Source organism: Callospermophilus lateralis, chromosome 14, assembly GCF_048772815.1.
Source record: "Callospermophilus lateralis isolate mCalLat2 chromosome 14, mCalLat2.hap1, whole genome shotgun sequence".
Taxonomy (NCBI): Eukaryota; Metazoa; Chordata; class Mammalia; order Rodentia; family Sciuridae; genus Callospermophilus; species Callospermophilus lateralis.
In genome coordinates this window covers 95,926,546-96,207,583 of record NC_135318.1, presented here as the reverse complement: position 1 = coordinate 96,207,583, position 281,038 = coordinate 95,926,546, and the positions used below count along the sequence as shown (strand labels likewise).

The following is a 281,038-nucleotide window of genomic DNA, read 5'->3' as shown; positions in this document are numbered from 1 at the left end:
TCAAGACTGTCCTGGACATACTAACAATGCAATTAAACATGATACAGAAATCAGAAGCATAAAAATTTGTAAAGAAGTAAAATTATTTCTACGTTCAGATGACATGATAGAATATCTAGAATTGACTATCAATCCCCAAATAGTATCCTAAGTCAACAGCTCCAAATGTCAGGGTCCGATATTTGGTCCCTATAGAACAGTCACGGGTGGAATATGTAAAAATCCGCACAGTTCTGGGCTTCACTTTCAGAGACTCTTGCTGGGTTCCAGGAATGAGGATTTTGAATAGCTCTTCCCATCCCCCACTCTCCACCCCTGTGGCTGGGTCACAGTGGGATATAAGAACCACCACACTGGTTCATACACCTGGTCCCAGGAAAGACCCCATATTTGCCAGCTCAGACGATGACACACTTGGCTTTTCTTTTCTCTTGTTGCCCTCAGATTTTTCAAAGGAGGAAATGCTTTGTGGGGCTCTAGCTGTTCATCTTGTCCTTGGAGCCCATCTGACTGTGCTATGATTAGAATAAAGTGAGCCTTGGGGCACTGGCTGGCAGGAGCATTTTCCCACATTCCTCAAGGACATGGTGGCACCTCAGGAATGTGCTCAGCCCCTCCCAAGACCCACCACACAGGAGAACAAAGGGGCCTTGCTGGAACATCTGGGAGGAGGAACCCAGTGCTGGGGGCAGCTCCTTCCCCCTCCTCCTGGGCACCCAATCTGCCAGAGACCAGACATTGGGGTCTGCTCTTCTCCACTGCACATTCAACACAGGGAGATTCTCACAGGGTGTTTTATTAATTAGGCTCTTTGTTGCCGTGTCCACAATACCTGACAAGAACAACTTAGAGGAGGAAAAGTTTATTTGGGCTCACAGTTTTAAAGGTGTAGCTATGGTCAGCGGATTTCATGAAGTGAGACAGATCATCATGGCAGAAAAACTGCTGTGATTCACAATGGCCTGGAAGCAGCGGGGGGGGGGGGGGGGGGGGGGGGGGGTCTCAGAGAATGCCCTCCAGCCACACCCCCTGCCTATAGTCCTCGCAAATTACTAATCCATCAATATGGACTAATCCACTGATTAGGTTACAGCTCTCATAATCTAAACATTTCACCTTTGAACACTCCTGAATTAACACAGAAGTTTGGGGAGGATACACCTCATATCCAAACCATAACAGGTACCCACTGTACCCTCAACCTGACCAGGGACGGCACACTCTTCCCACAGCCTCCAGACAAGTTCTCTCTATAGGAGAGTTTGACTCCAACTCTTCAAGCATGACCTAGCTAGATATTTGGTTCCAAGCTTTGGCAAGAGGAAAAAGGACTATGTCTCATTGCCCCCACTCCAATGTTATCCGTTTTTATTTACCGTTATCTGAGATTCGATTCACAGTGCCAGAAAAGTATTCTGGTTTGGGAGAATTCCAGATATCACGGGCTCCTTTGATGACACATTTGGAAAAAAGAGAGAAAAAACGATTTTCTTTAGTGCACATGTATGAGCATGTTGGGCCTGCGTTTTCCTTCACATTTTTTTAGGTTAAGATGCTAACATAGAATCCAACTTGAAGGCAGAATCATGTGTTGGAGAGGTACTATGGCAATGTGAAGACACATCACTTGTCTCCTGGTTGTGAAAAACCAGGCAGGGCATATGGAAAATTACTGTCAGGAAATAGAATGTCCACCTGTGTGCACAATAGCAAGAGGGCTAATTCCCATGCAAGCTGGAGTACTTTTATGGCAGTGGGCAGATTTCAGGTACACAATTCCATCCTGATTACCTATGCATATCTTTGTTTTAATGTTTATTTTTTTTTAGTTTTTAAGTGGACACAATTTTTATGGGGTGCTGAGGATCGAACCCAGTGCCTCACGCCTGCCAGGCAAGCTCGATACAACTTGAGCTACATCCCGAGCCCCACCTGTGCATATCTTAATTCTCAAACTAATACTTTTTATTTTCCAATAATATGAAGCTACTTTGGGTTAGAGTATGTTCTTTATTTTTGTGTCTTCTAGGGAAATGCCAAGGGTAAGTCGTTTCTGGACTTATCCTTCATTGAAGGAAATATTAATGAACAAACTGGCTCAAACCACTCCATGCACATTCAAGTATAAAGTGTGTCAAGTGGGAAATCATTTTACAACTCAGGGTTCATGTGACAGGAAATAGGAGACCACCTGCAAATCGGGTTCCTGTCTTCTGAGCAGTGTCGCAAGTGACAGAACTGGCTTGGCATTGCACATCAAGGATCACCCCAAATTTAGGGAAAATCTGCTGATGGAGAGCTGTGAGAGGATTCCAGACAGCTCTTCCCTCCACATCTCAATTGCTTTTCCCCACCAGCAGCTGCTTTCCACAATGCTAAATGACACCGCGATCCCCTAGGACACCGCACAGGCCTATGGAACAGGACACTCACAGGGCCCATGACATATACTTGCTTTCATTCAAGTGGCTCCTGGTGATTGCGGTCCCTCCTTCAACAAAACTGGCGTAGTGTGGGTCTTTGGAAAGCACCTGCAGTAGAATCTCATCTCAAGGGAAAGAGCAAAGGCAAGTTAGCTCATCCTTGCAGACCACGAGGCTCGGCCAGAGCATGTGCCTGACTAAAGCCTCCACAGGGAGGAGAAGACACCACACAGACTCTATGGACACGGGACACTGTGCGCTCACACGTCTTCCTTGGGGAAGGAAACTTCAGCCACCTCAGTCATTTCTGGAGAAATGCGACTGTCTAGATATGGGCAGTTGACATTGCCCCCTAGGGACAGATGGCCTAGAACTCGGCCCCAATCTCAGAGACTGTGTCCTCTTACTTTCTCCTGTTGTCATCTGACCCACCAAAAGACGTTCCCCAGGACGACCCATGATGACGGGGTGAAGGATGTAAGGGTAGAAATAAAGTAGAACATGTTTCAGAGGCTAGAAAGGAGCCAGGTGCAGGACAGAGGCCTACACCACCAGCGGCTGGGGAGGCTGAGGCATGAGGATCGCGATCCCTGGACTGATACGAAAAAAAAAGAAACACTAGAAAGGTCTTTGTTTGATAAAAGTGTCACAAATTTTTCAAGGTGACACTTTGGAGGAAGTACCAGGGAATGAACTCAGGGGCACTTGACCACTGAGCCACATCCACAGGCCTTTTTTGTATTTTATTTAGAGTCGGGTCTCACTGAGGTGCTGGGCGCCCCACTGTTTCTGAGTCTGGATTTGAACTTGTGATCCTCCTGCCTCAGCCTCCAGAGCCACTGGGATTTCGGATATGCACCACGGCCTTCAGGGTTACATTTTTTGAAATGTATGAAGGTCTCCCTCCCTTTGAAGCTTCTGCTTTCACCTGGGAAAATGCTGCTCTACCTCAGCCTCTAGGCCTTCCTTCTAATCACAGAGAGCATCCTCAGAGACCCATCCCTTGGTTTATGCTTTCTCAAGCCACTTCCAGGGGCTGCTGGCACTTGGTGGCAGAGGCCCACTGACTTGGTGGAGAGGAGCTTACAATAGACTCCCCAGGAAAATGGGGAGTCCTCCCCCCACCCTCTCTTAGCTCAGTATGTGACCTACAAGTCCCTGAAAAGACTGTTCAAAGGGAAGGTAGCAAGTCACGTGCGGCACAGCGCTGGCCAGGTCAGCAGGTCCTTGGCAGGTGATAGCATCCTCCTAAGCTGTTAGAGAACTTCCCCAGATTTTTGAAGTTTCTAGTAACTTCTCTTTTTTTTTTTTTTTTTTTTTTCTTTGCACTGCTGGGGAATCCAACAAGGACCTGGGCATGCCAGGCCAATGGCTTTACCACTGAGCTACAACCCCAACCCCAGCCTGATTTGCCTCACTTTTCTTGATGACTTTCAAAACTGGCAAAATGTAGGTAACAGAAAATATCCCTATAACTATGTTCAGATGTGCAATTCCATGGGGTGAGAACGTTCACAGTGTGTGCATGAGCAGTAGCAGTATCCATGTCAGAGCTCCATCGTCACCCCAACAGACACTCTCTATCCATTGCCATGGCTGAAATGTGTCCCCACAGTTTATGAGATAGCATCTCTTTTTAAAATCATTTATTTTGTTTATTTATTTTTATGTGGTGCTGAGGGTCGAACCCAGGACCTTGCACATGCTAGGCGAGCGCTCTACCGCTGAGCCACAACTCCAGCCCTGAGATGGCATCTTGATCCCCAATGTGGTATTGGGGGACGAAGCCCAATGGCAGGGTATGGTGACAGGACCTCATCCTCATGAATGGATCCACACTGTCACCTCAGGGGGAGCCTCTTTATGAAAAGACAAGAGTGCTTCCAGGATGGTGTCACCTGCCAATGACTTGCTCCCCTCCTCTCTCCCTCTGTCCCTTCCTCTCCTGCCCTTCAGCTGCTGCTACAGGACACTCAGCAAGAAGCCCCTCCAGGTGCCACACCCTCAACCTTGGACTTGCAGTGAGCCAAGCAACTCTGTTCACCATAAGTCACCAGTGTGTAGTCACCTGTTGTAGCAGCAGGAGGCTGACTGAGACACCCCTCACACACCAGTGCCACTCTCCCCTCCCCCAGCCCCATCCCTCTATTCTACTTCAGGCTCCTAGGAACCTGCCTGCTCTAGATATAAGTAGCACCTCATGACACTTGGGCCCCTCTGACTTGCTTATATCCTTAGCACGATGCCGTCAAGGTCCATCTATGCTGTAGCGTGCATCAGCGCATCACCCTTTTTGTGAGAAAATAACATTCCACATTTTGCTTCTGCCTTCATGTGTTGATGGGCACCTGGGTTGCTGCCACTCCTGCCTACTGTGAACAACGCTGCCCTGAGTGCTGGCGTAACGTGTCTGGGCTCCTGTTGTCAATTCCTGTGGTACTTCCTACAAGTGGGGCTGCTGGTCACCTGATGGTCCTCGGTTTAGTCTTCCAAGCAGCTGTCAAAATGTCCTCTCAGCCAGGGCTGCACTGTCCCTTCCCACCAGCCATGCTCAGCTTCCAACTGCCTTCATCCTCACCTACACTTGGGAAGCAGTGGCATTTTATATTTCCCTACGACCAGTGGCATTCAGCATTCTCTCTCTGAATCAGTTCGTGCATTGTCTTTGGATAGTGGCTGTTCATGTTCTTTGGGGAGTTGTTGTTTGTTCTGTTGTCCTGGTTGTTGTTGAGTTATAGGAGTCCACTAGATATTCTGACATTAGTCCCGTATCAGATAAGGGATTTGTAAATGTTTATTCTCATTCTGTGGGAGAAATGCCTTTCATGCAAAGAAGTTTTAAATTTTGATGACATCCAATGTATCTGTGTTCTCTTGTTGCCTGTGCTTTGGGTGTCAAATTTAAGACATCACTGTCTATCCAAGGTCATGATTTCCATCATTACCTCTGGAATATAATGGTTTTGACTCATAAACTTAGATGTCAGAAACACTTGGCCTTTTAATTTTGGCATGTAAGTTAAGAGTCCCTGGCCTGGGGTTGTAGCCCAGTGGTAGATTGCTTTCCTAGCATGAATGAGGCACTGGGTTTGATGCTCAACACTGCATATAAATATATATATATTAAGACTTTCATTCTTTTTGGGGGGTGAGGGGGTACTAGGGATTGAACTCAGGGCACTCAACTACTGAACCACATCCTCAGACCTATTTTGTATTTTATTTAGAGTCAGGGTCTCACTGAGTTGATTAGGACTTTGCCTTTACTGAACCTGTCTTTGAGCTCACGATCCTCCTGCCTCAGTCTCCCAAGCTGCCAGGATTATAGGCATGTGCCACTGCACTGGACAAAAATCCTTTATTCATTTTTTAAAAATATATTCCTGGTTGTAAATGTACACAATACCTTTCTTTTATCGGTATATTTTTATGTGGTGCTAAGGATTGAACCCAGTGCTTCACAAGTGAGGAAAGCTCCCCACCACTGAGCTACAACCCCAGACCAGTCCTTTATTATTAGAGGTCCTTTTTCATAGACATAAGTTCTGGCGTGACATTGGATTAAATGTGTCACCTCATTATGGTCAGGCTTCCATGCTTTTTACATTGAAATGAACTATAAATTTTATTCAGGATCCTCTATATGTGATATGTCAATTCCGCCTCCCCCACCACACACACTATTATTCCAGATCATCTCTGTGTATTGGGACAACTACACTACAATGTGTTTCAACATGGATCTCTTTCCATTGGCCTGCTTGGAGTGGGTTGAGTTTCTTGGATGTGTCTAGTTGAGCCTTTCATCATATAAGGAAGGCTGGGCCATTATTTCTTCAAACTCATTCTCCCTTCTTTCTCTGAGATTCCATACTGTGTACCCTGCTGTGCTTCATGGGGTCCCATGAGTCCCTCCTCTGCTGTTCCTTTTCGTCTCATTGTTTTCTTTCTGCTACTCAGAGTAGATAATTTCTGCGTCTTCTGAGTTTGCTGAGCCTTTCCTCTGCCTGCTTGTGACTTGTTTGTTTCAGAGACTGTTCTTTTCAGCACCAGAATTTCCCTATGGCTCCTTATCATAATTTCTATCTAATTTTGTTCACACATTGTTTTTCTAATTCCCTTAATGTCACTGACCATGGGTCCTTTAGATCAATAAACACAGTGAAGACAGGTGAAGTAACATCTTGGACTACTAGTTCCAATGTCCAGGCTTCCTCAGGGGTGGGTATTGTCAAGTCCCTTTGTCCTGTAAATGGGCCATGCTTCCTGTCTCTTTGTATGTATTGTGTTTTATGTTGAAGTTAAATATTCTGAGTACTGTTTTTGATGGCTTATGAAACATAATCCTCACATTTCTATAGGACTGCTGACTTCTGCTTGTTAAGGAATGGAAGCATCCATTTATGATAGTTTCAAACTGTTGTTACAGTGTTTAGATGGTTTATTGTGTGCGGTGCTGTTCCTGTTTTCTTATCTCTGAGGTCAACCAATGACCTGATAAAAGTTTACTTAAGCATCTAAACCACAAAAGCGGAAAAGCAAAACAGTGTTGTTCCTCTAAATCCCCTGCAGAGAGTGGTTTGGGGGCCTCTTCAGCCTGTGGAGTTTAACCAATGGCCAGGCTAGGTGCTGGCTCTTCTGTGACCTAAAGCAACCATCAGCAACCAAAACACACACCCTGAGCTTTGGAGGACAGTGTCCCTGTTGCCACGGGGCTCCAGGACTGTGTACTGCTGTCCTCACATCAGCCTGCCACAGGGCTGGGGATGGAGAATGGGAGCTGCTACATGAAATGCTGAGATTCACAAAACCTATCAGTCCCTTCCCCAAGGTCACCGGGTGCATGGCAAGTGTTTCACAAGTGTCCACTGAAGATAGTTCTTCCTAAGAGAGTTGTTGTTTTGGTGAAGGGACAAAATCCTGGAGTGTGCCACCCCACCATCTTCTACCTGAAACATAGGTAGTTGTTTTGTACTTTTCTTTCTTTCTTTCTTTTTTTCATAAAGTAACTAAGAGTCTTGGATCAAGGAGGCAGAGTGGAGCATCCCTGGAGGACTTTAAAAACTACTGATGCAAAGCTTTCCCCACCCAACACAGAATCTGACTGCTGAGGGCAGGGCAGAATCTCTCTATTTAAAAAGCCCCAGAGCATTTCCCTGCACCCATGTGGTGCTCCTGCTGCTGCCGCCTGGATCACTCTGTGAGGAATGGGGTTCTTTCCAAGAGTTTATCTTCCATATTTTGTTTAATTTCTCGAGACCTTGACACTTAGAGGAATTAATTATAGCCACAAGACACAGAGTTCGCCTTCCCCTCGAAGCACTAGGAACAGGTCACCTGGGAAACAACCAAGGACTTAAGCAGCCTAAAGGTTTCCCATGAGGAAGTCACTTACCAAATAATTTGGCCAAATGCTCCTCTTTCTTATTTAAACTTGATGTAAATTCAGGAGTTTTCAAGCTGCTTTTCTGGAGATCATCTATGGGAAAAGGAACCTTAGTTATGATTAAACCTCTCACTGAGTCTGCACGTCGTCTTTAAAGTCATACTCTTCTGCAAGGTACCCTGAGAGGAGCACCATGCGGTTGGCCATGATGCCTATCCTGAGCCTCTCAGAGCATGTGTGAAGCAGCTACAAAAATGTCATGTTCCACCATCAAACCAGTGACAAAGCCCCTGTTCACATGATGGATGGCAACTGTGCGACTTAGGCACTGACAGCATGAATTCAACAGGAAAACTAACCCAAAGGCCAGGATGGTACATACCAAGTGACATCGGGCGGGACTACTCTGACCCAGTCAATGACAAATGCACAGGACTCTGTCAAGGAGACACTGCATCATCAGGATTAGATACCCTTAATCCTCCCAGCACTTGATAACACTATGGGCATCATTTCCTTCAGCCCAGGGAGCATGATAAAACATGGTGCAGAGCAACACTCTCAGGAGAGTGGAGTGAAATATTCACTCTTTCTTCGTAAAGGGACTTATGAAGGGCAGCAACAAGATCATTAATTACAAAATTGCCTTACAGATGGCCTTATAATTGCAATATGGCACTTGGGTAGACATCTCCTCACAAGTAATTGCCCATTGCATTAATAGCATTAATTGCATTGAGCAGGAAATTCAATTTCCTGCTTAATGCAAAGGTTTTCTATATTATTTGTGGGATGTGGGGCTAATGTGCATGGGGTTGGCATAGGTGGCCAGCTGACTACTCTTAGCTTTGGCATTAGAGGATTAGTGCTATAGAAATCAACTCTGATGCTCTGGGCCAATATTTTACAAGACATGAGACAGGAGGGTGGGTGATGGTGAGGGATATGGGAAGGCTCTGCTTACCCAGGCCAGGAACTGGAGCCCTCATGGTCAGTACCATAAAGCGTGAATGTCAAGAAAGTTATTACACTACACACGGATTGTGTGACCAGGAACAGTGAACGCTACGTGCAAATGGGCTCCTGTCCTCTGAGCTCCATCCCAAGTAGAAGAACCTGCCTGACACCGCATAGGTGTCACCCTAAAATATAGGAACAGTCACGCTTTAGAACATTGGAGGCTCCCACAGCTGATGGAAAGCTGTGAAAGGATTCCAGACAGCTCTTCCCTCCACATTTCACCACTAGCAGTTGCTTTCCACAATGCTAAATGACACCGAGATCCCCTACGACACAGCACAGGTGTCATGCACCCTATGGAACAGGGCACTCACAGGGCCCATGACATATACTTGCTTTCATTCAAGTGGCTCCTGGTGATTGCGGTCCCTCCTTCAACAAAACTGGCGTAGTGTGGGTCTTTGGAAAGCACCTGCAGTAGAATCTCATCTCAAGGGAAAGAGCAAAGGCAAGTTAGCTCATCCTTGCAGACCACGAGGCTCGGCCAGAGCATGTGCCTGACTATGGCCTCCACAGAGGGGAGAAGACACCACACAGACTCTATGGACACAGGGCACTGTGCGCTCACACGTCTTCATTGGGGAAGGAAACTCCAGCCACCTCAGTCATTTCTGGAGAACTGTGACTGTCCAGATATGGGCAGTTGACATTGCCCCCTAGGTACAGATGGCCTAGAACTCTGCCCCAATCTCAGAGATTGTTTCCTCTTACTTTCTCCTATTGTCACCTGACCCAACAAAAGACTTTCCCCAGGACGACCCACAATGAGGGGTGAAGGACATGAGGGTAGAAATAAAACAGAACATATTTTAAAAGCCTAGGAAGGTCTTTGTTTTTAAAAAGCTTTCCTAATTTTTCAGGGTGACGTTTTTTGAAATGTATGAAGGTCTCCCTCCTTTTAAAGCGCCTGGCTTCTGCTTTCACCGGGAAAATGCTGCTCTACCTAGGCCTTCTCTAGGCCTTCCTTCTAACCACAGAGAGCATCCTCAAAACCCCATCCCTTGGTTTATGCTTTCTCAGGCCACTTCCAGGGGCTGCTGGCACTTGGTGGCAGAGGCCCACTGACTTGGTGGAGAGGAGCTTACAATAGACTCCCCAGGAAAATGAGGAGTCCTCCCACTACCCTCTCTTAGCTCAATGTGTGACCTACAAGTCCCTGAAAAAAATTCTCAGAGTGAAGGTAGCAAGTCATGTGCGGCACAGCGCTGGCCAGGTCAGCAGGTCCTTGGCGGGTGACAGCATCCTCCCAATCCCTGAGGCCAGTCTCCCCTGCAGAGGCACATGCTCCCTCCTGCACAGGAGGGACTGGATGCAGGACCCCAGGTACCCACAGAGAGAGGACAGTCTTCTGGTTCCTAGACAGCAACCCTGGAGCATGGTGAACAGGTGTGCAAGAGCCAGCTGTGAGTCCCCATGCCTTCAGTCCTGCTCCCCTGCAGCCAGGGAAGGACTCAGTGAGGTTCCTGGGGCCTCTGTACAGCACCCGGGAGGAAGAGCAAAGGAGTGGGACCCGGGGCTCGTGTCCTGGGGAAGCCTCGGCGCTCAGGCTCTGGGGAGCTCTGGTTCCCACAGCGGGCACCTGGGTCTCCACTCCTGACCCACACCACAGGCACAGAGAGGTGACTGCACTGCAGTTTGGACCCCTCCTTCTTGGGACAGCTGTGCTGCAGGTCTCTGTTAGAGAACTTCACCAGCTTTTTGAAGTTTCTAGTAACTTCTCTCTCTTTTTTTTTTTTTTTTTTTTTTTGCACTGCTGGGGAATCCAACAAGGACCTGGGCATGCCAGGCCAATGGCTTTACCACTGAGCTACAACCCCAACCCCAGCCTGATTTGCTTCACTTTTCTTGATGACTTTCAAAACTGGCAAAATGTAGGTAACAGAAAATATCCCTATAACTATGTTCACATGTGCAATTCCATGGGGTGAGAACGTTCACAGTGTGTGCATGAGCAGCAGCAGTATCTATGTCAGAGCTCCATCGTCACCCCAACAGACACTCTCTATCCATTGCTATGGCTGAAATGTGTCCCCACAGTTTATGAGAGAGCGTCTTTTTAAAAAATCATTTATTTTGTTTATTTATTTTTATGTGGTGCTGAGGGTCGAACCCAGGACCTTGCACATGCTAGGCGAGCGCTCTACCGCTGAGCCACAACTCCAGCCCTGAGATGGCATCTTGATCCCCAATGTGGTATTGGGGGACGAAGCCCAATGGCAGGGTATGGTGACAGGACCTCATCCTCATGAATGGATCCACACTGTCACCTCAGGGGGAGCCTCTTTATGAAAAGACAAGAGTGCTTCCAGGATGGTGTCACCTGCCAATGACTTGCTCCCCTCCTCTCTCCCTCTGTCCCTTCCTCTCCTGCCCTTCAGCTGCTGCTACAGGACACTCAGCAAGAAGCCCCTCCAGGTGCCACACCCTCAACCTTGGACTTGCAGTGAGCCAAGCAACTCTGTTCACCATAAGTCACCAGTGTGTAGTCACCTGTTGTAGCAGCAGGAGGCTGACTGAGACACCCCTCACACACCAGTGCCACTCTCCCCTCCCCCAGCCCCATCCCTCTATTCTACTTCAGGCTCCTAGGAACCTGCCTGCTCTAGATATAAGTAGCACCTCATGACACTTGGGCCCCTCTGACTTGCTTATATCCTTAGCACGATGCCGTCAAGGTCTATCTATGCTGTAGCGTGCATCAGCGCATCACCCTTTTTGTGAGAAAATAACATTCCACATTTTGCTTCTGCCTTCATGTGTTGATGGGCACCTGGGTTGCTGCCACTCCTGCCTACTGTGAACAACGCTGCCCTGAGTGCTGGCGTAACGTGTCTGGGCTCCTGTTGTCAATTCCTGTGGTACTTCCTACAAGTGGGGCTGCTGGTCACCTGATGGTCCTCGGTTTAGTCTTCCAAGCAGCTGTCAAAATGTCCTCTCAGCCAGGGCTGCACTGTCCCTTCCCACCAGCCATGCTCAGCTTCCAACTGCCTTCATCCTCACCTACACTTGGGAAGCAGTGGCATTTTATATTTCCCTACGACCAGTGGCATTCAGCATTCTCTCTCTGAATCAGTTCGTGCATTGTCTTTGGATAGTGGCTGTTCATGTTCTTTGGGGAGTTGTTGTTTGTTCTGTTGTCCTGGTTGTTGTTGAGTTATAGGAGTCCACTAGATATTCTGACATTAGTCCCGTATCAGATAAGGGATTTGTAAATGTTTATTCTCATTCTGTGGGAGAAATGCCTTTCATGCAAAGAAGTTTTAAATTTTGATGACATCCAATGTATCTGTGTTCTCTTGTTGCCTGTGCTTTGGGTGTCAAATTTAAGACATCACTGTCTATCCAAGGTCATGATTTCCATCATTACCCCTGGAATATAATGGTTTTGACTCATAAACTTAGATGTCAGAAACACTTGGCCTTTTAATTTTGGCATGTAAGTTAAGAGTCCCTGGCCTGGGGTTGTAGCTTAGTGGTAGACTGCTTTCCTAGTATGAATGAGGCACTGGGTTCAATGCTCAGCACTGCATATAAATAAAAAAAAAATTTTAAAGTCCTTTATGCTTTTGGAGGGTGGGTACTAGGGATTGAACTCAGGGCACTCAACCAATGAGCCACATCCTCAGACCTCTTTTGTATTTTATTTAGAGTCAGGGTCTCACTGAGTTGATTAGCACTTTGCCCTTACTGAAGCTGGCTTTGAACTCATGATCATCCTGCCTCAGTCTCCCAAGATGCTGGGATTATAGGTATGCACCACCATGCTGGGAAAAAGTCCTGTATTCATTTTTTAAAATATATTTTTTTAGTTGTAGATGTACACAATACCTTTCTTTTATCGGTATATTTTTATGTGGTACTAAGGATTGAACCCAGTGCTTCACATGTGAGGAAAGCTCCCCACCACTGAGCTACAACCCCAGACCAGTCCTTGATTCTTAAAGGTCCATTTTCATAGACATAAGTTCTGGCGTGACATTGGATTAAATGTGTCATCCTATTATGGTCAGGCTTCCATGCTTTTTGCATGGAAATGAGCTATGTATTTTATTCAGGATCCTCTAGATGTGATGTGTCAATTCCCCCCTCCCCCCCACACACACTATTTTCCAACTACACTACAATGTGTTTCAACATGGATCTCTTTCCCTTGGCCTGCTTGGAGTGGGTTGAACTTCTTGGATGTGTCTAGTTGAGCCTTTCATCATATTTGGGGAGCTTGGGGCCATTATTGCTTCAACGTGTTCTCCCTTCTTTCTCTGAGATTCCATACTGGGTACCCTGCTGTGCTTCGTGGGTCCCATAAGTCCCTCTTCTGATAGATAATTTCAGCATCTTCTCTCTGAGTTTGCTGAGCCTTTCTTCTGCCTGCTCACACCTGCTGCTGAACCCTGTCAAAATGTCCTCTCAGCAACGGCTGCACTGTATAATCCCACCAGCCAGGCTCAGCTTCCTACTGCCTTCATCCTCACCTACAGGTGACATGTTTGTTTGTTTTCAGCACCAGAATTTCCCTGTGGCTCCTGATTATAATTTCTATCTCAATGTTGATCTTTCATTTTGTTCACATATTATCTTTCTGATTCCCTTAATGTCACTGAGCATGGGTCCTTTAGTTCAATGAACACATGAAGATAGGTGAACTAACATCTTGGACTAATAGTTCCAATGTCCAGGCTTCCTCAGGGATGGGTTCTGTCAAGTCCCTTTGTCCTGTGAATGGGCCATGCTTCCTGTTCCTTTAATGTTCTGTATTTTATGTTTAAGCTGAACATTCTGAGTACTATATGTTTTGCTGAATTCTAAAATACAATCCTCACATTTCTATAGGACTGCTGACTTCTTCTTGTTAAGGAATGGAAGAATCCATTTGTGATAATTTCAAACTGTTGTTACAGTGTTTGGATTGTATATTGTGTGGGGTACTATTCCTGTTTTCTTATCTGTGAGGTCAACCAATGGTCTGAAAAAGGTTTACTTAAGCATCTATCCCCCAAAAGGGGAAAAAGGAAAACAGTATTGTTTCTCTAAATCCCCTGCACAGAGTGGTTTGGGGGCCTCTTCAGCCTGTGGATATTTAACCAATGGCCAGGCTAGGGCTGGCTCTTCTGTGACCTAAAGCAACCATCAGCGACCAAAACATACACCCTGAGCTTTGGAGGACACTGTCCCTGTTGCCCATGGGGCTCCAGGACTGTGTACTGCTGTCCTCACATCTGCCTGCCACAGGGCTGGGGATGGAGAATGGGAGCTGCTACATGAAATGCTGACATTCACAAAACCTATCAGTCCCTTCCCCAAGGTCACCGGGTGCATGGCAAGTGTTTCACAAGTGTCCACTGAAGATAGTTCTTCCTAAGAGAGTTGTTGTTTTGGTGAAGGAACGAAGTCCTGGAGTGTGCCACCCCACCATCTTCCACCTGAACCATAGGTGGTTGTTTTTGTATTTTTCTTTCTTTCTTTCTTTCTTTTCAAATAATAATTAAGAGTCTTGGATCAAGGAGGCAGAGTGGAGCATCCCTGGAGGACTTTAAAAACTACTGATGCAAAGCTCTCCCCACCCAACACAGAATCTGACTGCTGAGGGCAGGGCAGAATCTCTATTTAAAAACCCCCAGAGCATTTCCCTGCACCCACGTGGTGCTCCTGCTGCTGCCGCCTGGATCACTCTGTGAGGAATGGGGTTCTTTCCAAGAGTTTATCTTCCATATTTTGTTTAATTTCTCGAGACCTTGACGCTTAGAGGAATTAATTATAGCCACAAGACACAGAGTTTGCCTTCCCCTCAAAGCACTAGGAACAGGTCACCTGGGAAACAACCAAGGACTTAAGCAGCCTAAAGGTTTCCCATGAGGAGGTCACTTACCAAATAATTTGGCCAAATGCTCCTCTTTCTTATTTAAACTTGACGAAAACTCAGGAGTTTTCAAGCTGCTTTTCTGGAGATCATCTATGGGAAAAGAAACCTTAGCTATGATTAAACCTCTCACTGAGTCTGCACGTTGTCTTTAAAGTCATACTCTTCTGCAAGGTAACCTGAGAGGAGCACCATGCGGTTGGCCATGATGCCTATTCTGAGCCTCTCAGAGCATGCGTGAAGCAGCTACAAAAATGTCATGTTCCACCATCAAACCAGTGACAAAGCCCATGTTCACATGATGGATGGCAACTGTGCGACTTAGGCACTGACAGCATGAATTCAACAGGAAAACTAACCCAAAGGCCAGGATGGTACATACCAAGTGACATCAGGCGGGACTACTCTGACCCAGTCAATGACAAATGCACAGGACTCTGTCAAGGAGACACTGGATCATCAGGATTAGATACCCTTAATCCTCCCAGCACTTGATAACACTATGGGCATCATTTCCTTCAGCCCAGGGAGCATGATAAGACATGGTGCAGAGCAATACTCTCAGGACAGTGGAGTGAAATATTCACACTTTCTTCATCAAGGGACTTAGGAAGGGCAGCAACGAGATCATTAGTTTCAAAATTGGTTTTAGGGGTAGTCTTATAAATTCAATATGGCACATGGGTAAGGTGTCTCCTCAAAAGAATTGTCCATTTTCAATTTCCAGCTTAATGCAAAGGTTTCTCTGTCATCGAGGGATGTGGGGCTAATGTGCATGGGGTTGGCATAGGTGGCCAGCTGACTGCTCTTAGCTTTGGCATTAGAGGATTAGTGCTACAGAAGAAATCAGCTCTGCTGCTCTGGGCCAATATTTTACAAGAGCTGAGACAGGAGGGCGGGTGATGGTGAGGACATGGGAAGGCTCTGGTCACCCAGGCCAGGAACCTCATGGTCAGTACCATAAAGCGTGAATGTCAAGAAAATTATTACCCTACACACAGCTTGTGTGACCAGGAACAGTGAACCCCACCTGAAAATGAGGCTCCTGTCCTCTGAGCACCGTTCCAAGTAGCAGAACCTGCCTGACACTGCACATCAGGGACCATTCCAAAATATAGGGAGAGTCATACTTTAGAACATTGGTGACTCCCACAGCTGATGGAAAGCTGTGAGGGGATTCCAGACAGCTCCTCCGTCCACATCTCAATTGCTTTTCCCCTCCAGCAGCTGCTTTCCACAATGCTAAATGACACCGCGATCCCCTAGGACACCGCACAGGCCTATGGAACAGGACACTCACAGGGCCCATGACATATACTTGCTTTCATTCAAGGGGCTCCTGGTGATTGCGGTCCCTCCTTCAACAAAACTGGCGTAGTGTGGGTCTTTGGAAAGCACCTGCAGTAGAATCTCATCTCAAAGGAAAGAGCAAAGGCAAGTTAGCTCATCCTTGCAGACCATGAGGCTCGGCCAGAGCAAAATGTGCCTGACTAAAGCCGCCACAGAGGGGAGAAGACACCACACAGACTCTTTGGACACGGGACACTGTGCGCTCACACTACTTGTTTGAGGAAGGAAACTCCAACTCCATTTCTGGAGAATTGGTGACTTTCTAGATATGGGCAGTTGACATTGCCCCTAGGGACAGATGGCCTAGAACTCTGCCCCAATCTCAAAGATTGTGTCTTCTCTTTCTCCTGTTGTCACCTGATCCAACAAAAGACTTTCCCCAGGACGACCCACAATGAGGGGTGAAGGACATGAGGGAAGAAATAAAGCAGAACGTATTTTAAAAGCCTAGAAAGGTGTTTGTTTTTAAAAAGCTTTCCTAATTTTTCAGGGTTACGTTTTTTTGAAATGTATGAAGGTCTCCCTCCCTTGAAAGTTCCCGGCTTCTGCTTTCACCTGGAAAACGCTGCTTTACCTCAACCTCTAGGCCTTCCTTCCAACCACAGAGAGCATCCTCAGAGACCCCATCCCTTGGTATAGGCATTCTCAGGCCACTTCCAGGGGCTGCTGGCACTTGGTGGCAGAGGCCCACTGACTTGGTGGAGAGGAGCTTACAATAGACTCCCCAGGAAAATGGGGAGTCCTCCCACCACCCTCTCTTAGCTCAATGTGTGACCTACAAGTCCCTGAAAAGACTGCTCAGAGCGAAGCTGGCAAGTCAGGTGTGCCCTACACTGCCAAGGCCAACACTTGGCACAGCGCTGGCCAGGTCAGCAGGTCCTTGGCGGGTGGCAGCATCCTCCCAAGCCCTGAGGCCAGTCTCCCCTGCAGAGGCACATGCTCCCTCCTGCACAGGAGGGACTGGATGCAGGACCCCAGGTACCCACAGGGAGAGGACAGTCTTCTGGTTCCTAGACAGCAACCCTGGAGCATGGTGAACAGGTGTGCAAGAGCCAGCTGTGAGTCCCCATGCCTTCAGTCCTGCTCCCCTGCAGCCAGGGAAGGACTCAGTGAGGTTCCTGGGGCCTCTGTACAGCACACGGGAGGAAGAGCAAAGGAGTGGGACCCGGGGCTCGTGTCCTGGGGAAGCCTCGGCGCTCAGGCTCTGGGGAGCTCTGGTTCCCACAGCGGGCACCTGGGTATCCACTCCTGACCCACACCACAGGCACAGAGAGGTGACTGCACTCACTGCCGTTTGGACCCCTCCTTCTTGGGACAGCTGTGCTGCAGGTCTCTGCTAGAGAACTTCCCTAGTTTTTTGAGGTCCTAGTAACTTCTCTATTTTTTTTTTTCATTGCTGGGGAATACAGTGAGGACTCGGCATGCCAGGCCAGTGGCTTTATCACTGAGCCACAACCCCAGCCTCTTGGCCTCACTTTTCTTGTTGCTTTTCAATTTTCTTTAAGTTTTTTTCTTTTTCCTGGCAAAATGTAGGTAACAGAAAATGTCCATGTAACTATGTTCGGATGTACAGTTCCATGGGGTGAGGACGTTTACAGTGTGTGCATGAGCAGCAGCAGTATCCATCAGAGCTCCATCGTCACCCCAACAGACACTCTGTATCCATTGCTATGGCTGAAATGTGTCCCAGAGTTTATGAGATAGCATGTTGATCCCCCATGTGGTGTTGGGGATGGGGCACAAGGGGTGAGGTCCTCTATCCTCATGAATGGATCCACACTGTCACCTCAGAGGGAGCCTCTTTATGAAAAGACAAGGGTGCTTCCATCTGTACCCCTGCTCCCCTCCTCTCTCTGTCTCTTCCTCTCCTGCCCTTCAGCTGCTGCTGCAGGATCACTCAGCTGGAAGCCCCTCCAGGTGCCACACCCTCAACCTTTGACTTGCAGTGAGCCAATCAACTGTGTTCACCATAAGTCACCAGTGTGTAGTCACCTGTTGTAGCAGCAGGAGGCCAACTGAGACACCTGTCACACACCAGTGCCACTCTCCCCTCCCCCAGCCCCATACCCTCTCTTCTACTTCAGGCTCCTATGAACCTGCCTGCTTCACACATAAGTAGCACCTCATGACACTTGGGCTCCTCTGTCTTGTTTATATCCTTAGCACAATGCCGTCAAGGTCCATCTATACTGTAGCATGCATCAGCCCGTCACCTTTTTTAATTAGAAAATAACATTCCACATTTTGCTTTTGCCTTCGTGTGTTGATGGACATCTGGGTTGCTGCCACTCTTGCCTACTGCGAATAACACTGCCATGAGCACTGGTGTAAAGTGTTTGGGCTCCAGTTGTTAATTCCTGTGGTTCCTTCCTACAAATGGGGGCTGCTGGTCACCTGATGGTCTTATGATTAATCACCAAGCAGATGTCAAAATATTTTCTGCATCAACTGTTTCATATTACATTCCCACTTTAATGCTCGAGGGTTACAATTTCCTTCGTCCTCACCTACATTTGTGAAGCAGTGGTACTTTATAATTTCCTGTGACTATGACATTGAACATTTTCTTTGTGGTGCTTGTACATTGTCTTTAGATAGTGACTATTTGGCGGTGGGGGCGCTGGGTACTGGGGATTGAACTCAGGGTCACTCAATCACTGAACCACATGCTCAGTACTATTATTTATTTTATTTAGAGACAGGGTGTCACTGAGTTGCTTAGCTTCTCACTTTTTGCCAAGGCTGACTCTGAATTTGCAATCCTCTGGCTTCAGCCTCCCAAGCCACTGAGATTTCTGGTGTGTGCCACCACACCCTGCTGGATAGTGACTATTTAAGTTCTTTTTGGAGTTACTGTTTGTTCTATTGTCATGGTTGTTGAGTTATAGGAGTTCACTAGATATTTTGGACTTTAATCCCATATCAGATTATTATTTGCAAATCTTTTTTTTTCTCATTCTGTGGGAGAAATACCTTTGATGCAAAGAAGTTTTAAATTTTGATGACATCTAATATATCTGTGTTCTCTTATTGCCTGTGCTTTTGGTGCCAGATTTAAGACATCACTGTCTAATCCAAGGTCATGAAGATTTCTATGGTACCACAACAATTTAAGAGTTTCGACTCAAGTGGTAGGGTGCATGCCGAGCACGTGTGAGGCACTGGGTTCCATCCTCAGCACCACTTAAAATAAAACAAAGTTATTGTATCCACCTAACTAAAAAATAAATATTAAAAAAGGTTTAACTCATTAATTTATATCTCAAAAACATTTTGAGTTTTAATTTTATATATAAGCTAAGAGAACTTTATTCTTTTTTTTTTTTTAGAGTGAGAGAGAGTGAGAGATTGGGAGAGAGAGAGAGAATTTTAATATTTATTTTTTAGTATTTGGCGGACACAACATCTTTGTGTGTATGTGGTGCTGAGGATCCAACCTGGGCCTCACGCATGCCAGGCGAGCGCGCTACCACTTGAGCCACATCCCCAGCCCCAGAGAACTTTATTCTTAAAGGGCCACTTTCTGAGACATACAATTGTGTCTTGATAGTGTTGTTCTTTAGGATTTTAAATGTGACATCCCATTGTGGTCAGGCTTCCATGGTTTTTGAGGAGAAATGAGCTGTGAATTTTATTGAAGATCCCTTGTTTGTGATGAATCAAATCGCTCTCCCTCAAGCTCTCTCTCATTCTGCATTTTAATAGAATCTCTCTGTATCTTTGAGTTTTGACTATGTGGCAACAATGTGTTCCAACATGGATCTCTTTCTGTTGGCCTGCTTGGAGTTATATTAACCTTCTTGGATACGTCTAGTTGAGCCTTTCATCATATTTGGGGAGCTTGGGACTATTATTTCTTCAAACTCATTCTCCCTTCTTTCTCTGAGATTCCATACTGTGTACCCTGCTGTGCTTCATGGGGTCCCATAAGTACCTCCTGTGCTGTTCCTTTTCTTCTCAGAGCAGATAATTTCAGCATCTTCTGAGTTTGCTGATCCTTTATTCTGCCTGCTCACACCTGCTGCTGAACCCCTCAGGTGACTTGTTTATTTCAGAGACTGTTCTTTTCAGTACCAGAATTCGTCTATGGCTCCTTATTATATTTCTGCCTCAATGTTGATATTTCATTTTGTTCACATATTATCTTTCTGATTCCCTTAATGTCACTGACCATGGGTCCTTTAGTTCAATGAACACAGTGAAGACAGGTGAACTAACATCTTGGACTAATGGTTCCAGTGTCCAGGCTTCCTTAGGGATGGGTTCTGTCAAGTCCCTCTGTCCTGTGAATGGGCCATGCTTCCTGTCTCTTTGTATGTTTTTCATTTTATGTTTAAGCTGAACATTCTGAGTACTATGTTTTGCTGCTTCTGAAACATAATACTCACATTTCTATAGGATTGCTGATGTCGGCTTGTTAAGGAATGGAATCCATTTGTGATCATTTCAAACTATTGTTATAGTGTTTAGATGGTTTATTGTGTGCGGTGCTGTTCCTGTTTTCTTATCTCTGAGGTCAACCAATGACCTGATAAAGGTTTACTTAAGCATCTAAACCCCAAAAGCGGAAAAGCAAAACAGTGTTGTTCCTCTAAATCCCCTGCAGAGAGTGGTTTGGGGGCCTCTTCAGCCTGTGGAGTTTAACCAATGTCCAGGGCTAGGTGCTGGCTCCACTGTGACCTAAAGCAACCATCAGCGACCAAAACACACACCCTGAGCTTTGGAGGACAGTGTCCCTGTTGCCACGGGGCTCCAGGACTGTGTACTGCTGTCCTCACATCAGCCTGCCACAGGGCTGGGGATGGAGAATGGGAGCTGCTACATGAAATGCTGAGATTCACAAAACCTATCAGTCCCTTCCCCAAGGTCACTGGTGCATGGCAAGTGTTTCACAAGTGTCCACTGAAGATAGTTCTTCCTAAGAGAGTTGTTGTTTTGGTGAAGGAACAAAGTCCTGGAGTGTGCCACCCCACCATCTTCCACCTGAACCATAGGTGGTTCTCTTTATTCTTTTTTTTTTTTTTTTCATATAGTAATTGAGAGTCTTGGGGCAGATCAAGGAGGCATAATTACGCATCACTGGAGAACTTTAAATATTACTGATGCATAGTGCTGCGGTTCTGGCTCACTGGTAGAACCATTCCTCCCATGTGCGGGGCCCTGGGTTCAATCCTAAGCACCACATAAAAATAAATTAAAAAAATAAAGGTATTTGTCCAACTACAACTAAAAAATATATATTAAAAAAATTACTGATGCGGGCTGGGGATGTGGCTCAAGCGGTAGCGCGCTCGCCTGGCATGTGTGCGGCCCGGATTCGATCCTCAGCACCACATACAAACAAAAGATGTTGTGTCTGCCAAGAACTAAAAAAACAATAAATATTTTTAAAATTCTCTCTCTCTCTCGCTTTAAAAAAATAAATTACTGATGCAAAGCTCTCCCCACCCAACACAGAATCTGACTGCTGAGGGCAGGGCAGAATCTCTATTTAAAAACCCCCAGAGCATTTCCCTGCACCCACGTGGTGCTCCTGCTGCTCCCACCTGGATCACTCTGTGAGGAATGGGGTTCTTTCCAAGGGTTTATCTTCCATATTTTGTTTAATTTCTCGAGACCTTGACACTTAGAGGAATTAATTATAGCCACAAGACACAGAGTTCGCCTTCCCCTCAAAGCACTAGGAACAGGTCACCTGGGAAACAACCAAGGACTTAAGCAGCCTAAAGGTTTCCCATGAGGAGGTCACTTACCAAATAATTTAGCCAAATGCTCATCTTTCTTGTTTGAACTTGACGTAAATTCAGGAGTTTTCAAGCTGCTTTTCTGGAGATCATCTATGGGAAAAGAAACCTTAGCTATGATTAAACCTCTCACTGAGTCTGCACGTCGACTATAAAGTCATACTCTCCTGCAAGGTACCCTGAGAGGAGCACCATGATGCCTATCCTGAGCCTCTCAGAGCATGTGTGAAGCAGCTACAGAAATCTCATGTTCCACCACCAAACCAGTGACAAAGCCCTGTTCACATGATTTCCTGACACTCGATGTGGATGACAACTATGCAACTCAGGCATGGGCAGCCTGCATCAACAGGAAGACTAACAGAAAGGCCAGGATGGTACAAGCCAAGTGACATCAGGTGTGACTACTACTCTGACCCAGTCAATGACAAATGCACAGGACTCTGTCAAGGAGTAAATCACCTGGATTAGATACACTTAATCCTTCCAGCACTTGATAACACTATGGGCATCATTTCCTATCAGCCCAGGGAGCAGGATAAAACATGGTGCAGAGCAACACTCTCAGGACAGTGGAGTGAAATATTCACACTTTGTTCATCAAGGGACTTAGGAAGGGCAGCAACAAGTTCGCTAGTTTCAAAATTGCTTTTACAGATAATATTATAAATTCAATATGGCACACTGACAGAGCTTCTCCTCATGAGTAGTTGCGGATTTTTAATTTCCAGCTTAATGCTGTTATTTGTGGGATGTGGGGCTAATGTGCATGGGGTTGGCATAGGTGGCCAGCTGACTGCTCTTAGCTTTGGCATTAGAGGATTAGTGCTACAGAAGAAATCAGCTCTGCTGCTCTGGGCCAATATTTTACAAGAGCTGAGACAGGAGGGCGGGTGATGGTGAGGACATGGGAAGGCTCCAGTCACTCAGGCAAGGGACTGAAACCCTGTAATCAGTACCATAAAGCATGAATGTCAAGAAAATTATTACACTACACGAAGTTTGTGTGACCTGGAACAGTGAACCCCACCTGAAAATGGGCTCCTGTCCTCTGAGCACCGTTCCAAGTAGCGGAACCTGCCTGACACTGCACATCAGGGATCATTCCAAAACATAGGGAGAGTCATACTTTAGAACATTGGTGACTCCCACAGCTGATGGAAAGCTGTGAGGGGATTCCAGACAGCTCCTCCCTCCACATCTCAATTGCTTTTCCCCACCAGCAGCTGCTTTCCACAATGCTAAATGACACCGCGATCCCCTAGGACACCGCACAGGCCTATGGAACAGGACACTCACAGGGCCCATGACATATACTTGCTTTCATTCAAGTGGCTCCTGGTGATTGCGGTCCCTCCTTCAACAAAACTGGCGTAGTGTGGGTCTTTGGAAAGCACCTGCAGTAGAATCTCATCTCAAGGGAAAGAGCAAAGGCAAGTTAGCTCATCCTTGCAGACCAGGAGGCTCGGCCAGAGCAAAATGTGCCTGACTAAAGCCTCCACAGAGGCATGAAGACACCACACAGACTCTTTGGACACGGGAGTGCACTCACACATGCACTCACACGTCTGTGCGCTCACACGTCTTCCTTGGGGAAGGAAACTCCAACCACCTCAGTCATTTCTGGAGAACTATGACTGTCTAGATATGGGCAGTTGACATTGCCCCCTAGGGACAGATGGCCTAGAAACTGGATCCTCTTATTTTCTCCTGTTGTCACCTGACCCAACAAAAGACTTTCCCCAGGACGACCCACAATGAGGGGTGAAGGACATGAGGGTAAAAATAAAACAGAACATATTTTAAAAGCCTAGGAAGGTCTTTGTTTTTAAAAAGCTTTCCTAATTTTTCAGGGTTACATCTTTTGAAATGTATGAAGGTCTCCCTCCCTTGAAAGCTCCCGGCTTCTGCTTTCACCTGGAAAACGCTGCTTTACCTCAACCTCTAGGCCTTCCTTCCAACCACAGAGAGCATCCTCAGAGACCCCATCCCTTGGTATAGGCATTCTCAGGCCACTTCCAGGGGCTGCTGGCACTTGGTGGCAGAGGCCCACTGACTTGGTGGAGAGGAGCTTACAATAGACTCCCCAGGAAAATAGGGAGTCCTCCCACCACCCTCACTTGTAGGTCAATGTGTGACCTACAAGTCCCTGAAAAGACTGCTCAGAGCGAAGCTGGCAAGTCAGGTGTGCCCTACACTGCCAAGGCCAACACTGGCACAGCGCTGGCCAGGTCAGCAGGTCCTTGGCGGGTGACAGCATCCTCCCAAGCCCTGAGGCCAGTCTCCCCTGCAGAGGCACATGCTCCCTCCTGCACAGGAGGGACTGGATGCAGGACCCCAGGTACCCACAGGGAGAGGACAGTCTTCTGGTTCCTAGACAGCAAGCCTGGAGCATGGTGAACAGGTGTGCAAGAGCCAGCTGTGAGTCCCCATGCCTTCAGTCCTGCTCCCCTGCAGCCAGGGAAGGACTCAGTGAGATTCCTGGGGCCCCTCTACAGCACCCGGGAGGAAGAGCAAAGGAGTGGGACCCGGGGCTCCTTGACCTGGGGAAGCCTCAGTGCTCAGGTTCTGGGGAGATCTGGTTCTCACGGAGAGCATCTGGGTCTCTACTCCTGACCCACACCACAGGCATAGACACGTGACTGCACTGCCATTTGGACACTTCCTTCTGGGGACAGCTGTGTTGCAGTTGGGGGAATTGGGCCCAATGGGCTGGGTGTAGTGACAGAAGCTCATTCTCATGAATGGATCCATGCTGTCACCTCATGGGGAGCCTCTTTATGAAAAGACAAGGCTGCTTCCAGGATGGTGTCACCTGTCAATGACCTGCTCCCTTCCTCTCTCTCTGTCCCTTCCTCTCCTGCCCTTCAGCTGCTGCTACAGGACACTCAGCAAGAAGCCCCTCCAGGTGCCACACCTTCAACCTTGGACTTGCAGTGAGCCAAGCAACTCTGTTCACCATAAGTCACCAGTGTGTAGTCACCTGTTGTAGCAGCAGGAGGCTGACTGAGACACCCCTCACACACTAGTGCCACTCTAGATATAAGTAGCACCTCATGACACTTGGGCTCCTCTGACTTGCTTATATCCTTAGCACGACGCCTTCAAGGTCCATCTATGCTGTAGTGTGCATCAGCCCGTTACCTTTTTTGTGAGAAAATAATATTCCACATTTTGCTTCTGCCTTCATGTGTTGATGGGCACCTGGGTTGCTGCCACTCCTGCCTACTGTGAACAACGCTGCCCTGAGTGCTGGTGTAACGTGTCTGGGCTCCTGTTGTCAATTCCTGTGGTTCCTTCCTACAAGTGGGGCTGCTGGTCACCTGATGGTCCTCTGTTTAGTCTTCCAAGCAGCTGTCAAAATGTCCTCTCAGCCAGGGCTGCACTGTCCCTTCCCACCAGCCATGCTCAGCTTCCAACTGCCTTCATCCTCACCTACACTTGGGAAGCAGTGGCATTTTATATTTCCCTACAACCAGTGGCATTGAGCATTCTCTCTCTGAATCAGTTCGTGCATTGTCTTTGGATAGTGGCTGTTCATGTTCTTTTGGGAGTTGTTGTTTGTTCTGTTGTCCTGGTTGTTGTTGAGTTATAGGAGTCCACTAGATATTCTGGACATTAGTCCCGTATCAGATAAGGGATTTGCAAATGTTTTTTTCTCATTCTGTCGGACAAATGCCTTTGACGTGAAGAAGTTTTAAATTTTGATGACATCCAATGTATCTGTGTTCTCTAGCTGCCTGTGCTTTGGGTGTCAAATTTAAGACATCACTGTCTATCCAAGGTCATGAAGATTTCTAGTGTACTACAACAGTCTAAGAGTTTTAACTCATTAATTTGGATCTCGAAAACATTTTGAGTTTTAATTTTGTATATAAACTAAGAGAATTTCAAACTTACAGGGCCACTTTCTGAGACATACGACTGTGTCTTGATGGTGCTGCTCTTCAGGATTCTAAATGTGACATCCCATTGTGGTCAGGCTTCCATGGTTTTTAAGGAGAAATGAGCTGTGAATTTTATTGAGGATCCCTTGTATGTGATGAGTCAAACCGCTCTCTCTCTCTCAAGCTCTCTCTCATTCTGCATTTTAACAAAGTCTCTTTGTATCTGAGTTTTGACAATGTGACTGCAATGTGTTTCAACATGGATCTCTTTCCCTTGGCCTGCTTCGAGTGTGTTGGGCTTCTTGGATGTGTCTAGTTCAGCCTTTCATCATATTTGGGGAGCTTGGGGCTATTATTTCTTCAAATTCATTCTCCCTTCTTTCTCTGAGTTTCCATACTGTGTACCTTGCTGTGCTTCGTGGGTCCCATAAGTCCCTCCTCTGCTGTTCCTTTTCTTCTCAGAGCAGATAATTTCAGTGTCTTCTCTCTGAGTTTGCTGATCCTTTCTTCTGCCTGCTCACACCTGCTGCTGAACCCTCAGGTGACTTGTTTGTTTCAGAGACTGTTCTTTTCAGTACCAGAATTCGTCTATGGCTCCTTATCATATTTCTACCTCAATGTTGATATTTCATTTTGTTCACATATTATCTTTCTGATTCCCTTAATGTCACTGACCATGGGTCCTTTAGTTCAATGAACACATGAAGACAGGTGAACTAACATCTTGGACTAATAGTTCCAATGTCCAGGCTTCCTCAGGGATGGGTTCTGTCAAGTCCCTTTGTCCTGTGAATGGGCCATGCTTCCTGTTCCTTTACATGTTCTGTATTTTATGTTTAATCTGAACATTCTGAGTACTATGTTTTGGTGACTTATGAAGCATAATCCTGACATGTCTATAGGATTGCTGACTTCTGCTTGTTAAGGAATGGAAGCATCCATTTGTGATAGCTTTAAACTATTGTTACAGTGTTTGTATTGCTTATAGTGTGGGGTGCTATTCCTGTTTTTATCTCTGAGTCAATCAATGACCTGATAAAGGTTTGCTTAAGCATCTATCTCCCCAAAAGGGGAAGAGCAAAACAGTATTGTTTCTCTAAATCCCTTGCACAGAGTGGTTTGGGGGCCTCTTCAGCCTGTGGAGATTTAACCAATGGCCAGGCTAGGGCTGGCTCCTCTGTGACCTAAAGCAACCATCAGCAACCAAAACACACACCCTGAGCTTTGGAGGACAGTGTCCCTGTTGCCCATGGGGCTCCAGGACTGTGTACTGCTGTCCTCACATCTGCCTGCCACAGGGCTGGGGATGGAGAATGGGAGCTGCTACATGAAATGCTGAGATTCACAAAACCTATCAGTCCCTTCCCCAAGGTCACTGGTGCATGGCAAGTGTTTCACAATTATCCACTGCAGATAGTTTTTCCTAAGAGAGTTGTTGTTTTGGTGAAGGGACAAAGTCCTAGAGTGTGCCACCCCACCAGAACCAGTTGTTGGGTTTCTTTCTTTTTTTTTTTTTTTCATATAGTAATTAAGAGTCTTGAATCAAGGAGGCAGAGTGGAGCATCCCTGGAGGACTTTAAAAACTACTGATGCAAAGCTCTCCCCACCCAACACAGAATCTGACTGCTGAGGGCAGGGCAGAATCTCTATTTAAAAACCCCCAGAGCATTTCCCTGCACCCACGTGGTGCTCCTGCTGCTGCCGCCTGGATCACTCTGTGAGGAATGGGGTTCTTTCCAAGAGTTTATCTTCCATATTTTGTTTAATTTCTCGAGACCTTGACGCTTAGAGGAATTAATTATAGCCACAAGACACAGAGTTTGCCTTCCCCTCAAAGCACTAGGAACAGGTCACCTGGGAAACAACCAAGGACTTAAGCAGCCTAAAGGTTTCCCATGAGGAGGTCACTTACCAAATAATTTGGCCAAATGCTCCTCTTTCTTATTTAAACTTGACGAAAATTCAGGAGTTTTCAAGCTGCTTTCCTGGAGATCATCTATGGGAAAAGAAACCTTAGCTATGATTAAACCTCTCACTGAGTCTGCACGTCGTCTTTAAAGTCATACTCTTCTGCAAGGTACCCTGAGAGGAGCACCATGCGGTTGGCCATGATGCCTGTTCTGAGCCTCTCAGAGCATGTGTGAAGCAGCTACAAAAATGTCATGTTCCACCACCAAACCAGTGACAAAGCCCCTGTTCACATGATGGATGGCAACTGTGGGACTTAGGCACTGACAGCATGAATTCAACAGGAAAACTAACCCAAAGGCCAGGATGGTACATACCAAGTGACATCGGGCGGGACTACTCTGACCCAGTCAATGACAAATGCACAGGACTCTGTCAAGGAGACACTGCATCATCAGGATTAGATACCCTTAATCCTCCCAGCACTTGATAACACTATGGGCATCATTTCCTTCAGCCCAGGGAGCATGATAAAACATGGTGCAGAGCAACACTCTCAGGACAGTGGAGTGAAATATTCACACGTTCTTCATCAAGGGACTTAGGAAGGGCAGCAACAAGATCATTAGTTTCAAAATTGCTTTTTCAGATAGTCTTATAAATTCAATATGGCACACGGCAGAGCGTGTGGGACTATGTGGGGCTAATGTGCATGGGGTTGGCATAGGTGGCCAGCTGACTGCTCTTAGCTTTGGCATTAGAGGATTAGTGCTACAGAAGAAATCAGCTCTGCTGCTCTGGGCCAATATTTTACAAGAGCTGAGACAGGAGGGCGGGTGATGGTGAGGACATGGGAAGGCTCTGGTCACCCAGGCCAGGGACTGGAGCCCTCATGATCAATACCATAGAGCGTGACTGTCAAGAAAGTTATACAGGGGCTGGGGTTTGGCTCAGTGGTAGAGTACTTTCTTGGCATGTGTTAGGCACTGAGTTTGACTCTCAGCACTGCATATAAATAAACAGATAGATAGATACATAGATATCAACAGCTAATAAAATATTTTTAAAAAGAAAGTTATTACACTACATACAGCTTGTGTGACCAGGAACAGTGAACCCCACCTGAAAATGGGGCTCCTGTGCTCTGAGCATCATCCCAAGTAGCAGAACCTGCCTGACACTGCACATCAGGGATCATTCCAAAATATAGGGAGAGTTACACTTTCGAACATTGGAGACTCCCACAGCTGATGGAAAGCTGTGAGAGGATTCCAGACAGCTCCTCCCGCCACATCTCAATTGCTTTTCCCCACTAGCAGTTGCTTTCCACAATGCTAAATGACACCGTGATTCCCTACGACACAGCACAGGTGTCATGCACCCTATGGAACAGGGCACTCACAGGGCCCATGACATATACTTGCTTTCATTCAAGTGGCTCCTGGTGATTGCGGTCCCTCCTTCAACAAAACTGGCGTAGTGTGGGTCTTTGGAAAGCACCTGCAGTAGAATCTCATCTCAAGGGAAAGAGCAAAGGCAAGTTAGCTCATCCTTGCAGACCACGAGGCTCGGCCAGAGCAAAATGTGCCTGACTAAAGCCTCCACAGAGGCACGAAGACACAACACAGACTCTATGGACACGGGACACTGTGCGCTCACACATCTTGTTTGGGGAAGGAAACTCCAGCCACCTCAGTCATTTCTGGAGAATTGTGACTGTCTAGATATGGGCAGTTGACATTGCCCACTTAAGGACACATGATTGAAACTCTGCCCCAAATCTTTTATATATATATACACACACTAGGGTTTTAACTCAGGAGAGCTTGATGCTTGGCTACACCCCCAGCCCTTTTTATATTTTATGTTGACACAGGGTCTCACTGAGTTGCTTAAAGTCCTCGCTAAGTGGCTGAGGCTGGCTTGGACCCTCTGTCCTCCTGCCTCAGTCTCCTGAGCTATGGGGTTGCAGGAGTGCGCCACCGTGTCAGTCCCTATCTCTTGATACTTGGTGCCATCCCTTCTGTCTTGCTCCTTCCCGGCAACCATCCCCAATCTGTCATCATGCATAAGAAAACCTTTTTTTTTCTTCAAGAGTCACAATATTTCCTCCTCTAAGACCCGATTGGCTCTCCTGCGAAGATTTTCACAATCAGAATCCTGACTTTGGGACAGGCACACTTAGGCCCAAATCCCTACTGGGCTACCTGCTCAGACATGATCTCAAGAAATAACTTCCGCTTTTGGATCTTTGGTTTCCTGCCGCATAGGATGGGGATACCACCACTGAACTCTTAAGACTTTGGAAACATTGACTACGACAATGTCCCTAAAGCATTTAGCACAGGGCCAGAGAGAGGACTCGAGGAAGGCAGAACAGCTCATCAGCATCTTTTATGACAATTAACCCCAGATCAGAGAGTGAACGTTGCTAATTTTCTGCTTACTGGAAACTTGCATAAGTGGAATATGTAGATAAGGGAGGTGAGAAAAAGATGTACAATTCAAAGGAAGCAAAGATGTCACTAACATCTCACAGAAACAGGAGGAATCTACTGTAGGCTCTCTCTGTGCATTTCCACCCCGAGGCTACTCTCGCCTTCTTCCACACCTAACTGTTGTTGGAGCTTGGAGAGCCAGGCCCTCAGAGGTAGCCTCTTCCTTTTCCACCTTCTCTGGCAGCCAGGCCAGGATCCCAGGACACTCAAAGTCCTCAGAAGACTCCTGGGACCCAGGAGGATAGAAGAGAAGGAAGTCCTGGGGCTGCATGTCCCCCAACCCTTTTCCCTCTTGCCTTAAAAGCAGCCGTTATGTCTGGGGCTGCAGAAATTGTCCTGTGACCAAGAGACACAAGCACCAGGAAAGGCCATGATGATCTCAGAAAAACTGCGCCTAATCTGCGCTATTGCGCGAAAGTCACAGTTGCCTTCCTCGTCTTGTTTGTGACAGAAGACAGATCACTCTTTGTTTAAGCCACTCTACGTCAGATTTTCCAGAAACTGCAATCAAAACACATTCTCACGTGGCATGGCACTACGGCAACTTGTGGACAATCCTGAGACAATCCTGGCCACTTCACAGAGGGACCCAAGCTCAGGTGCCTAAAGATCATAATGCCCAAGGAGATTGGGAGAGGATAGAAGACTGTGCACTGTTGATAGAACACGCTTTTACAAAGCCCCAGCTCAGCACAGAAGCTGTATGAGGTGCTGGGAGTTCGGAAGCAGAGGGGAACTGGCACCTGGTCTCAGTCATCCAGACTATGAGAGAGGGTAGACACTCGCCTGACCAGACACACCCACACGGCCACATACAGCAGTGGAACTAGCTGGAGACAAAGAGGAGAGGAAGAAAACCAGCCAGGCCCACAGTGTCCCAGAGACAAGCCCTCAGCTGAGCAGAGCAGAGCAGGAGGAAACGAAGTTGCCAGGGAGGGCTGGTTTTGTAGCCAGCTTTCTCTGCTGTGACCAAAAGACCTCATGAGAACAACTTGGAGGAGGAAACGTTTATTTCGGCTCTCAGTTCCAGAGGTTCTGTCCATGGTCGGCTGACTCCATAGCTCTGGGCCTGAGTCGTGGCAGAATATCATAGCAGAAAACATGGCAGAAGAAGGCAGCTCAGGCCATGGCCATGGAATGCAGAGAGAGCTCTCTCTGCTCACCAGACAAAATAAACCCCAAGAGTACACCCCAGTCACCATCCAGTTTAATCCACATCAGTGGATTAATCCACTGATTAGGTTACACCTCTCATAATCAAATCATGGCACCTCTGAACATTCTTGCATTGTCTCACACAAGTTTTGGGGGGACCCCTCATATCTAAACCATGACATCTGAGATCTGGATCTTCTTGGCCATTAAACCTACTGAGGCCTCAAGGTCCTTCTTGTCCACAGATGTTAGACCCCCTGTCAACTCCCTTCACCAGAAATCTGACACTCATGGTCCCACAGCTGCCCTGATGGGCTGGAGTATGACACAAAGGACACCTGGAAATAGCCTTCTAAGAACAGGAATTCATCAAGCTACAACTACGGCCTTGGAGAAGTCATTGAGGGCTGCGGATGACACCCAGCTCACACCCACAGAGAAGGACTTGGAACAAGAGGGACCTGACCCTAACACATCATTAGGCAATTTCTTCATTGGACCCAAACATCACAGAGGGTCCTTCACAAACCAAGATGGCATATCTTTTACACATGTAGGCTACCACCTTTGAATACACAGGCCGTCACTGACCATAATATCTTTATGCCGCCATGACTATATAGTAAGGCCCCCTGTTAAAGCTTTGACCTAGGAAATGATGATTTACTTACCCTTCTGGACTTTCTTTGCTATCACTCAGAAAGCAACCATCACAGATCCCGTTCACCTTGGTTTTTGGTTTTGGGGGGTACTAGGAATTATACTCAGGGGCACTTTACCACTGAGTTACATCTCCAATCCTTTTTATTTCTTGAAACAGGTTCTTTCTAAGTTGCTGAGGCTAGCCTTGAACTTGCAATCCTCCTGCCTCCATCTCCCAAAGTGCTGGGATTACAGGCTTGCACCACCGTGCCAGGCAGAAATTCCATTCACTATGTATACATTTTTGAGTCCATTTCCAGGGACTGCTTGCACTTCAATGGTGGTCCACTTGCTTGGTAGAATAGGCACTCACAAGGGACCCACCAGAAAATGAACCCCAGACTCACCAGGAAAATGGGGAGTCCTCCCACCACCCTCTCTTAGCTCAATGCGCTGACCTACAAGTCCCTGAAAAGCTTGCTGAGAAAGAAGCTGGCAAGGCAGTAATGCCCTGCATTGCCAAGGCCAATACTGGCATAGTGCTGGCCAGGTCAGCAGGTCCTTGGCAGGCGACAGCAACCTCCCAAGCCCTGAGGCCAACTCTCTCCTGCAGAGGCACATGCTCCCTCCTGCACAGGAGGGACTGGATGCAGGACCCCAGGTACCCACAGGGAGAGGACAGTCTTCTGGTTCCTAGACAGCAAGCCTGGAGCAGGAAAAAGAAATTAGTGCTACTGTTGCTATTTTACTGCAAACTACAAGGTGTGCAAGAGCCAGCTGTGAGTCCCATGCCTTCAGTCTTGCTCCCCTGCAGCCAGGGATGGATTCAATGCAGGTTCCTGGGGCCTCTCTACAGCACACGGTGAGGAAGAGCAAACCCAGAGTTCCTGTCCCGTGTTGAGAGATGTCTCCGCTGTCTGGCCCTCTTATAAGGAGCTGAGTCCTTTCCAAATGTTTATCTCCCTGATTTGCTTAATTTCTCAGGACTCTGACATTTGGAGGAACTGATTCTAGCCACAAGACAAAGCACCTGTCTCCCCCCCAAAACAGCAGGAGCAAGTGACCCAAGAGACACCACAGACAAGATGCAGCTCTGAACCAGCCCAAAGGTGATACATGAGGTGGTCACTTACCAAATATGCTAGCAAAATCTTTTTCTAGATTTTTTGAACTTGAAGAAAATGTATTATTCAAATCTGTAGGGAAAATAAAATTAGCTGTGATTAAATCTTTTATTGGGTTGGGGGATGGGAACATGGCTCATTGACAGAGCAGGTGTTTACCATGTATGAGGCTGGTTCTGTGGTGATTGAACCTAGGGGTGCTTTACCACAGTGAGCTATATCCCTAGTCCTTTTTTTTTTTTTTTTTTGAGATAGAATCTCACCAAGTTACTGGGGAGCTGGCCTCAAACTTGAGATCCTCCTGCCACAGCCTTCCTACTCACTGGATTAGGGGTGTGTGCAACCATACCTGGAAGCCCTAGATTTAATGCCCAGTACTTCCCTCCAAAAAAAATATTTTATTGACCTAGATATACAGTCATCCCCCCTTACCTGTGAGGAATATGTTCCAAGACCCCTGGTAGATTCCTAAATCCATGGATCCATACTGAATGCTATGTGTGTTTTTTCCCCCTCTCCAACATAAATAATGCTCTTTCCATCTTAACTAGTACTTACCGTACATTGTTGTCAGAACTTGTAGTTTGCAGTAAAATAGCAACAGTAGCACTAATTTCTTTTTCCTTATTTATAATTTCACAGGTAGAAGATTCATTCTGGAGCTGGGGGTGTAGCTCAGTGGTGGAGGGTCTGCTTAGCGTGCACAAGACCCTGGGCTCAATCCCCAGCACCAAAGAAAAAGAAGAATCATTTTTAATGTAGTCTGAACAATCTCCACATATGATTCTGCTCATTCCTTATTAAGAACTTAACCTTTTCACTTAAAGGCAGTACTCCTGTCTTCTCTTTGGCATATCTGAGTTCCCAGTATCAATCTTCTTGTGCTTTGGGGTCATTACAAAGTAGAATAAGGGTCCTTGGGCCACAGCACACTGATACCATGGCAGTGGACCTAATTACCAAATGGCAGCCATGTGACTGTGTTAAGTCAGTTTTCTGTGGCTGCAACTTAAAGGAGAAAAGGTTTGTTTGGGCTCAGTTTCCCCTGGTGACCTTTCCATTAGGTGCCAAGGAGCTCCTGATGTTATCACGGATGAATAAAAAGCCAAAGGTGCCTGTGGAAGTGGGCTGACCAACAATCTCCCCAAGACTTCACAGACTGATCTCAACACTCCCTGATACGCTCGCGGCCACCTCATGGACGCCAATGACTGATGCTAACAGACTGTGCCGACCTGTAGAGATTTTTGAGCTGTAATTTCATTCTTGTGTATGTGTGTGGGGGTGCCAGGGATGGAGCCCAGGACCTCACACACACAAAGCACAGGCTCTACCACTGAGCCATGCCCCCAGTCCTCAGGCTTTTCTGGATCAAGGTTGAGATGGCTCAGCTCTGGGACACGTTTTCTTGATTCAAGGTCTAGGCCAACTTTTTTTTTTTTTTCCTGCAACTGTACAAACCCCAGGAAAGAGAAACCTATCCCCCTTCAAAGGGGCTAGCCGGATCACAGTGCCCACCTATTCCAAGTGTCACAGAGCTTTCACGAAGTAGCTCCAAGAATCTGCAATTCCTAACCCAGTAACAAAGCTCATTTGTCACAGGGTTTCCTTTGAAAAGCTGAGTCTAAGGACTACGCAGCTGAGTAATTTGTGCACACAAAAGCTTTCAACTCTGTAGGAAAATTGGTTGTTAGGCTTTTTTTTTTTTTTTTTTTGATACTAGGGATTAAACCCAGGGGCGCTTAACTAGTGAGCCACATCCCCAGGGTCTCCCTGAGTAGCTGAGGCTGGCTTTAAACTGGCAATACTCCAGGCTCCCGAGCCACAGGGATTCCAGACGTGCGCACCCTGCACCAGGCTGATCCTGAACCGGTGATTCAAGGTACCCTCCTGCCCCTCAGCCACCTGAGCAGCTGGACTACAGCGACATGCCACCATGCCCGACTGACCACCAGGTCTTTTATGGTACATGGATATTGCTTCCAGGTGTGATAAGTTTTCTTTTGTTCAGATATTTGTGAATCACTAAGAATCAATAATAAAGGAAGTGCAAGCTACACCGTAAACACATGAAGTAATGTCACAGAAACCCTGTGGGTCTCTCAGTGTCCTGACAAGAATAGTTATTTTCTACCCTTTTCCTGCTGCCACCCTGACTGCGTCATTTATGGAAATAGAATTCACATACTATAAAATTCACCGTGTGTGTGAGTGTGTGTGTGTGTGTGTGTGTGTGTGTGTGTGTTACTGGGGATTGACCTCAGGGCTTCGTTCCCACCCCTTTTTATTTTTTATTTAGTTGTAGGACCTTCTACTGTCCTGCATGGCAGGATAAACCAAATAGAACCATGCAATGGAATGTAATTTGGCCACAAGAAGGAATGAGGGGGTGGGTGACGTGCTACAGTGTGGATGAAACTGGAAAACACGCTGAGTGAAAAAAGCCAGTCGTCCAAGTGTCATATGGTTCCATTTACACAAAAGATCTAGAGCAATCTACAGAACCATGAAAATGCTCCAAAATTAGATAGGGGCTGGGATGGAACTCAGTGGTAGAGGGCTGGGTTCCATCCCAGCACTAGAGGAAAGAGAAATCACTTATCTAATTCACAAATCTGTGAATTTACTAAACTCTGCAAAATTAAACAATCTTTATTTATTTATTTGAGTTCTGAGGATTTAACCCAAGTTCTTATTTTTTTTTTTTTTTTAATTTTGAGATGGAGTCTCACTAAGTTGCTGAGGTTGACCTGGAACTTGCAGGCCTCCTGCCTCAGCCTCCCAAGTCGCTGGGATTACACAAGTGCCCCACCATACCCAGCAATTATATGGTTTCAAAAGGGTGATTTTTTTTTTCTTTTTCTTTTTCTTTTTTTTTGAGACAGAGTCTCACCATGTTGCCCAGGCTGGTCTAGAACTCATGGGATCAAGGGAATTTTTTAGCTGGAACAGTGGTGCCCACCTGTCATCCCAGTGACTGGGGAGGCTAGGGTAGGAGGATTGCAAGTTTGAGGCCAATCTCAGTAAACTAGCAAGACCCTGTCTCAAAAAATAAAAAGGGTTGGGGTGTAGCTCAGTGGCAGTGTATCCTGGGCTCACTCCCCCTCAAAAAAGGTGAATTTTATAGTGTGTGAACTCTATCCCCTTAAAGCCGTTATTTTAAAAACCATTTCTCGGGGGAACAGATAAGATCAGGACGATTGGCATGTGGCAGTGCTGAATACCCATTTTCCCACTTTCATGGATGCTTGAAAAGTTTTAGAAAGAACAGCTGGAATGCACGGGTGTGCTGTCCTCCCACGGAGCTGGACACTTGATAAAGACTCAAAGCCAGGGAAACTTGACGGTTGCCCCTTCTCCCCGGCTCTGCATCCTGAGTGGTGAATCTGGGAAGGGAAGGCAGGCAGGAGAAGGCCTGTGCACCTCGGCGCCTGCAAAGGGGCCAGCCCCTACCTGATTCAGGCTCAAGGTGAGTCTCAGGCTCACACTCCTCCAGCAGCCACAGCCACAGGCTTACCACAGTACCTTCCATCAGGGGGAAAGGGTGGGGCTCTCCACCCAGGCCACCACCCAGGAGGAGAACAGAAAAGAGGATCACAACTGCACTCATTTTTGCCATCTGCACACCATCAGGGAGAAGACAGTCTCCTGAGGATCCTTCAGACTCTAGGACCTTAAACTCCAGGATACTGCGGAACCCACGGCCTGTGAGGTAACACTCCAGAGGTGATGGGGGAGGGGGCCCAAGTGTGTGGAGAGGGGGGCGTTGGGCGCCTCAAGTAGCCTCTCTGCTCACTCCTTGGTTATCTGATGTCCTCCAGTCCTGCACGTGCTGCAGCCTGAAGGCAGCTGGATAGTAACAAAACTCTGAAGATGCAAGTGACAAATTGGAAGCAGCTTAAGTGGCCAGAAAAATCATGTGACTGATCAAGACATCACACTAAAGGGCTGGGGATGTAGCTCAATGGTTGAGAACTTGCCTGCCAAGCATGCATGAGGTCCTGGGTTCCATCTCCGGCATTGTAAAAAAATAAAAATAAGAAGTCATCACTAATAAAGTGTTGTTACTTATGGTTGCTGTAGTTTGGACCTGCAATGTCCCTCAAAGACCCGTGTGTTAAAGGATTGGTCACCAGCCTGGGGCACTATTGGGAGGTAGTGAAACCTTGGGGAGATAGGGCTAAAAGGAAGGAAGTCACTGGGGCCATGCAATATTGGGACAACAGTCACTTCCTTCCTTCCTATTTGCTTTCCAGCCTCCACGAGGTAAGCAGCCTCCTCTGCCACATGCTCCTGCCGTGATGTACAATGCCACCACAGTACCAAAAGCAACAGGGCCAAGTGATCAAGAACTGAAACATTTGAAACAATGAGCTGGAAAAAAAACCCTTTCCTCTTATTAACATGATTATCTCAGATATTTTAGCACAGTGAGGGAAAGCTGACTGTTACAATGTTATAAAATTATAACACTGAAACCTGCATTGACTCACTAATATATTTCTCATAAATACTATTTCCCCTATTATGTTTTATAAGTATTAGACTACTTTCAAAGGAAAAAACTCTGTGTTGTGGAATCTTTACTACAGTTTTTCCCCCTATTTTTTCCTGCATTTTGTGGTGGGTCCCATAAATTACGTAGCCATGGCTGGGATGGAAGAAATCTTACAGAGGCAAAAAGTTACATAAAAGTTATAGAGTAGAATCCTAGAGAGTTCAGTTGTATTAGTTTTCTACCGCTGCCATAACAAAGTACCCCAAAATGGGTAACTTAAACAAAAGAATTTATCATCTCACAGTCCTGGAGGCTGACATCTGAGATCACTGTGTTGGCAGGGTTGGTTCCTTCTGAGTGCTGTGAAGGCAGGGTCCCTTCCAGGACTTGGCCTGCAGACGGCTGTCCCCTCCCTGTGTTTTCACATCTCCTTCCCTCTACATATACCTGTGTTTTAATTTACTCCTATGAGGACACCAGGCATATTAAATTAGGGCCCACCCTAATGACCTTGGTATAACAAAATTACCTCTATAGTGACCCTATCTCCAAATATGCTCAAATTGGAGGTTCTACTAGGACTTCAACATCTAAATTTGGGAGAACATAACTTAATCTATAACATGGCGGTAGTATAAGTCTTATTTCTCTAAAATATCTTTGAAAAACAAAATATAGAACAAAAAAAAAGTATAAAAAAACACATAAGCCAGGCACAACTGTAATCCCAGTGGCCCAGGAGGCTGAGGCAGGAGGATCACAAGTTCAAAACCAGCCTCAGCAAAAGTAGGCCCTTAGCAACTCAGTGAGATCCTATCTCTAAATAAAATACAAAATAGGGCTGGGGACATAGCTCAGTGGTTGAGTGCCCCTGAGTTCAACCCCCCCCCAAAAAAAAAACCCACATAAAACAACACACAACCCACACTCTTAAAACAACACACAACCCACACTCTTAAAATAACCAGAAGCAGAAGATGTCCAATCTCAAATAGAAAAATAACTGCTGGGCTGGGGATGTGGCTCAAGTGGTAGGGCGCTCGCCTGGCATGCGTGCGGCCCAGGTTCGATCCTCAACACCACATACAAAGATGTTGTGTCAACCGTAAACTAAAAAAAAATATTAAAAAAAAATTCTCTCAAAAAAACAAAAACCCTGTTACCCCTGATGGGAAGAATCACACCTGGGACAGGAGTCCCCTGGGTTTCTCCTTTGCTAGCAAAGCAATAAAGGTTCTTTAAAAAAAAAAAAAAGAAAGAAAGAAAGAAAAAGAAAAATAACTGCTAACCTGGGTTGCAACTCTTTCACTTTTGATTGCTGGTCTCTGCAAAAAGAAAACACAGCAGCCCGAGATGGCCTAAAAATCAGTTGGGCACTGTGCACAGCCTGTAGTACCAGAGACTTGGGAGGCTGAGACATGAGGACTGCGAGTTTGAGGCCAACCTGGGTGACTTGGCCAGACCCTGTCTCAAAGTAAAAAACTTTATAAAGTTCAAGCTCATGTCTAATGGAAAAGGTATATGTTGAGACAAATAATTACAGATCAGTCTGGTAAATGAGTTTAGGACGCATATTATCTTGCAAGGTTGCAGCAGTTGACCCCAGCACAGCTCCGTAACTTTGGACCAATTATACCAGTACTATGACACTCCTCGGTTACCTCACCTGCAAAATGAAACCAACAACACAACTACGTGGTAGAACTGCTATGAGGATCTAATATAAAATCTATACATTCTTAGAAGCGCTCTGCAGACACATACCAAGCGCTCGATAAACGCCAATGTCAAAAGTACCACGAGAGTACTTTACAAGGAATGGGATCCCTCTCCGTGTTTAATAAGGAAATTCTTTGGATGAAACACCCAGAGCTGGCCTCCTTGGGGAAGGTGCGCGCACCAAGAGCGTGGCCGAGGTGCTGGGGCACCGGGATAGCGTCTTCTTGGACCGGCGAACTCGCCGCCGGCCTCGGGGACCCGCAGACCTGCCCGGGGACCCTTTAAGAACGGAGCCATGACGTCACCCCCGACGCAGCGCAGCCTACCTTGGCCACGCCCCGCAGTTCTTCCGGACGGCCTCGATTGGCCGACCGGTCTCCGGAGGCCACGCCCTCCTCCCCCGCTGCGGGCCCCGGCGCCCGACGTCAATCGGGCCGGGTGGGGGTTCTGATTGGCCTCGGGCCGCCCTCCTGAAAGCCCCGCGGGGCTCGCGTAGGCTGCGCGTTTAGGGGGAGGGTCGCGGCTTCGCGTCAGGAGTCGCAGCTGTCCCAGTCCGCCCGCCCGCCCGCTGGTCCCTCCTGCAGCCCTCCTGCTGGGCAGGGCCAGCCCTGCCCGGCCATGGAGTCCTACGACATCATCGCCAACCAGCCCGTGGTCATCGACAACGTGAGGCCCGGCAGCCGGGGGGAGGGTGGGTGTCCCGCCCCCGGGGGTGCACGCGGCGGCGCCGGGAGGGACCCCAGCCAGTCTCGGCCCGTTCCCAGGTTCGCTGCCCTGCAGGGCCGCTCGGTTCCAAGGCCTGGGTGAAAAGGCCACCTGGTCCTTTTGCCCTGGCCTTGGACCAGCATCCCGGTCGCGCAGCAGAGCCCCCTTGGGGAACCCAGGAAGTCCGAGACAGCTGGAGCGACAGCCAGGCGTCCATCGGGTGCACCTGTGCATCAGGCCCGTGGACGCATCCCGGACCCTGCTCGGTTGAGAGTAGAATCATTGGTCAAGTTTGGGCCCCGGCCCCTTTTGCTCATCCTTTCGCTCTGGCTCTGGCCACCTGAGAAGGTGGGCTGGCATTTGCCCTTTTGCACACTTCTGGCCTCATCTTTTGGAGGGGTTTGACCTGGTGATGTTTAAAACACTTACCAAGAGAACTGCACCCCGAAGCAAAAAATGCAAGTTACTCTCCACCAGCCACATATCCACCATCACCTGGATGGTCTCTTGGCGCCTTTGACCCTCTCTCCTTAAGTACTCCTGTGTAGGGCAGAAATTCCATAGCCTGTGGAACAGTAGAGAGTGCAAGGCCACTCTTCTCAGCACTGAGATGCAGGTTGGGGTCATTGTTTGGAAGCCTCAGGAGAAAGATGATGTTTGGCTTCCTGCGGCCTTGTCCTTCAGCACTGGGGCTCACTCAGGCTTGCTTTTCAGGAAGATTTCTGGCCTGAGAGCCTGACATGGGGAGAAGAAAAGGGCTGGGGTCTGTGCAAGTGCCTCTAGCTGATGCTTCTGGTGTGCAGGCCTTGTAGTTTATAATAATGACTCTCCTCTGCTCTTTCTGGGTTCCGTCTCTGTTCCACATGACCCAGGTGGGGTCCCTGAATGGCCGCCTTTTTTGGAGTACCCATGTGGGCTTGCCTGAGTCATAGCAGGCAGCGAACACTGAGACTAGAATTGGAATTGGGGACGTGCTTCAGACCAGCTATTTCCCTTCTTGGTGGGCAAATAATTCACATAATTTATCAACAAACTTATGAGTTCCAAGAGCAATCACTTGGCCCCTCTGGTTGTCCAGCCCCTCCTCTATAACTGGGGGATGTCTATTTCTACACTGCCAAACCAGAGGGCTGTGGTGGAGATGGGTGGGAAGAGGTGTTGAAAAGATTCTGGCATGGTTACTAGATGCTAGGTTCATTTTGAGATCCTAAGTCCAACTTCCAGGCTGGAGCAGTGCCTGGACCAAGTTCTCCTGGGAATCTCATGGGAAGCCACTTGAGGGAAAGCACCAGTCCTTTTGTGCACCCAGTCATCTTCCCTGGCAGGCCCTGTCTGCCCCTTTTCTGCTGGGGAAGGGAAAAGGGGGCTGTTGGGAGAAACTGCCCTAAGAGTTTGCTTCTAGATGTCTTTTGGGAGGAACCAGCCGGAGAGCTTACAGAGAAGGACACATTGCCTAATTTCCCGTGCTTTGCTCAATTGACCTTCTGGTCTGGATCATTGTCATTCATGACTGTGGCTTGTGCACTGTAGGATGTTTAGCAGTATCCCTGGCTTTCCCACAGTGTGCCACCGAACCCCTCCCTTGTATACCTCCTTCAGAAACCATACATTGCCAGATGTTCCAACATGGGGATACAAAATCACCCCCAGTTTTGAACCACTGGTGTATTGTAAATGTTCCTGTTTTCTCGGCAGGAACGGTGGTCTTCTCCCTGGCCTCTGTTGGTGGGACAGCCAGCTCTCCACACCTGAAGGTGAATGTCAGAAGCTAAACATTGTTTTCCTTGCAGGGTTCAGGAGTGATCAAGGCTGGCTTCGCTGGAGATCAGATTCCCAAATACTGTTTCCCAAACTAGTAAGTGTTGCTGGGGCAGTAGCTCTTCCTCTTCTGGGTGCTTCCTGGGAGACCGCCAGCCCTGGGTCATGGCTCTCTTCTTTGAGGACAACTCTTGCCGGTTTGCAAGGGAAAACACCAGGTTTGGGAGGTTAACAACATCAAGAGAGCTCTGAAGAGACAGGGCCTTGAGTTCCCCTTCCTCTCTGGGGGCTGTCATCTTTGTCTCCCTGAGCCATTGTGGAAGAGAGGCAGCCAGCATTGCCCTGGGGACAGGGTGTGGCTGCGGCAGCAGGATTAAAAGGGAGCTCTCTCCTAGGGGACAGCCAAACTAAAGCAGTAGAAAGAATCAGCAGGCCCTTCCTCCCTGAAGTATTTTGCGGTTTTTATATCTTTTAGTTGAACCCAGGGCCTCAAGAATGCTTAGCTCCTTCCAGGATCCTTACCTGTGTTCCCCTGGCAATGTGTTCTTCAGGACTTGTTTATCTTCAGATCCTAGGAAATGTTTATTTTTGCTTTTGATTTTGTTTTTGAGCCAGGATCTTGCTGAGTTGCTTAGGGCCTTGCTAAATTGCTGAGGCTGACCTTAAACTTGTGATCCTCCTGTCTCAGCCTCCCAAGTCACTGGGATTAAACTATGGCACCTGGCCTAGGAAATGTTTTGTTTCAGTCAAGAGAGGCCTTTCCCAGTACAGTGCTGGGGACATCCATAGGACACAGGGGTCTTTCCCTGGGTGGTGCTAGACCATCTTTGGAGGGATGCCATCCCAGAGGGCACCTAGAGTGTGTAGCCCATCAGGGACATTTTCCTCCACAGAATCCTGGCGGCTTCGGAACTAGTGACCTAAAGGCCAGGACAGAGCAGGATCCTAAAGCCCCCAAAGTCACAGGCTATACCAAGAACCCCAGGCCCTCGCCAGGAACCTTGCGGGCTTTAGCTTTCCTGCTGGCACTTGTGGGCATGATGAAAGGTTGCTGTTGGTTCCAGGAAACTTGGGTCACATTTTAGAGCGGTAGCTCATCCAGCAGTAGCTCTTAGTTTCCAAGAGCTGAACCTCAGTTGCAGAAGCTCAGGCAGTAGGAAGGGGCCATCAAATGAGTGAGAGGTGCCCAAGGGAGCCACCACCCAGCTTTCTGGGACCATCTTCACTCAGTCTGTAGAAAGTGATGACAGCCCTGCCCCCTGAAGTCAACAGCGTGGGCTGAGTGACGTCCCTGCTGAAGGCTGACTCTCTGCTATGGCTGGGCCATAAAGGGATCCTGGCGTTCAGGCACTCAGCTGCCTCCAGGAGGGAGACCCTCCCCAGTCCCACAGCCCAAGGCCCCAGTTTCCAGTCTTGTGTCCTGTGGCCACATCCGGGTACTCTGGAGCTTTGGCGCTGGACTTTAGTTTTCCTGGACACAGCAGTTGGCCCTGCCCACTCACTCATTCCATGTGTACTTGCAGTGTTGGGCGGCCAAAGCACATGCGGGTGATGGCTGGAGCCCTGGAGGGAGACCTCTTCATCGGACCAAAAGCAGAGGTGACCTGTGGGGCCTGCCTTTCCCTGTGTTTAGGGTCCTCTCTCACAGGAGTGCTGGAACCCTTTGCTCGTGCCCATTTGGGCTCTAGCTGTGAAGTGCTGTGTGTGTACCTCCCTTCTGTGAGATGTGGGGTGGTGGCGTCTCTTCTGGGGGATATGTTTAGACCTCCTCATATCCTGACTTTTAGAAGCTATTTGGAAACTACAGAGGAAATACTGATTATTAAAAAGTGACTTCAGAATTAGCATTTCCCTGACCAGGGCCACGGGAGCCACCTTTTACACTCTAGCCTGGGAAAACCACCTAGGGACTGCACAGCCACCACATCACAGCCCAGACAGATCTCAGGAGGAGCCAGCCAGGGGTGTGGAAAGAAGAGCAAGCCCATCTTGGGCAGGTGCCATGTAGGCAGCTGGGGACACCGTGTGAGGCTCTGGGGAGTGCGGCTCCTGTAAGGTGCCAGGATCCTGGAGGAGCAGTAGGCACCAGCGACCACAAGGGGGCACTGTGCTGATGGGAGTGGGGCAGGTGGCAGCAGACAGGGCAGAGCTGATGGGGAATGTGTGGGCAGTGAGTGGGGGGGAAGGGACTGCATGGGTTGTGGTGGGTGGGGGGGAGCAGGTGGTCATTTTCTCTGGTCCTCAGCCAGTTGAAGCTCACTGAATTCTGAGCCAAGATGCTGTTGGACAAATGAGCATATTCCTCGTCCAGAACCTGCCACAAAGCAGGGGACAGCCAGTGGGCAGGGTGGTTCCATGGAAGGCAAAGGAAGGAGGCAGCTTCCAGAGAGGCCGGAAGCAGCTGCTGGGGAAGAGCCTGGTGCCACCTCCAGATTTCCGCCCACTTCCCCCAGGAGCACCGGGGGCTGCTGGCCATCCGCTACCCCATGGAGCATGGCGTGGTGCGGGACTGGAATGACATGGAGCGCATCTGGCAGTATGTCTACTCCAAGGACCAGCTGCAGACCTTCTCTGAGGAGGTGTGGTGGCTGGCCCTTGCCCCAGGCTCCCAGTGTTCCCTGCTTCCTGGGCCCTGTCCCTCTGCTTCCTTTCTGGTCAGGCCTTCCCCCTTCCTGCCTGTGTGTTGGTAGCGTCACTATGTCTGTGTGTGCCTGCTCGGCCAGGGGCAACCAGGCAGAATTTTCCAGAGAGCGCCAGATCTTGGGAGAGTAACTGCCCGCAGATAACAGGATGGAGCCCTCAAAAAGAATAGGAGGCTGCAGCTTGAAGCAGGGATCTAACCATCTGGACGGGACCCCTGGGGCCTGGCCTGTGGTCCTCTGCATGCCACCACTCTCCCATCTCTCTCGCAGCACCCTGTTCTTCTAACGGAGGCCCCACTCAACCCCAGTAAGAACCGGGAGAAGGCGGCGGAGGTGTTCTTTGAGACCTTCAATGTGCCGGCCCTGTTTATCTCCATGCAGGCCGTGCTCAGCCTGTGAGTGCCCCTGGGTCCCCTCCTCCCGTGGCCACCCTCCTGCTTGCAGTGGCCAGGGGTCTGACTTCCTCGAAGGAACAACCCCTTGCCGCCTCTGATGACTGTTCCTTTAGCGAGTCCTTTGTGCCACTCTTTCAGACTAGACAATACAGATGTCCCAAGGTCTCTCCCAGGGGTGAGGAGGTCCCCATGCCTCAGTGGCTGAGGTGAGGGGATGCTGACCTGGTAACAGGTACGCAACAGGACGCACGACAGGAGTGGTTTTGGACTCTGGGGACGGGGTCACCCATGCTGTCCCCATCTATGAGGGCTTTGCCATGCCTCACTCCATCATGCGGGTGGACATTGCTGGCCGTGACGTTTCCCGCTATCTCCGGCTGCTTCTGCGCAAGGAAGGAGCCGACTTTCATACCTCAGCTGAGTTTGAGGTTGTCCGGACTATCAAAGAGGTGATGAGGGGTAGGGGGACAGCCTAGGGAGGGGACATGGGACCTAAGTACAAGGTCAAGCCCTGGGCTGCAGGTGTCCCGGTACAGCCTTCTGAGGCTTGTGTCCCTGCCCCTGCAGCGTGCCTGCTACCTGTCTATCAACCCCCAGAAGGATGAGGCTCTGGAGACAGAGAAGGTGCAGTACACCTTGCCAGATGGCAGCACGCTGGATGTAAGTGGCCAAGGGTAGTACTGGGTGGCCGCCAAGGCCGGCCTGGAAGAAGGGAAGACTGGCTTCTCTGGGGGCCTGTCTGCCCAACCCTTTCTGCTCCAAAGGTAGGGCCCGCACGCTTCCGGGCCCCCGAGCTGCTGTTCCAGCCGGACCTGGTGGGGGATGAGAGTGAGGGGCTCCACGAGGTGCTGGCCTTCGCCATCCACAAGTCGGACATGGACCTTCGCCGGACACTGTTCGCCAACATTGTGCTCTCGGGAGGCTCAACACTCTTCAAAGGTACTGTGGTAGGTGGCACAGTACTGATGGGAGCAAGACCAGAGCCCAGGGGTGGCTGGACCCTCTTACCCCATAGCCCCAAGGCACTGCTGTGGCCATTTTTGGCATTAGATTAAATTAAATCTATTTACCTGGTGACTAGATGACATATTTATGAGGTCAAAAATGTACCTGTGGAAAGGACTACAGAAAGGGGCGGTGGCAGCTGGGGGGCCCGAAGCCTGGACAGGGAGCCAGTGGCAAGGAGGGTGGACCTGGGCCCCAGGCTCAGCAGTCCTGTGTTCACAGGCTTCGGTGACCGATTACTGAGTGAAGTGAAGAAGCTTGCCCCGAAGGACGTAAAAATCAAGGTGAGGCTGTGGAGACGTCCTTGGGCACAGGCTTGGGACTGCCTTGACCTGGGGAGGAAGAGTGCAGGCCGCCTCCCCACTCGCTCATGTCCGGCCTGCCTGACTTCCCCCCTCCCCTGTCCCCCACCTCACACCCTTGTCGACTGGCCTGGGCTGTGGGAGGAAGGATGGCTGCCGGGTGGGGCCTGGCATTTACGTAGCTTCTTGCTCCCCTAGATCTCGGCCCCTCAGGAACGGCTGTACTCCACATGGATTGGGTGAGGCAGGGCCCCACGGGAAGCTCTGGGAAGGATCTGCTCTGCCCTGGCCCAGGCCAGGTGGAGGTGGGGGGATTGGAGCTCTGAGTGCCCAGAGAGTGACTGGCCCAGCCCACAGATCCATAAGAACATCGTCCCTGCGTCCTCACAGGGGCTCCATCCTGGCCTCACTGGACACTTTTAAGAAGATGTGGGTGTCCAAAAAGGAGTATGAAGAGGACGGCTCCCGTGCTATCCATCGCAAAACCTTCTGATGCCCCAGGAGGGCGGGCCGGGTGGAAGAATTGGAGGAGAACGGGAGGGGAGCCAGAGCCCTGGACTCTTTTGGTCTGGGCTCACGTTCTAGGCTTAGGGTCCCCTGCATGCCCTGAACCCCGAGGCAGGGGGGGTAGCGTTGCCTCCTGCAGCCTTCCCTACACACACAATAACATTTAGCTGCATGGTGGGAGTCTCGGGCTGGAACAGAGCAGCTGAAAAGCCAGCACTGGGTGGTTCTGGGTGTCCCCCTTGCTGGGGCCATTTAGGCCCAGGGTTTCTTGCTCTGACTCTTGCCGCTGCTCCCCCTAATGCCAGTGCCAGACACCCAGATGCCCCATTTCCTCTGACAGGCTCCCATGCAGGGCCAGAGTGCTAGGATGTCTGGGAAGCAGGCTGAAGGGGGGACAGCCAGTAGCCCTTAGGTGCAGTGAGGCACAGCAGTATGTCTCCTGCCACCTCCTCTCCCCGACCCAATGAAGCAGTCCAAACCCTCGCATGCTCTGCCCTCGTCCTCCTGGGCACTGCCTGGTGCAGGGCTGAGAAGCAGGCAGTCTTCCATCCCCAGCAGGCAGCTGTGGCCCAGGGTCAGAGCCGTCAGAGCCACGGGCAGCCACGGCTCATGTTTGCCACACTGTCCCCTTGTAAGCACCTCACTGATTGCTGCTCCCTCTCCTTGGCCCCAGTGCCCTGGACAGGAAAGAGTTAATGGCCTCACTTGTCAAGGGAAAGACTTAATCAGGAGTCAGACCCAAAGGGGGTGGGGGACGTTTCCTTCTCTAATCCCCCTCAAGAAAGGTCTTCATGGTGGCCAGGGCCCCACCTCCCTCTCCCCAGATCTGTACAATAATTTAACACAGTTGCCTGGAAAAAAAACTTTTATAAATCATTATAGTAATAATTATGGCTAAGGCCCAGCGTGTGGCTTTGTTCTTGTGGCTGAGTGCTGCAGTTTGCTCACCATCCCTGGGGACTTGCAGAGACCAGAGGGACCACACAGGCACTGCTGTGGCCCAGAAGCCCCATGGTTGGCAGGGCAATGGTGCAGGGAGGCCCCAGGAGGCTGGGCCCTCATCTCCAGCAGGATTCCCAGGCTTATTGCCTCCTTACCCACCATGACCCAGCAGAGGAGGCAGAGAACAGGGCTCCAGGCCCTTGATAGGTCCTGTGCCTTGCATCCTCTCCTGCTCTGAGCACCTGTGTGTGCCCTTCGGAGGGACCGGACCTCAGCTCAGGCAGTTGAGGACTGGCAGGAGTGCTGAGCTGGGCTGCACAGGAGGAGACTGGGAGGCAACCTGGAGGCGCATAGGCAGGCAGTGGGGCCAACAGATGGAGGTCTGCTCTCTCGAGCACCTCCGGCACGTCTGAGGGTACCAAGTGTTTGAGGCCAACAGTAAACAAGATTTATCCTCCCAATGGGACAGCCCAACAGGTGGGTCAGACTGATTTGCGAGGGCCCAGGGGTGAGCCAGGCAATGGGAATGTTCCAGGCAGAGTCAAGAGCTGAGATGCCTGGGGCCTTGGGGCTGGAGGCAACTCAGCAGGAAGGGGAAAGGAGTCTGCTGTGGCTCTAGCACGACATGAACTGGAGAGGAGGTTGGACTGGCATGTGAAGGGCCTGGAGGGTCGTTGGCCGTGTCCTGGGTGCTAGCCATGGAGGATGTTGACCAGAGCATTTGAGGTTGGTGGCTAAGAGGGCCACCGAACTGAGATCAGGTAGGAGGGGAGGACTGGGTGTCTGTGTAGCACATTTTGTGGGACCTTCAAGTCACATCAGTGCCAGAGTTTACACCAGGAGTTCTTCATTAGGGGGTCCTGCAGGCCAGCCCTGGACTGATAGCTCTGGTCCCTGCAGGACCTGGGGGTGGAACACATCTGCATATGTAATACACATTAAGGTAAATGCACACATGTGAGCACACCACAGTTAGAATATGTGCATGCCCTTCTTAACTGTTTGCTGGGAGGGCCTAGAAGCAGCGACACCCCAATAGCAATGAGCACATCAAGTATCAGGGCTTGGTCTCTAAATGCCATTACACAATCCCCTGGGACAGGGGAAAAAAATAGCTGAAATAAATATGCCCATGAGGAAGAAGAGACAGCTCTCCCTTCCAATAAATGTAGAAGGAATAATGGAGAAATAAAATCACTATTGGGCAAATATTAGAGTATAGAGTAGTAATATTGCAGGCAAGAAAAGACAGAAAAATTAGTGGGCAGAAATAAAGTGTTTGCATTGTATTGGTGTCTACTCATGAGATACAGAAAGAAAGAGTGGCATTTATGGTGGAGAAACCTAGTAGACACTACCTTCACCAAATGATCAAACTTTACAGCTCCAGTAACAAGTCGCCATCTCTTGATGAGGCACTAAAAGAGGCCCAGTTTCACCTGTGGTGTTTCTGTAAAATGTCAGTTGAACCAGGAGCCAGCAGCAGGCAACCCCAAAGTGAAACCAAGAAACCAGTCCCCTTGTTCAAAAGGAATAGGTCATGAAGACAACAAAGGACCAAGTGCAATGTGAGACCCTGGGTTGGAAAAAGGATTCCAAAAAGCCAGCAAAATCCCAATAAGAACTGGGCACACTGGCACACGCCTGTACTCCCAGTGTCTTCGGAGGCTGAGGCAGGAGGATCACAAGCTCAAAGCCAGCCTCAGCAAGGGCCTAAGTAATTGAAACCCTGTCTCTAAACAAAATACAAAAAAGGGCTGGGGATGTGGCTCATGGTTAAGCATCCCTGGGTTTAATCCCTGGTACCAAGAAAAAGGTCTTTTTGATGAGTTAACAGTATTCTATCGATATTAGTTTCCTAGCTTCAGTGACTATACTGAAATTTGGTTTTTCAAACTGTCCCGTATTCTATCTACTGTCTGATGCTAATACTAATAGGGAAAACTTGGTGAAGGATAAATAGGAACTCTTTGAAACTAACAGCAGTTACTTTTGCTATTTTTCTGTAAGTCTGAAATTATTTCAAAATAAAAACTTGGGGGGACAAAAGGAGTTGGGGTCTGGAGCTAAATGGCCTGGGTTCACAATCTTGTCTCCCACATTGCTAGCTGTATAATCCTGAGCTTTCCCAGGCTTGCCATCTCTAATCTGGGAGTGATAATAATGGCACCTACCTCATGGGTTTAATAACAGCCTAGAAGATGAATCTAGTACATTTTGTTCCAGAAATAAAATAAGCCCTGGAAGAATAAGAGGGACAGGGCTGGGGATGTGGCTCAAGCGGTTGCGCGCTCGCCTGGCATGCGTGCGGCCCGGGTTTGATCCTCAGCACCACATACAAAGATGTTGTGTCTGCCGATAACTAAAAAAATAAACATTAAAATTTAAAAAAAAAAAAAAGAATAAGAGGGACATATCAAAAGACCCTAGGAGCCAGTTTGAAGAGGTTCCCACCAATCAAATTTGGAACAAGTGAACAATCAAAAAATAAATGAATCACAGATGATAATCCACTAAGTAAAATAAAACATGAAGCCATACTGATATAAATAAATTCAAAGTGTGATAGGAATGAAGTGGTGACATCTCCAAGTACTGGCCTATGAGGTTTTTATTAAAGAGCAACTTCACAGTGGAGAAGCCTGGCAGACATTAGAGCTTAGCTAGGTGACCAAAACAAACTCTTCAGCAATGGATTAATTCAGCACTGAGTGCCTCTGGAGAGGGCACCAACCTCAGTGGCACTTCCACCCAAGATGCCAACCATGAGGAAACACAAACCCAAGTTGTCATTCTTAGCAGTGCCACAAGGTCAGCAGAATCAAGTAAAGACAACTGTCCTAGACCTGACAACCAAAGGCAAAATGTGACACTGAACTGAGTCTTTTTGCTTAAAAAGAGACTGGAACTTTTAGCCAAACTTGAATAGGAGCCGGGCGCGGTGGCGCATGCCTGTAATCCTAGCGGCTCAGGAGGCTGAAGCAGGAGGAGAGAGGCCAAAGCAAGAGGATCATCATGTTCAACGCCAGCCTCAGCAATGGTGAGGCATTAAGCAAGTCAGTGAAACCCTGCCTTTAAGGAAAAAAAAAATACAAAATAGGGCTGGGGATATGGCTCAGTGGTCAAGTGCCGCTGAATTCAATCCCTGGTACCAAAAAAAAAAAAGTTTAATAAATGCCTAAATACCAATTATCCAGAGTTCAAATTATTCCAGATCTTTTCCTTTACAATGTTGAGACAGAGCCTTGCTGTTGCCAGGCTGGCCTAACTCCTGGGCACAAGTGGTCCCCCAATCTGAGTTGCCCAAGTAGCTGGACTATAGTACCAGTATGTCCAGCTTGAATTTTTTTCTTTTTTAAAGATGGTACTGTGGGGCTGGTGTTGTGGCTCAGTGGTAGAGTGCTCGTCTAGCATGCTTGAGGCACTGGGTTCGATCCTCAGCACCACATAAATACAACATCCACCTAAAACTAAAAAATAAATTAAAAAAAAAAAAAGATGGTACTGTGGGCTTTATTCAAAGAAAACATTGGAGATAGATAGGTACAGGGACCAATACAGTGGGTCTTGCAGAGGGGGAATAGATTGGACCCAACCCCCACAATTGTTTTTTTCAAAATCAAGACCCAAGCAAGGTCCACACACTGTTGTGATGGGTTTCGCTCTATAGGTTCTCCCAAATTTCCCCCTCCCTCTACTCCTCACAACTTATTAGAAGAAACAGTCTTGTCTTGTTTTGGTACTAGGGATTGAACCCAGGAGTGCTTAACCACTGAGCCACATCCCCAGCCCTTTTTAAAATTTTATTTAGAGACAGGGTCTCATCTGAGTTGCTAAGTACCTTGCTAATCTGCTGAGACTGGCTTTGAACTCTCAATCCTCCTGCCTCAGCCTCCCGAGTTGCTGAGATTACAGGTATACATCATCACGCCCAACTAAATTGAAATTGGGTTTTTGAAACTGTCCCATATTCTGAATTTTGCTGTCATTCCCATAAACTTGCTTTGAAACAGATCCCTCAAGAATTCAAACTCACCAAAGTTTTTCTCAAAAGGTCACTCCACCAGTACTACCTGTCAGGCTCTTTACACATTTTATTTCTAACGCCTCATAAGGTACCTTTTTGCAAATATAACCATCCTGAGAACATGTTCATGGTAACACAGCCCAATGACAGAGCTGAGGTCATCAGCCTGAGGTCAACCTGACTCCAAAGGCCATCCTTTTCCCCTGCATGAGGTGATTCCAATCACAATATGGAGATTGAACTATGAAATGCTAAGCATACACTCTACCTCTGAGCTACATGCCCAGCTCCAATCTATTTTTATTATTTACTGAGTACTGATGGTACACTTTAAGTGGATGACAAACTAGTACAACAAACAGCTATTCCCAAAATAAAAGCTACCATGCCTACCCAAAAATACAGAAGGAAATAAGACTGGCCACCTACGGGAGGAGCCACTGCAATGGCTAGAATTTATTGGAAAGAAGAAACTTTACAGCATATTCTGAGTGAGTGAGTACAGAGGCTCAGTGGGCAAACTGGTGAGGAACCAGCTTGTAGTGGGTTCCACAATTTGGGCATCGCTGAGTCTCGCCTTTGTGCAGCCAGAACCAGATGACAGCACTGTTGTCCTCTTCACCTGAAAGGGAAAAGGGTAGTTGAAGGTCACCTAGCCTAAAAAAAGAGACTTCTAACATCCATCAACCACATTTGAGACAGAAATAAAACGATGGCTGACATCTTAAGAAATCAGTTCAAGCTTTTTTCCTATCTTTTAGATGAAGAAATGGAAGCCCCAAGTTTACCTGTGAGTAAATTGACACCAAGTTCTAATAATTTCTTTGCCTACATAGAATCCCAAAGCAGAGTCTATACTGGTATATATCCCTAGTGCCTAAAACAGTGCCTTGCCCAGAAATCATATAATGATAAGTATCGTCTGGGTGAATACTATTCCAAGACACACTTCCAGTGAGCAAGTCTAGTTGCTGTTCTGTACCTTTCCAGTAAGTACAATATATTCGTGCACGAGGCTTGAGAGAGCCAGAGCTCCAAAACAACTTATTTGCAAATCTGTCTTCTTTACACACATACAGTCACACAAAAAGATCTGAAGCAGCTAACAGACATCCTGTATAGTGGAATGCATTTTTTAAATGGACAAGAAAATAGAGATGAGGTACTTACAAATGCAACCCACAATTCGCTTGTTGGTGATGGATGGGACTAAGTTAGGGTCTTCCTTGGTGCCTGAAGCTGCCTTTGGGGCAAGTATATTGTATGGGTCCTGACAAAAAAAATAAAAGCAGACCCATTATGTCAAGTGTTTCCTACAAGTCACCCTTCTAGAACCAAATAATCTCAGAAGAGGAGTCTGATCCCATTCAAGACCATAAGACCAAAAGAGGACAGAGGGGGGAAAAAAGGGGTTTCTCACCAGTCCTTTCTTTGCAGCCATCAACACCTCCCTCTCCAGCCCAGTGGCCTGCTCATCATCAGTAGGAATACCACCTAAAGGAAGACACGTGATTTATGATGTTCACTGACATAATCAAGATTTTAATAAATACACACTGAATGATGAGAGGAAAAGGCCACACATAAACTTATGCATAAGTTTTTGTGGGTTCACAAGCTCTTAAAGGCTACCCATATCCATGGTTCCCAAAAGACCACAGTGTCACCCTCCCCCTAGCGGAAGCATTTCTTCTCCAACCAGAGGCCAATATTTCGACATTTATCTAATAGGATATCAATCAGTCCATTCGGCTAGGGGAGGCAAAGGTTTGAAGGGCGGCCCAGGCCCTGTCCCCACAACAAGGTCACCCGACACTCTCTAGTTAGGACGCTTATGCAGCAGGACTGTTTGGTGAGCAGTGGCGGCGATCGCCCGAAATTACTGGGAGATGCCCGCGGAGCTTGGGGCGCTGTGGGCCCTGAAGCGGTCAGTGGCGTCGCGAGGAGCAACGCCGCCAGCCCCGCTTTGCTGTCCCAGCACCAACCATCGTGGGAGAATAACGACTGGGGTCCCAGGCGCGCCCTCCGAAGAGTACCTCGAGAAGACATGGAGCGCACGGCAGCCACCCCATTGGGACCGCAGGCCCTCAGGCCCTGCGCGGCCAGAGCTCCGGCTCCACGAAGTAACCTTGAAGCCATCACACTCGCGTCAAGCAGCTGCACTTCCGGGAACAGATGCGAGATGGGCGGAACTTCCGGGGCGGGACTTCCCTTCTATCAGCCTTCCGCTTCCTCTGCCTGACCGTAAGTCACGTGGGAGATGCGGGGCTGCGCGTGCGTGCTCCTTCCTCGCCTCCGCGGCCTCGGAGGTGTGGAGGATTCCACTGTCTCTTGGAATCTGGGTCGTTGTGTGTGTGCGCCCACCACATTGGAATTCCTGTTTGACCTAGTAACCGTGCTCCTGTAACTTGGACCCGCAGCAGGCCTTAGGTCCGCGCCTGTCAAGACTCGCTGGACTGCCCATGATATAAATTTGGGAGTGGCACCTTGAAGCCCACCGTGTTCTTTGTTATGCTCGTTAGTCGCTGTGTCGGCTCGCCTGACTGCTCGGGAGCCATCGCGAACTTGTTGCACTGGCCCCCGCTACCAGAACTTGGACGGGACCCACCCGTTACTGTGGGAGGTACCAAGCGGAACTGGGCAGAAGTGGGACTCCTCCCGGACTAAAGGCCTTGATGACGTGCAGAGAGGGTGGCCACTCGGATGGTAGCCAAGGGAGGGGTTAGGAGGAGGAGCAGGAAGGGAAGAGGAAGTGGAGTCAGAACGTGGTGTGGCCAGTTATTTATTTAAAGTGGATAACATCTTCCATGGTTCCCCATTGCCCACAGGTAATGCACAAGTCTCTTAGCAGGATGGACACTTGAGAACCTTCGCAAAGGCTGTCCCCTCTATCCTATTGTCCAGACATCTCTGAAACAGTCTGGCTGCATGCTTTGTCTCCTGACCAGATTGAAAATCTTCAATTATGCCCTAAGGTTGAAGTCTCATTGCCTTGCAGAGACATGGCATATAAAATAATCTGTTAATTCTTAGTATATTTACTACTTAAACAATATACAGAATCAATTTATAGGGCTTCTCCTGGCCCAATGAGGTCAATTTGAGGCAAATTGGAGAGTACTGAAGTCCCAGGTGTTCCCATCTGTTCCATGCAGGTTACTTTTGTGTGTGTGTGTGGTAGCGCTGAGGATTGAACCCAGAGCCTATGTGCATGTGAGGAAAGCACTCTATCAACTGAGGTATATCCTCAGCCCCCATGCAGGTTACATTTCATAGCAGGAATACATGTAATTTTCCAGGGTGCTCACTGTATCAAGAAAAAAAGAAAAAATGGTTTCTATTCTGAGGTCCAAAATTGCTTGATACTTTTTGAAAGTGTTTTACTATGCGTGGTTCCACTGTTAACTTCCTTACCTCATACTGCAGGCTCTCCAAATTAAATCCTCCCCTGCAAAAAAAAAAAAATCCTTAGCTCCAAGGAATGTTCCCCAAGAATCTATAGATCTATAATTGGCCTATACCTATGGTTAGGTGTTTGGTGAAGGAAGAAAGTATTGATGTAGAAAACACCTAGCTCCACCAGATAGCTCAACCAGTAGTCATTTTTACCTTCTTTGGGCAACCATTTCTCATCAGTAAAAACTAAGATTAGGACTGGGGATGTGGCTCAAGCGGTAGCGCGCTCGCCTGGCATGCGTGCGGCCCCGGGTTCGATCCTCAGCACCACATACAAACAAGGATGTTGTATCCGCCGATAACTAAAAAATAAATATTAAAAAAAATCCTCCCTCTCCCTCCCTCCCTCTCTCTCTCTCTCTCTCTCTCTCTCTCTCCCCTCTCTCACTCTCTCTTAAAAAAAAAAAAAAAAAAAAAACCTAAGATTAGACTAAGTATTTCCCAAAGTGGGTTCCATGGAATGCAAGTCTAAAGATACACTTGATCAAGATAGGAAAGTCCTGCACCTGATGACCACCCTCTTGGATAGGTATGCTAGCACATTAAAGGCTCTGATTAGGGGCCAGGGTTGTGGCTTAGCAGTAGAGCGCTGGCCTGGCACATGGGAGATGCTGGGTTTGATCCTCAGCAGCACATAAAAATAAATAAAGGTGTTGTGTTCAACTACAAATATATATATATATATATATATATATATATATATATATATATATTTTTTTTTTTTTTTTTTTTTTTTAAGGGTCTGATTAGGCCTGTGGCAAAGAATCATGTTTACTTTAGCTGTGGTTTAAGCCAGAGTTTTTCTCTTCTGCCCTTCAGCAGACTAGTAAGCTTGGTAGCCCTGATAGGTTAGGATTCCCTGCTGCCTCACTAGAAGACTAGGCTATAAAATGAAAATCAAGTTTAGGCTTGTTTCTTGCCTTCATAGTAGGTTTCCATAATAACAGGAAATTTTTGCAGGCCCTTGTCCAGCTCAGGAAAACCTTGGCCTCAGTTTGAGATTATTCAGATTGTATGAGTGAACAGGAATATCAGGACCAGGCTGCAGGACCCCTTCTGCCTCTAGCTCCCACCACCCTCCTCTCACACCCCTCCCCCTAAGGTCTTCTTGAGAAATGGTTTAGCTTGGGGAACAATCTGCCACTCCTGTTCAGTCATTGTCTTTGCCAAAACAATAAACTTTTATTGAGTATTATTATTTTTTTAACTTTATAGTAATTCTTAGTTGTCAAAATAAATGCACATTGCATTAAGTCAACACAGATGTGTAAGGAAAAAACAGTTTGATGTTTGTTCTTTTTTTCCTTTCTTCATGCCAAGGTTTCTCAACCTCAGCACAATTAACATTTGGGGGCTGGAAACTCTTTGCAGGGGTAAGGGGGAGGGGCTGTCCTGTGTAGGATTTAGCAGCTGTGCCATTAGCACTCCCCAGTTGTAACAACTAGAAATGTCTTCAGTCATAGTCATGTGTCCCCTGAATGACAAAATCACTCCTGATTAAGGATCCCTGCTCTTAAGAAATTCACATATGGGGGCTAGGGCTCAGGGTGGAGTGCTCACCTGACATGCGTGAGGCACTGGATTCGATCCTCAGCACCATATAAAAATAAAAGTATTGTGTCCACTTACAACTAAAAAAAAATATACATTTTAAAAAAAGAAATACACATATAGGAGGTTTCTTTAAAATATACAACTATGTCAAAGTTGGGCATGGTGGCATGTTACTGTAATCCCAGTGACTCTAGAGGCTGAGGCAGGAGAAGTGCAAGTTCAAGCTAGCCACAGTAATTTAACAAGACTCTGAGAAACTTAGTGAAACCCTGTCTCAAAATTTAAAAATACAGGTGAGGGATATAGCTCAACACCTTGGGTTCAATTCTCAGCACCAATACAAAAACAAATATATGAATATGCATATATATAAAATCACACGTGTATATATGTGTATGTGTATGTACATATGTATGTGCACACATATATATACGTATATAAATAGATGTCAAAACGTATTTGTGTGTAAATAAAAATGCAACCTATTATTAGTAAATTGTTTTTTTCATTTAACTGAACCTTTTGTGAACATCCCTCCAGATCAAAACGTAGAGCTAACATTTTATATAATCGATGCGTGGTATTCCCTATTATGAATATACTGTAATGTATTCAACTTGTCCCCCTTGATGAACATTCAGATTTCTAGTGTTTTGTCTTGCAAACAATGCTGCAGTGCATGTCAATCTAGGCGCATCAGCCTTATATTCTGGAGCTTTTTGTTTCTGAGGAACTGGGTCAAAGGATGTATGTGTTAAACATTTTAATACATGGCCAGATTGTTTTCCCTAAAGTTTGGAGCAATTCATGCTCCCTCCAGTAGGGTGCGTATCTGTTCCCACCTCTAAGGACAGAGTTACCGGGGCCTTCCGCCAAGTTTGCAAGAACTGGATAAATTAAAAAATGAGATGCTGTTTGACTGTGGGTGCTCAATTCCCTGACTCCTAAGGCAGCTGAACACCTTTCAAATATTTATTGATTATTTGCCTTTCCTCGGGGCTATGAACTGTTGGGTTCAGCCACTCAGGTAAACTATCTAACTTCTTTTTGCCTTAATTTCATTTTCTTTTTGTTATTATTCTTATTGACATGTAATAATTGTACATATTAATGGAGTTTGGTGTGATATTTCCACACATGCATCCAGCATGCGCTGATCAAATCCAACTTCCTTTTATTCCCTCCCCCGCAACATACACACCCTTCCCAAACTCCAGTACTCACTATTCAACATGCAGGTCAACTTTGTTTAGCATTCGCACAGAAGAGGGAACATGTGGTTCTTGTTTTCTTGTCTGGCTTATTTCACTTAAAATAATGTCCTTCAGTTCCACCCAAGTGCCTATCAGTTGTAAGTGCTCAGTAAATGTTACCTTAAAAATCATCCACTTAGGGGCTGGGGTTGTAGCTCAGTAGTAGAGTGCTTGCCTTGCATGTGTGAGGCACTGGGTTTGATCCTCAGCACCACATAAAAATAAAGATATCGTGTACATCTGTAACTAAAAAAAATTTTTTTTAAATCATCCACTCAGCCAGGCATGGTGATGCATGCCTGTAATCCCAGTGGCTGGGGGCTGAATCAGGAAGATCACAAGTTCAAAGTCAGCCTTGGAAGCCAATCCTCAAAAACTAAAGGCCGGCTGTTTTCTCTGATATGCTAATTCACAACAAGGTGGGGGGCACTAGAGAAGAATAGAGTTACTTTAGATTAGGTAGAGGGAAGTGAAGGGGAGGAAAGAGGAGGGGAGGGGAGGGGATGTGGGGGTAGGAAAGACAGTAGAATGAAACAGACATTATTACTGTATGTATACATGTGACTACATGACCAATATGATTTTACAACACGTACTCTAAGAAAAATGAGAACTTATATCCCATGTATGTATGATATATCAAAGTGCATAAATGCATTCTACTGTCATGTATAAATAATTAAAACAAACTAAAAAAATTAATTAAAAAAATAGAAGAAAAAAAAGCCAGCCTTGGCAAAGCCCTAAGCAACTTAGCAAGATCCTGTCTCAAAATAATATATATATATATATATATATATATATAGATATATAGAGAGAGATATATATCTATCTATATATATATATATATATATATATATATTTTTTTTTTTTTTTTTTTTTTTAAGGGCTGAGGATGTGGTTCCGTGGTTCAAGCCCTGGTATCTAAATAAATAAATAGATTTATTGTATTTGTAGTTGCTTGTATTTACCTAAAGGAAATCTGGAAGGACTCACAGGAAACTAAATCAAGCTGCTATCTCTCTACGTGCATGAAGGAGTGGAGGTAGGGGAAACTAGGTAGAAAGGAGACTTTTCACTCCTTTTCACCTCTTACATTATTATTATTATTATTATTATGATGATGATGATGATGATGATGATGATGTACCAGGGATTGAACCCAGGGGCACTTAACCACTGAGCCATCCCCAGCTGATTTTGTTTTTTATTTAGAAACAAGGTCTCGCTGAGTTGTTCAGGACTTTTCTAAGTTGCTGAGGCTGGCTTTGAACTTGCGATCCTCCTGCCTTGGCTTCCTGAGCCTCTGGGATTACAGGCATGTGCCACCTCACCCAGTGCACTCTCACGTCATTTGAGAAATATCACAAACATTTTCAAAATTGGCTATTGATACTCTTCTTTAGAGGAATTGTTTATCTTATTGATTCTTCTTGGACATTAGAGAAAGTATATTGAGTCCTTTTCATGGGCCAACGCTGGTCACTTTTCAAGAGTAAGCAAAACCCAGTTTCTGCCTTGAATCAACAGCAAAAAAGGTGGGGAACAGGGGAGTCCTTGGTTTGGGCAAATTCCACAAAGCTTGAAGTATTGGGGTCAAAAAAGAGTCTTTGTCTTCATTTCTGTTACTTGAGAAGCAGCTCTGAGCCCTGGTGGGCCACAGAGGCCCTGAGTTCTGGAGAATGTGAACTCAGCCAGTTTTTCATTATGGCGGGCAGTGGGGAGGTGCTGCCCCCAGCCCTGCTGGGCTCCGCCATCAACCCAGGACAGCTTGGCAGTTAGGGGCCCCCTCTGGAGGCCCGAGGAAGATAGGACAAAGTGACCCGGCCGAGCTGCAGGTCAAGAGTGAAGAATGGAGCATTTTATATGCAGACAACACAAATCCAAAATGGGTCGCCTGGAATCGCTCTCAGCCTGGGGCCCAGCTATAGCAGGTCTCAGAGGGCTCAGAGGAGGCTTTTTATTTAAAACACTTTTTTAAAAAAATTTTATTTTAAGAAACAAAAGGAGGGGCTGCAGTTGTGGCTCAGTGGTAGAGCATTTGCCCGGCATGTGTGAAGCCCTGGGTTCTATCCTCAGCACCACATATAAATACATAAATAAATAAAATAAAACATCCATTTACTACTAAAAAAAAAAAGAAGAAACAAAAGGAGCCTAGTGAAACAGGAGAGCGTCCCAGGGCACCTTCCAAGGCCCAGGACTCTTCTCTTCCCACCCCCATGTCCTGTTCCTTGAGTGGCACTGACTTCCCTAAGTGTCCCATCTGTGAAACCCAACATCCCTCTTTCCCCTGCATCTGCCTCTTCCTTCCCTTTTTCTCCTTCCCCCCTTAAGACCCCTCCTTCTGAAGGTGCTGCAGGGGAAGGGCCTTGGTGAGGCTGACCACCCTGGGCATGGCGGCGTCGGCCTCCGGTGAGGCTGGCCAAGGCAGCACAGGGAGTGTGCAGATGCTGGACAATGCCCACACCCCTCCCAGACCATCTGCGAGCTCCAGCCGGCCCAGCTGACAAGCAGAGGGCGAGGGACCTGTGTCACAGCTGCGGAGGAGAGCCCCCAGGCACAGAGGCAGGGAGAAGGGCAGAGGATGGCTGTGAAGGGACAAGCTGGGGACAATCAGTGCTATGCTCTCTCTGGGACAGACCTGGTCATAAGGTTCAGCCACACTGTCACTGGCGTGCTCAGTGCCTTGCCCCTTGCCCCACTGGCACCCAACACTAAATGTGCCCAACACTAAATGTTCTCTTGGTTTTTGCTTCCAAAGGACTTGGTAGTGCTGGGTACCACCACAGGCTATGGTCCTCACCCCTGTGGTGGGATGATGGGAGGTTGGGAGCCTGGAGCTTCTCCCCCCGACCCCCCCGCCCCGCTGTGCTTAATCCCTACCTTGCATTTTGCTCCACCAGCCTCCATTCCTCCTCTTCCCTTTCCTTCATCTCTCCCCTTTGGTCTTCTAAAAAAACCTCTCCAGGCTTCTCCTCCCCAGGACTGCCCTTTACCTGCCAGCTATATACCTCCTCCCTGTATCAGGCGCCTTCCCCCAGCCTTCAAGGATGATGTGACAATTTTCTGAACAATTTACATTTGTCCATTTCTGTTGCTACAGCAAAATACCTGAGACCCAGTAACTTGTAAAGAAAAGAGGTTTATTTGGCTCACAGTTCTGGAGATCCAAGGGTACGGCACCAGCTTCTGCTCAGCTTTGGTGAGGGCCTCATAGTGAATGGCTGAAGAATCATGGAAGCAGGTGCAGAGAAGGTCCTGGTGAGACAGGAAGCCAGAAAGTGGGCCTGTCTTGCTCTTTTATAAGAACACACTGTCATGCAAGCAACTCACTCTGTGAGGCCAGCAATAAGCCCTCCTGAGGGTGATGTCCCCAATGATCCAACCTCTTTTCACCTTGTAAAAATGCTACCACCTCTTAATATTTCCACACTGAGGACCAGGCTGCCAACCCACGAACTCTTAGGGGACAGACGACCTTCTAACCACAGCACTGAGACCCAGGTCTCTCCTTGCCACAGACGTCTCTCAGTCATCCATCTCCTTCCGTGTACTTCCAGATGCTTAGGAGAGTTGTGACCTTAACCAGCTGCTTTCTGATCCTTTGGTGCCTTGAAATTCTGATGCTAAGGTCACTCTTGGGTTCCTAGCTGCCAAACTCTGGACCCTGTCTACAACTGCTTCTCTTCCTCACCTTCTTGCTTTGACCCACCTCCTCATCCTCCTCAGAACTACGCTTATTCTACCTCAGCCTCTCTGCCTTTCTTCTTGAGCCTCCTTCCTCTGTGGGTTTGGTTTCCTGCTGCCATTATTTCATTCAGCTTCTAGGAACATATCCAAAAGAAATGAAAACATGAGTCCACAAAAAAACTTGTACACAAATACACCCAACAGCATTAGACATAATAACCAAAGAGTGGAACAACCCAAATGCACACCCATGGGTAAACTGATAAATAGAATGTAAAATATTCACCAAATGGAATATTACTCAGCTGGTAAAAAGAAATGAAGTCCAGGTGTGTGCTACAACGTGGGTGATCCTTGAATACATATGCCAAATGGAAGAAGCCAGACATGAAAGACCACATTTATTTTTTATTTTTTTGGTACCAGGAATTGAACCCAGAGGTGCTTAATCACTGAGCCACATTCCCAGCCCTCTTTATCCTTTTTTATTTTGAGACAGGATCTTGCTAAGTTGCTGAGGGCCACCTTGAAATTGCCATTCACCTGCCTCAGCCTCCCGAGTCGCTGAGATTACAGGTCTGTGCCACTGTACCCAGCTTTGTGGTTCCATTTAAACAAAATATCCAGAATAAGCCACAGAAGTAGTGCATGCCTATGATCCCAGTGATTCAGGAGGCTGAGGCAGGAGAATCTCAAGTTTGAGAGCAGTCAGGGTGCAAAGGCCTTGTCACTAGGTAATATTAAAAGGACCAGGGATGTAACAAAGTGGGATAGTGCTTGCCTAGAATTCCGAAGGCCATAGATTCACTCCCCAGTACCAAAAAAAAACAAAAATAAACTTTGAAATAGGTGAATTCATAGAGACAGAAAGTAGATTGGTGGTTTCCTGTGAGAAAGGAGAAATGGGCAGTATTTGCTGATGGGTAGCTTGGTTTCTCTTTTGAGAATGTTCTGAAATTAGATACTGCTAATGATTGCAAAACCTTGTGCACTTCTAAAAAACACTGAACTGTATCCTTTAAAACCGTGAATTTTCTTCAGGTGTGGTGGCACACACCTGTAATCCCAGCAATTTGGGAGGCTGAGGTAGTGGGATCAAAAATTTGAGACCAGCCTCAACAACTTAGCAAGACCAGTCTCAAAATAAAAAACAAAAAGGGTGGGGGATGTATCTCAGTGGTAAAGTGCTCCTGGGTTCAATCCCCAGGACCCAAAAATGGGGAGGGACATGGGGGCAGTGGCACATGACTGTAATCCCAGCGGCTCGGGAGGCCGAGACAAGAGGATCGCAAGTTCAAAGCCAGCCTTGACAACTGTGAGGCACTAAGCAACTCAGTGAGAACCTGTCTCTAAATAAAATACAAAATAGGGCGGGGGATGTGGCTCAGTGGTCGAGTGTCCCTGAGTTGAATCCCCAGTACCAAAAAAATAAATAAAATAAAATAATGAAGAGGGTGAAATTTATGGTATTTAAATTACATCTCAATTTTTAATTTTTTTTATTTTTTTATATATTTATTTTTTAGTTGTAGCTGGACACAATACCTTTGTTTTATTCATCTATCTTTGTAGGCCCAGGATCGAACCCAGCGCCTTGCATGTGCAAGGTGAGTGCTCTACTGCTGAGCCACAACCCCAGCCCCTACATCTCAATTTTTAAAAATCAAACCATCTTAGTCTATTTTTCTGTTACCGTAACGTAACACCTAAGACTGGTTAATTTATGAAGGAAAGAGGTTCATTTTTCAACTCTTGCTTCTGAACATGGTCAGAGCCTTACTGCAGAAGGGCAGAAGACAGAAGGAGATAAATGGGGCCAGATGTAGCAAGGCAGTGGGTGAGAGATGGCTCAGCCGTCTCTGGTGCTGCTAGGGCTGTGTCTACTTTTCCCTCCTGTTAAGGGATGAGCTCACCAAGGCAGAGCCTCCTGGGACACATGCATACACCTTGCATACGGTTAGGCACACAATAAGTATTCACTAAATTCCAGTCGACTGCCCAAAAAACGCTGGTTTGGTGAGGCCGTGAGAAGAAACTGCAGTAAGCATGGCCCACATGTCTATATTCAAGGAATAAACTAAGGAACCTGCGGGCTGTGGGGACAGCTCATCTGAACTGAGCACTCACCTCAAACAACAATCCAGCTCAGACAGGGCAGGATGTTCAGGGAAGGAAGCTTCTAGAAGGTTCTCCCAAAATGACATCAGGAGACAGAGCTCAAATTTTCCTCTGCCTATGTGGATTTGGGAGGAGAAAATCCTGCACTGACCCAGGGTCCCCTCCTGTCTCTCTTTTCAGTGTATGGCTTCTTCCTCAGCAATCATCCCCAGAGTGCCATCCACTCCCCTGTGAATTCTTGCAACTGGCTCCTTTGGGGATCCTTGTTTCAAACCTTTCTCAAGTAGGAGTGGCCTCTGTTCCTTGACACTGAGCCTAAACCCGGTTCTGCCACTCCCTGAGAGGTCCTCTGGGAGTCCCGAGCTTCCCTGTTGGTAAGTGACATCCCTGTCCTTAAAGCACTCCATCTGCGTCTGTGTTTTTGCACACTCTGTTCCCTTTTTCTTTTCCTACTTACACAGATAACTTGCAAATCCCAACTCCAATGCCAAGACTTGACATAATATCCTACATGAGGAATTACTTTTGGAATGCAATTAAGGGAAAAATTTCTGTTTCTTTCTCCCAAAACCCCTCTGTGTTCCCACTCCTTTTCTTCTTTTTTTCTTTTTTCCCTGAGACCTCATTAACGTTCAGTGCCAGACTTGCTGTCCATTCACAACAATCACATTAGACTTCCTGAACAAAGTCGGCTCTTCATTCTCTTTGCAGTTTCTATTTTCTATCTTTCTCTAATGACTGTTTTGAAATCAGTCAGTAGAATATGGAGGACAAGGCCTGGCCTCCAGAATAAAAGACACGCAACTTCAAATGGCCCTGGACCTAGCGGCTGTATAACTTACTTAACCCCCGTGAATCTCTAATTTCCCTTTTTTAGTGTTAAAAGACAAAATTACGACAAATCTAGTTCAAAGATCTTAATTGGCTCTTATTTGTGATCCCAGAATGAGGGCAACATCTCAGTCCATAAAAAGAATGAGTGTTCCAATAAGCTCAGCAGAGAAGTTTGGTTTTATAGACAGAAAAGGGCTGAGGAGAGCAGAAACCGAACAAGAAGTAGATTGGTTGTTTCAATCACTTTTCCTTATTCGTTTAAAACTGAGGGGACATCCTTAGCATGCCAGCCCAGGTAAAGTGGCCCCTTTATAATTAGTTGCTATGCAGCTCCTAGTGTTGATGTCTGAACGACTGGTTTCAGAGTTCAGAGTTCAGTCTGATTACTGGCACCTAGCATGAGTATGCCATTCTGATTTAGTCTGCTCTGCTGGAGCCTACCCCAGGAACCTGTTGAAAACAACGGCCTCTTATGGGTAGGAGTGTCATAAAGGTTAAATCACAATGTATGTGGTACATGTAAGCACATACTAAGTGACCAATAAATGGTACTCACATGAAGAGGAAGATTGTAAGTAAGTGTAATAACTGAAAGTATCACTCCACCAGGCCAATTTTGGAAGAATAAGCAGTCACTGGCATAGGAGGATTTGGAAGGAGAAGGCCACCTTGCCTGCAGTGATTTTTTTTCTTTGAGATGGGGTCTTAAAGTGAGGGCAAGCCAGGTGTATTGGTGCACACCTGTAATCCCAGTGGCTTGGGAGGCTGAGGCAAGAGGATCTCAAGTTCAAAGTCAGCCTCAGCAACTTAGTGAGGCCCTCAGCAACTTGATGAGGCTCTGTCTCTAAATAAAAAATGAAAAGATCTGTAAATGTGGCTCAATGGTTAAGCATCCCTGGATTCAATCCCCACTACTAAAAAAAAAAAAAAAAAAAAAGTGAGGCCAAAACCCTGAGAGACTCGGGGAACCACTGGCCAACATCAACAAGACCCCTGGGCTTGAGTCCCAGCTCTCATAACCCATTGTATGGCTCCAGGCAGGGCAGGTGGTCTCAAGCCTTAGTTTCTTCATCTGAAAAATATTCCCAGTAATAGCACCCTCCAGCCTGCCATGAGGATCAAATGAGGTGATGTTTCTGGAAGCAATTTGTACAATAAAAAAGGATTATTCTTGTATAGGTTATTATTCTCAATTTTGCCTGGGGTTTGCTGTCTCTTTATATTAAACTGTCAAATGGTGCTCATTAAATGGATCCACCTAAACATTTAAAATGGCAGGGGTTCTGCAAAGAGCAGGAATGAGTTCAGAGCGACTGCTGTCAACCTCTTCAGAATTCCTTGTGACAACTGGAAGTCAGATGAATTAATGGGTCCAAGCTCCTGAAGGAATCCATCAAAAGTAGCAAAAGGTCAAGTAGTAATTGGGAAGACATGCAAACACACCAGGGCCGCTGCCTTCTGGCGCATCCTGTCCTGGCTTCCGAAGCGGGGCTCCCTCTGGGCACAAACCTTGCCAGATTTCTAGCAACAGTGTGGAAAAGCTCTGCTCAACTCAGCCCTAAGGTTCTGGAGGATCACTCATTACTCATGCACGATGCTTACTTAAAAATCAGTTTCCCCACGCTCCACCCAAAAAAATCATTTTCCCAGATATAGGGTGGGAATTTTCACTGATAACAGGAGTGGTTGAGACTAAGGGGGGAAAAAATGTGTGTGTGTGTGTGTGTGTGCGCGCGCGCACGCAGATGGCCTAGCTCGATGCCAGATGCAGTGCCAGGGCTCAACCAGTATTTGCAGAGTGCGACTCTAAGGGCCCACATACCCTGAAACTCACACACACACTCATGCACACGCAGATACACTCCCAGGAAAGCAAACTGTGGCACTTGTGAGCCCTGGAAGGTGTTAGGAGCCAAGTACACTGCACACTGTGGTGTCTCAACTTTGGAAAGATCTGGAAGGTCTAGTGGCCTATGGTCTGTTCTAAATTCAAGTCTTGATGCCGCCTCTAGTGCCCTCACCAGTAAAATACACATCAGGGTCTCCAGGCTGAGTGACTTAACAAGCTTAAGGGCAGCGCAGATTGCTAGCTGGGATGACGTCAGCGCGTCAGTGCATGGCCGGCAGGGGCAAGAAGCCTATAGGTCTGCGCAGGTGGGTCTGCGCACGCATCTGCGCACGTGGCTGTGCACGCGGCTGCGCTCGCGCTGTGAGGAGGCTTCGCAGCTGCGCATGCGGGAACGCGGCGCCTGTTGCCTGGCCAGGTGCAACGTTGCCCCGCACGGCCCGGCCGCCCAGGCCTTGGCGGCCTGTTCCTACTGTCTGCCCGCGCTCGCTGGCGGCCTCCCTGGCCTCCTGCCCATGCGCTTCGCTCGCGGCCTCCATCTCAACTCACTGGTTTCACTTGACAGGTGAGGAAAACAAAGCTGAGGAACCAGGCGCTGGTGGCCGGTGGCAGGCACGTGACCAGTCCAGAGCCCAGTCAGGACTCGTGTGGGTCCTCTTGTGTGTTTCCCGCTGGCTCTGTGCTGGGTGCCGGGGAGGCCCACACCAAGATGGCCAGGCCTGGTCCCCTCCCTGTGCCCAAGAGGGATAGGCTTCCTCCCCTGTGCCAAGGCCTGGCTTGTTGAGATGGACCTTTTTCAAACTCGCTTGAAAAAAAAAAAAATGGCTTATGATTTGGTTGACTCAGGGAGTTGTATTTTCTTTGTTTCAAATTTTTAAACTTAATTATTATTTTTGGTACTGGACCCAAGGGCACTCTACCAATGACTTGTATCCTCCTGTCTGTCTGTCTCTCCCCCCCCCCCTCTCTTTTAGCAAGACAGGGTCTTGTTAAGTTGCCCAGGTCAGTGACCTCAAACTGTGATCCTCCTGCCTCAGCCTCCTCAGTTGCTGGGATTACAGGCATCTATCACTAGCCCAGTGTGTTTTCTTTCTTAATAATCTCCAGGGCACAGAGGATAGTTACTGTTGCTTTTTCCATAAAGATATCCCGTTCCCAGTCCCTGCCCAGTTTGATGGATGTGGAGTTTATGGCCCTGGAGACTGTTTTACTTTTCTCTGTGGCTAAAACTCATCTCCTTTCATCTTTCAAATTGTGAGCTGAGTACCTGCTGACCAGAGCCTCTCCCCTTGCTACTAAATATTTGTTTAAAAGGACAGATATAAAACATGGTGTTATAATAAGGCACCTTGAGAAAGCAATATCACAGAAATAGGGCAACTGTAATATTCTGAATTAATCTTGGCTCCTTTGACATCAAAGCTCACAGCATTTTGGATTTTATAATTATTTGGCCTCATGGCTATACTTTGAGATAGATTATTTCATTTTACTTATAGCTGGGAAAGTAAAAGAACAAAGAACTGAGGCGATATGTTGAAATCACACTGTGAGACTATGATGGAGACTGGGGGAGGTTGGGAAGGGACGTTGATCGTCACAGGCTCTGGGTTGGGGTTTGCAGGATTTGGAGAGGGAGCCACAGTCCCTGGGCTGTATTGGAGAGTGACTTACAAGGCTGAGCCAGCCAAGGGCACTGAGATTGAAGAGAGTTGCTGGGGGTGTAGCTCCATGGTAGAACGTTTGCCCAGAATGCATGAAGCTCTGGGTTCCATCCCCACATGCATACACACATGCATTCCTTCACACACATCGTACTGCACATATTTACATATATGCACACACATATATGCACATACATGTACACAAATCACACATACACATGTATACATATATGCTGATGAATGTACTTATGTACACACATTGCACATACACATACACAGATGTATACATATATGCACATGCATATATATGTGCACACATTTGCATATATACACAAACACATATGTACACACATCACACATGCACACATTTGCATGTACACATGTGCTTATAAATATTTATATATGTATGTAAGTGTGTGATGTGTGTGGATACACACACACACACACATGCAAATAATTGCAGTTCTTTGAAAAGAATTCAAGTGAGATTGAAGAGGAACTGGTCCTGGGTGTCTGGTTGGGTATTAGGAGCTTGAGGAGAAGTAGTAAAGATAAATGTTAATGCTGTCTCCCCATTGACTGTAGCAGCACCTCTGTCCTCTCCTGGCTTCCAGTCACGTCACCTAGCATACAGGCCTGAGCATGTGGGACTAACCAGATGGATCGCTTTGCACTGATTCAGGATCACTGTGTTCACATTGTGAAAACTCTGAAGTTGGATCGGGTCCCCTAATTGTTGGTATCCTTTCTTGTGTTGTCTCTCACTGGGCAACGGTTTGTCTGTCTCAGTGGCACAGAAAGTCACAGAGCCATTAAAATCAGTGGCATTTATCTCTGATAAAGGGGGATGGTCAGCTATAATGTAGTTGGTTGCAGATGTCAGAGTTAGAGACTCAAGCCAAAAAGATAACCTGTTATCCAACTCTACTACTATTTCTTCCTCTTTGAAAATGTTTATGTTTTCAAGGAAGGTGAAGGAACAGATTAATAAAAGCTCATATATATATATATATATATATATATATGAGGCTACTTTGTGAGTTGGAAAGGGAAGAAAGAGCTAGGGTGTGTCTTCTTTCCAGGTGAAGTGGGAACGTCATGTAACTGCTGGCAGATCAGAACCTTTGAGTGACATGTGCTTGAAGGCAGCCAGACTTAGCTGCCCACTGATCAGGTAGCCCTGGTTCACAAACCTTAGGACTGGCCAGTCTGAACATACTGCTGAGCCCATGAGCAGTGGCCCTGGGTCTGTCTGTGGCTTTGCTGCTGGTTCCTCCAGGACAGAGACCTTGTCGTCCTCCTCCTTGGTTTCCCAAGGCCTGACACATGGCAGATGCTGAATTGGGGCTTGCGTCCTGGAACTGTATTGAACCGGCTGGCATGAGCTGCCTTCCTGGTACCCAAGTAGAAGCCATTCATCTTGGGGGCCTCATTCTGTGAGCGAGGACTGTGGGGGGCCCTGGAGCTCCCTGGTCTTGTGAGCTTATGGGAGACTGCATTCCTCCCCAGCCATGCTCATTTCCAACACTTGGCTTCTCAAATGAAATTTGGGATTTAGTCCACTCATAAATCAGAGCCCACCTGCATGTCACCTCATTTGGTGACTTTGCCCCCAGAGAGATTCACTAATTAAGCTTCAGAGTATTTAAGTCCCAGGTTTCACAGCAGGTTACCTGTGCCAGGTATGGTATTTAACAGGTGAGCAGGTCTCCAGCTGGGGGGGTGGAAATTAGACAGCTGAGTGAGAATCTGCTGGAGACATGAGGCCAGGGCTCACTCTCTGCCCTCTGTCCAGAGACCTGGGGCTGAACTTGACCCCTGCGCCTCACTACCACTCCCTGGCTGACTTGTAGTCCTTCTAGAAATAGACACTTGGAGCATGCAAGACTTGTCCCGGCCTGCTGCTGAGCTCGTTGTTTGTATGGAAAAGGAGACTTTGAGCAGTTACCACTCTCTCCTTTTGGACATAAGCACTGAGCTTGAGGATGCTGCCACAGCCACCTCCAGTCTGCTAGTTTTTTTTTTTTGTTGTTGTTGTTAATCTTTGAGGATGACTTTGGGGATGTTTTCATAATAAATGTCCCATGGTTTTCCAGATTACAGTTGGATTTGTGGGAAGTACTGTTGATCACCATAGGTTTTTTTGGGGGAAAAACAAAAAATCTTCAGTGGATAGGAAAACTAGGAACTGAAAGTATGATGAGAAACAATGTTTAGTCTGAAAGCATCTTAAAATATCCTTGTTAATTATCAAGGGGAAGACCATGGTACTACAGCAGAGAGACCTGGCAGATTCCACTTTAGCCAAGGGATGGAAATTAGCAATACCAGCAAACAGATGGATAGACATCAAGTGCCTTCTGATAGGACTACTGAGAAGGATACAGCTTCACATCCATGTATTCTTGCAATCACAAGGAAGCAGCACAAAAGCCCAAACTGATGGACTACAAAATAACTGGCCAGTACTCAACAGCATCAAAATCACGTATTAACACCATAAAGGCACACACACTGGAGAAAAATAATGATAAAACATTATCCATACCAGGCCCCAGGCTGGATGCTGGGTGTTCTTACAAATTAGCCTGCCTCAGGTGTTTCATTGTAGTTACGAACAACTGACTAATACAGAAGAGAAGTTCATTCTATCTCTTTGAAACTATCTGGCTTTATCTATATAAATAAAAATATCTATTTCCTGAGAGTCATCAGTTTGACAGCCAGGTACATTCCCAAAAAGAGGGAGAGAGGGGAGGGAGCTGTGTAACAGTGTTCTTTATTCATAATAGTAAAAAAATGAAGCTGAGTGTGGTGGCACATGCCTGTAATCTCAGCAGCTTTCAAGGTGGAGGCAGGAGGATGGCAAGTTCAAAGCCAGACTCAGCAAGTTAGCGAGGTGCTAAGCAACTCAGTGAGACCCTATCTCTAATAAAATACAAAATAGGACTGGGAATGTGGCTCAGTGGTCAAGTGCCCCTGAGTTCAATCCCTGGTACTGAAAAAAAAAATGAGAAAGAGTGACATCCATCATTAGCAGAACAACTAAATAGATATTTGTATGATGGAGTACTATACAGTGATGACATTGACAGTGAACATTGACACAAGTAGCATTGCACAAAAGAAGCCAGAAACAAAGAATCTATACTATCTGGTTTCGTATTTTAAAATAGGCAAAATGAGCCTGTGGTGTTAGGGTCTCACCTTTGGGGCAGCAGCTGGGAGTGCTGGTTGGGAGGGAGATGAGGGGGGCTCTGGATGGAGCTAATGTGCCATTATTTTTCCTTGGGTAATGTCGTCTAGGTGGGTTTACTTTGTGCAGGTTCACTCAGCCGCATGCTTAGTTTGGTAGGCTTTTCTGATGTATCTTGGGCCCAGCCTAAGTGTTTGGTATGTTGCGTCTTCATGCACAGTGACCCCAGCCACTTTATTGGCTGAGAATCCATTCCAAACCAGGCCCCAGGCTGGACTCTGGGTGCAGAGACAAGGCTTCCCTTCTACACTGAAGGACCGAAGAAGAGAACCAGCTGGCTGGTGTGGCAAAGACAAACAGAGCTTCCTCATAAGGATGAAGCAGACCTGATAAATTCTATCATTCCTGCGGTCAGCGGTGACACGTTTGCTTCTCTGATCCGCTTTAAAGAGCTCCCCCAAGAGGACTCCCCTGCCCCTCATGAACTGCTCAACTTGCAAACACAGACATGCCGGCTCGGGGACCTTGAGGGATGGCCAAAACGGGAACAGCACAGCCGTCCACTCCAGAGTGGAACAAAGGCTGGCATTATGTTACGGGGACTTGGGGCTCGGCATTGTTGGGATGACAGAGAGCACTTGTGCTCAGAAAAGAAGCTGCTCTAAAAAGGAGAAAGAAAGCATCTTCCTCCTCGCCCCCCTCGCCCCCCTCGCCCCCCTCGCCCCCCTCGCCCCCCTCGCCCCCCTCGCCCCCCTCACCCATGTGGCTTTGGCTGCGGGAGCTGGTTGCATGGGCGCATCAGCAGTTTCTTTTTATATTTGGTTTTAGCATCTCCAGGGACTTGGGAGCACTGACACGTTTGCTTGGTTTGCTGGTAGAAGTTTTCTTGTCTTTGGCAGATGTTGCAGATTCGTTTGGTGCTTTTAAGATCCTCAGATGAAAGCGTTTTTGAAGAGCAGTTGCTAATTCTTTCCTCGCCTGTAGATCCTCAGAATGCATTATCACTCACATGGAATTTTTCTAGAAGGCTCGAGCATTACTTTTTTCTCTTTGCTTTGTTTTTCTTTCTTGCCTCTTGATCAGCAGGTACAGTGGGGGCATCTTTTCCTGGTTTCGTGTGGCTGGCTTCCTTTGTCCTTTTGGAAGCTCCTGCTTCAGAAGCAGCAGTGATCTTTGATTTTACTTTTCATGTATTTACCTTTTTTGGGGGGTGGGGTGGGGAGATGGGGTCTTGCTATGTTGCCCATGCTGGCCTCAAACTCTTGGGCTCAAGCCATCTTCCTGCCTCAGCCTCCCAAGAAACTGGGACTACAATGCATGCCATTTCACCTGGCTGTGTTGTTTACTTTTTTGAAGCAGTTTTATTGAGACATAATTCATATATCATACAATTCACTCATTTAAAGCATGCAGTTCATAGTATGGTGCTACTTTTACCACAGTTTTAAGACATTTCCATCACCCCCCTATAGGGACACTCACATCCCTCAGCTGTCATATCCAACTTCTGTCCTCTCTCCCAAGCCTAGACAACTGCTGGTTTACTTCTGTCTCATTGGCATTGCCCTCTCTGATACCCAGTGGGTGGAAGCACGCAGTCTGTAGTTGGTCATGGTTTGGTTCTTTCCCAAGTTCATCAGAGCCGAAGCGCATGTGGTACTTCATTCTTTTCTGTGACTGAACAGCATTTCATTCTGTGGATAATGCCACATTTGGTTTATCCATTCAACATTTGGGTTGTTACCACTTTAGGTCTATTATGGATATTTGCCTACAAGATCTTATGTGGACATTTCAAGTCTCTGAGATATAAACCCAGGAGCTTCTACTGCAGTCTGAAGAAATTTTCTATAATTTCAGTCTTTTTAGACTTATTCAGACTCCTTTGTAACCTAAAGTGATCTCTTCTGAAACAATTCAATGTGTACTTGAGAAGAATGTGAGTTCTGCTGTCATCGGATAAAGTCTGTATGTTAGGAATGGTTGTTTTATATTGTTGTTCAAGTCCTCTTTTTTATATAATTTTATTTTATTTATATTTTTATTTATTTTATATTTTATGTGGTAGAGTGCTGGGCAAGCAATCTACCTCTGAGCCACTCCAGCCCCCTCTGTTTTTTTTTTTTTTTTAATCTTCTGTCTAGTTGTTTGTTTCTTTTTAGTTGTTTTTATCTTTCTTTCTTTTCTTTTTTTTTTTTTTTTTTGAGGTGCTGATATTGAATACATACTAGGCAAGCACTCGACTATGAGGCACACCCCTAGCCCTAGTTGTTTCATTATTAAACTGTGCATAGTGGTGCACACCTGTAATCCCAGTGGCTCTGGAGGCTGAGGCAGGAGGATCACAAGTGGGAAGCCAGCCTCAGCAACAGTGAGGCCTTAAGCAACTTAGTGAGACCTTGTCTCTAACTAAAAAATGTGACTCAATGGTTAAGTGCACCTGGATTCAATCCCCAGTACCAAAAAAAAAGTAGGCTGTTAGAGCCTTCAACAGTTATTTTTTAACAGCCTATTTCTCCCTTTAGTTCTGTTAACTAGCTTCATATATTTAGGGGTTGTTTTTAGGTGTGTACATATTTATAATAATTATAGCTCCTTTAAATTAATTAATTAATTTTGGACTAGGGATATAGCTCATTGGTAGAGTGCTTGGCACGCATGTTCAGGTCCTGGATCTAATCCCCAGTACTGCAAAAATAATAATAACAATAGTAATTTATTGATTTTGATTGAAAAATAAAAATTGTATGTATCAATATGAAACATGTCTACCTTATAGAATGGCTAAATCAAGCTAATTAACATAGACATTATTTCTTGTACTTTTAATTTTGCCCTGTTGAGAATATTTAAAATCTACTCAGCAATTTTCAAGAATACTATACTTCATCATTAATTGTACTCACTGTGTTGTACAACATCTCTCTAGAATTTATTCCTACTTTCTAATTGGAATTTGTAAATCCCTCCCTCCACTACCACTGGTATTGGGTATTGAGTCAGGGCCTTACCTGAGCTAGGCAAGCACACTTTACCACTTAGCTTGATTCATCTCCATCGCTTTTTATTTTAGTTTATTTTGAGACAGTTTCACTAAGTTGCTGATGCTGGCCTTGAACTTGTGATTTTCCTGCCTCAGCCTCCCAAATTGCTGGAATTACTCAGGTGACATCTGGCTGAAATTTTTTATCCTTTGACCAACATCTCTGTTACGGGGTTTTTTTTGTTTTTGTTTTTGGTTTTGGTTTTTTTTTTTTTTTTTGGTACTGGGGATTGAGCCCAGGGATGCTTTATACTTTACCACTGAGTTAAATTTTCAGTTTTTATTTTATTTTTAAATCTTGAGACAGGATCTCGCTAAATTGTGATCCTTCTGCCTCAGCCTCCTGAGGTGCTGGGATTGTAAGCATGCGCCTGCTTCCAGCCTGTTCTACCTTCTTGATGGGTGGCCCTTAGTTACATTAGTATATAATGTCTTTCTTTGTCTCTGATAGTAATTTCTGACATCAATGTGAGTAGAACTACTCCAGCTTTCTCTTGGCTACTATCTGCTTTCAATATCTTTTTCCATTCTCATGTCTTTAGCCTATTTTTCTTTCGAATACAAAGTTATCAGAGAGTTGGATTGTATTTTTTAATCCATTCTGCCAATCTCTCTTTTTTTATATGATTAATTCTATAAGTTAATAATTGTTTAGTGATTAAGTGTGGTATCAAATCTTGGTCTTTGTAAGCTTGAAACTATTATATCCCTTTGGTTTCCTTTTGTTTTGAACTCACTTTAAAATGATATAAATAATAAATACATAAGAAAAGAGTTAAGAGTTAGAAAGTATTATCTGAGAGAATAATAAATAGCAGGATTGTCCACAACTGAAAAAATATTAGAATCTCATATTAAAAAATTGAATGCCAAATAAAGAAAAATAAACCCACAACTTGACAAATTATTTTCACATCAATAGTTGTGACGGGAAAACCAAAGACACAATTTGCTAGAGACTGAAAAAGGAATAGTACTTATACTGATACTAGGCATTTCTTCAACCTTTCTGCCAATCTCTACCTCTTTTTATTGAAGCATTTATTCATTTTACTTTTAAGCTAATTACTGGTAATGAGAAGCCTCTTCCATTTTGCTCTTTATTTTCTGTGTGTCTTGGGTCTTTCTGTTTTTCCATGCCTTCTCTTGTGTTTATTGATTTGGGGGAGGGGTGAGTGAGTACCAGGAATTGAACTCAGAGGCACTCAACCACATCCCCAGCCCTATTTTGTATTTTATTTAGAGACAGGGTCTCACTGAGTTGCTTAATGCCTTATGGTTGCTGAAGCTGGCTTTGAACCTGCAATCCTCCTGCCTCAGCCTCCCGAGCTCCTGGGATTACAGGTGTGCACCACCGTGCCCAGCTGTGTTAATTGATTTTTTGTAGTGTGTTATTTTGATTGTTTCTTCATTTCCTTTGCTGTGAATTCTTAAGTTATTGTCATATTCATTACCCAGAGATTATAATTTAGACCTCAAGTTTATAACGAGTTAATTTGAATTAATAGCAGTTTAACTTTATTAACATTTAGAACCCTGATTCCTTTACAACTGTACACCTTCTTATTTTTGTTGTCATAGATTATATCTTTATTCTGTTAACAGAGTTGCATAAATAATAATATAAATAAATAAATAATGTGTTTGTCTTTAATTTAATTTATTTATTTGCATTATGGGCATTGAATCCAGAGTTACTCCAGCACTGACTATATTCCCAGAGTCTCACTGAGTTGCCTTGGCTGGCCTCAAATTTGTGACCCTCCTGCCTCAGCTTCCTGAGTAACCAGGATTATGGGTCTGTACCACTGCACCTGGCATATGTTTGTCTTTTAAATGCAGGGAGGAAAAAAAAGAGGAGTCACAAACCAAAATGCAATGGTACTTGTGTACTTATTTATGTAGAACTATCACAGAGTTCTTACAATTTTGTTAGATTAATGCCAGTTTAGGGTCTTGAGCCCACTCTCTCTGCCCCACTATCAGTGCAGTTGCTGTGGTGGTGCCTATACTTATCATCATGTTCCCCCCCAACTGTTTTTTGCAGTACTGAGGGTGGAACCGGCGGCCTCACACAAGCTACGCAAGCGCTCTACTACTAGCTACATCCCCAGCCCATGCACGCCCACTGAGTAAAATCTGCCTTATGGTCTTTCAAAAAAAATAACATTTCTATAATATAAAAAAACTTTGTTCCTATAGAGCTCTGTTTCCTGTTCCCTACTTTGTGCTGTTTTTCTCATTTGGGATTTTTTTGGGCCAAGGGGGCGGTGCTGCTGGGGGTCGGACCCAGGGCTTTGTGCGTGGGAGTGAAGTGCTCTGCCACTGAGCTGTACCCCCACCCCGTTATTTAAATTATAACTTTATGTGCTTTGTGTCCATTGAAACAGATTTTCAGTATCGAATTGTGTGATCGTCTTTTAAATCAGATAGAAAAAGGAGTTACCTTTTAGGAGAAAAATGCACTTGTGTGGCCTGAGGTTCATCCTGTAGTTCTTATTGGTACTCTGCATTTCTTCGTGTGGACTCAAGTTACTCTGCTCTCCTTTCACTTTAGTCTGAAGGACTGACTTTATTATGTCTGGCAAGACAGGTTGGCTAGCAGCACTTTTGTTTGCATGAGAATATCTTAATTTCCCCTCCTTTTTAGAAGACACCTTTGTTGGGTCTAGTAGTCTTGGTTGACAGATTTCTTTCCTTTTAGCACTCTGAATGTTTGGGGGGAGCCTTCTACCCTCCCGGGTTTCTGATGAGATTAACAGATTAGCAGAGAATTAATCTTGTCACAGATCCTTTGTATGGGATGAGTCATTTCTCTCTTCCTGCTTTTGAGATTCTTTGTCCATCTTTGGCGATTTGATGATTATGTATCTGATTGTGGGTGTCCTTGAGTTTGTCCTGCTTAGAGTTCATTAAACTTCCTGGGAGTGTAAATTAATGTTTTCATCAAATATGGAAACACCTCGGCTATAATTTTTATTTATTTATTCTTATGTGGTGCTGAGGATGGAACCCAGAGCCTCACACTTGCTAGGCAAGCGCTCTACCACTGAGCCCCAGCCCCAGCCCGATCTCTCCTCTCTTCAGACCCTCGGGCTTCGTTGTGCACCACAGCATCTGAGCTCTGCTCGTTTTTTTCATTCTTTTTTCATTCTATTGCCCTAACAGGGTAATCTCAACTGACCTATCTAAAAGTTCACAGATTCAGGACAAGTGACACATACTCATAGTCCTCACTGCTTAGAAAGCTGAGGCAGGGGGTCATAGGTCCAAGGGCAGACTGGGCAACTTAGTGAGATCCAGTCTCAAAACAAAAAATTTTAAAAAGAGGGCTGGGGGTATAGCTCAATAGTCAAGTGTCCATGGGTTCAATTCCCAATAGACTAAAAAAAATTTAAAAATAGAAGTTCACAGAGTCTTTGCTCTGCCTGCTCAGATCTGGCACTGCAACCTTCTGCCAAGTTTTTAATTTCAGGTATACTTTCCAACTCCAGAATTTGGCTCATTTTTACGATTTGATATTCTCTACTTGGTGAGACCTCTTTCTCCTGGTTTCTTTGTCATGGTTTCCATGAACTCTTTGAGCATATTTAAGACAATTTATTTTAAAGTCTGTATAATGGGTCCAAAGTCTGGGTTTTCTGAGAATAGTTTCTGGCAACCAATCCCATCTCCTTTTTTCTTTCTTTCTTTTTTTTTTTTTTCCCTGTGAATGACTCTTGTTTTTCCCCTGTGAATGAGTCTTGTTTCTTGCATGCTTTGTGATTTTATCTTCAAAACCAGACATTTTGAATATTATTATTCAGTAACTGAAAATCAGATTCTTTTCCCACCTAGACATGTTGCTACTCATTGCAGGTTATAGTTTGTTTGTTTAATTACTTTTCTGAAGAGTTTTTGCAAAGACTGTATTATTACTATTTTATTATTTTTGGTACTGGGGATTGAACTCAGGGGGGCTTAGCCACTGAGCCACATCCCTAGCCCCTTTTTATATTTTATTTTGAGACAGGGTCTTACTAAGTTGCTTAGGGCCTTACTAAATTGCTGAGGCTGGCTTTGAACTTGGGGTCCTCCTGTCTCAGCCTCCCAAGCTTCTGGGATTACAGGTGTGTGCCACTGTGCCCGGCAAGACTATATTATTTTATTGTATGCTGTTATCGGTCTCTTTTCCTTTGTAGTCAACTGATGGTTTCATAAGGGCTTTCTTTTAGCACCAGGAGTCCAAAAGAAAAACTGAGAGGAAAACTCACGGGGCCTGCAGACAGGCCGTGCAGGGTGCTCCTGCAGCATTTTGCCAGGCCTTGCCCCAACTCTGCTTGCTGATTATTGGGAGCCAAAAGATGAGCCAGAAGTGGAAGGCTAGCATTTCCTAGGTCTTCCCTAGCATGTGACTGGCCCGGGAGTGTGTGTGGCCTCTCTATTCTCCTGTTCACATGGGAGCTTTTCCTGCCTCTGATCCCCCATCCCTCTCCTTCCCTGGCCTCTGCCTTCCCAAGCTCTGCAGTATCTCTGCTGTTTGTTCCATCTGTCACCTCTTGCCCTAGGTGGCAGTGACCAGCATATTTGCCTTTAAGTGCTTTTCTGAGGTCACTCTAGCCCTGAGAAAGTTCTGAGAGGAGCGAAACAAAGTTAAGGCCTGAGTAATTGTCTCTGGAAGCTACCAAACAGGTCAGATGCATGACCAGGGGCTGGGACTGTCACTCAGTGGTAGATCACATGAGGTCCTGGGTTCTGTCCTCAGCACTGCAGAAACAAACAAAAAATGACCACAGTTCTTTGAGAACAAATTCATATCTCTGCCTGCAGTGTTGCTCCATGCCTCACCCGTGGCTGCCTCTGAGTAGGGAGCCGGGGGTGACGAGCACCAAGTTAAAAAGACAAAATAGGACCTTGTGATGTTCAGCAGGATGTGCGTCCTTCAGTCCTTACCTGATTATTGGTAGTTTTGTTGCTGTTTTGTTCATATTTGTGGCTTTTGTTTCTGTTTTTGAACTGGGATCTTGCTGTGTTGCCTTGCCTGGCCCCAACACCTGAGCTGAGCAAACCCTCCTGCCTTAGCCTCCCAAGTTGCTGGGACCACAAGCGTGGTCCACTGTCCCCAGCTCTTGTTAGCTTTTTTATTAGACTCTTTTTTTTTTTTTTTTTTTTGTAGTTGTAGATGGACAGAGTGCCTTTAATTTTTATGTGGTGCTAAGGATTGAACCCAGTGCCTCAGCATGCTAGACATGCACTCTGCCCTAAACTCATTCTTGCATTTGCAGATTTGGGGGATTTCTGCTCACCATTTTGTTGACAGTGCTTCTGGGTGTGGGCGTTTTGTAGTTATTTTCACATTGATGGGTTGTCCTCTAAAAGGAATCAATTATTGTGTGCATGCTTATGATCCCAGTGTCTTAGGAGGCTGAGATAGGAGGATTTTAAGTTCAAGGCAAGTCTGGGCCTCAACACAAAAAATAAAAAGGACTGGGAACATAGCTGAGTAGTAGAGCACCCCTGGGTTCAATCCCAGTACAGAAAATAAAAACAAATAAAAGGAATAAACCATTTTAAGTGCTAGCAGCAATTAATTTCCTTACAACCATTACTACAACCATTTGTTGTAGTAAATTTTTAATTTGAGGGTTATTTAGTTGTTATTTAATAATACATTGTAGTCATGTTTATTTTAAATTCTTCCACTATTGTTCCATTTGGATTCTTGTTTCGTAAGTGCTTGTTTTTTTATAAACTCTTTTTTTTTTTTAATATTTATTTTTTAGTTTTCGGCGGACACAACATCTTTGTAGGTGGTGCTGAGGATGGAACCCGGGCCACATGCATGCCAGATGAGCGCGTTACCGCTTGAGCCACATCCCCAGCCCCTTTTATAAACTCTTGCTTCCTTTGATCAGGAGACTAGGCTCTCATCTGTTCTGCTGCTGTCTGGGCCTGGGCCTGGTCTGGTGGAGCTGTCTTGTGTGTGGCTTGGTCCATCATGGCTGGGCATGCCTAGTTCCTTACACTGGAAGAGGCTTGCTGGGTCAGTCCCAGAGTCCCTTTAAATCATCTATCCATTCAGCAAAAATGCACAGATGTGCCAGGTGTGTATTGGTGCTTGGGAAACTGTGGGGACCACCTAGCTGTGCCTCCCACCTTATCTACAGACATCCTTACCGGGAAGTGATGCCAAGCAAGCAAGATGTGCAGGGTGCCATTGTAACCGAAAGCTCAGTCCCTGTCCCCAATACCAATCAACTGACGATTTAATAATGAGGACACGGTTTTGAGAAGAAGAAAAAGAAGGTTTATTGTTTTGCTGGCAAAGGAGAAAAACAAAGGCTGTGACTTTCCAGATCAGGAAGGACAGGGAGGTTTTAAAGGAACTTCAAGAGTTACATTCCAGATGTGTTCTGGTAGGGGGGTTCCAGGGCACTCTGATAGCATGTTAGGATTCACTTTGGGAGATATTCACTTCCCAGATCCTCAGCAGGAATTTTCTTCCTGTAGTGTGTATATTCAAGGGTAATTAACCAGGGGGAAGAAAAGATAACATTTTCTTTCTAATCTTGTTAGGGAGGGGGAGAAGGGAGAAGAAAGGAAAAAAAAAAAAAACATAAATAAATAAATAAATAAACCTTAGAGTAATGAGGTCTGATTCAGAAGATGAAGGGACACTGTTACACCATCACAGAACATGGCTTTCCTGTTGCGTGGTACTGGCTTTAGTTTTATGCAGGTTTTTAAACAGGTTGATGTTCTTACACTTGCCCATCATGTCCTTGAAATGAGAAGTCATGTCACACCCCCACCACCACAGTCACCTAGCCTTGGTGGTGTCCCAGTGCTCTATTGTGAGGGGAACTTGAAGGAAGAGTCCCTCCCAGGCACCTCTGGCCAGGCGCCCTCTCTGGGTAATGCAGGGAGCAGAGCCTTAGCTTTCTCCTGGGGGTTTGCCTCACCTGACAGGGTTCCTTCCAGGACAGAGTGTCCCACAGTTGGAAGATGGCCAGGCCCCAGAAGACTGTGATAGCCCTTCCTTGGAGAGAAGGTAGGTGTCCCTTTCTTGCATGGTAGAGCCCTACTCAGGGTGGCACCCATGGGGGATGAAAAGCACTGGCTGGGGATTTCCCTTGCATCCTACCTGTGGCAAATCCCAGGCTGCCCTCTCCTTAGCCTGGCTTTGTGTCTGGGATGATGGCAGGCAAACTGGACACCACAGACTTCGTCTTATCCACAGGGGTCCAGGCAGCCACTGTCATGCCCATCTTCTTGCCTAACCTGAATCACAGCTTCTTGGACCATCCCCTGGGCCAGGGGCTCCTCCGCCCCTCCCGACGGCTCTGCAGCCCCACCTTGGCTCCAACTCCCAAGTCACCCAAGAAGCCCAAGATGCAGACCAGCGGGGACATGTTCCCCACTGACTGGAGTCCACCACCAGTTGAGTTCCTAAACCCGAGGCTACTGCAGACCCACCGAGATACCCCAGGCCAAAGGTGGGTGGGTGCTTCAGGTCCTCAGGACATGAGAAGACTGCCCAAGGAGTTTGCGCAGGACCCCCTGGGCTTTGACCCCAAGGAGGGCCTGGGCTCACTGGAGGAGCTGTTCTGGAATATGGCAGGCCCAAGCCAGCAGGCCGCGACTCCAGAGACAGATGTTCACGCTTCGGTAGGTGGCAGCCACTTTTTGGTCTCCTGTCTTTGCTGTCCTTCTTCAGCCACCCATTTCAGTTCCCTACTCCATGCCCCTCCTCTCTGCCTACCCCTTCCTTGATCATACCCATAGCCTCCTTTAGCCCCCTCCCCTTGACATCCCTGTTCTGCCACGTAACCCCACCCTGGGGCCCTAAGGCCAGGCTGTACCTCTTCTCTTTGTTCTGCTTCTAATTCCTGCTGACACATGTTGGGAGTGGCACCAAATTCAGTTCCATTTCTGCACAGAAGCTCCTCAAGACCTTCATGGCTAAGGTTAGGATATGGCCCTGGAGCAAGCAAGGATCTCAGTGCTGGGGTCTGGGTTCAGTTGAGCCCAGAGAGTCCGGCTGACCCTGGTCCAGCAATGGGATTCCTAATGAAAACCTCAGTGATGAATTTCAGAAAGCGAATAAAGTCCTCTTGTAAACAGTGTGTGGGGACTTTTAAGATCACATGGATCCAGAGACCATTCTCTAAGAATAGGGCAGCACTTGTTTGCCATAGCCTAAGATTGTCAGTAACCTGAGTGTCCACCTCTAGGGAGCTAATAAAATACGTCATAATATCCCAAAAGTGTTACACATGCACCACAAATCTCTTTGATATTGATATGGAATGACTCTCAAGGTGTATTTTTTGTGGGGAGGGTACCAGGGATTGAACTCAGGCACCCAACTCTGAGCCACATTCCCAGCCCTATTTTGTATTTTATTTAGAGACAGAGCCTGTTTACTGAGTTGCTTAGCACCTCACTTTTGCTGAGGCTAGCTTTGAACTTGTGATCCTCCTGCCTCAGCCTCTCAAACAAGATGTATTTTTAATTGAAAAGAACCAAGTGCAAGATAGGGTTATAGTATTGTGTTAAGAGGGGATGTCTATGATGAATTGTTGTTATTCTTGTCTTTGTGTAAAATGTCTCTAAAAGCATTCAAGAAATGCCCACCTGTGTAGGGAGGGGCCTGGAAGGCTGGGGTAGGTGACTGGGAGGCATGTTGTTGAATGCCATTATGCTTTTTTATTTTTTTCACCATGTGAGTGTATTATCTGTTTAGAAAAGGAAGCAAAATAAATAAGAGCTTAACTTGTCCCCTTGTGTCTTTGTCTTCCTTTCTTCCCGTCCCCATGTTCTCTCTCTCCAGTTTGCCTCTGGGGGCTCAGAGCGCTATGTCAACAGCTTGGACTACTTACTGCAGGAGAAGAGGTGAGTGGAGAGACATGTCTGTGGAGTTGGCAGCACTATAGCACTCAGAGCAAATCCGTCTGAATGAAGCAGGCTTCCCTGAACAGACACAGTGCGCCTTGTGTGCACAGATTCATAACCAGCAAGTGGAGTGGAGCTGTGCCAAGGGTAGCATCTCTGAGCAGGGCGCCTCACCCCCCACCATGGACAGCACCCTTGTCCAGATGCTCCTTGGCTTCCTTATGCCCAAAGACTGGAGGTGTTCAGTTAGCAGGGAGTGGAAAATGGATAGCTGTGCCTGTGGCCTCAGGAGTCATGCTGGGCAGCACTTCCCCTGCCCTGTCCCGCCCCAGCATGGAAGCTCGATTTCCGAAGGCTGGCTGCTCACACCTGCCCTCTCACAATGGAGCCACACCTTGTCGCAGGTGGTTCTGGATCACTTCTGGCTGGCTTTCCCACCCTCTATCTTCAGCAGCTTCTAGAGGCAGAATCCCCGGCTGATGAGGATCGCAGATGCATCAGGGAGGTTCAGAGGCGTTGGGACCAGCCGATGTTGCTGTTGGCTGAATGCCAGCTGGGGAGGTCGGCTGGCCCTGGTGAGCCCGTGGGGTGGAAAGGTTGGACCTGCTGGCTGGAGTAGACCCTCTCTCATGCTGGGAGCGGCCGCAGCAGCTGCTCCTGTGCTGGGGTCATCTTCCCAGGCTACTCTTTGATGGCATGTGAGCAGATGCTCGTGTGACCTAATTCTTCTCTGTCCTCTCTCCTATCTGTTGGGTCGTGTTTCCTCAGTGTGTGTGGTTGGGTTGCGTCTGCAGAAGCTGAGCGTAGATGGGGAATTCATGCTTAGGGCTCTGGCTTCACGGCCCCACTGGGCACTCAGGCTGGAGACTTGATTTTCCCAAGTTCCTCTCTCTGCCTTCTTACCCACAGGTGGGCGTTAAACACACATGTGAGACTGATTACTGCTTTCTCTGCCTTTGTCCTTTTCTGGCCCTCTGCCCCCACCCACAGAGTTGGCCTTCCTCCCTCCTCCCAGCTCCTCTGACTTTTGTTTAGCTTCCTGAACCTGAGTATTTCCTCCCAACCAGATGGCAGGTCAGGGAAGGAGCCGTGTCTATGTATTTCCATGGTGCCGAGCACTGGGCCCTGAATTCATAGATGCTTGAAAATATCGAAAGGAAAGTGAATGCTTGTGGAGAACCCATACCTGGCTGTCAGTGTGCCTAGCAGTGGGAGATTCTTGCTCTTTTCCGGCCTGTTCAGTAGCACACCTGGGGGCCTTTCAACAACAGGCACTTATTTCAAGTGGGAAGTTCAAGATCAAGACTCTGGCCAGTTGGGTTACTGATTCAGGTTGTTCCTGTTTTACAGACAGCCACCTTCTTGCCATGTCCTCATGTTGCAGAGAAAGCAAGCTCTCTGGTTCCTCTTGTTATAAGGACACTAATTCTATTGGACCAGGGTCCCACCCTGTGACCTCATTTAACTTTAATTATTTCCTTACTCCAAATTCAGCAACCCTGGGGTTTAGGGCTTCATGAATGGATGGGCCGAGGCGTGGACATTTTCAGTGCATGGCACACCAAGCACTGGGCCTGGGCCAGGCACTGGACATGTGGAGTGCCTGTTCACCTGGAAATGGAACAGAATGGATGTGGTATTTCCTAGTCTCTGGAGCTACTATGGGGGGTCCAAAAGAGCACTGCTTACTTAATCTGGAGGTCAGGAAAGGCTTCCTGGAGATGTTCTTGTCCTTGACCCTTGCAGGATAATAAGTTTTGTTTGGGAAGGATAAGCCCTGTGTAAAGGCAGGTGGGACAGGCCAGGCTGCTTCTGGCCAGCAAGGATAAGAGTCTCCTCATTGAGGAGTGGGAGAAAGGAGGCAAGAGATAGAGTTGAGGTAGCAAGGGGGCTGGATGGCTTGTAAGCACAGGTTGAACCGTGGGAGAATTTTAAGCAGGCACAGATGTATTTAAAAAAGAACATTCTGGTGGCCTTTGGAGAACTGGTGGCTCACATCAGGAAACCCTGGAAGGAGTGTGAGGGACCTCTGATGGCTCTGTGGCCTGAGTAGCCAGGAAGTGGGGGCCTTTGTGGGAAAGAGGAAGGCACACCTGGCCACATCACACTCAGCTGGAAATCATCTAGTTAGTGGTAATAGAAGGATCTGAGGGCAAGAGAGAGGCCTGGGTTGGAGAGAGAATATTTCAGAACTGATAGCCCATGGTACCTGATAGCCCATGGTACCTGATAGCCCGTGCTGCTGCTACAGCACCACCCTGACTTCACCTGGAATCTCCTGGCAGGTACTTGGAGGGGCTAGAGTGGGGCTGGGGAGGCACAGACAGTGAAGCTGCAGGACAAACCTTATACTCGGTGTTTGCAGGGTGGTTAGGGAATGTCTTGGGCCATTTTTTGTTGTAGGAGTAGAATAGCTGAGATGGGGTGATTGTAAAGACCAGGGTATTTTGACTTGAAGCACTGGAGGTCCACAAGCACCTGCCAGCATCTGGTGAGAGCCTCGTGCTACTGCATGTGTGGCGGGAAGGTGGGGGCCACAGAGAAGAGAAAAGGGGCAGAGCTCCCGTGAGAGCCGAGAAGAGCTTAGTCTTTCAGAGGCCGTACCCCCTTGACTAGCACCTCTTACAGGGCCTCCACTTCTCAGTACTATCACACTGGCCTTCAGATTTCAGCATGAGTTTTGTTGGAGCCAAGTCATAATCAAACCACAGCATGGAGTCAGAACCCCAGCAAGATAATGGTGCATACAAGGGGCCTGTGGTCACAACTGGTTGGAAGTAAACAGGGCTCCAGGCTACTGCAGGACAAGGGACAAAGGGTTGGGAGACATAGGGAGTGTCTTAGTATCTGTGACTGGAGAGCCAGACAGTGAGTCAGGGACACCAAGGAGCCCAGGGCGTGGTTCTGCTCGGTTGTGCAGCTGGATCTGTGGGAGCAGAAGAGCCAGGCTCAGGAATAGTGTGTTTAAAAAAAAAAAAAAAAAAAAGAGTGAACTCCAAAACAGTGTCCACGAAGCTACACATAACATTGAGTGTCGGAACCCATCTTCCTTCAGGCCTATCAACTCATCTCTTCTCGCTGGAGGCAGCACAGTGCGTGGATGCAGTGACTCCCACACCCCCCAAACTCAGACCCAGGTGCCTTCCTGCAGGGAGACCAGGGTGACTCGGCCTCTGCTTCCTAGCCTTGTAGGTGTATAGGGGTGCTTATAGCCTGGTGACAGGCTCTGGCTTTTTCCCCACAGGGAGCAGGCCCGGGAGCAGGAGTGGGAGAAGCTGCTGCTGCAGCACCACCCTGACTTCACCTTGGATCTCCGTGAAGACGAAGTGCCACTCACCCCCGAACACAGGTGCCGGGCCGGGGCCTCCTGCAGGTGTGGTCAGAATTTCAACCAGCAATTTGTAGGCCGTTCATGAGCTCTAAAGCAGAATCCTACTCTTATAGTCACATTCATTCATTGATTCAAGAAATATCTGATCAGCTGCTGGGCATCAGGGTCCAGTCTGGCCTTAGAGGACACAGATCATAAAACACAGCCCAGTTAACTGTCCAAGTTCACGAAACCAGATCTCTTTGGAAAATAGCTACACGAAACCACATAACTGAAAACTGCCTGTCTGGGGAAAGAAAGTGACTTTGTCAGTGCTTTCATTTGGGTCAAGGCTGTGTTGGCTGATTGCCGTCCCCGCCCCAAAGGCAGGGACCCCACAGGGTGCCCTCAGGCCAATTCAGCTCTGACTCTACCTGCCCAGAGATAGTGGCCGATCCCACAAGGGGATGGCTCAGCCACAGGACTTCTTGTGCCTCCGTGCCATCGCAACGCTGGCTGCTGCACTGTCCCCCAGTGACCCGGCATATGTCAGGCTTCCTGCAAGCCCTCCTTGGGTTTGGCTTGACTTGCTGGTGGCTCACAGAACTCAGGGAAATGTGTGTTGCCCAGTTTACTATGAAGAATTTTAAAAGGATGCAGTTGAAGAGGTGCTGAGTGAGGCTGGGGCAGGTGCAGCATCCAGCCCTCCCTGGGCAGCTGCCCTCCAGGGACCTCCACACGTTCAGCCCTCCAGAAGCTCTCTGGACCCTCGTCCTTCTGGGTTTTCTGGAAGCTTCATGGCATAGACAAGATTTCTGATAGACCAGGTGGGGAAGCCCAGCGAGGGCTGTGTGGTCAGCTGCCTTTCTCCAGGGTGTGGGCAGGACCCTCAGGAGCCAGGAGGGTCTTATGACCTCTGATCAGACAAAGGAGGTCACAGAATATCTCTGTGGCCAGCTGGGGCAGGGAAGATCGGTGTTTCTTTGATCCTTGGGGGATACCTTAGGGAAGAAAAATTCTAGCTTCCGTGCTCTTCCTCAGGGAGGGAGTTTAGAACTAGGAAACATGGCGAGACATGTGGGTGGGGAGGTGCAGGAAAGTTCTGGATATGTTTTTAAGATAGAACTGAGAGAATTTGCTGACAAGCTAGATTAAGGATATGGCAAAAGGAGGGAATCTAGAAGGGAACCCCAAGTGTTTGGCCCCAACAGCTAGAGGTTAGGAGTATCTTTAAATGGGAAGACTTAAGTGATCACAGGATAGGTTGGGGTTGGACATGAGGTCAAGAATTCACTTGGGGAATTCTAGGGGCAAGATCGGGCAGGTGGCTTGGAGCATGAGCCTGGGAGTTCTGTGTGGAGGTGGCATTTGCTGCCTTGAAGCTGGATGAGAACAAGTACCCTGGGGGACGAGTACCTGAGAAGATCAGGGCCCTGAGCATCTAGAGGCCATCAGCAAGAACAGAAGAGGACGCTGTGTGGTCTGGAGGGAAACCAGCTGCCAAGTACTGGCAACCAGTGGTCAAATCAGGGCGATTGAGAAATGACCATTGCAATTAGCAAAATAGTGGTCATGGTGACCTTGACAAGAGCAGCTCTGGTGGGCTGCTGGGGTCAGGCCTGACTGGAATAGATTCATGGAGGACAGGGGAGAGGACAGGAGAGTGAGATGGGCAGTGGCTGGAAAAGAAGTGGGTTCAAGGTACGTTGGTGGGTTGTTTGGTTAGTTGGTTGGCTTCTTTCTTAATTGGGGAAAATAACAGCATGTTTCTGTGCTAATGGGAATGCTGTGGGAGAGGGGGCATTGAAGTTGGGGTGGAGGGGATCTTCAGGATCCCTGTGCCCTAGAGTAACCCCTGCCATTGGTCTTGCTGAGTGCTATCCAGGCTTTTTTTTTCCCCCTGAGCCTGAGTATGCTTTAGCACTGGTCCAGGCCGTTATGGGCAAAGCTTTGATAAATGCTCAATGTTCTGTGTCCATTTCTGAAGGGGTTGTTGAGTGATATAAAATGTACATGTCCTCAGAGCCTTGCTCTTAGGATCCCCAAAGAATTCACACCATTCTGATTGCTCAAAGGTGATTATAAGGCTGTGCACGTGCCTATAATCCCAGCAGTTTAGGAGGCTAAGGCAGAAGGATCACAAGTTCAAAGCCAACTTCAGCAACTTAGTGAGGCCCTAAGCAACTTAGCAAGACCCTGTCTCAAAATAAAATATAAGGAGTGCTGGGGATGTGGCTGCATGGTTAAGCACCCCTGAGTTCAGTCCCTGGTACAAAAAAAAAAAAAAAATGATCGTGAGCAACACCATGGCTGGCCATTTGTCTTTTTTTCGACATTTTCTGATAATCACCTCTGCACTAGACCAAATATCAGCAGATTCTTACTGTGAAGTTTGTGGAGAGTCAATGTAACTTTAAGCCTGTGATTCTCTGTAGCAGAGGCTGAACTCTGCTGTTGTTGGGTGAAAGCTGCCACAGACAACAGATTGGCCCGTGGGCCTGTGCATGCTGGCGTGGCCGGCCTGGCCTCGCTTAGGTGGTTACCCAGGAAGGCCCATTCTGCCTGCCACCCAGTATGCCAGCCACCGAAGCAGTGGGTTTTGCAAAAGAGAAGGAGTTTATTCAGAAGGTAGTCCCAGGTTCATACATGAGGAGCCCCACTGAAGTCCACCTCTCCCAGGGGTAGAGTTTAGGGGTATTTATGGGATAGAAAAAGAGTGATCTGAGAGACTGGAGCAGTAGGACAGTGATGGGAGGCAGGGAAAGTGAACCAGCCACAGTTCGTGCAGGTACCATCAGCTACCCATTTCTTCATGGGACCCATGTTCAGAAAATGGCTGCATTAGCTGCTCTGAGTGTGGAGTTTGGAGCCCTCTGATGTCAAAGGTCACCCATCAGACAGTCACCTGTGCAGGTGCAAGTGCAGATCCATGGTTTCAGCTGAGTTGAGGAAGGGAGACAAAAGCTATCTGAAGATTTTTGAACAACTTGGGCAGCTGTGACCATTGTGATCCTGTCAGACATCATCTGTTGCAAGGTCACACCACTTGGCTAAAGACCTTTCAATGAAAATAGAAGGGAGTGGCTAAAAGCAAGAACAGCAAGAGGTTGTGTCTGGGCTCCTCTGGGCTTATCTGGATGGTGGGAAGTCTGGGAACTCATTGGGATTGGAACCATTGTCCCAGATAAGCAGGCAGAGCTTCTTGCACAGTGCAGGAGATCCAGGGCAGGGCTGCCGAGAAGTGCCCCCCTTGAATTCCAGGAGGGCAGGTGCTGGTGCTGCCTGATATCCCAGCAGATTCAGGGCTTCCCTCTCAAGAAGGCCTTGTGGTACCCCACGTGACCAAGGCCATCTTCTCTGTGAGCTGAGGCATGGTTTGGGCTTCTGGCTTCCCACATGCTGGATAGATAGGCTCTGAACGGAACCTCTCAAAACCTTTGTAAGCTCTGAATGGAACCTTTCAAAACCTTTATAAAATCTCTGTAGCAAGAATAACTGTTGCCATTGTTCCCTCTGACCACACTTACAGGATGCTGTAAGTCAGGCTTGGAGGTTTCACAGTTCCTCACTTTAGAAAGGGAGTTATCTGTGTAGCCAGCTTAAAGATACTCCTGGCTTTGAAATCACTGCTGGTTTTCTGGGCTCGTGACGTTTTCCAGTGGTGCTTTGAGAATGCCTCTTTGACAACAGTCACTTTGAGGTGGTTGTTTTGATGTGGGATCATTCTGATGGGACTGTTCAACCTGATGCCTAAAAAAGAAAAAAGACAACTCATTACAAAGCCCAGTGGCCTATTCTGTCTCTGAAGAGACCCAGGAAGTGGTGGGGCCAGGGAATAGGCTGTGAGCCTGGAAGGGGTGCAGCTGAGGTGGGGCCAGGCCCCAGCCAGACAAGGCGATTAGGATTGCCACAATTGCCTGTCCCAGAAAGGACACCAAGATCCTGAGCATGTCTGCTCGTGGCCTGGGAATGGCCTGTGTCTGGAAGGGATGACATCCTAAATTCTTTCTTCAAGTTAAAAGACCTAAGTGTGTGCCAGGGCAGCAAGGGGTGGTGGGGCTTGCGGGGTGGATATTTAAAACACAGCATCATCCTTTATTGCCAGCTCCAGGCTGCACAGGAAATCCTCAATTAGATGTGTAATTGTCGTCTCAGAATGGCTAATAATGTGCATACATTATAGTCAACATCACAAAAATCCCTTTGGTTTTGGGGACAGGGCTAGGCCCCCTTCACAAATGAGCCCAATTCTTACAGAACTTTTAATAATTTGCAAATTTTTCCTGACTATAAAAGCAATATAAGCTTCAGTAGATACTCATAAAAGTCTGATGGCAAAGACATAAGCAAGAACTCATTTTACCACTTGCATGGCAGCTTTTTATTTTTAAGTTGTTGCTGGAGCTTTATTTTATTCATTTATAGGTGGTGCTGAGAATTGAACCCAGTGCCTCACAAGTGTGAGTCAAGCGCTCTACCACTGAACCACAACCCTAGCCCTTGCATGGTGGTGTGTTGAGATGGTTTCTAAAAGCCTTCAGATCAGATCTTCCTGTCCCATCAGTGGTCCCATTCATTGTCCCATTTCATTCTCAGCAGAGCCCTGGGATGTAGATGTGGCCTTACCTGGGGCCACGTGGGCTGAGAGGGAGACAGGTGTGCATGGCTGGCCAGCAGGCTGCAGGCTTCCCCCTCACCTCCAGTGGCAGCTGTGGGTGTCCCAGATCCTGATGAGCCCCTGAGCTGTTCCTAAGTTTGCTGTCTCAGACAGCAGACTTGGCTGGGAACCTGGCTGGGCATGGGCTGTCTTCTGGAGAGAAGAAGGAAAGCAGTGTATACAGCTTATTTAGTTTTATTGTTGTTAAATGTATGTTATATTACTACAACATTAAGCAGAACTATCATATATGAAGTAAACAGAACATGTCTACTCTTCTCTCTCCTCACCCTAATCCTGTCCCCTAGAGATGATTGTTCTAGATCACAGTGGGGTATGTCTTGTGTGTCTGAGTAGATTTGTATTCTTGTATATAAACATGTAGATATTCCCCCCTTACCCATGTTTCACCTTCCATAGTGTCAGTACTTGCCCTTAGTCAACTGCTCTCTGAAAATATTAACTAGAAAGTTCCAAAAATAAACAATTCAGTTTTAAGTTGCACATCATTCTAAGCAGGGTGAGGAAATCTCATGTCCTCTTGCTCAGGACATGAATCATCCCCTTGTCTAATGTATCCACACTGTATACACTACTCACCAATTAGTTAAGAATTGAATTATCTAATTGACTGTCACAGTATTGTTGTGCTTGTGTTCAAGTAACCCTAATTTTATTTAACAGCACCCCCAAACTTCAGAGTAGTGATGCCAGCTAATCAGATATGCCAAGGAGATAGTATAAAGTAATTCCTTTAAGTTAGAGGATGAGCATTCCCAATAAGGAAAGAAAAAATTATTTTCTGTGTTGCCAAGATCTGGAATGGAAGAATGAATCTGTGCAATTAATAGTTTTGCTTTCACACCTCAAACTGCATAGATTACAGCCACAGTGTGTGATAAGTGCTTATTTATGGAAAAAACAAGCTATAGCATTCGATACTATATAAGTAAGGTTCCAGGCATCCACTGGGGGTCTGGGAGCATATTCCACAGGGGCAGGGGGTATGACCATGTGCGCGCACGCACACACACACACACACACACACATCCTGTTATTCTACAGCTTGCTGTTTCTACCCACCAGTGTACAGTAGTCAGGTGCCCATGCCAATCTGTCACATAGAGATTTAGCTCACTGTTGGGAACCATCTGAAAGCCTTCCTTTTCCCATCCCCGTTTCAGAGGGTCCCCTCTTCCTTTTTCCTTCCCTGTTCATGGGCACAGCTCCGATCTACTAAATCAGACGCTTGGCAGGGATAGGCAGGCTCTGCGTTTAGCTGGAGTCAGGGGAGAATCCAGCCCTGGCAGCTGGCCTTGATGCCCTCCTGCTGTCTTGTGCTTCCACCAAGCCCCTGTGGCCCCTGGGCCACTGCCTCCTCAGCCCTCCCAAGACACTCTCCCTGGCCTTGGCTGCACCAGCCCTTCTGCCCACTCTCCCTATTTGCACTGTGTGGGCTGCTCTGTTGTGGGTCCCTCCCCTAGCCAGTGAATACTGCAGTGAGTTTACACTTCTCTTGGTTGGCCAATGCTGATGCACCCTTCAACACCTGGCCTTGAAAACATGCAGTGAAAGTTAACCTGAGCAGAGCTCCTGGGTGGAACCGGTGCTGGCTCCCCATCCCCTGGCCCTGAAGTGCTGTTCTGATAGAGCAGGCTGGTGAGGGCTCCATGTCTACAGGTACATGGCCCGCCCTTCATCAGCAGGTGGTGCTGTCCCTCTGGTCTACAGGGGGCGCTCCTGGGCCATCCGTCCTTCCTCCATGCTCCAAACCCAGATGTGCCTCTGATCCCTGCTCCCCTCCCCTTGCCTCTCCAGGATGCTGGTGGAGAGGTTCTCCGTGTCCCTGCAAGTCATCCCACCTGTGCATCCAGGTGAGACTGTGTTTCTGCCCAGGCGTCATCCCCTGCCCTGCATTCTGGACTCCTCACATCTAAAGCCACACAATCACCTTGAAGAACTGTTTCTCAGGTAAGTGGGCAAAGCCTTGCCAGGCCCCCTCCCTCTAGAGCCCAGGGATAAGAGACACCCCAAAAGAGGTCATCCAGAGCCATGTTTTGATCAATGGCTGTGTGCTCTTTTAGGGATATCAGTGACATAGTCATGCCTGTCTACTTATAAAATTTATTAATTTAGCACAAACTGTAAAAAATCTTCCACTGTTGCACAAACAGTCTGTGAGTGGTGCGCAGCATACAGGGCCTGGGGTTTACGGTTCAGTCAGCCCTGGGACCAGTTTCTGGGCCATAGGGGGCCTGGGATGGTTGCTTCCATTCACAGCAGGACCCCTTATCCTTAGTGTCACATTCTGCAGTTTCAATTACTTGTGGTCAACTGTGGTCTGAAAATATTATATGGAAAATTCCAGAAATAAAAAGTTCATTGATTTAAGTTGTGTCCCATTGTGAACAACATGATGGAGTCTCAGGCCATCCTGCTCTGCTCCAACTGCATGTGGATCCTCTCTTGTCCGGTGAATCCACACTGTGTTCCAGTTGCCCATGAGTGTCCTTGTAACTGTCACTGTCTTCAGAGCTGCTGAAGGTCCCAGCAGGGTCCCAGTGTGTTCAGGTGACCTCTGCTTCACAAGAGCAGCAATGCTGGGAGTTCAAACGAGCCCCAGGAACAGTGAAGCACTTCCTTTAAGTGAAAAGGTGAGAGTTCTTGATTTAAGGGAAGAAAAAGTGATATGCTGTGGGTGCTGCGAGCAGAGGTAAACCACACCTCCAGTCCAGGGAGCCAGGAAGCAGAACTCTGCTAGCTTTGCCATCACACCTCTACTTGCAAAAATTTGGGCCATAGTGTGTGCTAAGTTGGTGAAGTTGGAAAAGGTACTAAATTGTAGGGTTTGGTACTATCTAGCATTTTGGGCTCCCATTGGGGGTCTTAGAACATGCCCCCCACAGGGAATGAGGGAGCACTGTATTTGCTGGAGATGTGGCACCTCCTTGGTCTGTGGGATGCCAACACAGAAATTTTTCCCCAGCCACAGGCACACCTGATAACAGGAGGAAGCTGTCTTGTACCTCTCCTTTTGGGGAGTAAATGTATCCCCATTACACATAACCACCTACTAGATTGCTTTTTAAGAGGATTTTTTAAATGATTTACCACAATAACGTTCAACACTTAGAGTTGTGAGAAAGAAAAAGTCCACAGGATTCAGTGCAATTGTAGTTTTCCGCGTACCCTGCTGTGTTGGACAACAAGGGAATGTAAAAAGGGCCACCATTGGCCACCTGTAAGGAGCACAGAAGTTGGACTGCTTCTGTGGTCTCTTAGGCCACATTAAGACTTAAACATAGGAATCTTACTCTCTTTTCCAGCCATGCATGGCTTTCTTAAGAGTGTTAGTTCATTTTCCATTACAATAACTAAATACCTGAGTCTGGGTACTTATAAAGAAAAAGGCTCATAGTGGAGGCTGAAAGTCCAAACAACATAGCACTAGTAGTGGTGAGAGCCCATAGTTGCATCATCTCATGGCAGATGGCCCTGCATGGTAGGAGTTTGTGAGAGAGAAGGATCTCAGGGCCAGACTGGAAGCCAAAGAAAAGTTCAAGGAAGGATCCATTAATGACCACTTGAGGCTCCACCTCTGAAACATCCCTACACCTCCTATCATCTCCATATTGGGGACCAAGCTTCCAAAACTCGACCCTCTAGCATACACACTCACTGTGCTAATCACGGCATTAGGTTTATTTCATTAATTCTGAGTTCATCATATTTTGTAACATAAAGATTATTTTTAATATTTTGATGTTTCCTTTAAAAGTTTTTTTTTTTAATTTTTCTTAATGTTATTGTATTTTTTATACCTTTATTTTATTTACTTATTTTTACGTGGTGCTGAGAATTGAACCCAGTGCTTCATACATGCCAGGCAAGCACTTTACCACTGAGCCACAACTGCAGCCCCTCCTTTAAAAGTTTTTATCTTTAAGTTTTTTTTTTTTTTTTTTTACTTTAAAAGTAGAAAATTGCAAACATATAAAAGGAGAGTGAACAGTGGCATTCACCTGTAATCCTAGCTACTTGGGAAACTAAGGCAGGAGCATTGCAAGTTTGAAGTCAGCCTAGGCAACTTAGACCCTGTCTCAAAATTTTTAAATTTTTTTTAAAGAACTGGGGATATAGCTCAGTGGTAGAGCCCTTGCCTGGTATGTGTGAGGCCCTGGGTTCTACAAAATAAAATTTTAAAAGGAAAATAAAAGTAGAGTAGTGAAGAACATAACCTATCTCCATGTATCCGTCTGTCAATTCAGCACAGATCAGCTCAAAGCCAGTCTTTTTCCTTTCTGCTCCACCTAACAACACCATTCCCCCAGGATTACTTTCCAGGAAAATCTCAGACACACATAATTTAATCTGTAAATATTTCAGATTATGTCTCTAGAATATAGCACTCTACTTTTAGATGTAATTTTAATACTACTATTGCCCCTAAATATAGTAATTTCTTATCATTCATATCAGTCAGTATTAAGATGTCAGGTGTCTTGCCAGATGAAGTGATGCAAGTGTGTAATCCCAGCTGCTTGGGAGGCTGAGGCACGAGGATAGCAAGTTCAAAGCCAGCCTCAGCAAATCTGTGAGGCCCTAACAACTTAGTGAGACACTATCTCAAAATAAAAAAGGGCTGGAGATGTAGCTCAGTAGTTAAGTGCCCCAGGTTCAATCCCTGGTACAAAAAAAAAAAAAAAAAAAAAAATTTTGTTTTTCAGTTGTCTTTTTTTTTTAAATATATTTACTTTATTTATTTTTATGTGGTGCTGAAGACTGAACCCAATGCCTCACATGTGAGGGGCAAACACTCTACCACTGAGCTTTAACCCCAGCGCCTTCAGTTGTCTTATCAATGATTTTATAGATTGTTGCCATCAGCATCTGAGCTGGCCCAGGCACTGCAGCAAACAGTGTAGTGCCGCTTTGCCCTGGTACCTGGACACCTTAACCATTTTCCTGGCTTTTGGACACACACATTATAAGCCACATGATGGGCATATTCTTTCACAGAAGCACTTGCCTGAAGGTCTAGAGTGTTGCTGGCAGCTGTGTGAGATTATTGGGTGTGCAAGAGCATTGGTCAGGGTTCACATTACGATCTGGAAAAAGGACCTAACAGAGCTGATAAAGAAAAACTGAAAGAAAAAGAAGAAGGAAGGGTAGTGGAGTTGGAGAAAGAAGAGATACAGACTCTAGGGCAGCAGAGAGAGGGAGGCTCCCTCCCTGCCTCAGCCCTGGGCTGTGCCCACAGCAGGTCTCCCGTCCTGGACTGGCTGGTGGACAGAAGTGTTGACAGATGAGCCCCATGTGGAGTGGTGACCCAGGATCAGCCAGTGCTGCCAAACAGGGCCAGGTGGCCTCCCAGCTTCCCTCCTCCCTCAGATATGCTAATGAGCCTCCAATCCTGTGGCTTTGGGAATCTGCACAGGGCTTTCTGGAGGAATGCCCTGCCCGCTGTGTGACACTGGGATGTGACATTGTGGTGGCTTCCGCGGGGCAGTGGGCAAGGGCCACTTCCTGGAGGTCACCATTTAGCCTTGGGTCATCTTTCATTTCATGTTTATGCCAAAAACTTCAAGTTCAGACACAGAATGGGAAAGGTCCTAGTGACCAACAGGACCCTGCCATATTCAGCCAGAGGGTACCAGGTCTTGCAATGCAGAGAGTTCACACTTTGTGAGCTGGCAGGAGATTTTATTTTCCTAGATATACGCCTCTGCCTTTTCCAAACTTTCTACAATGAAGGTATAATTTTTATCACTGGAGGGAGAGAAAGTGTTATTTTTTTTTAAATCACCTCTTGAAATAGATTCACTTCTCCTTATTCTTCTGTGAAGGGAGAAATATCTTTCTTTTCTCTGAACAAAGTGGGAAATGCCAGCACAGATCAAGCAAGCTGTTCACCTTGGGTCACAGAGCAGGTGCAGGTGGGCTGGGCAGCAGAGTGCAAGAGGCCTTCCTGACTGTGGCCTGCACAGGTTTGTGTGGCTGAATGTGTGACCTTGGGTCACTCCCTGGAACCAAAGTAACATGTCCTAATGACAGCAGTTGGTGTCAGCCAATTCCAGGAGCTGAAGTTTTTCCTCCTTCCTTGACAGCAATTCAAAAGCAAGTCAGATTCTCCCTAGTGCAGAGCATCAGAGCAGAAATGAGCTCCCCGGGAAGGGAGAGGTGGCCTGCTTGGCCGGCTTGCTCACAGGCTTTCCCACATGTCCTCTGGGCACATATGCCACTACTGGCATGAGGGTGGGCATGGGGCAGGGCGTTCCTGTGGGAAGACTTCAGCAGGCAAGAAGCAGCAGCAGGAGGGTGAGTCCAGTCTCCTCACCTCGGTGGCACTGCGTGTATCTTGCACCTTCCCGAGGCCCAGCAGCCCTGGCTCCTGTTCTGATTCGAGCATCTCCTCCTCCTGGAGGGGGCCACCAGGGTTGGAGCTGTGAGTAGCGATCCACCAGCTGTGGGCTGTGGACAGGACTCAGTCCTGCTGGCTGGAAATGCCCCTCGTTATGAATAAAGCAAGCTGGGCTGGTGCTGGGAGCCCTGGGCTTCTGACCAGGTGGCCCTCTTAGCTTTAAACAGAGGAAAGAAAGAAACAGAAGAGGGGTACAGGAGAAGGCCAGCCATGTTGTTCTTTGTATTCTGCTTAGGCATTTACTTAAACTTTCTTTTGAAAACCTGGCGAGCGCCCAGAAACCAATACTATATAAATAACTGCCCTTGGTGTTTATCCTCCTGCCATCACTTGGGATTCGTGAGGCATTTGGAGACTGCCCACTGGGACTGCTGCCCATAAAATAGGCAAGGAGGTAGAAGCTGGAAGAATCTTACCTTGGAAATTATCAGGATCATAAATTCCAAGGAGGCCCAGGCTCTGCTCCAGCAGCTTGGTGTGCAGAACCGGCCTGGTCCCCCACTTGGTCCATGCTCGTCCTGAGGGACTCCCCTTTGGGCCAATTTTCTCCCCTTTTTTCCTTCTGTTCCAGCAGGCGGTGATGGGGAGAGACATCTGCCTTCTGTCATTGCCATCGTGGCTAGGGATTAGCAGTGCCCTGGCTATGGCTGGACACACAGCTGAGGCCCTCGTGGGAACCTCCCTTCACTGGGACCCTCTGGGGTGACAGCTGGGGCTTCACACTCAGCTGGGCCTGCATGCCATCTGCTGTCCCTCCCCTTCTCCGCCAGGGTCCTTTGGCATTCTCAGGATAACTTTTGACCTCAGTGTTGGAAGAGGCACCCACAGGCCCCCAGCATCAGCATTTTTGTTGTGGAGATATGACACTGGCTTTCTCAAATCTGACAACTCCTGATTCTGTCACCCAAGATTCTTGAGATTCTGCTGCAGACACCCCCCACCTCTTCCCTTTTCCTCATCTCTCTGCTTGGATGCTGGCCTGGGGGGCCCTTCTTCCTGCCCCAGAGGCAGGGCAGTGTGCACACAGGGTCAAGCCCAAGGTTACCTGTGCTGTGAAGGACTCCCTCCCTGGCCGGGTGCAGGGCTGTCTGGGTGGGCAGCACTCCCCTTGTGCTGAACAGGTGCCCCACTTGACTCTGGGGTCCAGCCTGTGTCTCACCTCGCTCCTCGTGATCTCGTGTACTTCTGGACCCAGAATTCCTTGAAAGCCATTTGTTCCAAGGCAGAGCCAGAATGTGCCCTTCCTGGCTGTCTAGTTTCTTATCTCACAGATGAAACCAAACTCAACAGCAGTGAACTCAAAAGATCTGTCATTTCTCTGGCAGAAACTGCTCTACAAGGCCTGTGTAGCAGAAGGAAGACTTTGCAACTCAAGAGATCACTCCCTCGGTGCAACAGTTGGAAATGTGTGGCCCAAACCAGTAGGGACTTGTACTGTTGGCTCCCTCTCCAAGAAACTGGCAGGGTACCCCTACAGCAGGATACCAGAGCCAGAGTCTCCTCAAAGTTCTCCTCAAAGTGCCTCAATGTGTGGCCTCCGGCAGGGTTCTGCCAACATGCAGGTCCCTACAGACACCCCTTAGTATCATCTGCACTCAGGCTGTAGGGCCTGTGCTTATGCTGTACACTTTGGGGTCAGCTGGCCAAAGCACCCCTGTGACTGGGCACGTGGGGTAGCATAGAGTGTGCCCCAGCAGCCCTGGGTGCGCACGTGTTTGGAAGCCCTGAACTTCGCGGCCACAGGAACAAAGCCTCTTTCTCCTCTGAACTTAAATGACTTTGAAAAAAAAAACATACAATTTGTAAATTGCCTGGACATCCTCAGGGAGACAGCATCTTGGCTCTGAGGGGAATCTTGGCTTTGGAGTGTTCTGTTCCTGGCAGATGAAAGCATGACGTCCTTTTCCAAAGGGGTGGGGGCTGAGCGAGGATGATTCTATCTTGGGTCATGATATTAAATGCTATCTGAGTGTGCTCTGCATGGATCTGGCCACCAAAAAGAACAAACATGAAATCACTTTCTTGTTTTCCTGGAATCCACGTAGTCGTTGGGGGCATTATCTAGAAAGACAAAGTAATGGAGCAAGTATACAGCGAGTGGGAGCTCCTGCCCCGACCTGGCCTGCCCGGGGGTGACCAGGAGTTTGGGGAATGCACCAGAGTGCGGCCAGCCCCTCTAAACTGACCTCCAAAGCATCTGCCACCAGAGAACCTTCGGCCACATCAGGTCCATCTGCCCATTCAGTGGAGACCAGAATCCTGTAGGTCAAGGTGATTTTCCAGGGCTCCTCTCCACATCAGCAATCTGGCTCTGAGGACTCCAGTTAAAGGGAGGGGCCTGGTGGGAAGGCACTGAACGCACTGGCAGGTCATACCCTGATCCAGGGACAGGGAGTTTCTAAAGAATCCTCTGGGGAACCCTCACTTGATATTTCCTTCCCAGATATTTCCTTCCCATTCTGGGCCCCTCTCTGTTATTTTCCCATTCTCTCAGGTGTCCCCTTTGTGTCGGAAAAAAAATACAAGATGGGGAGGAAATGCTCTGTGTAACCGAACTCGGAGGCCTGTGGGTAATCCTGCCTGCCCCCTGCAGCCCTGAGCCACAGGTGGAGAAGCCTGACTCCTCCATTCTTGCCTCACCTCACCAAGATCCTTTCCCCATCCCTGGTAAATGCCTCAGTTTTTCCCTCCATCAAATGGAAAGGGTGGACTGTACTGCCCACTCCTGTGTTTAAAACAGTGAGATGTATCCTTGGAAAACACTGGAGAAAGGCAAGTAGTTCTGATGATGGTGGTTGCGGGGGGTGGCGAGGTGGTTTTTCCAGACAGCACCTCGTGTCATGAACTCTAAAGCATGTGTCCCTAGTGTTCCAGCGTGCCTCATGGTGTCCCAGCAAAGAGTCTCCAAGACAGGTGCCCCTCAGGCCTCTGCTGCAGGAGTCTGCTGGGCCTGCATGGAGCCTCCCCTGACCTCGCCCGTCCATCTCCACAGCTCCCCAGTGGCACAACAGCTCTCCTTCCTGCACAATGGCCTCCTGAGCAACCTGTACCTGCACACCTCTGACTGCCCGGTGCCTCTGCTCCAGTGGCTGTTCCAGGTGAGGAACACAGACGTGCCACCAGGTGGCAGGAGCGCGGCAGCGTCGTGGTCCATAGGCCACCAGGCTGGAAGGACCAGCCACTTCAATTCACCTTGCCACAAGTGCTATGAGGCTGGTCCTGTCCAAGAAGAGGGAAGAAGGTGATGGGCGGAGTCCTCACCTCACCTAACGTGACAATGCCAGGTTTGGGCCATGCAGGGACCCACCTGTCATGCAGAGCTGGCAACCTCCTGGGCTCCATACTGTCAGAGTGTGTGCCTTTCAGGGTGTTGTCTTTGCCACCAACCCTGCAGCACCCTTTGAATTCTGAGCCGAGTGTCCTTGAGGCTGGGAAAGCCAGGAGCAGCTGCTGCCCTTGCCCCAATTCCTCCCTCCTGCTGGCTGCTGGGAGGTGTGGCCTCAGGGGAGCATGCATTCTGCCAGGGGCTTGGGACCTTCTCCCTGAGGGTCAGGGAGAAGTAGTGGAGTACCCTGGAGCCAACCCGGATCTGAATGCAGGGCATGAGGATGCTGCCTGGCCTTAGGCCCCACCCACAGCTGTCCCTGTCTGGGGATGGGCAGGTCACAAGTTCCAGCTGGTCCCAGTGTTGCCAGTTGGAGCCTGGAGCCCAGCTGTAAATCAGAGCCATCATGAGGGTTGATTATTCAAGGAACGCCTCAGCCCGGTCAGCCTGGCCGCCTTCCAGAAAGAGCTCTCGCTGCTGCTCTGGGGTCCTGCATGCTGCTCCTCCCTGCCTCCAAGGAGAAGGGTGCCAGCTCCTGGGGCCCTTGTGTGTGGCTGTTGCCCTCATCCCTAACCCAGGCTTGGGGGGATGGCGGATGAAGAGCAGGGAACAGTGTGGTCATTATTCTCTGACCCCATCTGCGCAGCTTCTCTCTGCTCCTTGCACAGTATGTGACAGAGTGACAATTGGTCATTGGGAGACACAAAGAGACCCTCTAAGGCAGCACCCACAGAGGGTCCCTGTGTGGCCCCGACACCCTGTGGAGCACCCTCCCACAAGGCTCAGTCCTCACAAGGCTCTGAGCCCCCAGCCTCGGCCGGCTGGCTGGATGAGAAAGCCCTCCCCGCTTCTTCTCCCACCTCTGCTAGGCCGGGGTAGGGGCATGTCGAGGACTCAGCCCTGTGGCCGACAGCTGAAGTGCAGGCTCTGGCACTGCCTGGCGGGTGTCACCTTGGGTGGATCACCTGGCATCAGCTCTGTGCATACACTGAGCCTATAGTCCCGTGTGGGGGTTAAATGAGTAAGTCCTATAGACCACCCTGCCCTGTGGGACCCCCACGCTCTGCTTAGGGCCTGGGCATCACCCACAAGAAGAAACCAAAGCCTCGTGTCTCCTCTGGACTAAAGCCCATCAGTGAGGGGCACACAGAACTTGGGAGCCTTCTGGGGGCACTCGGTACCTCCATACTCGTGCACTTTAGGAAAGGTTTCATCTGGGAGGGGCAGAGAACCCTGGGGGTTCCTTACAGAGATACAGTGGTAGTGGGATCCCAGGGCAGGGATGTGCTGGACCTCAGGAGGAGCTAGAGCCAGGGTCAGGGAAGGGCAGGATCCTAGGTCACTTTCTTCTCCTCCAGGTTCCATGGCCAAGTAAGGCCAGGTCCTGTTCCCAAATTGGAATCCCCAGGAAGGAGAGAGTGCTTGGCCTAGGAGAAGCCAAGTGGCCTGTCCCTTCACAGGCAGTTGGATGAGTACAGTGGCAGCAGGGCTGGACTCGTGTGTATGTGAGCTCCATTCTGAGAACTAGGGGCTGGGATGGTCAGCTACTTCCTCTGTGCATTCAACTGCTTCCTGAGGACATCCTGAGTTCTCATGAGGACTCAGTCAAGTGCCTACCTCTTCCCCTTCCCAGGGCCTTCTGTTGGTGTCCTGTGGGCCCTGGTCACCAGGCTTTGGCCCCAGTGCTCTTGACCTCCATGGGCTCATCCCTGGGCCTCATGTGCATCTGCCAGCAGGCCTTCCGGGGAGTGGACAGAAGTAGGTAGCATTCACCCTTGGCAAGTTTATATTCTTATTGGGAGACGTTAAAACGTTCAGTTCTAAAATAGTGAAAAGAAGGAAGGAAAGGAGGACGGCCGAGGCCAAGGCTCTGTGGCCGAGTTTCTGCAGGCTTTTTGGGCAGCTCTTCTGGGAACCCTACTGTGAGGGGGTACAGTGGCAGGCTGGCAGAGTGCTGAGCAGCAGGCAGTGAACTGCAGGAGAGATGCCTGACAGTCACAGTCCAAGGCTGCCTGAGACTAATGCCCATTTAGAGTTGTCTCAGTGGAGGCCAGGGGCCCAGCACTTGCCAGTTAGCAGATGCAGGCTGCCCTTGGAGAGGGGTGTGATCTTGGGTCAGGCACATCCTCCAGAGTCACTGCCAGAGGACCTCAGCTCAGGGTCCTCTGGTCCTTGTGGGAACAAGAGTCTCAGTTCCCAGAGGGGAGCACCCACAGTGCCTGCCACAGCACTGAGCAGCCCTATGCAGGAGCCCCACCAGCCGAGACCTGGCCTTGTCCCTGTGTCCCCAGACTGGATGGCACTCCATTGCTCATCTCCATGTCACACTCTCTCCATGGCCTAAATTCCTAGCACATGGCTCTTGGGCTCAAGGGGCATTCAAATAAGGACCCCAGTGAGTTTGAGTTAGGCGAGCAACTACCCTTAGTTGTTCAAAGATCTGTGCCCAGTGCCCAGGACCAAGCCAGTACCAAGCCATATAAGTTAAAGTGCTGACCTAGACATGATTTGAAGTCACAGCAGGGCCAATGCTGTCATTAGACAGCTGACTGTGGCCAGTGCTTGCAAGCTCTTTCTCTTCCCTTCCACTGGCTCTTGCCTTAGAGGGGACATGGGCTGTGACTGCAGGGAATGAGGGCAAAAAGACCAAGACCCACACAGGTCATGTGGAAGGAGATTTCAGGTCACATGCATGTACCCCTGGGCCTCAGTCCTCACATTCCTGCTTACTAGCCTCATACCCTAGAGGAGCTGTTGATGTCTCTGAGTGTGATTTCCTCATCTGTAAAGTGGCAATGACTACAGTATCCTCTACCATTTAAACTTGTGAGGACTAAGTGGCATTATTTAATATGAAGAACAGACTTTTGCTGCAGTTACTCCACAGGAATAACCTTTTTTCCTTCCCTAGCTGTTAACATGGCCTCCAGAAACTTCTTCAAGAGCCTTCGCCCTCCTGTGGGATCTCAGTGTGGATGGGCTCTTCTGTCAGTCTGGTCAGTACTGGGATGCAGGGCGGAGCAGAGTAGCTGAGCTCTCAGGCTTGTGTAACACATGACTTTGGGTGTCCCTGAAGCCCAGTGGTGGGGACGTTGCGTCACCCAAGGTGGAGACATCAGGCTCTTTGGCTCTGGCTCCAGCACTAGTAAAAAGCTGAGTTGACAGGCTTTTGGCACCTTGATCTGGTTTCAGATCCAGGTCACTATAGAAATCCAGGCTGACCTCACAGGCCCTGGGGGTCCTACAGCAGCCCAGGAAGCTGGGCTCAGACCAGGCAGGCCCCAGGTCTAAGGGGACAGCTTACTTCCAAGGTCTTGCAAGGGTCCAAGTTTGCCTTGGAGGGTTCCAGGAGCATTGCCTCAAATCAGGGTGACCCCTGGGCGGGGGCGACCAAGGCAAATGCCCCAAAGTGCCCCTCCACAGCCCTCCTCCACTGATAGGGCATTCCCAGAGCCCTGGATTTCTCCAGGCTGCAGTGAGAGCCTCGGTTTGTGCCTCGGTGGTGGCATTTGGGGGCGTATTTAGTTCAGAGTCCACAGAAACTGTGTCTTTGCTCCCTTCCCAGCTTGTCTGCCTTTGGTACCTGAACTTAGACACTTTGGCACCAAAAAATATCAAGTAACCAGTTGAAAGTTGCTTAAAGCAGATGGTGAGAGGGATTTGTGGGTGCCCAGACCCTGCCTTTGCCCAGCCATAGTCGCCCACCTGCCTGCCAAAGCACGACTGCTCACGGCGTCTCAGGCCAAGATTGCAGCCTGGCACATCGTCAGCCCCAGCCCTGTGAGAGGTCTGTATTGTGCTTCTCTGTGTTAGGAGGTGGCTGAGCTGGGGGCCATCTGTCAATTGAAGCATTTCAGCCGCCTCCGCCCCTCCCCCAGGGAAGCCTGACTGAGGTCTTCTGAAGAGCAGCAGTCTTCACCCTTTCCCTTTTCCTAACCTCTGCCCCTGCAGCCTGGGCTGCCCTTTGGGGCCCTGGGGCCGCCTCTGTGGCATGCCTGCCCTTTCAGGAACAGAGGCCTCCCTGTCCTGGCCCTCTCCCTGCAGAGGCAAGCGGCTCTTCCACAGAGGCGGGGACATCCCACTCTCCCTTGCCTCTTGTCCCATTTCCCCTTATTCACCCTCTGTCAGGAGCGGCCAGAAAGCAGCTCTTGAGCCCCTGGTCAGCTCACCCCTGCTTCTCCAACTCCAGAGCATTTCCTGTGGATATCATCTAAGAGCCAGATCTGGATTCTCTTCCCTTGCCCAATAGGATAAAGATTGGCCTAGAGAATTCCATGCCTGAGATTAGGATCATCAACAATTCAGGGCAAGTAGAGGCAGGGTCCACGGAATAACTCAGGTAGGGACCGGAGCAGAGATTTGCAGACTGATGGATATTCACTGCAGCATTGTTCATGAGAACCGAAAGGTGGAAGCAACCCACATGTTCATCAGTGGGGGAACGGATAAAGCAAATACAGTATATGTGTGTACTGGAATATTATTCAGCCTTTAAAAGGAAGAATATTCTGTCACATGCTACAGTGTGGATGAGCCTTGAAAACCTTGTGCTAACTGAAATAGCCATTCTTAAAAGGCCAAGTGCCTCTTCCTCTTACTCCACTCACATGAGGTCCCTGGAGCAGTCAAATTCGTAGAGACAGGATGTGAAACGGAGGCTGCCTGGGGCCAAAAGAGGGAGATGGGAATTGTTAAGTAGATGCAGAGCTCCAGTTGGGAAGAAGATCGTGATGGTTTCCTGCCAGCGTCAGTGTCCCAAACCCTGTCACACCACATGCTTAGAAATGGTGGAGGTACAGGTCAGCAGTAGGGCTCGAACCCAGGATCTTACCCATGCTAAGCACACGGCCCTCCCCTGAGAGACAGCTCCAGCCCAGGGAGCATCTCTAAGGGGTGGTTAGGTCCAGGATAGGTGCAGGGGGAAGTCCTGCTTCTCAGGACTTGCCCACAGTGGGGTGTCTGCGGGGCTGCCTCTCCCTCACTGTACTGTGTGTGGGAGTGCGCGCGTGTGTATGTCTTCAAGTCAGCCTGACTTTTCTCATGTAAAACTCTCTCCTTGGCTGTGGTTTGTCATGGCTGTCATGGGAGGCTCTTATGCAAGTGCTTATGTCTCAACCTATTTCCTGAGTCAGGGAGAGCTGATGGGTGCAGGATAGACCTGGGACCCACCTTCAGAGCAGTGACTGTCGGGGACCTGCTGCAGTGCCAGGCTGAGGGCCTGGGTGTCCCAAGGTGCAGTAGTGCAAGGGGTGGGGTGGGGACCAGGTTCCTGGTTGAGAAGTGGCCCGCTTCACTGGTGCTGAGGTCTGGGTGAATCAGAGAACAAGCATTCCAGTTGCTGTTCCTCAGGGCGGGGACTATGCAGCCATTTATTCAGCAGAGGTGCGCTGAGGGTCTCCTGTGTGCAGGCACCTTGCTGGACGCAGAGGGAGATCAAGGAGTGAAGGAGACATGACTGCTGTCCTGGGACAGCACGGTCCAGTGGGATGGCATGAAACAAGCTACTCAGGAGGGTGGGCATGTGACTTCCAACTGGTGGGGTTGGTGCGTGGAGAGGCAAGAATCAGGACATGCCTTGTAGAAGAGGGGTGCCAGAGCTGTGGCTGGAGAGACACAGGAGGCAGGGATGGTAAATCCACTTGCCTGCGGGAGTGCAAAGGCAAAGAGAGCTCTTCCCTGTCAAAAGAGGCTGTCTGCACCGGTATTGGTACAGATGAGTGTGGATCTGGCATCACCAGATCTTTCCGTTTTCAAGAGAAGTTATGTTTTAGTGAGAATTTGTTTTGCCTCTCAGTAACAAACTCCTGATGAAGCGTGGTGCTTATCACACATGATAGTAGGTGGGGGTGGGGTCCATGATGTGTTCAAAAGATCCGCAGCATTAGGCTCCGGCCTATGTGTCCACCCCTTCCACCACTTCCCCTCAGGGCTGCATAATAGCTGCCATGGCCCCAAGCATCATTTTGTTCCTGAGACAACAGTATTCAAGGTAGAAACGAGGTTATCATTTTGCATACCTTTTTCTTTTTATCAGGACATTCTTTCCATTTTGTTTCATTAGCTTGTGACAGAACTGGGTCACAAGCTTTAAAAGATATTTCCCATGTTTTCCAACTGTTGGTGAATTTGAATATCCTAGGTCTATCTGAAGAATTTTCATCCTCAGGAATCCTGCCCCTCCAGGACAGAACACAAGGAACTCAATTTTCCAGCCTCCTTTCCGATATATGAAGGTTTAGCTTTTGAATTAATCTCCAAACAGTACAATGTAGCAGTTACATACATGGCATGACATTGTGTTAGATGTTCTAAGTAATTTGCAGATGATTTAAGGAATACTGGAGGATGTACTTAGTTTATATACAAGTACTATGCTATCTTACATAAAGGTATGAGCATTCTTAGACCTGCAGAAAGTCCTAGAATCAGTTCCCCTAGACAGAAAGGGGTAGTTATATTTTCTTGAGCATCTCAAACATAGTTATAACAGCTCCTTCACATCCTTGTTCATCATTCTAATGTCTGGTGGTGGTTGTTGTTTTTGGTACTGGGGATTGAACCCAGAGGTGCTCTACCAATGAGCTACATTCCCAGTTCCTTTTTATTTATTTTGAGGCAGGCACTTCCTGTGTTGCTGATGCTGGCCTCGAACTTGTAATCCTTCTGCCTCAGCCTCCCAAATAGCTGGAATTACAGGAGTGTACCACCACACCTGGCAACATTTAGGTCATTTAAATCATCAGGTGGAAAACTCAGAATAAAAGTAAACCTTTCTTTGGAATGACTAAAGAAATCATCCCAACTCCTGGACTCTGAGATCTTTCTCCTAGATCTCTTCAGGTATTTTCCAGAAATGCTCATGTAGAAATGCTTCCTGATTGCAACTTGTCTTCCCTGCCTACCCTAATGTACTCATGGGGCCCATGCAAGTGAGGGGCCTAAGCCTTGGCTTAATTAGCTTTATGGTAAACTGACCACTGGTATGTAATAAACCTGATTTCTGCTGAAATGGTCTGTTTCTGTTGCTTGTGGCTCAGAGCTTGGACTTCTGCAGTAGTCACTCTTTTCCCAATCTCTGTGGAAGCAGATGGAATAACATGGCTCTTCAACTGGGGTGGACTCACTCTCCTCGCCCTGAGCCGATGCCGCACAAAACTGGGGTTCCCATGCAGGGAAGAAGTGCATATGGCTCTTGGACCAGCAGCCCGCAGAATATGCCACAGCTACATACAGATGTTGACGTGAAACCTCCTCTTAGAACTAGTTGACTTAAAGAGAAGAGAAGCAGGAGGAGAGGGCTTCCTCACAAGGGCAGAGCGCAGCCTAACTTGGCGGAGGCATCATGCGACAATGGTGGAGCAGAGGGAGCACCCAGTGAGCCTGTGCTCTAGATGAGCAAGGTCCTACCAAACACCACCACCAAACAAACTAGCAGAAAGGGGACGGGCAGAGAACGCAGGGGCCACTGAGGCACAGGGAAGCTTTAATAATATTTGACGAGACCACATACTACATACTACACAGTTAATCCTTTTATAGTGTGTAATTTTGTGGTTCTTAGTACATTCACCGAGTTCAGCTGTCACTACTGTCTAATTCCAGAACATTCTCATGACCCCCCCAAAGTAACTTGTTCCCATCAGCAGCCCCTGCCCATGATTCCCTTCTTCCCCAGCTCCTGGTAGCCTTGGTCCACCTTCTGTCTCTGTGGATTTGTCTCTTCTGGACACTTCCCATAGAGGGAGTCATGGAGCGTGCACTTTTGATATCCTGCCCCTTTCCCAACCAGGTGTGTTCAAGGTCCATGCAGGTCCCAGCACTCCATTCCTCTCAGGGCTGACTATGGTTCCATTGCACAGGTGACCACATTGTGCAGATCTGCTCAACAGATGACAGACACGTGGGGTGTTTCCCTTTCTGGTGATTGTGAGTTTATGAGCACCTGCATGCAGGTGTTTGGGCATATGGTTTCAATTTGGTCCAGTCTAGTCTCAGGAGAAGAATTGTGGGATCACATAGTAGCTCATTGTTTAACCTTTGAGGATCCCCAGGCTGATTTCCAAAGTGGCCGTATCATTTGACATTCCCACAGCACATGTGGGGGTTCCAGTTTTTCCTCACAGATATTTGCTGTAATCCATCTTTTTGAAAGTTCTCACCCTACAGGGTGTGAAGTGCTGTCTCGGTGGCTTGGAGTTTCATTTCCACACTGACGAGTTGAGCATCTTTTCATGTGCTCATTAGCTATTTTATTTTACTTTTAGACAGGGGTGGCTAAGTGGCTGAGGCTGGCCTTGAACTTGGGATCCTCTTGCCTCAGACTCCCAAATAGCTGGGATTGATTCCAGGCATGAGCCACCATCCCTGTTTCCTGGGTTTTTCGTTGACTTGCAGGAGTTCTGTGTGTATTCTGGTTACTGACCCATACCAAATCCATGACTTCCAAATAGTTTCCCTCATTCTGTGGGGTGTCTTTTTACTGCCTTGATAATGTCTTTTGAAGCACAAAAATCTTTTAATTTTGATGAAGTCCAGTTTATCTAGTTTCTTTCTTCTGTGGCCTGTGTTTCTGGCGTCAAACTTAAAGACACCATTGCCCAATCCTAGCTCATCAAGATTTTTGTCTGTTTTCTTTCAAGTTTCCTAGTTTTAGCTCATCAGTTTGGGTCTGTGAGCGTTTTGAGTTCATTTTTCCTCACAATGTGAACTGGGAGTCCAGATTCATTATTTTGCATTTGGATATTTAGTTGTCCTACCACCACTTATTCAAGAAAGTCTTCTTTCTCCCGGGAAGAAAGATTTCGGAGCCCCTGTTGAAAAACAATTGACCATAAATGTGAGGGTTTATTTCTAGACCCTCAGTTCCTTTCCATTTGTATGCCTGTCCTTATGCCAGTACCAAACATTCCTGATTGCCGTGGCTTATTGTCAGTTTTGAAATTGGGAAGTCTGAGTCTTCCAGCTATTCTTTTAAAAGCTGCTTGGCTGTGCTGGATATTGTGCATTTCTGTATGAATTGCAGGATCAGCTTGTTCATTTCTGTAGCTGGAGTTTTGATCTTGGTTGTCCTGTATCTGTAGACAACTCTGGTGATATTGCCATCTGTCTCAGTTCGTTTTGTGCTGCTGTGACAGAATTTCACAGATTAGGGAAGTTATCAACAGAAGAAGCTTATTCGGTTCACAGTTCTGGAGGCTGGGAAGTCCTGGATCGAGGGACCACCTCTGGCTGCAGCCTAACTTGGTGGAGGCATCATGCAGCGAGAGTGTGTGTAAGAGGGAAAGAGACCAGATTTGTGCTTTCCTCAGGAACCCACTCCTGAGATGACTGACCCTGCCCATAGCAGCAGCGCTGCCTTCATGAGGAGTCTTGCCTCTTAAGGCTCTACCTCTCAGCATGGGCCTTGAGGATAGGTTTCCGACCCATGGACTTTAGGGGTACATATTGGAACCATAGAACCATCTTAATAACATTTAGCCTTGTAGTCCACAAACATGGGATGTCTTGCCATTTATATAGGTTGTCTTTAATTTCTTTCAACAGTTCTTTGTAGTTTTCAGTATGCATGTGTTACAGTTCTTAGATTTATTCCTGTATAGTTGATTGCTTTGATGCTATTATAGATGGAATTATTTTCTTAATTTCTTTCCAGGTTGTTCATTGCCAGTGTGTGAAAGCACAACAGGTTTTTGCATACTGACCTTGCATCCTGAAACCTTGCCGGACTGGTTTATTGATTGACTCCAATAGTTTTATTTGCGTGGAGGGTAGCATTTGATTTTGAAACCAAACATATTCTTGGGCAGTTAACTGCTTGAGAGAAATCGCCTCATGTTTTTTTAACAAACATAGAGCTTCTGACCCCGAGTTGGAGCAGTGCCCTGGGAGCCTGTGGCAAGGACCGAACACAGGGTGATGCTCCTGTTGGCCTCGGAGACACCGCCTGGCCTCTCCCCAACTCCATCCTGGGCCTTTGGTATCTGTGGAGGAGGAGAGGGATACAGGTCACAGACTGACTCTGCCAGAACATTCTTTGGATACTCTGAAAGTGGGCGAGAAGTTCAGCTCTGAGAATGAATTTGTTTCATTCTCCTTAGCAAGGTCTTGGGATGCCTTGTTCTTCGTCCCTTGGTCCCCACGCTTTTCCCTTGGCCCCTGGAGTTCCAGTACCCTCATCTGGGGCTCTGGGCTCACTTGCCAGTCTTGTAGTTCTGTTGCTAGATTTCTCCCCTTCTCCTCTCCTTCTTGGTGCTCTTCGAGTAGCGCTGGCCTGCTCTTGTCGTCGGGTCTTTGACAGTACCCCACAGTGTGGTCGGTGCTGCTCGCTAACCGTGGCTGCAGCCTCCATCATCTCCTACTTGGCTGGGAATTTTTATCAGAAATGGAGGTTGTGATATTGAGATGATCAAATCATTTTTCTTCTTTGGTTTCTTAATTATTGATTTTTGACTGTTTATTCACTTATTTTTGCATTCTGGAACAAATCCCACTTGGTCATGTCATGCTAATATTTTTGTGTATTCAGTTTGCTTAATTTTATAGAAATTTCTGCCTTTAAGCTCATGAAGGATATTAATCTGTAATTTCCTCTTTCTGGTTTTGGTATCAGGGTAATGCTGACTTAATAGACTGGGATGAGAACAGATACTTCCTTTTCAATTTTCTGATAGCATTTGTGTAGAACTAGTATTATTTTTTCCTTAACTAATTTTTTTTAATGTTTATTTTTTAGTATTCGGTGGACACAACATCTTTATTTGTATGTGGTGCTAAGGATTGAACCCGGGCCGCACGCATGCCAGGCGAGCGCGCTACTGCTTGAGCCACATCCCCAACCCCTTCCTTAACTAATTGATTCAAATTAGTCAATGATTTGATTTTAGTTAGGGATTTGAGTTTTCTTTGAGGGGAATTTCCTTTGGTACCAGGAATTGAGCCCAGGGGCACTTTACCACTGAGCCACATCCCCAGCCCTCTGTATTTTTTATTTTGAATCAGAGTCTCACTGAGTTGCTTAGGGCCTGAGTTGCTGAGGCTGGCCTTGAATTTGCAATCCTTCTGCCTCATCCTCCTGTGTCACTGGGATTACAGGCAAGGGCCACCATGCCTGGCTTTTTAGTTCTTTTTAAGTATAAGTCATATAATATACATCTAGCACATTCAACTCTTAGCATGTTTATATAGTTTTATCATCAATCAAAAACATTTCAAGACCAGCCAAGCATTCTGGGATTGGAGATCTAGGGTGACTCATGAATTTTTGAGCAGAGACATCCCATGGGAATGAGAGGATGTGTCATTGGTGACGACATAGGCTGGGGAAGATGGGGAAGAGACAGGACTCGTGGCAGTCACCCCCTGGGAACCCCAGCAGCATGGAGCCACAGGGAGACTCAGAGCCAGTGCTGACCCTCAAGAGTGTTCAGGGTTGGAGGAAATGACGGGTTGATGTGCCTGATCTGTGTGCAGAAGATAACAGCTGTTATCAGATCAGAAGTCTATTCTCTCTGAATCAGAAATCATTACATCAGCCACAGGAGCTAGCACAAACCTTCCATGTACTCTCTATACTTCTTAATTTTTGTCATTCTTGGGGCTGGGATTGTGGCTCAGCAGTAGAATGCTCGCCTAGCACTTGCAAGGCCCTGGGTTAGATCCTCAACACCAAATAAAAATAAATGAATAAAATAAAGGCATTGTGTCCAACTATAACTAAAAAATAAATATTAAAAAAAAAATTCTGTTCTGCTTTGGCTATTCTATACCAGCCTATTCTCACACAGTTGGTTTTTTGTTTCTTTTTGGTTTTGGAGAAGGCTTTTTTTTTTAATTTTATTTTTATTTATTTTTTATACTGGGGATTGAACCCAGGGGTGTTTAACCACTGAGCCACATCCCCAGCTCTTTTTATTTTGAGACAGGGTCTCCCTAAGTTGCTCGGGTCCTTACTAAGTTGCTGAGGCTAGCCTTGAACCATCCTCCTGCCTCGGCCTCCCAAGCCTCTGGAATCACAGGTGTGCACCACCACGTCAGCTGGAGAAGGTTTCAGATAGCCCAAGTCTGTCCCTCTGCACATCTGGTGGACACTCTGTGCTGCCACTATCTTATAGGAGGCATCCTCACCTCACTGCATCTGCCTGGCTCACGTGGTCAGGGAAGCCTCCCGCAGGGGTGGCAGGAAGTGTGCCATTCAGAGGCTCCTGGGTGGAGGCCCCACATGTGGACAGCTGCCCCTGGGGCTGCTTGACACCCTCCTTAGCAGATGGCACCTCCCTGGTGGTGGAGTGAGGGCTGCCCACACGTGGAACACTTATGTGAACGCTCCGTTCACACACAGGCCTCTCTTGGGTTCCCCAGGGCCAGTTCCATGGTCCAGGCCTAGAGAGGCCGGCTGGGATCCAGGTCTGCCACCCTGGCTGCACTCCTAATCCCCTGTTGCTACCGTGAGAACGTCGCGTAGACCCAAAGGGGTAGGAAAACACTTGAGGACCACCCAGGAGACCCCTTGGCTGGGCTCCCTGGGCACTGTCATTCACATGGCCTGGCCCTTTCAAAGTGTGAAATTAGAATTCAGTGATCACAGTAACTCACTTCATCATTGATCTTTGTTTTTAAAACATTATTGTCAGATATGATATTAAAAATGACTTAATGCAAAATAATAGCTAACATTCAAGAGAGTTTAATTTGACCTTTTTCCAATAAGTAGATACAATTGTGTCCCCATTTTACAGATAATCAGGGCCTGGAAAGCAGAAGAAATGCTCATGAGCTCCATGCCATCTGCGTGATGCACACCCTTTCCTGCGTGGTCCACCCACCTGTCCAGCTCATCAGATCCCACACTTTCTCTCACTGTCTGTGCTCAGCCTCACTCTTCTGTGCTCATTCCCCCTGCCTCAGGACCTGTGCATATACATACTGAAGGACTCCTCTACTTATGAAGCTCTCTTCCTTCCCCCCAGCAGCAATTGTCTTTTGCCTTCTTAACCCCATCCCTTCCTCTAGACTGGGCTCCTCCACAGGGCCTGCCCAGGCCCCTTTCTTGATTTCACCTTCTGCCCTCTGTGGCCCAAGTTGCAGTTGATATGTGCATCCTATGATTGAAGTTGCCTCTCCCTGGGACTGTGGGCTCCAGGGCAGGGAGCATGTCTCTGTGGGGTTTGGAGTTCTGACCTTCTGTTGGGTTCCTGGCAGTAATGTGAGCCAGGCGCACTACAGGACTCGGGAGTTATTGTTTGAAGGAGTGAGGGACAGAGCATGTGTATTGCCTGCAGCAGACATCAACTTAGGGAGGTCCTAAGCAACTCAGTAAGATCCTGTTTTAAAATATAAAAAGGGCTGGGGATGAAGCTCAGTGGTGGGGCACCTGCCAGGCATGCAGAGGCCTCCCTAAGTTGTTGAGTCTGGCCTTGAACTCGTGATCCTCCTGCCTCAGCCTCCCTAGCCGCTGGGATTACAGGCAGGCACCACCGCACCTGGCAGCAGCCTTTATTTTTCGAGAATAGTTTTCAGCTTACAGACAAATGGATAAGAAAGTACATAGAGTTCTCATGACCCCCTCTGCCCCCACCCACAGTGTCCCCTGTTGTCAGCATCTTATGTTAGTGTGAATATTTGTTATCATTGATGAAACAATATTAATGTCACTATTAACTAAAATCTGTGGCTTAAATTAGGTTGTGCAGTTTTGTGGGTTTTAACAGATGTCCTGACACATGTCCCTCATTCCTGTATCATACAGAAATTTCATTACCCTAAAAGTGTCCTTGGGTTCTCCCCATGCATCTCATCTATACCCCCACCCAGTCCTTGGCAGCCACAGCGTTTTTTAAGTTTCTGCATGGTTCTCTTTTCTGGAATGTCCCACTGTTGGAACTGTGCAGTGTGTAGCTTCTCAAGCAGCTTCTTTCACTCAGCAAGAGCATTTCAAGTCCCTCCTTGGCTTTCTGTGTCTTCATAGCTCATTTCCTTTTTCCTTTTTCTGGTTTTGGTCCTGGGGTTGAATCCAGGGTCACTCTACACCGAGCTGCATCCCCAGCCCTTTTTAAAATGTATTTTGAGATAGAGTCTTACTAAGTTGTTGAGGCTGGCCTTGAATTCTTGTGATCCTCCTTGCCTCAGCCTCCTAAGTAGCTGGGATTACAGGTGTGCACCACTGTACCTGGCTCTCATGTCTTTATTATTGCTGAATAATATCTGATGCCATAGTTTGTTCACTATTGAAAGTCATCCTGGTTACTTCCAATTTTTGATCATTACAAATAAAATTGCTGTAAACATTCATGTGCAGCTGGGCAAGGTGGCATATACCTGTCATCCCAGCAACTCAGGAGGCTAAAGCCAAGAGGATTACAAGTTCAAAGCCAGCCTCAGCAATTTAGTGAGGCCCTAAGCAACTGAGTGAGACCCTGTCTCAAAATAACAAAGAACTGGAGATGTGTCTTAGTGGTTAAGCACCCCTGGGTTCAATCCCCAGCACTCCCCAACCCCTGAAAAAAAAAATCTCATGCAGATTTTTTATGGACCTAAGTTTTCAGGGGCAGTTGCCAGGGTTTATGGTAAGAGCATGTTTAGCTTTCTAAGAAACTGCCAGGCTGTCTGCAAAGTGGATGGACCAGTGGACATTTCCATCCTTGCCTGCATTTGGTGTTTTCTGTTTCATTTTATTCCAGAGATGAGTTATAGTCCAAAAATCTGAGGCTCACAAATGCACAGTGAGAGAACTGGAGTCGACTGTCCATTCAAGAAACTGCTGGCAAACTCTTTGGTTGTGTCTAAATCTGTCTCAAATTCGTGCTTTCTGAACTTGGGAAGGTGGTTTGGTACTAAGTCCCAGGTCACACAGAGGGGCCTTGCATCCATATAAATAATCCAGGAATGCATACTTTAGGTGGCAAAGTGGAAAAGTGTTGCCTGGAGTTGAGATGTGATAGCTGGGCCTCCAGCAGCCATCCTGGACCATGGGATGACCTGGAGCACAGGAGACACATGCCAAGATGGCAGAGCAGAGAGATGGGCACCAAGATCCTGCAGGCGCAGTCCTGTTCCTGCACCAAGTGTGGTCTACCCCACTCCAGGCCTCTTTTTTAATCACAAAGACATAAAATCCTAGTCTCTTTAAACCCCAGTGGGTTTTGCTTTTTATTTTGTTCTTTGGCTCTGTGTAGCCTAACCTAATTCCAGCAGGTGTGAGTTGTGCCAGTCGGTGCAGTGCATCTCTATCCTGCATACTGGGGCCTCCAAGACTTACGGTGTCAGATGACACAGGCAGTGGTGTGAGTTACAGAGGCCAGGAGAGAGGAGAGGTGGCCTCCCCTGGTACACTGTCTCAGGAACAGACAGGCCAGGGCCTCCAGGATGGGGGTGGAGTGTAGGGTGGGTAACAGCAGAGCAGGGCACAAAGGGAGGGCCTGAGGCTCAGGGTGAGTGGGAAGACTAGGGGAAATCAAGACCCTGCGGAGCTAGTGGTAGGACAGAGAGGAAACAGAACATTCTGAAAGAATGTAGGTTTGGGGCTTGAAAAGGAGGGGAGAGACCAAGAACGGGGACCAGTTCAGGATTCATAAGCATCCCCCTGGAAGAACCGGCTTGGTGTCGGGAAGGACACGGCGCCCTGTGCTGCCCTGACACTGAAGGTCAGGTGGTGGAGTGTATGTGGCTTTAAAACCCAGACTCGCTAGCCAGCTGGTGAATCTGCTTACCTGCAAGTGTTTCTGCAGAAATTTTAGAAAAAACTGGCAATAGTGAGGCCATGTAACGAGTCGTAAGGACACTGAAGTCATTAAGGTCATTAAGGTACCTGAAAATGGCTACAACAAATAGTGGGGAGGTGGGGAGAACCCAGAGTTGAAACCAGGTGTGGTGGCACGCACCTGTAGTACAGCAGTTCAGGAGGCTGAGGCAGGAGGATTGAGAGTTCAAAGCCAGCCTCTGCAATTTAGTGAGGCCCTAAGCAAGATCTTGTTTCTAAATAAAATTTTTAAAGGATGGGGATGTGGCTCAGCGATCAAGCACCCCTGAGTCAATCCATGGAACCAAATCAAAAAACAAACAGACTCGAGGGCTGGGGTGAAGCTCGTCGATAGAGCACCCGCAGCTCGGGTGAGGCCCTGGTTCTGTCCCTAGCATCGCACACACACGACTAAATTACAAAGGGCTTGGTGCAGGTCTGCCTTCTCACTGAGGACATAGATCCTCAGACCTTCTGCTTCCTTTTGCCCTTCACCTTTGCCTGTCCCCCTCACCCCGCCTCCACCTCCCTCATCCGCCCCCTGGACTCCTGCATGCAACCCCTGGCCTCCGTCTGGTCTGTGAGGCTCTTTCTCCTGTCTACAGCCTTGTCACCCGCATCCCTCAGGAGGCCTGCTCCAGTGTCCCCCTGCCCCCAGGCCATCTTGGCCAGAATGTGCCTGAGATGTACATGTGTGATGTGTCCCTCACTGACCCTGTCACCTCTGCTCTCTGCTGGGTCCCAGAAGGACTAGAACAGCTCCCGAGTTCAGTTCCCATTTGGGAGTGAATAAACATTTTATTTTATTTTTCAAAAATATTTCTTTTAGTTGTCAATGGACCTTTATTTATTTATATGTGGTGCTGAGAATCGAAACCAGTGCCTCACACATTCTAGGCAAGCACTCTATCACTGAGCTACATTACAGCCCCAGCCCCTGCCCCCCAATAAACATTTTAAATGAAACTAAAACTCACTGACCAAGTGTCAATTTAAGTACAAAGGTGCTGCAGGAAGTTCAGGAATTAGAGTTGCGATATGAAATACAGTTCAGGCCTGCTATGACTGCTATGAGCCCCCACCCCGGGAGGATCGGGACTCAGTCTGGGGGCCAGCCCCCTTTCCTCCAGGAACCAGCCCCTTCCCCGCATAAGGCCAATGGGGGACCAGGGACATAGCTCAGTGGTAGAGCACTTGCCTCACATGGCAAATCCTGGGTTCAGTCCCCAGCACTGCAAAAAAAAAAAAAAAAAAAATGAAAAGTGATGGAAACCTTCCCTCCTCCTGTCAGGGGTGGCCACAGAGACTCAGGACCCGGCAGGTAGCACCACGTGGCCCTCTAATGCAGCCAGCCCTACACTCCTAGCTATGTACCCTGGGGGTGGCTCAAGAAGGGTAAGACCAGAGGCCTGCAGCCTCGGGACCTGCCTACTACCCACACACCTGCGGGTGCCCCAGCTGAGCACAGGGAGGGGAGCAAGGAGCCAGGCCTGGAGCCCTGGGGCTAGCACAGGTTCTTGGGATGAGTGTGGATTTGCCCTTCCGCACCACCGTGCCTGGAGCAGTGGTCAGGTAGCTTCCTGCACAAACCAGATGAAAAGGTGGCTTTTATTTTAGGCCTGATGCTTTCTTTACTCCGCAGAACATCACTCCCATCCCAGGAGAGGCACCTAAGGGCTGCTTTCAGTCTTGGCCTCTGGACAGAGCCCAACTGCCAGGGACTGCCTACGCTGGCATTTTAAAAGGCCCTGTGCCCAGGCACTGCCCCAGCGCTCCTCCAGAAGAGCTGTGTGGGAGAAACTGAGTGAGGGGGCAGGGCCTGGCCACTTCATGTCTGGGTTTCCTTCTGTGTCAGCTCTCCAGAAATTTCTCATTTGGGACAAACAGTGCTGAGGAAAAGCTGAGCGCATGGCCTACTTACAGACAGCGTTAATTATGGGCTCTGGGGTGGGATTTTCCTGTCATCATGTTACCAACTTCCAGGGCTGTTGACGGGGACTGATTTATCCCAGGGCATCTGGGCAACCTCCTCTGAAACTGCCCCCACGTCGGCCAGGGTCCTCGGCAGTGCAGAGTGATCACTGGGTCGGGGAGAGGGGAAGGGGACAGCGCCAGGCTCCGAGCTTGGCTCTGGTAGGTGGGTGCTACTTCCCTTCATGGGGCTTTGCAGCAGCCATGCACCTGTATGGGAGGAGGTGTGCCCAGAGAGGCCTCCCCTGGGGGTGATGTGTGTCCGTCTTCCACCCGCGTGTGTGCACACACCTGTGTGAGTCCCAGAGGCTCTGGTAATGGTCCCCCTGTGCCCTGCACACCTCCTTCTTCCCAGCTCATTTGTGCAGCAGGCCAGAGGTATTGTCACAAAAGGGAAAAAACAAGTGAGAAAGTTCTTTCTCTGCTGAGAGTCTGATTGCTTGTTGGTGAGTCACGACACATATACATTTCCAAAGAGACACTCAATGTCTGTGGAAGAAATGTCCTTAGACTGTTCTCAGAGCCCCTAGGCCTGCATTCTGCTGTCTGCCAGACTACAGCAGGCAGGGCTCGCTGTACCCCTGAGTGGAGGAAGCTTTCTTTTGGCGGTCATCCTTGCAGAAGCCCTGGCCCTGCCTTGCCCGCCCTGCTCTGTGCCCTGTGCTTGTCACTGGTCTCTGCCCCGCCACTCTTTCATGCTACTCTGCCTTCATCAAGTCTGTCCCACTGCTGGAACGTCCTTCCCCCTCTCTTGTGACAGGTGCCTTGTTTGTTCCTGCTGTGTCCCAAAAATCAGGTCCCCCTCCTCTGAGCACGTTCTGTAACCTTCTCCTGCCTTGGTTGTCGCAGATGCGCTCACTCATGCTCATTCACCTAGCTGGCTCCTCTCCCTCCTGCACTGTGAGCTGCCCGAAGTCAGGGTCTCCCCTTTGCCCCTGTTGACCCTTCACACCTGGCTAGTTTCTGCACACAGTGGGCCCTGAAGACAGAACTCTCCCAAACTCTCACCCTCCAGAAACAGCTGTGGTTTGACAGAGCTCATGGCTCTGAGCCCAGCCTGCCAGGGTTTTGACAATGGCCTTGTCCATTGTCAAGTGTAACATTTGACAACATCTGTGTCCTTGACTGCCTCATCCTGTGACTGCCTACAGCTCCCCTCTTAGTTGTGAAGAACTAGGTTGTGCTTTGTTTGGGATCCCTGTCATCCGTTTGCTCATTCATTTATTCAGCTTCCCCTGGGCCCTGGCCACTGCTCTGGGCCCTGGGCACATGGAGATGACCAACACAGACGTGGCCTCTGCCTCCATAGAATTTGCATTCAAGTGGTGAGAGGCCGGCAAGAAGCCAGGGAATTGATGAGTAAGACGACATGAAGGAGTGGCCGGCAGGGTGGAGCTGTGGACGCTGCCTCCTGGTGAGGGGGGTGGGGGGAGCCGTAGTGCGAGATGGGCCACCTCGACGTGGCAATCTTTGGAAGATATGCTTGACCACATTGTTATTTTTCTACTCCCTTGGCCGTGACAGTGCCCTTAAATGGTCTGACAGGAGAAAAGGTGCTGTGTACACACAACTTTCCGTCTGTGTTGATTTGGGCAGATTGTCCTGCGTGTCTTGTTAAATTGGTGCAGAGAGACTGTACCCATGGGCCACTGATGCCCAGAAGACAGGGCAGCAAGGCATGCGGCTGGCAGGCAGAGGCCCAGGGAGCACCCAGATGTGACAGTGAGGGCAGTGACAGGCCACAGCAGGCTGTATCCCTGGTGGCAGAGGGCCGGGGCCTACTGCAGCTAGCATTGCCTTTTCTTTCTTTTTGTTTTTTAAACTCAATGATTCTCCTGCCTTAGGCTCCCCGGTGGCTAGGATCACAGGCAGATGCCGCCATACCTGACTAGAGGCTAGTGTCCTCTAAAGCTTAAGGTTCGGAGCCTTTGGTTCAGGACTCCTTGTGTCACTTAGCTGTGAGCAGCTAAGCACCCAATGGCTGCCTAGTATGGATGCTCAGGGCACCGTCACCTCGTCCCTTGCACCTGTCTGTAGCCATACCTTGAAGACTGATAAAGCATGCACAGGCTCGCAGAGCTCCAGCAAGTGTCCGGAAACCATTCATTGCTTCCTGTCTGATGATAACACCTGCGATGCCAGAGGAAGCAGGAAGGGGCTGCCTTGCGCCAGACATCCCTGTGGCAGCCTTCTGGAGAGAGGAGTGGGCCTTTCCCTCCTCTCTCTGAGCCGACTCTCTGCCCTCCTTTGTCCTGACAGATGAAGACATGCGCTTGTGGTACCCCTCATTGCAGGAGGTCATGGAGGCGTTCCACAGCCTGGGAGCCCACAACCCTGCCCTGTACCCGCTGGGGCCCTTTCAGCATGGCAGCAGGTGGGTGCCTCCCCTTCCTCCCTTCCCCTCTGCTGTCTTTCCTCTGATCACCAGTTACTGGGGACTTGGCTCTAGCCCTCAGGGTGGGGAGCTTCAGAGCAGTGGCATGTGCCACCTGGAAATGCTGGCATGTGTGCTCCCATGCGCCCGGCCTCAGGCCTGGGGAGAATGGGGTAGGTGAGCCTCGCCTCTTCATCAAGTGTTTGTTTCAGCCACTTGCTGAGTGAGACCTAGCTTCCCCACCTCCTGGTGGAGCCCAGACTTCTCGGCTGGTTGGGAGGTCCCCAGACGTGTCCCCATCTCGCAAGCCTTGCTCCAGGGCTCTTGGTGGGTCCACTGCTGACGGCAGCTGGAACACAGCAAGGCGGTTTTCCCTGTCATTTCCACAGTGCTCTCTTTGTTTCTCGTGTGCCCACTTTGCGCCTGGGCTGAGTGTGGTAGTTGGTGGACGGTGATGCTAATTTGCATGTGCACTGTCCCTTCCAGGGACAGCACCACACAATATGCACATAACTGTCGTCAGCAGATAGTGACCACATCCAGGCTGTAAAAGTGTTATGATCTTGTTCTACAAATCCTGGCACATCTGGCTTCCTGGAGGATTCTTTGAGGAGCTCCCGCCAAGCATCCAGCTAACAGTCTCTCTGGCCCAGGAGGTGCCTCGCCCTGGCTACTGGAGGCTGACTGGCGATGTTCCTCCTCAGGAAAAGCAGGCGCTTCCTTAAGAACCTGCTCTACGACTGTTTAGTAACTGTCTGCCAAGCTAGCTGCACTCAGCTCTGCTGGAAACACCCCACGCGTGTGCCAGCCTGCGCTCCTGCCCCTCTCCCCAGAGCTCGGTGTCCTTATCTGGTATAAGAAGCCACTTGCCGCTTCCTAATGCAGAGCTTCAGTCACACCCCTGTCTCAGATGAGTGGGGGAAATTTGAATTTCACTCCAAAAAGCAAATGCACATGGAGTGGGAGACCAGTGGAGGGGATCAGAAGAGCTACTTCTGACTGCTGGATGAACCCCGAGCTCCCCCTGGGAAGTGGGAGGTGGCCCTGGAAACCATCTACCACCAGGTTAGACTCCATGCTCCAAAGCCACTTTCCCCTTCCCCTCTCTTACTGGTTCTGCCAAGATGTGACTGCTTCCTGCCCTTCACACTGCAGAGCAACTCGGCTGTCTCCAGAGGCCGCAGGGGGCAGGTGGGCGTTAGAATTATGGCCCTTTTTTTGGTACCAGGGATTGAACTCAGGGGCACTTAACCACTGAGCCACATCCCCAGCCCTTTTTTATATTTTATTTAGAGATAGGCTCTCTTACTTAGGGCTTCACTAAATTACTGAGGCTGGCTTTGAACTCCTGATCCTCCTGCCTCAGCCTCATGAGCTGCTGGGATTATAGACATGTGCCACCATACCTACCTGGCTCTGAACCCTTGCCATTTAAGCACATCATCTCAGCACTGCTCCACAAACCCCAGCACGCAGGCCTCCAGCTTCTTCAGGCACAGGGAGCCGTGCTGTCCTAGGGCAGAGCTCAGAGCTGTGTGGTCTCATGCCCACACATGCTGTTTTGACCCCCTGCCTCCTTTCCATGGACCCCAGACCTTAACCTGGCCATTGACACCATTTCCCCAGGAGGATTCCAAGCTGTCCTAGAGGATTGGCTGATGGCCATAGGAAAGTTCCCAGCTTGAGCCTTGTAAGAGCAGGCTGAGGTCCACCTGCCAAGCCACTGGGAACGAAAGGTTTTCTGCCTGGAGACCCTTCCCTTGTCCTCTTGGGGAGTGGGAGGTGAAGATGCTCAGTTACTCCTTGGGTGGGTGGCTGCCACAGCGCTTGGGAAGGCCCTGGATGGTGCCATGGGGTTGGGGGACAGCTCCTCCAGAACATTCAGGAGACACCAGCAAGGCTCAGCACCTCCCCAGCAGGGTTCAACACCCCTCAGGGAGGTGGGCCACAGGAGCAATCGCCAAGAAGCACCCTCTCCCTGTGGCCTGCCCCTTCTTGCTGCTGACCACACTAGAGGCCTACCCTGTGCCGATGACTCCACACTAGGCATTTCTTCTCTGATGCCTTCTAGGGTTGTCCTCATGTAGGACTTCCCCACAGAAGAGATGCCTCTGGGTATCTTTGGGGGAGGGGCACATTACAGAGCCTTATAATGGCAAAGGCTAGAAATGAAGGGCTGTTTGTTCACAGGCCCCGTGACCCAGCTGTCCCTCTGATTGCTGTAAGGAAGATGTGCCTTTCACTGCTTTGGGGGAGTGGGTACTGAGGATTGAAGCCAGGGTGCTTTATCGCTGAGCCACATCCCCAGCCCTTTTTATTTTTTATTTTGAGATAGAGTCATGCTAAGTTTTAGAGGCTGGCCTCAAACTTGTGACCCTTCTACCTTAGTCCTCTAAGTCACTAGGATTACAGGTGTGTGCCACCATGCCCAGCCTTCCTATTGTGTTTTTGTTTTTGTTCTTTTGGTTACCAGGGATTGAACCTAGGGGCACTTAACCACTGAGCCACATCTCCTGTTTTTTTTTCTATTTTATTTAGAAAAAGGGTCTTACCGAGTTGCTCAGGGCCTCACTAAGTTGCTGAGGCTGGTTTTGAACTCATGGTCCTCCTGCCTCAGTCTCCCAAACTGCTGGGATTATAGCCTCTCCGTTGGTTTTTGGTTTTAAGACATTGATGGTGCTTTATTTTATTCATAGCGGTGCTGAGAATCAAACCCAATACCTCACACACGCTAGGCAAGCGCTCGACCACTGAGCCACAACCCCAGCCCTCACTATTGGTTTTTAATCTCAGATTTCTTTCAAATCCATCACCAACTTTTATCTGAACGTGCTTCAGGATTTTCTTTCAGAAGGATACAGTCCTTCCACAGCTGAACCCTGCGGATCATCCAGGTGTCCACTTGTTGAAAATAAGCAGTCCCTGCCCAGTCACAAGGCTGGGGATGGAAAACAAGGGAATGTATGGGGTCGAAGGGGCAGAGGAGGAGGAGCCAGAGCATTAGCACCCTTGGGAAGGGGCTCACGCCCACACTGCCACCCAAAATGGGCTCATCAGTGCTCCAGTCTCACGGGGGAACACAGGGACCGTCCAGCTATGGCTGGTCTCCCAAGGCTGCTTCCTGAGCACAAAACCAGATGATGAGTCCTGCTCAGATCCATGAACCTGGCTGTCAGGACAGCCCTGTGCAGAGGCCAGACAGATAAATAAATGACAGTTAGCACATTGAAAGGACATCCTGTCCAGCACGGGGCAGTTGATAATGGCCTCTTTTGATGGTGTAATTCAATCCAGGTAAAATTAGCCTTCCTGCCCCCTCCCTTAGCTTGGTGGCTATTCCTCACCATGGCAAGAGGGACAGCTGCAGTTGGGTGCAGCCCTGCGGAGGGCACCCTGCTTGCTGCCAGGTAGCTCTTGATGGTGGTGGTAGCAGGGCCCAGATATTACCATCTACCTTTGGGAGTGGGAGGTTTTCTGCCTGGAGACCCTTCCCTTGTCCTCCTGGGGAGGGGGAGGTGAAGATGCTCAGTTACAGATATTTTTCAACATGTGGGGAAGATGGATATAGAAACAGGTAGAGGTCAGAGATCAGTGTCACCCAGACCTAAGCTTCAGCTCCTGGCTGCAGACTGTGAGCCCTAAGCCACAGCTGAGGCAGGGCCAGCAGGCTGGGGTATGATGTCCTGGTTCCCAAGTCCCAACAAGGGACCATAAATTCACTCTTAACCTGCTGAGTCCAGGAGGGAGCAGGGATTGGTGGGCCAGCAATTCCCCCAGGCTCCTTGGCCTCTCGCTGGAGCAGTTGGTGGAGTCCTGGGGACCCCACGAAGCTGCATCTCAGAATGGTGGCCACAGATACTACCAGGGCACTCCAGCAACTGCTCAGAAAGGTGGGGCCAAGGACCCCCATTGTGTTCCCTGTTCCCCTGCTATTCCCAAAGACAAGGACTGGGGAGATTACGGTGCTTACAGCGGGAGACCGCTGCACTTGGCAAGACTGGCATGCCTTCCCAGGCAGGAGAGAGCAGTGTCACAGCTGCACTCCCTCCACCACTCAGAGAAGACATGTCACCAGCTCACACTTCTGCCTTCCTCCTCCCTTGGCAGCAGCAGACTGTCTGCAGCCTGTTTGTCTACAGAAGACTCCGGCTGCCTCACCCTGTGGGAAACCTGAAGACGTGCCCCCCATTTTTATGTACCGGGTGCCTGCTCAAGCTGGTACCGAGTAGGGTGCCCCCTCACACACTGACACAGGCCCAGCCTGTGCCCAGATGTGCAAACGCCAGCCTCGCCCATTCCCTGGCCCTAATAAATGCTAAAATCTTCAAGAAGGGCTGAACCCAGCCAACCTCCCACCAACTTTGGTCCATTGGCACCAACTTTCCAAATGTCTAGGAGAGGGATCTCTCCTCCTCCAAGCAGAAGCACCAGCACCAAGAGGTGAAGATGAGCAGAGGCGTTTCCCAGAGCTTCAGGGGGTCAGCGCTCCTCCTGTTCCTGTGGCCAGGCTGGCTACACAAGAGCCGCTGCCTTCAACAGCATTATTATCACCAGCATCTCAGTCACTGAGAACCCGCTGTTATCAGGAACCATGAGCTAGTTTAGAAGAGACAGTCAACGGGAGCCTTCTTATAAGGAAACTCACTTATTTAAAATCAACATGTCCAGGCAGGTGTGGCGGTCCATGCTTGTAATCCCAATGACCTGGGAGGCCGAGGCAGGAGGTTCTAAATTTGAGGCCAGATTCGGCAACTTAGCAAGGCCCTGACTCAGAAAGGGCTGGGGATGTGGCTCCGTATTAAGTGCACCTGGTTTAATCCCCAATACAAAAAAAAAAAAAAAAGACATTAATATATAAAAATGTGTGTGTGTATATTTCCAATGTACGTTTGTCAGAAACGGAGTAATTCAGTGAGGGTGAGTGTGCTGTCTTATCCAGTGAGCATGCACCCGGAAGCTCATGGGAAGGATGACATGAATGTGCTGTTCACTGGCATCACTTTTGCCATAAGACTCTCACCACTCTCAATGTGACCCTCATCTTTAAAGAAGGGATTTCATCACCTGGCCCTGACCCCTGGACCCAGCTGCAGCTCAGCAGATCCCTCCCACCACTAGGGACCCAGCTCTGCTGTGTTTGTCCCAGGCAGCTGTCAGACCGAGGCCGCACCTGGAAGGGGTTCTCCAGGGTGGTTTTTATTCTGAAGTTGATCCTGCTTGCTTAGGGACAGACCCACCACCTCAGCCCCAGAAGGTGGGCTTTTCAGTGCATCATTGAATTTCGGAAAGAGAACTCTTGAGGGGAGGGATTGGGCATGACATCCCGTTCCCAAGTCCCAGAAAGCCAAGACTGGTAAGCTTGTCTATATGGAACGCATGTGAGAGCTGGCCCCTCGGTGGTCCCCACCCCCCAGTGTCCACACTCCCCACCAAGACCTTCCCCACCAAGACAGACTGCCCTGTGTGACTAGTAGAAATCAGCAGAAGCAACGGATGTCACTTCCCAGATCAGGCTGTGATACGCTGTGGCTCTGCTCTGAGGGTGCTCATGTGTTCCATTTCCCTCCCTCCCTCCCTCCCTACCTCCCTACCTCCCTCCTTCCCCACCTTCCTCCCTCTCTCCTTTCTCCCTCCCCATCTCCCTCCCCCTATCCCTCCCTCATCCCCACCCCTCCTTCCCCCCTGTCCCTCCCTCTCCCTTCCTCTCCCCCCCTCCTTCTCCCTCTCCCTCTCCCTCTCTCCCTCTCTCTCTAGTGTGAGTGTGAGTGTGAGTGTGTGTGTGTATGCGCACCTGCACACACCACTGGCTTTGGGGGCGCCAGCTCTCATGTTGAGGAACCTGTGTAGCCAGGAGCTAGCTCCTGCCATTAGATGACCAGGTGAGCAGGCTCGGAGGCCACTGTCCCAGCCCAGTCACACCCAAGATGGCTGCAACCCCACCCACCATCTTGAAGGCAGGCAGACCTTGAGCTGGCTCCTGAGAGGCCAAATGCTTACAACCTCTGGATAGCCAATGCCAAGGGGTGGTGGCCTTGGACACGGGGGTCCTCTGTGTTCCCTCGTCTTCTACCTTCACTCCCCCTCTGCCCTCTATCCTCTCACACTTTGTCACCTACGTTGTTGTCGTTTTGTTCTACCTTAGACTACTGGAAAGCGAGGCCAGCCTGAGATGGCTGGAGGAGCAGGACCCTCCCCAGGAGGTGGCCTTGGACCTGAGCCTGAGCTACATCTACAAGGTGAGTCAGGCCTCACCCTGCCTGGCTCTGGAGCATCCTTGCACCTCGTGTGCTGGCTCAGCACTGCGGCAGGTGCCCTGCAGCTGCTGGCACCCGTGCGGAGACTGCCCTCCCTGGGCCTGTGCTGCCCCAGGGCCCTAGACCTCATCCAGGCCTCGGTGCTCATTCTCTCCCGCTCCTCTCAGCACGGCCAGAGGGGCTCATGGCGCAAGTCCCTCCTGACCATCTGTCAGGGAACCAGATGCCACAGGCCCTTCTTCCCATATCACATGGCCCCTCCGACCCCTTTCCTTCCAGTTCCTGACACTGTGTGCCCTAGCCCAGCCGGGGGCCTACACAGACGCACACCTCCTGGGCCTGATAGAGCTGCTCTGTCGCGCCAGCCTGGACGTGGGGCTCCGCCTGATGCCCAAGACCGACCTCCAGCAGCTCCTGCTCCTGCTCCTGGAGAACATCCGCGAATGGCCGGGGAAGGTACCCCCAGCGCTGCATCTGACCCCTAGGGCTCTGTCCCTGGGAACCAAGGGTGTCCCCAGAGCACCCTGGATGGGGATGTGTCCCCAGAGCACCCTGGATGGGGATGTCCTGGCCTCCACATTGCCCTTGCCCCCAGGCAGGCTGGGTAACAGGTCAGAATGGAAAGAAGCCCACCAGGTGTCCCCTGTCCCCACAGCTCCAGCCGCTGTGCTGTGCCCTTAGCTGGGTGTCCGACCACCACCACAACCTGCTGGCTCTCGTGCAGTTCTTCCTGGACGTGACCTCCCGGGGCAGGTAGGTGCTTCTCCCCCTAGTGCTCACTCCTGGAGTCCTGTGGACGCCGCATCTTCCCCGCAGCTCCAGGAAGCCTCCTGCCCAATTCCTGAACCCAGCCCCTGCCTCAGGAAGAGAACGAAAAGTGCAACTCACTAATGAGTTCTTTACAACTGGAAGGAAGAAAGAGCCTTTTTTTCTTTTTCCTTTTTAAAACTATTTCTTAGTTGTAATTAGACACGATACCTTTATTTTATTTATTTATTTTTATGTGCTGCTGAGGATCAAACCCAGGTCCTCACACTGCTAGGTGAGCGCTCTACCGCTGAGCCACAACCCCAGCCCCCTGATTTTCTTAACATGTTTTTCTTTATTTTATTTGATATCAAACCCAGGATTACGTAACCTCTGAGCCACATCCTAGCCTGTTTCTTTTTTTTTTTTTTTTTTTTTTTTTTTTGAGGTAGGATCTGGCTAAGTTGCTGAGGCTGTGGAGCCAGATTTAAAATTAGGTAGTCAGTGTAGTTAGGTAAATCGGGTCTAATATTGAATGATGTGGCTCAAGCGGTAGCGGTAGCATGTCGCCTGGCATGCGTGCGGCCCGGGTTCGAGGGTTCGATCGAGGGTTCGATCCTCAGCACCACATACAAAGATGTTGTGTCTGCTGAAAACTAAAAAATAAATAATAAAAATTCTCTCTCTCTCTCTTTAAAAAAAAGATAGCTCATCCCAAAGAAGTGTTAATAAACAGCAAACTTGAAGATGCTGAAGTGTTAATGAACAGCAAACTTGAAGTGCCCAGATTACTTCTTTGGCCCACCTGTGTCCCACCCCTCGGGCCTTCCCACCTACATTCCATCACCGAAAACTATAAAAAGGGGAAACAACCGCTCTTCCACGGATTCCACCTCTTGGGTCCCCTTCTTCCTCTGGGAGAAGTCTTTTCTGCTGTCCTTTAATAAACTTCTATTTTCCACTCTAAACGGAAGCAAGGACACGTCATGGGTCAACAGCGGTAATAGCTGGCTTTGAACTCGCACTCCTCCTGCCTCAGGCTCCCAAGTCTCTGGGATCACAGGCGTGTGTCACTGCACCCAGCTCAATATGGTCTTATTAGCAAAATGCGGCCTTGTATACTTAGCTTCTGCTCTCTTTTCACTGGGACTTCCTCCCCAAACTTTGGTGACAGTTTCTTTCTCTTCATTCAGACCTCAGATGGTCACCCCAACCTGCTGCCTCCCTAACTCTTAGTTCATCTTTCTGTTTTATTTTCTGTTCAGCATTTATCTTTGCCATCAGTTATCTTAATAGAATGGAGGAAAGGTACTTTGCAAATTCTTTTTTTCTTCCTCTGGAGGTACTAGACTGGACCCTGGAGTTCTGCCACCGAGCTAGCTACAGCTCCGGCCTTTGCTTTTCCCATCTTCCAGGCTTGCTGCTGGCACCCTATTTTATAAACTGTTTTCAGATGATAAATGAAGTGAACAGAGGAACTAAGCCCAGGAGATACGGCCCACTAGCTAGGGCTGGGGATATGGCTTAGTTGATAGAGAGCTGGCCTCACATGGACAGGCCCTGGGTTCAGTCCCCAGAACTGCAAAAAGGAGAGACAGAGAGAGAGAGAGAGAGAGAGAGAAGGAAAAGACCCATTGGCCGGACTTGGCCTTGTCTGGCCCTGTCTCTCCACCTTCCTTCTCTGCTTTGGGCCACAGTGACAAGGAGTGCCCTGCCCTGCCCTTACCAGACCACTCCCCATCGCCTCTCCAGGCCTACTCATGCTCAGAGTTTCCCCTGTCCACTCCAGCCTTCTGCAGGCACCTCCATGGTCGCCTGCCTTCGGGCTGCTCCCCTGCAGCCCTCCCAAGGGTGGCTCCTGCTAGCAGGCTTGGAGTTTGCTGCCTCCTCGCACTCAGGGCCCAGCCAGGCATATGCTGTGTTCACAGACCCCCCATCAGGGGTCCTGCTGGGCTCGACTTCAGACTCCTGGCTCCGAAGCTGGTTGAAGGAGAGGAGGCTTTCCACGGTCTTGAGAGGGGAGTTTTGTTCTGTATCTGGAATACTCAGGCTTCTGAAAACTGCCCAGGCCCTCTAGGGGCCTCAGTGGGCATGGTCTCTGCTCAGCCCAGATCCTGGGATTTGTTTGGTGTGAGGAGACGGAGACCAACCTGCCTGCTTCCAGCCTCCCCACCTCCTCCCCTCCCACAGCTCACTTGTGCTGTTGCCTGGGTTGGAACCTGTAGTCCTAGAGGTTCTCCCACCCCCATCATCCCCTTTACCCCCAAATCCTGTGCTTTCTGCCTTTTGAATCATGAACCCTATGTCCTCGTTTACGGTTGCCTCTCCACGTCGACTCTGTGATGGCTGGTACCTGTTCTGGGTCACTCTAAATCAGCTACTTCCTTCCTGCCCTTTCCTGCTTTCACTTCCCTGTCTTCATCTGGAAGGGAGCAGAGGCTTCCTGTCCCTCCTCCCACAATCTGTCTGCAGAGACCTGTTGATACTTGTGATTATCAGCTCTCTGCCTTGCCTTACTCCCTCTGGCCTGCGTGACCAAGTCCAGGTGCCTGAGACCGGTCTCCAAGGCCCATGTGGTCCCACCCAATTTCCCATTTGCTTTGACAGGACCACATTGTTAATGGTTGGTTTTCTTGTGTGTGTATGCGTGTATGTGTGTGTGTGTGTGTGTGTGTGTGTTTTGAACTTCCTTCTTTTTCAGAACTGCATAGTCTTCCCTAATGTATGTGAAACTAAGGTAAAATAGAAGAGATAATTAGTTGGTAGAAAGGAGACATGAAGGAAATACAAGGGAAAAAAATTCCGCAGTACTGGGGATTGAACGCAGGGGTGCTCCACTACTGAGCCACATCCCATCCTTTTTATTTTGAGACACAATCTTACTAAGTGGCTGAGACTAGCCTCAAACTTGTGATTCTCTTGCCTCTGCCTTCAGAGTAGCTGAGATTTCAGGTGTGTGCTTAAGTGAATTAAGTGCCCCTGGGTTCAACTCCTGGTACCAAGAGGGGGAAAAAAGTCGTGCCTACTTTCCAGGCCTGTCACTCCCAGAATCCTGGAAAGGCTGTGAGTCTACCTGTGTACTGGTAGTGAATAAAAAGAAATATGGTATTTTAAGAAACCTGTAATTTAGGGGACTTTCCAGCCCTATCTACCAATCAGGTAATGAAGGCCATGAGGCCTCAGGACCTGGAGACTGACCACACCACCATAAACTGTCTTGACGTCACCAGACTGACATCAGCCTGCCCACCTTCCAGACCTCCCCTCTCCACGTCTCCTTTAAGGAGAGGTGGCAGCGTGATGCCACCTGAGCTTCAGAATACAGTGTCCCTGTGTGAAGGGGGCTCAGGACCCACTCTGCCTTCCTCGGGGAGGGCTCTTGGGTGTAACGTGGACTCGGGGCATTCCTACCCAATCTTGGTCCTGCTTGCAGGGCATCCTAGCTGAGGAGAAACTTCCAAGCCCCCTCCCAGCACGGCTCCCCCTGCTTCTCCTTACCCCCTGGTTTCTGTTCCTCCCGTCTGGTGTTCTTGGCCAGAACTCGCCCTCTTCCGTAGACTCAGGGCCGCATCCGCCAGGTCTGCCCCTTCAAGGCCTGCAATAAACGGACCTTGGGGAGCCGATAAAGAGCAGAACTGGGAGCCCACAGGCATCTCAAGACGGCCTGCGTAGGGCAAGGCGATAGCTCAGGGGTGGAGGACTTGCCTATCACGATCCCCGGCACCAAAGACAAGACAGAGGGTTGTCACATTGCCCTTGAATCTGCAGTCCTCCTTTTCTCCCCAAAGACGTCTCACTCAAGGTGGCCACGTTCCCCTTCCCCTGGACATGTAGATACTCCTTGTCCTTGCCCCCAGAGGCGGCTCTTGAGATGGCCGCATTCTCCTTTCAGAGTGTGTCTACTTTCTGGGTAACCCTCTGTCTGGCCTCCAGCCTGCGCCAGGTGCTCTTCACTTGTAAGCCAGACACCACGGGTCCTGTCTCAGATCCCCCTTGTCTGCAGAAGCTCCTCGGAACCATCTTCTCCCAAGACAAAACCGGCCCTCCCATGACTGTCCTTGTGCACGAGTTTGGGGCAAACATCTTTACAAGATACCTCCTTAACGGAAACTGCAGTCCTGTCCTATGCACATTTAACGTCTGGCCTCCAGGGAGAGCTGGGCCGGCTGGTACTACTGGCCAGGTGACCACCACAGTGCCCGTGGCCCCTGTTCTCCCTCACGCTGAGTATTCTCAGTGTTAGTCACCCACCGTGGTCACAGAACACGGTCTGTGGTTCTGGTTATGCTGATGGCAGTGAAATGGATTCTCTCTTCTTGTTTATAGGTGGCATTTTTCAATGAACCAGGATTTTTTTTTTTTCCTCAAAATTTTTTTTCTTTCAGTGCTGGGAATTGAACCCAGGCTTGGTGCATGCTAATCACATCTTCTAGGACAGATCTGTCTTTTCAGGAAAATGGCATGAATGAATTACAGAGGTGACTGGGCGTTTTGCACAATTGAATGCTTGCCATGAATAGGAAGGCCTTTCCCTCCCTGAGACCACAAAAAAAGTCTTATTTTTTCCTTTCAGTACCTACTGACAGGAGGTTGTTCCTATCTTACTCCCAGGTGGAGTCAGTTTTTCCTCATTGTGAGACAAGGACCTAATTTCAGTTTTTTCTTTCACTCCCGAAGTAAGACACAATACAGTGTGTGTGTGTGTGTGCGCGTGCACATGCGTGAGTGTGTGTGTTAATAATCTGTAGTTTCCCAAGATATTTAAAGTTTCCTTTGTCGTATCCCAGATTTATGAGTTTCTAGCCACATTAATCTGTGACCTGGAGAACCAATGTCTTGAAGGGTCTCTTTGTAGCACTGGTCCCTTAAAGGCCAGGGAGTGAAGGCAGGAAGGGGTGACCTTCACTTTCAGACAGACAGGTCAGCAGGGTGATGCCCTGGGCCACGGTCTTCACTAGAAAAGAGGGTTCCTCAACTGGATGAAGTTGCTTATGTAGAAATGTTATTTCTTTTCCAATAGATAAAGCATTCAAGTCTATAAAATTCAGAAGGTACCAAGGAGTAGCTAGATGCTGAAAACGAGCCCCCCACTGGGCCACCGTGTTGCTGTGCCTGTGCCCTGCGCGCTCGGCTACTTCCTGTGAATTCTTTCCTCTCCAAGGTGTCTTGGTCGTCCTTCCAGACTGGGCCTGGCTGTCTTGCCAGCCGTACAGGGAGCTCAGCCCCCACTCTGCCTGCAGGCCAGTGTGGGTGGAGCTTGTTGGCTTCCTTGTTCTGCCCTGGTTGGTGGCTGCCCTACTGGGCTCAGTGCCCAGACTGACCCCAGGAAGAAGGGCGGCTTGTTGTGTGAGGGGCTGTCACACTCAGTCCGCTCCATTCGTTAAGCACAAAGCAGGAACTCCCACTGACATTAGTGCGTTTGTGCGACACCCCCAGCCCCGTCCTGTTGATCAAGACTTCATGCAGATTTAGGGAAGCGTTGAACTTAACCGTGAAAAATGAAAGTAAACAGGAGAGCAAGCCATCTGAAATGGGGCCAAGGAAGAGGAGGCTCCTGGAGGGAACTCTGCTCCAAGAAGGTGGCCCCCGGGGCAGCTCTGAGGAGCTGTGAGAAAGAGCAGAGTGCCACTGGAGCTTCCATCCCGGCCTCCAGCGTGTTCCCATGCCCAGAGCAGACCCCTGCAGCCACACGCAAGAGCCCTCAGGAGGAAGGGGAAGCCTGGCTGAAAGCTGATGTTCCTGGACTTCAGGGACAGGACCCGCCTCCCTCACCATCTGTGACTGCTGATTAGCCTGCTGCTTCGCCATGGCCTTCAAAAAGAGGGGAAGAGAGAACCAGCTTACACAGACTACCTAGTCAGGTGGAAGGGTGGATGGAAGCTTCCTAAAACAAGTCACAAATCTGGGTCTTACTAAGCTGCAATCCTCCTGTCTCAGCCTCCCAAATCTCTGTGATGATTACAGGGTACACCAAGGCTCTAGTAAGGAGAGCAATATTTCTTCTAGAATCAAATAGTGGCCCAAGGGCACTGAAGCGTCAGATCTTGGAGTTGCTATCTGAAGGCCTCCAGCTGTGGCAAATGAGGCTCAGTCAACCCCCCCACCCCTGTAGGAGGACACCCCACCATTGTGCTGGGAGATGTGCAGATGGGGCCTCCAGGCCCCAGAGGATCTCTACAGGTGGGAGGGCTTCTGGGAGATGGGGGCAGAATGCTTGATGTGTCCCTCACAACCCAGGGATGCTGTGTGTACACTTACTTAGAAAAGGACACTGGTTTCTAGGAGTCCTATGAATAAATCTTACTAGACAGCCTAGTTTGTTTTTTACAGGTTAGCTAGAACCACAGTCTGAAGGGACAGTGGAGTGCACATGTCTGGGTGTCCTCTGGTGTTTAATGAAGCTATAATCCAATCCCGGGGAACATTATCGGAAATGTGGGCTGAAAGTTGGTAGAATTAGGTGAATTATCAGAGTCCACCTGCTGGGCAGGCCCTGTGGCCACCCTGAGGCCCACCTTCACTGATGGGTCAGCCAGGGCAGAACCAGGGTCTTGGATGAGGCCATTAGTGGAACACTGGTCAGGTTCACAGACAGCAGGACTATAACAGACAGCAAAGGGGAGGTCCCAGAGGTCTCAGCTGATCGTGATGATGGGCCGAGTCAGGAGAAGAGCCCTGCACAGTTAGGAACAGGATCTGGGGAATGGGGTTGGACAGCAAGAGGTATGAAAAAAGACGGGCTCGAGCTATCCACTGCTTCGCCTCGAAGGGCTGCCAAGAAAAGGAGCTCCGACCTCCGGCCTCCGGCAGAGCGGTTCAGTTAAGCGGGACAACACCTCAGGGCCATCGGAGGATACAAAGGAAAAAGGCCAGAAGAGGGAAAAGACGGGCTCTTGCGCCTGGAAGGGGGTGGCCTCAGAGCACAGCAAGGGCTGTTATAGATGTGGAAGCCCAGCCTGGCAGTCCCAGGGCTCGGAACCCAGAAGCTCAGGGGAGAAACCCACAAGGACAGATCTTTGTAAATAAAACGTGAGAACAGTTTTCTTCATGGAGTCCAAAAATGGACGGGGCTCTCGACAGATGGGAGAGGTCCTTTGCTGAGACGAGCACTCGGTGGGGGTGCGGCAAAGGGGGTGAAGTGGACAGCTCTGCAGGCAGGACGGGGGCCTCGCGGGTGCCCAAGCCTGAGTTTCTGTGTCTTTACCACAATACCGAGGAGGGGGTTGGGTGCCCTTGACCTCGGGTATCTTTTGTCTACTTATAATATGCATGAAGGAAAGTTCCCACAGGTAGATAATCAGTGTACTGGCAAAGGCAACCTGTGTGCTGCCACTCAGCCACAGGACAAAATATTCCCCCCTCTCCAGAAGCCCCCTTGGCCCTCCTGGGCACCCTTGCACAGGAAGCCACTTTCCTGTGCTCTTGCACTAGGCAGACTTGTTGGGCCTGTTCCTAAACTCTCCTCCTTGTGGAGCTAGGCAGCACCAGGTCTTGTGTCTGGTGACCTGGGCTCAGGTGGTGTTTGGGACAGCCCTGGGTTCCTGTGAGTGGTTCTGTAGATAGATGATAGATCCCCTGCCTGGGTTGGTGGCCGACTCTGTCCTATCCTGCTGTCTGTCCTGCTGTCTGTACTATGACAGTGCCGACTCAAGTGGGTGACTGAACTCTGTGGTGGCCCTGGACTTGTAGATGTGCAGCGGATGGGAGCACAGACCACTGGGGAGGTCAAGGTCACACCAACCTGTGAGCCCGAGCCCTGGTCCTTCCTGCCAGGGCAGCACAAGCTGATATGCAAGATAGAAGATTCCAAATGAGGGACAAGGAATGGCGGCATGGCAGTGTCTAGGAGGGACGAGAAGCAGCATAGAAATGCAAGTCTAGCAGTCACCCTGAGGCCAGGCCTTGGGCCGCATGTCTGCTGCTGCTTCCTGAACTGCCCTAGAGACGCACAGAAAAGGCACCCTCACTTTTGACTGCACCCCTCTGGTCTCTTAGGGCAGTTCAGTCTTGGCAGGGCCTGGCTCCCCTGGGAGAGGTGACTTTGGGGCAGGGACACCAGGGGCTGTACCCAGCCTTCTTTACCTGACATTCCAGTCAGTGTCACACGGGTCAATGCCTTTGCCTTTCTGGGTGCCCCTGCAGGGATCCTAGCCCAGTGTCTTTTGTGGGAAGTGCAGGGACAGCACTAGACTGGACAGAGTGCCTGCATCATCTCTGCTCTGAGCTTAGAAAAGCCGTTTCCAAGTTTCCTCGCACCTTAGGCTCCTCTGAATGCTAGTCCAGTGTCCTGGTCTTTGGGAAGCCCTGAGGACAGAGGGTGGAGGCCTGGCCTGAGCCTGCAGGCGGGAGCTCTTTGCCCTTGTATGACAGTGCTAGGAGGGTGCCAGTGGCTGATGCAGCCTTTGCCCTCCTGGTGTGAGTTCTGGGGAGCCTTGCCAGGTGGGGTGGGGCAGTTTCTGGGGGAGGAAGGTCCCTCAGCCAGCCCTCTATTTGCCCCTGCTCCAGTGGGCTGGTGGTGAGCCTCTTCTTTCCCTCCTCTGAGTAAGCTTAAGTGGCTCCCTGCCTTCTCCCCACTGCTCTGGGTGAGAACTGAGGGTGTGGGACGCTGTGGAGAAGCTGGGCGGGCGGTCAGGAGGACAGGCGGTGGGCAGGTGCTGGCGGGGACAGCTGGTGCGCTCTGGTGCAGCTCCTTGGCACCCACTCACCCCCTTGGTGCAGTTTCTGGATCGCAGTCCTGGCCTGACCCACCCGGCCGCCTCTTCCCTTCTGGCACCACCCCCAGCACTGCTGTGCTGCCTGCCAGCTCGACTCCCCCCAAAGGCCCCTCCCTACCCGCAGCGGGTGACGGAGCTCTGCTCAGGCCTGGGCTGGGGATTAATGAAGCCCAGATGCAGGACTCCTGGCAGAGCGGCAGCAGCAGCACGGAGGGGCCATTTACCTCCCACCGTGCTCTCAGCCCAGCTGCTGCCGGCTCCCGGGAACAGCTGGAAGGCAGGTTCTGGCTGATGGGGGGGGGGGGGGAGCGGCTGCAGGGAATGGAGCTGGGATCTCTGTGGGGCACACCATGGCTCAGCCCAGGTGGGTCAGGCCCCAAACTGATCACTGTCAGGTCGTCACGGTTGTCAGATGCAGTGCAGGTGTCACTGGGGACAGGCATGCTACAAACTGTCCCCCTTCACTTGTCTAAAGTCCAGGTTTAACAGGCAGCCTGTATTTTGATTTGCTGACTCTGGGAGCCTGGCTCCCCTCCCAGGTGCATGTCTTTTCTACTTCAGGTTTTTATTGAAGCACAGCGTACATGGAACAGAGCACAGACCATGAGGCGTCGTGACTGTGGGTGTTCACATGTCACACGCATGACACCAGCACCCTGCTCTAGAAAGGCCCAGGACCCAAACCTGCCCAGCTGCTGGAATCTGCCCAGAAAAAGGCCAGAAGAGGGAAAGAACACTTCTGTTCTTAGGTGTTGGGCTGTGAAGATGGCCCGTGTTGCTGGAGGTCGTCACAGTTCGTTCATAACTGTGACTCCTAGAGATTTACCCAGGGTGCTTCTGCAGCTGGGAACATTCCAGTATCTCAGTTTTGGTATTATATACCTAGGAGCAGGATCACTGGGGGAGCGGGCGAGTATCTCTGGTAAATCTCCAGATGGCTTTCCTAGTGGCGCCTGCATCCCACCAGCACCCCACCAGCCGGGGGCCTCCTGTCTCCACACAGCCCCCTGCCATGGAGCGGAACCGCCCGCTGCTTTCTCTCTCTCCTAACCCAGAGCCTCTGCTTTGTTGATCTTTCTGGCTTTCCTGACTGTTTCCTAAAAAGTCAACACTGTCCCCTTGACTTTCAGACCCCACATTAGGGTCACTGGTCCCAAGCTGCCCAGCCTCAAGGGAGCTTTGAGGACGCTGATTCTGCCTCTGTCCCCACCACCAGGGACAGCAGTGGCTCTGGGGAGTTGCTCTGGAGTCTTCAGTGCTGGTCAGAGAGTGGCCAGGTTTATTCCTGGCTCGCCAAGTCCTTCCTTAGGGAACCACCGCCTCCAGGTACCTCTCACGCCTCGCTGTAGCCCACGTTTGTCCTTGGTTTCTTCATGATGTCATTCTGCAGTGTGGCTAAGGATGCCGGTAGGGTCCCTCCAACAGCGTTGTTACCTGAGGGTATTTGTCCCCTAAGAAATCAGTACTAGTTCACGCACTTTTCTGTCACGTTTCATCTTTTAGACCTTTCATTTGGTGGTGGTGGCTTTCCTCAGGAACTGAGGACCATGGTAGGACCATCGCCCAGCATGCATGAGGCCTTGGGTTTGATCCACAGCATCAAAAAAATCCATTTCAATAGTTAACAGCTGCAGCCCCTGGGGACACATGGAGGGATGTTGAAGGTCATAGCCTCATGGGTGACAAGGCACAAAGCATCATGGCCTTGGGAGTTCGTGTGGGAGAATGGCTCACCCCAAACCCCTGTCTGGGGGCCCTCAGCCCTGCATCACCTCACCCCTTTTCAACCCATCGCCACTCTGGCCCATCCTCTGCTCTCCACGTCCCTCCGCTCTTCTTCCCTGGAGCTCAGGGACCCATGGAAATCAGAGGTCCAAATGTCAGCATGTGAAGGCCTGATGGGGCGGGGATGGGGTGTCCACTCCTCAGGAGGGACCGCTGTTGGCTCCATCCTGGCGGAAGGCTCCTCACTGCTGTGGCTGACTGCAGCCCAGGGACTGTTCTGCTCACAGTGGGCTCGCAGACCAAATGCTCCAGGGCTGGTGGCCCCAGGCACCATTGGCTCTGGGCCTTCAGGGCTCTCCTCACCTCCTGTCTCTGCTGGCCTCCCTCTGGCTGCTTATTTAGGCTGTCCCACCAGGACACATGATGGCACTGGCAGTTGCAGGTCACCTCTTGCCACCTTAGCTGCTCTCTGGGAAGCACAGGCTCCGCTGACACTCCAGGGATGGGGCACTCCCAAGGCCACCCTGGGAACCAGGGTGGGAACCAGAACAGATCAGGGGTTCCAAAGGAAAGGTCCCTGGACACTGTGAAAAAACCCACAGACTTGCCAGACACCATGGCGCATGCCTGTCATCCCAGCAGCTCTGGAGGCTGAGGAGGCAGGAGGATCGCAAGTTTAAAGACAGCCTCAGCAATTTAGCGACTCAGAAGAAAAACAGTCCCCTCTCCATGGCTGTCCTGCCCTTTACATGGGCGCCCCAACTTCCAGGCCACCCCCTTTTAGATTGCCATTCTCCTCAGGTTCTCCGATTCTCTTCTCTCAGGCAGCTTCGAAGCCAGCTCAGCCTTGTGGTCATCGCCCGGATGCTCGGCCAAGAGGAACTCCCTCTCTGGCAAGAGAAGATGCAGGTGAGTCTGTATTAGTCAGCTTTCCGCTGCAGTGACCAAAATGCACTGTGCGAACAACTTAGAGGGGGAGGCGTTTATTTTGGCCCATGGTTTCAGAGGGTTCAGTTTGTGTTCGGCCAGTTCCATTACTTTGGCCCTGAGGTGAGACAGAACATCATGGTGGAAGGGCAGGTGGAGGAAAGCTGTCAACTCATGGCGCTGAGAACAAAGAGAGAAAGGGAAAGGGACCAGGGTCAAGATACCCCTTTCCAGGGCACATCCCCAGTGACCTACTTCCTCCAGTTAGCCCCACCAGTAATACACCAGATACGAATCTCCCACTGTTGAGATCAGAACACTTATTATTTAATCACTTCCCCAAAAAGCCCCACCTCAGAGCATGCTGCACTGGGGACCAAGCCTTCAGCATGAAAGATCTAGGGGAACATTCGAGGCCCCGGCCATAACTCAAGTCTGCCTAGCCAGGACAGGAAGGCCTGGGGTGGCCGACCCTCCCCAAGGCCTGCCCACTCCTGAGTCCTGGCTGGTGCCCCAGCCTCTGCCCTAAGAGCTGAGCTGGGTTAGAATGTCTTACCCAAGTTCTTTCAGTCAGCGATTGCTGGGGGCTGGGTGTGCAGCTGAGCGTAGAGCACTTGCACAAGGCCTCGGGCTCACCCAGCTCTGCGAGGATGCTGCCCCACAGACCTAAGTCCCAGCTACTCGGGCCAAGCTCAGGAGTTTGAGGCCAGCCTGGGCAACGTGGCAAGATTCTGTCATCTCTTAGGGGAAAAAAATTCTTGTTTGCCTGCCTACCATATGCTGGGTGCAAGGATTAAGCTGGGTGGAGTGTATTATTTTTTTTTAATTTATCTTTGGTACCAGAGATTGAACTCAGGCACTTGACCACTGAGCCAAACCCCCAGCCCTATTTTGTATTTTCTTTAGAGATAGGGTCTCACTGAGTTGCTTAGCTCCTCGATTTTGCTGAAGCTGGCTTTGAACTTGTGATCCTCCTGTCTCAGCCTCCCAAGCTGCTGGGATTACAGGCATGTGCCACCACACCTGGCTCTGTATCACATTTTTTTTTTTAAGAGAGAGAGAGAGAATTTTTTTAGTTTTCGGCGGACACAACATCTTTGTTTGTATGTGGTACTGAGGATCGAAACCAGCCGCACGCATGCCAGGCGAGCGCACTACCGCTTGAGCCACATCCCCAGACCTGTATCACATTTTTTAAAAATGTGAAACATACGTAATGTAAAATTTATCACCTCAACTTGTTTTTATCATCTTTACTCTGGTTTGTTTTTTGCTTGTTTTGCCAGGCTAGGGAACGAGCCAGGGCCTCATGCATGCTAGGCAAGTGCTCTACCACTGAGCTACATCCCCAGCCCTTTTATTTTATTTTGAGACAAGGACTCATTAAGTTGCTCAGGCTGACCTTGAACTTGGGACCCTCCTCCCTCAGCTTTCCGAGTTCTGAGATTGCAGATATGTATCCCCACACCACACTTTTAACTCTTTTCTTTTTGTGTGATAGGAATTGAACCCAGGAGTACTTTACCATTGAGCTACATTCCAAGCCCTTTCTATTTTTTTTATTTTGAATCAAGATCTTGCTGAATTACTAAGGGTCTTGGTAAATTGTCCAAGCTATCCTCAAACTTGTGATCCTCCTGCCTCAGCCTCTCAAGTCGTTGAGATTGCAAGCCTGTGCCACTGCACCCAGCTTAACTTTTTTTTTTTTTTTTTTTGAATTTTTAATATTTATTTTATTTTAGTTATTGGCGGACACAACATCTTTGTATGTGGTGCTGAGGATCGAACCCGGGCTGCACGCATGCCAGGCGAGCGCGCTACCGCTTGAGCCACATCCCCAGCCCCACAGCTTAACTTTTTTTGAACCCAGGGCGCTTAACCACTGAGCTACATCCCCAGCCCTTTTTATTTTTTATTTTTATTTTTATTTTTTTTTTAAGAGAGAGAGAGAAAGAGAGAGAGAGAGAGAGAGAGAGAGAGAGAGAGAGAGAATTTTAATATTTATTTTTTAGTTTTCAGCGGACACAACATCGTTGTTTGTATGTGGTGCTGAGGATCGAACCCGGGCCGCTCGCATGCCAGGCAAGCGCGCTACCGCTTGAGCCACATCCCCAGCCCCTTTTTATTTTTTATTTGAGACAGGGTCTCACTAAGTTGCTTAGGGCCTTGCTGAGGCTGGCTTCAAACTCAATCCTCCTGCCCCAGCCTCCTGAGCCACTGGGATTAGAGAGTGCGCAACCATACCCAGCTTGTATTGGGCAGAGATTTATGGGGAGATGAGGGGAGCTACAGGGAAGGGAGGCAAGTGACAAGTACCTAACCTGGAGCCCTGCCTCCCCCAGAGAAAGCTGGCCCTGGAGAGCTCTGCCTTTGCTAAGGGCCCAGGTCTCCAGGTCTGTGGGAGACAGAGCCAGGTGCATCCTGACTGTGCTTCCAGCTCCAGGGCCTCTCCACACACTGGTGCCCACCTGCCTGTACCCGGCCATGTGCTCCTCTGCTCTGTAGACACTTGCTGAGCAGCCCCTGTCCCCGGCTCTGCCCCAGGCACCAGGTGCCAACAGGCTCTGGGGAGACAGCACCCAGATGACCTCAGAAGACAGGGTGAGCAAGCCGGCTGCGGCTGTGGTGACTAACTCTGCCTGAGGACAGTGAGGCGGCTTCTGAGGAGGTGCCTGAGCCAGGTCTTGGAGGATGAGTCTGTGCGTGTACCACAGAGGAGAGAGAGCGGGGATCCAGGGCAGCTCCAGGGAAGAGGGAAGGCCAGCAGGGGCCTGCCTGTGACCTGCCTGATGCACTTCCTGTCTCTCCACTGCAAGCCCTGGCACTCCCTACCCTTCTTCCAGGTCTCTGGGCTGCCAAGTGCCCCACTTTCCAGTCTGGCCTGTCAGATCTTCCTGAAACATGCCTTCACAGGGCCATCTAGTCCCCATGACTGCCCACATCAACCCCATGTGGCCTTTGCACACCTACTCCACAGCCTGCCCAGTGGTGCTGTGCTTAGTCCTCTCCACAGGCCAGGCCAGCCCAGCCGTCTCCTGCACACGGACTTGGTTAGGCACTGACCCCTTCACCATAACCAGCTATCACACCCCACCGCAAATAATGGCCACCACCAGAGTGGCAGCCCTCAGTCTATGCTGAGTGCGTGCTCAGTGCCTGCTGCATGTAGCAGCCTGGACCACAAGGACTGTTACTCTCAGATGGAGCAAGGCAGCAGGGAGCCTCCTGAAGGTCATCGAAGGCAGCAATGGGGCTGAGGTTTGAGTTCCAGCCCCCGCCCCAGATCTCAGAAGCCTGGACTGTGCCTGGGACTTCATGCTGAAGATGTCCAGCTGGTCTGGAGCTTTCTTCCTGGGTCACAGAGGGGACTCAAGGGCCTGTCACCCCTGCCCCTCAGAATACACTGCTGTTTGTGAAGGGGCTGTGGGTTGAGAACAGACTCTGGCTCCTTGTAGCAGAGGCCTGTGCTTAGGGGTGGGCCAAGCCGTTCCCAGAGCACCACTGGGCAGCAGGAGTCCACTGTGTCCAAGCCGCTTCGTTCCTCAAACTGGACTGTCAGGCCCCAGGAGCAAGACGCGTGCTTGGAACTGACCGTTAGGGACAGGACTTCTGTAGGTGCTTGGGATGCCACAAGCCTAAGGTTTGCATTTGCCAGAGAGTCCCAGGGTCTATACAGTAATCTCTGTTCCTCTGTTGAATACTGGGAATGTTCCAGAAATAGCATCGTTTCAGCCTCATGCCCCCGTGTGCTCCAGGCACTGATCTGGGCATGGAAGATAGAGCAGAACAGAGTTTAGTCCCTCCCTTATGACACTCACAGTCTGGGGCCTGGCAGACACAGGCACCAAGAAGGCAGGTCATGGGGAGTACCAGATGGTGAGGAGCACTGGGGAGGAAAAGGCAGAGAGGCAGGGAGAGGAGGTGCTGGGAGCATGCTCATATTCAGGGTGAACCAGGGAAGGGACCTTTGCACATGAACTGAAGGAGGAAGGTGGCCTCTGGGAAGAGCACTCTAGGCAGCAGGGCTGCAAGTGCAAAGGCCCTGGAGCCCGCCAGGGCCTCTTGGGTTGGAGGAAAAACAAGGAGGCCAGTGCTGCTGAAGCAGAGGGCTCAGGGTGGGCCAGCAGGAGCGAGGTCAGTCAGGTAAGCGAAGGCTCCCCCAGCCAGACTGTCCACCGTGGGGGTTTTGACTTCTGTGCCACAGTGGAGAGCCACTGGGGGGTTTTGAACAGAGAAGAGAACATGTGATGTGTAAACTCTTTAAAAAACTTCCTCTGGCTGCCTGTAGATCTGGGCTCTGTTTGGGGCAGGGGGTCTATTCCTGCAGTCGTCCTGTGTGGCCGTGGCCTGGGGATGGCAGCATGGGCAGTGGGTTGCCAGATGCGAGGTGTACTTTCCAAGGGCAGGCTGTGGAGTGTGAGAGGAGGGACGGCACCAGAGGGCTCTGGCGGCAGGAGGTAACACCTTTCACCCAGCCAGGCCAGACTCGGCCAAGCAGGCTTGGGAGGAAAGCAGGAGTTTGTTCCTTACCCCGGGCTATGTCTCTTTTGTCAAGTCATGTCTTCCAGTTTGGAAAATGGGCTTCTAGTAGCTGAGATCAAGGGCATAAAAGTCTGCATTTCGCATGGAAAAGTTAGCCACGGTCCTGGTCCTGACCTCTATCTATTCACTCATTTCCCTAAGAAGTTCTCCTAAGCAAGCTGTGTGCCAGACTCAGTGCTGGGCTCTGGGCTGCTGTAGTGAACAAAACTGCCCCAGGGCCAGGTGTGGTGGCCCATGCCTGTGATTCCAGCGGCTCCGGAGGCTGAGGCAGGAGGATCACAAGTTCAAAGCCAGCCTCAGCAATGACAAGGTACTAGGCAACTCAGCGAGACCTGTCTTTAAATAAATAAAGACTAAAAGGGGCTAGGGATGTTGTTGAGTGGTTAAGCACCCCTGGGTTCAGTCCCAGTACCAAATACACCCACGGGGAGATGACATTCTGGAGCAGGAGAACAGATAGTAATATGGGTAATAAGCAGCTAATTTACATGGGCTGGTAAGTGGTGATAATGCTATGGAAAGAAGAGGTACAGGGTAAGGGACTTCAGGCAGGTGTGGCCAGCATGAGGCTGCAGGCCAGGTGGGAGCTCAGGTGGGCAGGCCTCCCTGTGAAGGGGGCTGGAGCCAAGGCTGGAAGGAGGAGCAGCTGTGCTGGGTCTGGTCAGAAGCTCCTGCAGGGGGCCCAGGCTGCTGAGAGCAGCAGCAGGTCACAAGGGACCACTTGGGGTCTTTCAGACATTTAAGACTTGGGCAGCCTTCACGTTCAAATTAGATCCTCTGCCAGTGTTTAAGCTAAGAGCCACTGGCTGGGATGAGTGTCCTCCTCCTCTTGCCAGGCAATTGACAAGGCCAGTGGAGGCCTGTCTTGGGTGAGCCCTTGCTTCTTGCCCCAGGTGTCTGCCCTAATGGGCTGAGTGTTTGCTGAGATGGCTCCCAGCAGGGGGGTGGGTGGGGTGGGGAGGGCACTGGTCCACCCCAGCCCCAGTGGGACCCATGGGGTCCCAACTAGCTCGGACCCTGCAGATACGTGTGTTAGCAGCAGAGGTTGGCTGGAGCGGCCTGAAGGGAAACGGAAGGAAATGAGCTGTCAGATCTGCAGGGGGCAGGTCGCTGCGCCAGCACCCCAGAGCTGTTTTTATGGAGTGCAAGGAAAACCCAGCAGTGAGCCAGTGAGCGCGCAACCGTGGTATCCTTGCCCCGCCCCGCCCTGCCCCGCCCAGCCCAGCCCAGCCCAGCCCAGCCCAGCCCAGCCCAGGCTCCCAAGCCGAGGCTAGCCAGCCAGAAGGCTGAGCTGGGGGCGTGGGGCACAGGGCCCCGCCCCCTGCGCCTGCACATCTCTGAGCTCCGGGCAGGGCAGGCAGGGCTGCCCTGGAAGCTGTCCCCAAACTAGGAAGGCCGAGCCAGGCAGTGTAGCTCTGGTATTGGTGCAGCCCCGAGGGAGCCTCTCTTCACCAGAATTTCCTCCTCTTTCCTGCCGCCTCCTCACCCCTCCAAAGGGGTTCAGACAGGGCAGAGAAGCCCTGGCCCTCTTCCAGGAGCCAAGGCCCTCCCTAGTCCTAGACCCCAGCCCAGCTGTTCCTGTGAGCCCTCAGCACCGCAGCCTGCCAGGTGCTGAGCAGGTGTCAGGGAGTGAGTCAGAGGAGGGAGCCAGGTGTGCCCGCTGGCCAGGGCTCAGCTCTAGCCCATGGCCACACTGCACCTGCTAGATCTGAGGAGAGGCGCCTCTGCAGACCACCGCGGCTCTGTTTCTGCACCTGGCACCCTGCCCCACCCCAGAGAGGCCAGGCACTGGGCCTGCCTGCCTTTGCCCAGCCACACCACAAATGAGCTCCAGGGCATCTGGTCGGGCCTTGTTGGGCCCTATTGAGGCCCTGAACCCTGAGGTGGGTGTTACCAAGGAAGGGCTGGCTGCAGACTGAGGATTTAGACTGGTCACATTCTGCCTGAGGGGTTCAGAGCCTGTTTGTTCAGAGGAGATGGGCAGTTTCTTCAAAAACAAAATGGGAGGAGCTGGGCTTGATGGTGCCTGCCTGTAATCCAGCTACTCCAGAGGCGAAAGCAGGAAGATCACAAGTTCAAGACCAGCCTGGGCAACTTAGCAAGACCCTGTCTGAAAATAAAAATAAAAAGGGCTGGGAATGTAGCTCAGAGGTAGAATGCTCCCCAGTACCACACATGCACAAAAAAGGACTGGGACCAATTGTGGTGGCCCACATCTGTGATCCCAGCAACTCGGGAGGCTGACACAGAAGGATCATGAATTCAAAGCCAGCCTCAGCAACTTAGTGAGACCCTGTCTGTAAATGAAATATAAAGAACTGAGCATGTTGCTCAGTGGTTAAGGACCCCTGGGTTCAATCCCCAGTACCACCAAAAAAGACACACACACACACAATATGTACATAACATATGTAACATATGTCCAAAAGGAAGAGGCTGTGCTGGGGTGGAGATGATGAACCAGGTAGAGAAGATGACGACGATGGTGGTCATCACTCACAGTGACGGGACAGGCAGGGCTCATGTTCTCTCCACGTGTGTGGGAAATGCCACAGTGACAAGTTCAATGAAAAGAAAGGGACAGCATCCTCTCTGCCTAGTGGGCTGGCACAAAAGGAGCAGCTCAGCTGGGCAGGGTTCTGCCCAGTGGCAGAGGACCTAGCTCCGGCTCTTGGTTCTCCAGGGCAGTGAGTGAAGCCCTTCTCAGGGGGCCTTCCTAGTTCATCTGGTTAAGGAAGGGCTTGCCCTGTGCAAGACACGTTTGTGTGTGTGTGTGGTAGAGTCACTCAGGGTCTGAGAGGCCACACAGCTTATCTGTGAGAGGTGGTCTCGGGTCCTCTAACCCACTGCTGCCAGCTGAGTGTGTCCCCACACAGTTGCTTGGCTGCTGCTACCCTCAGTATGTGACAGCCTCCTTGTCTTCCCCAGCTGTCCTTGCTCAGTCAACTCCTGAGCCTCATGAGGCCATCATCCCTGGGACAGTACCTGGGCTCTGAGCCCTTGCCACCCTGCCAGGAGCAACAGCCAAAGGCCAGTGCCGCACTGGACCACAAGGTGAGCACCCTGCACTGTCTGCTTCTACCAGGGCTGTCTTATCTGCTTTGCGCCACCTGCGGGGTCTACAGCTGCCCATCCTGCTAGAGCCCCAGGCTAGACCAGAGCAGAGACCAGCGGTCTTCCTCCTATGTTGAGGGGAGGCGCTCCTCAGCTCCCGAGCCTGTAATTAGAGTCCTTGCCCACGCGGCACACATAGGTACAGGGCGTGGGCACAGGCGTTGCAGGCCAGAGGGCCGCTGTGTGTCTGCTGCACCCGCTGTATCCTGGCTTCCTTAGCCCTGGGGCTCTGGGTTAGCTTTAGAGGACCGGGATGGGAGATGGGGAGATGCTGGGGTGGGTGGGGTGGGCGATGGGAGCACATTTAGGAGGAGGGGGGGTGTCGTTATGGGAGGGGCATCCTCGGTTTCCTTTTTGCAGGGCAGGGCTGGGGCCAGCCTCCCTGCTCATTTTCAGTGATTGTTACCAGGCTGCATCCTTGACCTCCCCACAGTTCTTCCCAATTAACTTTCCAGACATCACCCAGCTTTCCTAAAAGCCACAGTTTGGCTTGTAGGTTTGGAAGCCAAGGGCAACAAGTTACCCCAGGGCCTGGAGGTTGCAGGGCGAGGAGACTGAGGTGAATGTCAGAGCAGAGACAGTGGTGGGTAGGCTTCTGAGGGGGCGCTGCAGGCCCAGCTCCCTGTCCCTGGGTACTGGGGGTGATGAATGGAGATAGGGATCTTCTAATTCAGCAAGGCAGTAATTCCAAAACCCTGCTCAGAGGTGGATGTTGAGGATCCACAAGTCCAGCCTTTGGGCACTGCTCTGCAAATCAGATAAACAAATTAATTACTTAATGAACACAAATGAACCATTAAGAGAGTCCCAGTGCACTTCCCTTCCAGGACACGCAGGGAAGGTGATCTTTCCGATGTGCCTAATATGAGTGCATTTACGAGGCTGCAGCCTCCCTGGAGAGTGTGAGCCACCCGCATGCCCCTTCTCCTCTGCCAAGCACTGCCAGGACACAGGCACTGGTTGCAGAGGCTGGTTATGGGGCCTATAGAAATGTGGCAGGACCAGTCTCTGGGGTGGCCTGAGCAGGACCCCAGGACCTGGGAGGCCTAGGCTGGGGGGAGTGATGAGAGAGAAAAGAAGAGGCTGGTCTGGCCTGGCTCTTGGGGGTCAGCCCCACAACCTCATGCCATAGAGGCAGGGCCCTGCCAGGCCCAGCTTTCCATTTGGTTCCCCTTGTTTCTGAGTCTGCCTGGTGGCACAGCTGTCCCATAGCCTGGGGGGGGGGGTGATGAGCCAGCCGAGGCATCCTCTGTGTTAAGGGGTGCTGCCACGCAGGTAGAGGAACTTGTGAGAAGCATCCCCGCGTCCCCTGGTTGACTGCCATATTGGGGATGGCTGGTTTGGCCTAGAAGCTCAGAGGGGCTGCACATCTTGGCAGAGTAGCCCAGAAGCAGAGTGTGCTGGAGAGGGGGCAGCAGAAGGGGCAGGCAAGGTCACTACAGCACTTAGGACCCTGGACGCAACCCAGGACCACTGCAGGCTCTCAGGGTGAGGGAGAGGAGGACAAGGGTGACACAGATGGGGCTCCAGGTGAAGAAGAGTGTGAAGTGGGCCGAGCTGTGTCCCCTGCCTAAGCGCTGTTCTGACTGGGAGGGGCGAGGTGGGGCTATGACTGGGCAGGCTCCCACCCCAGCTGGCTGACTCCTCATTAGGCCCCAGTGTGTTTCATCTTCAAAGCAAAGATGGGGCTACTCACCAGCCAAAGAGAGCCGCTGGCGTCATCCGCCCTGTTTTACGGGAGTGGTGGTCTGGGTGGGGGCTCAGCCTTTTATCCCCAGAGCTCAAAGTCTTTGTCTTCTGGCCCCTTGAGTGCACTGGGGAAACTGAGACCAGAGTCAGGTCATCCTGAGGTGACCTCTGGTGCAGGAAGTGGCTGCTTTTCCAGGCCCTTGGGGCTACCATGCTGGGCTGCCCACCCATCCCCCCAGCCCAGCTCCTACTCTGTCTGGGAGATTTCCTGCCCTGCTCTGCGGGTCATAGCCCTCCCCCAGCCCTGCAAATAAACACTTCTGCCCAGCTCTTCCCACCTCCTCTCTCTCAGGCACTGGCCAGGCCTCTTCCCTCCTTCTGGGAGAAGGCCCAGGGCACGATGTGGCTTCACCCAGCATTGTCCCTGAGTGCATGAGCTGTCTGGCAGGACCAGGGCACAGCCACATCTCTGTACAGCGCATTCCACTTTGCCACTGGATGGACAGACGGAAGGATGGACAAGCAAATGGATTGTGTTATCATCCGTCTCTCCCTTCCCTGGACTTTCTTCCATTCTGTTCTAGTTATTTGCTCTCCTGCCCGCATTCTGGAAAGCAACCTCTGCACACCTTCTAACCAGTGGCAGGCTCTGGGTCTCTTAATGTCTTTGGGTCCCTAAAGCCTGATGGAGCTCTGGGCTTCAGAAGTGACACCTTTGTAATGAGAGAACCAGCTGCAGGGCATTGTTGGTAATTAGGAAGCTCCTGCCAGGGAAAGCTAGACACCAAGTACTTGAACAAAATGGCTCTTACAGCTGCTCCTCTGCATGGGGGCCAGGAGGATGGGGAGCTTAAGGGGAGGTGGGCAGCCTGGGTTCCTGAATTCTTTGTCCTAGCTAGGTCAAAGTAACTTAGCAAATCACAACAGAGCTTGTAAAGGAGAAGAAAATGCTTCCATGGAATATCCTGCTTAAGGAATTGATTAGCAGGGTGTGGTGGCCCAGGCCTGTAATCCCAGCAGCTCAGGAGGCTGAGGCAGGAGGATCACAAGTTCAAAACCAGCTTCAGCAATTAGCAAGGCCCTAAGCAAAAAAATAAAAAGGGCTGGGAATGTGGCTTGGTAGTTAATTGCCCTTGGGTTCAATCCCTGGTACCAAAAAATAAAAATAAAAGTTAAAAAAAAAAAAATTTTTTTTAAAGGCAGGGTGTGCTGGGGATGTAGTTCAGTGGTAGAGCATCCCTGGGTTCAGTTCCCAAAACCAAAAAAAAAGAGGAAGAGGACAGAAGAAAGGGCTAACTAGAATGCTTTCTTCTGGCATTTTTAAGTATGCCCACCTGCCCTGACACCTGCCCACCTGTATCCCAGCTGCTTGGGAGCCTGAGGCAGGGGGATCACTTGAGTTGAAGGCCAGCCTGGGCAACATAGTAAGACCAATCCCAAAAATAAATAAAATGAAGTCCGGAACCCTCTGGCAGTTGTCAGTGGCCCTGTGCTGTCTTGGTTGGAGCTGGGTTCACTCAAAGGAGAATAAACATCTGGGCAGAAGATGCTCGCAGTCAGGCACAGCCTGGCAAGAGTTAAGTGCCCTGACTGGCAGAACAGGAGAGAAAGGACCTTTGCAGAGTGGAGACTGTTGTGCTTTGGGGCTGGTCCCCCACTGTTTCCCTTTGGCCCACAATTCAATTCTGCAAGAGACAGGTGTCCTCCTGGGCCCTCTGAGAGACTAGCCTGTTAGCCCCAGGCAGACAAACATTGCCTAACCCAACTCCATCACCACCGTCTCCTCCTCGGGGCACCCAGCTCAGCCTTCCAACCCAGAACCAGGGTTTCCTGGTTGGCTTGCTTTTAACTGACAGTTGTGAGCTGAATGTGGCCAGAGTTGGTCTGTTTGTGTTTTGTCCAGTCCCGGGGTCATGGGTGTGTGTTTATTGAAATTGTTGCTCTCTGCTCTTGTTAAGCCTGCCATCGCACACCATGCTCCAGTTTACCAACTTCCCTTTTGGTTTTTGCTTTTCACCATGTCTAGTGCGTGCATGCGTGTGTGTGTGTGTGTGTGTGTGTGTGTGTGTGTACATGCGCGCACACACACATTTGCATGCATGTGTGTGTATACACACATATATATGTGTATACACACACATGCGTATATAAACATGCACACATTTTACATGTTTTGTGTATACATATATATATATTTTTTTTTTGGTGGTGCTAGGAATCAAACCCAGGCCCCTGTGTGTGGTAAGCATGTTCTTTACTACTGAGCCACACTCCAGCCAGATGCTATATTTGATGGGAGTTTTTGGTTCTGTTTTTTTTCCCCCCCATAGAGATTTGGGAGGGAAAAGGAACCAGGATCTTGATGGTGGGATGGAAGTTTTTCCCCAGTTGGTTAAATTTGAGACCTGGGAGGAAGTCACTGTCTCCTGTTGTATGGGAAGAAAAGGAATTGAGGAGGGAAGTAGGGGGTGGGGAGCCTGGCAGACGTGAGGCCCCAGGCTAGTGCTGGGCATCGGAAATCCCAGCTCCTCAGAGGCTGAAGTGGGAAGATCGCAAGTTCAAGCCCAGCTTGGGCAACTTAGTGAGACAGACTTTTTAAAGGGCTGAGGGTGCACCTCAGTGGTTGAGTGCTTGCCTAGCGTGTGGGAAGCCCTGGTACCTGAAAAGTAAAGGAAAATAAAAGGCGGGATCTCACCCAGGCTCCAGTCTCCATAAGTGTCTCTTCCCTGCCTGATGAAGTCCTCAGAGGATGACAGCCTGGGGCTCCCTCAGCATCTGCAGGGCTGCTTCCTCCAGGTGCGTGCCTGGAGGGTCCCCGCCTCTGTCTCCTGGGGCCTGGAGAGGGCTTGTTTGTGGAGATAGTCAAGAGGTGATGTTGGGGGTAAGAGCATCAGGCAGCCTCTGAGGTGGGTGATGCTGGCTGGGGTAAGCCCCCCTACCTGCACAGACTCCCTTACACACCCGTGGCTCTGCCCAGCCTCTGCGCAGGGCGTGGGCCGCTGTGCATTTGTGTAAGCGCGTCCTGTGCATCTTCGTGAATCCTGTGGTGTGCAGCGTGTGTCAAGGGAGCTGGTGAACAAGTTTTGCTGCTTTTGCTCAGGCTGCTGCAACTGCAGACTGCAGCTGTCTGTCCCTGTGCCAGGAGCTGCCTTAGTGGGAGGTGGTGGTGGGGAGAGGCTCAGCTCCCTGCAGAGGTAGGGCAGGGTGGTGTGCTGCCCTGTGGCAGCTCTCGGCTAGCCTCTGCCCTCTCTCTGCACTCTCAACCCCAGCAAGGGAATGTGTGTTCCCTCAGGCTTGCCTTGAGCACAGACTTCTGGTCCTGTGTCACCCTCAAACACACAAGTGGGGCCCCGGAGCCTCTGCCACCGCCAACCCCCAACCCCCAACCCCCATCTGTGCTCTCTGCCTTGTCACATGCAAACACCTGTCCTTCCCTCCTGCCCCTCACCCACAGGGTTGGGAACCTAGGTTAGGCAGGGCTAGGAGGTCTGGGAGGAAGCAGGAGCTGAGGAACAGAAAGTACACACTCAGGACTCCTGAGTTCCTCCCCGGCTGGTGGTTGGTTAATTCCTCCAGAATGAGGAGCATCAGACCTCAAAGAGGCAGCCTCTGAAAAGCTGGCCCTCCTGGGGCAGAGGAGATGGCTGCAGGTCTGGGGACTGGTGGCCCAGGCCAGCTTTGGCTCCCAGGAATTCTGACTTCTTTGCAAGCACATGAGGTCTTGAAGTGACAGGGCCGCACTGGAAGGGCAGGCTGGGCTTCTTCTTTTCTTCAAGCCTGGGCAGCTGGAGGCTGTGCAGCATCTAGGTCCTCTCTGCCTCACCCCAGCTGGGCCAGTCCTCCCCTTAGGGTCTCTCTACCCAGGTTTGTTGGCCCTTTCAGCCCCCCTGGGTGGCTCTATGGATGGTCTTCCTCCCATTCTGACCTGTCACATTATACCCCAAACCCTGCCATCCAAGTCTCTGTCAGCTGGTCCTACCTCATCCACGTGGATTTAGCCCTGCCAATCATATCGCCCGGCTTTGACCAAAACAGTGGACTCTTTCCCAGAAACCCTCCATTCCGGTGCCTATGACTTTGCTCCTTCAGGTCCTCCTCCCTGCAGTGCACAGCCTCCTCTCCTGTCCTTGGATCCCTGTGGTCCATCCCAGCCTGTCCACTCAGGCTGTGGCTTGTGCACTTGTTGCTTCACACACCTGAAATGAGGTGTGTGTGAGGCCAGGTCAGAGTCCACCTCTACCTCCTTCCTAGGCTCCCATTGAAAGCCTGGCCTGAGAAGGTGCTGTGACGTGAGAGACCCTGCCTGCCCCCATGCCCCCAGCCCCGCCAGCTGCCTCTTCTTCCTTCCAGGCTGGCACCAGCTCAGAGCAGATGGAGGAGCAGGACTTTCTAAGTGGGGTGACCAGGCAGCTCAGGCCTTGCGGAAGACTGGGAATGGGTGGGGAAGGCCCCGCCCATACCAGATAGGCCAGAGCCTTCTCAGGTGCCCCCTGCCTTTTCAGCTCTTCTGTGTCTTCTACTCTGTCTGCCAAGCATCTTTAGTGATAGGAGCATCAGTCCCATGGCTGCAGATCAGCTCATCAGACTTAGCTGGACACACTGCTATGAAGCCTTGGCCTTGCTTTCTCCACCTCTTGGCTCTACCCCTTGGCACATTCCCAAGCAGGCTCTCTCCTCCTGGTGGTGTGAGACTCCAGGCTGACCTCCTTTCCTTAGCCACAAGAGCCAGGGGGAAAGAAAGAGCCCCTATCCTAGAGGCCCAACCAAAGTCCCAGAGTCGAGTCTCATTTGGCTTGGCCAGGCTGGCATATGATTGGCTGGTCCAGGTCACATGAGCTCCCCTGGCGTCAGCACTGAAGACACCACCAGAGAACAATCTGGCCCAAGTGCTGGATGCTCTTACAGAGGAAGCGGGTGGATCCTAGATGCCCATAAACCTTGGATTCCACAGCACCCCCTGTTCTTTTTTTTTTTTTTTTTTTCATGCTGATACACTTTTATGATCATCCACCTGTTCTTCCGTCATGGGTAAGAGCCCTATACTCTGATCTTCCTAGGAAGCTCAAGGAGGGCCCTGCTTCCCAGGTTCTTGCCATGCTTACACTCCAGGAGCCAATTCAGTGAGTGAGAAAGAGGACCCCCTGGGATTAGGTTTGTTTCCTTTTTTTTTTTTTTTTTTTTTGGAACCGGGTTTGAACACAGGGGCACTCAGCCACTGAGCCACATTCCAGCCCTGTTTTGTATTTCATTTAGACACAGGGTCTCACTGAGTTGCTTAGCACCTCACTTTTGCTGAGGCAGTCTTTGAACTTGTGATCCTCCTGCCTCAGCCTCCCAAACTGCTTGGATTACTGTTTTGTTGTTGTTGTTGTTGTTTTCCTTTTGTTGTACCAGGGATTAAACCCAAGGACACTTAGCCACTAAATCATATCCCTAACCCTTTTTATTTTTTATTTTGAGACAGGGTCTCATTAAATTGCTTAGAGCCTCACTAAGTTGATGAGGCTGGATTTGAACTCACAGCCCTATTGCCTCAGCCTCCTAAGCCACTGGGATTATAGGCAGCGTGCACCAGTGTGCCCAGCAGATATTGGCCTTGGCGGAAGCCACTGCTCTATGAAGGTGGCCATGTGGATGCCTGGCCCAGTTTCCATTGCCCCCTCACATGGCCCCACAGGCTCATTCTCACACTCACCCCCACATGCTGATGTGCTTGTGCACACATTTAGACTCACATGCTCACTGAGACTCCTGCTGCTCTCTAGGCCACTGGCAGAGCTGGGCTTTCCTGTCCAGAGCTGCCTGAGGTCAGGGTCTGTAGTCCCAGCTGGAGGAGCAGGAAGAGCCCCTTGCCAGGCCCTGCCTGTGGTGTCCCTCACCCCACTGCCAACAGGAAGCTGGGGAGGAAGGGTGGGCTAGGTAGGAGCCCTCTCAAGCATTTGCCTACAGCCCCTAGGTTCTCCACCCCCAGAGGTGGACTGGGCCACACTGTCTAAATGACCTCCCTGAAGCACAGACAGAAGTAAAAGGCCCTCTACCTTCTTGCTTTTGTCCCAGCCCCTGTCTACACCCACTCTCCACCCAGCCTGCGGTGCCATGGCCTCCTGGTTCCCACCCTGCCCTCAGTACCAAGAGCAGGAGCCAGGGCTGCTCAGGGTCCAATCTCCATGTCAGGATAGAGCTTAAAAGAGAACTGTCCTAAACAACTCAGCGAGACACTGTCTCAAAATAAAAAGGGGTGGGGATGTGGCTCAGTGATTGAGCACCCTTGGGTTCAATCCCTAGTACCAAAAAATAAATCAATAAATAAAAAGGATTGCATAGGCCATAGTGGTGGCATGTCTTCATAATCCCTGCTGTTCCAGAGGCTGAGGCAAGAGGATTGCAAGTTCAAGACCAGCCTGGGCAATTTAAGGAGAACCTTGTCTCAAACTAAAACATAAAAATGACTGAAAATGTAGCTCTGTAGTAGAGTGTTTTTGCCAAGCATTCATGAGTGTCTAAATTCAATTTCCAGTACTAAAAAAGAGAGCCTGGAGTGGTGGCACATGTCTATAATCCCAGGGATTCCAGAGACTGAGGCAAAAGGATCACAAGTTCAAGACCAGCCTCCCCAATTTATCAGGGCCCTAAGCAACTTAGCAAGACCCTGTTCTAAATAAAATACTAAACAGGACTGGGGAGGTGGCTCAGTGGTTAAGTGCCCCTGGGTTTAATCTCTGGTACCAAAGAGAGAAAGAGAGTACCACTGTGAGGAGTGTAGGCCTTTGCACTTCCTCTCTGGGAAGCAGGGAACCCAGGTGAGGTGCTCACCCCTGTCCTAAGGAAATGGAGGGTGTGGGTGTGTGCTGGTCTCCTAGGTCCTCCAAAGCCTGGGAAGAGGCCTCTGCCACTCCTCCCAGCTGGAGTCCTAGAACAACTTTCCTCCCAGCAGCTGAGCCGGAAGTCTTATTCCTGTGCAGATGCTCCCCGCCTGTCTCCCATCACCCTAAAGTGTCCTTGTCCCTAGTCTGTGCCCCCCCCCCGCACCCGGTCACTTTGATGTGCAGAACTGGGTGTCCTGCCTGGCAAGCCCTGTGGTGAATGGGGCAGCCCCTGCCTGTGACGCCTGTTCTTTGGCCTCTTGACCCTGTCTTCAGGGATCCTGAGTAGGAAGAAGTATTATGTCACATGTCTCATTTCCTATTAGTTGATCATGTGTCCTTGTCATTTCCTTCTTGCTAGGATTTATGACTGATGACCAGGTCCTGGGCAGAGTCACTTCCAAAGTCAGCCTTCCTTTGGGAGCAGAACTTTGGGTGCAGCCCTATACTCCTTTCAGTGCCTACAGAGGCCACGGTCGGAGGGTATAATCTTAGAGGGAGCTACCTAGACAAGGGTCATACTGTTTGCTCACAGAGACAGGGAAGAAATGGTGTCCTAACAATCAATGTGGCAGGTGCCACATGCTAGGACCAGTTCAGGTAGTATGCCCAGAAAAATGTGTGTCCTTTGATCTTGTGTCCAGGCCAGCCAGATAAGACCTAGCTCTCTCCTCTGGCTGAGGCTCTTGGCCTGGGGCCTGCAAGTAGCCCTGCCTCAGGATTGCTCACCACTAATAATGATTGTTGTTGTTGGCCTAAGCCAAGGTAGAGTACCTAGACCATGCCCTTGGGGCTCAGGCTGGAAAGGACAGCCCCATCTGCCCAGCAGCAGCCTTGGCCTCTCTGTCTTGCCTCTGTGAGGCCCTTGGACCTTTGCTGCAGAGTGAAGAGCCTTGCTGTCTCTTGAGGGTAATGTCCACAGAGTTAGTACCCTTTAGATCTTTCTCTCTCTCTCTCTCTCTTTCTCTCTCTCTCTCTCTCACACACACACACACACACACACGCACACGTGCACACACACACAGCTCCATCCAGCTGGGAGAGTCTGCTCAGCTGTGTCTTACTAGACAGAGTTAGGGTGGTTCATGTTGGGGACCTCTCCAAGCCTCAGCTTCCACATCTGCTGAGAAGTAGGGGTCACCAGGCCCTCTTTGCGTGTTCCCTTGAGTTAGGGTGTGAATCGGTGCTGTAGGCTTCGATATAATAAAAAAGGAGATGGAATCATGGCCTGGTCTCTCCTTAGGTCTAAATGGCTCACAGAGGAGTAGTTGGTTCTAGAGCTGATCTTTAGCACAAGGCTCACATCCGATCCCTCAGAGTCCCCCGCACCCACCCAGCCATGGTCGCAGTGTCACCCAGGGCAGAAATCTGCTGGTGGCAGGTCAGGCTGGGCTGGATCTCCAGGCCTTCGGCTGGATGCACATCCCCCTGGGGTGGCCACCGCCCAGAGCCTGTGGTGGAGCCAGGGCCAACTCTCATTAGTAAGAACAGGGATACCTGCAGGGTGGCCCCCAGGCCCCCGCAGCATAGCGGGGAGAGTCACAGCCTGTGCATTACCACATCTTCCCTGCAGGTGTTCCTGGGTCAGCTTTAGGGTTCCCCTGTCCTCGGCAGCTACCCCAGCGCCTGGCGGAACCTGCTCCCAGAGGCCTCCTGTCCTGGCACCCTCTAGGGAACAGGCTGGGTTTGAAGACCTGCCCAGGGTAAGACTCGGTCTTGAACTGAGGTGGGAGAAACCATGCTGCTGGGGCTAGAGCAGGCGTCCTCCTGGGAGCACCACCCACCCACCCACTCACCCTGCTCTGTGCAAGTAACGGGCCACAGCCTGCTCCCTTGGCGTCAGCTAGAGGGGACTTTCCTGCAAGATGAAGTTCCTGGGAAATGTCCACCCTGTTTCCCTCATGTATTAAGACAAAAGTGCAAGAGAAGAACCCCGCTTGACCTGGGAGACTCTCAAACCAGCTGGAGCAGAACAGAGACGTCACCCTTCCCCTGGCTGTGCGCCATCACTCATTGGGCCTCCTTCCCCAGGGGGAGGGCAGGGCCTGCTTGGAGGCAGGAGAGGCGGAATGAGGCCTGTGCACTAAACCTCTGAGAGGAACCCGCCCAGGCTCCAGGGAGAAGCCCAGGAAGGAAGCCTGGCCTCATGGGCAGGATGGTCCGCCTCGTCCAGTCAGCACTGGGTCTAGGCACGTCCATTAGTCCTGTTCCTGGCTTCTCCAGACTCTATCTCTCCCCACGGCGTTGGCTGAGGTTTCCTGGGTCCCATTTTCCCGTTGGGGCTTCCCAGCCTGTACTCATGCCCCTGTGGGAGGAGCTGGGTTCCTGAGCCAGTCAGGGCCAGCTCCAGACAAGCCCTGGAGCATGGACAGGCCTAGCCACCCTCAGGGGGGCTGCCCCAAGCCACACTGACTTCTCTCACAGAGCCATGGAAGGGACCCCCTGTGTTCCCAGTGCTAGAGATCATGGCAAGGCAGGGGGCAGGCTGCCTTGGCCACCCCTTCTTGTTCTTGAAGAGAAAAACAAAGCCTGGTGTCTCTGTGGTGCCAGTCAAGACAGGTGCGGGCTTGCTAAGTTCAGGAATTGGTCACACTGTGACAAAGCAGGAAGCCTGGCTCAGCGCTCGCATCTGGCTGCTTATTCTGTCCTGCCCTGGCAGGAGGGCCACCATGGCTTCCCTGTGCTCCTGGCCTGCCTCAGTCACCCAAGCAATAGCATTTGAGAAGGAAACTCAGATTCTGCCTGCTCTGTGCCCCTAGTTCCTGCTAAAGTTTGCCTCCCTGACCTTCACACAGGAGTGGGAGATTATCTGGATGGACTCAGACCCCTTTCAAGGTTGAGAGATGGACAATGCTAGGGGTGGAACCCAGGGCCTTGGGCATGCTAGGTAAGCACTCTGCCACTGAGCCACCTCCCCAGCACCCACCCTCTTTTAATTTTTTTTTTTTTTAGTTGTTGATAGACATTTATTTATTTATATGTGGTGCTGAGAATCGAACCTAGTGCCTCACACATGCCAGGCAAGTGCATTAACTGCTGAGCCCCAGCCCCAGCCACACCCTCTTTCAATTTTGTGACAGGGTCTCCCTAAATTGTCCAGGCTGTTCTTGAACTTGAGATTTCCTGTCTCAGCCTCCAGAGTAGCTGGGATTACAGATGTTCAGAACCACCATGCCCACTGTTGTGTTTTTTGTTGCAGTGCCTTTTTTCCAAAACACTCCTGAGGATCTCAGCTTTGGCCATGCTTTCTGGCCTCAGTGGAACTTTCCCCTTTAATAAATAGGGACTGAGTCTGACTGCAGCCTCCCCTGGCTTAGGCCCAACTCCAGGTGCACCTGGAGTGCCCACCCCAGCCTCCAAGCTGAGGCAGCGTACCCCACCTTGGGGAAGAAACCTTATAAAATGTGGTTTGATATGGCTTTTCTCTAGGACTTGCTCCCCAATCCCCATCCCCCCCCCCAAAAAAAAAAAAAAAAAAAAAACAGAATCATTTTTCTGGGACTTTCCCTGCAGATTCGATTATGGGAATCAGTATAAAAACAAAGTTGTGAAACCCGGAGCAGCGTGCGCTGGCTTTTTTCCTCCCAGTAAATTCCCTCTGCACAGGGTTAACAGGCTGACAGATTTCCCTCTGGAGTTCCTCCAGGGGGTTCCTCATATCCTAAGGCCCGCCCTCCCTCAACAAGCCTGCTCCCAGGCGGAGAAGTTCTGCAGCCCCGCCTCTTTTAATGCAAAACCGCCACCCCTGACTCAGGGGCAGGCCTTACAGCACTGTGGATAGTGAAAGGTGTTTACAAGTGAAAGGTCCGAGGGATGTGGGATCTCCAGACCCCTTTTTCCCCCTCTCTGCTCAGTACCTGTCCTTGGCCTTCACACCCTTCCCCACAGCCATCCCCCTAGCCAACGGCTCCATGGGCAATGATGCTTTGTCATTCCCTGCCACCTCACCAGCAGCTTGCTCAATGCCAAGTGTTTTGCTCTCTTGAAAGGGCTCAGCCGGGCATAGTGGTACACACCTGTAATCCCAGTGACTTGGGAGACTGAGATAGGAGGATCAAAATTTCAAGGACAGCCTCTGCAATTTAGCAATGTCCTCAGCAACTCAGTGAGACCCTGCCTCTAAATAAAAAATGAAAAGGAGCTGGGGTTGTGCCTTAGTGGTTAAACATCTGTGGGTTCAATCCTGGGTTTCAACAACAAAAAAGGGAAAGGCCTCAGCTTCTTTTCAAGGTCATGTGTCTCTCCCTTACCCACACCCACCCCAAGACCAGTGAATTTCAGTCACATTATCATGGGAAGTGTCTTGTAATTTTTAGAAAAACAACCAGTTTGTGTTATATTTTGACTCCATGAGTAAAGCACACACATGGTAGAGAAATACTCTTAAGGAAAGACGCGAACTGGGGGTGGAGCTCAGTGGAGTGCTCGCCCACACAACACCCCGAAGAGAAAAGAAAGAACAAAGGGAAAAGGCAGATGAAAGCCCTCGTCCTGTCCTGCGATCTCCAGAGAGGGCCCTGGGTCCCCCTTCCATCCCACCTGCACAGCCACCTTCCAAGGCCACGACCCCAGGCCCGCCCTCAGTCCTGGCCACGTGTCCCCGGTGCTCCTCTGTGTCTTGCATCAGCCTTCAGGATCTGTCTGGTGTTGTCATCTGCCCACCTCCACCCCCACAGGGACATCTTTGCCTCAAATCCTACTGTTACATGGAGGCCCACTTGAGCTTAGTCACTTTCTCCCTGAAGCCCCTGAGCTGCACCCCCAGGGTATCCCCCCCACCACACACACACACACACAAAAAAAAAAAAAAAAAAAAAACAACCCTGGAAGGACTTTGTCCTGGTCCACAGGAAAGCTGAGGTTTGGTGGTGGTTGACCAAATGATTACCTTTCTGGAGCAGTTTCCTCCTTCCCAAGTGGATGAGGCTGTGCCTTAGTCAAGGGACAATTCAGATGCACAGATCTGAGCCATGAGCTGTTTGCCAGGATTGCAAAGGCTAGATGGAGTGAACCCTCTCTCTCAAGGCCAGGCTGGAATACAGGGGACCCAGGGAGCCTCGGGGCCCAGGGCACCGAAAGGGCTCCTCGCCAGTGATCAGCTGGCCTGGGCACTAGGGCACCTAGCACACAGGAAGGTCAGGGGTTTGCAGGTGGGAGCAGAGTTGAGGAGCTTTGGTACCACCCACTGGGGCAGTGGCTTCCCACTGTGTCTCTGGGCCAGCCAGGTGCAGGGCCCCCAGGGCTAATCAGCTTGAGTCAGGTTCCCCGGAGCCTTAGCCACGGAGCTGACCAGGCTGGGTCTTGGGCAGGTATTGCTGTGGGAGCCCTGCAGTGGCCTCTGTCCTCAGGATTTTGTACCATGTATTCAGTTTCAGGAAGTCTGTTCATAGTGCCAAGTTGGTGCCCTCAGTAATGTTCCTGGCTTCTGTTATGGGGATGTTCCTAGGTCAGTGTGAGGAGGCTGCTGCCGTTTCGGGCACCACCTGGGCAAGCTGATGAGGGCAGGGGAGCCAGGGCCCAGACTGTCACCAGGATGGAGCCCTGCCGGCCACCCCCCACCCTCCTCTCCCATCCCAGCTTGTCCTGGGGCTGTTTATCTGCCATAGGCATGGTGACAGGTTTCTAACCACCCTGCTTATCTTAGAGGTAAGAAGCAGAAGGGGACAAGGCAGCAGGAAGCTCTGGGTGGGGGTGGCACATACCCACAGACAAGAGCTCAGAATGCCAGGAGCAGGTTGCCTCTCACCTGGGGCCTGATTTGTTTTTGGGATGCTCCCTGGAAGACATTTTGTAGAGGATGGTGCCAAGAGAGTCCAAGGTGCCCTGGAGTCAGACTGCCTTGGGGTCGAACTGTCCTCTGGTCAGTTTGAAGGGTTCAGCAGCAGGAAGGAGGGTGGAGCTGATGGGGAAAGTGTGCACATGATCCACTCAAACTGCCTCTGCCTGCTCCCGCTCCTCATCCGGGTTTGTGCTGGTCAGGAACTGTGTGCAGGTGCATCATCCTGCAAAGGGCGCCCCTTCACTGTGTGCACAAAGCTGCTTAGGGTTAGTGGCACTTTGGGTCACCCTGTCCACAGGTGTGTGTGCTTCAGCTGATGGGCAGACATCAAAGTGAAGAGGTGCCTCTGGCCTCTCTGCTGGAGGCCCAGCACAGGTTTGGGTGGTTTCTAGATGGAAGGGATTCCTTTTTTGTTTGTTCTCTTTGTTTTGTTTTTGCAGTGCTGGGGATGAACCTGGGGTCTCAAACTCCCTATTGAGGTACATCCCCGTCCTGGATTCCTTCTTTGTCTGAAGGAAGAGGGGACAGTTCATCTAGGGGGGATGCTGGTAGAGCCTGCTGGTGGTCAGAGGTCTGAATGGGTGTGGCCCCAAACCAGCTCACACAGGCCATCCATCCTCTTGGAGATTGTTGCTGGACCCCTGTAGTGGGGAGACTCCACCCTTGGCCCACTGGTCTTGAGGGCCAGGAACCCGCAGAGGCAGGGGCCACATTAGAGCATCTCCTCTCTGCGCTCTCTCCAGGTCTGCTACATGTGCCACAGCCTCCTGACACTGGCTGGAGTGGTGGTCAGCAGCCAGGATATTACTTCAGACCAGTGGGTAAGTGTCCTAAGAGGATGGGACAGGGTTAGCTGGGGTGCAGTCTAGTCCTCTGCCAGGAGCTGCAGAGAGAGGCCCAGCCAGGGTGGGGTGCCAGGGCCTCTTCCTCCCACCAGGTCCCACGACCCATTCTCAAGTGGTCCTGACCCTTGCCCTGTGCCTTTCCTGCCCCACTTGCCTGCAGGCTCTCAGAGGCTTCCCTCCCTCACTCTGGCTGGCCCTCCCTCCTGCTCCTCCCCCAAGTATCCGCCTCCACAGGGTGAGCTGCAGCTGCTCTGCATGCAGTTGGACCGCCACATCAGCACCCATATCCGGGAGAGCCCCCAGGCCATGCACCGGACCAAGCTCAAGGACCTGGCCACCCAGACCTACATCCGTTGGCAGGAGCTGCTGGCCCACTGCCAGCCCCAGGTGGTGCCCCCTCCAGCCCCCAGACCTGGGATGGGAGGGAAGTGGTCAGACTGGGCCGGCCAGAGCTAACTAGCCACATGTCCACTCCACAGCAGCTGCTGAGTTCCTGGCTAGGACAAGGGTGGAGAGGGCAGTTGGTGGGGGAGGGTGGAGATGCCCTGAGGGACCCTCATCATCTTATCAAGAATCCAGTGCCTGGGTGTGTGTGTGTGTGTGTGTGTGTGTGTGTGTGTGTGTGTGACTGCTGAAACATTCCTCTAGTGTGCTCAAGACCCTGGATTCAACCCCCAGAAGGATGGTGGGTAGAGGCCAGGCTCAGCAATTCAATGAGACCCTGTCTCAAAATACCAAAAAAAAAAAAAAAAAAAAAAGTGGGGGGTGGGTGGCTAGGGATGTAGTTCAATGGTAGAGTACCCCAAGGTTCAATCTGAAGCATCTCTTTAAAAAAAAAAAAAAGTGAAGAGTAACTCAGCCCTGGGGAGACAGCACCAGTTTGTCATGAGTAGTGCCTGAAGGGGTACCAATGGTACCAGCTTTCATCGCCCTGTCCACTTTCCCTGAAGACCTGGGGCTGGCCTCCCACTCTATAAACAAGAGTGATCCTGGGCTAACCTGAACCCTTCTGTTTTCAATAGCAGCAAACTTTAATCCCCAGATTGTCACAGACCCTCTAGATAATAATGTTCATAGTTAAAACTTCCTGAAGACCTGTTTGTTGTGGTTGTGTGGTGCTGGGGACTGAATCCAGGGCCTTGTGCATATGAGGCACACACTCTACCAACTGAGCTATACCCCCAGCCCCTGAGGACCTGTTTTTGCATGCATGTACCTAACCCTCATGAGGCAGGTGTTGTTGGTAGCCCATTTTACAGATGAGCAAACTGACCAGAAGCGCTGACAGGTGAGAGAGCTCATCCAGTCACGTAGGCAGTTCTGCAGAGGCAGCTTAGCCTGACACAGGAGCCTGTGCAACCTCTGCTTGGCACCCTCCCCTCTGACCTCCATTTCTCCAACAAGCAGCACCCTGCTAGGCTGGCTTGAGGCTCTGCTGTCCAGGAGTCCCCAGGCCTTGCTGGAGACTGCTGGGCCCAAGAGATCCCTGTCCACACCTTCCTCTCAGGGCTCCCTGACACCCAGCTCTCCTCTGCCTCTTGTGCTTCCCCATAACCTCTGACTTGGGACTGACATGCTGGCCACTGGCTGTAGCTTGTGTCTCAGATTTCACAAGTCCCTGAGAAAGCTAGAGAACAGACCTCACCCTGGGTCCCCCAGGAACTGGACCACACTAGTCTCTGGTGGGAAGCAGTGTGTTTGTCCAGAAAGGAAGGAAGAGTGAGCGGCGGCCTGACAGAGCCAGGGTGCAGGACCATCTCTGTTCACACTCCTGGGCCTGCAGCCATTCGGAGGGAGAGAAGACCCAAGCAGTGCTTTCCTTTATGACATTGTGGTCAAGTAGCCTGTTGACTGCTGTGTCCTTGTCTGGACGGTGAGCCTTGAGGGCATTGCATGGCTCAGAGGTGGCCTGGAGCAGACGTTGAGTGTTTTCTGTTTATCCAGAGAGTCTCAGGAGAGGGCAGCACCTGGGCCAGGTTACTGTAGCCTGTTTTTCTCCTTCCCACAGGCCCAGTACTTTAGCCCCTGGAAAGACATCTAAAGGAGCAAGGGCAGGGCAGTCCAGGGCTCTTGACTCCAGCAGGAAGTGAACAGGACTTCAGGAACTGCAGGAGGCAAAGAATGGAGGCCAAAGGAGGTCCCAGACTGAGTGGCCTGATGAAGCAGGAGCCCTCTCCACCACGGTCGGCTGCCCTCAAGGCTCGGCCACTCCCTGCCCAGCCCACCCTTCTGCTCCCAGCCCTTCCCAGCAGCAACTCCTCCCCAAGGCCTTTGCCTCCATGGCTCTGATTTCCTGGGCCCTCCTGGGCCCTCCTAGGAGTCTTCCCCTCTCTCCACCCTCTCTCCTTGCCTCTAATGTGAGGTTCCTTTGTAACATTAAAGTTTATTTCAGCATCAGTGGCTTAAGAGGCTCCTTTCCATCTGATCCCAAGGGCATATGTCCAATGTCCAGCCTCTGGATGCCTGTGGCTTCCCTGCTACAAAATTCTCACCTCCAGCAGTCATGTAACAGGAAGAGGGGTGCAGGCCTTACTCCTGCACCTGAGGGCTCTCTGCAGATGTGCAGGGGGCAGCAGTTACCCCTAAAGCCCAAGAGCTATGGAAACTGGGAGCTGGGATGAGGAACATTTGTTTGGATCCAGTCTGGGACTACTTCCCGCCCCCGCCAGGGAGGCTACACAGAGGGAGATGGTGTATCAGGGCTGTAATTACGCTTAATTCAATTTATTGTTTAGCTCTGAAATCAACTTCCCAGACTTAGGAGTGGGGGCAGGTCCAAAAGACAGTTCCAGATCCTGCTCTTGCTTTCCCTTGCCTTGCCCCAGATAAGTTTCATGGGTTCTGATCCTTAGTGGGGTACTGGATATCTTTGACCTGCACCCTTTGAGAGTTGAGTGGGCCCTCTCTGCCCCTGCAGGTCCCTGAGTATCCATTTTCTCTTGTCTGTCCACTCCCTAATACTGGCAATCCTTGGCTGGCCCCTTCTGATTCCTGGGTTGGGATGAGATTTTGCAGGAGATACAAGAGGTAGTCAGGAGGTAGCAGAGAATTACCTCTGTGACCACTCAACTCAAAGAACAGGACCCCACCACCACCAAAGTAAATAAATAGAGGAACTTCAGTGGCTCCGTGTGCAGACCCAAAGTGGGGCACATCCCTTCCTGGGCCTGTTTCAGACATAGCTGCTTCCCTCTTGGGGTCCCCAGAGTGCCCGGAGCCAGGGGATATATTATTCCAAGGGCACAGACATAGCACAGTGCCAGGTGCCACACAGGACATCTTTTCTGCTTCAAAGTATTTGCCAAGTGAGGTGGAAGAAACCCTTCCAGAGCCAGGGTGACTTGGATGCCTGGGCCGCATGAGTTCTGGTTTCTCTCTGGCTGCAACAGATGCTGCATGGGCCTTGGCAGCCCAGGGGCTGCCCAGCAGCAGCCCGCCCAGGTCTTTGGGTAAGAGGGCAGGGCCTCCCTCCAGACTGCCTCTGTTGCTGACACTGCACATCCTGACAGTGGATCCTCAGTTACTTGGTGTGCTCTGGAAACCTGGAAATCACCTTTGAAATTTCCCTTCTTTGTTCTTACTGCCAATAGCAGAGACAGGTAGGGAGTCCTGAGTGGCTGAACTGGGAGTTTCCAGTTCTTGAAGCTACCCCTACCTGGCTTGGGGAAAGGGAGGGTCTGTCTGTCAGCATAGATAGATGGAGCCCTTCTCCCCAGTCCTGGCTCCCTGCTCCCTAAACCTACTCATCACCAAGAAGGAAATAGATATCAAGGAGAGAGGAGGTGTTGGTGACAACTCAGTCCCTCCAGATACCTGGCTGTAACCTGAGGAGAGGTGTGCACTGGAGGTCACCCAAGGGCGGATGCTATCCCCTGGGCCCTGTAATGGGCCCTTGCTGGGACTGGCTGGAAGCTGAGTAGATGTCCCCAAATGTGCTGGGATCAGTTAGAGATCCTAGCCTCCTGAAGGCCACAAATTCTATAATGATGCTGGCAATTTTACCACTTGCCCTTCGGGTCTTTGAAGCCCCTGGGAAAAGGCGGGGGATATCCTGGTAGAAGCCACTGGAAAAGCAGTGATGACGGATGTTTTCCTGCTTCCTTTCAGTGATGGTGGCAGGGAGGGGCTGGAAAGGGAAAGGCTTCCCAGGTGGATGGCTTTGATAACCCTCCTTTTAGAGGAAGTAGAGGGAGGAAGTCTCTTTTCCATGTCTCCACTCCCAGGGTCCCTGAAGGGTGGCTGACCCAAGCTTTTTCACTTCCCATCTGTGGGTTGACCCTGGTCCTTCCTCCTGGAGAGATGCCTCAGGGGAGTAGCAAGTGAGTAGCTCAAGTCAAGGGCACCAGGGTTCACGACCGGTGGTGGGGGGTGGGGGAAGGGAATTTGCTTTTCAGGTGAGACTCCTGGGCCATCTCTAGAGACTGGCCAGAGCTGCCAGAGATCTTTGGAGAGCCTCAGCTGACATGTAGCACATCTTTTATTTCCCTTACTTGGCCACAAGAGCAAATGGGGGCAAGTAGGAGGAGGGTCTGTCAGGGCTTAGGACCTGAAGGGTGTATGCCTTCCATAGCAGACACCAGGCCAGTCTGAGGGAGACTAGACAGGTATGTGACAGATGACTGACCCCACCCCCATTTTAGTAATTTTTATTTTCAGGGAGTGCTCACCACTGAACTACACACCCAGCTGCTTTTAATTTTTATTTACTGTGAGTCCAGGTCTTGCTGAAATGTCCAGGCTAGCCTGGAACTTGCAATCCTCCTGCCTCAGCCTCCCAAGTAGCTGGAATTACAGGCATGTAACCACCTACTTTTTCTTAATGAAAGACCCAATATCCTTAGTTTTCTACCAGTTGTTCTTTTATTCAAAGGCATGAATCATGAACAAATAGTCATACAAAGAAACTTTATCCTCTGCCCACCCACCTACAGAAAAGGTCAGTGCCGGGAATGAACAGAATACAGCAGGAAATGCAGGGAGGTGGAAGGGGGGACTGGAGCCTGGTATTTATATTTTACTTATTTATACCTCCTGGAGATCAAACTCGGGGCCTTGCATATGCTAGGCAAATGCTCTACCACTGAACTACATCCCCAGCCCTTTGTATTTTATTTTGATACAGGGTCTCTCCAAATTGCCCAGGCTGGCCTTGAACTTTCCATCCTCCCCTCTCATCAGGATTATAGGCCTGTGCCCCTGGCCTTTCTGGAGCCTTGTTTTTGAGGAGTCTTTGTGAAGGAGGGGCTCATGGGTCTGTTACTGGAGGCTTCTTTCTGCCCACATCCCTGGCATAGGGGACCCTGATGCCTGCCACTGAGTACAGAAGGAGACTGTCCCTGCCAGTGAAACCAAACCACCTTTTGAAACTTTCCACTGGGGCCACCCTGGAGGTAGAGCCAGGGAGCTCAGGTCTCTGACTGGTAACCCTTGCACCTAGAGGCTGGTGGTGAGGCTTGAATGCAAGGAAAAGCAGGAAGTGGACATTGTCAGGGCACATGCTGACTTGTTGGAAGACAGAAATGGGAATACCAAGATCTGATTTAATTTAACACCCCCACCGGCCCCCGCAATTGAACCCAGGTGCTCTAGTACTGAGCACTGCATCTGCAGGTATTTTTAGTTTATTTGTTTTTATTTGTCGTTGTTGTTTTTGAGACAGGGTCTTGTTAAGTTGCTTAGGGCCTCCTTAAGTTGCTGAGGCTGGTCTTGAACTTGGGATCCTCCTGCCTCAGCCTCCTGAGTTGCTGGGATTACAAGCGTACACTGTCATGCTCAGTCATTACCAGTTTTTACAGGGTGGTCATGAGGGTAGAGTGGGGAAATGTATGTGAAGGCAAATTGGACCATCTAAAGCATAAAAAGAATGGGAGAGAGCATCTGCATATCAGTTAATCCCCACTTAAATGGAAGCAGGGTCTAATCAAAACTAGAGGGCTGGGGATGTAGCTCATGGTAGAGCATTTGATTTGGCTAGTGTGCTTGAGGCCCTGGGTTTGATTTCTAGTACTAAAAAAATAAAATCCATAATCAGAGGAGGTAGTGCATCTTTTCCCTCCCTGGCAGCTGTAGCAGGGCACCTGCCCTGCCCACCCCAAGGTAACTGTAATCTGGCTTGCCACCAATCTCCAGCATCTCCAAGGCCACAGCTATTTTCCTAGTGGAAAGGAGCTGGGAAATGTGGTTTGGCCAGAGAGAGAGAATGGGGCCTTTTTGTATACCAGCAAAGACCCAGTTGTTACTGAAACCAAACTGGGCGGCTTTTCTGAATTATCTCCACTGCTTTTCTGGTCTCCACTTTTCAAATGCCAAGTTTTAACCCAGAACAAAAGCTTCTGTCCCACTGATTTACACTCTAGATCAGACAGCCTAACAGTGTTTCTTCCCTCCAGGACTCCCCCTGGCTCAGAGTTATGGTGGAAACCTCAGGGCCTGCAGTCCCTCCACTCTTGCCCTTTGGCTCTAGTCAGGGGGTGGCCTCCCAGAGGTTCCTCTGTCCACCTGCCCAACTCCGAGGACCAGCTGGCAGGAAGGAGGACTTGCCAGGCAGCACCGCCCAGGAGGCCGGAGCTACAAGTTACTTGGAGGAGTGAGCGGCTGTGAGCCGGCTGTGGGCGGAGGCTGGCGGTTCTGGAGGTGGTGGTGCTGCTCAGCGTGGCTCCTCAGCCCCTTTCATCTGAACATCAGGGCTCGTGCCACTTGTTAATCTGCCTTCCAGTGGCACCAGAAGGAGTCATTTCCTGGGGGTAGGCTCTGCCGGGAGACTAAGAAACAAGGGACGGACTGCCGGAGACTTGGGTCTGTGAGGATCATTCCAGTTCGAGGGCAGGGGCCAGTGGGCGTTGGGTCCAGAAACCAGGAAGAATTGGGGGCCAAAAACCAGACAGCTCTGGTCCTCCCCCAAGAGAAGCCCTGGGTTTCCTCCCGCGCGCGTTTCTGGAATTCGCGCCCTGAAGTGGCTCTCCTGAGTTGGTAACTGGAGAGCGAGGCGCACCTCAGCCCCATTCCCGAGCCCAACCCGCCGCAGGTCTTCGGGGGACACTTCGGAAAGGCCAGGTGAGTCCGATTCTCCAGTGGCAATGCCCGGAATCCCTCCCCGCCACCTCCAGGCGCCGTGGCGCAGATCGCGACTCCCAGGCCTGGGGCGGCTGAGCACCCTGAGGGGCAGGGGTCCGAGCCCTGGAGCCCAGGGCAGCTGGGCCGGCGGGTCGCAGCCCCCTCCTGCGCGGGCCTCGGCGTCCCGCCCCCGCCCGACCCCCCCGCCTGACGTCAGGGGAGGGGGCGGAGAGCGGCGGCCGCGGCGGAGAAAGAGCCGGCCCCGGCGGCGGAGCGCCGAGCCCGAGCCCGAGCCCAGGGGCGCGGAGCGGAGCCCGGACGCGGGGCGGTGGCAGAGGGGCCGCGGAGGCGGGCGGCGGGCGCGCGCGGGGTTAGGGGCGGGCCGCGGTCGGAGCCGAACGCGAGGGCGGCGCCCAGGGATTCGAGCTGTGTGCAAGAGGTGAGTGAGGCCGGGCTTGCGCGGAGCCGGAGCCGTGGGGCCCCGGAGCCGTCGCTTTGTCCCCCTTCTCGGACTCGGGCTGCTGCGCGCGCGAGGGACAGCGTCTGGGGACGCAGGGAGGGGCGGCGGCCGAGACAGCTGTCCGCCCGGGGTCCTTCCCTCGGCTCCCTCAGGCTGCTTCGCGGGCGCTGAGGAGCGGGGCGAGCAGTGCCCGCTGCCTCAGGGGCAGGAGGGGCGGGCAGGGGAGTGGGAGACCCTCGGGCTGTCCGCGCGGGGCCGGGATCCCCGCCAGGCTCCCCAGCTGCTCCCGGCTCCTCCACCCCCGACGGAAAGTTTGGGGCGGGCTTGGACCGTGGCCGATGTTGTGGGATCGGATTTCCCTGCCGCGGCCCCCTGCCTGCCCGCCCGCCCCGCCGAGGAGGCGGGTTGGCCGGGAAAGCCAGGCCCCCGTCTCCTGCGCGACCGCTCCGTTCCCGGTTGGGGCGCCGCCGTCCCGGCCGGCCGCTTCGGGTGGGCAAGGGTGTCGAGCGCACAGCCCGGACCCCACGCCCCTCCACCCCTGGGCGGTGGGTGTCTTGCCCTGGGAGGAACCTGGAGTGGCGGCTCCGCTGCTCGCAGATTTTCGGGGCACGCCACTGGGTCCTGCCCGAGCCTGGGTAAGGGGCACAGAGGCTGGGGGTGTGTTGGAGGAACTGTCGGGGGCGAACGCAGCCCTATCCCCCCCGCCCTTCCCGCGCTGGGGATCTGGGCCGACAGAGGGCGTCCGTAGGCCAGGCTCCACCATGCTCCCAGCGCTGCCGCTTTGTTTGCATTCAAATCCCCCGAGCTGGGGGAGGGGAGAACCGGGGGACCCAGGACGGGGTCTTGGCGGGGACCCTTTGTTTTGGGGTGAGCGAGTCCCCAGCTTCTGTCTCTGTACCTGGTACGAGGTAGGGGGAACAGAAGCAGTGGAAATAAGTACCGATGGTCTGCTTAGAGCAGGGCCCCCTGGGCGCAATCCCCGAGTTGGAGAGGTTCGTCACACCCCAGGGAGCGCTGGGGCGCCGGCGGGAGGCGTGCATCCCCCTTGGTCCTGGAGGAATCCTCTTGGGCTCCCCAGCCCCTTTATGCTTCCCCGCCCCCGCCTGCCAGCGCTGCGGGGAGATCCCGGCTTTGACCAAAACTGGCACTGTACCCCTGTCGTCCCTCAGCCCGAGGGCTAGTGTCTCCTAGGAGGCCAAGCAAGGAACAGGATGAGGCCCTGGTCATTTCCACGCCCATCCCACCCACTTCCTGCCTCCCTCTTGGGCAACAAAGGGGCCTCGGGAAGCTGGGCCCCTGCGGCTCCCGGCCCCACTCCCACTCTGTCCCTGTCGATGTGGAACGGGGTTTTGGGCTCTGCCCGGCTATTGTCTGCGCTGGGGGAGGGGACAGGCTGGGTCCAGGACTTATGCATGCAGCCTGCTGCACCTAGTCCCTGGGTGGGAAGCTTTGCCACCCTGCCCCACCATTTGTCCCCTCACTCCGCCAAGGGGTTTGCCTCCCAGAATTGGGTTGGGGCTGGCTGGAGCTCAGTGGATGCAGGTCCTGCTCCTTGAGGCTATTTTAAGAAACTCTCAAACCTCTTAGGTCTGAATGTGTGGGGGGTGTCCCTCTTTTTTTATTTTTCTAAACTAACTTCCTGTTGAGAGGGCTAGGGAGGGCCTGGAAGCCTTAGGGGGCTTTTTGATATTTGTCCATGCCTCTAGCTGATTCACCTCCTCCCTGTCTCCCCCAGGGAGACTGCTGGGTCACTGGGGGACTGAGGGGTTAGAGGCTAGCTGTGGGGAGCTAGGTTCCCCTCATAAGAGAGGGGCCAGGGAGCTCCTGTCAGGTGTCCTGTGTGCTCTCGGTGTGGCCCCCTTCCAAGTTGTTTTCTCTGGCCATGCTGACCATTTCTTTTCCCTCGGCAGGACTGCTGGTCTGGAGCTTAGAGCTGGGGCGTGCACCATGGCCCCACACTGGGCTGTCTGGCTGCTGGCAGCAGGGCTGTGGGGCCTGGGCATTGGGGCTGAGGTGTGGTGGAATCTCGTGCCCAGGAAGACAGTGCCTTCTGGGGGTGAGTGCTTCAAGTCGGACAGAAAGACTTGGGGAGGGAGGCAGGGGACAGGCTGCCTAGGAATTGCCTCTAAGCCTGTGGTCGGTTTATTCTGATGTGTTTGGTGCCAGTTTCTCAGAAATGTAACTGGACCCAGGGACCCAGAACTAGGTATTGGTCTGGACCTGGGATGCATCCTAGGTGCCCCTTTCTGACACTTAGGATGGCACTGGGGGAATTTTTACCAGCCCCCCAACCCAGATTTTGCTGGCCTGGTGTGCAAGTGAGAGCAATGTCTGCTCTCCATGCTCGCCTCATGAATCACTGCTGCTGGAAGCCTAGGGAGAAATCAGAACCAGGACAGGAGTTAGCCAGAGACTGTCCCCCCAGTCTTTCTAGTTCTCTGTACCCAGAAGCCCCTTATCCACCCCAATAGACCCTCCTGCTGCCCACACGCATACTGTCTGGTGGCACCTTGATGGGTATGCATAAGTGCATGTGCTCACATTTGGGGAGGACAGGGCAGACCTGGCAGTCTCCTTGTGCACACACACCTGTGTGAAGAGGTGATGTCAGGTGTTTGTATCATCCCTGCACTCTGGGGACCTGGGATGAGCTCACCTCCCACAGGCTGCACTCCACTACTAAAGAAGCCCTCCTTTGCCAACCTGTGTCAGCCAAAGACTCAGGCTGGTTTGGGGGGACCTTCAGGGCAGGGGGGCAGCTATTTAGGGGACTGCTGTAGGGGTCGTATACTGGATAAATGGTGACATACCCTGTGTATGCTGAATGGCAGCAGAGGTTCCCAGGCTCAAGCCTCAGTGTCATCTCTGACCTCCCAGTGCCAACTCCTTCCCCTTCCCCTCCTGCCAGCCCTGCCTGTCCCAGGCCAGCTGTGCTTGCATCTCTGACAGCCTGGAGTGAAGGGTTTCCTGAGACAGCCCACGACTCTTCTATATCTCTTGCCCTGCTAGACTGGCTGCTGGGCCTGGCTGGACCCTGGTGCAGGCATCAGAGCAAAGGAGGAAGCAGAAGACAAGGAAACGGGGGTGGGGGGGTGGGGGGGTGCCCAGCTCTGCAGCTGGAGGTGCCGCTGACCCTGACAGGGAGAACCATCAGTCTGATGGCTTCCTCTGGCCGGAAGCTGTGGCTGAAGTGTCCTTCCTTCCTCCTTACCAGCCCAGATTTGCCTCTTCCTGGGCTGAGGAAGGCCGGGGAGGCCTGGGTGGAGCCGTCAAAGCCAAAGGCTATTCAGAAAATGCCCTTTATTGCTAGCCAGGGGCGTAGCTGCCATCTGCATGTGTCTCTCATGGGGAACCAGGGTGGTTGGGCCCAAAAGACCATTGGACAAGGCAAGACTGGAACCCCAGGGAAGCCTGCCTGTCTGCATCCTGCTCACTCTGGCCTTGTCCTTGTCCCTGCAGATCTGGCCACGGTGGTAAGGCGGTTCTCCCAAACGGGCATCCAGGACTTTCTGACGCTGACTCTGACTGAGCATTCCGGACTCCTGTATGTGGGGGCCCGAGAGGCCCTGTTTGCCTTCAGCGTGGAGGCTCTGGAGCTGCAAGGCGTGGTGAGAGGTGGGGCAGGGGAGGCACGCGGGTAGGGTGACAGGACAGGAGGCGGAGGAGCTTGCATTGCAGGCTGCCCCTCAGTCCCCAGGCCTGCCCACCCTCCTTTAGAATCAGCAAGTTCTCTGCTCCTTTCTGTGGCACTTATTGGTTTCTGCCATAGTGGGGTGGTTTGGGACTCCCCTCTCAACACACACGTACTTGAGATTAAACCCAGGGGCACAACTCTGAGCTACATCCCCGGTCCCTTTTTAAAGTTTATTTAGAGACAGGGTCTTACTAAGTTTCTGGGGCTGGCCTTGAACTTGCAATACTCCTGCCTTAGCCTCCTGAGTGACTGGGATGATAAGTGCCAGGGCCCCTGGCTGGTAGGTAGGAACTTCTGTCCTCTACTGAAAGAAGCCCCCAGAGGATGGGAACCAAGTTTTCATACAGGGTATCCTTGTGCTCAGCCTGTACTGTGACATTACCCCCCCTGTCCCCTAGATCTCTTGGGAGGCACCAGCTGAGAAGAAGATCGAGTGTACCCAGAAAGGCAAGAGCAACCAGGTGGGTGCTCAGGCACTGCCCACCTGCTGGACCTCACAGGGCACTGTTTCTTGCGTTTCTATTGCACCAGGGTGACGTCTCTCCACCCTGGCACTGGTGGCCCCACACTTCAACTGTCACTGACTGACCCCTCTCCCCCGCAGACGGAGTGCTTCAACTTCATCCGCTTCCTGCAGCCCTACAACGCCTCCCACCTGTATGTCTGTGGTACCTACGCCTTTCAGCCCAAGTGCGCCTACATTGTGAGTGCTGCCCCTCCCTGGCTGCCCTCTGCCCTGGCCTCCAGTAGAAGGCCCTGCCCTTGTTGCCTGTCCTCCTGACTGACTCCCTCTATCCCTAGGACATGCTCACCTTCACTTTGGAGCGTGGAGAGTTTGATGATGGGAAGGGGAAGTGTCCCTATGACCCAGCTAAGGGCCACACTGGCCTCCTTGTGGGTGAGTGGCTGCCCCCATACTGGGTGAGTCCCCTGGGACTTGGCACACTCTGTAGTGTCTCCGGCTTGTTTCTGGTGTGGCTGATCCTCCATCTCCTGCAGATGGCGAGCTGTACTCAGCCACCCTCAACAACTTCCTGGGTACCGAGCCTGTCATCCTACGGAACATGGGGCCCCACCATCCCATGAAGACAGAATACCTGGCCTTTTGGCTCAATGGTGAGCAGGGTGTGGGCTGGGGAAGCCCAGGGCCGGAGGCCTGTGAGGGTCCCAGCACCCCACAGCTGACCCTCCTTGCCTTGCCACAGAGCCCCACTTTGTCGCCTCTGCCTACGTCCCTGAGAGCGTGGGGAGCTTCACCGGGGATGACGACAAGGTGTACTTCTTCTTCAGCGAACGGGCTGTGGAGTATGACTGCTATGCCGAGCAGGTGGTGGCCCGAGTTGCCCGCGTCTGCAAGGTACTCAGTAGCCCCTCGGCATGGGCCCCGGGAGCCCTGCTGGCACTGCAGGGGCTGACCCACTGCGTCCCCTTGCCATCTGCCAGGGCGACATGGGTGGCGCGCGCACACTGCAGAAGAAGTGGACCACGTTCCTGAAGGCACGGCTGGGGTGCTCGGCGCCCGACTGGCAGCTCTATTTCAACCAGCTGTGGGCTGTGCACACCCTGCAGGGCGCCTCCTGGCACAATACCACCTTCTTCGGGGTTTTTCGAGCACGATGGTGAGTTGGCTGGGAATCCTGCGGAGTTGGGAGTACCAGGTGTTCAGGTTAGGGACAGTGTGTGGGTGGGAGGGCCTACACCAGGCTGTCCTCTGGGGAACATCCAGGTGGTCAGTGTCTGGAACACTGGGTACTTGCCTGATCTCCCCTCCCCCACTTTTTTTTGTACTGGGAATTGGACTCAGGGGCATTCGACCACTGAGCCACATCCCCAGCCCTATTTTGTATTTTATTTAGAAACAGGGCCTCACTGAGTTGCTTAGGGCCTCGCTTTTGCAGAAGCTGGCTTTGATGCAGGCATGCGCCACTGAGCCTGGCTCATACTTGCCCCTTTTTAGAGCCCTCTGGGTGAGGTGGGCAAGGCCCTGGCCTGGTGGCACTTTAGAGCGGACTGCTGGTATATTCTTGTTCCCAAGAGCACTTTGTGCTAACGCCTGCTTTCCTGCTATTCCCATACCTGGGGGGAGATAGTAAGGCAGGCACTGGACCTGACCCTTGCGGTCCCTCTCTCACTGGAATAGGGGTGATATGGACGTGTCTGCAGTCTGTGAGTACCAGTTGGAAGAGATCCAGCGGGTGTTCGAGGGTCCCTACAAGGAGTACCGTGAGCAAGCACAGAAGTGGGGTCGCTACACTGACCCAATACCCAGCCCCCGGCCTGGCTCGGTGAGTCCCCATGGTGGGGATGCACTCCCTCTATCAGTTCCAATGGCCTCCCACCCAGCTGATCACTCCCCTGCCCACACCCCTGCCTCCACCAGTGCATCAACAACTGGCACCGTCGCCATGGCTACACTAGTTCTCTGGAGCTGCCTGACAACACCCTCAACTTCATCAAGAAGCACCCACTGATGGAGGACCAGGTGGCACCTCGGTGGGGCCGGCCCCTGCTCGTGAAGAAGAACACCAACTTCACCCACTTGGTGGCCGACCGCATTACAGGACTTGACGGAGCCACCTATACAGTGCTGTTCATTGGCACAGGTAGGCAGATGCCGGGCGTGCCTGGGGCAGGGAGATGCCCAAGAGGCTCATTCCCTGTCATTGACACCCTGTCCTCCAAACTTCCGCAGGAGATGGCTGGCTGCTCAAGGCTGTGAACCTGGGGACCTGGGTCCACCTAATTGAGGAGCTGCAAGTGTTTGACCAGGAGCCAGTGGAAAGTCTGGTGCTGTCACCAAGCAAGGTAGCAAGTCAGGCCTCACGCCGCTGTCATTGCACCACTCCACCATCCCTAGTCAGGTTGGCATGGTTGGCCAGCGCAGCACACCCCAGTCAGCCCCGGCAAGCCCAGGAAGTCAGGGCGCATGCGAATGGTTCCGACGCTCTGCAGGGGCATTATGTATGCAAGGTCCCTGCAGGGCTGAATTCCTGGGACCAGGCCTGACACCTGTGCTCGCATTTTCTCCAGGTGCCTCCATGTTGGGCTGTGGCTTTGCCTACAACCTCCCCTCTGATCCTTCCCGGCTGGCTAGGCCTCCCAGCTTTGACATATTTACAGCGGCCTCCCAGGGTTGCTTTCCGCCCAGTCCCCAGTGGTGCTGTGGGCCTGACCCTCTGCTTCCCCTCCCTGTGCCCCAGAGTTTTGGCCTTTTCTTTAACCCTCATGCAAAACTTTATGGCACATTTGCAGCACCCTCTCGATGCTGATTTGTTTGCCTTTTGCCAGCTATTGTGACTTAAAATTGTGCCCAGCACATGGAATAATGGCAGAAAGAGAGTGTGGGGTTGTGTAAACACTCAGATTGGCAGTTACCATTCAAACAGAGGAAAACACCTTATGCTGCACTGGTGCTATTGTAAGAGCTGATGGAGCTGGAGGAACATGTTTCTTGCAGTGTGTGTGTGTGTGTGTGTGTGTGTGTGTGTGTGTGAAAGAGAGAGAGACAGAGAGAGAGGGAGATATCACACCTCTCAGGCTCACGTGTCTGTTGGCCCTAATAAGGTCATGTCCACCATAAGGTACTTAGGATTGTGCCGGCTGTCAGGAAACCTCTGTTCTTTAGGCCTTGGGTCCTCTCTGGAGGGCTGTTGTTCTGCCTTCTCCTCATCTGGTCACCTCTCCTGCTTATGCTTCTTGGGGTCTGAGCCACCCTACGCTGTGTCTGGCCCTGGGGACCCTCTCATGCTTCTTCTCCTACAGAAGCTGCTCTTTGCGGGCTCCCGCTCTCAGCTGGTCCAGCTGCCCCTGGCAGACTGTGTGAAGTACCGCTTCTGTGCAGACTGTGTCCTCGCCCGGGACCCCTATTGTGCCTGGAATGTCAACACCAGCCGCTGTGTGTCTGCAGCCAGCCACTCTGGGTGAGTCGGGCTCTGTGAGGGCTGGGATCAGGAAGGTGGGTGGGCAAGGTGTTGGAGCCAGGCTGCTGACACTCCCTGCTTCTGCCAGATCTCTGCTGGTTCAGCACATGACCATCTCGGATACCTCGGCCTTTTGTGACCTTCGTGGCAGTAAGAAAGGTGAGCTCTTTCCTGGCCCTGTCCCCTTGGGATGGGCCCTGGGTCTCAGCTGGGGTTTCCGTGTCCCCCTGCCCTGGGTCTCTTGCACTGACCCTGCTCCTTTCTGCTGCTGCAGCCAGGCTCACGCCCAAGAACATCACAGTGGTAGCAGGCACGGACCTGGTGCTGCCCTGTCGCCTCTCCTCCAACCTGGCCCACGCCCGCTGGACCTTTGCGGGCCGGGACCTACCTGCAGAACAGCCCGGCTCCTTCCTCTACGATGCCCGACTCCAGGCCCTGGTGGTGATGGCCGCCCAGCCCCGCCATGCTGGGACCTACCACTGCTTTTCAGAGGAGCAGGGGGCACGGCTGGCTGCTGAAGGCTACCTTGTGGCTGTGGTGGCGGGCCCTGCAGTGACCCTGGAGGCCCGGGCTCCCTTGGAAAACCTGGGGCTAGTGTGGCTGGCTGTGGTGGCCCTGGGGGCCGTGTGCCTGGTGCTGCTGCTTCTGGTTTTGTCCCTGCGCCGGCGGCTGCGGGAAGAGCTGGAAAAAGGCGCCAAGGCAGCTGAGAGGACCCTGGTATACCCCCTGGAGCTGCCCAAAGAACCCACCAGTCCCCCTTTTCGGCCTGGCCCTGAAACAGATGAGAAACTTTGGGATCCCGTTGGCTACTACTACTCAGATGGCTCCCTCAAGATTGTGCCTGGACACGCCCGGTGCCAGCCCGGAGGGGGGCCCCCATCTCCACCTCCTGGCATCCCAGGCCAGCCCCTGCCTTCTCCAACCAGGCTTCACCTGGGGGGCGGGCGGAACTCAAATGCCAACGGTTATGTGCGCTTGCAGTTAGGAGGGGAGGACCGGGGAGGGCATCCCCTGCCTGAGCTGGCTGATGAACTGCGGCGCAAACTGCAGCAGCGCCAGCCGCTGCCCGACTCCAACCCCGAGGAGTCCTCGGTATGAGGGGAGCTGCCCACCGCATCGGCGGGGGAGGCGCAACGCCTACATTTGCACAGGCACCAGCTACCTCAGGGACATGGCACGGGCACCTGCTCTGCCTGGGACAGGCGCTGCCCAGCACTCGCCCGGCCATGAGGACCTGCTCAGCATGGGCACTGCCACTTGCGTGGCTCACCAGGGCACTAGCCGCACAGGAGGCTCCTCCTCTTCTGTGAATCTTGGACACGTGGGACCCCAGCAGCCAAAATGTTTCAAGGCAGAAGTTTCAAGATGTGTGTGCGTTTGTGTGGTGCGGGCGTGCGCGCGTGTATGTGTGTGTGTGTGTGTGTGTGTGTGTGTGTGTGTGTGTGTGTGTAGCGCGTAGCCTTCCTGTTTCTGTCAGTCTTCCCTTGGCCTGGGTTCCTCCTGGTGAGTCTTTGGAGCTATGAAGGGGAAGGGGTCGAATCACTTTGCCTCTCCTACCCCACCTGCCCCGAGTGTGGGCAGTGATGTACATATTGGGGTGGGGTGGGCAGGGTGCTGTACCCCTTTGGGGGGAGTGCAGGGCTCAGGGGTGGGCCTAGTCCTGCTTCTAGGGCTGTGAATGTTTTCAGGGTGGGGGGAGGGAGATGGAGCCTCCTGTGTGTTTGGGGGGAAGGGTGGGCGGGGCCTCCCACTTGGCCACGGGTTCCGTGGTATTTTATACTTGTCTTCTTACCAAACAGGGCTGGGAAAGGTATGAGGGAGGGAATGGAGAGGGTGGGCATGCTGTGGATACTGGCATATCCTCTCCCAGCCCTGGGAAGAGGGCTCTCCTAACAGTGTAACTTATTGTGTCCCCACGTATTTATTTGTTGTAAATATTTGAATATTTTTATATTGACAAATAAAATGGAGAAAATAAAGCTGTGACAGGGATAAGACATTTGGGCCAAAGCCCATCTATCAGGGTACCAAGAGGGAAAGATCCAGGCTGGGTTGGGCTTCCCACCACAGTCCCAGGGCATCTGCCCCTTCCATGGGCCCTTCTGCCTGTGTCCTTTGCCAGAGGGGACAGCCCAGACTCCAGTGTTTTCCCACAGTGGTGCCTACAGGGCTGGGAAAGAGACCAGGGCCACAGCCCCTCGGGAGCCAGGCTTGGCTCCTGGCCAAAGGGAGAAGTCAGGGCAGGGGCGGGGAGGGGCCTGCCTTCCCAGAACTCTGGGGAGGGCGAGTGGGAGTCAGGGGGCTGAAGGAGGAGTCCTAGAAGCAGCCTAAGGGTGTGTGGACAGTGGTTGCTTTCAAGAGGATGGATCAGGGAGGAGAGATGCAAGAATGCCAAGTCTTCAATGCCCCAACCATGTAGGGAAGGAACTTCCCTTCCTGCCACCCAGTGTGTTCCAAGCCCTTCTCTTGGTGAGGGTGGTACAGGGTCCAGATGTTCCACAAATAACGGGCCCTAGCTTGGGATTCATTTCTGAGTGCTCCTGACGGGTTTAGACACAACGCGCTCTCGCCCAGGAGCAGAGGCAGTGGAAAGGCAGTGCAAACGAGGTCTCCCTACACACTTGACTGCTTGATCAGGCTGGCGCCCTGGGTCTCCACGAGCGTGGGTTGAGAAGGCCAGATCAGAAGCGTGCTACACTCAGCACATGGTCTGCCGATGACAGCCCAGAGGATCTCTTGAGAGACACACGAGGGTTGATTTCAGGGTCGCAATCCCAGCTACTCAAAAGACAGACAGGTGGTATTCTCACGGGTTGTAGGCCAGCCTGGGCAATTTAGGAAGACCCTGTTTAAAAATATTTAGGACTGGAGGTGCAGCTAGGTGGTACAGCACTGCCGGGTTCCACTTCAGGTGTGTGTGGGGTGACTGAAAGAAACAGAGGCCCCGGCCTGCCCTGCTCTGCCCTCGTGGCTGCACCTAGGCGCAGAACATGTTGTCACCCGCTCCCTAATAGATTTTTAAGGAAGGGGGGCGGAATCCGGGGCCTTTCGGGCGGCCACGGCGCCGCCCATGGTCGGCTTGCATGGGTGGTGCGGGGAAGGAGGCGTGAAGGACCGCGGAGCGCGCCCGATGACCGCTACCGTGGGGATCTGGGTGGGTCGAGGGCAGTAACGGAAAGAGCTGGCGAGGCCTCTAAAGGGCTGGGTTCTGGAGAACGTGACAAAAGCTGCTGGCGGGGGCCAGCCGCCTGGTCCCCATACCCTACAAGGCGCGGCAGCGCTGCCCGCCCTCCCCGCGGCGTCCGGCACTCCCTTGGCGTCCAGCCCCGGCCCCGAGACCGCCACTCCGCCGCCCACCGCTTAGCCTCGCGCGCCCTCGCGCGGCGGCGTCGGAGCGCGGCCCGGCGCAGCAAGTCCCGCCCCGCCGCCGCATTGGTTCTTGAGCAAAGGCCTAGACACTGCATTGGTCAGCTCTGGAGAGGGACGGCACTCTGGAGACAGTCGCTGGCGCCGATTGGTCAGATTGGGGTGGCGGGGTGGGCACTGCGACCGCCCTCCTGGCTCACTGAGGCCTGGCTGGCGAACAGCGAGGCTGGGATGGCGGCACCGCGGCCCTTCGCGGACTCACACTGCTGCTCACGTCCGGTGGCGGTGCCCGGCGTGCAGCAGACGCTGGAGGAGATGGACTTCGAGAGGGGTGAGGCGGCCGCGCGGCCCCAGAGTCCGCCGGCACGGATGTGGGGCAAAGGACCGAGCCCGGCGCTTCTGGGCCTGGTGCCAAAGGGCAGCAGGGCGACAGGCGCACAGCCCCCGCGCTGCTGGGAACTGCAGACCCCGGCGCGGGCGCGTCCCTGGACACCTGGTCTCGCGTGGAGCCGGGGAGTCCGAGGCATTGGTTTCCGTAACTTTCCCAAGTGGCATGGCAGGGCCTGGCTCCTCACCTGAGAGACTCAGTCGCTCAGGGGTTAGAGGACCAGAGTCTTCTGCTGGGGTATCGTGCCCACCTGGAGGGCATGGAGCGTCAGGCCTGGACCGCGCGGCGAGGGGACTTGGCCCTGCTGAGCCGGCGAGCGCGCCGTGCCGGCGGGTGTAGAAGCTCCTGCCGTGGCAAAGAGCGCGAGGTGGCCATGTCCCCACCTACCGGCCCCAGATGGTCCAGAGATCATGCTGCTAGTAAGGAAGGCTGGGAGCCGAGGTCCCTCTTCTGTTCAGAACCACTGTGCTGCGTGCTGTGTCACCTGGAAGAGGCAGGTTCTGCAGTCATAATAACGTTGTCGCCAGGTGGTGGCTGGGTGCTGCCGCCGCTCATGCATTCATACTTCCCCATTGCCATGCAGTGGCTCCTGCGCCTGCTGCATCCTCCACCTCTCCTGCCGCCACCCGTGCTCCTTCAGCGTTTTCTCCTCTCCACCCAGCAGCGGAGAAACTTTTTGAAAATACTCAACCAGATCATTGCAGTTTCCGTTGCTTTTAGGGTAAATCCAGATTCCGTATAGTGGCCCACAGAGGTCTGGAGCTGATGTCGCCTTCTCCACTTCTCACACTCATCTCAGTTCCCATCCTTGCTTTCCTCCATTCTTGTTTTGGTTTCTCAAAGATGCAAGACCTTTTTCCATGAAGGTCATTGCACTTGCGGTCCCATCTCCTTAGAGTGAACTTCTCCAACATTTAGGCAATCTAGTACTTTGTTTTCACATGGCAGCTCCGTGTCACCTCCTCATAGAGGCCCTCCCAGAACACTTTATTCTAGGGTTCTCAAGAGGGGACAGTTGTACCTCCTGATACATTTTTTGGTTGTTACATGGAAGGGTGCTGTATACATCCTCTGATGCCCACATCAGCTCCCCACCACAAGGAATGTTCCCCACCAGAAGGTCAGTGCTGCTATTGAGAAAGAAAACTTGCACTGTCCAAGGCAGGGCCCTTCCCCTCTAGGTAGCTCTGAAACACCTGTCACCTTGCTCTCCTCAGAGCATTATTGATACCTGACACCATTTTGTTTGCGTATTCATTTGTTTTCTATTTCCCACAATGATAAAATCTTTATCAATTTTGTTGTGTGAATTTTTCCCCCTTCAAATCGTATCTTTTCTCTGGGTTCATTTTTCTTCTTTCAGAAATACTTTTTTTTTTTTTTTTTTTTGTACTGGGGATTGAACCCAGGGGTGTTTAACTACTAAGCCACATCCCCAGCCCTTTAAAAAAAAATAAACATTTTTTAGTTGTAGTTGGACATAATACCTTTATTTTATTTATTTTTATGTGGTGCTGAAGATCTAACCCAGGGCCTCACACCTGCTAGGCAAGCGCTCTATCGCTGAGCCACAACCCCAGCACCCCAGCCCTTTTTTATAGTTTATTTAGAGACGGGGTCTTGCTCAGTTGCTTAGGGCCTGGTTAAGTTACTGAGGCTGGCTTTGAATTTGCAATCCTCCTGTCTCAGCCTCCTGAGCTGCTGGGGTTACAGGTATGTGCCACCATGTGTCGCCAAAAGTACATAGTTAATAGCTGCTTGATAGTGTTTTCAGGGAAGATGCTGTCTGTTCCTTCCCCTACACTTGTGATAGCTTAGCTATGCATAAAATTCAAGGTTGACAGGTTTGGTTTTTTCCCTTAGTCCTTTGGAAATATTATTATTTATCTGTTTGTATCTGCAACAATTGTTAAGTCTACTGTAAATCTGATTGTTGGTCTTTGATGCATGATGATCTTTTCTTTTTGATAACTTTTAAATGTTCTCTGTATTTTTTGTTTCTATTTTAATTTTTATTTTTTGGTATTGGAGATTGAACCCAGGAGCACTCTACCACTGAGCTACATTTCCAGACCTTTTTGTTTATTTATTTACTTTGTGGTGCTGGGATGGGACCCAGGGCCTTGAGCATGCGAGGCAAGCCCTCTACCAACTGAGCTATATTCCCAGGCCCTTTTTATTTTTATGTGGAGACAGGGGCTTACTAAGTTACTTAGGGCCTTACGAAGTTGCTGAGGCTGGCTTTGAACTCCCGGTCTTCCTGCCTCAGCCTCCTGAGTTATTGGGATTACAGGTATGTGCCACCACACTCAACTTAACTTTTTTAAATTGGTGCATTATAAATATACATAATAGTGGGATTCATATGCCACGTTTGTATGTGCACTAATTTGATAAATCTCTGTATATAATATTCTTTTTAAAAAAGTTTCTTTAGTTGATGATGTACCTTTATTTTGTTCCTTTATTTATACATGGTGCTGAGAATCAAACCCAGTGCCTCACACATGCTAGGCAAGTGCTCTACCCCTGAGCCCCAGCCCCAGCCCCATATATAATATTCTTAACTGGGGAATAATGAAGATTTAGGTCCTGTACCTCCAAGTTGCATAGGTCAGGGTATCTGGTTTTGGGGGGGAGTTTCTTCTGCTTTTATTTCTTCATGCATCTATTCAAGTAGTGCCTTTTCTCATTTCCTTTGTTTGTTCCTGTGTTACCTCATCAGAGAGGCCATCCCTACCCACTGCATACAGCCCTTCCCTCTCTTCTTCAGAGCACTTAGCACAACCTGACTTACCAAGTATACAGAATACTATGTATTCAGGTACATACATGATTATATGTATAGTTTATGAACATAGGTGTATAGCAGATTATGCTTCCTATATATAAGGTATATAAACATATATATATATATACATATATACACATATTATTTTCATCTTTCTCCTGTAATTAGAGTGTAATTACTCTGTAGTATCATGCATGCCTGTAATCTCATTGACTCCAGAGGCTGAGGCAGGAGGATTTCATGTTCCAGGCTAACCTGGGCAATATAATGAAGCCCTGTTTAAAAAGGGCTGGGGGTATAGCTCAGTAGTAGAGCACCCCTGAGTTCAATCTCCAGTACCACCACCAAAGAAAAAAGAAGAAAGAAAAGTTCCATAAAGCCAAACATTGTGTGTAGGAGGGATTAGGGTTATTTTGTCAGCTGACCCGTAGTGCCTACAACAGTACTTGTGCATAGTAAGTACAAGTTGAGCATCCCTTATCCCAAATACTTGGGACCAGAAGTGTTGCAGATTTTGAGATTTTTTTTTTTCTGATTTTGGAATATTTGCAAATATTTAAGATATTTTGGGAATGGGATCCAAGTCTAAACACAACATCCACTTATGTTTCTTTCACATAAACTTTATTCACATAGCCCTGAAGGTAATTAAAAAAAAAAATTTATTCTTTTTAGCCTGAAGGTAATTTCATACAATATTCTTATTAGGCCTGTTTTCACTGCAAACCATTATGTGAAATCATGTGTAGAATTTTCCACTTGTGATGTCCTGTTGGCACTCAAAAGTTTCAGGTTTCAACCAGGCACAATGATGTACACCTGTAACCTCAAGAGACTCAAGAGCCTGAGGCAGGAAGATCACAAGTTTGAGGCCAGCCTCAGCAACTTAGCAAGACCCTAAGAAACTTAGCAAAATAAAAATCAAAGGGCTGGGGATGTGGCTGAGTGGTTAAGTGCCTCTGGGTTCAATCCCCAGTACAAAAAAAAAAATAGCGGAAATGCTAAGAAATCCTGTCATGGGCCCTGCTTAGTACCATGGCTGTCTTTCTGCAGGAATCTGGTCGGCAGCCCTGAATGGAGACCTGAACCGAGTGAAGCACTTCATCCAGAAGTCCACAGACCCCAGCCAGCCGGACTCTGCTGGCTACACTGCCCTGGTGAGCCTGGGGAGCACAGGGCCAGAGGAGAGAGGAGGGGAGCGGGTTTACCTTGTATCTTCACTGCCCCAGTGTGGTTAAGTGTCCCCTAGAGGCCAGCCTTCAGTGCTCCTAGGAGGGGGGGACCCTGTAGGAAGTGGCCCTAGGGAAGGAGGTGAGGTCATGGGGGGGTGCCCTTCCTGTCTGTCCTCTCCAGATGCCACAAGGTAAGTGTCTTTACGTGCCTGCACCCACCCCCATGGTGTGCTGACTGCCACCAGCCCAAAAGCAGCAGGCCAGCCAACCAAGGTCCGACACCTCCTCGGCTGAGCCAGAGTATATCTTTTCATTGTCATTGTCATTATTCTTGTTATTACTGTTTTTGTGTTGCCAGGGGTCACACCCAGGGCCTCACACCAATGCTCTACCATTGAGCTCCGCCCCAGGCCAAACTTCCCTTATTAAGCTGATTATCTTTGTCACAGTGATGGAAAGGTGACTGACATTTTATGTTCCCTGTATTTCAGCAAAGCTTCTTGTTTGTTTGTTTTTTGGTACTGGGTATTGAACTTGGGGATACTTAACTACTGAGCATATCTCCAGTTTTCTTTTTGAATTTTTTTTTTTATTTTGAGACAGGGTCTTAAGTCGCTTATAGGGCCTCACTAAATTGCTGAGGCTGGCCTCAAATGTACAATCCTCCTACCTCCGCCTCCCAAGTCACTAGGATTACAGGTGTGCACCACCATGTCTAGCTGCAAAGTTTCTTTTTTAAGCATCATGTGAATCTGGATGTTTTAATTAGTTTAAGAGCTTTACATCAGGTATTTCATTTTATTTTCATGACCATCTTATGAGGTGGGAATGAAAACTGATGCTAGGATGCGCAGTGCCGCAGTCTCTGGCTGGGCACAAATCACGAGTCTCCACACAGCTTGTAGATTCAAACAGCAATTCTTTATTCCCGAACTCACACCGGCCGTCTACAAACACGCTCTGGGGGAATCCACGTTCTCTGCCCAAATCCACTCCGCACGGGCTTCTGTCTCCCAAAATATACTGTCTGACCCTAAGCACTCAAGAGGAACTCAGCAGCAGGATACGCCCTATTCTAAAGGGGGAACACCCTAATCTCCTATTATGCTAAACTGCCCTATTCTAAAGGGGGAACACCCTAATCTCCTATTATGCTAAACTGCCCTGGTCCTTGAGCAAGGTCACCTTTCAGAAGTCCTTCCACAGACAGCATGGGAGTAAGCTGGCAAGGAATTTGTCATACCTACTTGGCTGATGGCTCCCAGCAGCGCAGTAGTAGGTGGTCCCTAAATTGGGCCCCCGTTGCTGCAGAGCCCGTGTCTCCCCCACCACCCTGTCACCTGCCTGGGTCCTGCTGCCTAGCCACGGCCTCTGTCCTTGCAGCACTACGCCAGCCGCAATGGGCACTATGCTGTCTGTCAGTTCCTGCTGGAGAGCGGGGCCAAGTGCGATGCCCAGACCCACGGGGGCGCCACTGCACTGCACCGGGCCAGCTACTGCGGGCACACTGAGGTTGCCCGGCTGCTGCTCGCACATGGGTCCAACCCCCAGCTGGTGGACGACGATGGCATGACCAGTCTTCACAAGGTGCGTCCCTCTGCCACTTGTGGAACTCGCTTTTTCTTATTATAAAGGTTAACGACTTGTTCACTGTAGAAAACATGGGGAACGGGAAAGCGTAGAGGAAATGAAGAGCACCTGAAGCCTCAGTGCGTGCCGACTCCCAAGGATCAGCGCGATTTCCCAGCCTTTTTCCTGTGCACACAACGGACATGGGCCGGGTGCTCAGCTCTCTGTCCTGTGGTGCCCTGAGGGGTGCTTTTCTGACACTCCCCCCTCCCTGCTTGGCAGCCCATTTCAGCTCACAGCCACGGTGGTTCCATTAAACTCCTTTGACCAGAAACGCCTGTTCTTGTGGGGAAGAGCCTGAAGCCAAGGGTCTGCCCCTGGTCTCCGGGTGCCCCCTCCAGGCAGTTCTCGTGTGTCTTGCAGAGGGGTCTCAGCGAGAGGCCCGAGTATGTGAACCCATTCACCTCTTGTCTCCACCCTGGTTTTCCCACCAGAGCAGTGGTTTCCAGAGTCTCATCAAGCCCTGCCCTCTTTGCAGTCTCCAGAAGCTCTCTTCCCAAGCCCAGAGCCAAACTGCCAGGGTGTAATCCCAACCACTCAGGAGGCTGAGGCGGGAGGATCACAAGTTTAAAGCCAGTCTCAGCTACTTCAAGACGTCCTAAGCGTCTTACTGTGACCCTGTCTATAATAAAATACAAAAAGGACTGGGGTTGGGGATTTAGCTCAGTGGCAGAGCACTTGCCTGACATGCGTCAGGCCCCGGGTTCCACCCCCAGCACTGGGGTTGAGTGGGAAGAGCTCAAACTCTAAAGCCAGACCCACCTGGCTTAGGGTCCCAGGCTGCTCTGTGACCTTGGGCAAGTTGCTTAGTTTATATCAGCTTATGTTTCTTCCTCTGTAAAGTGGGATTAACATGGTTCCTGAGGGTCAGTGAAGGCTAAATGAGATCATTAATGTGAATCACTGACCTCTGTTGTCTTTTGGAGGAGGTAGGTTAGATAGCGATGTTTAGAAGAGGGTTTTCTGTCTCAGAAAAGGAGAAATGTGGACAGCCACTCTGAATGACCTTCCGTCCTGGAGCCGAGAGGCTTTGACTGTCACTACATCTCACAGTGACCTAGACATCTCACAGTGACCTTCAGACGTGGTGTGTCACCCCATGGATTAAGCTACCCTCAGCTGCTCCTTTGTGATATCACCCCTTTGCCCTGTTTGGGAAATGCCCCCTGTGTGTCCCTTCTCTTGCTCTGCCTTTGGGTGGGGCCTTCCTAGATGTCAGTCAACCTGCCGACAGCAGACATCAGGAAGCTGGACTCAATCCCCTGAAACTGACCCCTTGCCTCATTTGAATGGCTTCTCCTCAATAAAAGATGTCAGCACTCTCTCTCTCTCTCTCTCTCTCTCTCTCTCTCTCTCTGCGGACCCTTAAGGTCAGAGGAGCCATTACAGAACCCCAAAGAAAAAGGTATCTCCTCTCTTGTGTGGTTATTTCGTGCAGCCCAGTTCCCCTGGAGTGACTCTGAGTGTTTTAGTTGTGAGGAACGCGACACAGAAAGTGGGGCCTGGGCCCCCCGTTTCCCTGCTCATTTCTGTTCCTGGTTAGGGCTGTGTCTATGTTCTCTGCCCAGGCTCCCAGCGCCTGGCTGGAGATGCCTGCAGATTCAAGGTTCTGTTCTTGTTCTTAATGAGCAAGTCTGTCCAAACAAGAGTGGCCTTGGCAAAGGAAGCAAGAAGAATAACAGGCTGGGCACCCCACCAGGCACATACAGGTCCTTGGGTTGGTGGGAATTAGGGACCTCAGCAGCGTCTCCATTTCCAGGCCTTGTAGGAGTGAGAGGAAATGGAGCCAGGCACAGGCCCAAGGAGCCCTTCTGAAACCCCTGTCTCCACAGGCAGCCGAGAAGGGGCACGTGGACATTTGCTGCCTACTGCTGCAGCACAGCCCTGCTCTGAAGGCTGTGCGCGACCGGAAGGCACGGCTGGCCTGCGACCTGCTGCCCTGCAACAGCGACCTGCGTGGCCTGCTGGCCAGCTGAGGCCCCCCTGCATCAGGCCGCCCTTGGAGGGACTCTGACAGCTGTCCAGGCCCCTGCCTTGCCCAGCACCCACGCTGCGGGCAGGAAGCTGTGGCTGAGACCCCGAGAGCCTGTGTGGCCGGGGGAGGTGTGGCTAGAAGTGTGGACGCCTGGACAGAGGAGCATATTCTACGTTGCTGTCACGTGAACGGCCACTCATCTGGAAACAAATAAACTCGTATCCTTACCTCATTCAAAGTGAATTCCAAGAATGAAAGACCTTAATATCAAAACAAAACTAGCTGGGGCTTGCTCGCCTGTGACCTCAGCAACTTGGGGGGCTGGGACATGACAACTTGGAGGGCAGCCTCAGCAACTTGGTAAGACCCTGTCTCAAAAATGAAACCCCCAAAACCAGGTGAACCCTAGAGGAAAACCTGACGAGGTGATGGAGCCACTGGGGATCTTGATGATAGAGCCGCCGAGGGATCTTGGCACAGCCACGTTACCTGTAGGGCTCTAGTTTCCAGGGCTGTGAGGTGAGGATCAGAGGAGAGCATCCTCAGGGTGGCTCTGGGGACTGAGCAGGTGAATCTGGGGGACGCATCTGAGGGCCTGGCACACTGCCACAGCTTACAAGAGTGCCCAGTTCCAAAGCTTTGTCCACACTGGCTTTTATAAAACAATTTCACTAACCCTGGTGATCCAGGGGGTAGGAAGGTTCCTTGGCTCCGTTTGTTTTGCATTGCTAATTACTGGCGAGACTTGCACACCTGTCTCTGAACTGCCTGCCTGTGCCCATTAAAAAAATTTTTTTTTTGGTCGGGGGCGGGCGGATTGAACTCAGGGGTACTTTACCCTGAGCTACACCCCCAGCCCTTTTTTACTTTGAGATAGGGTCTCACTAATTTGCTGAAGCTGGCCTTGAACTTGTGACCCTCCTGCCTCAGCCTCCTGGGTCTTTGGGATTATAGGCAAGCATCACCACAACCAGCTAATTTTTTTTTCTTTATATTCGTAGGAGTTGTTTATATTCTGATATTGACACTGTTTTGCATATATGCCTTTTTTGGGGGGGTGTCCCGGGATTGAACTCAAGGGCACTCAACTAACTGAGCCAGCCTATTTTGTATTTTATTTAGACAGGGTCTCGCTTAGTGCCTCACCGTTGCTGAGGCTGGCTTTGAACTCGAAGTCTTCCTGCCTCAGCCTCCAGAGCCACAAGGATTACAAGTGTACGCCACTGCACCCGGCTTACATTAATTTTTTATTTTCTTTCATATTGTCACTTGTGTTTGTTGGTATCTGTTCATAGGAACTGGTACAGTCACTGTGGATGGCAATTTGGTAAAATCTATTTAAATAAAATGAGCAGGGCCAATAATCTGATTTCTCTGTGCCTACTTAGAGAGATTCCTCCATGGTTAAAAGATGTCTTTCGGGCTGGGGTTGTGGCTCAGTGATAGAGCGCTCACCTTGCATGTGCAAGGCCCTGGGTTTGATCCTCAGCACCACATAAAATAAATAAAAGTTTTAAAAAAAATGTCTGTCTACAGAGGCCTTTTCAGAGAGCCGTGGCGCTGGCCTGCACGTGCAAGGCCCTGGGGTCAGTCCCGGCACTGTAGAGAAAACACAACAACAGCAGCAAACAGCAGCAGGGCATGAGAACCTGGGTGTTCAGGAGAAAGGGTGCTACCCAGGGTGCCCATGGGGCAGGGGCATGTTCATGGAGTGTGGTGTGTGCTGGTGTGTCCACGGCACAGAGTCTCTAGGAACAACAGGACATGAGACACAGAGGAAGGCAGAGGCGTGCATTGAGCCAGCACCATGGCTTCCCTGGGCCACCGAGGCAGGAGGGGCTCATCAGGGGGACTTGGGCTTTACGTTTGGATTTTCTGTAAGGAACAATCTGTTCAAAGTTAGCGCTGGGGATCTTGATGACAGAGCCATTAGTTTCAGAGGGTGGACTGGCTTTCTGCTGAGGACTTCAGGTGAATCCTGTTGGCTCGGACGCCCTGTCCCCTGCTGTCGCAGGAGGTGGAGGCCAAGTGGACTGCAGAGGGCACAGCTGGCATCTGACTTCCTGCCTGCCCTGGCTCTGCCCTGGGAAGCCCTTCCCTCCTCAGACCCTGGAGAGTTTGTCGAAAGAAGACACCCCCAGGCCTCAGAATCGGGTCCTTTAGAAGCTCTGGGTTTCCCCAGTTCCCCCAAGGCCTCTGCAGCCTTGGGACCACAGGGCCTCCTCGGCCACAGCTCCTTCTTCCTGTTTTGGTCACCTCTGATGGTGTGGCTCTGGTTCTGGAGCCTTATTTACCAGCTATCTGGTTTCCTTTCAAAGGTCAAAGCAGAGTTCAGCACAGCTGGGCGAAGGGCACACGTGGCTTCTGAAGGAGATGTAGGACATTTGACCTGGCAGCGGGGTCTCAGGGTCACCTGCTAATTAGAACCTGCAGCCTCAGCCCCTCCTGGCGGTCATCAGTCCTCACGCCATGTCCCAAGAGTGTCCGGTGGGTCCTGCCTGGGGGCATGGAGGACTTCTACCGGGCAGAGGACTGATGACCGCCTCCTGGTGATGGGCTGTCAGCTGAGGTGAGGGAGGGACGGAGAAGGAAGGGTGGCCTTGAGACTGGCAGACTGGGCCACCGTGTGAGACCTGGGTCCCTCTTGGAGAGGCCACAGGGATTCCTGAGGCAGTAGGTCAGCCTCTGCTCCTGTCCCTCCTGAGGTTTTGGGAGGACTCTGGCCTTGCGCGGGGGCAGCTGGGTTGGTGCCCAGGCACCCAGACACAACAGGAGGCTGGGGCTGGGCTCCTCACAAGTGGGCTCTGGACCAGAAGAGTGGGGAACGTCCCCCAGCTCTGGGCTGGGGCCTGGGCTCCCTGGAACGTGGGTGTGGCAGGTGCAGGGCAGTGGCTGTCTAGGAGGTGGCCGACTCAGCTCCTGGCTGCACCTTTTCTTGCCCTCCATGGGCCACAGTCCCAGGCTGATATTTTGGTGAGTGTGACAGCCCTCCAGAGTCATCTGGTCCTGGCACAAGCCTGTCCTCCCCGCCCCCAGGCCTCGGCTCTCTTATAAAAGGGCTGAGCTGCGCGCTCCCCTCACTCGGGGTGTGGAGAGCAGGGGGGACCATGGACTTCGTCAGCATTCAGCAGTTGGTGAGGACGCGGTGGGGTGGGGGGCAGACTGTCCCAGCAGAATGGCACCTGCTGGCTGGAGGGTGGCAGCTCTTCTCATGGTCTGAGGGTCGGGGAGGACAAGGAGGCCTGGGTTCTCTCCTGGTCTCTGCCTGGTTCTCATGCGAGGTGCTGAGGGGCTTCAGGGCAGGACAGGGAGACAGCGGGCAGAGGTTGGGCGATGGTGGACATGAAAACCCTTGAGATTGCTGACGTTTGTTGGGGGTTTTTGTTGGTCGGTTGGTTGGTTGGTTTGATGGTTTGGTCCTGGGATTGAACCTGAGCGATTTACCATTGAGCTACATCTTCAGCCCTTTTCTTCTTAGAAACAGGGTCTTGCTAAGTTGCCCAAACTGGCCTCAAACTTTGAGACCCTCCTGCCTCATCCTGAGTCTTTTTGGTGTTTTGTGACGCCTCACAGTCTAGGCAAGCACCTAGACAGAGCTGCACCCCCAGCCTGAGTTTAGTGAGTTTGCCCTGAACTGGGTGGCAGAACAGGAAGTGCCAGGTGACTGCAGAAGACACAGGGGTAGCGAGGCGTTCCTTTAGTACAAGCACCTTGATGGCCTTTGCTCTGGAAATGTCCAGAGGGTATGGGGGAGGGGGGCTGTGTGAGCTCTAGACAGAGAGAAATGACACTTCAGGATGTCAGTTATAGAGGGTGTGAGGCCCAGAATGGTATGCTGTCCGGCAGGACCGTGGTCAGCCAGTGGCCCCCGCCTGGCATAGCCCCTGCCAGGAGGGGCCTGGAGGGCCCAGGGAAGGTTACATTGGCAGGTGCCTCAGAAGGGCATGTGTTTGTGCTGGCTGGAAGCCCTGAGCTGCTGTCCTGTCACCCTGCCCTTCTCCCCACCCCACGCGCTCCTCAGCGCAACCCAGCTCCCGGCAGCTGGGGTCATCTCCGTGCCCTTGGGAAATGCTGGTCTGAGCCCCTTTTACTGAGGTAGAAACAGCTTCACCAAAGGCAGAGAGCTGAGCCCAGGGGTTTAGAATTTTGGGGTCAGGTGACAATGTAGCACAAGCTGGTAGGAATCTAGGGACAATAGCCCAAGAGGGAAGCTAAGGTGTCATCTGCCCCGGGCTCCTGGACACGGCCCAGGACTATAAATAGAGGTGGCCACATGCCCCAAACCCCTGCAGGCTGCTGAGCAGGACAGGGGAGGCAGCGGCCAGTTGGGCCCTGGCCTCCGCTGCCTGTGGTTGCCACAGTGGGTGTGGAGTTTGACCACAGGGGTCAGAGTTTGCCATGCTCCAGAGCGCCAGGGAGCTTCGGAAAGGAAGGGTCAGGCTGACTCCCAGCTCGGCTGGTCAGGGTCTCCCAGGTCCTGCACCAGGCTTCCTGTGGGTTCCTCCCTTGGGTTTCCCGGGCTGCTCACCCACATCCTGTCCTGCAGGTGAGCGGAGAGAGGGTCGAAGGGAAAACGTTGGGATTTGGGCCTGAAGTTCCTGATCCTGGAGGCTGGCCTACTGACTGGAGGCTGGGACTCCAAGAGGCCGTGGCCCGGGAGAAGCAAAAATTGGAAGAAGAGAAGAGGAGGAAAGTGAGTGCTGTTGGCGGGGTGGCCAGTCCAGGTTGGGCAGTGGGGCAGCAATGGCCTGGGGGCCAGGCTGGTGCTGTCTCTCTGGGCAGAGCAGCCCAGGACCACACCAACCAAGAGGCTGCCCCAGGGCCCCAGCCACAGGCTGATGGCTGGCCTGGCCTCGCCTTCTGCCCACTTCCCACCCCAGCTGGAAAGATTCAACAGCTCCAGACTGAACCTGGAGACCGTGGCTGACTTGGAAAACTTAGTTCAAAGACGGAAAGAAAAGCGACTGAGACTGAGACGCAGAGTCCCCCCCAGGGAACCTGAGCCCGTGGCTAAGGTGAGAAGTCGGGTCTGGGAGGCCACAAGGGCCCGGGGCTCAGGTCCAGAAGCGGAGGCCCCTGTCCTTGGGTGGGGGGTGCTTGGGGAAGAGTAGTACTGGGGCCACCAGGAGCCACGTGGACTCCACGCTGGAGCCGTGTTGGCTTTCTAGGGCAACTGGGGACTCAAGCCATGTAACTTCCTCTGCAGGCTCTGCCCCAGCTCCGGCTGTGGCTCTCTGGCACTCCCTGGCCTGCACACGCAACATCCCTTCCTCAGGTGGTTTCCTCCCCGGGTCCAAATGTCCCTTGTTAAAGGGACACCAATAGCTGGGCACAGTGGCATACCCTTATAATCCCAGTGACTCAGGAGGTTGAGGCAGAATTGTGAGTTCAAAGCCAGCCTGAGCAACTCAGTGAGACCTTGTCTCAAAATAAGAAAACAGCTGAGGATGTGGCTCAGTGAGGATGTGGCACCCCTGGGACCAATAAATAAACAAAGATGGACACCAGCCATACTGGAACAGGGCTACCCTTCACACGAGTCACACTGGAAGGGGCCTCATCTTAGCTAGTTATATCTGCAAGGATCCTGTTTCCAATAAAGTCACATTTATAGGTATAGGGGTGAGGACTTCAGTCTCCCCGTCCCCACCCAGTGCTGGGGCTGGCAGCCAGGGCCTCACGTGTGCTAGGCAAGCGCTCTGCCACTGAGCTTATCACCAGCGCTTTCTATCCTTAGAGACAGGATCTGGCTAAGATGCAGATCGGCCTCAAGCCTGTGACCCTCCCGCCCCAGCCCGAGTAGCTGGGATCGTAGCATGTGCCACCGTGCCAGCAACATGTGAATTTCAGGGGGAGACTGAGGAGAACTACTTGCACAGGGCAATGGTGTACTGGTCCTCAGCGGTCCAGGAATCATTGGTGACACTGTGGTCACGGGTGCCTACGGTCTGGGGAGTGACTTGGTCTTGTCCTTCCCCTCACCCAGTCGCAGCCCCAGGCCCAGCTGGAGCCTGTGGACCTGGAGATGTTCCTGAAGGCAGCTGCTGAGAACCAGGAAGCCCTGATTGACAAGTTCCTGACCGACGGAGGGGACCCCAATGCCCACGACAAGGTGTGCAGTGGGTGAGGGCTTGTGGCACCTGTCCGAGCAGGAGTGTCACACTGTGGTCCCAGCCCTGGCCTGGGACCACAGAGCTTGTCTTCGGGGCATGAACCAGTGGCGTCCTGAGCTGGGAGGGAGAAGCCCTTGCTGATGGCAGGATGGGCGAGTGTTTGGGGACCTCCTCTGAGCAACAGGTGGGTGCTCTGGGTGGCTGCACCCTCCTAACCCCATCTCTGCCCCAGTTGCACCGCACAGCCTTGCACTGGGCCTGTCTGAAGGGTCACCTCCAACTGGTGAGCAAGCTGCTGGCGGCCGGTGCCACCGTGGATGCTCGGGACTTGGTGAGTCCCGGGAGGCTGCTCCTCACTGCCAATGCTCTGCGCAGCGTCCCCGCAGGTCTGAGAGCTTTGGGGCCTCTGTGTTACAGCTGGACAGGACTCCTGTGTTCTGGGCCTGCCGAGGAGGTCACCTGGACATCCTCAAACTGCTGCTTAACCAGGGCGCCCGGGTCAATGCGCGGGACAAGGTGAGGGAGCAAGGGCCTGCTCTGGGTGGCCTGTTAGAGAAGCTAGGAGGCCACCAGGCTAGACGTGGCACTGAGCCCCTCTCCTCCTAGATCTGGAGCACCCCCCTCCACGTGGCCGTGCGCACGGGCCACTCCAACTGCCTGGAGCACCTCATCGAGTGTGGAGCCCTCGTTGACGCCCAGGACAAGGTAGGCACAGCGGCTGGGCAGCCTGCAGCAGACCAGGGGCGCTGTCCCCTCGGTCACAGCCCCTGCCACCCTGCTGAGGGCCCACGGGTGAGGGCACGAGTGGGACCTCCGTCTCTCCACAGGAAGGGGACACAGCGCTCCACGAGGCCGTGCGGCACGGCCACTACAAGGCCATGAAACTGCTGCTGCTCTATGGGGCCAAGCTGGCCGTGCAGAACACGGTGAGTCCCCGCGGGGTGGCGGCCTGCGCCCGGGGCTGGGGGAAAGGGAGGACTGACCTGGTGTCCTTGTCCCTAGGCCTCCCTGACGCCGGTGCAGCTGGCACGAGACTGGCAGCGAGGCATCCGGGAAGCGCTGCAGGCCCATGTGGGGCATCCCCGCACCCGGTGTTGAGGCCCGGGACCTGCGGGTCCCTCACAGCCACCACTCCGTTCCCCTCTCCCTGCATCTGTGCTCTGCGGGCCTCGCCTTCAGTGGCGACCCCCCTCAGGGCTCTGCTTCCTGTCAGAGCTGAGGGGCAGTCAGAGCTCTATAGGCGGAGAGACCCCGGCTTGTGGCAGGGTTGCTGCGTCCCCCACTAGGGCTGGGGCTGAGAAGGACTGAGGCTGAGAAGGACAGAGGCAGAGGACCACAGACAGCTGCGAGCTGCGGTCCAGGCGAGGGCAGGAGGGCAGCGGAGCCTAGGGTGGGGTGGAAGCCAACGGGCCCTGGCCCAGCTACCAGGACTGGGCATCAGGCCTCCTCAGTGTCCACTGTCCCCAGAGCAGGAGCCTGGCTTTTGCCTTCCACCAGGGCCAGTCTCCTGCAGGTGGTGATTCAGATGTGGCCAGCAGCTGCACCCAGGACACAGGAGAGGCCACCGAGCCAGCCCGGCAGGCATCCGGCAGGGTCTCCCGGGGCCTGGGTCCTATCAGCAGCAACCCTGGTAGGGTCCACAGTGGCTCTAGGCACCTCAGGTCTTCTGGACTCTGGAGGCGGGTTCTGGTGGTTTGCAGGGCCCCTCAGCAGGGCGACGCCCCGCAGAGCAGACACCAGCACCCGCCGGGTTGCTCAGAAGCCGAAGGCTGAGGTGCTGGAGCCACAGTCCTGGGGGACCTGTGCCCTCTGCCTCAGGGCCCCCTGGGTCCTGCCTGCGCAGCGCAGCATTGGCGGCTGGCCAGTGGCCCTCCGCATGGGCCAGAGAGCCTGGGCACTGGGGCTTGCTTGTGGCCCACCCAACTCTTGGGGCGGTGGCCCGCAACCCTCATGCCAGAGGCTCTCCCGCCCCTGGTCCTGGAGAGGCCAGACCAGGCCTGCAGCCGCATCCACCCTGCTCATCCCCACAGGAGTGCATGCTGAGGAGCCCTGTGCTCTTCCACGGGACGTGCCAGCGGCTGCATCCCCACCTGCCAGCTGGTGGCCACCAGGGCCCCTTCCCCCAAGCTCCCAGGGCTCTTCCCTCTGGCGGTACGTGTTTCCAAGTTCCCCAGGGTGGGCCTGAGCGCTGGCAGGGCTGGCTCCTTAATGCCAGAAAGCGGGTCCTAGGGAGCCCTGCCCTCAACTGGGAGCCACAGGCTGAGGGAAGGGCTGGGACAATGCCTGGCCTCCTCACAGTCCTGGGTTGACCTCTCAGGGCAGACATTCTGCAGCAGTTATTTTGACTTTAACTTTGGTGGCCTTCTCAGGCCAAGAACAAGACTATGATACTTGTGAAAGGCTGACTAGAGCCCCCCGGGGCCACACCGTTCCACGGGCAGCTCCTGCCCTGTGGTGACAGCCAGCGCACGCCCAGATGCTGGTGCTGTGGGCAGATCAGGCGCTGTAGACCATGGCAATGACAACTCCTCATCTAGAAAATGAGGACACTAAGTGACAGACAAAAATGACTTTTTATACACATCAGTATTTTTTTGTTCATTAAATTGGTTGATGACCTACCGTAGCCTACTTGTCTTTTTTGGGCACCAGGGACTGCCTGGCAGGGCCCCAAGGCCTTGTCAACCTTAGCAGCAAATTCAAGCCTTGTAACAACGCAGGCCTGACATTGAGACAGGCCACCAGGTGCAGAGTGGACTTTGTGTGGGGTCCATGCACATGGGTCTTGCTGTCAGAGCATCTCGGCTCATTGATGGACCGGATCAAAGAGCAGTGGTTCTCAGCCTCAGCTGCTTATTAGAAATCACCAGGGGAGGCTTTAAAAAATCATTAGGTCAGAAACCCTGCATATCAGTAGACGACTGGCTTGTCTATACACACTGGAAATCCCCAGGAGTCTACCTAACCAGATACACCCACCTAGAAGATGAGGGAGTACATCAAAATCTGAGGATACATCAGAAACTTACAAACCCCTATTTCTGCATAACAGCAATGAACTTGTGAATACAAATTAAAAACAGTACCACTGTTTAGAAAAATTAAATACTTGGGTTTAAAGCTAATAAAACATGCAGGGAAAGATGCTGAAATCTCCAAAACAGAAGTTAAATAAATGGAAAAATATACCATGTTCATGGACCAAAAGATACAACACAGTCAAGACGTCAGTTCTCCCCAAGTTGACGTACAGGTTTATCTTGGCAATATTTTTAGATGTAAACAAGGTTATTCTCAAATTCTTAAGAAAAATGTATAACCAAAACAGTTTGAAAAAGAACAAAGTGGGAGGAACAACTAATCTACTGATTTTAAGACTCACTACATAGGGGCTGGAGCTCAGTGCAGAGCACTCGCCTAGCATGTGTGAGGCACTGGGCTCATTCTCAGCACCACATATCAATCAATCAATCAGCTAATTAAAGATACACTGAGAACTAAAAAAAAATATTTGAAAAACCAAGGGACAGACATGGTATTGGCAGAGGGACAGGTATGTAGGGGCTAGGTAGATGCCTTTTCAACAAAGGGTACCAGAACAATTGGTCATCTATAGGCTTAAAAAAAAAAAAAAACAGACAATTTCTGGGGCCTCAGACTAGGTGAAGAATTTTTGACACTAAAATAACACTAAAAGCACAATGCATAAAAAGAAATAAGTGACTTCCTCAAAATTAAAACCATTTGTTCTGAATAAGTCTCTGCAGAGAGGATGAAATCTAAGCTACGTGTGTCAGCTTTTTGTTTCCTTAACAACCTGAAATAATCCACTTCAGGAAGAAAGGCAGACTTGAGCTCAGGGTTTCAGAGGGCTCAGCCCATGGTCACCTGGCCCTGCCGCCTAGTTTTCTCTCTATGGGCCTGTGCATCATGACAGAGTACTCAGCAGAGTGACGTGCACATGAAAGGGACAGTAAAAGCCTTCGTCCCAGTGTCCCCGTCAAGGACGCACCCCCCAGTGACCTACCTTCTTCCCACCAGTTCCTACTCCTGCAGGGCCCACACCTCCCAGGAGCCACTGCAAGCTGAGGACTGAGCCCCTAACATGTGGCCCTGATATTCCAGACCCAAACAACAGCAGTAGAGACTAGGATGAAGTACTTGCAAACCCAAAACCCCACAAAACTTCAGCATTTAGAATACATGAGGAACTCTCAGAACAGCAAAAGACAGTCCAATTAGAAAGTGGGCCAAGGACACAGACAGAGATGTGACCGAAAATACATGAAAAAAATGTTCACTGCTAGCCATCTGGGAAAGGGAACAGCAGCACCACCCAGTGGCGGAGAGGGTTTCTGTTCTGAAGTGCCTGAAGTTGGTTGCTAACTAAACACAGCAGGGCACAGTGGGGCTTGTCTGTCATCCCAGAGACTTGGGAGGCTGAGACAGGAGGATCACAAGTCCAAAGCCAGCCTCAGCAAAAGTGAGGCGCTAAGCAACTCAGTGAGACCCTGTCTCTAAATGAAAAATACAAAATGGGGCTCAGTGGTTGAGTGCCCCTGAATCCAATCCCTGGTACCTTCCCCCACAAAAAAAGAACTAAACACACAACAACCATGACCTAGCAATGGCACCCCTGGCATTTAACCGAGAACAGGACGCTGATCTTCGCACAGAGCCATGTGCACATGAACATGATGTCCACAGCAGCTTTATTTGGAATAGCTGAAAACTGGAACCACCCAGGTATGATTTGACGGGATGGTAAGTACACTATGGAACACCCCTTGGCAAGAGAAAGGACCCAACCACCGGCAGGCGACAACCTGGACGTGTCTCCAGAGGATTGTGCCGAGTGCCACATGGTCACTGTGACTCCACTGATATAACAGTCTTGAAATGGCAACACGAGAGCAAAGAGGAACACGTTAGTGGCTGCCAGGGGCTGAGGATGGCACGGGGGACTTTCCAGGGGCAGCCCAGGGAGATCTCTGTGGTGACACGGGCGCAGTGACACAAATCTGCCCAGGACACACCGCACCTGTGTCAAAGCCCTGATTTGGATACTGTATTGTAATTAGCTAACAAATAACCGTAGGGGGAACCCAGGTAAGGGGCGCATGGGAACCTTGATTTTTGCAACTTCCTATGAGTAATTATGTAAGAATAAAAATTGGAAAAAGAAAGCTGTATGTGGAACCTGGTATCCTACATTGGGTCCTGTAATGGAGCAAGAGCGTTATTGCAAAAAAAAAAAAAAAAAAAAAAAACCCCAGAAAACCCAAAGAAAGCCTGTGGTTCAGTTTAGAGTACTGACTGCATCCATGTCCATGTTCAGTGCGTAAATGTACCCAGGCTTCAGACCAGGTGGGTGAAGGGCGTATGGAACTTGCCTGTGGATATGAAACTGTTTCAAAAATAAACCCTGGAGCCCAGAATGACTAAACTGGAAGTCTCAGGAGTGGCTCAGGTAGGAAAAAAAAAAAATTGTTTTTTTCAACTCTACAGAAGGAACCCAGGGGCACTTAACCACTGAGGTACGTCCCTAGCCCTTTTAATTTTGAGACAGAGTCTCACTAAATTGCTGAGGCTGCCTTGAACTCAATCCTCCTGCCTCAGCCTCCTGAGCTGCTGGGATTACAGGTGTGCACCACTGGGCCCAGCTCAGATTTTTAATCTGTCAGGTGGTTCTGACGTGCAGCCGGGGCTCAGAAGCCTGCTGTGGAGAGAGATGACTTAGAGTTTGTTTCCCGCCTGGGTTTGGTCCTCAAGAGCAATTTCTAGATGAGCACACCCCTGTTCTTTTGTCCTTCAGTCCATTTACAAGGACCCAAATCTCCTTGAGAGGGGCTCCAGAAACTTCCCTCCTTCCCTCCCCAGTCTGTGACCCCGCATCTGTGACGCCCCATTCCACGCAGCTCAACCCTGGGAGGAAAATTCAGGTAAACTGGAAGAATAAAAGCTGTCTAGTTCCCACCTCCCTGAAACTGTGACACTAGGGAAAAACGGGGGGGGGGGGGGCGGGGGTGGTGGTGGCAAGAACTTGAAATGTCCTAAGGGTGTGAGAGACACTGTGATGTTTTTTTAAAAGAAGGGCGATGCCAGTGCAGCTGGTCACAAGCAGCCCTCCTGTCCCTTGCTGCACTCCACACCTTACACAGTCGCAGGCACCTCCCTGGACACCTCCGCCAAAGGCACGAGCCAGGTGGGGTGGGTGGAGATGGGGCTTAGCCACAGCAGGACGATCCCCTCCTCCCACGCCTGACCCCTTCTCCACACAGAAACTGACAATACTGTTGGTGGCAACAAGCACAGGGTGGAGGGCTGGCCCCACCTGCTGCTCAGGACTCCAGGAGGGTTTGGAAAGGCCATCTCCACAGGAAGGAGCAGGGCGAGGAACAGACCTGCAGGGAGCCCTGCTTCTTGGTCTGGCACGTGGCGAAGGCCAGGGCACGTGAACCGACACGTGGCATGGTAAGGGGAGCCACCAAGGACAAAGGACATCATGGACCAGGCCACGGATTTGAACCCCAACTAAAACTCCATTTGCTCAGAAAGTGCTGCCAGCAGCAGAGGTCAGCCCATGGAAAGCACAGCGGACACAGGCCGTGGCCACGCGCAGGCGGTAACTGGCCGCAGTGCCTGGCTTGAAGAGGTACAGACACACTGCACTGTCACAGCGTCAGAGGGGAAGGGGAAGCTGGGCCCTGGGGACCAGAGATGATTCTGTTCTTTTGTTTCTTCCAGAGGCAGGCCTGGGGGGCCGCGCCAGCTGACCCCACCTCCTGAAGGACAGCGGAGCCTGCCGAAGGCTCGTGGCACTGAGGCCTGGGATCTGCGTCTATAAGGGCCATCTAAAACGTGGCCCGAGCGGTGGGGACAGGCTGGCTTGCGAAGCTGCCGCGGCTCCCTCCAGCTCCCCACGGGCGTGTCCATTCCCCAGCTTGGCGCCTGGCAAGCAGTTAGACTCCTGGATTCCGCCCAGGGTTCTCCTCCACTGGGATGCAGGGCCTGCTGTGGCTGGACCCTGGGGAGAGAGGGAAGGAGAGTGGATACCCACGCTGGTGCGGGAGCGTCCTACCAAACCAAGGCCAAGTCTCTAGGACAGGGAGCAGCTGGAAAGGCAGAGGGCCCGGGACGTCTCAGGGGGCGTCGGAGCAGAGGTGGAGTGACTGGTTGGGAATGCGGTCAGCCTGTTTTGACATCACAAGGGAAAAGCCACTTGGAGGACAGAGGCCACTGAGAAAGACAAGGAACCTGGGCCACGGATCTCTGGCCCAGAGGGCCCAGGCCACTACACTGGACAGGAGAACCTGTTCGGGACCACACACCCGGTGCTGGAAGGAGGAGCGGATTTCCCAGCCCTCCTGTGTTGCAGAGGATGACTGTACGCCCCTGGCCCCACCCAGGGAGATACCCTCCCACCGGGAGCCCTGTGCTAGCGCGCAGGAAGCCAAGCCAAGAGAAAGAAGGGAGATATTTACCTCAGTGTTCTCTGAAAACAAAAAAGGCTCACTAGTCCCAGTCATCTATCAACTGCAGTTTCCAAATGTGCCAAAGAGGGAAAGGTCTACTGGGAAGGCTAAAGAGAGCAGAGAGAGAGAAGAGACGGCAGGCTGTCGGGCGGTGGTGGTGACGGAGCCTCGGCTCCAGCAGCACAGAGGGAGGGCAATGAGAGTGGCCCCCTGGGGCAGTCCTGTGAGCCACATGCAGAGCAATGAAGCGCCAATCTCCTAGTTTTGCAGGCCATTTTGGCTCTGTCACAGCTACTCAGTTCCACTGTCATCTTTCAGAAGCAGCCACATACAAGCCACAAACAAATGGGGTCTACACCCGGGCAGCTGGCCCGATGACCTGGTCCCTGCACCATGGTCTGCTGACCCCTGCGGGAGGCAATTTGCAATAACTGTTTTCCAAACGTTTCAATAAAGGCCATCTCTGGCAGAGATCTAGTGCCAGGCTCCAGGGCACAGTTCACCCTGCACTACTTAATAAGCAGCACCCCACTGAGACCACCCTGCGATCTTGAGGAAGTGAAGGCCACGGTAACAGGGACACCCCAGGAAGACCCCGAGAGTGCGGGCAAGGAGCAGAGACAGCAAGCAAGCCTCAGGGAGGCAACTTCAGGCTGCATGCAAGTGAGAGCCACCAGCACTGTGTCACAGAGCACGGGGTGATCTGTCACAGAGAGGGGATGACCCAAAGCCACCGCCAGGACTCTCTCATGGGATGGCTGAGTGCTCGGCTGGAAGGGTTTTCACAGAGCCTCTTGGGAATGGGGTGAAGCTCAGTGGGCGATGCTTGCTGAGCATGTACAGGGCCCCGGGTTCCACCCCCAGCACCTTTAAAAAGCCAAACAAGCTGGGTCTGCACAGGGGCTCTGAAGGCAGTGGTGCACAAGGTCTGCACCCCGCCCGGGCTGCAGGTGGAGCCAGAGAGGGCTGACGGGAAACCCAAGACAAACGGCTCACTTGTTAAAGATAAGTATTGGGTTTGAGCGGGAAGCTGGACCCGGCACCCCATGTGAAGGGGCACATAGCCCAGCGGGGAGGGCGGCCACGTGACACTCGTGCTTCAGCCCAAAGCCTGGGCTCACCAGCGCCCAGATCTGGAGCCCACAAAGGCTGGGCTACCACCGTGGTCCCCAGGGTTGGGGGACTCTGCCCATTACACACACACACCACCTTGCAATTCAGAAACACCTTTTGTAAAAACATCTCTGCACTCTGGAGCACAGGTCTCAGTGACCAGAGCGGCGGTCCCCTGAGGCCCTGCAGGCCAGGGTCCTCAGCCCCGACTTTGCTTCTGTAAGACGGGCAGAGTGGCTCTCAGGACCCCGCAGAGGCGAAGGCACCGCAGGCTCAGGGCTGCGCCCAGGGTGAGTCTCAGCAAGAGCTGGCTCCCCGGGGCAGGTGGGCGAGGAAGTGGGACCTGCACCCAGCCCCTCTGCAGCCTCTGAAGCCAGGACTCCACTCCAGGATTCCACTGGCCTCAGGGCCCCATGCCCCCGCCCTCCCCACTGCCGCTCCACAGGGCCACATCTGTTCCCCAGCTGCTCCTGCTCGCCACGGAGCCCCAAGGAGGCTCTCACTGCCCGCCACCCCACTCCTCTGCCACACCCCTTCCCAGCCAGGCCCGCGGAACCCCAAGTCTAAGTGGCCAGAAGTTTCTGGACTGGATGGACCTCGCCGCCAGCTCCTCTCTATAAAGCTGACCATTTTGAGAGGCCCTCAAAGACTCAGCGCCAGCTGAGCTACAGCTGTCACCCAAGCCACTCAAAACAGCAAGAAGGGACAAGGACAGGGAGAGAGCAGAGCCAGGAGGCCAGGGCAGGTGGGGTGCAGCCAGCAGGTCTGGGGGAAGCGGCCGGACCTGCCGTGAGGCTTACCCGTGGCTGCTGTGGTCTTGTTACTGAGGAGCCTTGTCTGACTGCCTGGGACGACCTGGAGGTCAGAGTTTTCGGGGGACGGTGGCAGACTCTGGGCTCGGGTGGCCAGGAGTGCATTGAGGTACTGTAGCCGCGTGACCTGGAGGACAGAGGTGTCACCCAGCGGGGGACACAGCGTGGTGTGGGCTCGTACCTCTGGCGGAACTGGACGGCAGGGCGAGGATACAAGGGAAGGAGCAGGGAAGGGCAGAGGGCAAGTGGGCAGAGGGGGCCAGAGACCAGGCCCTGGGACCGCTAGGCCACGTGGTCAGGGTGTCCAGGGAGTCAAGGCCTCAGGACAGCCAGGCCAGGGTGGTGGGGTGTCCAGGGAGTCAAGGCCCCACATGTGGGCAGCACAGGGCCTGGTCTTGGGCCTCAGGGCCCCTCAAACCTCACTCTCCTCCACACATATTTGTGACCAGCTGGCCTAGCCCTTTGGGGACACAAAACCAGTTAGTGCCAACACAACACACAGCCCAGGCGGTCACCTTGATGAGCTGAAGGTCAGAAAGGGCCCTCACGGTGTAGTCAGGACAGTAGGTAGAGGAGCGGGTGCCCTCGGCTGGCTCGGGCTGCAGGTCGTGGCGGGTGGGCTGGTGCGAGGGCACTGGGGACTGGTGAGCTGTCAGGAGGAACAGGCGGTGAGGGCACCGCTGGGCAACTGCTGGCTCTGCAGCCTGCCCCAGACACCCTGAGAGGGGACAGGGTGGGGACCTGGGGGAGGGCAGAAGACACTACGGGGGAGGTTCTGCAGGGATGGGGTGCACCAGGCGAGCAAGAAGGGGTGCACCAGGCGAGCAAGAAGGAAGCCTGTCCCCGCTCCAGAGCCAAGGGACGCCCTGTGGGGGCCAGGGCCATTCTGCAAGCCAGGACCCAGCCCTCAGAGGTAGGGGCTGCGGCTCACCCGAGGACGGCGTGGTCAGGGCAGACACTCCATAGTAGGTGAAGGCCCCGTTCTCAAACTTCAGGCCCTCCTTCCCGATCTCCACCTCAACCCTGCCCTGGGAGGAGGGAGGGCGGGCAGACAGACACGGGCACGGGTTAGCGTCCCCAGGAGGAGCACCAGGTGAAATCCCAGCGACCTGGGTGGCAGGCCTGTGGCCGTCCTCCCCTGCGGCCGTCTCCAGTCACCTGCAGGATGAGGATGAAGTAGTCCACCGGCCTGCTGCGCTGGTACAGGTAGTGGTGGGCGGCCAGGCGGTCGCTCTCGTCAAACTTCACCTCCTGGTTGACGCTCGGGTGCCTCAGCAGGTGCAGGAGGACCTTCTCAGAGATGCGCAGCGGGCTGAACACGTCCACCTCTGCCCCAAAACCGGAAAAGGAAGAGTGCCTACTGGGCTGAGCGGCCTGCGTGCGCCTGGCTCCTGCGTGCGCCTGGCTCCTGCGCCCGCACCCCGGGCTCTCCCTGTGCCCGCACCCCAGGCTCTCCCTGTGCCCGCACCCCAGGCTCCCCTGCGCCTGAGCTGCCACCTTCCACAGAGAGCAGGGCAGGGCATATGTGGGCCCAGCTGAGGTTCCCTGGCCACCCTTGCCAGGGGCAAAGCCCAGTTCAGCTCTTGGTCACTTGGGTCAGCCCTGGGGTCGCCTAAGAGGCTGACAGAGGTGCAGAGAAAGCACAGATGTTGTTCCGCGTGACTCTCCTGTTTACTAGAATCAGGGAGCAGCTGGTATCCACTGTGGGTGGTCTCCTGACCCATGGACAGTGAGTGGAACAGGGACATGGACCACTCCTCTCTCACCTCGGGAAAGGAAGCGCTGGGTGGCCAGGAGCAGCTGAGGCGAGATTTTTACTTTGTATTCCTCGTCAGACACCTTGAACAAGGAGAAGCCCTCCTTGCGCTTGAGCAGGGCACTCAGGGGGGTGGCCGTCCTCCGCACAGCAGCATCTCCTGAGGGGTGAGAAGATGGCAGCTCAGGCACAAGCGAGAGTCTCATGAACACAGACCCTGGGCCCACTAGGGCTCTGCTGCCCGCTCCTTCTTCCCCAGGGATGCAACGCTATCCTGCTCCCCCATGGAGCCTGGCCGCCATTCCCCCGCAGTGACCCTGGTGCCCAGGATGGGGGCAATGACCCTCACTTCCCAAGTAAGTGAGGAAGGGACCACCCTCTTGCTTGGAGCTGGGTAGAAAAAATGCTGATGAGAAGAGCTGTCCGTCAACACAGGCCTCCCGGGGCCCGCCTGGTGGCAGGCGGCAGCAGTGGCAGTGGACACTGACCTCGGGACTTCATGCCCGGTCAGTCTCAGGAACTGAACTGAAAATGCTGTGCTTGGGAACAGACGTGGGGGTAAGCCATGTGCTTGGCAGCACAGAGCAGTGGGCAGCTCAGGGTCCCAGGTGCCCGTATGAGGCCCAGAGCCCTGGAGCACAGGCCCTGTGTCTGCCTTGCAGGCCGCAGCCAGCATCCTGAGAAGGGGAAGACGCACTCTAAGGCCCAGGGCTGTTGGGGGGAAGATGCTCTTGGTGGTCAAGAATGGGTTCCTGTCCCTTTCTGTGGTGCTGGGGCTGGAACCCAGGGCCTCATGCATGCCAGCAGGCAAGCACTTTCAACGAGGCCTCATCCCCGGCCCAAAGAACGGCACAAAACGACCTGCAGCAGAAGACACGAAAAAGGGAAGAGCCCAGGAAGGACAGAGCCCAGGAAGGACCAAGCACCCAGGAAGGACCGAGCGCCCAGGAAGGACAGAGAGCCCAGGAGGGACAGAGCCCAGGAGGGACAGAGCCCAGGAAGGACCGAGCGCCCAGGAAGGACCGAGCGCCCAGGAAGGACCGAGAGTCCAGGAAGGACAGAGCGCCCAGGAAGGACAGAGAGCCCAGGAGGGACAGAGCCCAGGAGGGACAGAGCCCAGGAAGGACAGAGAGCCCAGGAAGGACTGAGCGCCCAGGAAGGACAGAGAGCCCAGGAAGGACAGAGAGCCCAGGAAGGACAGAGCCCAGGAAGGACCGAGCCAGGAAGGACAGAGAGCCCAGGAGGGACAGAGCCCAGGAGGGACAGAGCCCAGGAAGGACAGAGCCCAGGAAGGACAAAGCCCAGGAAGGACAGAGAGCCCAGGAAGGACAGAGAGCCCAGGAGGGACAGAGCCCAGGAAGGACAGAGCGCCCAGGAAGGACAGAGCCCAGGAGGGACAGAGCCCAGGAAGGACAGAGCCCAGGAAGGACAGAGCCCAGGAAGGACAGAGAGCCCAGGAAGGACAGAGAGCCCAGGAAGGACAGAGAGCCCAGGAAGGACCGAGAGCCCAGGAAGGACCGAGCCCAGGAAGGACCGAGCCCAGGAAGGACAGAGCGCCCAGGAAGGACAGAGAGCCCAGGAAGGACTGAGCGCCCAGGAAGGACCGAGCCCAGGAAGGACTGAGTGCCCAGGAAGGACAGAGAGCCCAGGAAGGACAGAGCGCCCAGGAAGGACCGAGCCAGGAAGGACAGAGCCCAGGAAGGACAGAGCCCAGGAAGGACAGAGAGCCCAGGAAGGACTGAGTGCCCAGGAAGGACCGAGCCAGGAAGGACAGAGCCCAGGAAGGACCGAGCCCAGGAAGGATCGAGCCAGGAAGGACAGAGCCCAGGAAGGACTGAGCGCCCAGGAAGGACAGAGAGCCCAGGAAGGACTGAGCGCCCAGGAAGGACAGAGCCAAGAGGGACAGAGCCCAGGAAGGACTGAGCGCCCAGGAAGGACCGAGCCCAGGAAGGACCGAGCGCCCAGGAAGGACCGAGCGCCCAGGGAGGACAGAAAGCTCAGGGAGGACTGAGAGCCCAGGAAGGACAGAGAGCCCAGGAAGGACAGAGAGCCCAGGGAGGACAGAGAGCCCAGGAAGGACAGAGAGCCCAGGAAGGACAGAGCCCAGGAAGGACAGAGCCCAGGAAGGACCGAGCGCCCAGGAAGGACAGAGAGCCCAGGAAGGACAGAGAGCCCAGGAAGGACAGAGCCAGGAAGGACAGAGCCCAGGAAGGACAGAGCCCAGGAAGGACAGAGCCCAGGAAGGACCGAGCGCCCAGGAAGGACCAAGCGCCCAGGGAGGACAGAGAGCCCAGGAAGGATCGAGCCAGGAAGGACAGAGCCCAGGAAGGACAGAGCCCAGGAAGGACAGAGCCCAGGAAGGACCGAGCGCCCAGGGAGGACAGAGAGCCCAGGAAGGACTGAGAGCCCAGGAAGGACCGAGCCAGGAAGGACAGAGCCCAGGAAGGACAGAGCCCGGCATGCACAGGAGCCGTGAGAGCACCAACGGGCTGGGCAGGAGGGAGCCCTGCCGTGGTGGCCTTACTGACCCACGGGGGCAGGGCGGGGGCCTGGCGGGGATGCAGCGGGCTCTGGAGCAGAGGTCACCAGTGTGCACACACAGCATGTCTCGGGGCAGGGAGGACCCGTGGGAGTCACACTCACGGTAGTCTTCAGACTCGTCCAGGATCTCGGACTTGATGATCTCCTCGATGACGTCCTCCAGGGTGACCAGGCCCAGCACCTCATAGAAGGGGTCGCCCTCGCCCTCGTTGTTCACCTTCTGCACGATGGCCAGGTGGGACTTCCCTGTGGGGAGGGAACACTCATTTACAGCTAGCAGGGAGCACCCCATTTTTCTCAGTTTCTCCTAGTATGAGCCCACTGCAAGGACAGAAGCCAATGTTTGTACTGGACACTGGGCCACACACCCTAAGTTTTGTGTTTTGTTTTTGAAATTAAGGATTGAACCCAGAGGTCCTTTCTCACTGAGCTACATCCCCCCCACCCTTTTTTTGGTACTGGGGATTGAACTCAGAGGCACTCAACCACATCCCCAGCCCTATTTTGTATTTTATTTAGAGACAGGGGCTCTTGGAGTTGCTTAGCACCGCCTTTGAACTTGCGATCCTTCTACCTCAGCCTCTGGAGTCACTGGGATTATGGCATGCGCCATCACGCTCAACTCCCCGAGCTCTTTTTATTTTTTACTTTGTGGTAGGCCTCACCAAGTTGCCCAGACTGGTCTTGAACTTGTGATCCTCCTGCCTCACCCTCCAAAATAGCTGAGAACAGGCACACATGGAGGCTTCCCAAGTTCTCAACAAGCTGACAAAATCTCAGAGGCGTGATCATTGGCTGGAGGTTCCCACACAGACAACAGCAGAGCTGGGGTTGGCCCCAGGTCTGTGACTCCGAGCCCTGCGGAGGTCTAGCCAAGCGCATCCTGTCTAGAACACAGGGGTCTTACACAGCAACCGCAGGTGTCTACAAACAGGACACCAAGACACGCTGGCTGCCCTGGGCGGTCTCAGTAGGGGAGCCCACGAGTCCATCCTGCCTGACTCTGGGAAGGCCTCCTAATTCTTAAGGCTGTCCTCTGGGGTCAATAGTGGGAGGTGGCCATTCAGAACCCAACCTGTGCACAGAGGACAGCAGGTGGCCAGGACTGGTCCACCTTGCTCCTGTGTCTTTCCCATGTCATTTTCCTACTTGGTTTGCTTAGTGAGAAGGGGCAGATTGAAAACAACCCATGTCTCAGGATGTCGGGGAACACTGGGGGACTTCTGGAATTGACTCTGCAGTAGGTAAGTGCTTTTTAGCCATAAAACTTGATACCTATCTGAGAGAAACAGAAGGCAAGTCATGTGGGTAATTTAAGATCTTTTGAGTGGGCACATTAAAAAAATCTAAACTCAAAACATAAAAAGGGCTGGAGATGTAGCTCAGGGGGTAGCATCCTCAGGTGCAAACCCCAATGCTGCAAAGAAAAAGAAAAAAAATAGGCAGAATTAAGTTTAATAACATTTTAAGTAATCCAATATAGCCAAGATATTTCAATATATAACCCCCCACACACACACAAAATAGCAATAGATAGCCTCCCCTGATTGCACAGAGTCCCTGAACCTGGTTTGTGCTTGATGCTTACAGCACACCCCAAGTCAATCTAGTGCCCTTCCCAGCACTGCACAGCCACAGGTGGGAGGGGAGTGGCTGCTGGACCCGCAGGACCACAGCCCGGGGCGCGCCCTCTTCTATTATAAGTAAGACGGCAGAGGTTGGTGTGGACACAGACCTGCACACCTGGGGGAGTTTGCTCCAAGAATCCTTCAGGCAAGCAGAAAAATCTTTGTGTGACTCACACTCCACACACCAAGGGCTTAATGAAATAAAGCGTCCTCCTTCAGGATGCTCTAGTACCCCTGACCGAAAAGCCAAGACGGAAATGACCACATTAGGTCATCTTCCCCTGTCCAGGAGGAAAAGACACAGGGTCCCTGGAGATCTCTGCCCAGTCCTGCTAAGTCTGAGGCATTGAGTCAGGGGACAGGTATTTCTACATTCTTCCGACACTCTGTGACTATGCTGGGAAGGGCTCAGGCTGGCGCATAGGCACCATTTCTGCAAGGGCCACGGCTGCTGCGCCACAGAAGGCAAAGCCGCAGGCCCGCTGGGGAGACCAGGCACATGACAGGCAGCTTTGATCAACACCTTTGAATTCCTGAAACCAAAGCCCAGGGTCTGAAGGCCACCTTCAAGCAGAGAGGCCTGAGCCCACTCCTCCTTTCAGGAAGCTGAGCCCTCTGCAGGGCGCCTACAGGAAGGGACTCACTTCTCCCAGGCTGTCAAAGATGTGCAGAGTAGGGACAGGCCTCCCCAAGACCGCCACACTGGGATGACTCCATAAGGAATGGAGGAGAGCAGGGCTCCTAGAAGATCCCCCATGTGACTTACTCTCAACAGAGGATGCTCGAGGGCCAACAGGCAGCCCTGGGAATGCAGTAGGGGACTGAGAAAAGGCAGCTGGCAGATTAAAGTTCATGGCCATCTGACAGGACCCAAGCACTCACAGGGATACCTGCAGGCTCTCAGGGCCAGCTCTGCAGAGTCCACAAGGGTGTGAATGGCATGACCTACCGCCATGGGAGAACTCTAGTTTTAATTTGAGTTCACAGGCTCCAGAGTACTCCATTTATTTGGATACTGGAAGACCTTTGCATGATGCCCAACTTCTAGGACACCTTTAAAAATGCAGTTAGAGTTTAATCTCTCCATCTTTCCTTTGTCCCCAACTCCCTTTTATTTGTAGAGCTGGGGATAAGGGGTGGGGTTTGCACATGCTAGGCAAGTGCTTTATCATTGAGCTATGCTCCTAGCCCTTTTGATCTCATTTTGAGACAGGGTCTCACTCACCTACCCAGGCTGGCCTCCAACATGCAATCCTCCTGCCTTGGCCTCCCTCGACTTTGTAATTATAGGCATCCTGGCTCCCTTTGTAGTTCTGTAGAAAAACCTAAGTGTACCAATGCTATGAGAAAAGTCACAGGCTAACACTCCTCCCAGATGTCTGAGCAGGTCTGACTCTTCTCAGCATTGTGGCAAAACATGACAGTAAATCAAAACTGGCTGTCTGATAGCAGCGTCTCTGAAAAGTTTATTGCCCTAATCTTCTCCTCACTTACTTCATGAGTCTCATCACGGGCTGAGCAAAGGCAGCAGGGGTTTATGGCCATAGAGAAGATGCAAGTCACCTACTACAGCCCCAAAGCACTCACACTGCCTGGAGATAACTGCTGTCACCTCAAGTCCGCACAGAGGGGTGCTTCCCCGCAGCTTACAAGGTTCCCAAGTAGATGGTGCTCTGAAGGAGTGACAGGAGCAGAACGTACTGGCCAAGAGGAAGATCAGTGGGCAGAGAGATGGGGAAAGAATCGACTGTAAAACCTCAAATGCCAGGAAGACTGCAATGTGCCCTTTGCTCATAAGCAGAGGATGCATAGAAGGACGAGGACAGAGAGGACTTTAACAAGGAGAAACACAGGACACCAAGAGGCCACAGAAAAACAAGGCAAGGCAGCCCCAGGGCGGCACCAGAAAGACAGGGCCATTCTGCCCCAAGAATGGCCCTCACCCACCAGGAACCAGGAAGCCAAGGAGGACCGAAGTGACCCCACTGCAGGTCCCACCCTGTCCTCCCTCCCCACCACCGGCTTCTAGAAGGAGGCTTTCCAGCATGTTGTCAGATGGCTCTGGAACAGTCTGACTGAACCAGGAAGGGATCAATCCCCAGCCCTCCAGGACCAGGCAGTCTGACAACCAGCTCTGCCCGCCCGTCCTGGACAGGAGCACCTGTACTGTGACAGCAGGTCCATGGGAACCTGCTCCACTTGCCCCACCTTAAAAACTAAGAGCAGGGAACCAACCTAGATGCCCTTCGATAGATGACTGGATAAAAAAAAATGTGGTTTATATACACAATGGAATATTACTCAGCAATAAAAGAGGATAAAATCATGGCATTTGCAGGTAAATGGATGGAATGAGAGAAGATAATGCTAAGTGAAGTTAGCCAATCCCCCAAAACCAAATTCTGAATGTTTTCTTTGATATAAGTAGTCTGAAGTGGGATAGGGAGGCGGAGCATGGGAGGAATAGAGGAACTCTAGATAGGGCGGAGGGGAGGGAGGGGGCATGAGGTAATTAATGATGGTGGAATGTGATGATCACTATTATCCAAAGTACATGTATAGTATACATGTGAATATACTATGTATACAACCAGAGATGCGAAAAATTGTGCTCTATATGTGTAATAAGAGTCATAATGCATTCCACTGTTATATATAAATTAAAAGAAGAAACTTGAGAAAGTTATAACTTAAATGGGCAAATTTTTTTAAAAATCTCATTTGTAATTCAAAAGCTCATATAATATATAGTCTCTTGATAGCCATGGTAATTCAGTAATAAAAAGCATAATCCTAAAGTTGCAAAAAAAAAAAAAAAAAAAAACTAAAAGCAGAAGCTCCCTCCCAGCCAGTCACAACCCTGGCTCCCCTTGGTCCATGCTGATGGAGGCCTGTGTACAATACGAGTCGCATCCCACTTGTTCTCCCAATTGCCACCTGCCAAGGTACTTCATCCATCCCAGGTGCCTCTCCTGACCACTCTCCTTCCCTTGGAAAGTGTCCCTTCCCTTAGCTTCCAGGACATTCCAAACTCCTCTCTGCTTACGGCCCTAGGGATCAAGCCCTGGTCCCACACACAACACCTCTCCCAACCCGTCTTGCCTCCATGGCATCTTAATTCTTCCCATCTAGGGTGCCTGATGGCTCTGGGCCAAGCTTATCTGCCATATTTGAAGGCAAGACCACAGCAATGAAAATCGTGACCCCAAGGCTTTGGGAAACAAAGGTCTTCACCAACCTTACCCTAAACATTATGTCTCGCTCCTGAAGCAATTCCCTTTAGTTCCAGAGAGGGGCGTGCCTTCCCCCACCATCTCACAAGCAGAGAAATCACAAATCCAGCTGTAGCCAGATACCAGAGCTGAAGGAACCGAATATGAGAGCTTACAATACCAAAGGGACAACTATGGTCTCTACCCTGGACCTTTCTGGAAGCGGAACCTGCACTTCCGGGTTCACCCCCTCTGCTAAATCCTCTCCCTGAGTAGCAAACACTATCTACCCATAGCCCACCCAGGACCTACCACTGCTCTGCTACCAAGCTCATGAGCAGCATGCAGGACACGTCATCCCCAGTCCCTTTATGCTCATCACTGACAGCTGAGGACTGGAGCAAGAGAGGCTGGGTGCAGGAGCTCAAGGCAGGCGGGGGCAGGATAGAATCCTCCAGGCCCACTTCAGGGCCACCCCCTGTCACTCCCCTCCAGAGCTGCCTCCCTGGGTACTACCATGATTCAGGGTTTTGCAGGCCCGGACAGTATGCTCACCACCAGGAGGATCCAGCTGGGTCTGCCCGGGGTTCCTCCCAGAGACAGGTGGGCAGCGCGGCTTTCTAAGGAAATGGCCAGGAATACTGCCATGCTCTTTAACAGACCATCCAAACCTCTCACCCAACCCTGAGCTACATGCAGGTCTGGTTCAAGGATCAAAGGATATGAGGGTCAGGCACAGTGGTGCACGCCTATGATCCCAGCGGCTTGGGAAGCTGAGGCAGGAGGATCACAAGTTCAAAGCCAGCAGCCTCAGCAATTAACCAAGGGCCTAAACAATTTCGTGAGACCCTGTGTCTCTAGGTGAAATATAAAAAAGGTCTGGGGATGTGGCTCTGTGATTAAGTGCCCCTGGTACCAAAAGAAAAAGCAAAAAGAAAGGAGATAAGGCATGGAGAGGCCATACCGGAGCCTGGCTCCACAAGGGAGTCATTATGAGAAAAGCATCTTCCTGCTCTGACTGTCCAGGAGCTCACCAAGCAGCTCCCACGCAGACCTGGGGCCAGGAGACTTCCCAGCTGCCAGAAATAGCAGGGGGTTTACTCACTTCACCTCCCATCAGGCAACCTTTAGGGTCAAGTCCATCCAGAGCCCTGGGCTGCCCCTCCCCTTATCCTGCAGGAGTTCAGGTGTGGGAAGCATGGCTGGTGGCCAAGGAGCCTGTCAGACTCTGGGCAGCACTCTGAGGATGGTGGAGGGGACTATAAGGGAGCCCTTGCCTTCTCACCTGAAGGGCCCCACAATCTCCACCTCCAACCTTGTGAGCCACAAATCAGATGAAAGGAGGGGGTGAAGATGTGGGGTTAAGGGAGAATTTGAGAAACATACTTAGGGTTAGAAAAGGGGAGAGGGGGTTAAAAGGGGAAACAAAACAAAGGAAGACAAGGGAAAGGGAGATTAAATCAGCACCCATAAAGTTGTTTTGGTGAAATCAAAGTGAAAGTTTTCTCCACACCTTCAAGAAAGTATTTATGAGTCACTCCCTGTCTGCAACCAGGAAGGCAGCAACAGGGACCTCAGCAAGGCCGAAGGAATATCATGGTCTATCTAATTTGATATTAAACCTGTGCAGATACTAGCACCCAGATACCTACTTTTGCATGTCCTTTTAGTTTCTTTCCAAGAGTTTGGGTCATACAAAGCCCAAAGTGTACGGAAGTGGCCTCAGGGTGTTAGAAGTAAATGGGAAGTTTCAACAAAGGGGGTGCCAAGGTGTTGGATTTCTAGGACACTTCATCCACCTCTAAATTTTTCAAAAAGTCACTGCCAGATTCAAGGCCATCACCTTCTGGAAAAGGGGAGGTCTCATATCCCCCACCCTTTTCCAGGACAGGACACGCATGTGCATCTCCTCCTGGACTCCCGGGCCTTTACCTCGCTTGAACTCCTCCAGGACTGCGTCTAGCTTGGTGTCATTGAAGACGAAGTGGAGTGGGTGGTTGTAGAAGCGAGTAATGGTACTGAGCGGCGTGCAGTCCTCGGGGTCCACGAAGGCCAAGTCCTTGAGGTAGAGCATGTCCACGATGTTGGAGCGCTCTTCCTCGTACACCGGAATGCGCGTGTGGCCGCTCTGCATGATGCTGGCCAAGACGCTGAAGTCCAGAACTGCACTGGCATCCAGCATGAAGCAGTCTTCGAGCGGCGTGAGCACGTCCTCCACTGTCCGGTAGCGCAGCACTCCCTTGCTGAGGTCGCTGTAGGGGTCGCCGCCTCCGCGCGCTAGCTCCAGCACACGCTCGCGCAGCCGCCCGGGCCGCGCCGCCAGCTCCAGCAGCTGCCCCACTGGCAGCGCCACGGGCAGGGTGAGCAGCACTGCCAGGCGGCTGAGGCTCAGAGCGCGCGGTGCCAGCGCCAGCGCCCAGCGCCCGCTCACAGCGGCCGGAACCACTTCGCCTACCAGAAAAACCAGCCCTGCGCAGCCCAGCACCGCGGGCACCGCTCGCTGGCCGGCCGCTCGGTACAGCAGCACCGCCAGCGCCGCCTGCGCCAGGCTAGCCAGCAGCAGCAGCGCGCCCAGGGCGCAGCCCGCCCAGCGCCGCGCGGGTTCCAGGCGTCGCGCCGCCGCACGCTCCGCCTCCGAGCCGCTCTCGCGCAGCACCTGCACCTCGGCGGGCGCTAGCGCCAGCGCACTCAGCTGCAGGCCCCGCGCCAACGCCGCCAGCGCCAGCAGCCCGGCCGCCCCCAGGCCCAGCGCCCAGGGCGGCGCCGCCTCCTCAGCTGCCCCGCCGCCCGGCTCCACGCGCACTGCAAGCAGCGCCGAGTTTGGGGGCACGGCCTGGGCGCGCAGGCATAACAGCGCGCGCCACTGGCCCGCGGGAGCCGCCGTCTCCTCCGGCGCCGTGGCTGGTCCACTCTCGGGGCAGCCTGCCCCCTCGGGGGCCACCCAGGTCCAGGAGCTGTTGGCGAAGCCCGAACCCAGGAGGCGCAGGCGGAAGGTGGCCTCCGGCGCGGCCCGCACAGCCCCTCCGTGCACCCACTCTGGGCCCGCCTCTCCGTCCTCCTCCAGGCAGAAGCCCAGCACTCGCGGGCCCGGCGCCGTCTCCCCAGCGGCGTTGCCCAAGCAGAGCGCGGCGAGTACCCAACCTAGCCGACCCGCAGCCGCCGCCATCGCCTGCAGCCCCCTCTTGGCCTCTCGCGCAGCCTACCCCGCTCGCCCCGCGCCCCCGCCTCCCCGGCCAATCGTCGCCGGCCTTCGCGCCGCCTCAGCCAATGGGCGGCGAGCGAGGGCGGGCCCCGGGGTCGGACTAGGCTGCGCCGGGGAGTAAACAAGCCGCGTGGGGCGGGCCGGGGGCGTGGGGTGCTCTGGGGGCGTGGGGTACTTGGCCCTGCCGCTAGCCGCTGCACCTAGGGCTAGCGGCCGCCAGCGCCGGAGGAGCGGTGTATTGGGCAGAGCTCCGGACTCCAGCGCCCGAAGGCCCGACAGCGCTCTGGGAAGCTCACAGGGCCTCACACGAACCACGGGCCCTGACGCTCTTGAAGTTGCACTCGGAGATTCAAGAGCATGGAAAGTGGGATGTTTTCTTAATAAAAGGCCCAGAAACCCTTCAGGGCCAAGGGAGCTGAATAAGAACCAGAGCCTGGCGTCGGGAAGCTAAGGTTTCTTGAAAATGTTTATGGATCGCGCGGGGCTGTGACTTCAGGTCTCGGAACATCAAGGCACAGCCACTTCCTTCAGGGAACTCGGTCCCACCAGGGAAACACAAAGTCACAACCTCATTGGATCCTGACACATCCGTTGCATGTAATTAATGTCTTACAAGAGAAAAGTGAAGCGAGGACAGCGTGCATGCAGGGTTCCAAGACAACCTGCCAATACCCCGGTCACCATCCCAGCCACAGGAGGTGGAAACTGCCGGCAATTTAAGGATCTGCTGACTCCACTCCCACAATTCATCCTTGGGAGATTCCCCAAGGCCAACAAGAGCTACTCAAGAGGGTGCCTGCTGCTGGTATATTAGAAGACAGTACGGTCGGTGGACAGTGTGGCCCGTTTTAAATGATCTGTCTCCTGAGAATATCATTCTAAAAAGTATATGTATTATGGCCATAAGTGAACCATGTTGTGTGCAAAACCAGGTAAGCCCACAGTGAATGATGAACTGGAAAATATCTGTGAAAAACTCTTTGTCTCTTCTACACTGTAAACTCAGAAGAGCAACTGGGCCAACTGCTTCTCTGTTCTCCATTTTTATTATCCAGATGGTGCTGTGTCCTTCCACTGGCTGCTTCGTTCTTGAAGATTAATGGAGCAAGCCACTAGCAGAAGCAATAATGACATTAGTGCACCTTTCCACTGGATTGTCACGTCTCTTTTGAAGAAGAAAAAATACAAGCTTTATGCTGGATTCATCCCCCTCACTTCTATCTTCAAGTCAAGATAAAATGCTGACAATGAGCTACAACAGATGATGTGCTCGAAATGGCTGAGAAGTCATTAACTAGCAAAAACCAGTTCAAAGGACAGGAAGAAATAACTTGTTATGGATTGAGAGACAGGAGACAGGACTTTCACTTTCCACAAGTAACTTTCTTCCCTGGCCTCAGGCTCTCTTGAAAAAACAACCTATAACTAATTCTTGGGGAAGCGGGCGTGCCTTTGGGTGGAAGAACAATTTGCTCAAACTTGGAAAACACAAATGGTCATTTAAACTGTCAATATCCAAAGATTCAAAGAACCTAGGATGGGGCAAAAAAAGCAGCTTAGAGGGGCTTCTTCCTTTTTCAATGCCATTTGCCCAAACTCTAGTCAGTCACAGCTCTATTGGAGACACTGGACCTCCTTGGCCTTCCTGGGGCCATTTTTCTTCCTGATCATTTGGATCAAGACATTTCCACTTTGTTTAATAAATTTGTAGCTATTGGGTGTGACTACGGGCTAACTCCTGCTCATCTCTCAAGTCTTGGCTCCAATGCCCCTTCCTCCAAGAGCTCTACCTTGATAAGTCAGGTCAAGGTCATGGGAGCTATGTGCTCCCCTCACAGAATCCAGTACTTGGCTTAATTCTCATTCATTCACCTGACAAGTGTTTCCAGCACTGATGTGCGCAGTGTACTGGGGATGGCTCCAGTGCTGGAGTGTTGTGGGAATGAGATCAAGTCCCTGCCTTCCTGGGCTGAGAGTACTGGGACAACAGAAAAGAAATACCTGTATTTTAATATTAATAAATGCTATGGAGAAAAGACAAGGAGACATAGGGGTTGAGGGTGATGCTGATTGAAATGGAACAATCAGGGAAGGCTTCTCTAAGAAGGTAATATTTGAACCAGCTGTAAATAATATGAGTGAGCCTCACAAAGACTTGGGAGAGGGGCTGGAGGAGTAGCTCAGTGCTAGTGCACATGCTCAGCATGTGTAAGGCCTTGGGTTCTACACCCAGCACCAAAAAAAAGTTCCTGGGAGACGTGTCCTAGGAGGAGATAGGCCCTGTGTGCCTCTCTCTTGGGGGTCTTCCTCACTCAACTCCCTGAGGGGTTGGTTGGTAGCAGCTGGTATGCAGAAGCTAGCACATGAGAACAGGGCCGGGCAAGGTGGGGGGATGACCAATGTCATTCCCTCTTGCCCAACCACACACACACTGTGTGTGTTACTCCTTTTATCAAGAGTATCCACTTCCCTTTGCTGCTACCCAAGTGCCTGCCTGCCTTCAGATACCTCCGGAATTGGTCTGCTGTCAAGCTATGCCTGCTCCAGCCCCTGGCCTTGGACTCTTGTGTGCCACAAGATTCCACAGTTGATGGCGGGCACGGTGGCACATGCCACTAATTCTAGCAGCTCAGGAGGCTGAGGCAAGAGGATAGCAAGTTCAAAACCAGCCTCAGTGACTCGGGGACACCCTGTCTCTAAGTAAAATATAAAAAAAGGCTGGGGATGTGGCTTAGTGGTTAAGCACCCTTGAGTTCAATCCTAATCCCTGGTACCAAAAAAAAAAAAAAAAGATTCCACAGCTGCCATTCTGGGAGTGGCCCTTCAGGGGACCCCAGTGCTCCAACTCTGAAACCATGTGAGCCCACCAGGGTAGACAGACAGCAACTTTGTTATGAAATCATACAATCACATTCTTGGATCAGGCTTGGTAATCTCTCAGCCCCCAGAAAGGGAAGGACAGCACACTCACTCCAACACGCCTTCCAGGACCTACAGGCAGGAGACACAGGGCTTCCAGCTTGCAGGACTGCTGGTGGCAGCTGAGCACATTTGCTCTGAACATCTGTCAGCAGCTGCCACTCTCCAGCACTTGTGACAACAGCCCTGATTCTGTGTGTTTGTAAGTTACAATTCTGCTTGCATTTCACTGCTCCACAGCCCCAGAGCACTTTATGTTCCATGCCTTGTCACAGTGGCAGTCAGCCACAGTCACTTCCCTCTCTGTCACAGATGCTGAACATAGAACTCAAATGCAAGCCACAGACTCACCAAGACTTACATATATTTCATTTTTTATTACCAATCAAAAATAAATTCCGTATATTGTTTAGCAAATATTATCATTGTTTTGTGACAAAAGACACAAGAGTCATAACAACAAAACTCCCCGAGAGTCAAACTCATAACAATGCCAAAATAAATCACAAAAATATACAAATTAAAATCTTACGCAAAATAAATAGGAGTCATCTGCTACGGTGGCTGTGACTTGCCTACCCATTTGGATGCCATTTGCCAAGGTCTCCCTGGCCCAGGAAGACAAGCGGAGCAGGCCAGGTCCAGGGTATGGCTCAGCCCAGGAACCAGAGGTTGGAATAGGAAGTGAGAAATTGCACTGGGAGGAGGAAGTCATTGGACTGGTGATATCTGGGAATAATTATGACCCTCTTCAGGAAGTGATTATCAATGGGGAAGGGAGAGGAGGAGGGGGACCACCTGTTGGTAGTGACTGTGTGTGCAAGAGGTAGCTGTGGAAGTGTGTGCACCTGCTCCTTCTGCTCTACACACACCCACGAGGTTTGGGCCAACGTGCTTTGCTCTGCCGGCACCCTGGCCTCTCAGGAACACAACTCTGCCAGCTCCTGTGGGGACTCAGAAGCAAGCTGCTCTTGTAGAAAACTAAGGGTCTCCTAAGGGCTCAAAGAGCTGCTGTCTTTTCCCTTATGGTCGAGAGCCCACAGGCATTGACAGCTCCCCAGGCTTCTAGGAGTAAATTCTGTGCCTGGGGAGGCCTTAGACTGGCCAGGGCAGGACACTCCCTAGTGCCAGGAGTTAGGACTCTCCAGGCGCCTGGAGAGCAGAGCACTGGGTGACAGGACTGCCCTGGCTGAGGAAAGGCACGAACACATGCCACGCAGGCCGAAGGTGGGCAGCTTCCCTCACCTGGATCTGGTGCCTCAGCTCCTGTGCTTCCTGACAGAAGGCAGCCCTTGGTCCCACAGCCTCCCCCATGGTGGGAGCCAGGAGCTCTGGAGCAGGCCCTGGGGTAGGACTTCCTGCAGGTGTGAGAGGCTCTCACAAAGTACCAGCGTCAGTGCGGGCCAGTCGGAGCCCTCACACCAGGGTCATGTGGATGTGAGGAAACGGGGCTACTTCTCTGCTCTCCCACAGACCTCTCCCTAGTGAACCCCACTGATGGGATCCCATAAGGGGGTGAAGAAGGTTAGGTGACCTCGGCCAGCCACAGGAAAGGGCATGAAGAACCGTCCTGGTGGCTTCAACATGCCCTCTTGTCCCCAGCCCCCCAGAGGGACTAGGGCTTGGAGAGGAGGAGGAATCTAGAAGGGTGGCTTCCTGGGCCAGGTGGGCCCTGGTTCCTCTTGTAGGGTGGGGATGGGTGGGTGGTCATGGCTGCTACAGAAACCTATGGCCAGATTCACCCCTGGATCCAAAAGGGGTACCTGACAAGTAATCTCTGGCATAGATGCCCTGCCCACCAAGGGGGGCCTTTGGCAAGGCGGAGACAAGCCTGGGGAGCAGGGAGCAGCGTGACCATGTGGCCCGCCTGACACTGCTCACTCCGTACCAGGTGGGAGTTCTTTGAAAGGGGAGATGGGGGGCGGGAGAATCCTCAGCGAGCCCTGACTCACCGGGAGAGCCCATCCACGGAGTTCTGATAGGTTCCTGGGTCCAGCAGTGACAGAAGATGTGCTCTTCTCCGTGGCCAGGGCCACCGTGCCCCTGGTCACAGTTACCCAGACACAGTCGGCCGTAGCGACTTCAGTCAGGTCCTGGGTGTGCACATGTTCAAGCAGCTGACCTCAGGCCTGGGTTCCTTGCTTCTGGAAGAAGCCAACTCCTTCTGCAGGCACTGGCCCCCGCTCTGCAGGAAAGGGTGGGCTCTCCAAGGCAGGGACATAGGCTGGAAGGTCATGGCTGGGAACAGATTATGGCTATTGCTTCCAGGGTGGGGATCCCTCCCCCTTTTAAAGTTTTGGTTTTGGTTTTTTTTTTTTTTTTTTTGAAAAAACATTTTTTTTTTTAACATAAAGTTCTTTAACCCTGTCTTCCCTTCCCAAAATGATATTTAAAAAGAGGAGCAATGAGCCTAGTTTAGAAGTCCTCAGTAAGAAACAGCCTTTCCTCAGGTGGCTGACCCACCGCCCACCAGTCCAGGGCTGGCAGCGCCACCGCAGCCTGTTCAGAGGTCCCTGTCAGCAGCACGCTGGCTGCTCAGTCACGCAGGCAATCCGCACCCCTGTGGCCTAACAGGCCCCCTCTCTCGGTGTGGCCCACTGGGGAGGCCCCGCGGGGCGGGCAGGGCCCCGGGCCCTGCTGTCAGATGGCGCTGTCCGGGGAGGCTCTGTGCAGCAAGGAGTTGCGCTCGTTGAGCAGCGTCGTGGTCTCGTCCACCACGGGCAGCTCGGGCTTCTCGGTGAAGTTCTCCGTGCAGGTGGTGCACCCGTCCAGCGGAAACTGTGGGCCGTTCTCCATGCGGGAGGCCATCAGCCCGTTCTGGTACTGCTGCCGCGTGATCTGTGGGCAGGAGGCGAGTGTGGTGGGCAAGGGCTGGGGCCCAGACAGAAGAGAGGGCGGGGCCAGGCCGGGCCTGCAGGGCTCCCATGCCCCAGCTCAGCCCAGGACAAGGTGAGGAGGAGGATGCTGAGGAGGAGGATGCTGGTCCTGAGCAGGGATGAGGGCTGCAGCAGGGGCACTCACCTTAATGTACTGCAGGTCCATGAGTGCCCGGACACTGAAGTCCGAGATGTACTGGCCCAGGATGGAGCTGCCAAACTGGTTACTGCCAGCCGCCAGGGTGGACGTGGTGGATGCATCTGTGCTTCGGTCCGGGTAACTGAGGGAAGCTGAGCGGCTGAGGGGCATGGGGTGCGATGGGGAGCGGTCTGTGGGGACAGCAGAGGCTGGCAGGTCAGGCTATGCCCTGAGCTCAGCCCAGGGGAGTCAGGGACATGGTCCCTCTCTAAGAACAAGACAGTTCTTTTTTTCTTCCTTAGTTGTTGATGTTATTTTTTTTTTCATTTGTGTATTTATATACAGTTGCAGTGCTGAGGATAGAACCCAGTGCCTCACACATGCTAGGCAAGCGCTGTGCCCCTGAGCCCCAGCCCCAGCCCCAGCCCAGCAGGACAGTTCTTAGGGACAAACAAAAGCACACACAAGCTCCAGCTGCACCAGCCTCATGGCTAACCCAGCTAGTGTTCAGAAGAGCGTCAGGCAGTAAGTGTTAAACAGTCCATCCAAGCAAACTGGTCAACAGGAAATGTGCGGCTGCAGAACCCCTTGGTGAACCCCCCAAATTCAGTAGTCCCAGGCAACACACAGTGATCACCCTCTCGTGACAGACAAGCAGCTACCTTTGTCTAGATACCAGCTTATGTCAAGTGACTTAAACTAGATACTTTAAAACAAAGAACATTTAGGGCTGGGGTGGTGGCTCAGTGGTAGAGCACTTGCCCAGCACCTGTGAGGCACTGAGTTCGATCCTCAGCACCACATTAAAAAATAAAAAATAAAAATAAAGAACATTTCTTAAGAAGAAGAGCATACAGTCCTCACTCTCTCGGTGGGAACCCCACCCCATGATGCCTGTCACGGCTACAGAGTCGGAGGTGTGCTCAGCTCAGGACAGGGTCAGTCCACTGTCTGCCCCCGCCCTAGCCAGCTGTCAGAGCCAGCTGTCAGGAGGAGGAGGCAGCAGGTTCCTCACAGGAACCCCGAGGGTCCTGGTTAACTAGGATGGCGGGTGGCACAGCCCAGCCACTAGGCAGCACAGGCCTCTCCGCCCAGGAAAGGGTGGCAACTCCAGCCCAGCCCAACCCAGCCGAGGAAGGGGGAAAGGAGCTGCCCCTACATGGCACAGCTCACCGTTAGCTCAGTTTTAAAAACACAGAGAACAAGGAAAGACTCAGAGAAGTCACCAGTGAATGCAACTTGTTTTATTTTTGTCTGTTTTATTTTATTTTTTGGTACCAGGAATCAAATCCAGGGGTGCTTAATCACTGAGCCACATCCCCACATCTCCAGCCCTGTTTTAAAATTTTCTTATTTTGAGACAGAGTCTCATTAAGTTGCTGAGGGCCTTGCAAAATTGCTGAGGCTGGCCTCAAAACTTGCAATCCTCTTGCCTCAGCCTCCAGAGTCACTAGGATTACAGGCAGGCACCTGGTGCTTGCAACTTGTTTTACACAAACAGGAAGTGGATCAAGGGGGTTTGCTTTAGTTAACTACGAAGTTACTAACTACTAAGTTAGCTATGCCAAGAAATAGCCAGCAGAGAGAACAAACACTGAACCCAGTAATTCAAGGACCCACACAGCTTTTACCAAGTGAGATCAAATCGAGTACTCCTCTATTTTTCTGCCTAAGTAAAGCCAGATTTTCTCTAATAAATCTAGACAAATACAGTCTGGCCATTCTGTGACTGGGTACGCCCACCGAGGAACAGGAAACAGGCTCACTAGAGGGTCACACGCAAGTAGCTAAGCAGTACCTCTGATTCACCTCCAGGAAAAAGTTAGAAATACCAGGAGTATTACTTAATATCTTACATTAATCATCTGAATGATGGAATGCCTTTTGAAACAGGAACAGAATTTATTTATTTAGGTTGGGGATGGAACCCAAGGCCTAGTGCATGCTAAGTGCAGGCTCAACCACTGAATTTAAAACCCGCGCAAATGATCTTTTACAAATAGAGGTCCTATAAGGACATATCAGAGTATTGTCTCTGAGAAATGAAATTATGGTACTTTTTATTTAATTTTTTTAAATTTTCTCAAAAACTTTTTTTCTGTTTTCCCAATAAACTGTTAATTTGGGGATCAAAAAAAAAAACAATAAAAATGGCAAATATTAGGGTTCTCTGATCTGGTAATCCTGTTTCTGAAAGAATATCCTAAGAACATAATCTTAAACTCTGGAAAGTTTTTGCATAATTTTTAAAAATCATGGTATTATCTATAATGACTTCTCCAGCTAGGTGTGGTGGCACACACCTGTAATCCCAGCAGCTCGGGAGGCTGAGGCAGGAGAATCATGAGTTCAAAGTAAGACACTAAGCAACTCAGTGAGACCCTGCCTCTAAATACAAAATAGTGCTGGGGATATGAATCAGTGGTTGGGTGCCATTGAGTTCAGTCCCCAGTACCCACCCCCCAAAGACTCCTTCAGCAAATACACTTAAAGCAAAGAATGAACGGGTGATGCTAGCCCTGCTCCATGACCATGTGGCTCTGACAAAGCACCTTCCACAAAGGCACTCCTGCTCCCAGAGGCAGAAGCAACGTGGGGTCACACCCTGCATGCACCTGCACACTCGGGGAGCAGCAAGTGAGGAGGGAGAGGGCTGGAGTCACACGGGGGCTAGCAAGTGGATTCTTCCAGGTCACCTTTGTATTTGCTATTTTTAGACAAACAAAGAGTCAAAGCAGCGCAGTGCACGCTGAAGCACTGCAGAGAAAAACTCATCTGTATTCCTGTCAGATGGGGACAGCTTACAGGTAATGGGGTTCAGGATGTCAGGGCCCAAGGAGCTCAAACATGCCCCTGACCATGGGGGGTTCCAGCCCTGATAGAACCCTCAGGTGCCCCCAGCCCTCCCCGTGCACATGGGGCCCAGCAGCCTCGGCCTCACCATGGCAGGCCCCGCTGTTCCTGGGGGACGTGTCGGGTGGGACAGAGCTGAGGCCAGGCACAACACAGCACCAGGCCTTTCCCTAAGTACTTCTGACTCAAATATCCCAGTTTATAGTAGAGAGAAAACAGAAGCCACCAAGCTCTAGCTAGATGGGCTGTCGCTTCCTGCTCCTGGCAGCTCCTCACAGTGGGCAGTGTTGCTCCCACCTCCTGAGTGTGCAGGAGCTCCGGCAGACCTCCGCATGCCTGCTGCTGCCTGGCCTGAGGGCATGGCCAGCAGGCGACAAACCTGAGCACCAAGTGGCCAGCGTGAGGGTGGGCGGGAAGTGTCTCAGGTGAAAAGATAATGTCACCCTGTGGGGCTTGTGAGCAGCCTGAAGCAGGATGCCAAGTGGCTGGGCTCATCCCCTCCAGACGGTACACCTTGGCTTGGCCATGGGTTTTTTGGGGATGCGTTCTCAAGGACTAAGGGACCCTTTCAGGACTGAGGCAAAGCCATCTAGAAACTGGACACTAGACCAACCAGAGGAAGGACCCAGCTGGCCACCAAATGTGTCCAGGTGGAATGCCCAGGTGCCTGGAGGCAGGGTTAATGTAGGTGCAGTGCGCAGCTTGGACGACAGGTGGCAGTGTGAACTCCTCGCATGCTGCGTTACCTGAGAGCCAGGACAGCAGCGAGTTCCGCTTGCCAAGCGGACACCCAGCCTGGGTAGAAGGAACTGGAGCAAGAGAAGAGGAGGTCAGTGACCTTGCAGGGTCAGGAGGCAGGACACAGAGCCACAGGAATAGGACAGAGAGGCAGACCCGACAGAGGCAGACCCTGCTCTGGGCAGCGGTGGGAGGGCTCTGACAGGAGGGGTGCTCTAGGCAGACCAAGGAGCCCTGTGCAGAGGCAGAGCTGGCCCAGTGTGCTGAGAGCCATTTCCCCTCTCTCCTGGTCACTCCAAGTGGGAGCTGTGTGGCCTCCAGCAGCACTGGGAAGGGCTCACAGGCCTACTGCCCTGCTCACTGCCCCGGCTGCTCGGCCAAGCTGAGCTGCAGAGGGCAGCCTGAGGCATGTGGGTGAGCCCACCTGCTCCAGAGCCCAGCTCAGAAGCCCGCTTTCTCTCACCCCCAGGACCCTGCAGTGCCCTGGCTCATCCCAGTGGGGGGCAGAGGAAACGGGCTGAGCTGCGTGTTGGCAGTGATGGGTGCTCTGGCCCCTGCACAGGGTCCTATATGTCTAAGGACAGTGACAGGCCAGCACAGAAGTTCTCCAGGAGCCTGCCTGTTCCAGCACCAACAGGGACTGCTCTCGGCCTGCAGGAGCCTCCATGGCAGGAGGGTGGAGGAGCAGGGTGAGACGCGGGCTTCACCTACAGCACCAGGCGCCCACCAGAGCCACTTGGCCTTCAGGCAGAAAAGTCTGAGTCACCCAGAATCAGAGAAGCTAAGGACACTGAAGAGGCTCTTCTCCAGATCGTAACTGTCTTTGAGGAGGTGCATCCCCTTTTCTCAGTCCCTAAATCCCTTTATTCCATCAGAACCAACTCTGACCAAAAGGCAGAGGCTGAGCCCCTGAAAAGCCAAGTTCACCAGCACCCACCTCACAACAGGCTGATCTGGTGACTGACAGGAACTCTGGACACCCACTCCCCATCCCCACCCTCACTTCAACCTGCCTCCCACCCTGCCTGCTGTGATGGTCAGTGGGGGCCCGAGCCAGCTCACCGTGCCAGGCCACTCTAATTTCATCGTGCTCCCCACATCGAAGGTCACTGACTGCTTCCCACTTCCTGTCAGAGCCAAATACCTGCAGCTCTGGGGGCTCCTCATGCATCCTCATGGCTCTCTGCCAAGGCAGGCTGGTCTTACACCTCGGCACTGCTCCCTCCGCTGCCCCCAGGCCTTCGCTCCAAACCCTCGCATCTCTTCCCTGGGCCTCCAAGGGCGCACGCCACTCTATTCCCCAGACCACCTCATCTAGGCCCCAGAAGCCTCCCACTCCCAAGTCATCTGCACTTGGTTCCCGTGAGCAGGAGGACAACCCAACCCCAGCCCAGTGACTCACCAGAGGGGACCCAGGACAGGGCCATGGTCCCATAGTAGGAGAAGGCGCCCGTCTCAAACTTCATGTTCTCCTTGCCAGCCTCCACTTCCACCTTCCCCTGCAAGAACACAGGTCAGGGTTACAACCAGAGGGGAATGAGGACTGGGTGGGACAGAGGACAACGCGGGGCATGTGGAAGTCAAGGGCAGGCGGCGCATCCCCAGCATCTTGGCAGAGTGGTGTGGGCAGGCAGCCTGGGCCCAGGACGGCAGTGCTCACCTGCAGGATGAGGATAAAGTAGTCAGCTGGTTTGTTCCGGGTATACAGGTAGTGGCGGGCGTAGTACTTGTTGTGCTCATCAAACTTGAGCTCCTGGATGACATCTGGGTACTTGAGCAACCGCAGCAGAATCTTCTCTGATATCAGAGAGGGACTGAACTGGGGCACCTCTGTGGGAGAAGAGAGGAGACTTCACAAGAGGCTTGGGGCTGGGCCACTGCTGCACAGCAGCGGCTACTTGGCCTGGGATGGCTCCGCCCTGCTGAGCTCTTCCTTCAAGCCACACCTCCCAGGAAGGGTGTGCACCTGAGTTCCCTGCTGAGACCCCAGACTGTCAGCCTGCGGGGCCTCCAAGTGTGGCTTCTGCAGTAAGAGCCTGTGACCTTGGGCAAATGACTTAACCTGAGTCTCAGGTTCCTCATCTGTAAAATGGGGATAAAAACTTCACAGGGTGCTGCAGGTTAGTGGGCTAACACGCACAGACCACTCTCACACAATCCTGGCCTGTGGCCAGTGCTTAGGAAGAGCTTCTATGAAAACAAAGGAGAAGGACTCATGGCACCCTTGTGAGGGCTAGGAAGGAAGTGAGGGCTAGGAAGGAAGGTGAGGGCTAGGAAGGAAGGTGGCCTGGGGAAGAGGGGATGCAGTAGGCAGGTTTTTTCTAAACTGTCACCTGGGTCCCCAAGGGAGCTTTGAATCAGGGGTCAGAAGAGAGAAATGTCACTGATCTAGAGATAATTCCTGTGGGAACCAGTACACACAGAGGCGAGGGCAGGGAAGAGGGGAAGAGAGCTAGAGCAGGCTTCTCAGGCAGATAAGCAGGGCCAGGGGTGTGGGCTGCACCCAGAGGACCCACTGCCAGTGCAAAGGTCCCTTTTCCTTACCTTTCCACAAGCCTCAGTGGGCTGGGGGCACCCAGGTGAGCACCTAAGGAGTTCCTCTCTCACCACTTATTTTCAAAACTCCCCCAGGCCTTCTGTAGAAGTTTGCAGTAGCAGCCCAGGGACGGCAAGCAGACTGCAGGAGAGTCCCAGGGATGGCCCTCCCAAAGCAGCTGTGTTGACCCTGCACCCACCACAGCCCCCTTCCAGTAACTAACTCCACCAACAAAGGAAGGGCCTCCTGCTCCTACCTGTGGCCAGGAAGCGATGGGCAGCCAGAAGCAGCTGAGGAGAGATCTTGACTTTGAGTTCATTGTCAGCATCCTTGAAGGCGGAGAAATCACGCTTGTTCTTTGCAGACACCCGTTTTCGGCTTCGGTTGTCAGCTGCAAGGGAAAGATCTAGAACTGAAGTTGCTATCCCTTGAGGACCTGGAAAAGACGGTAGCCTGACCCCTTCTCCTGCTCCCTCTGGCCAGAAGGAGCCAAGGTGGCCTCCTCCATGTGCTCAGCAGGCGCTCTGAGCTCACCCCACCAGCAGGGAGCTTGGTGACCGGGGCCACCCTGAACCCGCACTCCACCTTCCCCAGGGGCATGATTCCAGACTCAAGCAGTGGAGGGCCTCTGGGCCTGTGGAGAGTGCGGAACTCACTGTACGTGTCCGACTCGTCCAGGATCTCGGACTTGATGATCTCCTCGATGACGTCCTCCAGGGTGACCAGGCCCAGCACCTCATAGAAGGGGTCGCCCTCGCCCTCGTTGTTCACCTTCTGCACGATGGCCAGGTGGGACTTCCCTGTGGGGACAGTGCACTGAGTCAGACCAGCCCAGGGACCAGGCATGAGACTTTCCCAACAAAAATGTCAACACTCAGGGCCGTGAGTCACTGGGGAGGCGTCATCGGTGGCCCCCTCCTTTTCTGTATTTCCTGATGTTTCTGTTGCAGGCACACTGCTTTCATGAAAAGGAAGCCCCAAAGTGTCCTAAGGCCTCACACTAAGGGTCATGTGTTGACAGGGGCTCAAAGTGACAAGGCTGCTTGGGGCCGTTTCCCAGAGCTCCTGGGTCTCCAGAGGGGACAGACCCACACTGGGAGGGCACAGGGAGACAGTGGAGGCATGTGTGCCAGCTGGACAGATGGTCTGATGCTGCCCACGCCCCAGGGCCTTGGAGGCCACTGCTATTCGCCCTGCGTGGACACAGGGTGTTAAACTGTCCCACGCCAAGACGCTCCTCTGGCTCCTCAGCAGGTGAACCAGCAGGAGCCCGAGGCCTTCCCTTCCACCAGGAGCAAGGGAGCTGGGAGGCAGGTGGGGTAGCTCTGTGGAGGCTCTGGAGGTGTCAGAGATTCCTGGGCTCTTCTGGAGCATCTGTCCTGCTCTGTGTCCCGAGACCCAGCAAGTGACTATAGGGGAACACCAAGAAGGGCTTGGCCCAACTCTAGACATGGAAGTGTTTTGATAGCCTCCAGAGAAAGCCCTAGGGACCTGTGAACTCGGGTCCCTGCATGCCACAAGGGAATGCTGCTTCTGGAAGTTGTCCCCACCCATGACCGGCACTAAGATATGTACGGAGGTTTCAGTACCGTGCTGGACAGAACCATCAGGACTGGACGCATCATGGAGTCCCTGGTGTCTTTCCAGAGATAAGCCAACAAGCACAAGAGTGTAAGGCCACACTCCGGCATCCGTCATCTGGGTCTTTGCACCTGCTGGAGGCAGGACACTGGAGTGTCCCCTAGGGAGGGCGCCTGGGCAGCCAGATAAACTACGTCACCAGATGGAAACGAATTAAAGAAGATAGCTTTAGCACCTTCTAGGATGGCAGTCCCCAAAAAGCTTATTGGTCATGCCAGTGTTGGGGGTGTGGTACAACAGACCCTCACCCACTCCAGCTAGGGGACAGGAGTGCACAGGAGGCTAACAGGGCAGCACGCCTCAAAATTAAGCGTCTCTCCCTTGGATTTTGGAATTCCCCTTTTAGGAATTTGTCCCACAGAGATATGACTATCACAAAAGCACGAGGACACCAAAGGGGGTTCATGGCAACCCCTCTCCAAAACCAAAACCTCCTAAATCGAAAGCCACATGGCCCATCCCGGCAGGGGCCCTGCTTTAGGGCGAATGTGGGGGAGCTGGATAGAAGAAACCCCAGACGTGCCCCCAAAGGACAAGTCTCGGGACACAGCGCCATCCAGCTGCACAGGAGCAAAGGAGCTAGGGGGCTTAAGCGGGACCAGAGACACCTGAGGCAGTGACAGGGTGCCCTCTGGAGGGCCTCTGTGGGTAGAGCCCTATTACCCCTTTCTCTGTACCTTTCTATACCATCTGACAGGCCCATGCCTCACTTTTTTTTTTTTTTTTGGTGGTATCAAGGACTTAACCCAGAGGGACTTTACCACTGGGCCACATCCCCAGTCCTTTTAATTTTTTCTATTTTGAGTCAGGGTCTCCCTAAATTGTTTAGGGCCTCACTAAGTTGGCTAGGCAGGCTTTGAACTCACAATCCTCCTGCCTCAGACTCCACAGCTGCTGGGATTACAGGGGTGCGCCACCACGCCCAGCAACATGCTTCACTTTTATCATTGAAAAAAATCCAACCAGAGAGGGGCACAGCTCAATGGAGAGCACGTGCCTAGCAATCTAGTGGCCCTGGGCTCATCCCCAGCACCACACACACACACACACACACACACACACACAGACAGACAAAAAAAAAAAAAAAAACTTAAGGGACAAAGAGAAAGTGCTGCCATCTTTAGGGTGGATGAGGACCCTGGGCATCTGGCTGCCACAGTGTGGCCAGGGGGCTTCTGACAATGGTCAGGGAACAGGCTCCTCCTCCCTGAAACACAAAACTGCCCTCCAGGCATCAAGTCTCACCAACACACTTGCACCGAGCCCCAGGGGAAGGCCAGCAACTTCCCTAAAGGACATAAATGCCCACTGGGGTGGAAGGAGCTAACTCCAGGCACAGCCAGCCGCACCAGCCCTCCTGCCTTCTCTGGGCCCTTCCTGGGTTTTGGATTTGCTGCTGTGCGCAGGCCCCCCGCTGGTGGCCACCACACGTGTAACAACAGGTACCTCCTAAGTGTGCACCCTGGCACCAGGCACAGTTTGGCCCTGCTCTGAGCTCGGCGCTTCCGGCACTGGTGCTACTGGTAGCTGGTCAGCTGGGCCCCTCGCAAGGGTTCCTGGCTAAGGGGCCAGTCTATCAGTCTCTCCTGGGCCAGCCGGAGGCCCCCGGCTGGTTGTCTTTTCTAATTTGTCTACCCAGAGGTGACATCTTTTTGTCCTGGAAGAACCTTCCTCTTCCTTGGCCAGAGAACCTCCTGTCAAGGTCACCGATGATCTCCAATGACTCTGTCTCCTTCTCAGGTGACCTCCCGCCTCCTGTAAACCTCCCCACCCACTTGGCAACCAGGACACATGGCTCCTGAGCGTTCCTGACCTCTGGCTCCTTCTCCCTGACCCTTACTGCCGAAAGGTCCTGGGGCTCAGACCTCACACCTGGTTCTTGCCTCATGACTTAAATACAAGCTTATGTCAAGACACCCCATAAGTCTGCACAGGCCTGCGCCTCCTGTGTCCCCAGATTCCTCATTGCAACTGGTGACTGAGCCTCGAACCTAACACCACCAGGAGAAAGCTCAGGGACACCCAGTGCCCCCCCCACACACATTCTTCAGCCAGTGAAGGAAGACAAAGGGGTGCAGACTGGAGACAGAAATACTCTGGATTTCAGCAATTTAGAAGTGTCTCTGCTTCAGAAACTACTGCTGACTTAGCATTTAAACTACGGGTCGGCGAGGGGGGCGGCAGGGGGGCGGCGGGGGGGGCGCTCACAGGCATGTCCAGCCCTGACACCGCCCCCTCCCCATGGTTGGTTGGTTTTTTTAAGTAAATCAACTTAGACCTTGAATTTATGATTGTCATTTATAGATTCTTACACAAAATTTTATTTCATTGAGCTCCCTCATTTTACTAGTGCTGTCCATTCCACTGGATTACCGGATTTTGGGGGTGGCTGGGGTGACAATGGAGCATGGAAATTTAAATAACACCTCTGGAGCCAAAAATTCTACTTTTTTTTTTTTTCCAAGTAGTCCTTATTCAAGGAAGAAACTAAGGAAATACAGCAAAAATCATAGTTATCTGGCTAAACCATATGAAATTGTTGACTTTTGGGGGGCATTGGGGGGCGGTTCTGGGGATTGACCTCAGGGGCCCTCAACCACTGAGCCACATCCCCAGCCCTATCTTGTATTTTATTTAGAGACAGGGTCTCACTGAATTGCTTAGTACCTCACTTTTGCTAAGACTGGCCTTGAACTCATGATCCTCCTGCCTCAGCCTCCTGAGCCACTGGGATTACAGGTGTACACCACCACACTGGGCAATTGTTGACATTTTGATTCTTTTTTTTTTTTTTTTTAACCAAAAACAGTGATTTCCCAGTTTTTATCCTTGGTTCTTCTAATCTAACCATCTGAGGAACCAAGGATGGCTATTTTCTTTTTTTATATTTTCCTATATAGAAATTCCAAACTTTCCATAATCAAGTACACGAATTTTGTAATCAGAAAGAAACCATACATTACAAGCAACTTTCAAAACCACTCCAATGCTGCTTCCCTGGGCCTTCGGCTTCCTGCCCTTCCTACATGCAAGCACTGCTCCAGAGGGGAGCCTGGGCGAGCGGGACCCCAGAGAGGAGGCACCTGGAGCCCTGGCTGCCCAGCGTCTCCTCCAGGCCTCGCCTGGCATGCTTGCCCACTCCACCCTCTGCTGTCCTTTGTCCAGAATTAGCCAAGTAGGACTGTTCCCTCCCTAGTCCAAGAGCTACAAGTGAAGCCTCCAGAAACCTGCCTGCCAGCAGCCTCTTCCCACAGGGTCAGGTCACGAATCAGGGCAAGGAGTGACTGGCTGCCCTGAGTCCCCAGCAGCCCCTCCTGCTCCTGCCTTCCCACATCACCTCTTCATCCTCCTGCCTGGGCGCACACATTGCCCTGGGTGCCCCTGCCAGCCCTCACTGCCCGCCCTACCCCATGGCTTCCTCACACAGCACTTGTGCCTCAGGCTAACGGGGGTTTAGGTGCTCCCCACCCTTGCTAGAGACAGAAAGGAAAGCTCCGGGCCCAGAAAGCCCAGCTCCCACCCTGTGCGATGCTTATTTTAGCAAACTCCATGTCCTCCTCCCTCCCATAAAATGTTTTTTTTACAGTTCCTCAAAGACCATAAGGAAACACATCACCATGTGCTGGGTTTCAAAGTCCACAAGGGCCCCACAGGGGTTTCCACTCACCAGCTCCAGCTGCCTTTCCCATGGGGAACAACAGGGTCCAGATAGAAAAAGGGTCCTAGCACCTGAGAGGGTGTCCTCGGTGGCTTCCTTGCTGGGTCTCCCAGCAAGTTCCAGTCCCAGGTTCCCAGGACAGGCCCTGGGCTCCCAGGTTCCCCCATGGGAGGGCCATGGTCGGCATCTACAGATGGCGGGGCACTCTGGTTTCTTGGCCTTCACCCAGACCTGGGCAGGATTAAGCTGGCTATTATTAGTGCTGACCTCAACCTGCAGGGGGGCAGCAGCCCATCCCAGCAAGAACCAGGGTAGGAAAGGAGCCAGCCCGAGTAAGACAAGCCCCCTGGCTTCCGGCCTTGGGCAGGTTCACCCAAACGCCTGGCAGAGCTCGTCCCCCTGGCTCCCTCTCTCCCGGGAGGCAGCTGCTGGTCAGGGCAGTCAGACTAGGTCAAGGCCTGGAGCCCGGGAGGCTGCAGCAGCCTGGCAGGCAAGCAATACCCACGAGCTCCAGTGAAGAGGAGGCGCAAAGGCACGGCAGGCGGCCCAGACTGTCACAGACTCCCAAGGCCTGGAAGAGCACAGCAGGGCTGCAGACCTCCCTGTGGCTGCAGCACTCCGCCACCCAGGGGTGGGACACTTACCCCGAGGGGTGCCTGGGAAGACCAGGACGGGGACCATTGAGTCAAGATGCAACTTAAAAGAGTACTGAGGAGGACTTTCATTTTATTTCACTTAATTTACTTTTGAGGTGGAGTCTATGTTGCCCAGGTGGGCCTCCAACCCCTGGGCTCAAGTGTTCTTCCTGCCTCAGCCTCCTGGATAGCTGGCACCTCAGGTGAATGCCACCACACTCGCCCCTTGATTTTAATACAAAGTAAAATGTATAAGACCATAGTGACTAAACAGCGCAGTACTGGAAAGAACAATGAAAGAGTTCAGAAATGAACTCCATCATACTGGGAATATTGTATGGAATAAATCTGGCATTTTGAGTCTAAAGGAAATAAAGAGATTATTCAATGAAAGGCAATGGACTAAGTGGTGTAGCAGCACTGTTTTAAACAAGCCTTTATAAATGAAGTAGGAAAGCTACCAGCTTAATTACAAATAATTATAAATTAAAACCAAGGAAGGGCTGAGGTTGTGGCTCAGGGGTAGAGCACTCGCCTAGCATGTGCAAGGACCTGGGTTCGATCCCCAGCACCACATAAAAATAAATAAATAAAATGAAGTTATTGTGTCCAACTACAACTAAAAAAAATGAATTAATTAAAAAAAAAACAAGGAAATAAATTTTTTTCGAATGAACTATTGTTTTGTTGTTGTTGTTGTTGTTGTTTTGGGGGGTACCAGGGATTAAACTCAGGGAAACTTACCCACTGAGCTGCATCCCCAGCCCTATTTTGTATTTTATTTAGAGACAGGGTCTCACTGAGTTGCTTAATGCCTTGCTTTGAACTCACAATCCTCCTGCCTCAGCCTCCTGAGCTGCTGGAATTACAGGTGTGTGCCACCGTGCCCCGCTGAAATGTTGATTTTTAACCTATCATTAGCCAAAATTTAATAGATTGGTAAACTGTGTTGGTGGAAGAACTAGTCTCTACTGCTAGGAGCTTAACATTTTTCTTGAGGCATATGCCATGTGCGTCAGAATGTACATGACCTTGGACCCAGCTCTTTCTTCCACTCCTAAGAAGTGACCTTAACACTAAAACAAAAAACACCCAGCCAGCTTGCAAGAAGTGCCCAGGAGGGTCCATCCAATGCAGTTTATAACACAATATTACAGCCACTAAAAAGGCTGACTCAGACCTGAATTCATTGAGAGACAGTGATTCACGGTATATATGAAGCAAGTTACAAAACAGTTCAGATGGAGTGATCACTAATCTTGTTCACTTTTGTTTAATGCACTCAACATGTACTCTTTTTTTATTTTTACTTTTATAATCAAGAGATGATAAAAATGTTACTTTCTCCCAGGTATGATGGCACACACCTGTTATCCTGCTACTGGAAGTCTAAGGCCAGAGGATCCCAAGGTCAAGGCCATTCCAGACAACTTAGCAAGATCCTGTCTCCAAATAAAAAGGGTTGGGGATGTAGTTCAGTGGCAGAGCACCTGAGTTCAATGCCCCTACAGGGGGTGGGGAGAATTACAAATACCACTTTCATGGGGTGGGAAACAGTATAATTTACTGCTGACTTACTAAAAGAAAATACAAAATATACATGTTTGGGGAAGTGAAGTAACAGTGACTTTCATTTTTTAATCATTTCTTTTTTATATTTAATTTTTAGTTTTAGGTGGACACAATATCTTTATTGTTTATTTTTATGTGGCACTGAGGATCAAACCCAGCACCTCATGCATGCTAGGCAAGTGCTCTACCACTGAGCCACAGCACCAGCCCCTCATTTCTACTTTTCTAAACATTTCTACATTTCTACGATAAGCATATTACTGTTGGCTAGATCTGGTGGCTCAAACCTGTAGTCCCAGCTACACAGGAGGAAAACTTGAACCCAGAGTTCAAGACCAGCTTGGGCAACACAGCAAGACCCCCAACTTCAAATAATAATAATAAGCCAGATATGGTGGCACATGCTTGTAGTCCCAGCAGCTCAGGAGGCTAAGGCAGGAAGATCTCAAGTTCAAGGCCAGCCTCAGCAACTTAGGGAGGCCCCAAGCAACTTAGCTAGAGCCTGTCTCAAAATAAAAATTAATCAAAGGCTAGGGATGTAGCTTAGTGATTAAGCACACCTGGGTTAAACCTCTGGTTCTACTACTACTATGACTACTACTAATAATAATATTAAAGTAATAATAATTTATATAGGTACTATACATATGTATACATAACTTTTATTTTTACTTTTTAATTAAGAAATGTAATATGCACCTTCTGCCCTTGTCTTTTCCCCTACCATGTCCCAGGAACACAGAGCGGCACCTGTCTGGTCTGCCTGGCCTCTGATCAGATATGCCAAAATGGGTTAGACCCTCTTCCTCTGGCTGATGGACACACGGATCGTTGCCAGTCTGTTTCCTACCGCAAACAATGCTGCAATAAACCCCTGCATGCCTGCCCATCATTCTACTCATGTGAGATTATGATACATTTATGAAAATGGAGTTACTGGGCCAGAGTTCCTTCAAGGGCAAACCCGATAAGAACCCTCCAAGTTCCCTTCCCAGCACAAATAAAGTCCCATGGTTCCTGATGCATTCCTTTGTTTCTTACATGAATCTAAATATGCAGCAGATGCTCAATAAATAAGAGATTCAATGGACACCACTGTTAAAAATACTGCATCATAGCTGGGGACATTATTTTTTCAGTCTGGGGAGTGAACAGGGCCTCATTCACAGACCTTTTTATTTTTATTTTTAAAATTTTGAGATAGGATCTCACACAATTGCCCAGTTTGGCCTCAAACTTGCTATCCCTCCTCAGCCTCCTGAGTAGCTGGGATTACAGGCATATACCACCATGCCTGGATTTGGGTAGGTACATTTCAAAAGGAAAGAAATGACAATGGGAAAATAAAAGTAAAGCTGAGGGGCTGGGTTTGTGGCTCAGTTGGCAGAGCACTTGCCTGGCACATGTGAGGTACTGGGTTTGATCCTCGGAAGTACAAAAAAATAAAATAAAGACATTGAAAAGAGTAAAGCTGAGAAAAACATATAAAGTGATAGAAGAACACCCAGGGGAAACAGAAATGGAAATGCAAGACGCTAAGGTCCATTTGCCAAAACTATAGATGGGAATCAATGTTATGGCACATGCTCTAATCCCAGTGACAGGGGAGGCTGAGACAGAAGGATCACAAGTTCAAGGCCAGCCTCAGTAGAGACCCTCAGAAGCTTAGCAAGGCCCTGCTTCAAAATAAACAATTAAAAGACTAGGGATGCATATATTGGTAGAGTGCTTGCCTCAAATGTATAAGGCCCTGGGTTCAATCCTCTGCATGGCCCCCCCCCAAAAAAAAAAAAAGACTAGGTATGCGGCTCAGTACATAAAACAATGATAATAATAATAATAATAATAATAATAATAATAATACAGATGGGAGTTGTATGCAGAGGCGCAAACCTGTAATTCTAGCAACTCAGGAAGCTGAGGCAGAAGGATCACATGTTCAAGTCCAACCTTGGCAGCTGAGCAAAACCCTGTCTAAAAATAAAAAAATAAAATGTACTTGGGATGTAGCTCTGAGGTAATCACACCCAAGTTAAATCCCAGTACCTAAAAAATAAAAATAAAAAAATAAGATCAACACAGAGTGATAAGGACTCCTAAAGAGTTTGTCCAGCCACCCTGAGCAAGACAAAACAGCAGGACAGGACACCACACCACATGTGACATGTGAGGACCACCTGGAACTGTCAAAGCAGATTCCCAAGGGGCATTTGTCCCAGGCTCTGTTTACACTTGTTTCCTAATCCAAAATAAACAAGTTTTACTTTTGTTTGCACAGGAGACAATGGGCCCTGTCCAGGTCTAGAGGGCCAGGAGAAGGGGCCTGCACTCCTCCCTCCCTAAGCCTTCCACTGCTGGCCAAATGAACCCTGGCCAGACAGACAGTGGGTTAATGTGACCCCTGCACAGAAACAGGCTGAGGGGGCACCATCAAGCAACCCCAAGCCTGCTGAGAGGCGGCCTTTGTCAGCCCCAGCTGGGAAACACAATTAACCATCCTGTTGGGGCTGGCTGCCGCTGGCAGGCCCAAAATCCACAATTGTTAAGGAAACTGTCTGAAACAGGCTCACAGCCACTGTCATGAATAATGAATCCATTGTAAGTGCGTTTTGTGCTCTGAGAGAGTTCAGACTTTGGGCTGCAGACATGAAGTGATAACTATTAGCAAGACATTTAAACATGTGTATTTCGTCATTAACTTTAAAGAGTGTGTGTTTGGGGCTGGGGCCGTGGCTCAGTGGTAGAGAGCCACCTCGCACGTGTGCGGCGCTGGGTTTGATCCTCAGCACCAAATAAAAATTAAGAAGATATTGTGTCCAACTACAACTAAAAATATATATATTTTAAAAATGTGTAAAGAATGTGTTTGTTTTATAATATGCAGTAATCTAATAGTACAGGTATAACATATTGAGTGAATGGAGGTATAAACTAAATTTTTTTTCCCTAATGGGGTGCATGATTAAAAGTTTGAAAAACACCCTTTAGAAGAGCCCCATGGTCCCAGCTGCTTGAGAGACTGAGGCAGGAGGGTCTCTTGAGCTCAGGAGTCTGGGGCCAGCCTGGCCAATGTAGAGAGACCTGTTTAAAAAAACGAACAGCCCCATAAAGATGGTCCTGTCTCAGCTGCTCTTGTGCTTAGTAACACCCTCATAGGTGCCCAGTCCTGCCCACCTCTCCCTGCCTACCAATCTGGTGAACATGGTCCTGGTGAACATGCTCCCAGGAGGGCCAAGAAGATGTCCCTATACGGACCTCTCTCCTCACAAGCCTAGAGAAGCCATGTCCAGGGCCAGGCGGGTGATCAGGCTGGGTACAGAACTGGGACTTCTAGTCCAAACAGCCTGCCCACTCTAGCACCCCAGGGATCACGAAGCTGAAGAAAACAGATTACAGACCCTAAGACTGCTCCCTCACAGTGGGGACAGGTCCTCACGCCTTTTCATCTAGTCAACAGTCTCTAGTTTTTTAACCTCTTACTATGAAAAATTCTAGCATATGTAAAAGTAGAAGTAATAACATAATTACATCCTCACCTAATTTAAATAATTAACAAATAGTCTTGTTTCCCATTTACCCCCACTCACTCACTCCACTGGCTTATTTTGAAGCAAAGCCCTGATTTTATCTAAGAATCTGCAAATTATACCTGCAAATATTTCACTTTTCAGTAGGTATCTCAAAGGATTCTTTTTAAAAAGCAAAACAATAGTATTATCAAATCTTTTAAAAACATGTAAATCCTCAACTATCCAGTATGCTAATTTCTAATTTTCTTACAATTTTATTTTCACACCTCACTAATTTTTACTTTTTCTTTTTCTGATATTGGTAACAAAAAGTGGAAAAAAGGAAACTAAGATCATTTATAATTCTGCCACACTGCAGGTATGACTCAGTGGTGGGACCCTAGTTCAACCCCAAGCACCAAAAAACACATACATACATAATATTGTTTCTTTCTCCCCCCCCCCTCTCTCTCTATATATATATATATAATCCTGACTTACAAATAAGTACTGTTAAACATATATACATACATATGTGTGTATATGTATGTGTGTGTGTGTGTGTGTGTATATATATATATATATATATAGAGAGAGAGAGAGAGAGAGAGAGCGAGTATTCCTTCATTTCTTTTTCCTTCCTTTTTTTTTTGTACTGGAGATTGGACCCATAGACACTTTACCACTGAGCTATATCCCCAGATCTTTTTATATTTTTTTTTTAATATTTACTATAGTTTTAGGTGGACACAATATCTTTTTTTTTTTATTTTTATGTGGTGCTGAGGATAGAACCCAGTGCCTTGTGCATGCCAGGCGAGCACGCTACCACTTGAGCCATATCCCCAACCCCAGATCTTTTTATATTTTAAGACAGTCTCACTAAGTTGCTAAGGCTGGCCTGGAATTTGCGATCCTCCTGCCTCAGCCTCCTGAGTCCCTGGATTACAGATGCATGCCATTAGGCTATACCCTGCTTTTTAAATATTTTGTGTTCTTTTTATTTTCCCATGTCATTAAAAAGTTTTTGTTTCTTTTCCTTTTGTGGTGCTAGGATTGAACCCGGGGCCTCACCCATGTTAGGCAAATACTCTACCACTGAGCCTAAATAGTATTTTAAAATATCGAATGGCCTCAAAACATTTCATTATACTCATACACTCACAATCCCAATCTGATTGTGTCTGCCCCCATTTTTTACCATATGGAAATTTTTATGTATAAATGTATTTGACTCTATCTCCCTGTCCTTGGGCAGGGGTCATAGAACACCTTCTTTAACGGTCAGGAGGCCAGGTCAGGAGGCCAGGAGGGGGCCCCAGCCATCTACCAGCACCACCAGCTTCTTTAGTGCTTGGATGATTCCAGCAAACTGCTCAGCCCTTCCCACCCAACCCTCTCGCCTCCCACCCAAACCTCCCTGCCAGCAGCAGCCCCCTCCTCAGGACTTGGTTTGATTGCTTACAGGCTCCTGGCTCCCTTGCTGCCTTGTGGGGCACCCATTCTTTGGACCTGTTTGTGCCACCTGCTAATAATCTACAGGCAAATCAATCTAAAAGTTGGACCATCATTAAGGAGCCTACATGTGCCGCGCTGGTCATAAAGATTTAATAGGAAATTGCGCTAACGACTTTGCTGAAATCCAGATATATCTAGCCTGGGATTAGCCTGCACACCGAACTAATCTGGGAACTCAACCCCCACCAACACGCACAGGCGAAATGAAAACTAGCATTTTTTTCCCCTTAGTGAACCCTAGTTCCTTCCTGGTAATCATACACAGTTTCCAGATGCTTACAAACTATTCAAATCACTCCAGATCTTGATGTCAAAACCTAAAGATGGAGAAAAACAAGAGCAGCAGCGGAGGGGATGAGAGAGGCTGTGCTGGTCGTCAGACACAGGAGCAGGGGAGAGAAGAGACCAGAATATTATGTGCCATGTTCAAACCTGCTCACCTAGAGATTTAATTACAAGAAGGGAAAAGACTTAATTATTAAACAATTATTTTTCCTGCTATTAAAAGAAAAACTGATGACATCTCATAATAGCAGGAAAAACAATTACAGACCTATCTCTCTCATGAATGAGGTGCCAACATTTTAAATAAGGATATTAGCAAATTAAACCTAGTGATGTGTAAAAAGGATAATAAATCATAAGTAAGACAGGTTTACTCCAGCCACGCAAAAAAAATCTGTAGATGAACATTCAAAAGTCAGTGCACTTCCAGCTTGGCACCGTAGAGGTTTACCCAAGGCAAGAGAATTACTAATGGAAAACTTTCCCCAAAATCAGTGCATTTCACAGAACAAAGAAGATTAATCATTCAATCAAGAGTAACAAAAAACAAAACCAAAATTCAGTACCTGTATTCATTATAACAGCCCATAGCAGGGAGGGTGCCTGTCCCCTAGGGGCTCAGGAGGCTAAGGCAGAAGGATGGCGAGCTCAAAGCCAACCTCAGCAATTTAGCGAGACCCTGCCTCTAGTAAAAAAATATAAGATGATCTGGGGTTCTGCTGTCATATATAACAAATTTTAAAAAAGATCTGGGCATGTGGCTCAGTGAGTGGTTAAGCACCCCTGTGTTTAATCACTAGTCCAAAAAAAAAAAAAAAAAAAGCCCTTAGCAAACTTGAGAGAGAAGGGAATTGCCGTAACTGATAAAGGAAATCTATTAAAAAACAAATGCAGAATCATACATAATGACAAGGAGTTTTAAAATTTTGTTTTATTTTCCTGTGGTTCTGGGATCACAGCTTGCCATCTTGCCAGGCCACCGCTCTGCCACGAAGCTGCACCCAGCCCTCAAGGAGCCATGCTGAGAGCCTCCCAAAGCTGAGGGGAGGGGAGGATGCCCACGAGCACCAGCTTGGCACAATCCCAGGTGCCCTAACAGGTGACACACCACAATAGCAAGACAGGATGTAGGAGGGTTAGCAGTAAGTCAATAAAACTGCCATCATTCATGGGCAACAAAACCCAAAAGAATCCAAAGCAAGAATTATTAGAACTCCTGGGTGAATTTATAGCAAGGTCAATATATAAAAACCAATTCTACTTCTCTATATTTATATGGTATAAAGAATATCCTGAGCCAGGCATGGTAGCACACACCTACAATCCCAGCTAGTGGGGAGGCTGGGGCAGGAGATCGAAAGTTTGAGGCCAGCCTGGGCAACTTAGTAAGAGGCCCTATCTCAAAATAAAACACCAAAGGGCTAGGGATGTAGCTGAGTGGTAGAGTGAAGCATATGTGAAGCCCTGGGTTCTAACGGGGGCTGACAGGGGGTCCTCATCTTTGACCCTGGTTCCTGGCAAAGAGCTTCAAAAACCCTTGATATTTCCTGGGTGATAGGAGTGTCTCTATCATTCTAATGACATGACTCAGGTGGGCTTCAGTATGAGGGCTGGTCACCAAAAAACAAGCACTAGATCACAGGGTTAGGGCTTCGAGCTCCCCTGCCTCCCTAGAGGGAGGACTAGAGATCAAGGTCAAGCCTAGGCCAGTGACTCAATCAATTGTGCCTATGTGTAATGATGTCCTGATGAGAAACTCTGGACCCCAGAGCTCAGTGAGCACCCTGAAATAGGAGGAGGGTGCAGCACCACAACCCCACAAGCTGAGTACAGGACCCTCCTCCACGTGCATCCCTCCAAACAACACCATAAACCCAAGTGCAGAGACTTTCTAAATTCTGGGAGTTGTTCCAGTGAATTACAGGGGCTGGGCTGTAGCTCCACGTTTGAGCACATGTGCACATGCACACACACACACACACACACACACATACACATACACATACACACACACAAATTGAATCTGAGGGGGCCACAGGAACCCCTGTATTAATAACTGGTTGAGCAAAAGTGCAAAGTGAAGGGGACCCTGCTTGCAGCTGGTCTCTGAAATAAGGGCACTCTTGTAGAAGACAAAGCCCTTAAAACTGCAGTCTCACGCTAACCAAGTAGCTGGTATCAGAACTAACCTCAGTATATCTCAGGTAAGGTGCCAATGGAACAACCTGCAACAAATATCTGGAAAAATAAATGTTAAACACCCATTTTAAAACTTTTTGGGGGGGTGGGGCTGGGAAATAAATTTAAATAAATAATCAATACCAAGGAATAAATCTAAGATAAGATATGTAAGACTTCTACCCAGAAAACAATAAAACAGTATTGAGCTGGGTGTGGGGGTGCACACCTATAATTCTAGAGACTCAGGTTGGGAAGCTGGGGCTGGAGGATTGAAAGGTCAAGGCCAGTCTGGGCAACTTAGGCAGACCCTTAGCAACTTAATGAGAGTCTGTCTCAAAATAAAACACAAAAACAGACTGAGCGTGGCAGCACACACCTGGCTCGGGAAGATGAGGCAAGAGGATCACAAGTTCAAAGCCAGCCTTAGTCTCAGCAACTTAGTGAGACCCTATCTCAAAAAAAAAAAAAAAAAAAAAAAAAGAAAGAAAGAAAGAGCTGGGGATGTGGCTCAGTGATTAAGCACCCCTGGGTTCAATTCCCAGTATCAAAAAAAAAAAAAAGAAAGAAAGAAAGAAATTAAGAAGACATAATAAAGAGATAACATGTTTGCAAGCTGGAAGATTATTATAATAAAATGTCAAGTCATGGGTCTGGGAGTATAACTCAATGGTAAGTTATGTGCTTTGCATGCACAGGGTCCTGGGTTCAATCCCCAGCACTAAAAAGGAACAAGAAAAAAAGTCGAATCTCCAGTTGATTTCTAGATTCAGTACAATTCCATAAAATTTCCAGGTGAAAACCTAAGAACAGCCAAGTCAATCTGGAAGCAGAACAAAGGGCTTAATATTTCCAGAGATTAACTTATTTTAAAGGTACTACAATTATGTCAATGTGGAACACAGAAAGATAAATAGACCAGGGGAATAGAGAGTCCAGAGACAGCTGCCCCCATACACCACAGCTCAGTGAGAAGGGAGTCTTCTCATTAACCAGTCCCTGAGTAGCAGGATATCCATGAGGATTATAGAAAGAAAAGAAAAGAAGAAGAGAAGAGAAGAGAAGAGAAGAGAAGAGAAGAGAAGAGAAGAAGAAAAGAAAAGAGATCTTAACCTTGAGCGCACATCACAAACAAGAGAGGGTCTGAGGATGGCGACTCAGTTGAAGAGCGCTTGCCTAGCTTCATAAGGCCCTTGGGTTTGATCCCTACAAAAAAAATAAAACTGAGCTGGGCATGGTGGCACACGCCTATAATCCCAGTGGCCAAGAGGCTGAAACAGGAAGATCGCAAGTTCAAAGCCACCCTCAGCAAAAGCGAGGTGCTAAGCAACGCAGTGAGACCCTGTCTCTAAATAAAATACAAAATAGGGCTGGGATGTGGCTCATTGGTCAAGTGCCCCCGAGTTCAACCCCTGGTATCCACTAAAAGAGAAATGGTACCAAAAAAAAAAAAAAAAAAAAAACCCCACAAAGATAAACTTCTCTAAATGAGAAAGATAAACAAAAGTTTCTAGAAGATAACATAGGACTCATGTATTAGCAAAGAATTTTGAACAGGATATCCAAACATTAAGCAACCATAAAAGAAAAAGCTGATAAATTGAACTATACCAAAATTTAAAGCTTCAAGCCATCAAGAGTCACGAGAAGGGCTGAGGGTGTGGCCAAGAGGGGAGCGCTGGTCTAATATATGGTAGGTCCAGGTTCAATCCCCAGTGAAAAAACAAAAACCTTAAGTCAAGAGTCAGGAAGGGTCAATGGGGAGAGGGGATTGGGGAGATGTTTAAAGATTACAAAATTTCAAATAAGAATAAATTCTACTGTACAACATGGTGACTATATTTAGTAACAATGTATCATATATACAAAAATTGTTCAGAATAGACTGTTCTCTACAAAAAAATACTAATGGCCGAGCATGGTAGCCCACTCCTGTTATCCCAGTGACTTCGGAGACAGAGGATCACAGGTTCAAGGCTAGCTTCAGCAACTTAGTGAGACCCTCCTGTCTCAGAATGAAAAATAAAAAGGGATGGGGTTTTGTGGCTCACAGGCCCATGGGTTCAATCCCCAGTACCAAAAAAAGTACATGGACCACACACATGATAGGCACCCTACAAAAGAAAACAGCCAAACAGACAATAAGCACATGAGATATGCTAGAGCGGGGATTTCCTCAGAGGCAGAACTAGAGCCTCTGTTTTTTAACCTTGTGTGCATGAGGTCCTGGGTCCCATCCCAAGCACCACAAAACGGACAAACAAAAACAGTGCTCAGCCTTCTTAGTCACTAAGACAATCCAAATTAAAAACATGAGACACCACCACACACTGACTCGAAAAGCAAAAATAAAATAAATAGCTGGTAATACCAGCACTGGTGGCAATTTGAGTATAAACTGATATAGCACTAGGGAAAATTATCTCCTATACCGTATCCTAGCCCTAGCACTTCCACTCCCAGGCATATTCCCAAGAGAAATGCATCACAGATTCCTCAAGGGACTTGCCAAGGTTGTTTGCAGCAGCAGCATCTGTAACAGTCCCACACTGGAAATAATCCAAACGCTACAGTGCCACCATGGTGAACATACGTCACAGAATACTCTAGCATATCTCATGTGCTTATTGTCCGTTTGGCTATGTTCTTTTGCGAGGTGCCTATCATGTGAGTTGTCCATATTCTTTTTTTGGTACTGGGGACTGAACCTACGGGCCTGTGAGCCACAAAACCCCAGCTCTTTTTATTTTTTATTCTGAGACGATAAGTTGCTGAAGCTAGCCTCAAACCTGTGATCCTCAAAAAGAATAAACTAGAGTGATGCTCAACATGGAGAACGCCCATAACCTTAACCTTAAGAAGAACCAGGAGGGGACTGGAGTTGTGGCTCAGTGATAGAGCACTTGTCTAGCATGTTGGAGGCACTGTGTTCGATTCTCAGCACCACATATAAATAAATAAAAATTAAATAAAGGTCCATTGACAACTAAAAACAATTTTAAAAGAACAAGAAGAAGAAGACCCACCACCACCAGGGGGTGCTGAGGATGTAGCTCAGTGGTACAGGGCCTGCCTCTCAGGCACAAGGCCCTGACCACAGAAGAGGGCACCAGACCCACTGTACAATTTACTTTTTTTTTCCCCAAGATCTTTTTTATTTTTTAGAGAGGGTCTCACAAAGTTGCTGAGGCTGTCTTTGAACTTGCAATCCTCCTGCCTCAGCCTCCTGAGATGCTGGGATTTAACTCAATTTTATACATAGAAAAAATTAACGTGTGATGATTTGGGGAACAGGGCAGTGACTGGGACAGTGTGCGGATGGCTCTAGGGTGTGAGTGATATGGTACTGCTTGAGTTTTGTGGTACATATACAGGACAGCTTGTTCTGTGCTTTCCATGATTTATGTGCTTTTCTCTACATTGTGCTTCAACAACAATAATAATCTTTTCTAAAAAATCTAGAACTGACAGTAAATTTTCCAGGCTAGAGTTATTGAAATTTCCCAATCTCTTTCTGTGTGTGTGTGTGTGTGTGTGTGTGTGTGTGTGTGTCTGTGTCTCTCTCTCTCTCTTTTGCAACTGGAGACTGAACCCACAGGTGCTTTATCACTAAGCTACACCCCTGCCTTTTTTGAAACAGGATCTTGTTAAAATGCCCAGGCTTGGATGCAGTGGTGCACGCCTCTAATCCCAAAGACCCGAGAGGCTGAAACTGGAAGATCCCAAGTTCAAGGCAAGCCTCAGAAACTTAACAAGGCCCTAAGCAACTTATTGAGACCCTGTCTCAAAAAAGCAAAAGGGCTGATGATGCAGCTCGTGGTAAAAAAAAAAAAAAAAAAAAAAAAAAATGCCCACAGCTGGAATTGAACTTGTGATCCTCATGCCTCAGCTTCCTGAGTATCTAGGATTACAGGCAAATGCCATGGCACCCAGTTGGTCTCTTTTCTTTTTTCTTTTTTCTTTTTTTGTAGTTGTTGATGGACAGCATGCCTTTGTTTATTTTTTATGTGGTGCTAAGGATCGAACTCAGTGCCTCACACATGCTAGGCAAGCACTCGGCAATGAGCTACAGTCCCAGCCCCCCAGTTGGTCTCTTAATAGCTATAGTCTTGCTTAGAGGTGACACACATAGTGGTTAAGACCGTGGCTTTTGAAGCCAAAGAGCCTGGGGTTGTCACCTGGTTGTTACGCCACTGGGACAAATTTTCAGCCTCTGTGAGCCTCAGTCCCCATTTGCAGTGCTCGAGGATTATAAGTATGCCATCAATGTCAACCTTGACTGCAGACACTGCCTTCTTTAAGCTCTCTGCTTTCCACCCCTTCTAGAACGCAGTCTGTTTTCCTTGAAGGAGCGAGCTCTGTGTTATCTTCTCATCCAATATCTTCCCCAAGCAGCAGGACCTGTGCTCCTCCTCATCCTTCTTGCCTGGGACACCTATGAAAGGCATTCTTGAGGGCTGGGGGTGTAGCTGAGTGGTAGAGCACTTGCCTAGCACCCAGGAGGCCTTGGGCTCAAAAAGCATTTCTGGCCAGGTACAGTGGCACAAGTCTTTAATCCCAGTGACTTGGAAGGCTAAGGCAGGAGGACTTCAAGTTGGAAGCCAACCTCAGCAACTTAGTGAGACCCTGTCTCAAACTAAAAACAAAAAGGGGTTTTTATACAATGTGGCTCTTTCATACAATGTGGCTCAGTGGTAAAGTACCCTGGGTTCAATGCCTAGTACTACAAAACAAAAACAAAAAACATTTCTGGGTCTTGTGTGTGAGGATGAGACTGGGCCCCCAGGGGAGTGTTTGTGCCCTAAGGTCTCCCTCTTGCCTCCCCTGTTGGGATACCGGGGAGGGAAATGGAGCTGGTGAATCCTGAAAGGAAAAACAAACAAGTAAAGATGGGACTGGCACCTGAAGCCCCATGAGCTCCTTTCCCTGGTCTCCCCAGCAGCCACCATCAAATGAAACTCCTGCGGCTGGGACAGGAATGTGCTGGGAATCAGGATGGCAGGCAACGTTTTCCATTTTGCAGGAAAAACATACTAAATGAGGAGCATTTCCTTGGTCTAATGTTTCTCTTGCCTACACTTTTTCCCTTGAAGTCTGCATTGTTTCCCTTACAAGCAGCCACTGTGGTCCAATCCAGAGAGACTTTGAATGAGCGTATAATTACACAGCGGGCTCTTTGGAGCTCCATGCGTTCATGATTCTCAGTGAGGCACCACCCTGGACACTGGGGCATCCTGAGCCACTGCGTAAGAGCCACTGCGGCCACGAGCTGGTGTCAGCGCCACTGGAGCAGCTTTGGGATCATTGTTAAAATAGTTAATATTTAGTGCATGATTATACGGTACCGGGCACGCCTGACCTCCTTCAGTCCTGCAACCCTCGGAAGCAGACACAGTCATCAGTGTCAATGACCAAATCACTAGCTACTGTGGAAAATTTTTTCTGATCCCAAAAGTCAGTCATTATTTTGAGCATTTTATGAAATAAAGTGACTGTAGAAGCATTTCTTCTCTTTTTTTTTCTTATTTGTGTTGGGGATCAAACCCAGGGCCTGGGCATTCTGGCAAAGTGCCCTGTCATTACACTATATCCTCAGCCCTGCCCACAGCTGGAATTTCTTTTCTTTTCTTTTTTGATGCAGGGATTGAACACAGGGGCATTTTAACCACTGAGCCACATCCCCAGCCCTTTTTATTTTTTATTTTGGGACAGAGTCTTGCTAAATTGCTGAGGCTAGCCTTCATTTGAGACCCTCCTGCCTCAGCCTCCCAAGTCATTGGGTTGGTATTTCTTTTTTTTTTTTTTTTTAATTTTTTAAATTTTTTTAGTTTTGATGGATGCAGCACCTTTATTTAATTTATTTATTCTTATGTGGTGCTGAGGATCAAACCCAGTGCCTCATACATGTGAGGTAAGTGCTCTGCCACTGAGCCACAATCCAGCTGTCTCAAGGGTTGGTATTTCTTACTGTGTGATAAGGCTTGTCCAGCCTCCACACTTTATAAGGTTCTCTTTTATACAATCGTGTCAATAGTAGAGCTGCCTGTGGGTTTAAGAACCAGTCCCCACCCAAGTAGGGGATGGAACCCAGGGTACGAGACAAGTACTCTATCATTGAGCTACACTCCAGCCATTTTTGATTTTATTTTTGAGATTGGTCCTACTAAGTTGCCTGAGCTGGCCTTTCATTTGCAATCCTTCTGCCTCAGCCTCTCGAGTAACTAGGATTAAAGGCGCCCCACTTACTCATTTTTTTAAATTTATTTTTTAGTTTTAGGTGGACACAATATCTTTATTTTACATTTATGTGGTGCTGAGGATCATACCCAGTGCCCCACCTGCTAGGCAAGCATTCTACCACTGAGCCACAATCTCAGCCCCACCACCACTCACTTTTTTTTTTAATATTTATTTTTTAGTTTTAGGTGGATACAATATCTTTATTTAATTTTTTATGTGGTGCTGAGAAACGAACCCCACGCATGCCAGGCAAGCGTGCTACCACTTGAGCCACATCCCCAGCTTACTCACTTTTTAAACTCACTTTTAACTCTTAGCAGAGTTTGATAAGAGGTAGACTTGAGCTTAAAGTAGTGCTGCCTGTTACAGTGCAGGTGTGCAAGCAGGTGAGTGTGAGCCTATGTGTACGAAGGGCTGAGTGTGCAGCACCCCTGCCTGTGCACACGGGGAAGGGTGTTCAAGAGCGTATATGTGTTTGCGTGTGTGTGTCTGACTGCCTGTGCCCATGTTGGGGAGGAAATGTGTAGGTCCATGTGTCTGCCTCCTGTGCACACGGGTGGTGTGTGTGTGTGTGTGTGTGTGTGTGCGCGTGTGTGTGTATATGTGTGTGTACATGTACGGGTGTGGACCAGTGTGGGAGTGAGCCTGTTTGGACTGGGGGAGGGATCCTCCTCCCGAGGAGGCTGCAGGCTGCCTGCTGGCTGGAGACCAGGCGTTCCAAAGAGCCTGGGGAACCAGTCTTTCGGGAACCCTGGCCAGGTCACAGTAAATCAGCCCTGCAGCATGGAAGCCACTCTGACTGTAACCCCGGGGGAATGCTCCAGGGCCGCCAGCTTAACCCCTAGCCAAACAGGCTGGTGCTGCACACCTGGCTTCTGGGCTTACCTTCCTACTGAGCCCCGCAGTCCCAATCAAGAGGCTCTGCTGAGGACGATAGGGGTGGGGGCACAAGAAAATATTTCATTTCTTATCCAAGGAGCAATCTGAACAACCATTGTAGACTACATTCCAAAAAACAGGACACAAAATTGTGCGCAATGATATCATGGGGAACATCTCATGAGTGGCAGGCACCTGGGAGTGTGGCTAGAAAGTGAATATATAAAATTTTTTTAGTGGTACTAAGGACTTAATCCAGGGACACTCTACTTCTAAGCTATATCCCCAACCCTGTTTTTCTGAGACAGGGTCTCACTAAATAGCTGAAGCTGACCTTGAACTTGCAATCTTCCTGCCTCAGCCTACCAAATCACTGGGATCACAGGCCTATATCACCACATCTAGCTGAAAATGGTTTTGATCCTGCTGTTGGTTGCAAGGTTTTTTGTTTTAGTTTGTGCTCGGGGTGGAACCCAGGGCCCAGCAGGCTAGGCAATCGCTCCACCACTGAGCTGCATCTCCAGCCCTACTGTAGGATTTGTTAAACTAAAACAATGAAAGTAAATTTCTAATGCAGTTATCACGATACATCAAAATATTTGAAGTAGTTCCTTCTTGGTGTCAGGCTCATGGTTTGGTTTAGTTGAGATGTTTGTGTGCTTTCTAAAGTCCTGGCTAGGAAAAGTAATAAAAACTGATAAAAAATAAAATCATCTAATAATAAAACAGGAATAGAAGCAAGGAATGCAGACTCTCTCAAAGCCTCTCACAACAGGAGATCTAGGCCAGTCAAGTGCAAGGACAGATACAACCGAGTCACAGGACAGGTGGGATGGACTGGCTCAAATGGACAGCACCTGGGGGCAGCTGGGTCCCATGGCAGATGACAGGAACAGAGCTGGTTGAAGCAGCAGCCCCAGACAATCTCTTAGCCTGGGACTTCATGCAGGAGATTGAATAACCCTAACACCCAGAGGACAAGTTCTGAGAGAAGTTCAAAGAATCCCTAAGGCCACAGGAAGGTAAGGGAGAGCCTGGCAAGGACAGCAAGGGAGCCCACCCCTCCCAGTGGGCTGGGGTGAAGGAGTCAGGATGCCATCTTAAAAGCAGTCACAGGACAGGGACAGCAGGGCCTGGCCCATCTTCCCTTCTGTGTATCCTCAGGCTTTGTGGCCCTTCAGGAACCAGCACTGGATGAGCAACAAACAGGCTGCTGGCCATCCTCAGGAGACCAAGGCTGACAGGTGGTACTAAGGGCTTCCTTCCACTTTAAGATGCACTTGGTATCTGGCGTGGTGGCGCATGCCTGTAATCCCAATAGCTGAGGCAGGAGGATCTCAAGTTCAAAGCCAGACTCAGCAACTTAGCGAGGCCCTAACCAACTCAGTGAGACCCCATCTCAAAATAAAAAATAAAAAGAGCTGGGATGTGGCTCAATGGTTAAGTGCCCCTGGGTTCAACCCCTGATAACCCCTCAAATAAAAAATAAATAAAGATGCTCTTGCTGTTCCGTGTGCCAGGCTTGTCTGAATGACAGCATCAGGGTGGGTTATGGGTGCAGAGAGAAGGCACTGTGATCTGTATCTCAAAGCCCCCCAGAGAGGGCTGAGAACCAGCCAAAACAGGCAAAAGCTGGCACAAAGGACTGATGAGCTCATTCTTCCTCTGATAATTCTTGTCCAAAGTAGAAACTGCCATGTCTAGCCACCCTCGAAGGTCCAGCAGATGTCCCCTCCTTTCATTGCCTTCCCAGACCTCTGCTGACAGGGCAGGCCTCCTTCCCCAGGTCCCTAACCCTTAACCACAGCTCCTGTAGATCCCAGTTCTGTGATTCCGTGCTCCCAAGCGCTCATCTCTTCTCAAGGCTGAACCTCTGGTTAGTATTGTATCCTGAGCTGAGGAGTCAGGAAACACAGGCTGAGTTTCCTAAGTACAAATATAAGGCTTTTTGAGATGTAAGCACTGGTATCAGGGCCCAGGCTCCTTGCAGCACACCATCAAGAAAGGGCTCTAGGACAGGCCTATCAACACCTAACGAGATGGCTCTGCACCTACACAGGCAGCAAAAGACAACACTGGCCACTCCACCAGGCCCACTTCTGCCCACAGCACACACCTAAGAGAAAGTGAGCAGCAGCCTGGCCGGTGCTTCGTCAGCTGCCCCGCTGGGACCTCTGCCCTGGGCCAGAGGGTCATCCATGAGCAGGCAGCAACTGTCACTCTCTCAGATACACCTGTCCTGGGCGGCTTCTCAAGATCAAATACCAACTGGAGGTTGGTTCCAAGAGAAGCTGAGAGACACCAGATGTACACTGCCTTCTCTCTCCACTCGTCACTGAGACCTTGGGGCTTAACTGTCCCATCCCACCATCTGTGCCTGCCAGGCTTTGCCATGCTGGCAACCCCAGCGCCATCCTTGACACCTTCTCACGTTCTGCACGCTCTCAGCTGACTCTGACACCTGCCAGCCTGGTCCTGGCCTCCCTCCCAAGCCCCACACAGGCATCTTCACCTGCACACTTGCCCAGATGATCTGCACCCCAGTATGGTCCAGGCAGTGCCACCTGAGAGCTTGTCAGAAATGCCGACTCCCAGGCCACACCCCAGATCCATGGATCTCAAGTCTGCAGGTGGTCCTGGAGTAGGGTCAAGTGGGAGAGGCTCTAGTGAAGACACTGCTGGACACAGAGAAGGAGCCCCAGGGAAGGCAGCATCCTCTCCCTTCCGCCCTCACCTAACTGCCTTTTCCCTCCTCCCTACTGCAGTTAAATGACGACACCACTGACCCAAATCTCAAGCCAGAAACCTCCACAGTCACAACTACTTCCTGGGCTAGACTCCCGTATCTCTGTGCTGGGTCCCGTTGTCTTGATTCAGGAGCATCTCACAGGCCTCACCTGTCTCAACTCCCTGCACCCCATCTGTGCATTCTGCAGAGCCAAACCTTAGCTACATCTGTCTCTGGGGAGGCTGTGAGTTCCGTGAATAGGACTTCTATTCATCTGACTCCCAACAGCCCGCACAGTGTCTGCCACATAGGCTGCAAAATGTTACACTCTTGTTGAACAAATGAATGAACAAGCAGATGGGTGGGAGGTTGGGGGGGGGTATGGTAGTGAGGCTGTGACAGAAGACAGGAACCCAGAGTGAGCACAAAAATCATGCAGTGTGTTTTTCTTAAAATATTCCAGAAATAAAGTTAGAGAGATGGGAAATTGACGTGAAGTATGGAAATATATGGGAGGGGTTTTCAATGAAAATATTTCTAGCTTTCTTTCTCCTCCAAATTATACCCCCCTAACTTGCTGAGAGGAGCAGTAATAGGTCCAAGGTCACTTCATAGGTCAGTGACCCAGCAGGGTGGAATTTAAACCCAGCTCTGGCTGGGTGGAGTTCACATCCAATTCAGTACAGTGGTCTGGAGGGTTATGAGGTGGGTGGGGAAAGATAAGGTGGAGAAAGAAGAGCCAAGTCCCTGGGAGGGGCAGGAATGTCCCAGAGGGTGCGAACAGGAAAAGGTGGAAGGTGGTTTCAATGTGGGGCTCGAGGCCCCCACGTGGGAAGTTCCCTCGTGAGTTTCACGGTCTGCAAAACCATCTGAGGTGGAGGCAAAATGCAAACTGGGCCAGGAGAAACCAAGCACCACGGTTTCAGAACTCCATGCAGGGGACAAGCCACCTCCTAACACCCAGTACTGCAAACAGTTCTAGGTGAGGTTCAATGGAGGCCAAGGTTCATATGCAGGAGCCTTGGCAGCTTGACTGGCTGTCTCCCTGCCACTAGAAGGTCCTGTAGCACCTGGCACCATGCCTGGCATGGATATGGGGTTCAAAAGCTTCAAATGCTAACTGCCTGGAGTTAGGGTCAGAAGCAACTGGAGACTATCATTCTGGCCTTAGCTCTAGGGGAAGCTCAGCTCCCCTGCACACCCTGAGGTTGGCTGTATAATACTGAGTGGCCAAAGACCACTAACAGGCAGAGAAACTGAAGCACAGGGGAGGGGACCTGGGCATCCCACTCTTGGCACCTGCCCTGAATCATTAACAGGCATCACTGAGGGGGCTCCTCTCATCTCTGCTGATGCCCGGAGTCGAGCCCCTGGTAATGCACAGCGTCATCTCCTTTAGCCCTCATCAGCTCCTTATAATTCTAACACTTCTGAAATGGGAATAATTCTCCCCCAAACTAGACAGGTCACTTCTTCAATCTTTAGTCACTCAGCAACGTTGTATTGAGGCCTTACTAAGACTGTGTGCCAAGAGCCATCCTGGGGACAATGGATCCACAAATGAAGAGAACCAAGAGCCCTGCCCTGTGGAACTTCCATCTAGTGGAGGAGACGGACAAATAGAAAGTCAATAAACTATAGATCTTAAGAGTGTGAGGTGTGCCAGCAGAAATAGGAAAAGCAGCACAGGGTAGGGGGAGTTGGGAAGGTCCAGTGGCCTGGGGGATGCGGCTAAGGGAGGGAGGCAGCAGGCCTCACACAGGCACAGATGAGGCCAGCCTGAGGGAGGGGAGAGAAGCCACCTCCTCTGGGGCAGAGCAGTCCCATCTGAGAGAACAGCTAGGGCAAGGCCCTGGGCAGGAGTGTCCTGGGGTGTTCGAGAAGCCAGCAGGGCTTGCCAGACAGTCAACCAGCTCGTTCGTTCATTCATTTCTTTAACAGACATTTATGGAAGACCACCTCTCTACCAAGCACTGAGTGGTGGAAACATTAATACGACAGAGCCCCTACGCTCAAGGAGCTGATCAAGTTGGGCTGGGGGAAAAAGGATCCTAAAAGAGATGATGGTCCAGGAAAGACCCACAATCCCTCCAGCCCAGCTTATTTCAGTGCTGCTGACAAGTAGGCGGTGGAGACCTGGCTTACTTATTTTTCTTAGCCAAAAAAGAAGTCTCCCTAACACTAAGCGCATAACAAATATCTTTTAAGTTGTACTTCCCAGGTGGCCCCAGGATAAAGAGGTAAATGCCAGATGCAAAGATCTGGGAGAGGCCACTCTGGGAGGAAGCTTCTTCCAAAGCCTCTGGGAACCAGAAAGAGATATCTTGAGGACCAGGACCAGGACTCACACACAGCTCCAGGTGGCCTGCTGAGCGTGTAGATTGAGCCTGCTTTTCCTGGGCAGTGCCGGCATCCCTCCAAGGCTCAGCTCAGGTCCCAGGCCTGTGTTAAGAAGAGTCCGGTGGCCCAAAACCATGAATCTGGAAAGTGCAGCTCAGGAGAACTATGGCCTCAGAGGTGCCAGCTCATTTCCCCAGCTTCATGAAAGGGCATTCCTTCCCCCAAGACCTGGAGAAGCTCCCACTCAAGAGGCTGGCCCTGCAGATCAGGGGCTGGAAGCCTGGTGAGGCAAATCCATACTGGTTGGATCCAGATCTGGATGACCTGATGGGGAGGTGCTGGTGGGTATGACACCAGCAACAGCCTCAAAAACTATAAAGGTTAGTGAGGAGGAAGCGGATGGCTGGACAGTCCTCATCAGGTTTCTGATCAAGTAACAGGAGAGTACTCCTCAGGACCCCAGGTTGTGGGCCCACAGTGAGGGTGGGACACACTCCTCACTGCTCTTTCCTGGGAGAAACTGGTTCCTGGGTCTGAAACTGCAAAGCTCCTCCCTGGCTGTGCCTGCATCACCAGGCATCTGTGTCCCTCCAGTCTCTCTGCAGAGAAGCCTCCTCCCAAGCTGTCTCCCAGACTGGCTCATATTACTCAAGTTTTCCTCAGCTCTGACACTGAGATTCACTCTGGCAAACCTAAAAAGAGAGGGTACCAATCTGCCCCGCTGGCCTGGACCATGACCCTGACCCAGCATCTTTTCAGAACCTGGCAAGGCCAGCTCCTCCCTCCCTTATCCACTCCAAGGCTGTCTACTCTCTGGTCCAGAAATGACCCCAGGCGTGCCTGCAGCTAGTTCAGAAGTGGTTCTGCCTGAGCCTCAGCCAGGAGCAGCTCTACCTAGAGAAGAAAGTTGGAACTGAGTTTAAGAAGCAAAACCCCAAGGTTTAGGACGACACCCGCCCCCTTGCCCAGTGCTTTCTGTCTCCCCACCCCCTCTGGCCTAGGTTTTTATTCCATAATTGGTTTGTTTACTGCCACTCTGAGGGTTTCTGGGAGACAGAGGTGGGAGGAAAGTTCTGTGGGAAGTAAGGAAAGGGGTGTGCGCCCTGAGTTCTGAGGCAGGGGAGGAAGCCCTCCCAACGCCTCTCTAATTACCTGAGCACTGGCCAAGAACACCAGGGAGAGGGTGAGAGCCCAAGGCAGCAAGGCCAGCTGGGGATTCCCAGCAGACCGCAGGAGGCAAGCTTATGCTTGGCGCCTGGGAAAGACGGGACAATGACCCAAACTTAATCTGCCTGATTCTGCTGAATAGTGGAAAGCGTTATTTGGCATTGTTCTGAGCAGGGAGCCAACTGGAGACCTCCCATTGCTGAGTCTAGGGTGCAGAGCTCTGGTGACATCCTGCCCTGCTCAAAAACCTTCCAAGCTCCAAACTCCAAACTTACCATCTTCCTCAGACCCCAACTCCTCCAGTTCTCCCCCCACTGACCAATATGCCCCCACCTTCCCGGCCATAAGCACATCCTAGAGCTCTGCTAGTGGGATTCCCTCTCCAAGCCACTCCACCTTTTAAGGATCCCCTCAAATGCTCCTTCCCCTGTGAAGGTTTGTGCAGTTCCCCCGCCCCTTCCATCGCCATCTAAACCTCCATCAGCCTGATGCTGGCCTCTTTTTGGGCCCCAGTCTTACTCTGTCCTTGCTCTATCCTTACAGCAAGCCTTTTTTGACTTTGATTCATCCAAAGCACCAAAGCACAGTACCTATCAGACGGGAGACCCTTGAGAACTGTTTCCACTGGGCCTAATACCATTTGCCTCAAAAACATAGGAAGTGACAGGCAAAGGGACACAGGGCCACACCAAGGGGACACTAAAATCAGCAGACACGAAACACACAGGAGAAGAGGCAGCAGAGCTGGGTAATGCACCAGTCCTTACCCTTCTTGAACTCCTCCAGCATGGCATCCAACTTGGTGTCATGGAAGACAAAATGTACCGGGTGGTTATAGAAGCGGGTGATGGTCTTGAGGGGGGTGCAGTCATCAGGGTCCACAAAGGCCAAGTCTTTGACATACAGGATATCTACGATGTTGGACTGCTCATCTTCATACACAGGAATGCGAGTGTAGCCACTTTCCATAATTTCTGACATCGTGTTGAAGTCCAGGATGGCATCGCTGCGGATCATGAAGCAGTCGTGGAGCTGGGTCATGATATCCTCCACAGTTTTGGTCCGTAGTTCCAGGGCACCCTGGATCATATTTAGCTCCTCTTTCACGAGGTCATTATAGGGCTCTGTCACCTTCAACATCTCCATCAGTTTCTCCCGATTGTAAACAGTGCGAATCTCCTGGCCTAGGAAAAAGTCCAGGAGTTTGCTGATGGGGAAACTGAGGGGGAAGGTGAGCAGCATAAAGAATTTGGTAAGAACGATGGTATTGGCACCCACAGCCAGCCCATGTCGGGAGCACAGGGCCTGAGGTAAGATCTCCCCAAAAATGACAATGCCAATGGTGGAGGAGGCCACAGCCATGATGCCAGACCCAATGAGGTTGTCCAGGAGGATGGTGAGGGAAGTGTTGACCAGCACATTACCCAGGAGCAGGGAGCAGAGCAAGTAGTTGCCCTTGCGCCGAATGGGCTCTATCTTGCGGGCATACCTCTTCTCCTTCTCAGTGCCACAGTTCTGCACGATGCGCAGCTCCATGGGGTCCAGGGCCATAAGCCCCAGGTTGAGGCCAGAAAATATGCCCGACAGCACCAGCAGCACCAAAAGGAGGACGATGTGCAGCCAGAGCGGCAGGAACCTCCCGGGCTCCTCCATCATGAAGAGCAGCGAGTCCTTGTCCGTCCACTTGAGCCAGGGCCCGTCATCCCGGGTCCTGGTGCACAGCGCATAAAGCTTCATGTTCTCGCTCCTCCGGAGGAACTTGGTGAACACCACCAGCATCCCGGACGTGTTCCCGCGGCTCACGTTGACCAGTTGCTGGACGACCAGGTCCTTGGTGAGCTCGAGGCAGTTGGTGGAGTTGTGGACGGTGTTGGCGTCGTCCACCTCGGTGAAGGAGATCAGGTTGCTGGAGATTTCGCCCAGCCTCTGGCCGTACAGCCTCAGGTTCACCGTGCTGCCCTCGGACACGAAGATGATGCCATCCGGGTTCATCCCACACGACTTGTTACAGCTCGCTAGCCTCATGCCCAGGATCATGCCCGGCTGGGGACTGCCCTGACCCCGGGCCCCCCGCGCCCACAGCAGCGCCGGCAGCACCAGCGCCGCCAGGAGGAGGCGCCCTCGGGCCGGCCCGCCGCCCGGGCGCCCGCCCCCGCCCACCGGCGCCATGTTGCTCCGGCTCCGATGCCGCCGCTCCCCGGGCCCCGCCGCGCGGCCCGCTCGGCGCCGCCGCTCCTGCCGCTCCGCCGCCGCCGAGCCAACTGCCCGGGCCGCGGGCCTGACGTCAGGTCAGCGCCCCGCCCGCCCCGCCCGCGACCACGCCCCTCGTTTGCATTCGAGGCCCCGCCCCCGGGCACGCCGCGCTAGCGCCCGCCTTTAGCGGGGTCTGAGCGCTTAAGGTGGAGCCTCGCGGGAGCGCGGGAGCCGCGGGCGGGTGTCCGCCCCGCCCTTCGCCTTTGCTCCCTGCGGGCGCTCCCCGCCAGTCCCAGCGCTTCGCGCTGGCAGAGGTCACCCGTACCCCAGCCAGCTCTGTTCTCCCGGCCGCGCCTCTCCAGTTCCGCCGCTCACCGGGTTGGGCATGCTCGGCTTCTTCCCAGGCCCTAGCTCTCTGCAACTGAGCTCTGGGCAGTTGGCCCTTCTCTGCAGGCATGGCAAGAAACGTGCATTTCCTGGTTTAGAAAAAGGAAAAAGGGAACCTGAGGGCTTAGGCTGGCATTTCAGCCGCCTCTTGGAGACTTTTCTGGCCTCCTCACTCCTCGGGTTTTTGCTGACTTTGTGCCAAGGCCAGAAGTAAGTCCCCCCCACTTCCAGCTTGACTCTTCTTTAAGCCGGGTCTCCCTGGCGTGGAAGACAGATCTGGGAAACCGAGGTTATAGAAAGACGAGACTCTGGCCTAGACTTCTGTCACTTCCATTTGCTCACAAATGTTTATTGAACAACCGGACTATGCACAGGGCACTGTTTCAGGCTCTGAGTGATGAACGAGCCAAAGTCCCTGCCCCCAATAAGCAAGTAAATACATAGGTAATGTTTATTTGATTCTCTCAACAAACTTAGTGGTAGGTATTATTTCCATTTTGCAGATGCAGAAATTGAACCCAGGCACAAATCCTAGTCCTTCCAGATTGCCATCGATAGCCCTAATTTCTCTTTCTGCTAATGGCAGTAAGAATGATAATACAGGGGCTGGAAATGTAGCTCAGTGGTAGACAGCTCGCCTAGCCTGCTTGAGGACCTTGGTTCCATCCCCAGCTCCCCAGCTCCCCAGCACCACACACACACACACACACAAAAAAAAAAAAAAAAAAAATACAGCACCGCTTGGCTAAGCTTGTGGGAACAGTTGGCCTAGACATTGAACATGACAGGACAACTCACTGCAAATATTCTTTGGCTATGTAGTAATAGTTGTTGATGCTGCTGCCTGCCTTTCTGGAACCAAACCCCTAACCCCAAATGGGGTGACTGGCCAGCTGGGGCAGTTGCATGTGGAAATGAGCAGAGAGGTGTGGCTGCTGGCTTAGCCCTGAAATGACTGCTTCCTGGACATTCTACCTCAATGTCCACCTGCAGCAGTGAATCGAGAGCCAAGCACCCAGGGTGTGTGGGGAAGACCACAGCCACCCGCCCTGTGAGAAGAGGGAGACAGACAAACATCCTAATTGCAGAGGTACACTGAGCATCAGAGACCAGGATGACCAACAGGGTCTCTGAGCAAGACTTTTCTCCACCCAGGAGACACAGAAAGCACTTAACTTTTTTTTTTTTCTTTGCACCAACACTTGTGTTTATTTTTATTTTAGTATACTGTTTGCCAATAAAAGCAACAATCAATACCAGCCACAAAAATCCTAAACAGAGAGGATCAATCAGTACAGTGTTGTGGAGAAGATATGGTTGCCAAGACCTGTTTTCAGCAAGCTTTGTTCACAGAGGTTGAGGGACCAGCAAATGGCCAGCCTGAGGAGTTCCTTGCAAGTGCCTCTCACATATCCACAGTGTGTTCAGCAAGCCAGCTTCTTAAAGAACAGAAGGCTCAGGATGGGCACTGGCCAAGACAGGACAAAAGCAGAATCTTGGACCTGCTGCTCCTTCCTGGTCTCCACCAACCAGGAGGAGCCAGCCACCTGCATTGTCTCAAAACCCAGCCCTCCTCATCTCCAGCTGGCCTTTCCCAGTGCCCTCCCCCTCTGCACTTAGAAGCTCTCCTGTTCTATTATCGACCAATTGGTATTTTTATTTTGCCCTTTCCATGCTGTCTGACTCAGAAGCTCTGTAGATATGCACTGAGTCTCATGTCAGAAGCCAACAAAGGGAGGGAAAATAACTTTTTGAGTCCCTTTGGTTAAAAGTGGAAAAAAATAAATAGAAGGGGGGAAAAGGTGGGAACAATGATGAGGATCTGCTAGGAAAAAAAAAAAAATCAGTTACATTCACCCAATTGTATCTGTGATTGGAATAAGGGCAGATTCAACAAGGTAAAGAAATTCCTCTTCCCCCTCTTAGCACCTTCGATGATCTGCCCCAGGAGTTGCTCTGTAAAAAACAAAGTAATGGAAGAAATGACAGAGGAGGCAGTTGGTGCCCAGGTTGGACTTGAGATTCAGTTGCTGTTACTAAGCAGCTTGCACCCCTGGTGAGGAAGGATAGAAGAAAGGATAGGTAGAGCGGAGACTGACAGGGAAGGGAAAAGAAACTGTAACCTTAAACCTGTTTCCTCCAGGCTGGCCTTGAACTTGCGATCCTCCTGTGTCAACCTCCCAAGTCACTGGCATTACAGGTGTGTGCCCCTGTACCCACTGTGCATTTTCTTTAGACTGTATACAAAGCCAAAGTTACAGGCTTATGATGTGGGCATGTTCCAGACATTATCTGTTGACTGGATGATATCAACCTGGAGATCCTGAGAGAACCAGCCCACCGTAACCCGCAGGTGCTCCATGATCAAGAGATTTGAGCTCACCAGGCTTATGGCACCTGCACGTACTGCTCATGTTCATTATTTACAAAGTTTCTTATAAACGAAGAGCCCAGGACCCCAAACGCACACCTGGCTCTGGGTTCCCTCAGCCCTTCTCTCTGTGTATCCTGCTGTATCACTTACTTTCCTAAATAAATCTCTATGCCTCTTTCGATGCATCCTGAAATTCATTAATGTGACATAAGTCAAGAAGCTGCCAGGCACTCTGCTCTAATGTATATCTAAAAAGAACAACAACAAAAAAGAGCCTACCAGGGCTGACCTGAGATCCTCTTCACCCTTCCAGGGAGCCATTTCAACACCCTAACTGATGACAAGGGCATCTAACCTTTTGCATCTGCCATGTTGAAATACCTCTCCCCCAGAGTTAGGGGACCACAAGGAGAAAAGGAGATAATAAAATGCAGAGTCAGGAAGTTTGAACCATGTGTGGCTCCCATGAATCAGGCTGTGAGAATGGCAGAAGCCCTTCTCCCTTGGGGGACAGAGGAAGGCTTGAGGGGACATAGTCAGACTTGTTTTTCTCAATCCTACTCACCTGAGATGCCTCGCTTAGCAAGAAAGGAGTTTGGGGAAGGTCTTCCCCAGGCCCTAAGCATGACAAAGCACTCCATTCATGAGGTCTTTGGTTCTTTTAGGCATAAACCCTATGGCAATGGGTCTGTGCCTCCCACAGTGGAAACCACCCCCTCCTGGCCCTGGGCAGAGGATCAGGCTCAAAGGTTTACTGCCCCTTTGTTTGTACCTGGCATCATGCTAATGCTGGGGATTGGATGATGACAAGAGATTCGGAATCAGCCTTCCAGGCAGGATTCTGACCCCTCTTGACCCTCTGGGTCCCCGAGATGAGGGAACTGTGGGCAAAGAAGCTGCTCATCTTCTGGTGGTACCCAGAGCCTGAGGTGTACCCTGGTTCCACACTGGAAGTCCCTTAGAAGGGGCCAGGGGCCCTGGGTGGAGAGGCTGGTTGGAGGTGGCACAGGCCATTGTCAGAACAAACTCTGCTTTTCATCAGCTCTCTATGCAAACCCAGAGCACTTGAAGGATATGAGCATCCCATTAAATTGTCTCAGCGGGGGAAGGGCGGTTGTCCCTCCTCAGAGGCATAGAGAGAGCATGGAATTAGCAGGAGTACTGACTTGGCTCAAATCCCAGCCCAGGTCATCCCAGCAAGTGGGGACTTGAGGACCGGGGTGGGGGAGCGTCAGGATTTCTACCTGACACATGCCTCGTTGAGCCAGAGGAGGGAATGGAAACATCAGGTCAGCGGGTCCAGGCCAAGGAAAGAATCTACCTCTGGCAGGAAGTCACAAGCCAGAGGCTCCAAGTTGAGGGAGAGTTTGCATTAACTGCATAAGAGGGCTTCAGAGGTCCCCTGGCCATGAGACAAAATGTCTCCTTTGAGGGCAGTACCACCACAGGCAGGAGGTCAGAGCACAGCTCTGGAGGTATGCTGGAGGCTTGCTTGGTGGCTGATTCCTTCTAAGACCTGGGATTTGAATATTCTTTTTTTTTTTTTTTTGGTACTGGGAAGTGAACTCAGGGGCCAAGCCACATCTTCATTTTTTATTTTATTTTATTTTATTTTTTATTTCAAGAAAAGTTCTAAGTTGCTTAGGGCCTCACTAAGTTGCTGAGGCTGGCCTTGAACTTGCCATCCTCCTGCCTCATCCTCCTCAGTTACTGGGATTACAGGCATGTGTCACCCGCTCTAGAGTTCTGCATCATGTTGTACAATAAGTATTCCCCAGATACCTGGCCTGTGGCAAGAGCTCGGTAAATGTGCTCAGTAACCATGATGATGATGGAAATGATGTGGCCAGGATTTTCAGGGAGGACTCACACATATATTTTTAGCTTCAGCATGTCTCTCTAGCCACAATCTCTGGACCTCTGTGGGAAGTTAAACATGGAGGCCAGGTGGAGGTAGAACTGGGCAGAGTTGAGCTCAGGAGTGGTTTGACAGCACAAAGGGGCTATACAAGGCTGGGCAACATCAGAAAAAGGAAACGTCTCATTCAGTATCCTCAAGGCAAGAACTTCCCTTGCCAAAGAAGCCTGGGCCTATACCAGAGTACCTGCAGGAGCCCCAAGCCGCAAGGGACTTGAGGGGCTGGGCAGCTCCCAGGACTCACCCTGCTCTCCGGCATGCTGCCCTCTCCCCCTGAACACCAGAGCACCCACTGTTCCCCAGATTGGCTACCCCAGGAAGATTTTCCTTCCACCTCTGAAAAAAACAAACCTCCTGCCTTTTGTATGTGTGTGTGTGTGTGTGTGTGTGTGTGTGTGCGCGCGCGCATGTGTGTGCTAGCATGCCAGGTATTGAACCTAGGGCTTTGCATAAGCTAAGCATGTCCTCTACCACTAAGCTACATTACCAGCCGATAGTTCTTCATATATTCCAGACACAGGTAAGGGACTAATGATTTGCACATAATTTCTCCCACTCTATGGATTCTCTTTTCACTGTTTTTGTTATTTGATGGTGCTGGGGAACCAGCCCAGCGCCTCTTGCACGCTAAGCATACACTGTACCACTGAGCTACATCCCTAGCCCTAGATCTTTTATTCATTTTTTTTTTTTGAAGATCCTAAAAGAACTTTCATTATTATATCTGTGGTAAAATAGTTTTGATTTTTTAATTAGCTCATGATGCATAACAGTGGGGTTCCTTTTGACCTATTCACAAATGCACTTAACAGAGTTGGCTCCTTTTCAATCCCCAGCACATTCTCTTTCCCTCCCCCCTTCTAGACCTTCTTTATTTTAAAAGATTAACTATTAAACACTAGAGAAAGCCGAGGAAGAGCAAGATAATAAACACTGAGCTTTTATAAAGGCTTACAACAAAGGGCTTGTGGTCTTTGCCTTACTGTCTGACGGGTGGTTTCCTGAGCGTGAGTGGGTTAACGGGTGCTGGCTAGCACTCCTTCCGTTCTTCCTCCTCTATTCCTCACTCCCCAAATAATTAACCAATGCAGTCAAGCTTGCCTGAAAAGAAGAATAAGGGAAAACATCCAAGAACAGCCCCAGGCTGCGCCCTTCTAATCAGTTATCTTTCTTTAGGTTTACGGAACACCTGGTGATCTATGGGCGACATCCAGATCAAGAGGGACTGGTTTGTGGCTCAGTGCTGGAGCCCACGCCAGCATATGTGAGGCACTGGGTTTGATCCTCAGCACTGCATAAAAATAAATTGATAAAATAAAGGTATGTCTCCATCTACAACAACAACAACAACAAAAAAAAAAAAAAATATATATATATATATATATATATTAAATTATTCAAGAGGGCTAGGGATGGAGTTCAGTGGTAAAGCCCTTGCCTAGTGTAAGCAAGGCCCTGGGTTCCTTTTCCTCCAGCCCTGGGGGGAGGGGGCGAGAAGGAAAGAAGGAGGAGGAGAAGGAGGAAAATTGATTACCATAAGAATTAGTGACCTAGTGACCATTTTGGTGCCCATCTGGCTATGCCTAAAATTAGATTTCCCAGAACCAGCCATCTAAGTTTTTGACCCTGTGACCCTGGCAAGATGGAATTGGATGAAAACCCTCCATATTTCAACTTGTTGCCAGTGAAGCTCTTCCTTCCCCTGCCTCTCTCTCTCTCTCTCTCTCTCTCTTTGCAGGGTATGGGGGGGGTACCAGGAATTGAACTCAGGAACACTCAACCACTGAGCCACATCCCCAGCCCTATTTTGTATTTTCTTTAGAGACAGGGTCTCACTGAGTTGCTTAGCACCTTGCTTTTTGCTGAGGCTGTCTTTGAACTTGCCATCCTCCTGCCTCAGCCTCCCAAATTGCTGGGATTACAGTCCTGCGCCACTGCACCTGGATTATCCTGCCTCTTGAGTTAGTGGCTTGGTCAGGCAGACAGTGGAACTGGATCCTTCATGGTTATAAGTTGGCAATGAAAAAAAGCCATAGGGGAAACATCAAGCCTTCTACTGTTTGCCAGCAGGCACGCTGGGGCAAAGCGCCTCACCCGCCAGGGCCTTGGTTTCACCATTTGCAAGACCCTTCTGAATGTATCAAAAAGACTAAGTGAGCCTGTGTTTGAAATCACTGCTTCATAAATGTGAGGTTTGTTTTCTTTTCTTTCCCCAGATCATGACTTTCACATTATTTTTTATTAATCTATTCATTCACGTATTTTTTTGTATTTTTATTGAGCTTCAAGTTACACTTTTCCAACACAAGTTCGCATTGCACAGAGTGTATAAAGCAGAATACCTAAGTCCCCTCACTCCAGTACCATCACAGGGACTAGTTTTCTGCTAAGTAGTCCCCATCTGTCTTCTTCATTACCCTCTCTCTGCACTCTGAGAGTCCCTCAAGTGCAAAAATGTGTCCTAATGGTCATCTCTGTATCCAGAATGTTCACTGTTCCATATGCATTTCAAATTTTTTTATTTGTACTTTTTAGTTTATACATGACAGTATCCATGTGCATTTGTAGGACAAATCGGACTTTTCTTAAACAGGATAGGAATAATACTGCTGAGGGTCAGAGATAGGAAGATAGGAGGAAGCACTTGGAAAGTGGCTTTAGATATAAAATTACAACTCGGTTTCCTGAGACTACATTTACCCCTTGGTATTATTTCTGTTCTTTACTATTTTCTACCTTTTTTCTTTTTGTGTGGTGCTGGGGATTAAACCCAGGACCTTGTGCATTTGAGGCAAGCACTCTACCAACGGAGCTAGATCCCCAGCCCTACTATTTTCTACCTTTTCCCCATATTTTTATTGATGCATTATAATTATACATAATAGTGGGATTCATTGTACATATCATACATTCCCAAGTCCTCATTTTCTTTCTTTCTTTTTTTTTTTTTAGTGTACCAGGGACTGAATTCAGGGGCGCTTAACCACTGAACCACATCTCCAGCCCTGTTTATTTTTTTATTTTGAGACAGGTTCTTAGTAAATTGCTGAGGCTGGCTTTGAACTTGCGATCTTCCTTTCTCAGCCTCCTGAGTCACTAGGATTACAGGTGTGCATTGCTGGGCCTGGCACCAGCCCTCAGTTTCTTAAAAGGAAAACATAATCTAAACGTCTCTAGCAATTAGAGAAATGCAAATTAAAACAACACTGAGATTTCATCTCACTCCAGTCAGAATGGCAACTATCAACAATACAAGTAACAATAAATGTTGGTGAGGATGCAGGGGAAAAGGCACACTCATATATTGCTGGTGGGTTTGCAAATTGGTGCAACCACTCTGAAAAGTAGTATGGAGATTCCTCAGAAAACTTGGAATGGAACCACCATTTGACCCAGTTATCCCACTCCTCAGTATACACCCAAAGGACTTAAAATCAGCATACTACAGTGACTCAACCACATCAGTGTTTATAGTAGCTCAATTCATAATAGCTTAGCTGTGGAACCAACCTAGATGCTACTCAACAGATGAATGGATAAAGAAAATGTCATATATATACACAATGGAATATTACTCAGCCATAAAGAAAAATGAAATTATGGCATTTGCCTGTAAATGGATGGAACTGGAGACTATCATGCCTAGTAAAACAAGCCAGTCCCAAAAAAAACAAAGGCCAGATGTTCTCTCTGATATGCAGATGCCAACACATAATGGGTGCAGAATAGAATTTCTTTGGATTAGATAAAGGAGGATAAGGGGAAGGGAGAAGGGATGAGAATACGCAAGATAGTAGAATAAATCAGATATAACTTTCCTATGTTTACATATGAATACGGCCAGTTAACTCTATATCACGAACAACCACAAGAATGGGATCTTAATTAGAATAAGTTATACTCCATATAGTATAATATGTCAAAATACAGTCTACTGGGGCTGGGGTTGTGGCTTGGCGATAGAGCGCTCACCTAGCGTGTGCAGTGCTGGGTTCAATCCTCAGCAGCACATAAAATAAATGAATAAAATGAAGGTATTTTGTCCATAATACATAATATATATATATATATATATACAGTCTACTGTCATGTATAACTATAAAGAACAACAAAAAAAGATTTTTAAAAATTTAAAAAGCAATCTCCAGTATTTAAACCTGATTATTTATCTAATATCAATGTACTAGTCACTCCTGTCATTGGTTACTTTGACATTCTCCATAGATTCCATTTATCATTACTCCAGCTAATCCTTTGGGAAATGCCTCTAAATTATCTGGCTTTAATTGTCAAAGTCAGTTCTACAATTTTCTCTGCATCTTTATGGAAGATATCAAAGCAATTTCCATGTTCTTTATTTTAAATTTAAATACTATTCCTTGGGGCTGGGGATGTGGCTCAAGCGGTAGCGCGCTCGCCTGGCATGCGTGCGGCCCGGGTTCGATCCTCAGCACCACATACAAACAAAGATGTGTTGCCTGCCGAAAAACTAAAAAAAAAAAATATTAAAAAAATTTCTCTCACTCTCTCTCTCCACTCTCTCTTTAAAATAAATAAATAAATAAATAAATAAATAAATAAATAAATACTATTCCTTGAAGTCCAGCAGACTGACATATATTTTTATATAACTTTATTTTATTTATTTATTTTTATGTGGTGCTGAGGATCGAACCCAGGGCCTTGCACATGCAGGGTGAGCACTCTATCACTGAACCATAACCCTAGCCCCAATTTCCACGTTCTTAAATTTTCAACTTTCACTTGGCCTAGCCTCAGAGGGGCTATAGATTTCAGTTAAGTACTTTGTAATCAAATATACTGCATTTCATTGACGTGTTTATTTTTCTATGCTTTCATATTAAAATTGAAGATGTGACTATTAAAACAAAGAAACTTAGGGCTGGGGTGTGGTTCAGTGATAGAACACTTGCCTAACACATGTGAGGCACTGGGTTCTATCCTCAGCACCATCTAAAAATAAGTAAAATAAAGGTATTATTCCCATCTACAACTAAAAGTTATTTTAAAAAAAAAAAAAACATAATCTGGTCTTGACCTGATCAAATTGATTTCTTGACTGACCCACAGTTTGAAGCACTGGGGCCTCCTTTTGGAATTTCCCTTGGAGGAACCCTGCAGGGACTGATGGAAGTTAGAATGCTCTCTATGCCAAGGGCACCCACACACCCCCACAGTTCTTACCACTGTGTGGTAGTAAATCATCCCAAGCATATCAATGAGACAAATTTCTGATTCCCCACTCTGATTATGGCCTTCTCCACCCAGAAATTGAGAACAGCCTTTGACACCTTCATTCCAGATCTCCTCTGGTTTGTCCCAGATGGCTATCAACACACTAAAGCCTTGGAGTACCTTTAGCAGTTAGCTCATTTTGCCGGGCCAGGGGTTTCGAGGTTGGAGTCAAGATAGGTTTGAACAGAACTGAACTTCATTTCCGGGTGATCCTGAGCAGATTTTTTAAAGCTTTCCAAACCTCCATTTGAAAATTGAAACTAATAATGGTATCTGTTTTAGTCAGTTTCCCATTGCTACAACAACTTACCTGAAGTTGGGTGATGTATAAAAGAAAAAAAAGTTTATTTAGCTCACTGTTTTGGAGGCTCAGAGTCCAAGATCAGACTGGTGCCTTTATCTTTAACACAAGAGGACCCCATCAGATACACAGGTTCTATCCTAACTTAATTCTCAAATGTTTGATTCTCCCTGGAAGCGATAGTTTGGTAGTGTCCCCTGGAATTTTAATCCCTAAAGTCCTGTATTGACAGTGTTTAAAAGTAGGGCTTGGGGGAGGTAATTGGGATTAGATAAATCTGGTCATCAGAATGATGACGAAGAAGAAGAAGAAGGAGAAGGAGGAGGAGGAGGAGGAGGAGGAGGAGGAGGAGGAGGAGGAGGAGGGAGACCTGCTGGGCATGGTGGTGCACGCCTGTAATCCCAGCAATTTGGGAGGCTGAGGCAAGAGGATCACAAGTCTGAGGCCCGCCTCAGCAAGGTCCTAAACAACTTGGTAGGACCCTATCTCAAAATAAAAAAATAAAAAAGAAAGGGGATGTGGCTCAGTGGTTAAGTGCTCCTGGTTTCAATCCCCAATACCAAAAAGAAGAGAGAGAGAGAGAGAGACCCAAGCTGGCTCACTCTCTCCATCTCACCAGTGATGCCCTCCACCATGTTATAATACAGCACAGAGGCCCTCACCAGATGCAGAACAGATGCTGGTACTCATGACTTCCCAGCCGACAGGACAGTAAACCAAATGAACTTTTATTATTTATACAGTTCCTGGTTTTGGTCACCTTGTTATAGTCACAAAAACAGACTAAGATATTGGTCAACCAAAGAAAGAATTGCACCTGGCTCCTATGAGGTGCAGGCAAGATCAAATGGAGTAGGTGTGCATCGTTTTGACCTACCCAGCTTCCTGTCCCCTTTCTTCCTGAGATGGTACCTCTCCTTCTTCTGAGATCCTGTCCCTCCTCCATTTTCCATGAACTCCAGTAGGACCTGACCCAGTGTACAGCAATTGACCTAAGATGAGCAGGGGACCAAGAAAGGTCCATCTGGGCTTTTATATATGGAGGACGATCCCTAAGCGGGGATTATAGGAGCCTCAAGCTGTCTGATGCTGGGTCTCCTCTCCCATCTGAATGCAATACATCTGTGTGCGTTTGCTTCAGCCCTGTAAGGGTTGTGGGAAGGATACTGCTGTGGTTTGGGCAATGGTTTGGGTTTGTCCTCCCAAGGGTTCACGTGGGGAACTTGGTCCTCAGCGTAGCAATATTGAGAGGTGTTGGGACCTTTAAGAAGTGGAGCCTAGTCAGAGGTCTTTACTGGACTCTCCCTTCCCTCTGTCTTGCAATATGATTCACAGGTCCTCATCCACCATAAGAGCCTCACCAGAGGTGAATGAATGGGGCCAGTCTGATCTTGGACTCTGAGCCTCCAAAATAGTGAGCTAAAAAAAAAAGAAACTTTTTTTTTTTTTAATACATCACCCAACTTCAGGTGTGTTGTTATAGCAATGGGAAACTGACTAAAATAGGTACCATTATTAGTTTCATTTTCAAATGGAGGTTTGGAAAGCTTTAAAAAATCTGCTCAGGATCACCCAGAAATGAAATTCAGTCTTGTTCAAAACTCCAACCCTTCAAAGCCCCTACACAGCACTCAGGGGAAAGGGAGAGAATGGTTACCACTTTTCTGAAGAATCTCAACTCGGCAGGGCCCTGACATGTCCTGGTTCTGTTTCTTTTCCATATAAGGCTTTTCAGCAGTTTCTATCAAATTTCCCCCTCTCTATTCCCTTCTTGAGGTCTTAATGTGGGTTTTAGTATTGAAAATCCAGTCTGGTCCATTAAAAGCTGCCCTCTCTAAAAAGAAAAATAAATAAATGATAACTTGAAGAAAAAAGAAAATAAAAAACTGCCATCTCATTTCTGAATTATATAACCTGTGTTCCCTCCCTGTCACCTGTGTCTAGGGACCAATACCTTTCCTCCACCCCTCCTTTCCTTTCTCCTTCTCTTCTTCCAGAGGTGGGGGTTGAACCCAGAGCCTAGTGCATGCTCCACTATTGAGAGACACCCCCACCTCTGGGGACCAGTTTTTGCTGCAGGGACCTGCAGATGGGAATGGCTTGGCCTCTCCTTTCTCCCTGAAGTTAGCTGGTGACTGTGTGCATGTGAGCATGCGTCTAGTGTTGCAAGGGCTCATGGGTTGGTTCTGTGATACTCCCTATTTCTTTTCAGGATCTAAATAATTTCTCCAGCTTGGGGGGCCTGGTAGGGGTGAGAAGGAAAAGAAGTTTCTCTTAATCTCCTGCTTGTTAAACCCTCTCCCCTTAGTAGTTGTTGCTGCCTAACTGAGTGTGACTTATGACTTGTGTCCAGATACTGCTTCCTTGTGGTAGGTTTGGCTCAGTCTCTGTTGGGAGACTTGCCCTAGATTTTTTTTTTTTTGGGGGGGGGTACTGGAGATTGAATCAAGGTGCTTAACCACTGAACTACATCCCCAGTCCTTTTTTTTATATTTTATGTAGAGTCAGGGTCTCGCTAAGTTGCTTAGGGCCTTGCTAAGCTGTTGAGGTTGGCTTTAAACTCGCAATCCTCCTGTCTCAGCCTCCCCAGCTGCTGGGATTTGCCCTGACTTCTTGCTTTTGGGGTTCCCTGTCCTGGAAGACACCCCTCTTGAATGGATGCACCCAGGAATTATAATATAGATCACTCCCCTGACTCGGGTCTCTCCAGATCTATTTCTGCTCTAAGAAGCGAGTCTGTTACCTAAGCAGAGATCTATGGTGGCTTGAGGTGCCAGCCTCTCTTCTTGCAGAAGCCTCTAAATTTTCCTGGGTCACCCCCTTCACTTGACTTTTGAGAGATATGTTACATATTTATTGCTGCATGACAAGTTAATCCCCAAACTTGGTAGCTCAAGACAGTGAGCCTGTGATATGTCATAGTTTCTGTGGGCCAGGAATTAGGAAGCAGTTTAGCTGGGTGGTTCTGGCTGAGTGTGTCTTGAGTTGCAGTCACTGTCATCTGGGCTACAACCATCGGAAGGCTTGATTGGGGTTGGAAGAACCACTTCCCAGTGCACACCCATGGCTTTTGGCAGGAAGCCTCAGTTTTTCACCATGAGGATCTGTATATTGGGCTGCTCACAGCATGACAGCTGACTTCCTGGAGTAAGTGATCCAAGAAAGGAAAAAAAAATAAAAAACAAAACCTAAGGTGGAATCCGAGTATCTTTTGCCTCTGAAGTAACTTACCACTTTTTTTCCTGGGAGTAGGGGTGACCAGTGATTGAACCCAGTAAGAGAGGTACCATTTCACCACTGAGCCACATCCCCAGCACCTGCCCCCGGGTTTTTGGTTTTTTTGGGGTGGGGTTTGAACTCAGGGGCACTCACCACTGAGCCACACCCCCAGCCCTATTTTGTATTTCATTTAGAGACAGGGTCTCACGGAGTTGATTAGCACCTCGCCATTGCTGATGGCTGGCTTTGAACCTGCGATCCTCCTGTCTCCGCCTCCCGAGACACTGGAATTACAGGCGTGCGCCACTGTGCCTGCCGACATACCATTTCTTCTTCCATATTCTCTTGGTCCTGTGGACCGAGCCAGATGTATGGAGAAGAACCGCACAAGGACATGAAGAGCAGGGGACCTGAGTCGTGAAGCCAGAGGGAACATCCTCTTTGCTGAACACCGACAAGGAAACTGAGGCTTCCTGCCAGCAGTCATGGGTGTGCACTGGGAAGTGGATCTTCCAGCCCCAGGCAGGCATTCCAATGGTTGTGGCCCCAGATGACAGTGACTGCGACTCAAGACACGCTCAGCCAGAACCACTCAGCTAAACCGATGGATTTCCCCCGACTATGGCCCCTAACATCTTTCAAAGACTGGAAATTGATCTTAGTAGAATAATAGTTGGGACCCAAGGGCTCTGTTCTCGGCTTAGATGTCCCAATACTAACCAAGAGTCACCAAAAAAGAAACTGCTTGTCTTTTCTCCAAAACATGTACCTCCCATCATTTCCCTTCCATCCGTATTTATCGATCTTTCCAGTTGCTGTGGCCAAAACCTTTGGAGTCATCCTATGTTCCTCCCTTTGACTCTACCTCTATGTGTCCCGTCAAAAATCCTGTTGGCTATACACTGGAAACACAGTCCTCCCTAAGTATACTCAGGGGATAGGTTTAAGGACCACCCAAGAATGCCCAAATCTGATGCTCAAGTCCCTCATGTAAAATAGCACAGTATTTGCATATAACACATACACATCTGCCCAGAGATTTTTTTCCCCTTTTTATTTTTGCAGTGCCAGGATCAAGGCAGGGCCTCCTCATGCGTGCTAGGGAAGCACTCTACCACTGAGCCAAATTCCCAACCCCCATTCCATAGACTCAAATCATCTCTAGATTACATGCGGTACATGCAGTGTAGATCCTACGTAAATAATTGTCATAATGTGTTGCTTAGGGATAGTGACAAGATAAAAATCTCTGTTATCAGTGCAGACGAAATGTTCTAATAATTTTTTTTTGGGGGGGGGTACTGGGGATTGAACCAGGAGCACTTAATCATGGAGCCACATGCCCAGCCCCTTTTTCTTTTCTTTCCTTTTTTTTGCGCCCCCCACCCATGTCAATGAATCTTTATTTTATTTATTTATATGTGGTGCTGAGAATTGAACCCAGTGCCTCACACATGCTAGGCAAGAGCTCTACACTGAGCCACAACCCCAGTCCCATGCCCCGTCCTTTTTATTTTTTATTTTGACACAGACTGGTTAAGTTGCTCGGGGCCTCCCGGAGCTGCTGAGGCTGGCCTCAAACTTGCTATCCTCCTGCCTCAACCTTCCAAATCCCTGGGATTACAGGCATGCACCACCAGTTTGAATAAATATTTTTGATATACAGTTGGTTAAATCCACAGATGTGAAACTTTGTGTATACAAAGGGCTGACTCTATGTCTAACATCCAGCCAGTTGGGGCTGGGGTGTAGCTCAGTGGTGGAACCTTGTCTAACATGCACTGGGCCCTGGGTTCAATCCCATTACCACAATCAATCAATCAATCAATCAATCAAGACAAACCCAGGTGGCTCTCCCCACTTCTACTGCCACCACTCAGGCCCCAGCCACCGTCCTTGCGTGTTTGGACAGCCCACCTTGCTTCCTACCTGGAGTCCTTGCTGCTATGCTTTTCCCCTACGGTCTATTTTCAAGTCGGCAGACCGAGTGAGCTTTTAAAAACCCAAGTTAGATTTCACGCTTCTTCAGATCAAAAGCTTCCAGAGGCTTTTCATTTCTTTTGAAGTAATAGCCAGGGGTCTGGGGCTATAGCTCAGTGGTAGAGCGCTTGCCTAGCATGTGCAAGGCACTGGGTTCGATTCTCAGCACCACATATAAATAAATAAATAATTTTAAAAAGTCAGAGCCAGAATCCTGACATTGACCTACAAACAGGTCTGCCCTTAATCCAATTAGGGCGGGACAGAACCCTCTTTGAGTGAGGGGGTGGAAGCTAAAGGTGTGGAAGGTTCCTTGTTGGTCATCCACCAGATGAATGGGGAAGGGAGAAATCCAGCTAAGGAGCCACCATTGTAATTCAGGGGACTGAGAACAATTAACAACAAGGATATAAAGCTCCCACTTATGGAGTGCCAACTACCTGTGTCGGGCTGTGCTCTTCCCATTCCTTACCTTACTTCCATCTTTATAGCAATTCTGTGAGGTAGGTATTAGCATTATTCCCATTTTACAGAGAGAAAAACTGGTCCCAGACAGATTAAACAACTTGCTCAAGATCATGCGGTTTGACAAGACCAACAGAGCCAGGTACTGAAGCCCAAACTCGTCTACTTCCAATTCTTTCCAGATAGTCTTTTTCAATGAGAAGTGTTGAAGCTAAGGGATACTGTAAAAGTCTTCATAATAGAAGATAGATTTGTTGTTGCTGTTGTTACCAGGGATTGAACCCAGGAACACTTAACCACTGAGCCACATCCCCAGCCCTATTTTGTATTTTCTTTAGAGACAGGATCTCACTGAGTTGCTTAACACCTCGCTGTTGCTGAGGCTGACTTTGAACTTGCAATTCTCCTGCCTTAGCCTCCTGAGCTGCTGGAATTACAAGACTGTGCCACCACCCGGCTTATTATTATTATTATTTGTAGTGATGGGGATTGAACCCAGGGCCTTGTGCATGCAAGGCAAGCACTCTACTAACTGAGATGTAACCCCAGCTCTTATTTTTTAATTTAGAGACAGGGCCTCATTAAGTTGCTTAGGGCCTCGATAAATTGCTGAGGCTGGCTTTGAACTTGTGTGAGGCACTGGGATTACAGGTGTGTGAGGTACTGGGTTCGATTCTCAGCACCACATACACACACACACACACACACACACACACACACATACATACATAAACAAATCAATCAATCAATCCTCCCAAGCCGCTGGGATTACAGGTGTGTGCCACCACACCTGGCCAAAGATAAAAATCTTTTCTTTTTAAAAAAGCCTTGGGGGGCTGGGGATGTGGCTCAAGCGGTAACGTGCTCGCCTGGTGTGCGCAAGGCGCTGGGTTCAATCCCCAGCACCACATAAAAATAAAATAAAGATGTTGTGTCCACTGAAGAAAACTATAAATAAATAAATATTTAAAAAAAAAAAAAAAAAAAAAAAAAAAGCCTTGGGCTGGGGTATGGCTCAGTGGTACAGTGTGTGCATAGCATGTGCAAGGCCCTGGCTTGGGTCCTCAGCACCCCAGCACAAGCAACAACAACAACCAAAACAAAAACAAGCCAAGCCCACCCACCCCCATGTGAGTCTAGTTGTTTAAAAATACCAAGTACAGCGAGGTGCAGTGGTGTAGGCCTGTAATCCCAGTAAGGCAGGAGGATCGGAAGTTCAAGGCCAGCCACAGCAATTTATCAAGGCCCTAGGTAACTTAGTAAGACCCTGTCCCAAAATAAAAAGGACTGGGGCATGTGGCTCAGTGGTTAGTCACCCTGGGTTCAGTTCCTAGTTTAAAGAAAAACAAAAGTACAAAGGGAAAAGGGAAATGCTGAGGAATGATTTTGGTCAAATTTTATTGCTTTATTGTTTATGAACGAATATTTAACAATGGATCCTTCCATTATGTACAACCATAATGCACCAGTAAAAAGAATGGAAAAAAATACCAAGTAAAATATGATTTAGCCGGTTCACAGTGGCTCACGTCTGTAATCCCAGCAGCTCAGGAGGCTAAAGCAGGAGGATGGTGAGTTAAGCCCAGTCTCAGCAATTCAGCAAGGCCCTAAGCAACTCAGCAAGACCCTGTCTCTAAATAAAATATAATAAGGGCTGGGTTGTGGCTGAGTGGTTGAGTGCCTCTGGGTTCAATCCCCAGTCCCCGCCCCCCGCCCCCCCAAAAAAAAATTTAAGGAAATTCAACCATGCTTTTGAAATTGGGTTCCTTTTACATTAGTCTTCAGTTGTTGTTGTTTTTAATTGTTGATGGACCTTTATTTTATTAATTTATTTATATGTGGTGCTGAGGACTGAACCCAGTGCCTCACACATGCAAGGCAAGTGCTCTACCACTGAGCCACAGCCCAGCCTAGTCTTTAGTTTTTAATCCATCCATTTTCAATTTAACTTTGACTTTCTGACTCCCCCTAGAGCCATATCCTCAAAAGCCTGCCACCCCTTGCAGCCAGGTGCTCTATGGAGGTTCAGAATGGGTGTCCCCAGCTTCCTCTACCCTCCTTGGACTTTCGTCATAGCTGTGACTTAGCTTCATGCACGTACTTCCCCATCAGCCAGGTCCTGGGGAATTTAGGATTGCCCCATTCGTTAGCCTTCACAGGAAGAAGGCAAACGAGAAAAATTCTATCCACCAAAGCCATTTATCAGCTGTTTGACCTTCAAAGCTACAGCTCATGATATTTCTAAGTGATAGGAAATGTACATTACTCACTTCCACCAGGCACCCCAGCGCTCTGAGCAATATCCTCAAATGGACCAGTGACTTCTCCTCCATTTGTAAGCCTACTTCTGACACATGTTCTTTCTTTTAAAAGGGCCATGCCTGGCACAGTGGCGCACACCTGTAATCCCAGCAGCTTCGGAGGCTGAGACAGGAGGATCACAAGTTCAAAGCCAGCCTCAGCAAAAGCAAAGCGCTAAGCAACTCAGTGAGACCCTGTCTCTAAATAAAATACAAAATAGGGCTGGGGATGTGGCTCAGTGGTTGAGTGGCCCTGAGTTCAATTCCCAGTATCAAAAATAAAAATAAGAGGTTCCGGGCTGGGGCTGTAGCTCAGTGGCAGAGTGCTTGCCTAGAATGCATGAGGCACTGGGTTCGATCTTTAGCACCACATTAAAAATAAATAAATAAACTTATAAAATAAAGGCATTCTGTCCATCTGCAGCTATGAAAAATTAAAAATAAATAAAAGGGCCAAAGCTACTTTCCCAGAACAATTTCAGTACACGAGTAGATAAGCCATAGCAGTGGCTTATATAAACAACAGCAACATATGTTCTTCTGGAACTCCGGGGTCACCGTGTGTATAGGCAGTCCTTCATCCTTTTGTTTCATATTTTTAGCAAATCTAGTGTGATAAGTTCCATCACCCTTGTTTTACAGGTAGAGAATTTGACATTCAGAGAGATTAAGTGATTTGCCCCCGGGGTCAGACAGTACAGCTGAGTATCAAAAAGGCAGAAGTCTTTTTTTTTAGCATTTTTTTTTTTTTAGTTGTAGTTGGACACAATATCTTTTTATTTTATTTTTATGTGGTGCTGAGGACTTCTGCCCCAAAGCAGATGTCTTATTTCAAATTGAAGATACCAGAGTTCTCCTCTCTCTCCCTGTCCCATTCTGCAATTCTTGGTGAATCTTATGCCCTAACTAGATCTCAGATGCAAGCAGGCACCTGGGTTTCCTGGAGACCGATCCTCATTCAAGGGAGCTCTGCCTCTTTGTGGAACCAAGGCAGATCTGAGATCTGGTCCTCAGGATATAGATCTTTATCCTCACCAATAGATAAATAGATTGGAGAGGATGAGTCACCCTGACTAAGCCACCACATAGCTAAGTGATAAAGTCAAATACTAATTTCTTAATTTATAATGGGAAATTAAACTGCTCAGATAACTAGTACACTAGAAGTCTTTATGAATATGTTGGAAGAACAGGCTGGATTCGGATCAAGTTTTACGGAGCCCAACACAAGATACTTAGAAATGCTCTCTCCCCTGGACAGATGTAACTCTGACATTCTCCTTGCTCAACTGTTCTTTTTCTAAATGGCAGACTTCTCTCTCTTTAGTTACAACAACATTGCATTGGATGGATCACAATGAATTTTCCTAGATCATAGTGAATTACTGTTTTCGTTCCCTGGATGAAATTTAGAAAACATCACAAAGGCATACCTAGCACATTTTCTAATCATCACCAAAGAAAAGCTTAAAAAAGCTCTTTATAATTGTAGGCCTGAAATCCTAGCAACTCAGGAGGCTGAGGCAGGAGGATAGCAGGTTTGAGGCCTGCCTCAGCAACGTAGTGAGGCCCTAAGGACTTAGTGAGACACAGTCTCAAAATAAAAAATAAAAAGATGGAGGATTTAAGCACCACCGAGCTGAATCTCCAGTACCAAAACAAAATAAAACCTCTTTCAAACGATAACTTCTGTACATACATAAAGCTAGAAGGAAATCCCCTGTGCTCATAACCCAGCTTCTTCAGTTATCAACATCCTGCTGGGGTTTTTTTTCCATCTATCATTACTTCCCCCTGCCCCCCCCCCCACCCCCAGTTTTCCCCCAGAGAATTTTAAGTGGAGTTTCTGATATTATCTCTAAATCTAAATTCAAGTGTCATTCCCTGTTTGGAATGTACTCTATGAATTGAGTACAAATGTCATTATTATTATTATTATTATTATTATTATTATTTGTACTTGGGAATTGAACCCCGGGGCACTTTACCACTGAGCTATACCCCTAGCCCTTTTAATTTTTTTATTTTGAGACCAGGCCTGGCTAAGGTGCTGAGACTGGCCTTGAACTTGCAATCCTCTTGTCTCAGCTCCCTAAATGCCTGGGATTATAGGCATGCACCACCACACCCAGCTACAGATGGCATTCAAAGCCCATACACCAAGCAACTTGGGGTAGGGTTGAAATGAGATACTGGATGTGAATGGCCTGTAAAATGGAGCTCTGTATTATAATAATTAGATTTTCAAAACCAAATTCCTGATGCCTATTCCAGACCTCTTGACTCAAATGTTATTGGGTGGGACAGGCATCCTTGTATTTCAAAGTGACTCCAGCATATTTGATGGTGATTTGTCCAGAAGCCAATATTGAAATGTCACTGCCGGGAAGTGGTAGAGTTAGGGGCATTCTCTCCTAGGTCTCAGGGTCTGCTTGGCATTCTGGAAGTACAAGGGCTGGGTTCTGATCCATCATTACTATGGGGCTGAAAATGGACCAGACCCTAAGGCCTCACCAGGCCCCTGAGGAGGGGGGCCTGTTTGAGAGGATCTGCTTTGGTGCTGGGGTTGGGGTGGGGAATAGATCTGAATAAATGGCAAGGTTTAGAAGTGAAGGGTGGGAGGGAAAGAAAGGATGGACCAGCAGGCTGCCTTGGAGTCTCTGTGCTCCGGTGGTGGTGGTGGGGGCATCAGGTTTCAAGGAGCACACGAGTGGAGGTGCCTGTTCTGCTTGAAGATGACACATGGAGGAGTCACCCAGAACCACTGGAATGCACAGCTGGCATCATGCAGGAACGCTCCTTGCCCCGAGCTGTGCAGCCCTAGATCATGGGTGGTGATGCCACCACGGAGAAAAGGCGAACCTATGAGGCAGCAGAAGGGATGGTAGGTGGAGACCCGACCCAGCCTCTCTGTGTATGAGGGGCTATGACTCCTTTTTCTCTTTCCATCTATAGCCCCTCAACCCCTTGACAGTGTTGACCTTGTCTGAATCCTGTGCTCGGAAAAGTAGCTGCAGTGAAGCAGTTCCGCCATCCTTCTGCGCTCCCTCCTAAGTTTACATTCCAAGAAATGGCCACTCTTAAAGGACTAACCTGTTCTAGAATATTCCAGGATGAGGCCCACTTCTACCCTTCCTCAGGAATTCAGACAAGACCTTCTCCCTCCATCCTTCCTCCTGATGACACCCTTGGCTACTTGCCTCTCTAAAGCCCCTGACCCCATTCCTTCCTCATTGATGATATTCTATTCTCCCTTTTGCAACAGGTGGGAAATCATCTGGTTTATTGTCCGGATGTTCACCTTCCACTCCCTTCGTTTTTTGTTATTTTTATCTTTTTAACTCTCTTCTCCTTTGTTCCCCTTTTCCTTAAAGAATTTTACGCAGTGAGGAATGTAGCTCAGTACTAGAACTTGCCAGCACGCACCAGGCTCTGAACTTCATCCTCCAAACACATGCATACAAAAAAGAAAAAAAAAGAGAAAAAATAATTTTACACCGAGAAATTTACAGATGATAATCTATCAGAAATCCAGCTGACAAGTTGTGTGATGCTGAATGCTGTATGAGTTACTTTAAAATGAAAATTTTTAATTTTATGTGTATTTTACCACAATTAAAAAAAAAAAATTCTTGCCTGTAGTCCCAGGAACTCAGGAGGCTGGGAAAGGAGAATCACCAGTTGGAGGCCAGCCTGAGCAAATTATGAGACCCTGCTCCCCCAAAAGAAGAAATCCAACTGGTAATGTAACTCAGTGGTAAAGTGCTTGCCTAGTATGGACATTGAACTCTGGATTCGATCCCTGGCACTCGAGAAAAAAAGAAAAAGAAAAATCCAGCTGATAAAGAAACACAATGAAATTAATTTTTCAAACAATTACTTTGTACTGATGGTGGGTTGGGGGTGGAGAAGTGGGTGG

At 50.5% G+C, this 281,038-nt stretch overlaps 9 protein-coding genes and 1 non-coding gene across 17 annotated transcripts in view; 6 read left to right on the top strand and 4 right to left on the bottom strand.

Annotated features, from left to right (window-relative positions):
- Nucleotides 1-2,882, bottom strand: part of C14H2orf92 (chromosome 14 C2orf92 homolog) — a 9,315-nt gene extending 6,433 nt beyond the window's left edge. The window contains exons 1-2 of the mRNA XM_076832800.2: nt 2,831-2,882; nt 1,377-1,448 (exon numbers count right to left, since the gene is read on the bottom strand). Of these exons, the coding sequence (XP_076688915.2) occupies nt 1,377-1,448; nt 2,831-2,882 (124 nt within the window). The remainder of the gene's footprint in view (nt 1-1,376; nt 1,449-2,830) is intronic.
- Nucleotides 2,883-39,616: 36,734 nt separating this feature from the next.
- Nucleotides 39,617-47,424, top strand: Actr1b (actin related protein 1B). Its single transcript, XM_076832530.1, has 11 exons — nt 39,617-39,877; nt 41,707-41,771; nt 43,198-43,273; nt 44,128-44,253; nt 44,587-44,711; nt 44,944-45,160; nt 45,279-45,371; nt 45,476-45,650; nt 45,939-46,000; nt 46,217-46,257; nt 46,409-47,424. Exons 1-11 carry the CDS (start codon nt 39,830-39,832, stop codon nt 46,509-46,511), a joined length of 1,131 nt encoding a protein of 376 aa, XP_076688645.1. The 5' UTR covers nt 39,617-39,829; the 3' UTR covers nt 46,512-47,424.
- A 4,496-nt stretch (nt 47,425-51,920) lies between these two features.
- Nucleotides 51,921-53,681, bottom strand: Cox5b (cytochrome c oxidase subunit 5B). Its single transcript, XM_076833525.2, has 4 exons — nt 53,531-53,681; nt 52,915-52,988; nt 52,665-52,764; nt 51,921-52,116 (listed from the first exon to the last, which is right to left on the bottom strand). Exons 1-4 carry the CDS (start codon nt 53,631-53,633, stop codon nt 52,004-52,006), a joined length of 390 nt encoding a protein of 129 aa, XP_076689640.1. The 5' UTR covers nt 53,634-53,681; the 3' UTR covers nt 51,921-52,003.
- A 27,826-nt stretch (nt 53,682-81,507) lies between these two features.
- Nucleotides 81,508-164,396, top strand: Fam178b (family with sequence similarity 178 member B). Of its 6 annotated transcripts, XM_076833386.2 has the most exons (16): nt 81,523-81,626; nt 81,660-81,786; nt 82,964-83,025; nt 86,270-86,374; nt 92,811-92,963; nt 100,406-100,511; nt 103,650-103,734; nt 120,702-120,816; nt 126,959-127,052; nt 127,350-127,526; nt 127,726-127,823; nt 139,081-139,165; nt 146,654-146,779; nt 161,914-161,991; nt 162,250-162,402; nt 164,024-164,396. In XM_076833386.2, exons 1-16 carry the CDS (start codon nt 81,523-81,525, stop codon nt 164,054-164,056), a joined length of 1,701 nt encoding a protein of 566 aa, XP_076689501.1. In that variant the 3' UTR covers nt 164,057-164,396. The 6 variants fall into 6 exon arrangements, with proteins under 6 accessions (XP_076689503.1, XP_076689501.1, XP_076689502.1 ...); XM_076833388.2 differs by having other exon boundaries at nt 81,508-81,786; XM_076833387.2 differs by lacking the exon at nt 86,270-86,374 and having other exon boundaries at nt 81,523-81,786.
- On the top strand, nt 116,419-116,558 carry LOC143380834 (small nucleolar RNA SNORA33). The gene has a single exon (XR_013088709.1). It is a non-coding gene; the product is annotated as a small nucleolar RNA SNORA33 (small nucleolar RNA).
- Nucleotides 164,397-168,640: 4,244 nt separating the features above from the next.
- Nucleotides 168,641-178,803, top strand: Sema4c (semaphorin 4C). Of its 2 annotated transcripts, none has more exons than XM_076833431.2 (15): nt 168,641-169,068; nt 171,439-171,584; nt 172,988-173,136; nt 173,621-173,683; nt 173,827-173,925; nt 174,024-174,120; nt 174,222-174,338; nt 174,428-174,579; nt 174,666-174,841; nt 175,363-175,507; nt 175,603-175,825; nt 175,915-176,027; nt 176,985-177,142; nt 177,231-177,301; nt 177,417-178,803. In XM_076833431.2, exons 2-15 carry the CDS (start codon nt 171,476-171,478, stop codon nt 178,238-178,240), a joined length of 2,496 nt encoding a protein of 831 aa, XP_076689546.1. In that variant the 5' UTR covers nt 168,641-169,068; nt 171,439-171,475; the 3' UTR covers nt 178,241-178,803. The 2 variants fall into 2 exon arrangements, with proteins under 2 accessions (XP_076689546.1, XP_076689545.1); XM_076833430.2 differs by lacking the exon at nt 168,641-169,068 and adding an exon at nt 169,336-169,507.
- Nucleotides 178,804-180,708: 1,905 nt separating this feature from the next.
- On the top strand, nt 180,709-188,695 carry Ankrd39 (ankyrin repeat domain 39). The gene is made up of 4 exons (XM_076833101.2): nt 180,709-180,839; nt 184,741-184,844; nt 186,243-186,446; nt 188,321-188,695. Exons 1-4 carry the CDS (start codon nt 180,740-180,742, stop codon nt 188,462-188,464), a joined length of 552 nt encoding a protein of 183 aa, XP_076689216.1. The 5' UTR covers nt 180,709-180,739; the 3' UTR covers nt 188,465-188,695.
- Nucleotides 188,696-191,532: 2,837 nt separating this feature from the next.
- On the top strand, nt 191,533-197,202 carry Ankrd23 (ankyrin repeat domain 23). The gene is made up of 9 exons (XM_076833955.2): nt 191,533-191,597; nt 193,010-193,156; nt 193,344-193,478; nt 194,450-194,575; nt 194,809-194,907; nt 194,994-195,092; nt 195,183-195,281; nt 195,404-195,502; nt 195,579-197,202. Exons 1-9 carry the CDS (start codon nt 191,571-191,573, stop codon nt 195,672-195,674), a joined length of 927 nt encoding a protein of 308 aa, XP_076690070.1. The 5' UTR covers nt 191,533-191,570; the 3' UTR covers nt 195,675-197,202.
- A 2,067-nt stretch (nt 197,203-199,269) lies between these two features.
- Nucleotides 199,270-216,307, bottom strand: Cnnm3 (cyclin and CBS domain divalent metal cation transport mediator 3). 2 transcript variants are annotated; one of them, XM_076833954.2, is made up of 9 exons: nt 215,046-216,307; nt 208,376-208,519; nt 205,743-205,892; nt 205,135-205,304; nt 204,908-205,004; nt 204,492-204,625; nt 203,965-204,103; nt 202,061-202,158; nt 199,270-201,603 (listed from the first exon to the last, which is right to left on the bottom strand). In XM_076833954.2, the coding sequence occupies exons 1-8, from the start codon at nt 216,277-216,279 to the stop codon at nt 202,109-202,111; spliced, it is 2,118 nt and encodes a 705-aa protein (XP_076690069.2). In that variant the 5' UTR covers nt 216,280-216,307; the 3' UTR covers nt 199,270-201,603; nt 202,061-202,108. The 2 variants fall into 2 exon arrangements, with proteins under 2 accessions (XP_076690069.2, XP_076690068.2); XM_076833953.2 differs by lacking the exon at nt 202,061-202,158.
- A 3,284-nt stretch (nt 216,308-219,591) lies between these two features.
- Cnnm4 (cyclin and CBS domain divalent metal cation transport mediator 4) lies at nt 219,592-258,895 on the bottom strand. Its single transcript, XM_076833187.2, has 7 exons — nt 257,494-258,895; nt 229,033-229,176; nt 228,633-228,767; nt 227,501-227,670; nt 227,243-227,339; nt 222,256-222,440; nt 219,592-222,072 (listed from the first exon to the last, which is right to left on the bottom strand). The coding sequence occupies exons 1-7, from the start codon at nt 258,893-258,895 to the stop codon at nt 221,875-221,877; spliced, it is 2,331 nt and encodes a 776-aa protein (XP_076689302.1). The 3' UTR covers nt 219,592-221,874.
- Nucleotides 258,896-281,038: the final 22,143 nt, after the last annotated feature.

Coding starts and splice junctions, on each gene's coding strand:
- Cnnm3 (XM_076833953.2), bottom strand. CDS start 216,279: ATGGCGGCGGCTGCGGGTCGGCTAGGTTGGGTACTCGCCGCGCTCTGC. Junction 205,305..205,742: donor CCAGCGCTTCCTTTCCCGAG/GTGAGAGAGGAG, acceptor GTTTTGGGGCAG/AGGTGGACGTGTTCAGCCCG. Junction 205,005..205,134: donor ACTTCATCCTCATCCTGCAG/GTGACTGGAGAC, acceptor CCCTCCTCCCAG/GGCAGGGTTGAGGTGGAGAT.
- Cox5b (XM_076833525.2), bottom strand. CDS start 53,633: ATGGCTTCAAGGTTACTTCGTGGAGCCGGAGCTCTGGCCGCGCAGGGC. Junction 52,989..53,530: donor GCGCTCCATGTCTTCTCGAG/GTACTCTTCGGA, acceptor GTCTTCCTTTAG/GTGGTATTCCTACTGATGAT. Junction 52,765..52,914: donor TGGCTGCAAAGAAAGGACTG/GTGAGAAACCCC, acceptor TTTTTTTGTCAG/GACCCATACAATATACTTGC.
- Fam178b (XM_076833388.2), top strand. CDS start 81,523: ATGCAGACCAGCGGGGACATGTTCCCCACTGACTGGAGTCCACCACCA. Junction 92,964..100,405: donor CTTGAAGAACTGTTTCTCAG/GTAAGTGGGCAA, acceptor CCATCTCCACAG/CTCCCCAGTGGCACAACAGC. Junction 127,824..139,080: donor GACGTGACCTCCCGGGGCAG/GTAGGTGCTTCT, acceptor CTCTTCTCTCAG/GCAGCTTCGAAGCCAGCTCA.
- Cnnm4 (XM_076833187.2), bottom strand. CDS start 258,895: ATGGCGCCGGTGGGCGGGGGCGGGCGCCCGGGCGGCGGGCCGGCCCGA. Junction 229,177..257,493: donor GCTGGAGGAGTTCAAGAAGG/GTAAGGACTGGT, acceptor CTGTCCCCACAG/GGAAGTCCCACCTGGCCATC. Junction 227,671..228,632: donor CCATCGCTTCCTGGCCACAG/GTAGGAGCAGGA, acceptor CTTCTCCCACAG/AGGTGCCCCAGTTCAGTCCC.
- Ankrd23 (XM_076833955.2), top strand. CDS start 191,571: ATGGACTTCGTCAGCATTCAGCAGTTG. Junction 194,576..194,808: donor ACCCCAATGCCCACGACAAG/GTGTGCAGTGGG, acceptor TCTCTGCCCCAG/TTGCACCGCACAGCCTTGCA. Junction 194,908..194,993: donor CCGTGGATGCTCGGGACTTG/GTGAGTCCCGGG, acceptor TCTGTGTTACAG/CTGGACAGGACTCCTGTGTT.
- Ankrd39 (XM_076833101.2), top strand. CDS start 180,740: ATGGCGGCACCGCGGCCCTTCGCGGACTCACACTGCTGCTCACGTCCG. Junction 184,845..186,242: donor CTGCTGGCTACACTGCCCTG/GTGAGCCTGGGG, acceptor CTGTCCTTGCAG/CACTACGCCAGCCGCAATGG. Junction 186,447..188,320: donor GCATGACCAGTCTTCACAAG/GTGCGTCCCTCT, acceptor CTGTCTCCACAG/GCAGCCGAGAAGGGGCACGT.
- Actr1b (XM_076832530.1), top strand. CDS start 39,830: ATGGAGTCCTACGACATCATCGCCAACCAGCCCGTGGTCATCGACAAC. Junction 44,254..44,586: donor TGCAGACCTTCTCTGAGGAG/GTGTGGTGGCTG, acceptor TCTCTCTCGCAG/CACCCTGTTCTTCTAACGGA. Junction 44,712..44,943: donor ATGCAGGCCGTGCTCAGCCT/GTGAGTGCCCCT, acceptor ACCTGGTAACAG/GTACGCAACAGGACGCACGA.
- Sema4c (XM_076833431.2), top strand. CDS start 171,476: ATGGCCCCACACTGGGCTGTCTGGCTGCTGGCAGCAGGGCTGTGGGGC. Junction 173,684..173,826: donor AGAAAGGCAAGAGCAACCAG/GTGGGTGCTCAG, acceptor TCTCCCCCGCAG/ACGGAGTGCTTCAACTTCAT. Junction 177,143..177,230: donor TCTGCAGCCAGCCACTCTGG/GTGAGTCGGGCT, acceptor TGCTTCTGCCAG/ATCTCTGCTGGTTCAGCACA.